The sequence below is a fragment of the Ranitomeya imitator genome, chromosome 1 (assembly GCF_032444005.1).
Source record: "Ranitomeya imitator isolate aRanImi1 chromosome 1, aRanImi1.pri, whole genome shotgun sequence".
NCBI classification, from domain to species: Eukaryota; Metazoa; Chordata; class Amphibia; order Anura; family Dendrobatidae; genus Ranitomeya; species Ranitomeya imitator.
Window position 1 is genome coordinate 666,671,523 of NC_091282.1, and position 288,358 is coordinate 666,959,880.

A 288,358-nucleotide genomic window follows, 5' to 3' on the forward strand; every position below is an offset into this window, starting at 1 on the left:
ATACTGAGAATTACACCCAGTATACAGGACAGGAGGAGTGGTACTGTGCAGTGTATATATACAGAATAATACAGATACTGAGAATTACACCCAGTATACAGGACAGGAGAAGTGGTACTGTGCAGTGTATATATACAGAATAATACAGATACTGAGAATTACACCCAGTATACAGGACAGGAGGAGTGGTACTGTGCAGTGTATATATACAGAATAATACAGATACTGAGAATTACACCCAGTATACAGGATAGGAGAAGTGGTACTGTGCAGTGTATATATACAGAATAATACAGATACTGAGAATTACACACAGTATACAGGACAGGAGGAGTGGTACTGTGCAGTGTATATATACAGAATAATTCAGATACTGAGAATTACACCTAGTATACAGGACAGGAGAGGTGGTACTGTGCAGTGTATATATACAGAATAATACGGATACTGAGAATTACACCCAATATACAGGACAGGAGAAGTTGTACTGTGCAGTGTATATATACAGAATAATACAGATACTGAGTATTACACCCAGTATACAGGACAGGAGAGGTGGTACAGTGCAGTGTATATATACAGAATAATACGGATACTGAGAATTACACCCAGTATACAGGACAGGAGAAGTGGTACTGTGCAGTGTATATATACAGAATAATACAGATACTGAGAATTACACCCAGTATACAAGACAGGAGAAGTGGTACAGTGCAGTGTATATATACAGAATAATACAGGTACTGAGAATTACACTCAGTATACAGTACAGGAGGAGTGGTACTGTGCAGTGTATATATACAGAATAATACAGGTACTGAGAATTACACCCAGTATACAGGACAGGAGAAGTGGTACTGTGCAGTGTATATATACAGAATAATACAGATACTGAGAATTACACCCAGTATACAGGACAGGAGAAGTGGTACTGTGCAGTGTATATATACAGATTAATACAGATACTGAGAATTACACCCAGTATACAGGACAGGAGGAGTGGTACTGTGCAGTGTATATATACAGAATAATACAGATACTGAGAATTACACCCAGTATACAGGACAGGAGAAGTGGTACTGTGCAGTGTATATATACAGAATAATACAGATACTGAGGATTACACCCAGTATACAGGACAGGAGAAGTGGTACTGTGCAGTGTATATATACAGAATAATACAGATACTGAGGATTACACCCAGTATACAGGACAGTAGAAGTGGTACTGTGCAGTGTATATATACAGAATAATACAGATACTGAGAATTACACCCAGTATACAGGACAGGAGAAGTGGTACTGTGTAGTGTATATATACAGAATAATACAGATACTGAGAATTACACCCAGTATACAGGACAGGAGAAGTGGTACTGTGCAGAGTACATATACAGAATAATACAGAAACTGAGAATTACACCCAGTATATAGGACAGGAGAAGTGGTACTGTGTAGTGTATGTATACAGAATAATACAGATACTGAGAATTACACCCAGTATATAGGACAGGAGAAGTGGTACTGTGTAGTGTATATATACAGAATAATACAGATACTGAGAATTACACCCAGTATACAGGACAGGAGAAGTGGTACTGTGCAATGTATGTATACAGAATAATACGGGTCCTGAGAATTACACCCAGTATACAGGACAGGAGAAGTGGTACTGTGCAGAGTACATATACAGAATAATACAGATACTGAGAATTACACCCAGTATATAGGACAGGAGAAGTGGTACTGTGTAGTGTATATATACAGAATAATACAGGTCCTGAGAATTACACCCAGTATACAGGACAGGAGAAGTGGTACTGTGCAGTGTATATATACAGAATTATACAGATACTGAGAATTACACCCAGTATACAGGACAGGAGAAGTGGTACTGTGCAGTGTATATATACAGAATAATACAGAAAATGAGAATTACACCCAGTATACAGGACTGGAGAAGTGGTACTGTGCAGTGTATATATACAGAATAATACAGATACTGAGAATTACACCCAGTATACAGGACAGGAGAAGTGATACTGTGCAGTGTATATATACAGAATAATACAGATACTGAGAATTACACCCAGTATACAGGACAGGAGAAGTGATACTGTGCAGTGTATATATACAGAATAATACAGGTACTGAGAATTACACCCAGTATACAGGACAGGAGAAGTGGTACTGTGCAGTGTATATATACAGAATAATACAGATACTGAGAATTACACCCAGTATACAGGACAGGAGAAGTGGTACTGTGCAGTGTATATATACAGAATAATACAGATACTGAGAATCACACCCAGTATACAGGACAGGAGAAGTGGCACTGTGCAGTGTATATATACAGAATAATACAGATACTGAGAATTACACCCAGTATACAGGACAGGAGAAGTGGTACTGTGCAGTGTATATATACAGAATAATACAGATACTGAGAATTACACCCAGTACACAGGACAGGAGAAGTGGTACTGTGCAGTATATATACAGAATAATACAGATACTGAGAATTATACCCAGTATATAGGACAGGAGAAGTGATACTGAGCAGTGTATATATACAGAATAATACAGGTACTGAGAATTACACCCAGTATACAGGACAGGAGAAGTGGTACTGTGCAGTGTATATATACAGAATAATACAGATACTGAGAATTACACCCAGTATACAGGACAGGAGAAGTGGTACTGTGCAGTGTATATATAATGAATAATACGGATACTGAGAATTACACCCAATATACAGGACAGGAGAAGTGGTACTGTGAAGTGTTCATACAGTTAGGTCCATATATATTTGGACAGAGACAACATTTTTCTAATTTTGTTTATAGAAATTACCAAAATGAATTTTAAACAAAACAATTCAGATGCAGTTGAAGTTCCGACTTTCAGCTTTCATTTGAGGGTATCCACATTAAAATTGGATGAAAGGTTTAGGAGTTTCAGCTCCTTAACATGTGCCGCCCTGTTTTTAAAGAGACCAAAAGTAATTGGACAGTTGACTCCAAGGCTATTTCATAGACAGGTGTGGGCAATCCCTTCGTTATGTCATTCTCAATTAAGCAAATAAAAGGCCTGGAGTTGATTTGAGGTGTGGTGCTTGCATTTGGAAGATTTTGCTGTGAAGTAAACATGCGGTCAAAGGAGCTCTCCATGCAGGTGAAACAAGCCATCCTTAAGCTGCGAAAAGAGAAAAAACCCATCCGAGAAATTGCTACAATATTAGGAGTGGCAAAATCTACAGTTTGGTACATCCTGAGAAAGAAAGAAAGCACTGGTGAACTCATCAATGCAAAAAGACCTGGGCGCCCACGGAAGACAACAGTGGTGGATGATCGCAGAATAATCTCCATGGTGAAGAGAAACCCCTTCACAACAGCCAACCAAGTGACCAACACTCTCCAGGAGGTCGGCGTATCAATATCCAAATCTACCATAAAGGGAAGACTGCATGAAAGTAAATACAGAGGGTTCACTGCACGGTGCAAACCACTCATAAGCATCAAGACTAAAAAGGCTAGACTGGACTTTGCTAAAAAACATCTAAAAAAGCCAGCACAGTTCTGGAAGAACATTCTTTGGACAGATGAAACCAAGATCAACCTCTACCAGAATGATGGAAAGAGAAAAGTATGGTGAAGGCGTGGTACAGCTCATGACTCAAAGCATACCACATCATCTGTAAAACACGGCGGAGGCAGTGTGATGGCTTGGGCATGCATGGCTGCCAGTGGCACTGGGTCACTAGTGTTTATTGATGATGTGACACAGGACAGAAGCAGCCGAATGAATTCTGAGGTATTCAGAGCCATACTGTGTGCTCAGATCCAGCCAAATGCAGCCAAACTGATTGGTCGTCGTTTCATACTACAGATGGACAGTGACCCAAAACATAAAGCCAAAGCAACCAAGGAGTTTATTAAAGCATAGAAGTGGAATATTCTTGAATGGCCAAGTCAATCACCTGATCTCAACCCAACTGAGCATGCATTTCACTTGTTAAAGACTAAACTTCAGACAGAAAGGCCCACAAACAAACAGCAACTGAAACCCACCAAAGTGAAGGCCTGCGGGAGCATCAAAAAGGAGGAAACACAGCGTCTGTGGATGTCCATGAGTTCAAGACTTCAGGCAGTCAATGCCAACAAAGGGTTTTCAACCAAGTACTAGAAATGAACATTTTATTTAAAATTATTTAATCTGTCCAATTACTTTTGGTCCCTTTACCAACAGGGTTGCACATGTTAAGGAGCTAAAACTCCTAAACCCTTCATCCAATTTTAATGTGGATACCCTCAAATGAAAGCTGAAAGTCTGAACTTCAACTGCATCTGAATTGTTTTGTTTAAAATTCAATGTGGTAATGTCTATAACCAAAATTAGAAAAATGTTGTCTCTGTCCAAATATATATGGACCTAACTGTATACAGGATAATACAGATACTGAGAATTACACCCAGTATACAGGACAGGAGAGGTGGTACTGTGCAGTGTATATATACAGAATAATACGGATACTGAGAATTACACCCAGTATACAGGACAGGAGAAGTGGTACTGTGCAGTGTATATATACAGAATAATACAGATACTGAGAATTACACCCAGTATACAGGACAGGAGAAGTGGTACTGTGCAGTGTATATATACAGAATAATACAGATACTGAGAATTACACCCAGTATACAGGACAGGAGGAGTGGTACTGTGCAGTGTATATATACAGAATAATACAGATACTGAGAATTACACCCAGTATACAGGACAGAAGTGGTACTGTGCAGTGTATATATACAGAATAATACAGATACTGAGAATTACACCCAGTATACAGGACAGGAGAAGTGGTACTGTGCAGTATATATACAGAATAATACAGATACTGAGAATTATACCCAGTATATAGGACAGGAGAAGTGATACTGTGCAGTGTATATATACAGAATAATACAGGTACTGAGAATTACACCCAGTATACAGGACAGGAGAAGTGGTACTGTGCAGTGTATATATACAGAATAATACAGATACTGAGAATTACACCCAGTATACAGGACAGGAGAAGTGGTACTGTGCAGTGTATATATACAGAATAATACAGATACTGAGAATTACACCCAGTATACAGGACAGGAGATGGTACTGTGCAGTGTATACATACAGAATAATACAGATACTGAGAATTACACCCAGTATACAGGACAGGAGAAGTGGTACTGTGCAGTGTATATATACAGAATAATACAGATACTGAGAATTACACCCAGTATACAGGACAGGAGAAGTGGTACTGTGCAGTGTATATATACAGAATAATACAGATACTGAGAATTACACCCAGTATACAGGACAGTAGAAGTGGTACTGTGGAGTGTATATATACAGAATAATAGAGATACTGAGAATTACACCCAGTATACAGGACAGGAGGAGTGGTACTGTGCAGTGTATATATACAGAATAATATAGATACTGAGAATTACACCCAGTATACAGGACAGGAGAAGTGGTACTGTGCAGTGTATATATACAGAATAATACAGATACTGAGAATTACACCCAGTATACAGGGCAGGAGAAGTGGTACTGTGCAGTGTATATATACAGAATAATATAGATACCGAGAATTACACCCAGTATACAGGACAGGAGAAGTGGTACTGTGCAGTGTATATATATACAGAATAATACAGATACTGAGAATTACACCCAGTATACAGGACAGGAGAAGTGGTACTGTGCAGTGTATATATACAGAATAATACAGATACTGAGAATTACACCCAGTATACAGGACAGGAGGAGTGGTACTGTGCAGTGTATATATACAGAATAATATAGATACTGAGAATTACACCCAGTATACAGGACAGGAGAAGTGGTACTGTGCAGTGTATATATACAGGACAGGAGAAGTGGTACTGTGCAGTGTATATATACAGAATAATACAGATACTGAGAATTACACCCAGTATACAGGACAGGAGAAGTGGTACTGTGCAGTGTATATACACAGAATAATATAGATACTGAGAATTACACCCAGTATACAGGACAGGAGAAGTGGTACTGTGCAGTGTATATATACAGGACAGGAGAAGTGGTACTGTGCAGTGTATATATACAGAATAATAGAGATACTGAGAATTACACCCAGTATACAGGACAGGAGGAGTGGTACTGTGCAGTGTATATATACAGAATAATACAGATACTGAGAATTACACCCAGTATACAGGGCAGGAGAAGTGGTACTGTGCAGTGTATATATACAGAATAATATAGATACTGAGAATTACACCCAGTATACAGGACAGGAGAAGTGGTACTGTGCAGTGTATATATACAGAATAATACAGATACTGAGAATTACACCCAGTATACAGGGCAGGAGAAGTGGTACTGTGCAGTGTATATATACAGAATAATATAGATACTGAGAATTACACCCAGTATACAGGACAGGAGGAGTGGTACTGTGCAGTGTATATATACAGAATAATATAGATACTGAGAATTACACCCAGTATACAGGACAGGAGGAGTGGTACTGTGCAGTGTATATACACAGAATAATACAGATACTGAGAATTACACCCAGTATACAGGACAGGAGAAGTGGTACTGTGCAGTGTATATATATAAAGATACTTAGATTTACACCACAAATCCTACACAAGACCAAAAAGTAAAGTAAATGTCCCACTCAATTAAATCAATATAAATATTTTGTTAATAAATACAAAATCAAGAAATTGAACTTTTCATGTCTGTTCTATATTGATTTCTTGATTTTGTATTTATTAATAAAATGTTTATATTGATTTAATTGAGTGGGACATTTACTTTACTTTTTGGTCTTGTGTAGGATTTATGGTATTTGGAGTGTTCTGAGATATCTATGAGCAGTCTAGCAATGTGGCATTTTGCTCCTAGGAGATATTTCTGTGTGTTTCAGTATTTTTCTATTAGATTTACACCACACAGGCAATATATATATAATAACTGAGCAGCACCAAAGGCGGAGACAATGACACCAGCGCTGATTGGCACCAGGCATCTCGTGTCACAACACCACATCACAGCCACTGTGGGAACGGCGCCGGCACAGGAGGTGAGTATAGGATTTATTCATTTATCAGGGCCAAACATTTAGTTTAAGATGAGGTTGTTCTAGCGGGAGACAATCCCTTTAACCCCTTTCTGCCATTAGACGTACTATTGCGTCCATGTGGGGTGGGCTTTACTTCCCAAGGACGCAATAGTACGTCATATGCGATCGGCAGCGCTCACGGGGGGAGCGCCGCCGATCGCGGCCGGGTGTCAGCTGTTTATCGCAGCTGACATCCGGCACTATGTGCCAGGAGCGGTCACGGACCGCCCCCGGCACATTAACCCCCGGCACACCGCGATCAAAGATGATCGCGATGTGCCGGCGGTGCAGGGAAGCACCGCCCAGGGAGGGGGCTCCCTGCGGGCTTCCCTGAGCCCCCCGCAGCAACGCGATGTGATCGCGTTGCTGCGAGGGTCTCACCTCCCTCCCTGCTCCCTCCAGCCCCGGATCCAAGATGGCCGCGGATCCGGGTCCTGCAGGGAGGGAGGTGGCTTCACAGAGCCTGCTCAGAGCAGGCACTGTGAAGCAGCCTGCACTCCTATCAGATCAGTGATCTGACAGAGTGCTGTGCAAACTGTCAGATCACTGATCTGTGATGTCCCCCCCTGGGACAAAGTAAAAAAGTAAAAAAAAAAAATTTCAAATGTGTAAAAAAAATAAAAAAAAATATTCCAAAATAATGAAAAAAAAAAAAATATATTATTCCCATAAATACATTTCTTTATCTAAATAAAAAAAACAAAACAATAAAAGTACACATATTTAGTATCGCCGCGTCCGTAACGGCCCGACCTATAAAACTGGCCCACTAGTTAACCCCTTCAGTAAACACCGTAAGAAAAAAAAAAAAAAAACGAGGCAAAAAACAACGCTTTATTATCATACCGCCGAACAAAAAGTGGAATAACACGCGATCAAAAAGACAGATATAACTAACCATGGTACCGCTGAAAGCGTCATCTTGTCCCGCAAAAAACGAGCCGCCATACAGCATCATCAGCAAAAAAATAAAAAAGTTATAGTCCTGAGAATAAAGTGATGCAAAAATAATTATTTTTTTCTATAAAATAGTTTTTATCGTATAAAAGCGCCAAAACATAAAAAAATGATATAAATGAGGTATCGCTGTAATCGTACTGACCCGAAGAATAAAACTGCTTCATCAATTTTACCAAACGCGGAACGGTATAAACGCCTCCCCCAAAAGAAATTCATGAATAGCTGGTTTTTGGTCATTCTGCCTCACAAAAATCGGAATAAAAAGCGATCAAAAAATGTCACGTGCCCGAAAATGTTACCAATAAAAACATCAACTCGTCCCGCAAAAAACAAGACCTCACATGACTCTGTGGACCAAAATATAGAAAAATTATAGCTCTCAAAATGTGGTAACGCAAAAAATATTTTTTGCAATAAAAAGCGTCTTTCAGTGTGTGACGGCTGCCAATCATAAAAATCCGCTAAAAAACCCGCTATAAAAGTAAATCAAACCCCCCTTCATCACCCCCTTAGTTAGGGAAAAATTTAAAAAATGTATTTATTTCCATTTTCCCATTAGGGCTAGGGTTAGAGTTAGGGCTAGGGTTAGGGCTAGGGTTAGGGCTAGGGTTAGGGTTAGGTTTAGGGCTAGGGTTAGGGCTAGGGTTAGGGCTAGGGTTAGGGTTAGGGCTAGGGTTAGGGCTAGGGTTAGGGTTAGGGCTAGGGTTAGGGCTAGGGTTAGGGTTAGGGCTAGGGTTAGGGCTAGGGTTAGGGCTAGGGCTAGGGTTAGGGCTAGGGCTAGGGCTACAGTTTGGGTTGGGGCTAAAGTTACAGTTAGGGTTTAGATTACATTTACGGTTGGGAATAGGGTTGGGATTAGGGTTAGGGGTGTGTCAGGGTTAGAGGTGTGGTTAGGGTTACTGTTGGGATTAGGGTTAGGGATGTGTTTGGATTAGGGTTTCAGTTATAATTGGGGGGTTTCCACTGTTTAGGCACATCAGGGGCTCTCCAAACACGACATGGCGTCCGATCTCAATTCCAGCCAATTCTGCGTTGAAAAAGTAAAACCGTGCTTCTTCCCTTCCGAGCTCTCCTGTGTGCCCAAACAGGGGTTTACCCCAACATATGGGGTATCAGCGTACTCAGGACAAATAGGACAACAACTTTTGGGGTCCAATTTCTCCTGTTACCCTTGGGAAAATACAAAACTCGGGGCTAAAACATATTTTTTGTGGGAAAAAAAAAGATTTTTTATTTTCACGGCTCTGCGTTATAAACTGTAGTGAAACACTTGGGGGTTCAAAGTTCTCACAACACATCTAGATTAGTTCCCTGGGGGGTCTAGTTTCCAATATGGGGTCACTTGTGGGGGGTTTCTACTGTTTAGGTACATTAGGGGTTCTGCAAACGCAATGTGACGTCTGCAGACCATTCCATCTAAGTCTGCATTCCAAATGGCGCTCCTTCCCTTCCGAGCTCTGCCATGCGCTCAAACGGTGGTTTCCCCCAACATACGGGGTATCAGCGTACTCAGGACAAATTGGACAACAACTTTTGGGGTCGAATTTCTCCTCTTACCCTCGGGAAAATACAAAACTGGGGGCTAAAAAATAATTTTGGGGGGAAAGATTTTTTTTTTTAATTTTCACGGCTCTGCGTTACAAACTGTAGTGAAACACTTGGGGGTTCAAAGCTATCACAACACATCTAGATGAGTTCCTTAGGGGGTCTAGTTTCCAAAATGGTGTCACTTGTGGGAGGTTTCTACTGTTTAGGTACATTAGGGGCTCTGCAAATGCAATGTGACACCTGCAGACCATTCCATCTAAGTCCTCATTCCAAATGGAGCTCCTTCCCTTCCGAGCCCTCCCATGCGCCCAAACAGTGGTTCCCCCCCACATATGGGGTATCAGCGCACTCAGGACAAATTGGACAACAAATTGTGGGGTCGAATTTCTCCTGTTACCCTCGGGAAAATACAAAACTGGGGGCTAAAAAATAATTTTTGTGGGAAAAAATTTTTGTTTTATTTTTACGGCTCTCCATTATAAACTTCTGTGAAGCCCTTGGTGGGTCAAAGCGCTCAGCACACATCTAGATAAGTTCCTAAGGGGGTCTACTTTCCAAAATGGTGTCACTTGTGGGGGGTTTCTACTGTTTAGGTACATTAGGGGCTCTGCAAACGCAATGTGACACCTGCAGACCATTCCATCTAAGTCTGCATTCAAATGGCACTCCTTCCCTTCTGAGCCCTCCCATGTGCCCAAACAGTGGTTCCCCCCACATATGGTGTATCATCGCACTCAGGACAAATTGGGCAACAAATTTTGGGGTCCAATTTCTCCTGTTACCCTCAGGAAAATACAAAACTGGGGGCTAAAAAAATAATTTTTGTGGGAAAAAAATTTTGTTTTATTTTTACGGCTCTGCATTATAAACTTCTGTGAAGCACTTGGTGGGTCAAAGTGCTCACCACACCTCTAGATAAGTTCCTTAGGGGGTCTACTTTCCAAAATGGTGTCATTTGTGGGGGGTTTCAATGTTTAGGCACATCAGTGGCTCTTCAAACGCAACATGGCGTCCCATCTCAATTCCTGTCAATTTTGCTTTGAAAAGTCAAACGGCGCTCCTTCCCTTCCGAGCTCTCCCATCCACCCAAACAGTGGTTTACCCCCACATATGGGGTATCAGCGTACTCAGGACAAATTGTACAACAACTTTTGGGGTCCAATTTCTTCTCTTACCCTTGGGAAAATAAAAAATTGGGGGCAAAAAGATAATTTTTGTGAAAAAATATGATTTTTTATTTTTACGGTTCTACATTATAAACTTCTGTGAAGCACTTGGTGGGTCAAAGTGCTCACCACACCTCTAGATAAGTTCCTTAGGGGGTCTACTTTCCAAAATGGTGTCACTTGTGGGGGGTTTCAATGTTTAGGCACATCAGTGGCTCTTCAAACGCAACATGAGGTCCCATCTCAATTCCTGTCAATTTTGCATTGAAAAGTCAAACGGCGCTCCTTCCCTTCCGAGGCTCTCCCATCCGCCCAAACAGTGGTTTACCCCCACATATGGGCTATCAGCGTACTCAGGACAAATTGTACAACAACTTTTGGGGTCCAATTTCTTCTCTTACCCTTGGGAAAATAAAAAATTGGGGGCGAAAAGATAATTTTTGTGAAAAAATATGATTTTTTATTTTTACGGTTCTACATTATAAACTTCTGTGAAGAACTTGTTGGGTCAAAGTGCTCACCACACCTCTAGATAAGTTCCTTAGGGGGTCTACTTTCCAAAATGGTGTCACTTGTGGGGGGTTTCAATGTTTAGGCACATCAGGGGCTCTCCAAACGAAACATGGCGTCCCATCTCAATTCCAGTCAATTTTGCATTGAAAGTCAAATGGCACTCCTTCGCTTCCGAGCTCTGCCATGCGCCCAAACAGTGGTTTACCCCCACATGTGGGGTATTGGCATACTCAGGACAAATTGTACAACAATGTTTGGGGTCCATTTTCTCCTGTTACCCTTGGTAAAATAAAACAAATTGGAGCTGAATTAAATTTTTTGTGAAAAAAAGTTAAATGTTCATTTTCATTTAAACATTCAAAAAATTCCTGTGAAGCACCAGAAGGGTTAATAAACTTCTTGAATATGGTTTTGAGCACCTTGAGGGGTGTAGTTTTTAGAATGGTGTCACACTTGGGTATTTTCTATCATATAGACCCCTCAAAATGACTTCAAATGAGATGTGGTCCCTAAAATAAAATGGTGTTGTAGAAATGAGAAATTGCTGGTCAACTTTTAACCCTTATAACTCCGTAACAAAAAAAAATGTTGTTTCCAAAATTGTGCTGATGTAAAGTAGACATGTAGGAAATGTTATTTATTAAGTATTTTGTGTGACATATCTCTGTGATTTAATTGCATAAAAATTCAAAGTTGGAAAATTGCGAAATTTTCATAATTTTCGCCAAATTTCCGTTTTTTTCACAAATAAACGCAGGTACTATCAAATAATTTTTACCATTGTCATGAAGTACAATATGTCACGAGAAAACAATGTCAGAATCACCAGGATCCATTGAAGCGTTCCAGAGTTATAACCTCATAAAGGGACAGTGGTCAGAATTGTAAAAATTGGCCCGGTCATTAACGTGCAAACCACCATTGGGGGTAAAGGGGTTAAGCAGCGGACTCTTTATTAGCCCATATGGCAACATTTCAGTTCCATATCAGAGAAATGTTCTGTTATTGATCAGAAAGGTTGCCACTTGGGCTAATAAAGAGTCCGATACTTTTATCACAGAGTGCTGTGTGTGTACATTATACATTACATTATAGACACATACAGTGTTTAGGTGAAACTGCTACTGCGGTGTGGGCGCTATAGAGGTGACACCACTGTATGTATATACTGCGATCGCTGTGTATAGCCCATATAGGCCGGCCGCAGTGTATATGTATGTGGGTGTGTTGCTGCCTAGCGGTAAAACCAGTGGTGACCCCTGCTAGAGGCAGAGCTTCAAGCGAGAACGCGTGGTGTCTCTCAAGCCTGGGCACATCCCTAACATTAAGTACTGAGAGACTTTCTAGCTTGTTTACAATTCTCTAGATTGTTAAATTGCATATTTACTAACACTAATTATTTCGAAGTTATTGCTGTATAAAAATACCAATATAACAATCCCTGGCCGTTTCAACCTCGTGATCTCTGTACATTGCATCCAGGCACCTGCATTATACAGCACACACTGCTCATACAGGAAACTTCCCTCAGCAGTACTACAGCTTTAAGGCTGACCCCGCCCTCCCATGTGACTGATCACATGGTAGTGACGTCACCAAAGGTCCTTTAGCCCACTAGGATTTAGCATCTTGCTTCCACGGACGGTAAGGGCATGCCAGAGCTCTCCTTTGTGGCCGGCTGTGATTGTCACTTGGTATGGAGCCATTGTGATGGGTGTGAGGGCAGAATAGGGCGCTGTTCACACCTTAAAGGGACCAAACGCAATGTCTGGAAAGGTCACAAAAGATAGTCGGGGTCACTGTCTGCTGAAATGTGGCGTTGGGGGGTCGGTAGTACGCTGTCAGGCGGAGGCACATCAGCAATAATCTCGGGTCTAGTGTGCCGATCACACTGATGTTCCCGAATGTTTAGAATGAGAACATCTCCATTCTGACGCGGCTGAAGTTGATTTCTTATTCATCAGTTTCTTATTCGGCAATTTTTTCTTTTCTGTTTCTTATAGATTTAACCACAAAAAATAATCATCACAATAATAACATACAATGCAGCGAGGTGAATACACTGAAAAACAGCTACAAAAATTATAAAACTGGCACAAAAATTGGCAACGAAGGGTGTTATTCATAGGGTTAAATGACTTTGGGTCACTGATATCACAGTGAAGACATCAAACCCAGGTCTCTCCAGCCTGGCCCAAATGCGCTCTGGGCATCAGAGCTGGCATCAAAGTGAGCAGTCGATTTTGGCCATTTGAATAAGTAACTGGTGTTATTAAGGGGTTAAATGACTTTGGGCCACTGACTAAGAATACACAGATGGTGATGCCCTGTATCAAACCCTGTTCCTGCAGCCTGGCCCAAAGGGGTTCTAGGCATCAGAATTGGCATCAAAGTGGGCAAACAGCCGATTTTCACACATTGGAATGTTTTTAAGGGGTTAAATGACTTTGGGCCACTGATCTCACACTAAGGGCTCCTTCTCACTTGCGAGACATGCGTCCGTGTCTCGCATGTGAAAACCAAGCTCTGGTGCCGGCACTTCAGAGCGGAGCGTGCGGCTGCACAGCAATACATGGAGCTTCACGCTCCGCTCCCAAGTGCTGGCGCCAGAGCTTGGTTTTAACATGCGAGACTCGGCCGTATGTCTCGCAAGTGAGAAGGAGCCGTTAGAATACATATGTCATTTAACCCCTTAAAAACACCAGTTACTTATTTAAAGGGAACCTGTCACCCCCAAAATCGATGGTGAGGAACGCTCACCGTCATCAGGGGCTTATCTACAGCATTCTGTAATGCTGTAGATAAGCCGCCGATGTAACCTGAAAGATGAGAAAAAGAGGTTAGATTATACTTACCCAGGGGTGGTCCTGTCCGAGGCCTCCCATCTTCATACGATGATGTCCTCTTCTTGCAGTGGCTCCGGCGCAGGCGTACTTTGTCTGCCCTGTTGAGGGCAGAGCAAATTACTGCAGTGCGCAGGTGCCAAGCCTCTCTGACCTTTCCGGCGCCTGCGCACTGCAGTACTTTGCTCTGCCCTCAACAGGGCAGACAAAGTACACTTGAGCATGAGCCGCGGCGTGAAGACCAGAAGATGGGAGGCCCCGGACCTGAGACACCCATCAGAGAAGGACCGCCCATGGGTGAGTATAATCTAACCTCTTTTTATCCTCTTTCAGGCAACATCGGCGGCTTATCTACAGCATTACAGAATGCTGTAGATAAGCCCCTGATGACGGTGAGCTTACCTCACCATCGATTTTGGGGGTGACAGGTTCCCTTTAAATGGCCCAAATCGACTGACTGCCTACTTTGATGCCAGTTCTGATGCACAGAACCCATTTGGGCCAGGCTGAAGACACCTGGGTTTGATGTGGGTTCCCTGTTCTATATGTCTGCAGTGTGATATCAGTGGTCCAAATTAATTTAACCCCTTAAAAACATCAGTTACTTATTTAAATCTGTGAAAATGGGCTGTTTGCCCACTTTGATGCCAATTCTGATGCTCAGAACCCATTTGAGCCAGGTTAGAGAGACCTGTGTTTGATGCGGGGCATCACTGTGTATTCATAGTGTGAGATTAGTGGCATAAAGTCATTTAACCCCTTAAAAACATCAGTTACTTATTCAAATCTGTGAAAATGCGCTGTTTGCCCACTTTGATGCCAGTTCTGGTGCCCAGAACCCATTTGGGCCAGGCTGGAGGGTCCTGAGATTGATGCAGGGCATCACTATTTGTGTATTTTAAGTGTAAAATCAGTGGCCAAAGGCATTTAACCCCTTAAAAACAGTTACTTATTAAAATGTGTGAAAATGGGCTGTTTGCACACTTTGATGCCAGTTCTGATGCCCAGAACCCATTTGGGCCTGGCTGGAGGGACCTGGGTTTGATGCAGGGCATCACTCTCTGTGTATTTTAGGTGTCAGATCAGTGGCCAAAAGGCATTTATCAAAAAAAAAAAATCAGTTACTTTTTCAAATCTGTGAAAATGTTTTTTTCTCTCTAGCTTCAGTCCCCTCTGTGCTCATTTGTGAACCTGTTCTGCTTAGTCAGTCTGAGAGCTTTAGGGTATGTGCACATGCTGCAGAATGGTGTGCGGATTTTTTCGAACCGATTTTGGTAAATCCGCAGGAAAACCGCACTGCGGATTTACTGTGGTTTTGTGCGGATTCCTAGTGAGGAGCAGGTGTAAACCGCTGCGGAATCCACACAAAGAATTGACATGCTGCGGAATATAAACCGCAGCGTTTACGTGCATTTTTTTCCACAGCATGTGCACTGCATGTTTTGTTTTCCATAGCTTTACAGGATACTGTAAACTCATGGAAAACTGCTGCGGATCCGCAGAGTCAAATCCACTGCGGATCCGCAGAGTGTGCACATAGCCTAACAGAAGGGAACGGGGAAGGACTGAGGTTGGACAATGAGTTTTTCTGTCAGCAGAGAAATTTATTTTCTTCTTGCTGCTTCTCGCCTGAGTGAGCAGATCAATTGTGTGTTCATATCATGCTTATCCTCAGCCTGAGGGAGGGTATATGTCTTCAGCTGTGATTCTTCAGGCTGCAACTCATTCTGACCACATGGCTTGGACAGGATGCAGCTTGAAATATGTTATGATGGCCATTTCCATCGCATTGTTGGAAAACCCCTTTTAAAGGGAACCTGTCACCCCCAAAATCGAAGGTGTGCTAAGCCCACCAGCATCAGGGGCTTATCTACAGCATTCTGTAATGCTTTAGATAAGCCCCAGATGTAGCCTGAAAGATGAGAAAAAGAGGTTAGATTATACTCACCAGGTGCGGTCCTGGGCCTCCCATCTTCATAGGATGACGTCCTCTTCTTGTCTTCACAATGCGGCTCCGGCGCAGGCGTATTTTCTCTGCCCTGTTGAGGGCAGAACAAAGTACTGCAGTGCGCAGGTGCTGGGCCTCTCTGACCTTTCCCGGCGCCTGCGCACTGCAGTACTTTGCTCTGCCCTCAACAGGGCAGAGAAAATACGCCTGCGCCGGAGCCGCGGCACGAAGAGGACAATATCGTATGAAGATGGGAGGCCCCGGACTGCGACGCCCATCGGACCAAACCACCCCTGGGTGAGTATAATATAACCTCTTTTTCTTATCTTTCAGGTTACATCTGGGGCTTATCTGCAGCATTCCAGAATGCTGTAGATAAGCCCCTGATGCTGGTGGGCTTAGCTCAGTCGATTTTGGGGGTGACCGGTTCCCTTTAAGTATGAAATCATTATAGTTAACACTCTTCCACTAAGAGACAAACTCATAACGAGAGCCGCCATGATCAGCTGTTACCTGTTGGATAATATACTTTTTCCTCATTGTTACTTGTGGAGTCCCCGTAACTGATTTACCTTTTTCCTTTCTTTTAGAGTAGGAAATTGCATCTGGATTCAATGGACATATAGAAGCGGCGTGACTGACACGCAGCAGCTCATTGTGATACTATGGCAGTAACGCTTCGGATGAACAGTGGACTCCACCTATGTAAGAACCATCCGTGGAGTAGGCATTGTCTTGCCTTTTATCCAGCCGTTCCACATCCTGTGGTATACATCAATAGTTACAGGAGACCCGGCCTTCCTCCAGATAAAACACCGTTTTGGAAGAAGACAGATTTCAGTATCAAAAATGGAGTCAACAGTGTGAAGAAACACTTTGGTCTTCTGATGAAAGAAGCAGCTGATCATCTTAGAGGGCCAAATGGTAAAACCATACGGCAGGATATGTTGGAGCAGACAAGCGTGGTGTGGGAGTTCAGAGAGCCAGAAGATCTGGACAAATGGTTGGTGTCCTCAGACGTGGAGATCGGTGGTAAAAGCCAGGCCTTTCTGAAAATTGGCAACAACAGCCAGACAGCCCTCTTTTATGGAGTTCTTAATAATGATGTGCCCCGCGACGGAGAAACCAGATTTAGTGGATATTGTACCTTGAGAACAAAGGCTCCAAAGGTTTGTAGAACATATCATTGGCATATGAAGGTTTGTTGTAGAACCGGATTAGAGTTTTCCTTTTTTTTTTCCTCCTTCTTCGAAGAGTCACATATTATTTTAACATAGCCATAGGAGGGTCTTTTTTTGTGGTATTACAATATAAAAAATAAAATCATTTTATATACTGTATAGAAATTTTTTTTCCGGTCAACATTTTCAGAAGTTAATGTTTTTGATGGCGAGTCGGCATGTTTTGTGATATCATTCCGTGATTAGCATCATTTTAATCTTATTTTTTTTATATACCATTTTTGGGGTGAAGAGTGGCAATAAAAAAATAATATTTTTTTCTTTGCCTCTACTGTTTGGTATTCTGTATGTAAATGTTGACAGTAGTGATATACTCACCGAGCAAAGTCTTCTCCCTGGCACCTCGTGGCCACATATCTGTAACCTCCTGGATTAGTATGTGTGGTGCAAAGATTATTCTCTCATTGCAAGTCTGTGAGACTAAGAGCTCATGCACATGTTTTATTGGATAGCACTCAGACCAATGTTATTCAATTATTTTGCAAAGTGAAATAGGAGCATGCTCTGATTTCACACTGAAATCAGATACCACTCACCCATTCAAAAGTATAGGTGCGTGAAAATAACCAGACTGCACTTGGAAGATATCTGGGTGCAGTTTGATTTCTTTGCACTCACAAAAAAAGATGGAGAAATTTTGCTCTCCTTCTCACAGTGAGCTCCTATTCTCTAATGACAGTATCGGATCACACTATGCCGACATTCAGATCAGTGTCATTGGCATAATGAATCTCATTCACTTGGATGTGAGACTCTATGGTGGTATAAAAGCACCTTAAGGTTGAGGCCTTAGGCTATGTGCACACGTTGCGGATTTTGCTGCGCATCCGCAGCGGATTGGCTTCTGCGGATTCGCAGCAGTTTTCCCTGAGTTTACAGTACCATGTAAACCAAAATCCGCAGTGCACATGCTGCGGAAAAAAACGCGCGGAAACGTAGCATTGTTTATTCTGCAGCATGTCAATTCTTTGTGCGGTTTCCACCTACTCCATAATAGGAATCCGCAAAAAAAATTGCAGTAATTCAGCAGTGCAATTTACCTGCGGATTTACTAAAATCAGTCTGGAAAAATCCGCACACCAATCTGCAACGTGTGCACGTGCCCTTAGGCCGGGATCACACATGCGAGAAACACGTCAGTGTCTCGCATGCGAATTCCAAGCTCTGGCGCCGGCACTTGGGAGTGGAGCGTGCGGCCGCATAGCAACACATGGGGTCGCACGCTCCGCTCCCAAGTGCCGGCGCCAGAGCTTGGATTTCACATGCAAGACACGGACGTGTTTCTCACGTGTGATCCCGGCCTTATAGTCTTAGGCCGGCGTCACACTTGCGAGTTTTACGGACGTAAGAGCGCAGAAACTACGTCCGTAAAACTCGCAAAACATACGGCACAATTATTCCCTATGCCCCTGCTCCTATCTGCCGTATTAAACTGATCAGTATTATACGGCTTTCTACGGCCGTAGAAAATCGCAGCATGCTGCGTTTGTCACCGTATTGCGCAAATAAAACGTCAATGAAAGTCTATAGACGCCCCAAAAATACGGATTACACACGGACCAGCAGTGCGACTTGCGAGGAATACGCAGCGCTGTTAGAGAGAAAAGCCGGCAATTCATTGCGGTGTACAGTAAAATCACACTGACAGCTTACAGTAGAATAAATGTGTACACATAGAATAGGTATATATGTGTAATATATATATAATATATCATTGAGACACATATGTATATATATATTATTTCATCCAGCGCGATATAGCAGAAAGCCGGTAATTCAATTACCGGCTTTTGCTATCTCATTCCTAAACCCGACATGATATGAGACCTGGTTTACCATTTTTTTGCATATTCCACACTACTAATGTTAGTAGTGTGTCTATGCAAAGTTTGGCCATTCTAGCTAGTAAATTAAAGGGTTAAATGGCGGAAAAAATTGGCGTGGGCTCCCGCACAATTTTCTCCGCCAGAGTAGTAAAGCCAGTGACTGAGGGCAGATATTAATAGCCTGGAGAGGGTCCATGGTTATTGGCCCCCCTGGCTAAAAACATCTGCCCCCAGCCACCCCAGAAAAGGCACATCTGGAAGATGCGCCTATTCTGGCACTTGGCCACTCTCTTCCCATTCCCGTGTAGCGGTGGGATATGGGGTAATGAAGGGTTAATGCCACCTTGCTATTGTAAGGTGACATTAAGCCAAATTAATAATGGAGAGGCGTCAATTATGACACCTATCCATTATTAATCCAATACTAGTAAAGGGTTAAAAAAAACACACATTATTAAAAAATTAATTAATGAAAAAAATCATTGTTTTATTTATTTTTTTACAGATCGAGGGTCTTCAGTGATTGGATTGAGAGTAGAATAAATTAATACAACAACCTTTGTGATTTTTTTCATTAAATTAATTTTTAATAATGTGTGTGTGTGTGTGTGTGTGTGTGTGTGTGTGTGTGTTTTTTTAACCCTTTACTAGTATTGGATTAATAATGGATAGGTGTCATAATTGACGCCTCTCCATTATTAATTTGGCTTAATGTCACTTTACAATAGCAAGGTGGCATTAACCCTTCATTACCCCATATCCCACCGCTACACGGGAATGGGAAGAGAGTGGCCAAGTGCCAGAATAGGCGCATCTTCCAGGCTATTAATATCTGCCCTCAGTCACTGGCTTTACTACTCTGGCGGAGAAAATTGTGCAGGAGCCCACGCCAATTTTTTTCCGCCATTTAACCCTTTAATTTACTAGCTAGAACGGCCAAATTTTGCATAGACACACTACTAACATTAGTAGTGTGGAATATGCAAAAAAAATGGGAATATGACATGGTTTACTGTATGTAAACCAGGTCTCATATGTCGGGTTTAGGAAGGAGAAAGCAAAAGCCGGCAATTGAATTACCGGCTTTCTGCTATATCGCGCTGGATGAAATATTAATATATATACATATATGTGTCTACTGACATTATTATATATATATATATATATATATATATATATATATATATATATATATATATATATATATATATATATATATATATATATATATATATACATACACACACACACACACACATATATATACACACACAGTATATATATTTTTTTTTTTTACACATGGATCCCTTGTATATCCGTATGTCGGTTTTGCAAGCCTGCGATAAAAACACGCAGTACGGATGACATACGGATTACATACGGAGGATGCCATGCGCAAAAAACACTGAAACACCCTGCCTACGGAGGAGCTACGGACCACTATTTTCGGGACTTTTCAGCGTATTACGGCCGTAATATACGGACCGTATTTTCATACGCTGTGTGTGACGCCGGCCTTAGACTTGCTTTCCAAATACACAGCACTGTGTGATTGGGGAGGTCACAAGTATAGTCACATTGTGGTACTATGTCGCTAACAACATTTTAACCCCTTAAGCCCCAAGGGTGGTTTGCACGTTAATGACCGGGCCAATTTTTATAATTCTGACCACTGTCCCTTTATGAGATTATAACTCTGGAACGCTTCAACGGATCCTGATGATTCTGACAATGTTTTCTCGTGACATATTGTACTTCATGATAATGGTAAAATTTCTTCAATAAGACTTGCGTTTATTTGTGGAAAAAAAACGGAAATTTGGCGAAAATTTTCGCAATTTTCCAACTTTGAATTTTTATGCCCTTAAATCACAGAGATATGTCACACAAAATACTTAAGTTACATTTCCCACATTTCTACTTTACATCAGCACAATTTTGGAACCAAAATTTTTTTTTCTTAAGGGTTAAAAGTTGACCAGCAATTTCTCATTTTTACAACACCATTTTTTTTTTTTATGGACCACATTTCACTTGAAGTCATTTTGTGGGGTCTATATGATAGAAAATAACCAAGTGTGACACCATTCTAAAAACTACACCCCTCAAGGTTCTCAAAACCACATTCAAGAAGTTTATTAACCCTTCAGGTGTGTCACAAGAATTTTTGGAATGTTTAAACAAAAATGAACATTTAACTTTTTTTTCACACAAAATTTACTTCAGCTCCAATTTGTTTTATTTTACCAAGGGTAACAGGAGAAAATGGACCCCAAAAGTTGTACAATTTGTCCTGAGTACGCTGATACCCCATATGTGGGGGTAAACCACTGTTTGGGTGCATGGCAGAGCTCGGAAGGGAAGGAACGCTAATTGACTTCAATGCAAAATTGACTGGAATTGAGATGGGACGCCATGTTGCGTTTGGAGAGTCACTGATGTGCCTAAACATTGAAACCCCCCAAAAGTGACACAATTTTGGAAAGTAGACCCCCTATGGCAGGGGTCCCCAACTCTAGTCCTCAAGGCCCACCAACAGGTCATGTTTTCAGGATTTCCTTTGCATTGCACAGGTGATGCAATTATTACCTGGGCATGACTAAGGAAATCCTGAAAACATGACATGTTGGTGGGCCTTGAGGACTGGAGTTGGGGACCCCTGCCCTAAGGAACTTATCTAGATGTGTTGTGAGAGCTTTGAACCCCCAAGTGTTTCATTACAGTTTATAACGCAGAGCCGTGAAAATAAAGAATTTCCCACAAATTATTTGTTAGCCCCCAGTTATGTATTTTCCCAAGGGTAACAGAAGAAATTGGACCTCAAAAGTTGTCCAATTTGTCCTGAGTACGCTGATACCCCATATGTGGGAGGGAACCACCGTTTGGGCGCATGGCAGAGCTCGGAAGGAGCGCCATTTGGAATGCAGACTTAGATGGAATGGTCTGCAGGCGTCACATTGCGTTTGCAGAGCCCGTAATGTACCTAAACAGTAGAAACCCCCACAAGTGACCCCATATTGGAAACTAGACCCCCCCCCCAAGGAACTTATCTAGATGTGTTGTGAGAGCTTTGAACCCCCAAGTGTTTCACTACAGTTTATAACGTAGAGCCGTGAAAATAAAAAATCATTTGTTTCCCACAAAAATTATTTTTTAGCCCTCATTTTTGTATTTTCCCAAGGGTAACAGGAGAAATTGGACCCCAAAAGTTGTCCAATTTGTCCCGAGTACGCTGATACCCCATATGTTGGAGTAAACCCCTGTGTGGGCACTTGGGAGAGCTTGGAAGGGAAGGAGCACGCTTTTACTTTTTCAACACAGAATTGGTTGGAATTGAGATTGGACACCATGTCGCGTTTGGAGAGCCCTGATGTGCCTAAACAGTGGAAACCCCCAATTCTAACTGAAACCCTAGCCCCAGCCCTAACGGGAAAATGGAAATAAATACATTTTTTTTATTTGATTAATTTTCCCTAACTAAGGGGGTGATGAAGGGAGGGGGGGGGGGGGGGGGGGGGGTTGGTTTGATTTATTATTTATAGCGGGTTTTGATGATTGGCAGCCGTCACACACTAAAAGACGCTTTTTATTGCAAAAAATAGTTTTTGCGTCTCCACATTTTGAGAGCTATAATTTTTCCAGATTTTCGTCCACAGAGTCATGTGAGGTCTTGTTTTTATTGTTACCGTTTTCGGACACTTGACATTTTTTGATCGCTTTTTATTCAGATTTTTGTGAGGCAGAATGACCAAAAACCAGCTATTCATTAATTGTGTGTGTGTGGGGGGAGTTCATAACATTCCACATTTGGTAAAATTGATAAAGCAGTTTTATTCTTCGGGTCAGTACGATTACAGCGATACCTCATTTATATATTTTTTTAATGTTTTGGTGCTTTTATACGATAAAAACTTTTATAGGAAAATATTTTTGCATCGCTTTATTCTGAGGACTAACTTTATTTTTTCGTTGATTACGCTGTATAGCGGCTCATTTTTTGCGGGACAAGATGATTATTTATATCCGTCTTTTTGATCATGTGTTATTCCACTTTTTGTTCGGCGGTATGATAAAGCGTTGTTTTTTGCCTCTTTTTTTACCGCGTTCACTGAAGGGGACAGTTTTATAGGTCAGGTCGTTACGGACGCAGCGATACTAAATGTGTATTTTTATTGTTTTATTATTTAGATAAATGTATTTATAGGAATATTTTTTTTCCTTTATTTAGGAATTTTTTTTTTTTACTTCATAACATTGCCCCAGAGCACCGTGTCCGATCAGCAATCTGACATGCAGGGCTACAGGCTTACCAGCGCTTGCTCTGAGCAGGCGCTGGTAAGCCACCTCCCTGCAGGACCCAGATGTAGCCCCGCGGACATTTTGGATCCGGGGCCTGCAGGGAGGAGACGCTTGGTACAAGGTGAGCACATCGCCTTGTACCGAGGGTCTCAGGGAAGCACGCAGGGAGCCCCCTCCCTGCGCGATGCTTCCCTATACAGCCGGAACACTGCGATCATCTTTGATCGCAGTGTGTCGGGGGTTAATGTGCCAGGGGCGGTCCGTGACCGCTCCTGGCACATAGTGCCGAATGTCAGCTGCGATAGTCAACCAACACCCGGCCGCGCTCCTCCCGTGAGCGCGGCCGATCGCTATGACGTACTATCCCGTCCCTGGGAATTAAGTCCCAGGTCACTTTGACGGGATAGTACGTCATACGGGATTAATACGTTGGACTTTTACAGACGTGGTGATACTAAATATGTTTAGTTTTTAAACTTCTCTATTTTTGAATGGTTAAACATCAGCAATCAGAGCTAGCTGCAGTCGCTTCTGTAGAACAGGCACTTGCCTTGTATTGGACGAGTTCTGCTCCGTACACCCCGCACCTGACGTACATGTCAGGTAAGGGGTTAACGGTGTCGACTCACTAACACCAGCATTAGGCTGGGACCAATTTAATTTGTATATGTTGGATTGAAGGCTTTTGGAGGTAGTTACACCCCCTACTGACATGCAAGAAATACATGTTGGAAAGGAATTGTTATATTAAACATCTCCCAATGGGTAATGTGTTCCTTCCTTTCATGAATGATTATTTTTTTGTTTATAAATTACAGGGATCGTTCAATCGTAAATTGTCTTATGATTGGTCCAACTTTAACATTTTGCATCTGAGGATTCGGGGAGATGGCCGGCCCTGGATGGTGAACATCCAGTCTGAGACGTATTTTAGCGCTCAGTGGGACGACTTATACAATTATTTCCTCTACACTCGTGGTGGGCCGTACTGGCAGGACGTTAAGGTAATGATTTACTGCTTCACAGTTTTGGAAGCAGCAGGTGCACTTATTAGTACAATAAACATTTTAGTATGGTTGTCTGGAAATTTAGTAATTTTTTTTTCTGACAAGTTGTTACTCATCCACAAGATATGGGACAAGTCACGTCCTGGGATATCAGTGATCAGTAAGTTGTCCCTTATCCCAAATTTTTATCTTTCGTTTCTCATCTGCAATACCAGTTCAATTTGGGAAAGGTCTGTCTTAGCCTTTGTTCACACCTCGTTATTCGAATACCCTAATATTCTCCATTGACTTAATGCCAGAAAACTGTCCGCTGTATTCATGAGGGGATCCACTTTTCAGTTACCGTTGACAGACAGCTGGGGCAAGATCTCCTTGTGAATACAACAGGTTTATAAGCTAGCTTTCTCCATGTTCTGCGTTTCCTGTATCTGAAGAATTCTGCGGCACTGACAAGTCACACTGCCAAAAAGCACTGTGCAGCGGTTACATCGCAGCACAACACTACAGGGCGATTTTAGTATTCTACAAAGTATGCTTCTAAAAACAGTTGCAATTAAGGGTCACATTCTGATCCCCAGGTTACCACAACCGCACCACAGAAGTCACAAAAATGTAACCAGTTGGGTGTTTGTGTACCACCGTTACTCTAGGGCAGGCTCCCCAACCTGTAGCTCGGGAGCCACATGTGGCACGCGGCCCCATGACTTGTGGCTCGCGACTGTGTCAGTTTGATGCATTAGGTCCAGGTCTAGCAAACAGGTATGAAAAACATCTCAAAATGGTGAATTTTGTGAGTAACCCTGCACAGAATTGCAGATCTGGATGCACATTTACTGGTCTTAGGGGTTTAGAGATGTTTTAGGTATGATACGCTGGAGGTTTGTACTACCTGTTAGAGGAGGTGCTCAAAGCTGGATGTGACAGTGTGTTGGGAGAATACTAAATGGGGGTATTGTGGAAACCCCTGGATCTCACTGTACTGCTCTGGAGTGATTTCTGTGGAAAAGCTTTGGTTATCATTATACCTGTAATGGGGGCTTTGGTTGACACTACTTTGAAGGGGGTGGGAGCTGGATGTGGCTCGCGACCCTCTCTCTAAGCTGAATGTGGCTCTCAAGGTCAGAAAGGTTGGGGACCACTGCTCTAGGGGGTCACAACGCTGGCATACAGCATCTTTATTTTTCAACTGCACAACATCACCATGAGCCTTAAGAGCAGATTCATCCCTATAAATTAAATGGATAAAAAGCCACTAGATTATATCCATTTGCAAGCTGTTCTGTTCTGTTAAACCCCATTCACACACACAATACTGTTACATTCCCTTCCGACTGATTACTGTAATGATCCAGTACTTGTGGTAGTACAGCAGCCCATTCCCCTTCCATGCTGTCTTTATGTAGGACATGTTATTGGGGGAGAGTCACTTTAACTCTTTTCCAACTGTTCACAGATTCCTTTATCCAAGTTCTTCTTGACAAGTCGAGGAAGGATTCAGGATGGCCAGTTCCCCCTGTGGCCAGATAAGGCGAGTACAACGGTTAATACACTGCTACTTAGCATCACACTTGAGGGGTAAATTTAGCAACTTGGGTACCTGATATCAGGCAGCCCACTGTAATTATGGCACCCAGGGGCGATTGCATTAACGCACAAATGGCTGTTTTTTTTTTTTTTACATTTCAAAGTGTAACCTTTTTTTTTTTTTCAGATTACCACCCTTGGATTTACTCTTGCAGACAGAGCTGATGGACCGTTTCATCTTGAAATTGACTTCATTGGGTTGTGTAAAGACCAAGCACATACGGAGGAGTTTGCCTATGAACATTATCAATATAAACCTTTATAACAAGATCCTTAAGTGTTTTTTGTTATCTCCTCACCAATAAAAGCTGCTTTGTAAATATTTGATGGACAAATCAAAGTTTGATTTTTTTTTCCAAAAAAAAAAGGCATTTATTAGGAATGTTACAATTATAATAAAGAACATTCATGTATGTTATGTCCCTATAACAGTAACATCCTATATACATCACTTGTACCTGACAGGAAATTAAGATCCGAAATAATTATCTACAAGCTTAAATTAAAAAAAAAAAAAATAGAAATTGTCAAAGTTTTAGCCAAAGAACCAATATTTGCTGAAATACCACTCCAGTACATTTTTTTTTCTTGTTCAATTTCAGCACTGGTTTGGTGCCATTATTCCAAGTTCCCGGACCCTAGTAATACACTTCCCAGCCGCTGGCTTCTGCGCTTCCTGGTGCCACAGCTTCTGACTGACCACACATCAGCTTTGTTTTGGCTCTCACACTTAGGCCTCTTTCACACTTCCGTCTTTTTGAAGACATTACAATGCGTCGTTCTGTGCAATAAACGCATCTGCAAAGTTGCCCGTAGGATGTGTTTTTTGCACATGGACTTGTATTACCGACATCGCGACGTATGGACACACGTTCTATACGTCGTGCACTGGATGCGTCGGTAATTGGCGGACCTTCGTCACAAAAAAGTTCAATGTAACTTTTTTGTGCGTCGCGGCCGCAGCTCCACCCCTCTCCTCCCCAGAGTGCAGAATGGGCAGCGGATGCGTTGAAAAACTGCATCCGCTGCCCATGTCGTGCACTTATTTCACAACGTACGTCGGCCCGACGGAAATGTGAAAGAGTCCTTACAATTGTGACTTCTGCAATCACTCAGCAAACATTGGAGAGACCTGACAGGTCGCAACCTGCAGAAGGTGGGGGCTGGTAAGGGTCCTACCAGGGGCTTACATAAATGACTCCACACCAGCCACCAAATATCAAAACGCTGGAGTGGTGCTGTATGTCCAGGAGGGATTAGAATAGCTTCTAATTGTGCATTATGTTAACATATTAAGGTGAAGCCTGGTGGTATAAATGCCCCTTCACACAGGTTAATAGTGACGACTCTCTCGGATGGGAGGTGTCATGGCTTTGTGGGTCTCCAGCTTTAGTCACATACATTATGGATCTGTGCTCAGTGTCATAGTGATGTCTGCCCCCACTGGAGCACAGCTATAGCACAATCCTGTGGTTTTGGCACACTTTGCAACTCTTAAACCAGATCCAGCTGTATCTGACATGTTTGTAAAGATCTTCTGAACGTATCTGTATGCTGAATGTAAAGGTAAAACATCTGTTAAATGGAAAAGGATTAATAAAATGTGGTGTTTTAAATGAAGACCATAGAAATGTTGATCTATGCATCTCAATTCTCTAACGAAAGAAAATCACATCCGCTTGACCATACTCCAATTTTCTTCTTGTGGATGGGCCCAGCACAGATTCCTTACAAAGCGCTGTTCACTTTTGGGGACCAATTTTTTAACTAAATTTTGCACAGTTTGCCGTCTTAGCCTCCGTTTTGTACTGTCTAATGTTGGCTACAGGAGCTCACCGAATTCAATAATCTCATGGTGGCAGGGAGAGGTCAGCTGATTTATGACCACTAATCACAGCAAAGCCAAATGTGCTGGGAAACAGTCTGTAAATGCTAAATTTTCAATTAAGCACTAGAGCAAAAATAACTTTTAGCCGTCAATAAATGTATAAAAGTGTAAAAAAAAAAAAAAAAAAAGTTCTTAAGTCTGACCACTCCCTTAATCCTTCAAATAATTTAACACAAATCCCTAATAAGGAAACGTGCAAAACTCAGGAAGGTTGTAAAACTTTCCAAAAACCATAAAAATCTGTCCATGCCTCACTAATTGCAGCCAAGATACGGTAAGTGCAGCAGATTACCTTACAACATGAGACACTGCAAACTGGCTTCCAGGAGAAAATAGCTGCATGGACATTAGTGCAAACCTGGACAACTTCTGGCTTTCAGGGAAATATTAAATCTGCAGTTGCGGAGGAATAATAAGGGTCAAGTAAACTTTGGTCAGTTGACTACACAAGTTGGTATGGGATAAAATTACTAGTATTTATCAGTTTTTATTACTGTTGGTAAGATTAGTATATAAAAATGTACTGAGCTTTTACTTCCTGCACTCATGTAGCTTCTGCTTTGGATCTGTGTGATTGTATGGTAACAAACAGGGATGCAATTACTGTAACCAGAAACAAGAATGTCGCTTTCAGTATTCTTATAGAAGCCCCTTCTCCAAAGCAAGATATAATGATTTAGCATATTTCTTTAACTAGCTGCCTCATCAGAATATTAACATAACCATTATAGCACTACTGTAGTAAGCAAAAAAGTTTTTTTTTTTTCATATCTAACCTAATAAAATACATTTTAGAACAAGAATTTGGAAAATCCGTAACTAAACTTTCTATGGAACAGCAACTCCTCTACGTGATCCAAAAGTTCTCTCTCTCTTGTTCTTTCGGTCCTTTTCCAAGTCTTTACGCCGGGTATCTCTGCTAAAAAGGGGAAAAAAAGTTATATGGGGAAATTATTTTTTTTTTTTTTTAATTTGTGAAGTGGAACGGAGCTTTCTCAACTGAACAGATCAATCAGAAGTGCCCTTCAGGTGCAGCCTTCCTTCTTATATCTTTGAGGGCAGTCTCACACGTCCAGATAATTCCGGTACCGGAATTATCCGCGTCCGTGTGCCAGTGCGTTTGTGGCACATTAGTGTGGCACACATGTCCTGCCCGTGTGCCCACTGGGTACCACACGCACCGTGCAGGAGACAGCGCTACTGTAAGCGCTGTCCCCCCCCACTGGTGCTGAAGCCGGCATTCATATCTTCCCTGCAGCAGCGTTTGCTGTACAGAAGATATGAATAATCGTGTTTAAAATAAAGATCCATGACCCCACCCCCTGTGCGCCCCCCCGCTGTTATTAAAATACTCACCCGGCTCCCTCGCTGGCTGGCGCTGCTTCCTGTCCTGGCCGCACCTTCTACTGTATGAGCGGTCACGTGGGGCCGCTCATTTACAGTAATGAATATGAATATTCATGATTGTAATGGGGGGCTCCACGTGACCGCTCATACAGTAGAAGGTGCGGCCAGGACAGGAAGCAGCGCCAGCCAGCGAGGGAGCCGGGTGAGTATTTTATTAACAGCGGGGGCGCACAGGGGGTGGGCACATGGAGCTTTATTTTAAACACGATTATTCATATCTTCTATACAGCAAACGCTGCTGCAGGGAAGATATGAATCGCGGCTTCAGCACCAGTGGGGGGGGACAGCGCTTACAGTAGCGCTGTCTCCTGCACGGCACACAGACTGCACACGGACAACGTCCGTGTGCGGTACGTGTTTTACACGGACCCATTGACTTTAATGGGTCCGTGTAATCCGTGCGCTCCCACGAACACTGACATGTCTCCGTGTTTGGCACACGGAGACACGGTCCGCAAAAAAAAAAAATCAATGACATCTGCACAGATGCATTGATTTCACTGTGTCTACGTGTGTCAGTGGCTCCGGTACGTGAGGAAACTGTCACCTCATGTACCAGAGCCACTGACGTGTGAAACCGGCCTTAGGCAGTCATCTAAACCCCAGAGTAATAAACAGCCCCCCATGAGAGTGCTGGTGGGCTACAGAAATACAGTTGGGTCATTAGAGAGGAATCACTGCAGATGAGCAATATTAGAAATATTTCACATTGTTTGTGTCCCACTCTTCTATCCTCCGGTCACATTTCAAAATGTTAGTGGAGTTTGCTGTAAAAACACCTAAAGTTGCAAACTTGGCACTGACTGCCCATCCAATACCCAGAGCAGTATCAATACCTACCCTATCACTAGTAGCAGAGAGCTTATGCCCACCGCACCGGGTACACTAAACCCTGACCACCAGTGTTTGCTGCATGATTTCTACAATACATCAAGGGTTTCTACCATTCATTTCTAAAGGTTCCCTCAAATACCTGGTTGGAAGATGAGGCTGTTTATAGGTATTCTTCAATATGGAAGACTTGCTCTGGTCTGCACCTGTGTTTTCTTTAGTGTCTTGCCAAGGCTTCAGCTTGCCTTTAAAAAGAAAAAAATATATATATATTTGAGATTGAAGATAAAGTATATACGAATTATGTCAATCGGTATAAAGAGGCTGAAATAGTAGGAGCAAAACAAATTTTGGCCAAAAGGAAGAGATCCATCAAGTTAATAAAGATGATTTTGTAAATCTCATAATTAAAAAAGCAAAAACACCAAATTGGGGACGCTGCTAAATCATTCATACAACTAATACTAGAATATTAAATCTACTATATAATTGTCTAAGGGTCACTTCCGTCTTTCTGTCTGTCACAGATATTCATTGGTCGCGGCCTCTGTCTGTCATGGAATCCAAGTCGCTGATGGTCGTGGCAAAACGCCCACGACCATTGCCACGACCAATCAGCGACGCCCGCAGTCCGGCGGCAATATGGCCGCTCTTTCCTCCTCGCAGTCAGTCAGTGCCCACTCCATACTCCCCTCCAGTCAGCCCTCACACAGGGTTAATGTTAGCATTACCGGACCGCGGTGTAACGCACTCCGGTTACGCAGCTATTAACCCTGTGTGACCAACGCTTTACTATTGATGCTGCGTATGCAGCATCAATAGTAAAACGATCTAAAGTTAAAAATAGTAATAATTTAAAAACAAAAAAAAATTCTCACCCTCCGCCGTCACGTCCTCTCCTCTGCACTGCAAGCAGCAGGTTCCGCTTCCAAAGATGGTATGGGAGAAGGACCTTCCATGACGTCACGGTCATGTGACTGCGACGTCATCACAGGTCCTGCGCTCATACCAATCCTGGGACCGGAGGATTCCGCGTGCACCGTACACAAGCGGATGGTGAGTATGTGTTTCTTTTTTATTTTGTAACCTGTTACATACGTGCCTGGGCAATATACTACGTGGCTGGGCAATATACTACGTGGACATGCATATTCTGGAATACCCGATGTGTTCGAATCGGGCCACCATCTAGTATTATATAACCAAAAAGGATACAGTATTCATCAGATAATGCCAAGTCCATGAGACGCTAAGGCCATGTGCACACGTACAGTATTTTTCGCGTTTTCCGCTATAAAAACGCGAAAAAAAAAAACGCTTACATATGCCTCCTACTATTTACAATGTATTCCGCATTTCTTGTGCAAATGTTGCTTTTTTTTCCGCGAAAAAATTGCATCGCGGAAAAAAAAGCATCATGTTCATTAAATTTGCGGAATTGCGGTGACTCCGCACACCTAGGAGTGCATTGATCTGCATACCTTCCGCATGGGGCTGTGCACACCATGCGGGAAGTAAGCAGATTATGTGCGGTTGGTACCCAGGGTGGAGGAAAGGAGACTTTCCTCCACGGACTGGGCACCATATATTTGGTCAAAAAAAAAAAGAATTAAAATAAAAAATAGTGATATACTCACCCTCGATGGCTTCCCGCCTCTGCGCTGCATGCTGCCGCTTCTGTTCCTATAGATGGTCTGTGTGAAGGACCTGCGATGACGTCGCGGTCCTGTGATTGGTCGCGTGTCCGCTCACGTGACCGCGACGTCATCGAAGGTCCTGCACACACACACACCATCTAAAGGAACGAACGCCGCTGAGGAGATCTGCTGTCTGCGGGTGAGTATAACCTTTATTTTATTATTTTTAATAATTCTATCTTTTACTATTGATGCTGCATAGGCAGCATCTATAGTAAAAAGTTGGTCACACTTGTCAAACAGTATGTTTGACAAGTGTGACCAACCTGTCAGTCAGTTTTCCAAGCGATGCTACAGATCTCTTGGAAAACTTTAGCATTCTGCAAGCTAAGTACGCTTGCAAAATGCTAAACCGCAAAAAAAAAAAACGGGGGAAAAAACGCAAAAAATAAATAAAAAAAAATGCGGATTTCTTGCAGAAAATTTCCGGTTTTCTTCAGGAAATTTCTGCAAGAAATCCTGACCTGTGCACATACCCTAAAATACATCCCCTTAACAATGAAACTCAAGGTTAGATCCAATGGGGTAAAGGTATAATAAGATCTACTGACAATAGAAAATGTATATGTATGGACTAAGTGATTAATCAAATTTGTCATAGATCCAAACAGACAAAGAGTTCCAATGAAGGAGGTGTTAGAAAAATTAATCTAATGAATAGGTGCAAGTCAATGAAGAAACTACCGTATTTTTCAGACTATAAGACGCACCGGACCATAAGACGCGCCCCAAATTTGGGGTGAAAATTGCAGAAAAAAAGATTTTTTTTTTTTGTAAGATGGGGGTCCGTCTTATTGTCTGAATTTACAGTATCTTACATGAGGGCTGGCGTTAGCAGAGCAGGGTCACAGGAGGCATGGTGTCTGCAGAGGTGGGGTGATGCGGTACGGCGTGCATCTGAGCAGGGTCCCTTCCTGCTTAGGTAGGTGACACCACAGCCTGGTGTCCATGGGGGGTGGGGGGGATGTGGGGGGGAGTGGGTTGCAACAGTGGTGTGGCGACAGCAGAGGTGCGGGGATAATAAGCGGTATGGCGTGAGCAGGGTCCCTACCACAGGTGAGGTGACGCAGCGGCCTGGTATCCAATGTGAGCAGCAGGGCCGGGTTAATCACCAGTTTCTCGGTGGCGGCCATCTTCCTGAGGCCACGCGTGCGGAGATGGAGTGTTCTGCTTCCAGGGACTTCAGCAAAATGGCCGTGGGAGCGCAGATGGAGATCGCGGCACCCATTTTCCTGAAGCCGAGATCTAAATCTGAACTCGGCTTCAGGAAAATGGCCGCCGCGATCTCCATCTGCGCACGCGTGGCCTCCCGCGGCCATTTTCCTGCGAACTCAGCCTCAGGAAGATGGCCGCCGCCGCCACCGAGAAACCAGTGATTAACCCGGCCTTGCTGCGTCACCTCAACTGTGGAAGGGACCCTGCTCATGCCATACCGATCATCCCCGCACCTCTGCCGCCACCGCACCTCTGCCGCCGCCACCACACCACTGCCGGTAAGCCTGCATTACGACTATAAGACGCACCCCCCATTTTCCTCACATTTTTATATCATTAAGTACTGCCAGTGACTGGAACTCCCCTCAATAGTGAAATCACACCTTATGGCACTGAGGAGCGAAAGAAGAATAGGACTTAGTGATGACCAGTGCAGCGCCCCCTCACCCAGACGTGCATTTTGCCACCTACTTCTTTTCTAACAACTCCTTCACTGGAGGCTGTATTGGATCTCTGGCAGATTTGATTACCCACAACATACCTTTTCTATTGTCAGTAGATCTTATTATAACTTTGCATCTCCTTAACACTAAAACTCAATGTCAAATTCAATGGGGTAATTAGAGAGTCTCTAAGGCCTGACGAGATAACCACTGGACTTATATGATGAATACTGTATCCTTTTTGGTTATATTATAACAGTTGATTGTATATGCCGTGTATTAATTGCATGAATGACTTAGTAGCATAAAAAAAATATATTTTCTCCAACGCCTCATTGGGGGACACAGGACCATAGGTGTATGCTGCTGCCACTAGGACACTAAGTCTAAGTTCACATTAGCGTTGCGCCGCTGTTGCGTCAGCGACGCAGCGGCGACGCGCCCCTATGTTTAACATAGGGGACGCGTGCGTCTTTTTGTTTGCGTTTTTCGCCGTGTGCGTCGTTTCCGACGCTGGCGTCGGACGCACGAAAACGCTACAAGTTGCATTTTCTGTGCGTCCGATTTTGGTCAAAAACGACGCACGCGTCGCAAAACGCAAACAAAAAGACGCACGCGTCCCCTATGTTAAACGCAGCGCGCGTTTTTCGATGCGTCGCGCGCTGCGTCGCCGACGCAGGGCGGCGCAACGCTAGTGTGAACGTACCCTAAGTGAACACAAAGATTAACTCCTCAGCAGTATACATCCTCTCTCTGGCTGAGATTCAACCAGTTCTTGCTTAGTGTCTGTAGGAGGCACTTGGGTCGGTTTCAGACCTCAACGTTTTTTAGAGTTAAAATTTTGTCTGTAAATTATTCTTTTTAATTAACGGAGTGAACATAGTTACATGGTTATTAAGGCTGAGGGAAGACTATAAGTCCATCTAGTTCAACCCATAGCCTAACCTAACATGTTGATCCAGAGGAAGGCAAAAAAAAAAACCCATGTGGCAAAGAGTAAGCTCCACATTGGGGAAAAAAATTCCTTCCCGACTCCACATACGGCAATCAGACAAGTTCCCTGGATCAACGGGGTGACGGATTCCTTTCAAGGGTCCGTTTCCTCCCCCCCCCCCCCCGAACCATCAACAGGCGAGAACGCAGAGTATATCTCCCCGTACCCTCTCCTGCGACAACTGGGACACGCCTAATCTCTCCTTGGGGCGATGGTTCCTTCATGGTCCCGATCTCCCCACCCCTGAAAGATGGCGAGCACATGGAGTTTTTTCCTTTCATGTTCCTCTCCGGGGCCGAGAAGATACTACAGCTGGATACACACAGGCCCCACCTAATGGCTTTACTATAGCCCCACAATCGCTGGAGAAGATGTACAGAGGGTCCTCTCCGTCCCCGCTATAGGGAGGATGGATTGAGCTCATACCCTTAGAATTACAGGAGGCGCTGCACAAATCCGGCTCTGCTACATCACCTCTGAGTATGAGCCCTTGTGCTTTTCTGCGAGAGGATGGTGGGGGTCCTGGTCCCTGGGGAGAGGAGCCGCTGGCTTGGTGCCAGAGGCAGTTGACCGGTGTTTCATCACGGCCCCCTTCATTCTCAGCCTGCGCGCATCGCCGGCAGGCCTCGGAAATTTAGTCCCCGGCTTTTAGCCGGACAAGGCCGCAATTTACATGGCGCCGCCCACCCACCCACCCACGTTCCTGGTGCTTCTCGTCCTGAACGAGAGGTGCCCTTATAGTCTCGGGGGCCATGTTTTTTCCAAGCATCTGCGGTGGGATCACGCTGATTGACAGCCTCTCAACGCGACAGGACCGCCAAACTTCCTTCTGCGGTTTTTCAGACCACAGATTCCTTCCCTGGGGAAACGGGCACAGGACCCTGGGTAAGCTGCATCAGCCTCTGGAAGAGAGCTTAAGCCCTTCTCTGCACCTATAGCGCACACTCTGCCTTTAACTCTAAAACACACTGTCTCAATCTAAGGAGACCAAACGGGTTAACAAAAAAAAACAAAAAAAAAAAAAACAGTGCAATACTACTTTGCCCCGTGCCCACAATACTCAGTCATGCACGGATTGTGACCCAGCCTGTGTGCAGCCACCTCCCGCCACCACTGACCCTGCTGAGCCTAGTCCCCCTGAGTGGGCCGCTTTCCTGGCCAAGGCAATAGACTCTCTCCGGGGGATAAGTCGACCGCGGTGGACTCGGGGGGTGTCTATTGATTCGGGTCCGTGAAATTGACTACCTGGCTCGCACTGTCTTCAAGGCTTCAGGAGCAGCACTCTTCCCATCCTTCACTGCGACTTGGGTGGCCTAGGCAATGGTCGCTTAGGCAGAGGTGTTAACCGCAACCATCCACGACAGCAATCTTGCCCCGGAGGCGGCCAAACTCGCTAGCCAGATAGCTCAAGCCGGGGACTTCCTAGTTTATGCTTCTATAGATGTGGCCAATTGCGCTGCACAGGCAGCTGCAAATGCAGTCTCCATCAGAGGGGCCCTGTGGCTCCGAAATTGGCGAGCAGATTCTGCTTCCAAAACATTGTTGACTTCTCTACCTTATCAAGCTAGTCGTTTATTTGGAGAAAAACTGGACCAAATTATTTCTGACGCTATCGGAGGAAAAAGAGTAAATTTCTTCCTCTGCAAAGTCCTACCCGGCCGTTTCGGAATCAACAGCAGCCTCGGTTCCGGCCTTTTCGCAACAACTCCAGTTGGTCTTCTACAACCTTCTCTTCTGCATAAGGACGAACTCTGCGTGGAGTCAGAGGTTCCCAGGTCTCATACAGACCTAACCGTACCTGGAAATCCAGACAGTGGTCATCTGGCTGTAAGGGAACCAGATCCCGTAGATTTTCTACACTCGTCGCAACATCCGGCGGACACCCGACAAAGTAGGCGCTCGCTTACTTTCGTTCCGTCACGCCTGGCTCTCGGTCGTTCACGATGAGTGGGTCAGGGAGCTGGTGTCCTCTGGACATAAAATAGTTGTCTTCTCCTCCCCCGACACGTTTTTCCTAGTCTTCTCCCCCCAAAACAAGGACATCAGCTTTTCTTCAGGCCATACAGGCGTTACGAAGGGACGGAGTAATTATTCCGGTCCCTCAGGACCAAAGGTTCAAGGGGTTTTATTCAAACCTATTTTGTGGTTGCAAAGAAGGACGGATCACTGTGGCCTATACTAGACCTAAAGCTGTTAAACAAGTTTGTCAAAGTTCGACGTTTAAGAATGGAATCTCTCCGTTCAGTCGTCGCGTCCATGGAAAAAGGAGAGTTCCTAGCATCCATATACATCAAGGATGCTTACTTTCACATCCCAATTTTTCCTTTTCATCAACAGTTCCTACGCTTCACATTCTGCGAGGAACACTTACAGTTTGTGGCCTTGCCCTTCAGCCTCGCCACCGCCTCCAAACTTTTCACCAAGGTCGTGGCAGCTGTCATGGCCATTCTTCACACTCGGGTAGTGGTGGTACTTCCGTATCTGGACGACCTACTGATCAAAGGCCCGTCCCATCTAGCCTGCGAGGAGTCCGTCTGTGTCACGGTGGATACTCTCTCGCCTGGGCTGGAAAATAAACTTCGAAAAGTCTTCTCCGGTACCGGCTCAGCATATTTCCTTCTTGGGAATGATCCTGGACACTTCCCGCGGGTTGGTCATTCTCCCTCCAGAAAAGGATTTGGCCTTACAACAGGGAGCACGGAGTCTTTATTGCCTCATTGGGGGACAAAGGAACCATGGGTGTATGCTGCTGCCACTAGGAGGCTGCCACTATGCAAATAAAGTTAGCGCCTCTTCTGCAGTATACACCCTATCGACAGGAAGTAGGATATCCAGTTTAGCTTAGTGTCAGTGGGAGGTGGACAAGGGTCTTTCTTAGACCCATATCTACCTCACTGTGCGTCGTTCCTTTTCAGGTACCACGGAGGGATACAGCGTGAACAATCACAACTGTACTCCCACAAACAGACTATGAGTATGGCGTGTACTGCCACCCCGTATCCTTATACGTCTAGCTGCAGGGTTTGCTCCGCTCCTCTTCTTCCTGCTTTTCGGGCGGGCTTTTTTCCTGCCTACCTCTTAGTCAGCTCCTTCCTGCTGGGACTTAGCTCCGCCCCGATACTTGGCTCCACCCCCTGGTCCCGCAGCTTAACTCCGCCCCCTTTTCCCTGTCCCAGAGCAGGCTTTTCAGCATGTGTCCCTGCAGTGTGCAGTTTTTCACACCTGGACACCCTCTCGTGACTGCCATTTTTCCTCTTGGTGGATCCAGATTATACCTTTTTCCTGTGGAGCCTCCTCTTCCTGGCACAGCAGCCCTACAGTCTGGAGCTGAATACAGGACGACTGCACATACTGAGAGTAGCTGCTCTGCAGCCCGACACTCTCCTCGGCTCTCCTGTCCCCTAATGTTCTTGCATCAGTTAATGGGTCTGCTCATCATGAACCCACCGTCCAGGAGTTCCTACCCCAGGTGAGACCGAGGCCCCTATCCCTGGGTGGGCTTTCCTTCTGTCTCAGTGTGGCGGACCTCACCAGGATGTCACGACCCTGGTGTCCGTGCTTGACATATTGTCCCTCCCAGCCCCCCGCAGTTGCCAGTGGGTCACATGATTCTCTGTCCGGCCTTTTCAACACAGGCCACAAGAGATCCAGACAGGAGCGAAATTCTAAGTCATTTTCCCGCTCCATCTCGCCTTCCGGTCTGGCACGGTGAGATCCCTCTTCCAGATCCTCCTCTCCAGAGTCAGACGGGCGTCATCGGTCATGTTTTCAGAGGAAGATTCAGACTTAGTTTCAATACAGGCCTCTAGCATGAGTGATAGGGTACAAAGCCTTATTGTTGCAGTCAACCAAACCTTATGCATCATGGATACCTCTACGGAACCCGAAGAATAGGCGGTTTCATTTAGACGGTCAAATCCAACTTCCAAGGTCTTTGTCCCACACACTTAATTTTTGTGGCACTTGCCAGGGGAAAGGTGAACCATACCAGATGCTTTCAAACAGGGAAGCGTCTCGGCATCCTATATCCCTTCTCCCCTGAGCTCATCGCTAACTAGACTAATTCCTCGACAGCGGACTCGTCAGTCCCCAGACTGTCCACCAACATGGTCCTTCCACTTTCTAATGCAGCATCCCTCATGGATTCCAAGGATACAATTGCTGGAAAAATCAGCCTTTGAAGCTGCTGCTTCTGCTTTGTGCCTCGGCCATTGCCTCTACCTGGGTCTCAAGGACCACAGCTAGATGGACCTAACAGCCTTGTAACGGCACCCCGGCTGGAGCTCTTCTGGGGGAGCTGGCCGACCTGACAAACCAGATTTCCTATGCAGGGAAATATTTGGCAACTGTCTCCCTAGATGCACGGCTTGTGCAGCGCACGCGTCCAGCAATATGATGGCCATCTGGCGGAATATTTGACTCAAGACATGGCAGGTGGACTTGTCTTCAAAGAAGTCCCTTACCAGCCTCCCTTTCCAGGGGGCCAGCCTTTGACTACATGTTGGAACAAATTATTAAGGATGCCACGGGAGGCACGAGTTCCCTCCAAGCCTCGCCGGCCTCCCCTGATATGGCAGTTCAGCTCCCTTTTTGTCCTTTCGCTGTTTCGCGGTGTCGGAAGATTCCTCTGGCTAGCACAGACCGCGGTCTTGCCTGGTTAGATAAAAGGCTTCCCTTCAAGCCTACCCCTTCCTGGCGTTCCCGCAACTCTCATGGTAGGTCCACCAAGCCCAGACCTGGCAGATCTTCCTTGGCATAACTCGTGCTAAGGGCCCAGCGTTCCTCCCAGTTTGGGCGGGCCTCTTTTTTCAGGGACGTTTGGCTTGCCTCGGTGGAGGTCAGGGAGGTGGTATCCTCTGGATACAAGATAGGGTTTGCTTCGCGGCCCCGGAATCGCTTTTTCGAATCCCACCCTCTAAAAGATCCTAATCTGATCCCAGGTTTCTTTGCGTCCATTGCCTTTCTTCTTTGTTCTGAGGTTATCGTTTCCATCCCAGAGTAGGAATGCTTCACAGGTTTCTATTCAAACCTGCTTATAGTGCCGAAGAAAAGCGGCGCAGTTCGACCCATCCTGGATCCTAAGTTAGTGAACAAAAGGTTCCGCCTGCGGCATTTCAGAATGGAGTCCCTCTGTTCAGTATTGGCTTCCATGGAACCACAGAAATTCCTGTGCTCCATAGAAATCCAAGATGCCTATCTCCATGTTCTGATTTTCCCAGCACACCTGAGTTTCCTGCGTTTTGCGGTGCAGAAGAGTAATTTCCAGTTCATCGCCCTGCCGCTCGGTCTTGCGACCGCACCCAGTGTCTTCATAAAGATCATGGCTACATTTATGGCCATTTTCAGGATCAGTGGCCTAGTGCTCATTCCGTACCTCGAAGACATCATCAAGGCTCCGCCCCTCTCTCAGGCCCAGGAGAGTCTGACCATCGTCCTCGACTCCCTGTCCAGTTTCTGGTGGCTGGTCAACAGAACAAAGTCTTGTCTTGTTCCAAGTCAGTGCCTCGTCTTCTTAGGCATGCTGTTTGACACCCGTCAGTCGAGGTTTTTTTGTTTGTTTTTTTTAAATTCTTGCTCTTCTCAAGGAGAACCAGGCAATTCTCCAGGACGGAGTTCGCTCTCTGCAAGGCCCTCGGCTGCCTTCCTTCCGTTCAGCAATGAAGGCCATGGTGGCAGCATCGGAAGCGTTCCCTTTTGCGCTGTTCCACTTCGGCAGGCCATCCTTTCTCAGTGGGACAGGTCTGTGCTGTCTCTGGATCGTCCAATTCGGCCTTCCGTCCAATTCAAATGGTCTCTCAGCTGGTGGCTGTCATCCCCTCTCATTCCCCAGTTCCGGTCCTTCCTTCTCTCCCATGGCAGGTGGTGACGACGGTCACCAGCCTTCCCGGCTGGGGCGCAGTTTCTTCCCGCCATCCGTCAGTGAAAGGGGCGTTGGTCGGAGCAAGATTCTCCTCTGCCGATCGACATCCTTGAGATAGGGGCCATTCTTCTGTCCCTGAGTAACTGGGAAAGGGTTCTCAGAGGTCTGCCAGTCAGAATCCAGACATCCAATGCCACGGCTGTGGCATAAGTCAATCACCAGGGAGGGAATCAGTCTCTTGGAAATGGCGGAGGTATCCAAGATCCTCTTCTGGGCAGAGGCGACGGTTCCGGCACTATCCGCAGTGCATATTCCCGGCGTAGACAATTAGGCCGCGGTGTTTTTCTCTGCCACAAGGGGCTTTCGGCAGGAGTGGTCCCTGCATCAGGAGGTCTTCCTTCAAATTTGCCTTTGATGGGGATCCCCGGACGCGGATCTCTTGGTGTCCCAACTGCTTAGGAAGGTTCCACCATTTGTTTCCAGGTCCGCGATCCTCTTGTAGTGGAGACCGATGCTTTGGCCATTCCTGGGTCGCAATTTTTATTTCCCTATCTGTTTCCTCCCCTTCCCTTCTTCCCAGGCTGTTGAAGATCATTGCGGAGGGGGTGACGGTCATTCTGATCGCACCAGATTGGTCCAGAAGGTTCTGGTTCACTGATCTCGTCAATCTCCTCGCGGACTTCCAAACTGGAGGCCCCAGACAGGCCAGATCTTCTGTCCCAAGGACCGATCTGCCACCAGAGTTCTTGGTTGCCCAATTTAACATCTTGGCTGTTGAAACCTTCCATTTGGCCTTTTCTCAAGGCGGGACTTGATGCTGGCCTTGCCCTTAGTTCTCTAAAGGGTCAGGTAGCAACCCTTTCCATTCTCTTTCTGAAGTCCCTTTTCAGAAGTCCTTAGCTTCCCTTTCTCAGGTCAGATATTTAGATCTGAGAGACCTCGGTGGTTGATGATACTTCTTAATGGCTATCTGAAAAGATGGTAGCAAATTGCAAACCTTTGAGACTTCTCAGGCCTCTTCATCAGGCATAGACTAATTAAATTCCAATTATTTGTCTATCTACTGGCTATCACGGTACAAGGATATATATCCGTCCCGTTCTCAGGTCAGAACTTTTCTTCATGGAGTGTTGCATGCAGCTCTCTTGTATAGGACTCTCGTGGATCCCTGGGACCTCAATCTTGTTCTGGAGGCTCAGTAAGGTTCCCCCCTTGAACCTCTCCATGAGGCCTCATTGTCTGTTTGGTCCTGCAAGGTGACGTTTCTGGTGGCCATCACCTCCATTAGGCGCGTCTCGGAGTTGGTGGCTCTCTCCTGTCGCCCCATTTCTTGGTTCTTCACCAAGATAAGGTAGTTTTACGGCCTTCGTCGCCTTTTCTTCCCAGGGTAGTGTTCTTTTTACTTCAATAAGATCGTCCTTCCCACCTTTTGTTCTGCTCCGACCTATTCTCTGGAGCGTTCGCTGAACAGGCCAGACCTGGTCAGGTCGGTAAGGATTATTTGTTTAGGATGACGGACCGTCTATTTGTCATTCCAGACGGTGCGCCAAGAGGCCTGCCAGCCTCCAAGGTTATGATTGCTCTCTGGATCAAACCTGCTATACTGGAGGCTTACCGGGTCAAGAACAGAGTGAATCCTCCTGGGATTAAGTCTCACTCTGCCCTGGGCAGTGGGCGCCTCCTGGGCGGTACACCATCGGGCATCCGCCCTACAACTTTGCAAGGCGGCATCCTGGTGTTCCATTCACTCATTTGCCAAATGTTATAAGCTCCATACCTACGCTTCGGCAGTTGCCAGCCTAAGCAGAAGGATCTTGCAGGCGGCAGTGGTGAGTTCTCCGACCTGAATGGAGTTTTTCTGCTGTTCCCTCCCCAGGGACTGGGACATCCCATGGTTCCTGTGTCCCCCAATGAGCGATAGAGAAAACAGGATTTTCGGTTGCTTACCGTAAAATCTCAGAGCCTTCATTGGGGGACACAGCACCCTCCCAAGTTGAACAGCTCTGTTTTATTGTGTTATATTGTCACAGTTTGACTTTCTATCTTTAACATGTTGCTTCTCCTACTGCTTTCTCACTAACTGAATATCCTACTTCCTGTCGGTAGGGTGTATACTGCAGAAGAGGAGCTAACTTTATTTGCATAGTGTCAGCCTCATAGTGGCAGCACCATACACCCATGGTTCCTGTGTCCCCCAATGAAGGCTCCGAGAAACAGTTTTTACGGTAAGCAACCAAAAATTCTGTTTTCCCGCCCAGCCCCTCACTCCATTCGTTTCAGCATGGGCATTCTCGGGAAAATGGTAGCAGCGATGGAAGCGGTTCCGTTCGCACAGTTCCATCTCCGTCCTTTGCAACATGTGCTGCTGTTAGCCTGGTGTAGGAACACTTTCTCTCTTGACCATCGTTTCCATCTGTCTCTGCCGATCAGGCAGACCCTCAGGTGGTGGACACTGACGTCCTCCCTGAACCAAGGGAAGTCCTTTCTCCCAGTACGCTGGTTAGCGGAGACCACCGACGCCAGCCTTTTGGGCTTGGGTGCAGTTTTCAGTCACCACAAGGCACAGGGTCGCTGGTCCACTTGAGAGTCGCATCTCCCAATCTCTTGGAAATACGAGCGATCATACTTGCCTTACTCAGTTTTCACCATCTCTTCGCAGGTCACCCCATCAGGATCCAATCCGACAAAGCCACAGCGTCAAGGGGGAACCCGCAGCAGGATGGCCATGCACGAAGTGAGTCACATCCTCCCTCCGTTGGGCTGAGTGCAACTATTCGTTCATCTCGGCGATCCACATCCCGGGTGTGGAGAATTGGGCAGCGGACTTTCTCAGTCGCCAGGGCCTCACCTCAGGAGAGTGGTCTCTTCATCCGGAAGTCTTTCAGCAGATTTGCCGTCGCTGGGGGACTCCGGATGTGGATCTCATGGCCTCAAGGCTAAACAACAAGGTTCCTTCGTTCATTGCCCGATCACTCGATCCTCACGCCGTCAGAGCAGATGCCTTGGTTCTGCCGTGGCATCAATTCCGGCTCCCGTACATCTTTCCCCCTCTCCCCTAGGGTCATCATGAAAATCAGCAGAGGGGGTACCAGTGATCCTAGTTGCGCCGGACTGGCCCAGCCGGGCATGGTACGCAGAACTAGTCCAACTTGTCGCCGACGTCCCCTGGCGGCGACTAGATCGCATGGATCTACTCTCACAGGGCCAGATATAACACCAGAACTCCAGGGCCCTGTCTTTGACAGCGTGGCCGTTGAATCCTGGATTTTAGCCCAAGCTGGATTCTCTCTTGAGGTGTCCTCCACCATGATTAGTGCTAGGAACCCTGTATCTATGCGCATTTGTCATGGCACTTGGCGAATCTTCTCATGGTGCAACGCCCATGGACGATCTCCTCTGTTGTTCTCCATGCCTTCCATATTGGAATTCCTCCAATCAGGATTAGAGTCGGGTCTCGCACTTAGTTCGCTCAAAGGGCAAGTGTCAGCATTGTCAGTCCTTTTTCAACACAAAAGTGCCACCAGATTACCGGTTAAGACGTTCATTCAGTGAGTTTACCGTGTAGCGCCTCCCTATAAAATGCCGTTGGATTCATGGGATCTTAATTTGGTTCTCGGAGTTCTTCAAGAGGCTCCTTTCGAACCACTGCAGGACGTCTCTCTAACCTTTCTTTACTGGAAGGTGGTTTTTCTACTGGCAATTACGTCAATCAGATGAGTCTCGGAGTTGGCAGCTCTATCTTGCCGACCCCCGTTCCTAAGCTTTCATCCAGATAAGGCAGTTTGAGGACTTCCCCCTCTTTCCTACCCAAAGTGGTTTCCACTTTTCACCTCAATGAGGAGATTGTTTTGCCTTCATTCTGTCCAGCACCAGTCCATCATTTCGAGAAAGCTCTCCACACTCTTGATGTGGTTAGGGCTCTTCGACGGTACATCTCACGGACGGCTCCCTTCCGCAAGTCAGATGTCCTGTTCGTGCTTCCAGAGGGACATAGGAAGGGTGTAGCCACTTCTAAAGCCACACTAGCCAAGTGGATTCGCTCAGCTATTCAGGAATCCTACTGTTGTCAGGAACACTCCGATCCCAGCAGGGATTAAGGCGCATTCGACTCGTTCAGTGGGCGCCTCTTGGGCGATTCGGCACCAGGCGTCAGCACAACAGGTCTGCAAAGCTGCGACTTGGTCCAGCTCGCATACTTTTACAAAACACTACCACATTCATTCTCAATCTTCTGCAGCCGCTGCCTTTGGCAGGCGCATTCTGCAATCGGAAGTACCTCAGCTGTAAGCCAGTGGTACATGGGATATTAGCAGTTGTGTTACTCCCCGCCCAGGGACTGCTTTAGGATGTCCTATGGTCCTGTGTCCCCCAATGAGGCGTTGGAGAAATAGGAATTTTTGTGTACTCACCGCAAAATCCTTCTCTCCGAGCCTATCATTGGGGGACACAGCACCCACCCTGTTAGCCTATTGGCTTGCTGTTAGTTCTTCGGTTTTGACATGGTTTATTGTCTTCTGTTTAATACTCCTACTGCTTTGCTACCGAACTGATTGAATCTCAGCCAGAAAGAGGGTGTATACTGCAGAGGAGGAGTTAATCTTTCTGTGTTCACTTAGTGTCCTCCTAATAGCAGCAGCATAACACCCATGGTCCTGTGTGCCCCCAATGACTGGCTCGGGGAAAAGGATTTTACGGTGAGTACACAAAATTCCCTATTTATTTTTTTATCACTGCAGTTAAAAAATATATATTTTTAAAAAAAATGGTGTAACAAGTGATCAAAATGTCATATCCATCTCAAAATGTTATGCCATCACGCCACTCCATTGGCTGAAAACATTATGGGTTTTGGAAAATGGTGACAACTGCACATAAAAAGAAAAAAAAAACCATGAAGAAAAAAAAATTTGGATTTTGAATATATTTGGTATCGCCATGATCATACTAGCAAAGTGATCCTATGATGTCTTTTTTTTTTAAACCACAAAATGTACACCAGAATTCCCCAGAAACAATGTCAGAACTGCCTTTTTTTCCCCTTCACAATTTCTCCCCACTTAGAAATGAATGGTGGCATCCAAAAGTACAACTTGTCACACAAAAACAAGCTCTCATAGGCTATATGGTCAGAAAAATAAGGGAATTATGGCTCTGGGAAAAAGGGGAGGGAAAAAAAGGCAAAAATGGAAATTGGACCTGTTGTGAAGGGGTTAAAACAATTTGCAACACATCAAAGCCAATATAATCTGCCACCCATCTACAGCTGAGCAAGTTTAATGACATATTACATTAGTAATTCGGAAACGCTCACCTTTGTGCGGCTGATAACCGAGAGGTCGTGACAAGCTTGCTTGGAGGTCAAATTTCATCTTTTTGCTATTATTTGGAGTTGCTATATTTTCAGCAGCGAATTTGAAAGGTGTGATGGCTAAATGCAAAAGAAAGAAACCAAAATAAAAGACTTCTACATATTTCAAACAGTTGCCAGGTTCAATTATGAAATGAGCCATTTCTTAATTATTTTGACCTCCTGAATTCAATTCTGACAATGAATATTTTTGGTTGTCTCTTGTTTCTATGATGGCAAAGATGTTTACCTTGTACATATAATTAATGCATAAACATTTTATTACTTTGAAACATTTTTGCAAACATAATGCAGAATATTTTGCTATGCCTATTATCAGATAGTTTGATGAAACTTCGCAACAATTTCAGTAAGGAAAATCTGTCTAAACACTATTGCGAATTGAAAACAACAGTTACAGAAATTGCACTACAAAATGAGGTCCTCATTCAGTGTCGGGGTTTTTTTTTTTTTTTTTGCTCGTCTCTTGTACTACAGCATCGGCCCTCAATGACCTTATCTGGCCCCTGGAAAGATTTCTGAGGACTGCAGCACTTGGGCCGGCAGTTGTATTTTGATGGTCCTGGGCCCATACATTTCTTCTTGCACTGAGCATGAGCATGCAGTGTTCACTACTGAGTCACATACAATATAAGATTAAGGCCTGACACCAATGGCAGGACACAGGGCAGAGTTAGTGCACAATTTGTATGGCTCCCAAAGGACAGTATAAAAATCCAAATGGCCCTTGGCAAAAAAAAAGAAGAAAAAAAAAAAAAAGTTCTCCACCCCTGTACTAAATAAGCCAAGAAATCCTAATACTGTATACCTTACACAGAGAGCATTTATTAAAGTAGGTGATGCAGCTGTAATTAGGATTACACCATCTGAGTTGAGTTGGCGTTTTTTTATTTTTTTATTGGTCCCCCCCAAGATGAGAGAATACTGAAGGCTCAATAGACTAAATAGATGATGCAATAGGCGAGCTTCTGACAATGCAATAATGATACTGAAATAAAGATGCAATTTATAAGCCTGCATGAAAGGTGTCATAAGTAATCACAAGCATCATTAGTTTTTAGCACCACAAAATTAGTTTGGTTCAATTGTTTTCGCCTCTGAACCAATTTAGCTGTAGAATAGTGAAACAATTAGAAAAAGGGACAGCTCTGTGCCAGCAGTAGAACCAGACACCTGACCGGCACAACAGCTCTGTGCCAGCAGTAGAACTAGACACCTGACCGGCACGGCTAGAGATACGGGGAACAGTTACCGCAGTCCCCGCTATCTGATCAGTCGGTCCATCTGACAAATCCAATCACAGTACTTCCCTGCACAATCACAGCTGGGAGTTCAGCTCTTTCACACTTCCGTCTTTCAGCTCCCGTCCCAATCCGTCGATTTTTGAGAATGCAGGATCCTGCAAAAAAATTTGCAGGATCCTGCATTTTCCCATAGACTTGTTCTAGCTACGGATTGCCATCTGTTTCATCCGTCTTTCACTGGATCCTGCATTAAAAAAAACGGTCCGTCGGGCAGAGAAAATGTTCATAGGAATGTTTTTTTTCTGCACGTCGGAAAAATCGGTCAGCAACACATCCTGCGCTGCCCGTCACTGGCTACAATGGAAGCCTATGGGCGCAGGATGCGTCGCTGACTGTGAAAAGCAGGAATCCATCGACGGGTCCCGTCTTTTCAAAGAGAGCATGTGTGGAAGAATTTCCCGTCAGGGAAATTCTCTCTTGCTCGCTTTCTCCCATTGATGCCGCCTATGGAGCATCAATAGTAACAAGATATAATTTGAAGGGGGAAAAAAAAAAACAAAAAACAAAATCGCAATATCCTCACCGCAACTTCTCGCGAGCTTTCGCAATGTATTACTATGAACGCTAGCTGCCGGGAGCATCGCTGCGCGGGAATGCCGGTAGGTGAGAATACTGCGTTTTTTTGTTTTTTTTTTAACCTGGTTTTTGTTGTGTATGCATTTTTGCAGCGGAAAACCGCTGTGAAAACACATACACAACAGATGCACATAGCCTCGTCAGAAAGACAGGCCCAGTGCACACGTTTTCCACAATCTGCATAGGATCCGTCATTTCAACGTCTTGACTGATCCTGTGCAGATTTGGAAGACGGAAGTGTGAAAGTAGCCTAAGGCCCCTTTCACACATCAGTTTTTAGCCATCAGTCGCAATCCGTCGAATTTTGAAAAAAATGAATCCGGCGACTGATGCTGCCGGATCCGTTTTTTCTCATAGACTTGTATTAGCGACAGATTGCAACGGATGGCCTCACGCTTCATCTGTCGAAAATTGTTTGTGTGGTGGCCGGAGACAACGGACAAAATAACTTTTTTTGTGTCCGTCGAAACAATGGACAGCGACGGATCCATCGTCATCCGTCATTTGCTCGAATGGAAGCCTATGGGTGCCGGATCTGTCAAATGATGGAATCCGGCGACGGATTTTTTTTTTTTTTTTAAAACTGAGAATGCTCACTTTTTTTTTTAGGATCAAATTAGCCAGATCCGCCAAGCCAACGGATTGTGACTGACGGCAAAAAACTGATGTGTGAAAGGAGTCTTGGGCTTCTTTCACACTTGCGTCGGTACGGGTCCGTCGCTGTGCGTTGGGCCGAAGGACGTTGTGAAGTTTTTGCACGATGTGGGCAGCGGATGCAGTTTTTAAACCCGTTCTGAAGTCCGGGGAGTAGGGGGCGGAGTTTCGGCCGCGCACGCGCTGTAGAAAATGGCAGACGCGACGGACAAAAAAAGTTCACTTGAACGTTTTTTCGTGCCGACGGTTCGCCAAAACACGACGGATCCGTTGCACGATGGACTCGACGTGTGGCCATCCGTCTCTAATACAAGTCTATGGGCAAAAAACGCATCCTGCGAGCACATTTGCAGGATCCGTTTTTTGCCCAAAACGACGGATAAAAAAAAAACCGCTAGTGTGAAAGTAGCCTTACCCGATAGCGGAGCTCCTCCAAATGCCGCAATGGATAGCGGTTGTAGTGTTTAGGTTGTGAGAGAAAGGCAGCTGCACCTCCCAACGAAATCCCAGGGGATGATAGTAATGACACCTGGAGGTCAATGACCTCTTGGTATGCCAGCCACATGCAGGGTCTAACAGGCGATCTGCAGTACATTTGTATTGCAAGGCAGAAGACCAGTGATCAGTCAAAAGTTAAAGTCCCATAGAGGGTATAAGTAAAGAAGAAAAAAAAAAAAAAACACAAACACATATTTGGAAACACCAAGTGCAGCTCTAGTTCTAGTAGCAACAATATATTAAAAAAAAGTTCTATAAATGTGGCAATCGCTGTAATCGTACTGACCTGATGAATAAAGCCATCATCACTTCTACCATACAGTAAACCGCGTATAAAAAAAAAAAAACACCACATTTTGAATTGCTGTTTTTTGTTCATTCTGCCTCCCAAAAATCAGAATAGAAAGCGATCAAAAATAGTGCCTGAAAATAGTACCAATAAAAAAGTCAACTCATCCCATAAAAAAAACAAGTCCTCACATGACTCGACAGAGAAAGAAAAATTATAACTTAAAACTATGGCAATGTAAAATAATAAAAATGTCTTTGGTGTATAACAGCAACCAGAAACATCAACCCAATATAAATTTGGTATCACCAACCCAAACAAAATCGTCTAATCTCTTACACTGCACGAGGAACAGCGTAAAAGATGGATTTTTGGCACCAACGGTAAAATCTCTTTCTTGGAGCCTTCATTGGGGGACACAGGTAACCATGTGTGCACCATGCTGCAGTCACTAGGAGGCTGACACTAAGCAAAAAAATAATTAGCTCCTCCTCAGCCGTATACACCCACTGACTGGCACAAAGCTCATCAGTTCGTAAAAAAGCAGAAGCAAAAAAACAAACAAACAAACAAACAAAAAACAGCTATGTAAAGGTCCAACCAAAGGCACATGGGCACAAACCAGGGAGGGTGCTGTATCCCCCAATGAAGGCTCCAAGAAAGTTTATAGCGAGTACAAAAAATCCATCACTCTATCACTTCAATGGGGGACACAAGTAACCATGGGACATCCTAAAGCAGTCCCAAGGGAGGGAAAAACTCAGGTCGGACGGTGGACAACAGCCATCTGCAGAACCTTTCTTCCCAGGCTGGCATCAGCCGAAGCCCAAGTATGTATTCAATAAAACCTCGTGAAAGTGGGAAGGGAAGACCAGGTAGCTGCCTTGCAGATTTGAGATGCAGAGACCCAGGGGCAAACTGCCCAGGAGGCCCCCACCACCCAGGTGGAGTCAGCCTTTACACCAGAGGGGGTGGTCTGCCATTAGCCACATATGCCTCCAAGATAGCCAAGAGATGGTAGATTTTGAGGCAGAAAGACACCCTAAGACAACCATCATGGATGACAGTGTCAGAGCACAGGGATGGAGCAGTCCTAGAGATGTAGAACCGAAAAGCTCTGCCCTGGTACAGCCTGTGGAGTGACCTTTCCAAGGGATTAAAGGCCCCTTCACATTAAGCGACGCTGCAGCGATACCGACAACGATCCGGATCGCTGCAGCGTCGCTGTTTGGTCGCTGGAGAGCTGTCAGACAGACAGCTCTCCAGCGACCAACGATGCCGGTAACCAGGGTAAACATCGGGTAACTAAGCGCAGGGCCGCGCTTAGTAACCCGATGTTTACCCTGGTTACCATCCTAAAAGTAAAAAAACAAACAAACGCTACATACTTACCTACAGCTGTCTGTCCTCCAGCGCTGTGCTCTGCACTCCTCCTGTACTGTGTGTGAGCACAGCGGCCGGAAAGCAGAGCGGTGACGTCACCGCTCTGCTTTCCGGCTGACCGACGCTCACAGCCAGTACAGGAAGAGTGCAGAGCACAGCGCTAGAGGACAGACAGCTGTAGGTAAGTATGTAGCGTTTGTTTTTTTTTACTTTTAGGATGGTAACCAGGGTAAACATCGGGTTACTAAGCGCAGCCCTGCGCTTAGTTACCATATGTTTACCCTGGTTACCAGTGAAGACATCGCTGGATCGGTGTCACACACGCCGATCCAGCGATGTCTGCAGGGAGTCCAGCGACAAAATAAAGTTCTGGACTTTATTCAGCGACCAACGATCTCCCAGCAGGGGCCTGATCGTTCGTCGCTGTCACACAACGATTTCATTAACGATATCGTTGCTACGTCACAAAAAGCAACGATATCGTTAACAATATCGTTATGTGTGAAGGTACCTTAACTGGGGAATGGCAAAAGAAAGAAAGGACAATGTCCTCATTGATGTGGAAAGAGGAGGAGACCACCGTAGGCAGGAACAAAGGAAACGGTCTATGGACCACCATGTCCTGATAGAAAACTAGAACGACAAGAGAGCTGCCAGCTCAGAGACTCATCTGATAGACATTATAGCCACTGTAAGATGGCCGCCGGACAAGTGCTTGAGGGGAGATGTGTGTCATTGTGGCTATTAGCTGTGGTGATGTGAGCTCGGAAGTATGCTCCATCACCTATAGCGCTGAGAAAGTTATTAGGCCATTGCAGGGCCAGATTTTACAAGCAGTCATAAGAGATGGGTGGGAACGACCGCTCACATATCCCAACCACAGGGGTGTGGTTTGGCTAATAAAATAGAGGCTGAATGTCTCATTCAGTGTCTGTGGATGGAGGGATGGAGACCTCCAGTGTGTGTTGCTAAAGACGCTGACCTGAGCGGGCGGACCCACAGTACAATATGGACTGTTTATTTTTCTGTTTGCTTTTTCACTTTGTGCCAGAAAAGGCTGTTCGTTTGTTTTGGCAATCCAGAGCAGTTTATGCAGTTTTAATAAACTTGCTTGGACATTTTAACAATACCGCTTCCTGTGCCTATCTCAACTGCAGCCGAGTACAGATTCCTACACCACCATAAAGGAAACCTTCCAGCAAAGAAGGGAAGCCGTAATGTCCTGAATGGGCTCGAGCATAGATTGTTGAAGAGCACAAAGGACCAAGTTAAGATCCCTTGGATCTACTGGAGGGCGATAAGGTGGGGGCCAGATAACCAACACCCTTTGAAAAAGCCCAGAGACTTGACCCTTGAGAGTGTTGAGGGAAAGATTGGAATCGAGTTCAGGACTGGAGAAAAGCCAGGATGGATGGATGGATGGATAGATGGAAGGGAAAAAGACATTGGAGCGGACTGATAGTCCTCACACCAAGAAAAATAGGCCAGCCAGGTTCTATTATAAATGCGAGGAAACGCAGACTCTCACACTGATCATGGTCTGTATGACCTGAGGTGAAAAACCTGAATGCTTCACAACGGCAGTCTCAATGGCCACGTCATTAAATTCAGAGAATTAAAATTCTGGTGGAAGAGTTGACCCTGCCAAAGGAGATCTGGGCGGTCTGGACGTTACCAGAGTGTCTGTGAGCATGTTTACTAGCTCTGCATACCAGGCCCGTCTGGGGACAGCAGAATTACGGGTACTCCTTCTGACTTGAGAGACAGACCAAGGTGTCCTGACCGATCGTCAGAGGGTCGCAGGACCTAGATACAAAGAGAGGCACCTTGGCATTCATCCGAGACGCCGTCAGATGAAGTCGGGGCTACCCCATCTCTGACAAACCTGATTGAACACTTAGGGGTTGAGTGACCACTCGCCTGAGACGATGTCCTGGCGACAAGGACGGTGACCCAATTTTCTACCCCCAGAATGTGAACCACGGAGATTGCTGTGGTGTTTCTCAGCCCAGGCTTGTATCCTGGAGATGCACGTTCCGCTCTGGTAGTTTATGTACGCCACAGCTGTGGCATCTGACTGGATGCGACCCAGATGGCCTACAAGGAGATACTGCCAGTGAAGATGGGAGAGGTAGATTTCCCAGATCTCCAGATTGAATGGCAGTGTAACTTCCCGAGGGCTTCAGCGACCCTGGGCTGTTTGACGCAGAAAGACAGCACCTCAATCGAGAAGGCTGGCATCGATTGGGACGACCTTCCAATGGAGGGAAAGAAATTATCTCCCTACGCGAATGGACAAAGAAAGGGTTCACTATGTACGGTAAATGACTGACGCACTCGAGGGGGTAGGATAATGGGATGGCCCAAGAACGACATCTTGTCCCATGCTGACAAGGCCAGCTGAAGTGCACAGGAATGAAACTGGGAAAAGTGCAATCATCTTCCCCAGCACACTCATGCAGAGCCGAAAGGGATGAGAAGATGGGCGTTTCAGAAAGCGGATCCCCAGATGAAGAGTTGAGACCTTCTCTTCAAGGAGAAAGATTTTGGGCAGTGACCAACAATATCCCCAGGAAAACTTTGCTTTGTTAACTATCCAGTCGAGACAGACAAGCGTGTCCAGGGTGATCTGAAGATTCTGACAACAGTCTCGGAAGGACGATCCCTTGATTATAAGATCATCCAGATAAGGGATAATAACAATCGCCCCGGATCACAGGATTGCCATGACCACTGCTATTACCTTTGTGAACACCCTGGGAGCAGAGGCCAGACCTAAGGTGACTGCTGTGAATTGATAGTGACTTCTCTGAACAGCAAACTGAATAATCTCTGATTCGGCGCACAAATCGGAATGTTGAGATACGCATCCCCTGAATGTCCACTGAGCAGAGAAACTCCTCAGATTCCATCGAGACGATTATAGGGCGGACGTACACGTATGTTCAGACACCTGAGGTCCAGGATCAGACGGAGGCAGCCGTCCTTTGAGACAATGAAAAGATTGGAATAGAATCCTGAAAAATGTTCATGGAGAGGAACGGGTATGATGACTCCTTTTGGAAGAAAAAGGAGATGGCTTCAAAGAAACCTCGGACCTGTGCTGGAAGCCTTGGGGGCGAGACATGAAGAAACGCCTCCCAGGAAGGGACAAACATTATATGTTGTAGCCAGAAGTCATTAGCTCTCTGACCCAGGCATCGTAAACCAGATAGCCAGGCTTCCCGGAATAGAAGAAGACGGCAGCCCACCTTGGAGATAAATTCCAGGTGGGGGTGGGTGACACTTCATGCTGAAGAAAACCTATTAGAGCAGGAGAAGGAGGACTTTGAGGGATGACCCTTGGAATGTTAGTTAGGGGCTGGCTTAGACGATGGTTTACATCTCGCTCGCTGGGTGGGTGGACGGTCCTGCTGGGAGGAGGCCACTGTGGAGGGAAGTGCCGAAGGAGACAAAACTGAAGTATATTGCTCAGCCACATAGTATACAGGACAGACACGTAGTATACTGGCCAGTCACGTAGTATACTGGCCAGTCACGTAGTATGCACCATATCCCTGTTAAAAAAAATAAAAAATTTTTAATAAAAAATAGTTACCGTATTTTTCGGACTATAAGACGCACCGAACCATAAGACGCACCCCAAATTTGGGGTGAAAATTGCAGAAAAAAAGATTTTTTATAAGATGGGGGTCCGTCTTATTGTCCGAATTTAAGATCTCTTACCTGAGGGCAGGCAGTGGCAGAGCAGGGTCACAGGAGGCATGGTGGTGGCAGAGGTGAGGTGATGCTGAGGTGCGGTGGGCGGAACGGCGTGCACCTGAGCAGGGTCCCATCCTGCTTAGGTGGGCGACGCCATGGCCTGGTGTCCATGGAGAGGTTGCGGCAGTGCTGTAGTGGCGGCAGATGTGCGGTCACATCCTCAGGTGGCGGCAGCCAGGGTCCCTTCCACATTTGAGGTGACGCCACAGCAGTATTGAAGGAGAGCAGCAGAGCTGGGTGAGTCACGGTTTTCCCAGTGGCGGCAGGCTTACCGGCATTGTGGCGGCGACAGAGGTGCAGGGATGATGTAGCGCGGTGACGGTATGGCGTGAGCAGGGTCCCGTCCACATTTGAGGTGAATCCGCGGCCCGGTATTGAAGGAGAGCAGTAGAGCTGGGTGAGTTACGGTTTTCCCGGTGGCGGCGGCCATCTTTCTGAGGCCGCGCATGCGCAGATTGAGTTTTCTGCTTCCTGGGGCTTCAGGAAAATGGCCGCGGGAGGCCGCGCGTGCGCAGATGGAGATCACGGTGGCCATTTTCCTGAAGCCGAGTTAACAGATTGAGATCTCGGCTTCAGGAAAATCGCCGTGGACGGGACCCTGCTCACGCCATACCGGTCACCGCGCCACATCATCCCCGCACCTCTGTCGCCGCCACAATGCCGGTAAGCCTACGTTCCAACTATAAGACGCACCCCCCATTTTCCTCACAATTTTGGGGGGGAAAAGTGCGTCTTATAGTCGGAAAAATACGGTACATACTCACGTTCCGGAGCCTCCCGATCGAAGCGGCCGGTTACCGATGGTCCTCGCGCGCTCCGGTCTGAAGAGTGCATTGCGGTCTCGCGAGATGATGACGTAGCGGTCTCGCAAGACCGCTACATCATCTCGCGATATCGCAGCATGGACCAGTTACCGGAGCATCGTGAGCGGGAAAGGCCTGTTGTGGATCCGAGGGGCCGACGGACGGTCAGTATATACTGATTTTTTATTTATTTATTTTTATTATTTTTAGCATTAGATCTTTTTACTATTCATGCTGCATAGGCTGCATGAATAGTAAAAAGTTGGTCACACAGGGTTAATAGCAGCGTTAAACGAGTTCGTTACACCGCGGTCAACGCTGCCATTAACCCTGTGTGAGCGCTGACCGGAGGAGATTATGCGGGCGCCGGGCACTGACTGCGGGGAGGAAGGAGCGGCCATTTTCTTCCGAACTGTGCCCGTCGCTGATTCGTCGTGGCTGTTTTGCCGCGACTTGGATTTCCATGACAGACAGAGGCCGCGTCCAATGAATATCCGTGACAGACAGAAGGACAGACAGATAGATGGAAGTGACCCTTAGACAAATATCTATATACTAGATTGTGGCCCGATTCTAACGCATCGGGTATTCTAGAATATGCATGTCCTCGTAGTATATGGACAATGATGATTCCAGAATTCGCGGCAGACTGTGCCCGTCACTGATTGGTTGAGGCAACCTTTATGACATCATCGTCGCCATGGCAACCATTATGACATCTACGTCGATGCTGATTGGTCGAGGCGAATTCGCGGCAGACTGTGCCCGTCGCTGATTGGTCGAGGCAACCTTTATGACATCATCGTCGCCATGCTGTGCCCGTCACTGATTGATTGGTCGAGGCCGCCAGGCCTCGACCAATCAGAGACGCGGGATTTCCAGGACAGACAGACGGAAAAACCCTTAGACAATTATAGATATACTAGATTGTGGCCCGATTCTAACGCATCGGGTATTCTAGAATATGCATGTCCCCTGTAGTATATGGACAATGATGATTCCAGAATTCGCGGCACACTGTGCCCGTCGCTGATTGGTCGAGGCAACCTTTATGACATCGTCGCCATGGCAACCATTATGACATCTACGTCGATACTATGCCCGTCGCTGAATCAGAAACGTGAGATGTCTACGTTCTTTAGGACATCATCGTCGCTGTGCCCGTTGCTGATTGATTGGTCGAGGCCGCCAGGCCTCGACCAATCAGAGAGCCGGGATTTCCAGGACAGACAGACAGACGGACGGAAAAACCCTTAGACAATCTATACATATAGATATATATATATATATTTTTTTTTAATTATTATTATTTTTGAAAAAATCTCAGTGTGAGCCGAAACGTCGCATAGAGATGTGGGTTGAATAAACGTCACATTTTTTCACCTTGAAAAGGACTTGGAGTGCTGCCTTCTTTTGCTTATTTTTGTATACATGTTGGGTCAGGTTATTTTTATTTTTTTTGTAACCGATAGATCGGGCGATTCTGAATTTTATTTTATTTTTTTTAAAACTTTTGCCATGCTTTACTAGCCTCAATGGCAGGCTAGAAGCTGCCACAACTTGATCGGCTCAGCTACATAGAGGCGATGCTCAGATGGCCTCTATGTAGCTGAATTGCAGACTTGCTATGAGCGCTGACCACAGGGTGGCGCTCACATCAATCTGGCATCAACAACCATAGAGAGACCTCTGGTTGTCATGCCAACGCACAGATGACCCCCGATCATGTGACGGTCACCGATGCACTCATACCTGTCTGGAAGCACTTATTAAATGACGCTGGCAGAGTTTGACAGCAGCATTTAACTAGTTAATAGGCGCGGGTGGATCGCGATTCACAAGTACATATATAAATGTATAATATATACAGTACATTGCTTTGTACATTTATAAATATAATATATAAATGTACAAAACAATATATATATATTCCTGACAATATTGTACTATCGTGTATCTATATAAAATTTAAATACGTGTCCCATCTGTTTCCTGCTCATAACTAATTTTCTTAAACTTCTATACGTCACCAAAATGATTTATTTGGCATTATTATTTATTGTCACAAATGGGGCTACCCATCATAGGAATAATGTCTTGATACACGTCAATTAAGCAAGTTTTTTTTTTTTTTTTTTTTTTTAACTAAAACTAGTTCATAAGCTCTCTTTTGTGGTCCCTCATTCACTTTTTTTTTTACCTCAAATATTTATTAATTATAAAAGTCCAATAAAACATTTGACATTAATACATGTATTTTCATTTTCCCCACCATTAACCCCCCCCCCCCCCCCCTTAGCCACCCGTTCTTCCCTTTTAGACAGCTCACGCTCTTCTCTTAAAATATCTTGTAACATTATATACATTGTCAATATGTAGTGTCTTCCATTATGAACATATAGACCATTATTAAACAGGCGAACCCTCCTCAGGCCTTGCTTACCTTAACCTCCTCCTAACCTAGTTCCAGCCAAGGCGTCCACAATCATACAAGACCATCTTCCCTCTTTTCTGATATACACCCTTTTCCAGGGCAATGACCTGCCCCACATCTACTATATAATTGTCTAAGGGTCACTTCCGTCTGTCCTTCTGTCTGTCTGTGATGGTTATTCATTCGCTGATTGGTCTCGCCAGCTGCCTGTCATGGCTGCCGCGACCAATCAGCGACGGGCACAGTCTGGAAGAAAATGGCCACTCCTTACTCCCCACAGTCAGTGGCCAGCGCCCGCTCCATACTCCCCTCCGGTCACTGCTAACACAGAGTTAATGCCGGCGGTAACGGACCAAAAAACCTGCTATACTCACCCTCCGTTGTCCGCTGAGCCGCTCGCGCCTGCCGCTATCTTCCTTTCCCAGCGATGCATTGCGAAATTACCCAAAGACCTAGCGGTCTTGCGAGACCGCTATGTCATCTGGGTAATTTCACAATGCATCCTGGGAACGCAAGATGGCGGCAGCCGCGCGCCCATCGACACAGCTCCGTTGGATCCCAGGAGGCGGAGAGACGGGATACTGAGGAGCAGCGACCAGAATGGCGAGTAGGTTTATTTTTTAACCTGTGACATACGTGGGCTGGGCAATATACTACGTGGGCTGGGCAATATACTACGTGGGCTGGGCAATATACTACGTGGGCATGCAAATTCTAGAATACCTGATGTGTTAGAATCGGGCCACCATGTAGTATTTAATGTATTCTCCCCTCGAGGGAGGCTCCTCTTTTATCCAATTTCTTGCTATGACCTTCCGAGCCATATATAGTAGTCTAGCGATTGCTATTTTTAGCTTGTTATCCACAACTGTCTCTTCTACATACCCCAACACGCACACCAATGGTTCTCTTGGAATTACACATCTGTATGCCCCTTCTATGCGGCTTAACACCACCAACCAAAAAGCAGTCAATCTCGGACACGTTTAACATATGAAACATTCCAGCACTATCATTCCTACATCTAGGTTTCTAGGGCATTCCGAGTCAGATCTCAACCCAGCTTTGTATAGGACATCTGGGGATCTATACACTCTGTGTACAATATAAAGCTGGGAGAGTATATATGGCTCATTTAGTGATAATTTTGGTATCCATTCTAGTACAGACTCCCACGTTTCATCCTCTAAGCGACCCAACTCTCTTTCCCATTTAGCCCAATCGGGATATCCCAATAAGTGAGTATGGAGTAGATCCTTGTATAGAGATGAGATAATACTCCTTGTTGTCCCCACTCCACAGATGTAGTCCAATACTAAGTCACTTTGAATTTTGAAACAATCCCCCTTATTCTGAGCCACAAACTCATGTCCTACTTGTGCATATTGTTAACCCCAGATATCTTAACACCATACTCCGACTAACTGGGAAAAGGGTTTCAACTCCCGCCGCTCTAAAATCTGACAGGCATATAGAATCCCCCATTCTGATATACAGTATATCTCATTGCCAAAAACTCTGGTAGATTATTAACCCCTTTCTGACATCAGACGTACCATCCCGTCGAGGTGGGGTGGTCCCCTATGACCACCGACGGGATAGTACGTCATACGCAATCGGCCGCGCTCACGGGGGGAGCGCGGCCGAGTGTCAGCTGCCTATCGCAGCTGACATCCGGCACTATGTGCCAGGAGCGGTCACGGACCGCCCCCGGCACATTAACCCCCGGCACTCCGCGATCAAACATGATCGCGGTGTGCCGGCGGTACAGGGAAGCATCGCGCAGGGAGGGGGCTCCCTGCGGGCTTCCCTGTGACCCCCGCAGCAACGCGATGTGATCGCATTGCTGCGAGGGTCTGCTCACCTCCCTCCCTGCTCCAGGCCCGGATCCAAGATGGCCGCGGCATCCGGGTCCTGCAGGGAGGGAGGTGGCTTTACAGAGCCTGCTCAGAGCAGGCACTGTGAAGCCTGCAGTGCTCTCAGACAGATCGGTGATCTGACAGAGTGCTGTGCAAACTGTCAGATCACCGATCTGTGATGTCCCCCCCTGGGACAAAGTAAAAAAGAAAAAAATTTTTTTCCAAATGTGTAAAAAAAAAAAAAAAAAAAAAAAAAATTATATATATATTCCCATAAATACATTTCTTTATCTAAATAAAAAAAACAAAAACAATAAAAGTACATATATTTAGTATCGCCGCGTCCGTAACGGCCCGACCTATAAAACTGGCCCACTAGTTAACCCCTTCAGTAAACACCGTAAGGGAAAAAAAAAAGAGGCAAAAAACAACGCTTTATTATCATACCGCCGAACAAAAAGTGGAATAACACGCGATCAAAAAGACAGATATAAATAACCATGGTACCGCTGAAAGCGTCATCTTATCCCGCAAAAAACGAGCCGCCACACAGCATCATCAGCAAAAAAATAAAAAAGTTATAGTCCTGAGAATAAAGCGATGCAAAAATAATTATTTTTTCTATAAAATAGTTTTTATCGTATAAAAGTGCCAAAACATAAAAAAATGATATAAATGAGGTATCGCTGTAATCGTACTGACCCGAAGAATAAAACTGCTTTATCAATTTTACCAAACGCTGAACGGTATAAACGCCTCCCCCAAAAGAAATTCATGAATAGCTAGTTTTTGGTCATTCTGCCTCACAAAAATCGGAATAAAAAGCGATCAAAAAATGTCACGTGCACGAAAATGTTACCAATAAAACCGTCAACTTGTCCCGCAAAAAAACAAGACCTCACATGACTCTGTGGACCAAAATATGGAAAAATTATAGCTCTCAAAATGTGGTAACGCAAAAAATATTTTTTGCAATAAAAAGCGTCTTTTAGTGTGTGACGGCTGCCAATCATAAAAATCCGCTAAAAAACCCGCTATAAAAGTAAATCAAACCCCCCTTCATCACCCCTTTAGTTAGGGAAAAATTAAAAAAATGTATTTATTTCCATTTTCCCATTAGGGCTAGGGTTAAGGCTAGGGTTAGGGTTGGGGCTAAAGATAGGGTTAGGGTTGGGGCTAAAGTTAGGGTTTAGATTACATTTACAGTTGGGAATAGGGTTGGGATTAGGGGTGTGTCAGGGTTAGAGGTGTGGTTAGGGTTACTGTTGGGATTAGGGTTAGGGGTGTGTTTGGATTAGGGTTTCAGTTATAATTGGGGGGTTTCCACTGTTTAGGCACATCAGGGGCTCTCCAAACGCGACATGGCGTCCAATCTCAATTCCAGCCAATTCTGCGTTGAAAAAGTAAAACAGTGCTTCTTCCCTTCCATGCTCCCAAACAGGGGTTTACCCCAACATATGCAGTATCAGCGTACTCAGGATAAATAGGACAACAACTTTTGGGGTCGAATTTCTCCTCTTACCCCCGGGAAAATACAAAACTGGGGGCTAAAAAATAATTTTTGGGGGAAAGTTTTTTTTTTTATTTTCACGGCTCTGCGTTACAAACTGTAGTGAAACACTTGAGGGTTCAAAGCTCTCACAACACATCTAGATAAGTTCCTTAGGGGGTCTACTTTCCAAAACGGTGTCACTTGTGGGGGGGTTTCTACTGTTTAGGTACATTAGGGGCTCTGCAAACGCAATGTGACACCTGCAGACCATTCCATCTAAGTCTGCATTCCAAATGGCGCTCCTTCCCTTCTGAGCCCTCCCATGCGCCCAAACAGTGGTTCCCCCCACATATGGTGTATCATCGCACTCAGGACAAATTGGGCAACAAATTTTGGGGTCCAATTTCTCCTGTTACCCTCGGGAAAATGCAAAACTGGGGGCTAAAAAATTTTTAAAAAATTCCCACAAAAATTGTTTTATTTTTACGGCTCTGCATTATAAACTTCTGTGAAGCACTTGGTGGGTCAAAGTGCTCACCACACATCTAGATAAGTTCCTTAGGGGGGTCTACTTTCCAAAATGGTGTCACTTGTGGGGGGTTTCAATGTTTAGGCACATCAGGGGCTCTCCAAACGCAACATGGTGTCCCATCTCGATGCCAGCCAATTTTGCATTGAAAAGTCAAATGGCGCTCCTTCGCTTCCGAGCTCTGTCATGTGCCCAAACAGTGGTTTACCCCCACATATGGGGTATCGGTGTACTCAGGACAAATTGTAAAACAACTTTTGGGGTCCATTTTCTCCTGTTACCCTTGGTAAAATAAAACAAATTGGAGCTGAAGTAAATTTTTTGTGAAAAAAAGTTAAATGTTCATTTTTATTTAAACATTCCAAAAATTCCTGTGAAGCACCAGAAGGGTTAATAAACTTCTTGAATATGGTTTTGAGCACCTTGAGGGGTGCAGTTTTTAGAATGATGTCACACTTGGTTATTTTCTATAATATAGACCCCTCAAAATGACTTCAAATGAGATGTGGTCCCTAAAAAAAAAATGGTGTTGTAAAAACGAGAAATTGCTGGTCAACTTTTAACCCTTATAACTCCCTAACAAAAAAAAATTTTGGTTCCAAAAATTGTGCTGATGTAAAGTAGACATGTGGGAAATGTTACTTATTAAGTATTTTGTGTGACATATCTCTGTGATTTAATTGCATAAAAATTCAAAGTTGGAAAATTGCGAAATTTTCATAATTTTCGCCAAATTTCTGTTTTTTTTCCCACAAATAAGCGCAGGTACTATCAAAGAATTTTTACCACTATCATGAAGTACAATATGTCACGAGAAAACAATGTCAGAATCACTGGGATCCGTTGAAGCGTTCCAGAGTTATAACCTCATAAAGGGACAGTGGTCAGAATTGTAAAAATTGGCCCGGTCATTAACGTGCAAACCACCCTTGGGGGTAAAGGGGTTAAACGACAGCGGAGAGAACCTGGTAAGACAAGTAACCCCGCAAATTTGTTTAACTCTCCCCCATATTTTATATATCAGAAATAATGTGGAGTACATTTTCCCAAGTATCCCTAGGGAGCCATCTTCTAAACACTGTACCGCCGGACTTCTTTTAATCAAACGTTGTACTACATTGGCAGATGACTCATGTTCCCAGCCTTTTTAATGTCATTGGGTTGCTAAGAAATATATTTCAGGGTTAGGTAGAGCCAAAACTCCCACGTCCTTAGGGTGTTGAAGCGTGTCCATCCTGATTCGTGGGTGCTGCTTCCCCATACCAAACTTCTAAATAAAGAGTTAATCAGTTTGAATTTCCCACGTGGTATCCAAATAGGCGAGTTATAGAGAACATACAGTATCTTAGGCATCAGAGTCATCTTAAGTAACTCGGCCTACTATAGAAAAGTGCAATTTAGACCAAGCCCCTACCTTTGCCTTAAGAATTCCAAACACCAGTGTAAGATTCTTATGCAAATAATTCGTAATCGGCAAAGATATTAGTATCCCCAAATATTTGAATTTATCTGCTATTTTAAGTCTACCCCCTTCCGTGGAATATCCCAGCTCAACCCCTACATCAATCACCATGAGCAAAATTGTTTTATTATAGTTTATCTTTAGCCCCGACAAAGCACCATATCCCTCGATGCGGCGAATTGCATTACTCAATGAATCACGTGGGTCACTCAAGAACAGCAGTAGGTCATCTGCGTAAAGCGCTATCTTTTCCTTTATCGATCCATATTTAAACCCAGAGACCTCGGCGAATCTTGGTGGCCAAAGGCTCCACGGCCAAAGCAAACAAAAAGAGGGGAGAGCGGACACCCCTGTCTCGGCCCTCTATGTAGCCTTATCGTGTGAGAAAGCTCCCCATTCACTTTCACTCTAGCTGATGGTTGCGCGTACAGTAACTGAACCCAAGACACAAATTGTGGACCAAAGCCAAAGCATTGTAATACCTGCCACAAGTACCCCCATTCCACACTATCAAATGCCTTATGGGCATCTAAGGAAGCAACAACTTTATGCCCACCGTTATCAGCCCCCAGTTGTAGATTTAAAAAAAAAAAAAGCCTTCTAAGATTCACTGCTGTGGACCTGTCAGGCTTAAAGCCAGACTGATCTGGATGTATTAACTTAGAAATAACACCTGTCAATCGGGTCGCTAACACCCCAGCTAGAAGTTTAACATCCGTGGTGAGCAAAGAAATCGGGTGATACGAATCAGGCAGTCGTAGATCTTTATCTTCCTTCGAGATTACAACTATTATGGCCTCCCTCATGGAGACTGGGAGAATCCCCTTATTGTTAGCCTCCTCCAAGACTAATCTTAATCTGGGCAGCAACACTCCCTCAATCTCTTTATAAATTTCAGCTGGTAGTCCATCTTCTCCTGTCCCTCATTCACTTACATTTTGTATATTGTTATCTCTTTTAATGGTCATTTTATTTTCATTATTGTGCGGGCACTCTTGCACACAGTGCCATTTTTTTCCATTCACTTTTCAATAAAGGTATGTGTAACGGGGTCTATTGTGCTGTAGTACCTCTTTCAGCACCCCCTGTGTTTCAGGAGGTCCACTCTGCTTTTGCTGGATTCTGAATGAAGGACGCTGGCTGGAATTCCTTGATTATGTGAGAGCATATAAAAGCTGACTGCTACTACACGTATTTCCAGTCTAAAAGAACCCACTTTATTCACAGCACACAGAATATACGGTATAACACAGATACACAGGGCAGGCCAATAGAAAAAGCAGGCCAGACATACATTACAATAGCCGCAGGGGGCCGGAGCCTGCTGATATTTACTGTGGGAATTACAAAGGTGGGGGAGGTCAGAAGGAGAATATCTTGTCCCCTCTGACCAGGGGCGCAGCCTGTGGACTGATGCATTTCACATGGAACCTATTATACAGAATATATACTGCATAACATTCTTGGTGCTGGGGGTTCTGTAACACGGCTCCCCTTTTCAGCGACGCGATCGGCATACAGTCTGATCCTTAACGGATCGGTTTGGGGGATGACCGAAGTTTACGGGGTTGGTACAAGTTCCGTTTGTCGACTTAATCCATCGGCATTACCGTTTTGTTTGCCGGGTCTGTAGTGGATGGTGAAGTCCAGAGGTTGTAGGGCTAAACTCCACCGCAGTAATCTGGTGTGGTCTCCGGAGCCCCGATTAAGCCAGACTAGGAGATTATGGTCCGTTAAGAGGGAAAACTGTCGTCCATACAAATATGGTTGTAACTTTCTGAGTGCCCATACTATTGCCAGGCACTCCATCTCGATGGCCGCATAGCTCACTTCACGGGGCAGTAGTTTCCGACTCAGGTAAGCTACCGGGTGTTCTTGGCCGTCCGGCCCAACTTGGCTTAGTACTGTCCCCAATCCAAACATAGAAGCGTCTGTGTGAACAAGGAAACATTTAGTTGGATCGGGTGCGGCCAATACAGGGGTATTGGTGAGGGCGTCCTTTAGCTGGCTGAAGGCTTCCTCACACTCTGGGGTCCAGGTTACCTGGCGGGATTGGTTCTTACGTGTCAGATCAGTGAGGGGCTTGGCCACACTGCTGTAATTGGGAACGAATTTCCTATAATACCCCGTTGTCCCTTAGAAACGCCATGACCTGGGTTTTAGTGCATGGGGTGGGCCATTTGGTTCTGGTCGCTGTTTCCCACTTCCCACCCAATGCCCTAAATACTGAACCTCTGCTTTGCCAACGTGACACTTGTTTGGGTTCAGGGTGATTCCGGCCTTGTGGATCCTGTCTAATACTGTCTCTAGGTGATTTAGATGCTCTTCCCATGTCGTGCTGTAGATGGCAATCTCATCCAGGTAGGCACACGCATAGTCCTGGAGACCATCCAGAAGCCGGTCAGCCAACCTCTGGAAGGTCGCCGGGGCAGTCTTCATCCCGAATGGCATAACTCGAAACTGGAATAAGCCAAACGGGGTGACAAATGCTGACTTGGGAATAGCATCAGGACTAAGGGGAATCTGCCAGTAGCCTTTGCATAGATCAATGGTGGTCAAATACTTTGCCCCTGCCAGCCGGTCTAACAAGTCATCCACACGCGGCATGGGATACGCATCCGTCACGGTTTTCTCATTGAGCTTACGATAGTCTACACAAAACCGTGTAGTCCCATCCTTTTCTTGGGTAGTAACACTACGGGGGATGCCCAGGGACTATCTGACTCTTCAATGACCCCTAAACGCAACATCTCTTGCAGCATCCCTTCTCGTACAGACTCAGGGACGCGGAAGGGGGGTTGCTGCAGGGGGGGGTCTGATCCTGGGTCTCATCCTTGTGTTGTGCCAGGTGAGTGTACCCGGGTTTCCCCGAAAACATCCTCTGTCGCTGCCTCAACAACTCCTCCGCCTGCTGTCTCTCCTGGGGACATAAGTCTTCACCCCAGTGTACCTGGTCCCATGTTTTAAACTGAGTCTTCTCCCCTAAGACATCAGGCAAGGGAAGTCCGGCTATATCCTCTGCTTCAGGTGCACAGATGGCCACTACCTCTTCAGGGCGCTCCCGATAGGGCTTCAGCATATTTACGTGGAACATGCGGATAACCCTGGGGTCGTCACAATCTGCGACATTATAGGTGGTGTCGGCTATTTTCCCCACTACCTGGTAGGGCCCCTGCCATGCAACTTGGAACTTGTGCTGCCTAGTGGGCTCTAACACCAGGACCTTCTGCCCTATTTCCAAGGTGCGCTCTCTGGCCCTCCGATCGTACCATACGCGCTGGCGCCGCTGGGCCACCTGCATGTTCCCACGCACAGCCTGGGTCAGCTCCTGTAGGCGGTCCCGGAATTCCACCACATAGGGTACAATAGGTACCCCTTCTATGATGTCCTCCCCTTCCCAGTGTTCTAGCACTAAGTCTAGGGGTCCCCTTACCCGTCTCCCGTATACCAGTTCGAATGGGGAGAACCCCATGGATTCTTGGGGCACCTCTCGATAGGCAAACAGGAGGTGAGGCAAGAATTTCTCCCAGTCCCTGTAGATCCTGGTACAAGTCCCAATGAGTTGTTTTAATGTCCCGTTAAAGCATTCACACAACCCATTGGTTTGTGGGTGGTTCGGGGCGCTTCTAATGGACTTTACAGCAGAGGTGACCAACCAACTGTGGAAGCTGTGCGGGGTAAACTGGGTACCCTGGTCTGAGAATCTCCTGGGGAAATCCAACCCGTAAGAAAACCTGGAGCAGGGCAGCCGCCACCGTCTCTGCCAGTATGTTAGGTAACGCAACCGCCTCTGGATACCGTGTGGCATAATCTACCACTGTCAATATATACCTTTTCCCTGACGGACTGGATTTGGCTAACGGCCCTATCAGATCGACCGCTACTCGGCTAAATGGTTCCTCCACAATGGGGAGGGGGCGTAATTTGGCCGTGCATCGATCTCCCCTCTTGCCAATGCGCTGGCAACTGTCACAGGTCTGGCAGTATTGACTAACATCATAGGTTACCCCCGGCCAAAAGAAGTTGTGTGTCAGACGATGCCTGGTGCGACTGACGCCGAAGTGCCCGGCCAAGGGTATGTCATGAGAGATTCGCAGTAACTCCTGCCTATACTTCTTGGGAACTACCAGCTGTCGTTTTATAGTGGGGCTCATCCCTGTGTGGTGCTGCTCTGTGATCCGGTAGAGGAGTCCCTGCTTCCATATAAACTGTTACCCTTCTAGTACCCCTCTCCCCTCCTGTGCCTTCCCACGATATCCCTCCAATGAAGGATTCTCAAATAACTCCCTCTTAAATTCATCTGGGGTGGCCCAATAAATGTGTCTGGCTATGGGAATACGTGTAGGGCTGGGATGTCTTTCCTGGGCCTCCTCTGAGTGTGATTCCGCCTCCGCAGCTCGAGCTTGTCTCCGGGTGGTCACAGGATATGTCTCAGCCAGAGGGGCAACCGAGAAGGCAGACAACATGGGCCCCAAGTCATTTCCCAGCAAAACGTCTGCAGGCAAATCCTCCATCAAGCCGACCTCAACAAGGCCATTCCCAACTCCTCAGTTCAGGTGAATCCTGGCAGTGGGCAGTCGATGTATGGCTCCCCCTGCTACACGGACTGCCACTGTCCGGTCCGTCTTCTTTTGGTTCCGGACGAGATGAGGCTTCACAAGGGTCAAAGTTGCTCCGGAATCTCTTAGTCCCTGCATGCGTTTCCCATTAACCCACACGACCTGTCGATGCTGTTGTCGATTATCTGCCCGGGCTGCCTGCACGGGGTCTACTTCATGCAGCACTTCCTCCATGTCTTCCACCCCTTGGTTAGTTGTAGCCCCCAATGCCGGGTCAGCTTCGCCTTGGTAGCAGTGTACAGCGGCCCGGCGGAAGGTAGCTGTTCCCGCCTTTGGCCACTGGGTATGCTGAGTTCGGTTGGGACATTGTCTTTGCAGGTGGCCCAGCTGACGGCAGATGTGGCATCGTGCCCCAGGGGAACTGTGGTAGGCCGGGTTTCTAGCTGGTCCCCCTACAATCTTCGGTGGTTTGGGGTCTCCAGGTCCATGGCCGGACCCCTAATGACCATCTTTGATCCGGACAACTGAGGCCTCCTGGCGTCATGATGTTCATCGGCCAGAAGAGCGGCTTCCTCAAGAGTCATTGGCCGCCTGTGCCGAAGCCATTCCTGTGTCTCGGGGTTTAGTCCATTAAAGAATCGTTCTAACAAGAAGAGCTGGAGGACGTCCTCCTTAGTGGTTGCTTGGCTCCCTTGTACCCACTGTAGCAGTGACCGCCGTAATTTACAGGCCCATTCAGAGTGGGTATCGGTTACTCGTTTTATAAGTCCGCAGAACTTTTGGCGTTATGCCTCTGGTGTCAGCGCATACCGGGCCAAGATCACTTCTTTGATTAGCTCATAGTCCATACAGTCCTCATCAGGTACCGTGCGATAGGCGTCCGCTGCCCAGCCTGTCAGCTTGCTGGCCAGAATCTGAACCCGTTCCTCCGGCTTCACTTGATGAAGGGCACACTGCCGCTCAAAGTCCTGCAGAAAGCCATCAATGTCTTCCTCTGCCTCCCCCAACTGTCGGAAGGCATTATACTGGATCTTTTTGTGGCTTACTGTTGAAGGTACCTGGGCGGAGGCCAGAGCTCCCCTTGCTCGCTGACTCTCCGCTCTGCCATCTCCATCTTGGTTAGCTCTATCCTGGTATGCTCGGCCATCTCTTCCTTCAGATCAGTACGCACATCAGCCATCACCTCTCGTATGATCTCTACTGCAGGGTTTGGGCCATACCTCCCTCTGGAATTCAGTCTCCTCCACGTTCACATTGGGAGGCGCTGCACTGTCATGTTCCATGATGGCTGCTATCAAATCCGCTTTTGTTTTGTTGCTGGGCTTCCACCAGATCTTTTAATGTAGTCCTCTTTAACTTCTGGTAGTTGTCTTCCATTCATTCCTTTCCTCCTGTAGAAGGGGTATCACATCCCACTGCTGCCACCAGTGTAACGGGGTCTACTGTGCTGTAGAACCTCTTTCAGCACCCCCCGTGTTTCAGGAGGTCCACTCTGCTTTTGCTGGATTCTGAATGAAGGACGCTGGCTGGAATTCCTTGATTATGTGAGAGCATATAAAAGCTGACTGCTACTACACGTATTTCCAGTCTAAAAGAACCCACTTTATTCACAGCACAAAGAATATATAGCACAGATACACAGGGCAGGCCAATAGAAAAAGCAGGCCAGACATACATTACAATAGCCGCAGGGGGCCGGAGCCTGCTGATATTTACTGTGGGAATTACAAAGGTGGGGGAGGTCAGAAGGAGAATATCTTGTCCCCTCTGCCCAGGGGCGCAGCCTGTGGACTGATGCATTTCACATGGAACCTATTATACATAATATATACTGCATAACATTCTTGGTGCTGGGGGTTCTGTAACAGTATATTATTTATACCTGTGTCCCATTATCTATTTTACTGTTCTATCCATGTTCAGTGGCTGCTTTGGTTTTCTCAAGAATATCAGCCAGCAGTTTGATGTCGGTTTGGAGGAGGGAGTTGGATCTATAATAATCATGCAGGGATGGATCCTTTCCAGTTTTCAATATCAAAAACCACCGCCACCTCTTTCATAGATTCCAGGAGGTTACCAATTCTAATACTTTCTTGAAAAACTGCCAGTAAATTTGGAAGCAATATTTACCGATGTTTTTGATGAATTTCCCTGGTAACTCATCCGAGCCTGGAGCCTTCTCATTTTGGGACCCTTGAATGACCTCCTCCAATTCCTCAAGTTCAATTGGTTTCTCTAGTATATCCATCTCTAGATTTGATAATTGTGGTAATGGGATGGTTGCTAAAAAGGTCTTTCTTCTGAATTGGTGATGCTTCTAGAAGAATAAATACTAGAAAAGTAATTATGCAGAGTGTGGAGAATATCTCCATCCTCCATAATCATGACCCCAGTGTTAGAGACTAGTCTAGAAATGTACGAGGGCCCATTTTGTGCTTTAGCAATAATTGCTAGCAAGTGGCCAGTACTTTCACCCTCCGTAAAATGTTTGTTTTGCAAAAAAAAAAAAAAATTTTGTGCAGCTAGTCCCAATAGGTGTTTTTTTTTTTTAGTTTTCGAGATTCTTTCATATTTTCCAAAGTGCTAGCTGAGGGTTTGATATAAATTCTGATTCTGCCAAGGCCGACCTGCCCTTGTAACTTTTGGGTTTATTCTCTTGTTTTAGTTTTCCGTTTAATAATTTCACCAATATAGAGGGCCCTCTAACAAAAGCCTTCATAGATTCTAATACCATTAACCTCGAAGTGGAGTACATATTAATGTTAAAGTATTCCCGAAATCTGTTATGTAGAGAACCCCCAATAGTCTGAATCCAAAATGGGTTTAACCGCCATATGTTCTTGGTGACCAAGCCCTCCGTGCCCAACCTCAGTTGTACCCTTATGGTGCAATGAGCCGACTCAGTTCTTGGTACATATTCAAACTCCTTTTCCAGAGACATCATATTCACATTTCCAACCGCCAAGTCAACTCTGGATAACAAATGGTAAGACGTTGAACAACAAGAGTATTGTTTGATGTTGGGGTGTTTAATGCAGCAAATATCTATCAACTCCAGCTCCGATAGTAAAGTTGTTTCAGATATGGTTCCTGTATGAAGTTTTTCCCAGTATGGGTGTAAATGCATACTGAAATCCCTCATCATGAGCAAAGGCATGTGTGGAAGTGTGGAGGAGCGAGTGAATATTCTTTTCAGCACCTCAATGGAGTAAGGTGGAAGGATATCAATGGCTGAGGTTTAACTCTGGAACACTTCAACGGATTCTAGTGATTCTGACAATGTTTTCTCAAGACATATTGTACTTCATGATAGTGGTAAAATTTCTTTCATATTACTTGCGTTTATTTGTGGAAAAAAACGGAAATTTGGCAAAATTTTTGCAATTTTCCAAATTTGAATTTTTATGCCCTTAAATCACAGAGATATGTCACACAAAATACTTATTAAGTAACATTTCCCACATGTCTACTTTACATCAGCACAATTTTGGAGCAAAAATTTATTTTTGTTAGGGAGTTATAATGGTTAAAAGTTTACCAGCAATTTCTCATTTTTACAACACCATTTTTTTCTTAGGGACTACATCACATTTGAAGTCACTTTGAGGGGTCTATATGATAGAAAATAACCAAGTGTGACACCATTCTAAAAACTGCACCCCTCAAGGTGCTCAAAACCACATTCAAGAAGTTTATTAACCCTTCAGGTGTTTCAATTTTTGGAATGTTTAAATAAAAAATAACATTTAACTTTTTTTTCACAAAAAATTTACTTCAGCTCCAATTTGTTTTATTTTATCAAGAGTAACAGGAGAAATTGGACCCCAAAAGTTTTTGTACAATTTGTCCTGAATACGCCAATATCCCACATGTGGGGGTAAACCACTGTTCGGGCGCATGGCAGAGCTCGGAAGGGAAGGAGCGCCATTTGACTTTTTCAATGCAAAATTGACTGGAATTGAGATGGGACTCCATGTTGCGTTTGGAAAGCCCCTGATGTGCCTAAACAATGAAACCCCCCACAAGTGACACCATTTTGGAAACTAGACCACCTAAGGAACTTATCTAGATGTGTGGTGAGCACTTTGAGCCACCAAGTGCTTCACAGAAGTTTATAATGCAAAGCCGTAAAAATCATATTTTTTTTTCACAAAAATGATCTTTTCGCCCCCAATTTTTTATTTTCCCAAGAGTAACAGGACCCCAAAAGTTGTTGTCCAATTTGTCCTGAGTACGCTGATACCCCGTATTTGGGGGTAAACCACTGTTTGGGCACATGGCAGAGCTCGGAAGGGAAGGAGTGCCGTTTGGCATGCAGACTTAGATGGAATGGTCTGTAGGCATCACATTGCGTTTGCAAAGCCCCTGATGTACCTAAACAGTAGAAACCCCCCACAAGTGACCCCATATTGGAAACTAGACCCCCCAAGGAACTTATCTAGATGTGTTGTGAGAACTTTGAACACCCAAGTGTTTCACTACAGTTTATAAAGCAGAGCCGTGAAAATAATAATTTTTTCCCACAAAAATGATTTTTTAGCCCCCCAAATTTTTATTTTCCCAAGAGTAACCAGAGAAATTGGACCCCAAAAGTTGTCAAATTTGTCCCGAGTACGCCAATACCTCATATGTTGGGGTAAACCCGATTTGGTGCACAGGAGAGCTCGGAAGGGAAGGAGCACTGTTTAACTTTTTCAATGCAGAATTGGCTGGAATTGAGATTGGACGCTATGTCGCGTTTGGAGAGCCCCTGATGTGCCTAAACAGTGGAAACCCCCCAATTCTAACTGAAACCCTAACCCAAACACACCCCTAACCATAATCCCAACCCTAACCATACCCCTAACCCGAACATGCTCCTAACCCTAATCCCAACCCGAACCATACCCCTAACCCGAACATGCTCCTAATCCTAATCCCAACCCTAACCACACCTACCTCCAACACACCCATAACCCTAATCCCAAGCATAACCATAGCCACTCCCCTAATCCTGACAACCCCCTAACCCTAACTGTAGCCCCAACCCTAACTGTAGCCCCAACCCCAACCCTTACTTTAGCCCCAACCCTAACTGTAGCCCCAACCCTAACTGTAGCCCCAACCCTAACTGTAGCCCCAACCCTAACTGTAGCCCCAACCCCAACTGTAGCCCCAACCCTAACTGTAGCCCCAACCCCAACCCTTACTGTAGCCCCAACCCTAACTGTAGCCCCAACCCTAACTGTAGCCCCAACCCTAACTGTAGCCCCAACCCTAACTGTAGCCCCAACCCTAACTGTAGCCCCAACCCTAACTGTAGCCCCAACCCTAACTGTAGCCCCAACCCTAACTGTAGCCCCAACCCTAACTGTAGCCCCAACCCTAACTGTAGCCCCAACCCTAACTGTAGCCCCAACCCTAACTGTAGGCCCAACCCTAACTGTAGGCCCAACCCTAACTGTAGCCCCAACCCTAACCCTTACTTTAGCCCCAACCCCAACACTAAATTTAGCCCCATTCCTAACACTAACTTTAGCCCCAACCCTAACCATAAGTTTAGCCCCAAACCTAATGGGAAAATGGAAATAAATACATTTTTAAAATGTTATTATTGTTCCCTAACTAAGATGGTGATGAAGGGGGGTTTGATTTACTTTTATAGTGGGGTCCGTGATCGCTCCTGGCACATAGTGCCGAATGTCAGCTGCGATAGTCAGCTGACACCCGGCGGCGATCGGACGCGCTCCCCCCGTGAGTGCAGCTGATCGCATATCACGTACTATCCCGTCAAGGGTCAGATAGGCGCAGGTTACCTTGACGGGATAGTACGTCTAAGGTCAGAGAAGGGTTAAAAACTATGCAAATGTATAGTAAAACATATGGGAAATGTTATTTATTAACCATAGTGTGAGATAAAACTCGGATTTAAGGACATCAAAAAATCAAAGTTTGAAATGGGAGAAATGTTCTACCTTGTCAAATTTTATTTTAGATATTTTCAAAAATGAAAGTCATATCGACCAAAATTTACCACTAACGTGAAGTACAATGTGTCATTGAGAAAAAAAAAAAACAGTCTCAGAATCAGAGGGATATGTTGAAGCATTTCAGAGTTATTACTAGTTATACTGGTCAGATTTGAAAAATTAGGCCCGGTCATTAAAGTACAAAGAGGCTCGGCCCTAAAGGGTAAACGGTGTTGGCAACTATTTTTTACTTAATTGATGGCCCATCCTTACGAAAGGTCATGAAGATATTATCCAGGGAGGGGGGCAGCAACAGATGTTCTCAGATTCTGCTACAACACAAGCACCATCAGGTCTATAACAGCCAGATTTTCAGATACAGTGGTCTATTAATAAATGAGAGTTGAATCTGCAGTACCCGTATGCAGCCACTATAGGCTTGGGGTAGCTGTTTTCTGGCCAATACAGGTAACCGCTGATCAGCGAGTGTGTTGGGTGTCACAATATGACTTATCCTAAGGCTAGACAGTCAAAAATAAGTAGCGGCCAACCTAAGTTTATACTTGTAGAGACAAGACTAGGCATTTGCTTTATAAATTGCATTGTCAGAAACATGGATAGGTTATAACTGAAGTTTCAGTGTCAGGCATGTCAAATAAGTGACTGACAAAATAATCCAAGATAACTGGCAAATACCTGCTGGTATCTTTGCTTCTTTATTAGCCGGTGTGGCCTTCATGCTACCCTGTGGTAAACTTTTTCTTGATTCACTGTTGGGCACAAATGTAGAAGAAGATTTCCTGGCCGGTGTCTTTACCAAAGAATATTTGTGCTCATTGTCCTTTGTTGCTCCAGAAAACCTGAATAAGAAGCCAACATGAGAACTAATATACCGCACTAAACTTAAAGTATTTTTCGGTTTATAAAACACACCTGATTATAAGACGCACCTAGATTTTAGAGAGGAAAATAAGAAAAAATAATATTTTGAGCCAAATACTGTGCAAAAACCTTTAATAAAATACAAAAATATTACCTGTGGATGACACTTATGGAGGATCTGTGAATCACAGTACAGTGCCTGCAGTACTGCATATTGTGACTACCACCCCCCCCCATCCTCAAAAATACACCCACTTACTGTATACATGAATGTACCGTATATACTCGAGTATAAGCCGACCCGAGTATAAGCAGACAACCCCAGAGAATGGTCAGCCACAATATACTGAGCAGTCATGTTGGCTCTAGCAGCAATCTTGTGCAAACTTAGAAACCAACTGATTATGCTTCTAAAAAGCTAATAAAAGGTACTTCTGAAAATCATAGCCAGATTAGAGACACCAGCATCATTGACCAGTGGTGACATCAGAGGCCGGGCCGAGAGCTCCATCTGCGCCTACACCGCGTCCATGGACATTTTCCTACAGACAGTCTTGAGCAGGGGTCTCAAACTGCATTCCTCGACGGCCTCAAAACATGCGTTTTCAAAATTTCTTTCGCATTGCACAAGATGCTGGAATCATTCTGTGCAATACATGGAAATCCTGAAAACATGACCTGTTTACGGCCCTTGAGGAATGCAGTTTGAGACCTCTGGTCTAGAGGCAGGTGCGGATGCAGAGCTCCGCTTTCCTCCATCTGCGCCGAGTGAGAAGCTGGACCCTGGAAGAAGAATAGCAGCCGCCGCACCACCACCGTAGGACCACCACTCCACCACCACAACACTCCCAGCTCTGGGCCGCAGCATTGACCCCCTTGGTAAAAACAGTGTTCGGATTATAAGACACACTCAAATTTTTCCCCCTAATTTTGGGGATCATAAAAGTGCGTCTTATAATCTGGCAAAATAAAGTACTGTATTTTTCAATTTCCTTTTCTTGTGACCATAAGATCCTGAATAGCTCTGATCTGAAAAACACTAGGATGACAAAAGATCTTGTTCCCCAATATCCTGCTCACCACCATTTGATATTTTTAGGCCTGTGGTATCAACACCGTGTCACAGGATTCCATGGCAAAGCCTAAATACAAGAACATACCGGAAAAAGAAACATTTAAGTCCTTTGGTGAGCAGCTTTTAATTTTAGTGTTAGGACTCATCAGTATGAAGTGGGTTGCGAGCTTGTGTATTTTGGCCAAAATATTGAATACCTCATGTAATCCATTTCTAGACATTTTTCATTGCCCATTTTTACATTTTTTTGCAGGATGTAGTCAGGCCATTTAGTGTTGGTTGGGCTTACTGGGGCATCTGTCTTGTAGGGTGCGCTCCTAGTGCTGGGCAGTCCGCCTGATCCAATAAGAGGGATTTTTGGTACTCACCGAAAAATCTTTCTTGAAGCCTTCATTGGGGGACACGTAACCATGGGCGTATGCTGCTGTCGCTAGGAGGAGGCTGACACTACGCAAAAACGGAAAATAGCTCCTCCTCAGCAATATACACCCACTGACAGGCACCAAGTACCTCAGTTAGTGTTAAAGCAGTAGGAGAAGCAAACAAAAAATCAACATATGTACCAACCCAATAACAAAGGCACGTAGGCCCAAAAGCGGTACAAACAGTTTACAAAAAATAATAACACTTCGTGAGGGTGCTGTGTCCTCCAATGAGAGCTCTAAGAAAGATTTTACACTGAGTACTAAAAATCCCTTTCTTTATCGCTTGTGGGACAAAGGTAACCATGGGAGGTCCCAAAGAAGTCCCAAGGGTGGGAAACAAAGAATGCAAAGAAAACATTTTGGTTGGCTAGTGCATAACCACCGCCTGCAGCACCTTCCTTCCCAGGCCTGCATCAGACAAGGCATAGGTATGAACCCTGTAAAACCTCGCAAAAGTGTGCAAAGATGACCAGGTTGCGGCTTTACAAATCTGTAAAGTTGAAGCCTGGTGACGAACTGCCCAGGAAGCTCCTACCGTCCGGATGGAGTGAGCCTTTACCCCTTGAGGAGGCTGCTTGTCCTGAACGTGGTATGCCTCAATATTGTCGAACTAATCCAACGGGCAATAGTGGATTTGGAAGCCCCTAACAACAACCTTCAGAGATGACAAATAGGGCATCAGAGAGGCGAAAGGAAGCAGTCCATGAGAGGTATAATCGGATAGCTCTGAACAGATCCAACTTGTGAAGGAACTTCTCCAGGGGATGAACCGGAGAGGGACAGATAAGGAAGGACAATGTCTTAATTAATGTGAAATGCAGAAACCACCTTAGGCAAGAAATAAGGAACAGGTCTGACAACTACCTTGTCCTGATGGAGAATCAGGAACAGAGAATGGCAGGCAGGACATTGCCACTAACAACTCTCTTGATGGACGTAATGGCAACTAAGAAGACCACTTTCCATGACAGGAGAGAAGACGGAATGTCTTGAATGGGCTCAAGGACAAGATTAAGATCCCATGGATCTATCGGAGGACGATAAGGAGGTGCCAGATGGGCGAGCCCTTGAAGAAAAGTCTTTACCTGGGAACGGGAAGCCAGATTTCCTAGGAAAAGAATTGACAGAGCGGAAACTTCACCCATAAGAGTACTGAGTGATAGACCAGAGTCAAGACCCGCTTGTAGAAAACCAAGGATGAAAGGAAAAAAGACAGACCAAATTGTTGTCCTCTTTATACCGAAAGAAGGCCTTCCAGTATCTGTGGAAGATACGCAAGGATGCTGGTTTTCTTGCCCTAAACATGGTCTGAATGACCCGATTGGAAAAACCTGCCTCCCACAGGACTGCAGCCTCAACGGCCATGCCGTTAAATTCAGACACTGAACTCTGGTGGAAAAGGGGGCCTTGTGAGAAGATCTGGAAGCCTCCATGGAGCATCCATGAGCATGTTCACCAACTCCACGTACCTGGCATTTCTTGGCCAGTCTGGAGCTTCCAGAATTACGGGAATTCCCTCCGCCTTTATCGTCTTCACAACTCTCGGAATCAAGGGGAGAAGCGGAAAAAGATAAGGTAGCCGAAATTGGGACCACAGGATCACTAGGGCATCGCAACCGATGAATAGGAGAGAGGAGAATATACATAGAGAGATATAAATATATAGATAGATAGTACAGACCAAAAGTTTGGACACCTCATTTAAAGATTTTTCTGTATTTTCATGACAATAAAAATTGTACATTCACACTGAAGGCATCAAAACTATGAATTAACACATGTGGAATTATATACTTAACAAAAAAGTGTGAAACAACTGAAAATATGTCTTATATTCTAGGTTCTTCAAAGTAGCCACCTTTTGCTTTGATGACTGCTTTGCACACTCTTGGCATTCTCTTGATGAGCTTCAAGAGGTAGTCACCGGAAATGGTGTTCCAACAATCTTGAAGGAGTTCCCAGAGATGCTTAGCACTTGTTGGACCTTTTGCCTTCACTTTGCGGTCCAGCTCACCCAAAACCATTTCGATTGGGTTCAGGTCTGGTGACTGTGGAGGCCAGGTCATCTGGCGTAGCACCCCATCACTCTCCTTCGTGGTCAAATAGCCCTTACACAGCCTGGAGGTGTGTTTGGGGTCATTGTCCTGTTGAAAAATAAATGATGGTCCAGCTAAACGCAAGCCGGATGGAAGAGCATGCCGCTGCAAGATGCTGTGGTAGCCATGCTGGTTCAGTATGCCTTCAATTTTGAATAAATCCCCAACAGTGTCACCAGCAAAGCACCCCCATCATACCTCCTCCTCCATGCTTCACAGTGGGAACCAGGCATGTAGAGCCCATCCGTTCACCTTTTCTGCATCGCACAAAGACACGGTGGTTGGAAACAAAGATCTCAAATTTGGACTCGTCAGACCAAAGCATAGATTTCCACTGGTCTAATGTCCATTCTTTGTGTTCTTTAACCCAAACAAGTCTCTTCTGCTTGTTGCCTGTCCTTAGCAGTGGTTTCCTAGCAGCTATTTTAAAATGAAGGCCTGCTGCACAAAGTCTCCTCTTAACAGTTGTTGTAGAGATGTGTCTGCTGCTAGAACTCTGTGTGGCATTGACCTGGTCTCTAATCTGAGCTGCTATTAACCTGCGATTTCTGAGGCTGGTGACTCGGATAAACTTATCCTCAGAAGCAGAGGTGACTCTTGGTCTTCCGTTCCTGGGGCGGTCCTCATGTGAGCCAGTTTCTTTGTAGCGCTTGATGGTTTTTGCCACTGAACTTTGGGACTTTCAAAGTTATCCCAATTTTTCGGACTGACTTACCTTAAAGTAATCATGGCCACTCCTTTTTCTTTACTTAGAATTTGTATTATGGCAAGAAAAAAAAGCAGCTAACAGTCTATTCAGTAGAACCATCAGCTGTGTATCCACCAGACTTCTGTACAACACAACTGATGGTCCCAACACCATTTATAAGGCAAGAAATCCCACTTATTAAACCTGACAGGGCACACCTGTGAAGTGAAAACCATTTCCGGTGACTACCTCTTGAAGCTCATCAAGAGAATGCCAAGAGTGTGCAAATCAATCATCAAAGCAAAAGGTGGCTACTTTGAAGAACCTAGAATATAAGACATAATTTCAGTTGTTTTACTTTTTTTTAGTCAAGTATATAATTCCACACGTGTCAATTCAGTTTTGATGCCTTCAGTGTGAATTTACAATTTTCATAGTCATGAAAATACAGAAAACTCTTTAAATGAGAAGGTGTGTCCAAACTTTTGGTCTGTACTCTATCTATCTATCTATCTATCCACACTAGATTGTGGCCCGATTCTAATGTATCGGGTATTCTAGAATATGCATGTCCCCGTAGTATATGGACAATGATGATTCCAGAATTCGCGGCAGACTGTGCCCGTCGCTGATTGGTCGAGGCAACCTTTAGGACATCATCGTCGCCATGGCAACCATTACGACATCTACGTCGATACTGTGCCCGTCGCTGATTGGTCGAGGCGAATTCGCGGCAGACTGTGCTCGCTGATTGGTCGAGGCAACCTTTATGACATCATCGTCGCCATGGCAACCCTTATGACATCTACGTCGATACTGTGCCTGTCGCTGAATCAGAAACGTGAGCTGTCTACGTCCTTTATGACATCATCGTCGCTGTGCCCGTTGCTGATTGGTCGAGGCCGCCAGGATTTCTACGTCCTTTATGACATCATCGTCGCTGCGCTAGTCGCTGATTGGTCGAGGCCTGGCGGCCTCGACCAGAGAGCCGGGATTTCCAGGACAGACAGACAGACGGAAAAACCCTTAGACAATTATATATATATATATATATACTAGATTGTGGCCCGATTCTAACGCATCGGGTATTCTAGAATATGCATGTCCCCGTAGTATATGGACAATGATGATTCCAGAATTCGCGGCAGACTGTGCCCGTCGCTGATTGGTCGAGGCAACCTTTATGACATCATCGTCGCCATGGCAACCATTAGGACATCATCGTCGCTGTGCCCGTCGCTGATTGGTCGAGGCAACCTTTATGACATCATCGTCGCCATGGCAACCATTAGGACATCATCGTCGCTGTGCCCGTTGCTGATTGGTCGAGGCCTGGCGGCCTCGACCAATCAGACGCAGGATGTCTATGTCCTTTATGACATCATCGTCGCTGTGCCCGTTGCTGATTGGTCGAGGCCTGGCGGCCTCGACCAATCAGAGACGCGGGATTTCTACGTCGATGCTGTGCCGGTCTCTGATTGGTCGAGGCCTGACGGCCTCGACCAATCAGAGAGCCAGGATTTCCAGGACAGACAGACGGAAAAACCCTTAGACAATTATATAGATATATATATATATTTGTCTAAGGGTCACTTCCGTCTGTCTGTCTTTCACGGACATTCATTGGTCGCGGCCTCTGTCTGTCATGGAAATCCAAGTCGCTGATTGGTCTCGCCAGCTGCCTGTCATGGCTGCCGCGACCAATCAGCGACGCCCACAGTCTGATTAGTCCCTCCCTACTCCCCTGCAGTCAGTGCCCTGCGCCCGCTCCATACTCCCCGCAGTCACCGCTCACACAGGGTTAATGCCAGCGGTAACGGACCGCGTTATGCTGCGGGTAACTCACTCCGTTACCGCCGCAATTAACCCTGTGTGACCAAGTTTTTACTTGCTGCCTATGCAGCATCAATAGTAAAAAGATTATGGTGCCCACACTGCTAAATACTACGTGGGCTGTGTTAGATACCGCGTGGCTGCTATATACTACCTGGCCAGTGTTAGATACTCTGTGGGCTGTGTTCTATACTGCGTGGGCTGCGTTATATACTACGTGGCTGTGTTCTATACTGCATGCTACAGTCATGGCCAAAAGTATTGACACCCATGCAATTCTGTCAGATAATACGTTTCTTCCAGAAAATGATTGTAATCACAAATTATTTGGTATTATCTTCATTTAATTTGTCTTAAATGAAAAAACACAAAAGAGAATGAAGCAAAAAATTGATCATTTCACAAAACTCCAAAAATGGGCCAGACAAAAGTATTGGCACCCTCAGCCTAATACTTGGTTGCACAACCTTTAGCCAAAATAACTGCAACCAACCGCTTCCGGTAACCATCAATGAGTTTCTTACAATGCTCTGCTGGAATTTTAGACCATTCTTCTTTGGAAAACTGCTCCAGATCCCTGTTATTTGAAGGGTGCCTTCTCCAATCTGCCATTTTTAGATCTCTCCACAGGTGTTCTATGGGATTTAGGTCTGGACTCATTGCTGGCCATCTTAGAAGTCTCCAGTGCTTTCTCTCAAACCATTTTCTAGTGCTTTTTGAAGTGTGTTTTGGGTCAATGTCCTTCTGGAAGACCCATGACCTCTGAGGGAGACCCAGCTTTCTCACACTGGGCCCTACATTATGCTGCAAAATTTGTTGGTAGTCTTCAGACTTCATAATGCCATGCACACGTCGAGGTTCTTTATCCAATATCCGCACAATCTTGCGTTGAAATCTCTTGTCAATTTTTCTTTTCCGTCCACATCTAGGGAGGTTAGCCACAGTGCTATAGGCTTTAAACTTCTTGATGACACTGCGCACGGTAGACACAGGAACATTCAGGTCTTTGGAGATGGACTAGTAGCCTTGAGATTGCTCATGCTTCCTCACAATTTGGTTTCTCAAGTCCTCAGACAGTTCTTTGGTCTTCTTTCTTTTCTCCATGCTCAATGTGATACACACAAGGACACAGGACAGAGGTTGAGTCAACTTGAATCCATGTCAACTGGCTGCAAGTGTGATTTAGTTATTGCCAACACCTGTTAGGTGCCACAGGTAAATTACAGGTGCTGTTAGTTATATAAATTAGAGAAGCATCACATGATTTTTCGAACAGTCCCAATACTTTTGTCCATCCCCTTTTCTATGTTTGGTGTGGAATTATATCCAATTTGGCTTTAGGACAATTATTTTTGTGTTTTTTCATTTAAGACAAATTAAATGAAGATAATAATACCAATTTGTGTTTGCAATCATTTTCAGGAAGAAAATAAGTACTATCTGACAGAATTGCAGGGGTGTCAATACTTTTGGCCATGACTATATACTACGTGGCCACTGTTAGATACTATGTGGGCTGTGTTATATACTGCGTGGCCTATATTAACGCATCGGGTATTCTACAATATGTATGTATATAGCAGCCACATGATATATACCACAGGCCACGTAGTACTCCTATATAATTATGTGGCCTGTGCTATATACTATGTGGCTGCTATATAAATACATATTCTAGAATACCCGATACGTTAGAATCGGGCCACCATCTAGTGTGTATGTATGTATGAAAATTATATATATATATATATATATATATATATATATATATATATATATATATATATATATATATATATATATATATATATATATATATATATATATATATATATATATATATATATATATATATATATACACACATATACATATATACATATATACACACACATATATATATATATACATATATATACATACATTATATATATATATATATATATACACACATATACATATGCACATATATGTCATTCCATGTCAAGTGAACAAATAATTTTTACCACTATATTTTTAATTCTTTTGAGATTTTGTTATTTGATAATAGTATGTCAGAGAATGCAAAATGTGAAGAAAAGAAAAAAAATTCTAGATTTTTTTTTATTGATTTTCAAAGTTTGGAAAAAGTGCGAATTTCGGTGTTGCCTGCCTTTACTTTTCTCCCCATAACTCAGGCTAGAAAAAAAGATAGAGAAACAAAATAAACACCTTTCTACTCAGAACTGTACAGGCTTTCACCAGATATGTCACAAGAGTATCTTTGATAATAGTTTACCTATGCGAACGCAAGCGCAAAACTTTAAAACGCATTTCTGAAAAAGGTTTAATTTAAAAATTTCAAAAACTGCACATGTGCCTGCTATGCTCCTAGCCACATCTGCACCAAAATACAAGTTGGGATCGTGATGGGATCATATTTTAAAAAAATAAAACTATTAGGGTATGTGCACACGTCAGGTTTTTTTCCTGACAAAATCCTGAGAATTCTGCCAGAAATCGCGCGGATTTCTCACGGAATTTGCGCGTTTCTTGCGCGGATTTTTTTTTTTTTCCGGAACGTCCTTTTTGATAGGGAATCCGCAAAAAATCTGCAAAAAGAATGAGCATGTCCGTTCTTTTTGCGGAATGCGTTTTTTTTGCGGAAAAAACGCTAACATATGCACAAAAAATGCGGAATGCATTCTAAAATATAGGATGCATAATGTTAGCGGTTTTTTTACCGGATTTATAGCGTTTTTATAGCGAAATTCCGCAAAAAAAAAAAAAAAAAACGCTAAAAATCCTGACGTGTGCACATACCCTTACAGTGTCAGTTCAAAAATCTTGATTTCAGATCTGTTCAGCCTGTGGTGTAACAGTGTGGGGTCTATATTTACCAAATAATCCATGATTTTTAGATATTACTGTATTTTATTATAGAAGCAGGAGAGGGCAGAGGAGAAAGCTTTGTTAGGGGTCAGCCTGAGAATGAACAGGGGTAGACAGTGACTGCAGTGCAGATGACAGGCCAGCAGCTCCAGCCTCCAGAGGCCATATTCACACCAAATCTTAACACCCAGGCAACTCCTCAAATGGAGGGAGAAAAATATTCTTAACATCCAGTTCATATATTGTACAAACCAGGACGACGAAGAGGAGGAGTTTGTGAAAACATCGGTTACAGGAAGCAGAAAGGAGACTTGGCAATACCGCACTGTCATCCCATGTAGTGAAACAGAAATAAAAACAAGGGTTTTTTCATTCAGCAAAGACAGTGACGTCCATGAAGTGGTAGAAGGTGGCACAGGACTGGCAATGGATGACAGAACTGGTGATGTGACCTGTGAATATGATTGGCTCTGTTGGTGGCTACTGTACTCTCCAAAGATTGTGAAAATGAAGACGTAGAAAGGACTTTTCTGTACCTTCTGGTCCAGCACCATCCTCTGTGTATCCAAGAAAACCAGACATTGTAAAAGTTAACAAAAATCAGATATTGACTCAGGTGGAGCCGAACACCATGACAGGCCGTACATACTCTGACACAAAATGAAATGGCCATTGCTATTAAGCACATATGGACAAGATTACATTTCACCCACTAGAAGGGACACATTGATGATAAAAGGCAATTGTAAAAACCTACTATTAATTGTTTGATTAGTTCATATTTTTTAAAACGAGGATTTAACTACTGTACTATTCTTCTTAAACACTTCATAAATGACATGTTTAGTGATATAATTGAAAAAAAAATTGTTACATGTATAAATATGTGGTAAAAATATATTGGTTCTTTTAAACTTGTTTTTAACATAATTAGGATGAGACTGTATTTGGAAAGTCACACTTGAGGATATGATCACCTTTTTTCTTTTGGCTTGTTCAATGCATTCAGGTTGACAATGCTGAGCAAGTTGTGTTATGATGATTAAGATGCATTTCTTCTGGCACTTCGGTATTTGTTTTTTGGGTTTCTTTATTGTTGTACATAAATGTTGAATTCAATAAGTTGTAATTTGAAGGGAAAAAATGAAGGAACTTGCACAAACATAAAATCAGATGATTCAAGGCTTAAAAAAAAAATACTAATTTGATAGGTCCCAAGTTGAATCCCTGTACAAACATAAACAAGAACACAAGTAACATGCATGCTTTCCCAGATTTAAAAAAAACATAAGTTTTTTTTTCACAATTGAGCATCAAAAGTTTGAATTTGATTTCTCCAAAACAAAATATCAAGAAACAGTCTTGTGACATATCAAATGAAAGTTGGCACCGTTCTGAGAACAATGATGCCTCTCCCACCTCTATCTTAATTCTAGCCCGAGATATGATAAAAAATGTAAAGCTATACCAGGCCAAAATCCGCACTTTCAAAAGTTTAAAAATCTGTAAAAAATTAACTGATGAAGAAAAAAAAAAATTCTAAACTTTTAATTTGTAATTAACTAAAGTTGTACTTCATAAAAACAAAAAATATCTAAAGACGTCAGGTAAAAAAAAAAATATTCATATTTGGATCACTTGATATATATATCATAGATATAGATAGATATCCAGGCGTGACGAAACAGTGTCAGGAGATCTGCAGAATCTGGTCGCAGTCTTGGTAGGACGGCTCCTTGATCAGAAGATTGTCCATTTAAGGGATTATGAGAATCCCCTTGGAACTGTAGAAATTTCGGATTCTGATTACAAACCGGAATGTGAAAATGAGCATCCTGAATGTCTATGGAACTGGGAGAATTTTCTTGCTCTGTAGAGCCGATTACCGAATGTAGGGACTCCATTCTGCAATGACTGATCCGAACATGACAGTTCAGATGCTTGAGGTCCAAAATCAGACGGAGTGATGAGTCTGTCTTCGGGACTACGAAAACATTGGAGTAGAATCATGAAAAACGTTTCTAACGGGTACGATTACTCCTGTGCGAATTAGGGAAGAGACGGCCTGAAGAATCCCTGAGCCAGGAGTCTTGATGGGTGGGGCAAAAAAACGTCTTCCTGGGGGAGGGGGTGGGAGAAAAAAGTCAATTTTGTAACCGGACGTAATCTCTCTCTGACCCAGGCATCGTCGACCACCAACAACCATGCGTCCCTGAAGAGAAGAAGCTGGCCTCCCACCCTGGAGAGATTCCTGGGTGAGGGCAACCCATTACGCTGAGGAGAGCCTGTTGGCGCGTGACCTTGAAGGCTTGGGAGAGACCCTTTGGTCGCCAGTGAGGAGCTGGTTTGAAGGTTTCTTCCTTTCCCTTTGAGCGTAAGAGCGGTCCTGCTCTGGGGGAAGGGGGGGGGGGGGGGTCTCTGAATAATAGAAGGGCCCGAAAGGATCGAAATTGAAGCAACCTTTCCCTATTAAAAGGACGTTTAGGTGTGGACTGAAGAAGAGGTACATTCCCAGCCGGTAGCATCTGAAATTATTTGATCCCGTTTGGACCCCAAAAAGTCTAGAGGCTTGAAAGGCAAGGTTAGTGAGACTTTTTTGGGGGTGGATCTGCATTCCACCCTTTCAAACCAGAGAATGTGGCATATAGCAGTGATGTTGACGTTATCCCTGGTGGAACAACTGGCCGCGTCAAAGGAAGCGATCAGAAGATATTTACCGTCATGGGCCAAATCTGCCCCATCTCATCGGGAGGAGCTGCCGCTAGGGTACCTTTGTCGAAGCATCTTTGCCCAGGCAGACATGGACTCTGCCACCCAGGTGGAGGCAAAAATGGGGCAGAGGAAGGCGCCAGCCACTTCACAGGCTGATTTAGCCAAGGACCCAATCTGCTTATCCATAGCGTCCTTAAGAGATGCACCGTCCAGCAGAGACAAGACTATCAGAAGACAGGCGAGAAATCGGCAGGTCTACATTAGGGAATTCTGCCCATCTACCAACAAGGTCTGGGCTAAAGGGATAAAGAATGTCTAGCTGCTTCCTTCCCGGGAAATGCTATTCAGGATATTCCCAGTATTTAGCCACAATCGCTTCAAATTCCCTGAGATTGGGGGAAAAAATGGGAAGGACGTTTTACCAGTTTGAAGGAAACGGAGTGCTCATGAGCAGGTGCCTCTTCCTCCTTTAGGTTAAGAGTTTGGGTAATTGCCAAGATAAGGCTATTGACCACATTCTTTGAGACTTGGTTCGTATCAGACCAAAAAGCCGCCTGAGGGCATGGGGAGAAAGAAGGGCATCCTTCTGTCACGATGTGACTGAAGCGGTGTGACTCGACCCCACGAATGGTCGGTCAATGGACGGCACAAACACACCAGGGAACACCAGGGAAACTATAACGGTGGGCCCTGTTGATAGGGAACGGGGAACTCGTCTGATCTTACCATCGTCCCTATATGGGTTCTTTCACCCCATCGCCGAGCAGGAAACCTAATCCCTCACTTGCCCTGCTCTTATACCCAAGTAGGGAACTGGCAGGCGAGAGCACTGGTCCCACCGCTGCACTAATACAACAAAAGGAAAGGTAAGACACCAAAAGGGACAGAGTAAAAAATGCAACACTTAGCTCCCTCTGATGAAAGGACAGCAGAACAGAGTAAGGAACCAGAAAAGCGAACTCAGCAGAAGCACCACTGCTCCCAGAAAGCTAATCAGTCAGGCTTGGTCACTGAAGATTGCTCTAACCCTGACAGTCAGTTGATGCATCAGGTGACCTCGAAGGATGGTGGAAGTGGTCACCACCCACATCAGCTGACCCAGCAGCAATGCAATTACACCAGCTGGCAACCGGGGCAAAAGTCATAGTTACTCACCGATAACAGTGTTTCTCGGAGCCCATGACAGCACTACGGAGAGAGGGGGGTTCCGCCCTTCAGGGGCAGGAAACCTACAGATAAAAGGGCGGTACCCCTCCCTCGCATCAGTTGGTTTACAGAGCATCAGAGGACCTCCAGGTTAGTTACAACAGAGAAAACATTATAACACTGCTTATTAGAGGAACACCATGCCTATATTATGTTACATTAGTTATATACAAAGTAGTAAGTACTCACCGCACTCGTGATGAGAGGGAATAAGCGGGTGCTGTCATGGGCTCAGAGAAACAGTTATCGGTGAGTAACTATGACTTTCTCGGTCTCCCATGAAAGCACTACGGAGAGAATTGCAGAGACTAAGCTTAGGGAGGGACCACCGCCTCGAGAACCCTTCGCCCAAAGGTCAAGTCAGACAGAGGCTAGATTTAATCTATTGTGTCTAAAAAAGGTTGACGGTGATGACCATGTGGTCGCTTTGCAGATTTGTTCAATTGATCCCTCTGACCTCTCAGCCCATGAGGTAGCTACCGCTCAAGTGGAATGTGCTTTTATACCATCCGGGATTGTATTCCCCATGGATGAATACGCCAAGGCTATTGCCTCCTTTATCCACCTTGCCAGGGTACCTTTGGATGCCCGGAATCCTTTCCTGGGACCCTGAAAACAGACAAACAAAGAGCCTTCCTTCCAATACTCCCGGGTGGAATCTAAATATTGGACTAGACATCTCCTGACATCTAAATTATGGAAATTACGCTCTCTCATTTTGTGGGTTTGGACAAAAGGACGGCAGAGATACTTTTTGTGACCTGTGAAATTTTGATGCCACTTTTGGCAAGTAGTCCGGGTCAGGTTTAAGAGTGACTCATCTAATATTTTTGTAAAGGTGGGTTAGCAGACAGGGCTTGGATGTCACTTAACCTGCGTGCGGATGTTAGGGCTACCAGAAGAATGGTCTTAAGTGATAGTGTTTTTATGGGAATTGTGTCTATGGGTTCAAATGGGAGGGCTCGTTAGTGCGGAGAGGACTAGGTTTAGGTCCCACAAGAGTATTTTTTGAGTAACTAGAGGTTTTGATCTTGTTACCGCTTTAATAAATCTTATTACCCATGGATTAGCCGCAATATTTTGATTATAGAGTGCTCCCAGAGCTGCTATCTGTACTTTTAGAGTACTGACCGCCAACCCCTGTTCCAGACCCTTTTGTAGAAATTCAAGTATTTTATTAATTGAGGGTCCATCCTGGACTTACATCTTGGAGACAGATAAGAATTTCCTCCAAGTTTTCCCATAGGCTTTAGTAGTAACTGGTTTTCTACTTTTTAATAACGTAGCTACTAAGTTTCTTTTAATAGTCCCCGTTCAAAATCCAGGCTGTTAAATGTAAATTTGTCGCCTGCGGGTGGAAGACCGGTCCTTGCTGTAGTAGGTCTGGTATATTCGGCAGGATCCATGGGTCCGAGACCGATAGTATCCTTAGCCAGGAAAACCATGTCCTTTTTGGCCTGAACGGAGCTATTATTATTATTATTATTATTATTTATTGTTATAGCGCCATTTATTCCATGGCGCTTTACATGTGAGGAGGGGTATACATAATGAAAACAAGTACAATAATCTTAAACAATACAAGTCATAACTGGTACAGGAGGAATGAGGACCCTGCCCGCGAGGGCTCACAATCTACAAGGGATAAGGATCATTTTTGATTTGTCCTCTCTGATTTTCCGAATGACTGCCGGGATCAGAATAATTGGAGGAAAAGCATATGTCAGTTTGTGGGTCCACGGAATCAGAAAGGCATCCAGAGCCTGGGGATTCCCTTTCGGGTTCAGCGAGCAAAACATATTTGCTTTTTTGTTCTCGAAATTGGCAAATAAATCTATTTTTGGGGTTCCCCACATTTCTGTAATCTGGTTGTAGATAGATTGGTTTAGGGACCACTCGCCTGGTTTTATCTGAGTTCAACTCAAGTAATCTGCTTTTTTGTTGTTTGACCCTTGAATATGTAGTGCCGAAAGAGATAGTAGATTTTCTTCTGCAAGACTGATAATCTTGGCGGAAGAACTCATCAGTGAATGAGACCTTATTCCCCCCTGATGATTTATATATGTTTTGTATATCTACTTTGTTGTCCGAAAAAATTCAGACATGATGTCCTTGAATGTAAGTCAGAAAAAAATAACAGCTCGGTGTACTGCCCAAAGCTCTTTTTGGTTTGAGGATGCAGATAGTTCCTGGTCTGTCCAGTTTCCCTGAGCCACTCTGTCTCCCATGTGAGCCCCCCACCCCCTGGGACTCGCATCGGATGTTATTACACCAGATATCTTTGTTATCCAAGGGATTCCCTTTGAAAGGTTTTGGTCCTTTCCCCACCAGAGAAGGGAATAAATAACTGAAGAATTTAGAGTGATGCAACCTTCTAAATTGTTTTTCAGTACGGACTGCATTTCTCTCATGTGAAGTTGTGCAAAAGGAACTGCTGGCAGGCATGATGAGAGAGAGCCCAGAAGAGACATCGCCCTCCTTAGGGTCATGGAGGGATTGTGTATAGTTCGCGCTACCATTCTCATTATATTGTCTTTTTTGGAGACTGGGAGTCGGCATTATTGAACCTGGGAGTCTAATGTTAGTCCCAGAAACCCCTGAATTTGGCAGGGTTCTAACCTCGATTTTTTTTGTATTTATAAGCCAGCCTAAGTCTGTCAGAATAGTTATCACTCGGTCCCGCTGTTCCCTGCAACTTTGAGCAGAGTCGCTTGCGATAAGGAAATCGTCTAACTAAGGGATTATTAATATATTTTGTTCCCTTATGTGAGCCATCATTTCCGCCACTATTTTTGTGAATACCCGTGGAGCTATTGAGATTCCAAACGGGAGGGCTCTGTACTGGAAATTTCTTACTTGTCCGTCTATGGAGACCGCCATCCTAAGAAATTTTTGGGATTGTTTGTGGATGGGCACATGATAATATGCATTGCTTAAGTCTAGCACGACCATGAAGCAGTTCGAGAAGAGGATTTTTATGGTGGATTTTATGGTTTCCATTTTGAATTTGTTTTTTTACGTATCTGTTCAGATTTTTTAGGTTTATTATCGTTCGAAAAGAGCCATCGGGTTTTGGCACTAGAAATAGTGGGGAGTAAAAACCTCTTCCTATTTCTTGAGGGGAGATTTCCTGAATTACGGACTTCTGTAATAGGGATATAACTTCCTTTTCTAGTGCATTTTGCTCTGCCGCTGAGGATCTTTTTCTTGTTACTACATAATTTTAGGGGGTAAAGAAAATCTATTTTTAGACTGGAGTGAATTAGATTTAAAATCCAAGCATTGTTGGATATTTTCTTCCAGGCGGGGAGGAACGAAGTGATTCTTCCTCCCACTGCGGGAAAAATGTAATTTAGATGGTTTTTTTGTCACAGGAGGTGTTGTCAAAGAGGTAACCCTTGTCCCTTCTTCCTTCGTCCCATTTATTCTGTTCTCTGGGGGGTCTTCGGCGAAAAAAATCTCCGGTTCCGAAAGGACTGTCTGAATGGAGCTGGTCCCAGGTTTGGAAACTTTCTTTTTATCCCCAGCTTTCTGGAGGATGTCATCCAAGGTCTCTCCAAACAAGAAATTTCCTTCACATGGAATTGAACATAATTTGAGTTTCGTTTGGAGATCCCCTGGCCAACTTTTAAGCCAGAATGTTCTTTTGGCTGCGTTGGAGAGGGCTGCAGCCTTGGATGTTAAGCACACGGAGTCCGCTGAGGAATCTGCTAAAAATGCTGCTGCGGCTCTAATTACAGGGATTGAAATCTAGCATTTTATTCCTGGGTGACCCGTCTTTAAATTTGTTTTTCCAACTGGTCAATCCACACCATTAAAGATCTAGAGGTGCAGGTCGCTGCAACCGCAGGTCTCAAGCTACCCCCAGGCGATTCCCAGGCCCCCTTAAGAAAGATATCCGCTTTTTTGTCTAAAGGCTCTTTAAGGGTGCCCATATCCTCAAATGGGAGAGAAAATTTTTTTGAGGCCTTGGCTACAGCAACGTCTAATTTAGGCGCTTTGTCCCAAGAAGTAGATGCCTCGTCTTCGAAGGGATACTTCCTTTTTAGAGAGAGTACTGAAGAATTTCTCCTATCAGGTTTCTCCCATTCTTTTTTAATCAAAGTTTGGACGTTAGAATTTAGGGGAAATGTTCTTCACTTTTTCTGCCCCAAGCCACCAAACATTATGTCTTGAGCCGTTCTATCGGGACGGGGATCCTCTACCCCCATAGTAGCTCTAACAGATTTTACTAGAGCATCTACCTCATCTAGTGGGAAGCAGTGACGGCCTGAATCCTCATCAGAGGAATATAAGGAGGAATCAGATTTATTAGAATCCGTGTCCTCAGATGTAGACTGGTCAGAGTGGGAATATACCACCTTTTTTCTTATCTTTCCTCTTTTTGAAAGATGTTCGGGTGTTCAGAACCTCAGATCTGATTATCGTTTTCAGTTCAGATGCAAAATCGGGGGTCTCTTCACATAATAAGCGTTGTATACATGAGTTACAAAGCTTTTTGTTCCAGGCTACCGGCAAAGCTTTGTTACAGGTGGGACAGGATCTATTTTTCGTTTTCTCCGATCTCTTCTTTCCCTATTAAGGGAGAAGAAGGAGCCCCATTACAAAAGATGAACTTTCTCGGAGGTCACTCACCATTCAGACGTGGACGTAGGTACCGGTTCTGGAGGGGGGCCCGGATCTGGTAGAGGAGTGTCTTGAGAAGGAGATTTGGTTGCTGCAGCAGATCTGCTGCGCTGCGTTGAACGACTGCCGGACCCACTTCTCCTGGTTCCCTTGGGGTCTGCCTGCTTTTTATGATGCTGGTGCGGCTGCCTAGGCTGCTGCTCCTGCTGTGCGTCGCTGTCCTCCATGTTTCCAGGGAGTTTGTGCAACAAACATGTGTGCACTATCTCCCTATTTGAACTTGGCGCCACCTCCCAGCGTCTGACATCCTTCCGGTCTCTACGTCATGTTCCCGGGGAGAAAAACGCTACCGCGCATGCGCGCGGCGATGACCCGGAAGTCCTACCGCATTTCCGGAGCGGCGGCCATCTTTGTGCACCCGAAGCGTGCGCTTACCGTCACAGGAGCTCCGGGTATGTCAGCGCCCCTTCCTCTCTCAGAGTGGCGGCGATCTCCCCCTGCACACCCTGAAGAACCCCAGAACCCCTCGGTTCCAGCGATGGCGGCTTCGGGCACCGGACCAGCTGCGACAGGAGCCTCCTCGCTGCCGAAACTCGGCTGACCGGCCCTTTGGATACGGCGTCTTTCAGGTACCGCGCCGAAAGAAAAGAGGTTCCCCATCAGGGACAGGAAACCAACTGATGCGAGGGAGAGGTACCGCCCTTTTATCTGTAGGTTTCCTGTCCCTGAAGGGCGGATCTCCTCTCTCCGTAGTGCTGTCATGGGAGACCGAGAAAACTGCATTAACCCCCGATAGCCTGAAAGAAAAAAAGTTTTAAATCGGAGAGGCCAGATCTGCCACAGATCCAAAAATGGATCGTGACACCTTCCTTTGCTTCATATCCAATCTGTCCCTGCGAAGGTCGTGGTCAGGTGCATGCAAATCACTGAGGCGTTCGGAGCACTGGTGGTGGCAGACAAATGTGGAAGACGCTCCAGGACCTGGACCAGGGCCTGAGATACTTTTGTCAGGCCAGAGACTGACATGGCAACAGCCCACTCCGGAGGGAGGGGTGTGCTCTCATCCCTGGCGTTAGGGGGCTCCTGTGGGACTGACATGGTGGAAGGACTGCAGGACAGGCAGAAATGGGACGGTTGACCTGACGCCACTTTCTTTTGCAGAGAACACAGGCATAGTAAATCACAGTAGGCTTAGAAGGGCAACGAGAAGCCTCTGCAGGGTTGGGCATAAGTCGAACCATGGTAATACTGCTGAGAGGGCTACGTAGGGCGAAGGGCAGAGCCTACCCGATGTCAGCAACAGTAGCAGATGAAGGAGATTAGCTGTGTCCCTGTGTCAGATATCCACAGATAGATCTGATGCAGAATGCGCAGGAAATGAGTATCAGGCCCTTCTTCAGATAGATAAAGGCATTGTCTCAGACAAGACTTATGGCACAAGATCCGAAATAGCATCGGCTGTGCTGATCACAGCAAGCACGATGCAGTTCGGTGGGCGTGACTGCAATGCCGGCCGGTGAAATAGAAAGTCTGATTGGCTGACACGCCAGGGAGTGTGAACAGGCAGGAAGATCTGCCAGCCAGAAACAGGAAGCGCCCCTGCAATTGGTGAATCGCCGGGAGCGTGCACCGGCAGGGAAAGGGAGCAGCAAAAAAAAGCACGCCAAGGAGACGCGCGCACAGCAGGAGGGCATGGCCATGTCAGAGCAGGAGAATCTGACCCAGCGAGACCTCCTATTGGACTAAAAGAGCGAACATATCAAACGCGCACTGGAGTGTGGCCGGGGAAGCCGGAGAGGAGGCATGGCCAGGGAGAAATGGCCGCAGCTGTGCAGAAATAACTGCACTAAAGCCGCCTCTTCACTGATGAGGATGACTTCAGGAGCCATCAGATGGATGAGGGTCCTGGTATGATAAATACTCCTTCCTGCACCATCTCCAGATGGTGCAGAAGACGGCGTCAACCTCTTATAACAGGGGTGGGGAACGTCCGGCCTGTGAGCCGTATACGGCCCACGATAACATCTGGTGTGGCCCCGCAGCCACTTTTTACAATGTAGATTCATGTAGAATAGTGGGTGCTGGGACAAGACACAGTAATGCCATAAACCGGTGTGAGCTAGGCATGTCTGACCTTCGGCAGGCAGAGGGTGGGCTGCACAGTGGGGCATGGTCCGCGCCATCGTCTGCGCTGTGGTGCAGGAGAGGAGGAGGCTGGGGGCTGCGGGGCGGACAGACAGTCCAGGGGAAGCGGAGCACTGCCCGGGAATCAACGCTCAGCATTAGCCGGTAAGATGAGGGAGTCTGCCCGCTCTGCAGCTCGTGTCAGTGGGGGGCATCCAGGGTGACACATGTAGGTGGCATAATTGCTGGATATGATTTGTGTCATGTTATATGCAGTGGGCAATGAGGATGGCACATGCTTCTTACATAAGGAGAGTTGGTTATTCAGGGGGGCACAAGCATCCACCCCCCACCATGCCACATTTAGAATTTTTCTTCTTCATCAGTTAATTTTTTACAGATTTTTAAAGTTTTGAAAAAGTGCAGACTTTGGCCTGGTATGGCTTTACATTTTTTTTCATATCTCGGGCTAGAATTAAGATAAAGAGGTGGAAGAGGCATCATTGTTCTCAGAAGGGTGCCAGCTTTCATATGATATGTCACAAGACTGTTTCTTCATATTTTGTTTTGGAGAAATCAAATTCAAAATTTTGATGAGCAATTGTGGAAAAAAAAGTATGTTTTAAAATTGTGAAAACATGCATGTGTGTTACTTGTGTTCTTGTTTATATTTGTACAGGGATTCAACTAGGGACCTATCAAATTTGTATTATTTTTAAGCCTTGAATCATCTGATTTTAGGTTTGTGCGAGTTTCTTCATTTTTTTTTTAAATTACAACTTATTGAATTCAACATTTATATGCAACAATAAAGAAACACAAAAAACAAATACCGAAGTGCCAGAAGAAATGCATCTTAATCATCATAACACAACTTGCTCAGCATTGTCAACCTGAATGCATTGAACAAGCCAAAAGAAAAAAGGTGATCATATCCTCAAGTGTGACTTTCCAAATACAGTCTCATCCTAATTATGTTAAAAACAAGTTTAAAAGAACCAATATATTTTTACCACATATTTATACATGTAACAATTTTTTTTTCAATTATATCACTAAACATGTCATTTATGAAGTGTTTAAGAAGAATAGTACAGTAGTTAAATCCTCGTTTTAAAAAATATGAACTAATCAAACAATTAATAGTAGGTTTTTACAATTGCCTTTTATCATCAATGTGTCCCTTCTAGTGGGTGAAATGTAATCTTGTCCATATGTGCTTAATAGCAATGGCCATTTCATTTTGTGTCAGAGTATGTACGGCCTGTCATGGTGTTCGGCTCCACCTGAGTCAATATCTGATTTTTGTTAACTTTTACAATGTCTGGTTTTCTTGGATACACAGAGGATGGTGCTGGACCAGAAGGTACAGAAAAGTCCTTTCTACGTCTTCATTTTCACAATCTTTGGAGAGTACAGTAGCCACCAACAGAGCCAATCATATTCACAGGTCACATCACCAGTTCTGTCATCCATTGCCAGTCCTGTGCCACCTTCTACCACTTCATGGACGTCACTGTCTTTGCTGAATGAAAAAACCCTTGTTTTTATTTCTGTTTCACTACATGGGATGACAGTGCGGTATTGCCAAGTCCCCTTTCTGCTTCCTGTAACCGATGTTTTCACAAACTCCTCCTCTTCGTCGTCCTGGTTTGTACAATATATGAACTGGATGTTAAGAATATTTTTCTCCCTCCATTTGAGGAGTTGCCTGGGTGTTAAGATTTGGTGTGAATATGGCCTCTGGAGGCTGGAGCTGCTGGCCTGTCATCTGCACTGCAGTCACTGTCTACCCCTGTTCATTCTCAGGCTGACCCCTAACAAAGCTTTCTCCTCTGCCCTCTCCTGCTTCTATAATAAAATACAGTAATATCTAAAAATCATGGATTATTTGGTAAATATAGACCCCACACTGTTACACCACAGGCTGAACAGATCTGAAATCAAGATTTTTGAACTGACACTGTAATAGTTTTATTTTTTAAAATATGATCCCAACTTGTATTTTGGTACAGATGTGTCTAGGAGCATAGCAGGCACATGTGAAGTTTTTGAAATTTTTAAATTAAACGTTTTTTTCAGAAATGCGTTTTAAAATTTTGCGCTTGCGTTCGCATAGGTAAACTATTATCAAAGATACTCTTGTGACATATCTAGTGAAAGCCTGTACAGTTCTGAGTAGAATGGTGTTTATTTTGTTTCTCTATTTTTTTTTCTAGCCTGAGTTATGGGGAGAAAAGTAAAGGCAGGCAACACCGAAATTCACACTTTTTCCAAACTTTGAAAATCAATAAAAAAATTAAAAAAAAAAAACTAGAATTTTTTTTCACTTCACATTTTGCATTCTATGACACACTATTACCAAATAACAAAATCTCAAAAGAATTAAAAATATAGTGGAAAAAATCATTGGTTCACTTGACATGGAATGACCCCATACTGTGTAATGAGGGGGTGGGGGCATGAGATGTCAGATGGGCACTGAGGTTGTCAAACAATGCCAGTGGTTACATAATGATGTGTATCCTGCAATGAGGGGTGGCACCTGCAGCCATCTCTCACAATGTACATGCCACAATAAATGCCCACCTCTTGTAAGATTACATAAAGAGGGGGTGGATTGATGAAATCCTACAGTGAATGGGTACAGAGTGGCAAATACATCCACCTTTTATATCAAATAATGAGGGTTGGATATAGTGCCATGTAACATGAGAAGGACAATGTATGGCACCTACATTTTTCATGGCGAGTGTGTGTGTGTGTGTGTGTGTGTGTGTGTGTGTGTGTGTGTGTGTGTGTGTGTGTGTGTGTGTGTGTGTGCGCGCGTGCGTGTGTTCCGCCTTTTATACCCATCTAATGTAACCCATCACCAAATCTCTGATGTGATGCTACATGAGATGGTCATTGAGGGGTGGTGCACGCATTAGATAAAGGGCATTGTAGAAGGCACAAACATGCTTATTGCAGTGAGCAATTCTTTTCAAAACTTTGTATAGCAAAGTGTCGACTTCACTCAAGACTGACTGATGTAAACTTAGAAAACCAGTTGCGAGAAGCAACATCATCAATACCTCTCAACATCGCATGCCTCACCAAAGAGAAGTTATTCCAGCAATCACATTAGGTGGGAGTTACTTAAATATTTGAATATAGTTGACCAATTCTTATTTAAATTAATAATTTTATATGGCCCCCGAACGCCTTTATAAAATTCCAAATGGAACTTGGCAGAAAAAAAGTTCCACACCCCTGCCTTATAAGAAGGGGTAAGGCCACCACTGGTGATCACCGTCTTCCTCCCAGCCCTCTACCCAAGGAGAGGGGTGAGGAAGGGAAAAGGCCAAGACTGGCCACCGGGAATAACCCTGAAGCACCCATAAAGGCGACAGGGGACTAGGTCCTGCCTGCGGGTCTGAGAGTGGGTGATGTAGGTGACACCACACTGCTCTCTCATCAGTCGCTTATGTGTGAGAAAACAGGGTGAGAAATTACACCATGTTACCCTAAGGAAGAAGAACCTGAAAGATAAAGAAGATTAATAAAAACACAGAAGATACTTGAAAAGGAAAAATGCGGATCTGGTAACAGATCCAGGTCCGCCTCCTAAAGACACCAAGCTTAAACTGAGGTACTTTGTGCCCGTCGGTGGATGTATACAGTCATGGCCAAAAATATTGACACCCCTGCAATTCTGTCAGATAATACTCAGTTTCTTTCTGAAAATGATTGCAAACACAAATTATTTGGTATTGTTATCTTCATTTAATTTGTCTTAAATGAAAAAACACAAAAATAATTGTCCTAAAGCCAAATTGGATATAATTCCACACCAAACATAAAAAAAGGGGTGGACAAAAGTATTGGCACTGTTCGAAAAATCATGCGATGCTTCTCTAATTTGTGTAGTTAACAGCACCTGTAACTTACCTGTGGCACCTAACAGGTGTTGGCAATAACTAAATCACACTTGCAGCCAGTTGACATGGATTAAAGTTGACTCAACCTCTGTCCTGTGTCCTTGTGTGTACCACATTGAGCATGGACAAAAGAAAGAAGACCAAAGAACTGTCTGAGGACTTGAGAAACCAAATTGTGAGGAAGCATGAGCAATCTCAAGGCTACAAGTCCATCTCCAAAGACCTGAATGTTCCTGTGTCTACCGTGCGCAGTGTCATCAAGAAGTTTAAAGCCCATGGCACTGTGGCTAACCTCCCTAGATGTGGACGGAAAACAAAAATTGACAAGAGATTTCAACACAAGATTGTGCGGATGTTTAATAAAGAACCTCGACTAACATCCAAACAAGTTCAAGCTGCCCTGCAGTCCGAGGGTACAACAGTGTCAACCCGTACTATCCGTCGGCGTCTGAATGAAAAGGGACTGTATGGTAGGAGACCCAGGAAGACCCCACTTCTTACCCCGAGACATAAAAAAGCCAGGCTGGAGATTGCCAAAACTTACCTGAAAAAGCCTAAAACTTTTTGGAAGAATGTTCTCTGGTCAGATGAGACAAAAGTAGAGCTTTTTGGGCCAAGGCATCAACAGAGTTTACAGGAGAAAAAAGGCAAAGAAAAGAACACAGTCCCTACAGTCAAACATGGCGGAGGTTCCCTGATGTTTTGGGGTTGCTTTGCTGCCTCTGGCACTGGACTGCTTGACCGTGTGCATGGCATTATGAAGTCTGAAGACTACCAACAAATTTTGAAGCATAATGTAGGGCCCAGTGTGAGAAAGCTGTGTCTCCCTCAGAGGTCATGGGTCTTCCAGAAGGACAATGACCCAAAACACACTTCAAAAGGCACTAAAAATGGTTTGAAAGCACTGGAGACTTCTAAGGTGGCCAGCAATGAGTCCAGACCTGAATCCCATAGAACACCTGTGTAGAGATCTAAAAATGGCAGTTTGGAGAAGGCACCCTTCAAATATCAGGGACCTGGAGCAGTTTGCCAAAGAAGAATGGTCTAAAATTCCAGCAGAGCATTGTAAGAAACTCATTGACGGTTACCGAAAGCGGTTGGTCGCAGTTATTTTGGCTAAAGGTTGTGCAACCAAGTATTAGGCTGAGGGTGCCAATACTTTTGTCTGGCCCATTTTTGGAGTTGTGTGTGAAATGATCAATGTTTTGCTTTTTGCTTCATTCTCTTTTGTGTTTTTTCATTTAAGACAAATTAAATGAAGATAATACCAAATAATTTGTGTTTGGAATCATTTTCAGGAAGAAAATGAGTATTATCTGACAGAATTGCAGGGGTGTCAATACTTTTGGCCATGACTGTACTGCTGAGGAGCGATTTTCCTTTTTTTTGCCTAGTGTCAGCCTCCTAGCGACAGCAGCATTCACGCATTGTTACCATTGTCCCCCAATGAAGCGATAAGGAAAGTATAGGAGTCATCAATACGGTGTAAGCCGGCACTGTGCACTACACGTACATGTGTGACTAATGCCCTTTATCTGTGTGAATTTTTATTAGGCAGCCACCCTCTCCATTAATTGGTCTGTTTGTGTCTGCTTTCATCAGTATTTTGCATCTGTGCTGCTCCTTTTACTATGGGAGTCTGCTGCATCTTGCTAGTACATTTATAATCTAACGTGGTGTTGGTAATGGGGTTTCTTTTTTAACAAGTTTTTTGAACTTATGTCCTTTGGTGAGCAGTTTTTTTAAAGCCTAAATAAATACAACAAAAGTTCCCAGAACACAGCGTTTTGCCTTTCGTGGAAGGTGGCTGTGTTAGCAAACCCCTTCCTAAATGCCGCAGTGTCTGCCAGCCTCCACATGACATTGTTCTTTCCCAAGAGTGCTACTGCGGTTAGACTGCTATGACCATATAAAATAAGCGGCTGGAAGTACATTTTACATGGGGATCTGCTGCATGGGTTATCTAAGTAGTAAAACAATCCCTTAAAAAGGGAAAGTCAGGTTCTCTGATGCTTTTAAACTCACTGAAACAAAAAGTCTATGGGAATAAAGGCCTTGCTGGACTAGACCAAGGTCATTGTCATACAGCAATTATATTCAAACATATACAATTTTACTAAAAACAAAAACATTACTTCAAAGCCTGAAAGACTTAAAAAACATTTTTTTTTAATGAGCACGGTTTATTAGTCAGGGGGCCAGAGTGCTTCCTGTAATGGAACCAAACGTGTGACGCAAGTATGCCCCAGACTGCATAGGTTGTACAGAGAGATAAGCCCAGTATACGAACGAAGAGGGATTTACAAACCGCTTGGCTATTCCTTTCTGATTGGAAGTAGAAAGACAAATAAATGCCCCGTGTCAGCCTTGGAAATGATCAGTAGTGAAACTTTCACTTACCTCACATTCATTTTAGAAGATGAATATGTAGATGGTTTTGCACTAGACTTGTCCACCAGAATGCTCCTTTTGCCTGCAGATCTCGTATTCGCCGGTGTCTTTGCTGTAAAGAGGAATCCAGTCTGTGGGACGGGACTCAGTAGAGAGAATCTAGTCTGCGAGGATTTCTAAGAGGGAAAAAAAAAAACCATCCCATAACTTTTTGAAAATTGGTTAACACGTAGAAGTAAAAACACCTCAAAATATATCGAACCTCTTTTATCCGTACAATTCACCCATAAAGATAGTAGTGATAACTCTCTGCATTTGAGCTGGAATTACAAAGCAGCATCCCACATCTGATGTGCGACTTAGCCTATATGTGAGCATTACAGAAAAAAGTAACATGAGGGTGTAGGTGATCCTAAATTGCTCACATCCCTCCCCCCCCCCCCCCCCCCCTCCCAGAGTCTTTTGTGGAAAGCCACACTTCAATTTCCAACATTACCTAGGGTCGAATTCGTACACCTTAAATGTTGTGGAGCCATGTTGCTTCTAGAGAGCACTAGGTAAATTTATAAATTAAGACAATAACTTTATAAATGGACATGAAGGAGGAAAACTATCAACCCTGCAGTCAGACACCTTGTCAAAACTGGGTATGGACAGCTCAATTATCAGCTTTAAATATACACATCATCTCAGATGACAATTGACAAATGCCTGGGATTGGTAGAAACGTCTTGCGTGTGGATTTTCATTAACCCCTTTTCGACATCGGGCGTAAATGTATGCCGATGTCAGACTCCCCGTTTGGTGCAGGCTCTGACGCGGAGCCTGCACCTTTCCAGGCACATGTCAGCTGATCTACAGTGGGTACGAAAAGTATTCATACCCCCTTTAAATGTTTCACTCTTTGTTCCATTTGTTCCATTGCAGCCATTTGGTAAATTAAAAAAAGTTCATTTTTTGCTCATTAATGTACACTCTGCAAAAAACAAAACAAGAACAAAATTAGTCATTTTTGAAAATTTATTAAAAAAGAAAAAACAAAAAAAAAAAAACACGGTCAAACGTATTCAGACCTTTTGCTCAGTATTGAGTAGAAGCACCCTTTTGAGCTAGTACAGCCATGAGTCTTCTTGGGAATTATGCAAAAAGTTTGTCACACCTTGCATTTGGGATCCTCTGCCATTCTTTCTTGCAGATCCTCCCCAGTTCCATCAGGTTGGGTGGTGAACTTTGGTGGGCAGCCATTTTCAGGTTTCTCCAGAGATACTCAATTAGGTTTAGGTCAGGGCTCTGGCTGGGCCAGTGAAGAATGGTCACAGAGTTGATATGAAGCCACTCCTTTGTTATTTTAGCTGTGTGCTTAGGGTTATTGTCTTGTTGGAAGGTGAACCAGGATATCTCTGTACATGGCCGCATTCATGTTTCCTTCCATGACAACCAGTCGTCCTGTTCCTGCAGCTGAAAAACATCCCCATAGCATGATGCTGCCACCACCATGCTTCACTGTTGGGAATGTATTGGGCAGGTGATGAGTAGTGCCTGGTTTTCTCCACACATACCACTTAGAATTATAACCAAAAAGGTCTCTCTGTCTCCTCAGACTAGAGAATCTTATTTGTCATAGTCTGGGAGTCCTTCATGTGTTTTTCTAGCGAACTCTATGTGGGCTTTCATATGTCTTGCACTGAGGAGAGGCTTCCATCGGGCCACTCTGCCATAAAGGGCCGACTAGTGGAAGGCTGCAGTGATAGTTGACTTTGTGGAACTTTCTCCCATCTCCCTACTGCACCTCTGGAGCTCAGTTACACTGATCTTTGGGTTCTTCTTTACCTCTCTCACCAATGCTCTTCTCCCACGATTGCTCAATTTGGCTGGACGGCCAGGTCTACGAAGACTTCTGGTGGTCCCAAATCTCTTGCACTGAAGGATTATGGAGGCCACTGTGCTCTTAGGAACCTTGAGTACTGCAGAAATTCTGTTGTAACCTTGGCCAGATCTGTGCCTTGCCACAATTTTCTGAGCTCCTTGGCCAGTTCCTTTGACCTCATGATTCTCATTTGGTCTGACATGCACTGTGAGCTGTGAGGTCTTATATAGACAGGAGTGTGCCTTTCCAAATCAAGTCCTATCAGTTTAATTAAACATAGTTGGACTCCAATGAAGGAGTAGAACCATCTCAAGGAAGATCACAAGGAAGTGGACAGCATGTAACTTAAAAAAGAGCGTCTGAGCAAAGGGTCTGAATACTTATGACCATGTGATATTTCAGTTTTTCTTTTTTATTAAGATGGGGTGCAGATAAATTGGCTGCAATGAACCAGAGTGAAAAACTTAACCCCTTCACGACATGCGCCGTACTAGTACTGCGCATGTCGTGTCATCCCCTTTGATGTGGGCTCCGGCGGTGAGCCCACATCAAAGTCGCGACATGTCAGCTGTTTTGTACAGCTGACATGTGCGCGCAATAGCGGCGGGTGAAATCGCTATTCACCCGCCGCTATTAACCTGTTAAATGCCGCTGTCAAACGCAGACAGCGGCATTTAACCGGCGCTTCCGGACGGAAATGATGTCATCGCCGACCCCGTCACATGATCGGGGGTCGGCGATGCATCAGGAAGGTAACCATAGAGGTCCTTGAGACCTCTATGGTTACTGATGCCGGCCTGCTGTGAGCGCCCCCCTGTGGTCGGCGCTCACAGCACACCTGCATTTCAGCTACATAGCAACGATCTGATTATCGCTGCTATGTAGCAGAGCCGATCAGGCTATGCCAGCTTCTAGCCTCCCATGGAGGCTATTGAAGCATGGCACAAGGGAAAAAAAAATGTTTTTAAAAATATGAAAAAAATATAAAAAAAAATATAAAAGTTTAAATCACCCCCCTTTCGCCCCATCCTAAATAAAACAATAAAAAAAAAAAAAAACTACACGTATTTGGTATCGCCGCGTTCAGAATCACCCGATCTATCAATAAAAAAAAGCATTAACCTGATCGCTAAACAGCGTAGCGAGAAAAAAATCCGAAACGCCAGAATTATGTTTTTCTTGTCACCGCGACATTGCATTAAAATGCAATAACGGGCGATCAAAAGAACGTATCTGCACTGAAATGGTATAATTAAAAACGTCAGCTCGGCACACAAAAAATAAGCCCTCACCCGACCCCAGATCACGAAAAATGGAGACGCTTCAGGTATCGGAAAATGGCACTTTTTTTTTTTTAACCAAAGTTTTGAATTTTTTTTTTCACCACCTAGATAAAAAATAACCTAGACATGTTAGATGTCTAGGAACTCTTAGGCTGTGTGCACACGATGCAGATTTGGTGCAGAAAAATCTGCTGCAGTTCTGCACTAAATCTGCATCTCCTGGCAGAATCTGCAGGTGCGTTTTTTATGCGTTTTTTTGAGCACAAAAAAGGCACAAAAAACGCATAAAAACGCATAAAAAACGCACCTGCAGATTTCTATTATGGAGGGGTGCAGAAACGCTGCAGAACTGCACAAAAGTAGTGACAGGCACTTTGAAATCTGCAGCGTTTCTGCGCAGATTTTTCTGCACCATGTGCACAGCTTTTTTTTTTTTTCACATTGATTTACATTGTACTGTGATCACAGTGCAGTTCTGCAGCGTTTCTGCTGCAGAAAAATCTGCTGCAGTTCTGCACTAAATCTGCATCGTGTGCACATACCCTTAAAGACCTAGAGAATCACAATGGCAGGTTAGTTTTAGCATTTAATGAACCTAGCAAAAAAGCCAAGCAAAAAACAAGTGTGGGATTGTACTTTTTTTGCAATTTCCAGTTTTCTAGTAAAAGACATGGTAAAACCAATGGTGTCGTTCAAAAGTACAACTCGTCCCGCAAAAAATAAGCCCTCACATGACCATATTGACGGAAAAATAAAGAAGTTATGGCTCTGGGAAGGAGGGAAGTGAAAAATGAAAACGCAAAAACGAGAAAGGGCCGCGACTTGAAGGGGTAAAAGGGGTCTGAATACTTTACGTACCCACTGTATACAGCTGACATGTGCCCGCAACAGCCACATGTGTAATCGTGATCCACCCGCAACTTAACTTGTTAAATGCTGCTGTCAATTTCTGTTAGGGACATTTAACTCATGCTTATGGAAAGCACACCAGAAATCCTGCCCATCGTTGACCCAGTAACGTGATCGCGGGTCACCAATGGGTTGGAACAACCACCAGAGGTCTACAGCAGACCTCTATGGTTGTCACTGCCGGATTGCTATGAGCGCCGCCCGGTGGTCGGCGATCACAGCAAGTGAGCAATTCTGCTACACTTTAAGGCAATCTGATCTATTCTCCCACATTGCAAAAGTAAAAAAAAATAGATAAATAGATAGATAGATAGATTTGATTATAAGCCAACCCAAGTACAAGCCAAGACCCCTAATTTTGCCACAAAAAAACTGGGAAAACTTAATGACTCGATTATAAGTCTAGGGTGGAAAATGCAGCAGCTACTGGTAAATGTCAAAAATACAAATACCGTATTTTTCGGACTAAAAGACGCACTTTTTCCCCCCAAAAAAAGGGGGGGAAATGGGGGGTGCGTCTAATAGTCGCAATGCAGGCTTACCTAGGTGGCAGAGGTGCGGTGGCAGAGGTGCGGTTGCGGGGGTGTGGCGGCAGAGGAGGCGCAGTAAGCGGGGTCCCTTTCCGCGGTATGGTGATGCAGCAGGCCCGGTATGCAGCAGAGCCGGGTGAATCCTCTTGTTATCGGTGGTGGCGGCCATTTTCCGGAGGCCGCGCGTGCGCAGATGGAGCGCTCTGCTTCCCGGGGCTTCAGGAAAATGGCCGCCGCGATCTCCATCTGCGCACGCGCGGCCTCCCGCGGCCATTTTCCTGAAGCCCCGGGAGCAGAGCGCTTCATCTGCACACGCGCGGCCTCAGGAAGATGGCCGCGCCCACCGATAACAAGAGGATTCACCCGGCTCTGCTGCATACCGGGCCTGCTGCATCACCATACCGGGGAAAGGGACCCCGCTTCCTGCGCCTCCTCTGCTGCCACACCCCCGCCACCGCACCTCTGCCACCGGACCTCTGCCACCTAGGTAAGCCTGCATGGTACGCCAGGGACCCCTCTCACTGCACCTCCTGATCCCAGCACCTTCTCATCCCAGCACCTTCTCATCCCAGCACCTCCTGATCCCAGCACCTCCTGATCCCAGCACCTCCTGATCCCAGCACCTCCTGATCCCAGCACCTCCTGATCCCAGCACCTCCTGATCCCAGCACCTCCTGATCCCAGCACCTCCTGATCCCAGCACCTCCTGATCCCAGCACCTCCTGATCCCAGCACCTCCTGATCCCAGCACCTCCTGATCCCAGCACCTCCTCATCCCAGCACCTCCTCATCCCAGCACCTCCTCATCCCAGCATCACCCCACCTTGCCTCCTGTGACCCTGCTCTGCCACCGCCATAAGATACTGTAAATTCGGACAATAAGACGGACCCCCATGTTATAAAAAAATCTTTTTTTCTGCAATTTTCACCCCAAATTTGGGGTGCGTCTCATGGTCCGGTGCGTCTTATAGTCCAAAAAATACGGTAGATACCGATAAAAGTAAAATAGGGATTTTTGTGTACTCACCGTAAAATACTTTTCTCCGAGCCATTCATTGGGGGACACAGACCGTGGGTGTATGCTGCCGCCATTAGGAGGCTGACACTAAGTGATACAAAGAAAGTTAGCTTCCTGCTGGCTCTCAGCTAACCAGTTCGGTGCAAAAGCAGTAGGAGATCAATAACATGAGCGTATAGCATGTCACATTATATATGAGCGTATAGCATGTCAAATTATAGAACAAGCACAAGCTAATAAAAGGGTGGGAGCTGTGTGTCCCAATGAATGGCTCGGAAAAAAGGATTTTACGGTGAGTACACAAAAATCCCTATTTCTCCTCTGCCTCATTGGGAGACACAGACCGTGGGACGTCCCAAAGCAGTCCCTGGGTGGGGACAACATCAGTTCAGGCTTTGTGTAACAGCTACTTACAAGTGCGCCACCGCGGCCTGCAGAGTCCACCTGCCCAGACTCACATCTGTGGAAGTAATGCTTCAAGAATGCATGCAGACTGGACGAATCCGCAAGCTTGTAGGCATGCTTGCCGACGTCTTGTGTCTAGAGCCCTCGATAGACAGGGAGATAGACTGACATCTAGCACGGAAGGATTCCTGGATGGTGAAACAAATCCACCAGGCTAACATGGCCGATGAAACGGCTAAACCCTTCCTGTAACCGTCAGGAAACCTTCTTACCGTCAGGAAGCACAAATAAAAAGTGTTCAACCTTCGGAAGGACGCCATCCTCGATACGTACCTACTCGGAGCACTCACTTCGTCCAGATTATGGGGAACCCATCCCGTTTTGTGGACTGGAGCCAAAAGGGATGAGGGAAGGACGATGCCCCTCTAACAGTGGGAATACAATACTACCTTGGTAACAAGGGAAGGGGATGGCCTAAGGACAACCCTGCCTTGATGGTAATAAGGAAAAAAGTCCGGAAGAACAGAGCGGTAAGCTCTGAAGACTCATCAGGATGACAAGATTGCAAAGGGGAAGACTCCCTGCGAGAAGTCCTTATTTGCAGTTTTGTTGGAATAAGACGGAAAAATACTAGTTCCGCAAACGAGAAATCTTGACATGGTCAGTGTGGATCTCCCAGCATCACTGGGGCCCTTCCTGCTTCCAAAAAGATATCGGAAGTAGTGGAAGAGGGGTTATGGAAATTGGTACCATGGAAGAATCAGAGCATGGACTGTGATGGCTCTTGGATCTCGAGGCTGAACCATGAACTCGAATATATTGGCATTCAGTCTGGACGCCATCCGACCTACATCTGGAGTGCTCCAGTGAAGGCAGATCTGATGGAAGACTTCTGGGTGAAGTTCCCACTCACTTGAGGCGGAACCCTGACGGCTGAATATGTCTGCCGCCCAGAGTTCTACTCCTGGGATGTGTACTGCAGAGATCACCGAATGATAGATCTCGGCCCAAGAGAGAATGTGAGGTACCTTGGCCATGGTGCCTGACTGAGTACCTGCTAGATGATAGACGTATGGCACAGCCATGGCATTATCCAATCGAATTCGGATGGGGTGACCCACCAGAAGGCAGTGGACCTGCTGTAGGATTAGCCGTACCGTTCGGATCCCTAGAGCATTGATCGGGAGAAGAAGACTGGCATTGGTAGTCACTAATGACCATTGATCAGGGAGAAAGGCCCTGAATGAGGAAGGAGCTCAGAGGTTACCCTCTGAAAGCCTGATTGACTTGTTGAAAACGAGCGGAGCAAAGGAAACCGCTTCCATCGTCGTCACCATTTTTCCTCAGAACCCTCCTAGCAAATCGAATGAAATGAGGGGGTGAGTGATCAAGTGCACGAGCTCCCAGTTGAAGGGCCACGACCTTGTCTCGAAGGAGAATTACCATCCTTCTGGGAGTGTGCAGGATCATCCTCAAAAAGGATCTGCTGGGCTGGAAAGGAGGAAAACTTGTCTAAGTTTAGCTGTCAACCCAGGAGAGAGGGTATCACAAGTGATATAGACGACTCAGCGTAGTCTTGGAAGAGTGGCTAGAAAATCGACCAAATAGGGCAGGACGACCACGCTTCTAGGGTGCAAGAAGAACATGACCACCGCCATGACCCTTGCAAACACTCTGGGTGTGGAAGCAAGGATGAAGGGCAAGGTCGTGACTTGAAAATGCTGTTCGCGAATGGAAAAGTGAAGGAATTTTTGAAGACGGGGAAAAATAGGAATGTGAGGGTAAGAATCCCGAATGTCGATGGATGCCAGAAACGCCACCTTTTTCTGTTGAAGTAATGGCTGAGCGGAGGAACTCCATCCGATGAAGGAGGACCTTGTCAAAGGTTATTAGAAGTTTGAGGTCCAGGATCGGTCTTACTTTTCATTCCCCTTTTTTGGAACCAAGATCCCTTAGATCTAGACTGTCCTGGACAACCCTTCCACTGCTGGTTGGGTCTGTAGGAAACATACAATCCCTTCGGGAGGTTACTGGTGTGCATCAAAGTAGTTAAGGTCTCCATGCAGGAGACCATTGCTCAAGCAACCCATGCAGCAGCTAAGGAAGGGCAGAACGCTGAACCCGAAGCAGAAAGACGGAACGAACCAGATTTGCTATCTGACAGTCCGTGGAATTTTTAATTGATGATACATTGGGCAGGGATGCTGGTAGGTATACCACAAGAGATTCTACCCGGCTAATCTGCCAAGTGGCAGAATGCGGGGCTGCATCCAGCAGGTCTGGAAAAATCCGTCTCTTGCTGTCGTCGCTCTCTTTTGACAGTGCAGAGCAGAAAATTAGGAACCCTCGATCCACCATCCTCTTAACAAGGAAGTGGAGAGGGATCGTCCTCCTTGCATCATCTGCTAAATAGTAGGGATGCAAAGGGGGGTGCTCGGACGCAAAAAAGGGTGCCTCTGTACATCCACGGAGTTCAGGTCCCCGGGTGAACATGGCAGGTTGTCTGGCGTTAGGCCTGGATGCAGAAGAGGATACATGGAGGCGACACTTCATGTGCTCATCTGTTGATGGTGTGGGGAGATCGGTGCCCTTTAAAGGACCCGTCGCCCTTAAAAATCAGACCTGGCATGGCATCCCACGTAGAGGCTTCTATCCAGTGAATCGCTTATCAGGACTGAATGGCAAATGCTCTATGAGGGAGTTTAGTCTCCTTATGAGGGACACCCTCGTCAATGTACAGAGATTGGTTGATGATATAAATAGGAGAGTCCCTTTTCTGAAGCTATGGCAAGTCCAGACCTAAGACAATATCCAATCTATATTCAGAGCCTTGTTCTCAGAAAATTATTGGGGAGAGAGATCAGGAAATGAAAACTTCCGTTTTCTAGATGCCTGTACGTTTCTAGACGCCTGTAGTTTCTAGAATACTTGCGGCCCCTGCTAGCCGACGGCTCCCATGTAGGAGAGGGACCATGTATATCGGTCCTGCGGGCACTCCGAGCCACAGAGGGTACACGGAGGGATTCAATCTCTTGGTCAGAGAAACCATGGATTGCAGTCAGTGACAAAGTCCACTGAGGGGAACTAGGTACTCCGGGATAACCTGGATCAGTGGCGGAGGGCTCCAGCTCTCATTTAGGGTGACCGGCTTCGGATTGATCATGTGCCCCTTAAGACCAGGGAATATTGGTCATGCGCCTTTAAGACCAAGGAATACTGGTCATGCGCCTTTAAGACCAGGGAATACTGGTCATGCGCCTTTAAGACCAGGGAATACTGGTCATGCGCCTTTAAGACCAGGGAATACTGGTCAGGTACTTCCTTACCCAGGTACTGATGTAGAGTCGATGTGCCCCTTTAATGCAAAAACCGTCGCCCCTGTGTAAGCCGGCCGGGTGGACCAAGATGGCCACCGGGAGTTGCAGAGGAGATAAAATCTTGCAGAGAGCGAGAAGCGCCAATTCGGGGGCGGAGCCACAGACACGATGTGGGCGGAGCCTCAAGACTTCCATGAATAGGCCCAAGCCGGGGTCTAAATTTCTGCAGCCGGTAGGTGATACCAGCGGTAGAAATGAGGGGCGTTGTAGTGGCCGAGAAAAATTGAGCGTTCCCGTGCCCGGCGAGAAGCACCGGAAAAGCGGGCGGAGCCACCTTAGCGCGCCAGTGCGGGAGCGGCTTCTGGGATGTGGCCTACACATCGGCCGAAGCCGTGGGCTAAATTTTTGCAGCCGGCCGAGCGTTACCTCAGGGTGGTGGGCCATAGGGAAGAGGCTGAGGCTGCCTGTCAGCATGTGAATATCCTGCTGCAGAGCCCACCGCTGACTAGATCCACTCACTATTGGTGCACGTCCCGACATGGAGCCGCCGCGATGACTGTTTCAGTGCTGATGAAAGCGCACGCACGCTATTGTTCTGCTGTAGGTCAGGTATTGCAGCGTGGACAGTGCAGGGATAAAGGTGTAAACCTCAATCCACCATCCCTTTGTTAGGGAGGTGGAGAGGAACCGTCCGCCTCCTTGTGCCATCCGCTTTCACAGTGGTGGGACAGTGGGGGCTGCTCAGACGCCATAGAGAGGGGCCTATGTACATCCACTGAGTTCAAGCCCCCGGGTGGACAGGGCCAGTTGTCTGGCATTAGGCCTGGCTGGGGAAGAGGGTACGTGGAGGCGACAATCCATGTGCTCGTCCGTTAAAGGTGTGGGGAGATCGGTGCCCTTGAAGGGGCCCGTCGCCCCTAAAAATCAGCTCAGGCTTGGCATCCCACATCGCAGGAGAGGATACGGAGAGGCGACACTGTCCGTGCTCGCCTGTTGATGGTTCGGGGAGATTGGAACCTTGAAAGGATCCGTCGCCCCATTCGTCCGTGGAAAAAGTAAAATAAAAAAAATGTAAAAATAAAAATAATAAAGAGCTTTGGGTCTGAATAGCAGACCCGTCCATATGCCTCCTACGGACACTAAGCAAGAACTGGTTAGCTGAGAGCCAGCAGGAGGGTGTATACTGCAGGGGAGGAGAGAACTTTCTTTGTATCACTTCGTGTCAGCCTCCTAGTGGCAGAAGCATACACCCACGGTCTGTGTCCCCCAATGAGTCGAAGGAGAAATTAATTGAGACATTAATAGGTTAAGTGTTTTTGAATATCCATATTGAATCAGGAGCCCCATATAATGCTCCATAAAGTTTATGATGGGCCCCATATAACGCTCCATATTAATATATGCCCCATATAATGCTGCACAAATGCAGATTATGGCCCCGTAAGATGCTCCATAAAGATATTTGTCCCATATGAAGCTGCACAAACATTAATTATGCCCCATAAGATGATCCATAGAGATATTCGCCCCATATGCTGGTGCTGCGATAAAACACAATTTTGTATCGCCGTGTTCAGAATCGCCCAAACTATAAAAAAAATATTTTTTAACCCGATCGCTAAATAGCATAAGGAGAAAAGTCAAAATGCCAGGATTAGATTTTTCTCTGGTCGCCGCCACATTGCATTAAAATGCAATAACGTAGCTTTAATGGTAGTACCCTTTGTGCCGCCATTTGACACAATGGGACGTATGAATGATTATCTAAACTAAAGCTATATGCATCCTATGTGGTCACCCCTTTACCTTAGTATTGCTGCCTGGCGTCTTCTGATTAGAGTTCTTTGTCAGCATCTGCAAAACAGAAGAAAAAGAAAGCACTTGTACTCTGCATTCAAAGTCCATAGACATTTATATGAAGTCTGTCCCTTTCAGGTCACTTCCTACAAGATTTTGAAGGTGTTAGACCCTGATGTTAGAGGAGAGGCCAGGCTCATCTTAGTTTTAATTCATCCCAAAGGATGAGGTTGATGTGACTGTGCGCAGTGCACAAGGTCCATTCAGGACTGGAGTCAGAGTCTGTGTCCATTTTGGTGGAGTCAGAATAAAATGGACCGACTCCTATTACATATAATACTTTGGGTACAGTAGAACAATGCAGGATGTGCTGTACATTTTTTCATAATTTGGGAACAAAATTTCCTATAAATGTATGTTCTGTTCCTGATCTAAGGATCCCAGCTTTTAGATAAGATGAATATGTGCTGCACTTTATGTACATGCTCAGTAGTGAGGCAGTATTATGGAGTCTGAGTCAGGGAAATTGAGGAGTCGGAAGTTTGGCTTACCGACTCCACAGCCCTGCAGTCATTAGCATAGAAAAGGGCCTTCCCCAAAACTAATCCCTCAAAGTTGGAAGCTACAAAATATCTTGTGCTGAAGTATTAAGATTTCCCTCCACTAGAACCAAGAGGCCAAACCCAGAAAAACAAACAGCATTATCGCTCCTCCACCAAACCATACAGCTGCCAAAGAGATGAGAGAGAAACCCCATTAGTGGCTCTGACAGAGCTTATGTCCGAACTCCAGCAATATGGGATTGGGGTATACCGACAGGGTGTAGATAGAGTCACAGTGTGCTCTGTCTTTTTTTTTTTTATTTGAAACATAAATTTTTATTTATTTACAAGTTGTGTCAAGCATTACATCTTATTGACATTAAATTCTTAATAATTAACACAACGTTATGGGGATTAGGGAAGGGAAGAGGATAGGGGAAATGGTGACATTACAATAACTATCCAATCACATTCTCTATATGCAAATCTGCAAAGTTATTTAAGAACGGTATTTAAACGGAAAGATAACCAATTGTTCCATTTTTTCTGAAATTGAGCTATATTATTATTAGATGTAGCGATTATTTTTTCTGATAGGCAATTTTCGTTGATCAGTGATACGACCTCGGGCAGTGAGGGGCACTTGGAGTTTTTCCAGTAACTAGCAATTTTGATTCTTGTTGCTACAATTATATGTACAATCACTGTACGGAACTCATAAGGAAACGAGTCCAAATCAATAGCGAGTAACGCCTGCTGTGCATTAAGAGTCACCGGTATACCACAAATCTGGATCATCAGATGATCTACGGCTTCCCACAGACGTCTAATTCTGTCACAACTCCACCATATATGTAGCATGTCTGCACAGGGGTCTCCACACCTCCAGCACGTGTCTGGGGAACTGCGGAACATCCTAGACAATCTACTGGGAGTGAAATACCACCGATATAACAATTTCCTGGCGTTTTCTATGTGGTTAGTACATTTAGATTGGCTTCCAATAACTAAGAAGGCTGCCCTCCACTGATCCGGTGTGAATGTGCAGTTTAGGTCTTTTTCCCACTTTTGCAGGTATGTAGTTAGAGAGGGCAGGGTATTCTCCAACATACAGTCGTAGCTTGTGGACAGCGCCCTAATCTGTGATGTCGGGTTCATCAGCATAGAGTAAAGTTTAGATGGCGGTGCAGGCATCTGTTTTTTCCTTTCAGTTAGGAAATGCCGGATCTGCAAGTATTTGTAAAAATCCCTTTGAGGAACATTGTATTTATCTCTCAATGATGAAAAGGTCAATAATTCCTCCCCCTCATACAAGTTCCCAATTGAGGTGGTTTTGGGTAAATTCCAATTTTTAAGTTTGAGGTCCGGGATACAATGTTCCAGTGTCTCTATAGGAGCTTTGAGGAATGCGGTTTGTATAAGGCCTAATTTATTAGTCAACACTCTCCATAGCTCCAGAGCCGCGTCTATTGTTGGGGACATTTTAAGGTTTCTATTAGGCTACGTTCAGATTAGCGTTGCGCGCCGCTGCGTCGGCGACGCAACGCACGAAAAAACGCGTGCAAACGCACGCAAAAACGCTGCGTTTTGCGACGCGTGCGTCGTTTGACGAAAATCGGACACAAGAAAAATGCAACTTGTTGCATTTTCTTGCGTCCGACGCTAGCGTCAAAAACGACGCACGTGTCGGAAAACGCAACAAGAAAAACGCATGCGTCCCCTATGTTAAACATAGGGGCGCATGACGCGTGCATCGCCGCTGCGTTTCCCGACGCAGCGTCGGGAAACGCTAATCTGAACGTAGCCTTAGAAACTTTAGTTTGATGTGCGTGGTAAAAAGCTGAGACATTGGAGGTTCTCATCAGATGTTTTTCAATTGCTATCCAGTGCCGATCATCATCATTATTCCACATGAATCGTAACTGTTCGAATAATGCGGCCCTGTAGTACCGGACCACTGAGGGGCACCCTAGGCCACCCTTACTCATAGGGATGTAAAGCGTGTCCGCTTGGACTCTGGGTTTTCTCTCTTGCCAAATGTATTTTAAAATCATTGCTTGAATCTCTTTTAATATTTTCATTGGGAATATGATGGGGAGATTGCGGAACAAATACAGTATTTGTGGGAGAATGAACATTTTTACCGATAGTCACAGTGTGCTCGGTCATACAACATTTTCAGCCGTCTACGCCTATTGCATGTAAGTATGGCAATTGTACCTACTTTTACATCCTGAATGGTGCTGCTTATTGCATCTAGACGCTTTTGCTTCCTCTCCAGATATTTGTCTATCGATTCCATCTTTTTGAAGTGTGCATCGTGCATCCTCTTGAAATCTACACACGATTTACTATTAATGTCTTATACTGTAAATCATGTCTTGCAAAGAAAACTTCTGGTGTTGAGTTTGACTTACTGGGAGTTGAGGGCTTTGATCCGGCCTTAGATACAGAGTCTCTCTTTAGAATCTTACTGCGACGTTTCTTACCAGCAGAGGGGTTCCTTTTACCTACAAGAATACAAGACAGTAGGTTCAGATACAATGTTTTCTTAATTACCTTTTGTAATTTTTTTTGTTGTAAGCAAATTCAGAAATGCCTTAAAGTGCACCTACGGTTTCAACAAACTGGTCATGTGAGAAGCTTTAAACAGAGGAGGGCCGTCTGGCAAGATCCTCATGGTTTGCTTATACAAGGCAAAGTGCTGAGCCCCTTCAACTTTACACAGCTTTCCTTGGTTTTCTTTGGTCAAGCAAAGACAAAAGGGGCATAAAAATGTTGCCTCTGTGATGTAATGACTAGTGGTGATCTAAATATCTCATAAAATAGGCCAAATAAATATGTAGTATCTCCCAAATTACCAAATTATCCTATCAAGAAACTTTGATAGGATAATTTAGTGGTGATCTAAGCAGGCAAAAGCCCACTGATACGGCACTATGACATGTAAGAAAATACAGGTTCACTTTTAAACAGGTTTTTTATTGTACAATATTACAGAATTTAAAATGGACTGATCCTAAATTAGGGCAACTGTTGCGCATTTTCAATAGAGATATATGACCAATAGTATCGCTACCAAACATTCACAGCATATCAAATCAAAGACATCAACACCCTTAACCCATTCATAACCTTGGAAGTACCTGTCAGTCAAAATTCATGTCCCTGCCTTTTTATGCTGGCTCGCAAGCTGAGCCCACATATTTCCCTGCACATGACAGATAATTTAGTCATCCATCATGTACCTCTGACACCCGCAGGTGGATGTGTGCAAAGTCTTTAATTATTAACCAGTTAAATCACACTGTATATCTCTAACAGCGTAATTTAACATGCGCAGACAGGGGGGTGCATGTCATTCCACACGCACATCGGCGCGCCTGTGGGGCACTGATATGACAGCGGGGGACTGTTGAAGACCTCCATGCCCATCATTACAATCCTCCTGTGAAAGCCAGCCCGTATAGCACAAGCGATTGGACGATTGCAGCTTCAAGTAAAGTAGTAGCAAGTACAGTAAAGAGGAAAAAAAAAAAAAAAAAACAAGAGTTTAAAAATATGAAAAACCCACACAAGTTCAAATCACAAACCTTTTGCCCTATAAAAAAAAAAAAAAAAAAAAAAGTAGACTACGTTCCCACGTTACAGAAATGCTGCAGAAATTTCCACAACTCCCTACCGCGGGTAAAACGCATGTGGAATTCGAAAGCATTTTCCCGCAAAACACAAGCGTTTTGAAGCATCACTTGGAAAAGTGAATGACCAGTTGGTCACAGAAGCCACCGTGTGAACTCCTGAGAGTCGGGAGCACTCCGGGGGCCATCAGAAGATAAGTATATCCCTATTTATTTATTTTTTATTACAGAGAGTCTCCTCTCCTCCAGACCCTGGGTACCATCCGCACATGAAGCACTCACTTAATGCATGGTGGGCATAGCCACATGCGTAAAGTGAGCGTTTCAATGCAATCTTATGGCGGCGCAATCGCTGCAATTCCGCAGAAATAATGAATATGCTGCGGATTTTACCACTATGCGATTCCGCAGCGGAAAAATCCACAGCATGGGCACAGCAACTGTGAAATCCCATAGGATTGAATGGGAATGCGTTTAAGCTGCAGCAAAAACGCGGCGGAAACAAAAAAATGCAATAAAAAAAAAATAAAATAAAAAAAATACACACATTTGACATCACCACATTCACAAAAGTACAATAAAAATACAAAATAAATTATTCGGATTGGTACACGGTGTGAAGATACAAAAAAAAAAAAAAGCCAGAATAATGCTTTTTTGGCAGCCAGAACAGTGCAATAAAAGGTGATCAAAACATAATATCTATCCCAAAATTATATCAGTAGAAACTTCAGCTCAGGGAGCAAAAATAAGCCATCATGCAGCCCCACATCCCGAAAAATGAAAACGTGAAGGGTCTCGGAAAATGGCGACAAGCATAAATTCTCCTTATAAATTTCTGATTTCTCCAACGCCTCATTGGGGACACAGGACCATGGGTGTATGCTGCTGCTACTAGGAGGACACTAAGTGAACACAAAAAACTCCTCTGCAGTATACACCCTCCTGCTGGCTCTAATTTAACCGGTTCTTGCTTAGTGTCTGTAGGAGGCACTTGGGTCTGGTTTTCAGCTCCCTCATTTTTATTTTACTTTAATTTTTCTGTACATTTTTATTTTTTAAGTAAGTGAAGGGGCGACGGAACCTTTCAAAGTTCCAATCTCCTCGAATCATCAACAGGTGAGAACGCAGAGTGTCACCTCCCCGTACCCTCTCCTGCGACGACTGGAAGCCATGCCTGAGCTCACTTTAGGGGTGACTGTTCCTTCACGGTCCCGATCTCCCCACGTCAGCAACAGGCAAGCACATAGATTCGCCTCTATGTATCCTCTCCTGGAGCCAGGTCTATAGCCGGAAAATCTGCCCTGTTCCATGAATATACAGAGGCCCGCCACCATGGCGTCCGTGCAGCCCCCACTTCATCACCACTGATTAAAAGCGGATGATGGAAGGAGGGGGGAGTTCCATGACCATAGTAACATAGTAACATAGTTAGTAAGGCCGAAAAAAGACATTTGTCCATCCAGTTCAGCCTATATTCCATCATAATAAATACCCAGATCTACGTCCTTCTACAGAACCTAATAATTGTATGATACAATATTGTTCTGCTCCAGGAAGACATCCAGGCCTCTCTTGAACCCCTCGACTGAGTTCGCCATCACCACCTCCTCAGGCAAGCAATTCCAGATTCTCACTGCCCTAACAGTAAAGAATCCTCTTCTATGTTGGTGGAAAAACCTTCTCTCCTCCAGACGCAAAGAATGCCCCCTTGTGCCCGTCACCTTCCTTGGTATAAACAGATCCTCAGCGAGATATTTGTATTGTCCCCTTATATACTTATACATGGTTATTAGATCGCCCCTCAGTCGTCTTTTTTCTAGACTAAATAATCCTAATTTCGCTAATCTATCTGGGTATTGTAGTTCTCCCATCCCCTTTATTAATTTTGTTGCCCTCCTTTGTACTCTCTCTAGTTCCATTATATCCTTCCTGAGCACCGGTGCCCAAAACTGGACACAGTACTCCATGTGCGGTCTAACTAGGGATTTGTACAGAGGCAGTATAATGCTCTCATCATGTGTATCCAGACCTCTTTTAATGCACCCCATGATCCTGTTTGCCTTGGCAGCTGCTGCCTGGCACTGGCTGCTCCAGGTAAGTTTATCATTAACTAGGATCCCCAAGTCCTTCTCCCTGTCAGATTTACCCAGTGGTTTCCCGTTCAGTGTGTAATGGTGATATTGATTCCCTCTTCCCATGTGTATAACCTTACATTTATCATTGTTAAACCTCATCTGCCACCTTTCAGCCCAAGTTTCCAACTTATCCAGATCCATCTGTAGCAGAATACTATCTTCTCTTGTATTAACTGCTTTACATAGTTTTGTATCATCTGCAAATATCGATATTTTACTGTGTAAACCTTCTACCAGATCATTAATGAATATGTTGAAGAGAACAGGTCCCAATACTGACCCCTGCGGTACCCCACTGGTCACAGCGACCCAGTTAGAGACTATACCATTTATAACCACCCTCTGCTTTCTATCACTAAGCCAGTTACTAACCCATTTACACACATTTTCCCCCAGACCAAGCATTCTCATTTTGTGTACCAACCTCTTGTGCGGCACGGTATCAAACGCTTTGGAAAAATCGAGATATACCACGTCCAATGACTCACCGTGGTCCAGTCTATAGCTTACCTCTTCATAAAAACTGATTAGATTGTTTTGACAGGAGCGATTTCTCATAAACCCATGCTGATATGGAGTTAAACAGTTATTCTCATTGAGATAATCCAGAATAACATCCCTCAGAAACCCTTCAAATATTTTACCAACAATAGAGGTTAGACTTACTGGCCTATAATTTCCAGGTTCACTTTTAGAGCCCTTTTTGAATATTGGCACCACATTTGCTATGCGCCAGTCCTGCGGAACAGACCCTGTCGCTATAGAGTCACTAAAAATAAGAAATAATGGTTTATCTATTACATTACTTAGTTCTCTTAGTACTCGTCGGTGTATGCCATCCGGACCCGGAGATTTATCTATTTTAATCTTATTTAGCCGGTTTCGCACCTCTTCTTGGGTTAGATTGGTGACCCTTAATATAGGGTTTTCATTGTTTCTTGGGATTTCACCTAGCATTTCATTTTCCACCGTGAATACCGTGGAGAAGAAGGTGTTTAATATGTTAGCTTTTTCCTCGTCATCTACAACCATTCTTTCCTCACTATTTTTTAAGGGGCCTACATTTTCAGTTTTTATTCTTTTACTATTGATATAGTTGAAGAACAGTTTGGGATTAGTTTTACTCTCCTTAGCAATGTGCTTCTCTGTTTCCTTTTTGGCAGCTTTAATTAGTTTTTTAGATAAAGTATTTTTCTCCCTATAGTTTTTTAGCGCTTCAATGGTGCCATCCTGCTTTAGTAGTGCAAATGCTTTCTTTTTACTGTTAATTGCCTGTCTTACTTCTTTGTTTAGCCACATTGGGTTTTTCCTATTTCTAGTCCTTTTATTCCCACAAGGTATAAACCGCTTACACTGCCTATTTAGGATGTTCTTAAACATTTCCCATTTATTATCTGTATTCTCATTTCTGAGGATATTGTCCCAGTCTACCAGATTAAGGGCATCTCTAAGCTGTTCAAACTTTGCCTTCCTAAAGTTCAATGTTTTTGTGACTCCCTGACAAGTCCCCCTAGTGAAAGACAGGTGAAACTGCACAATATTGTGGTCGCTATTTCCTAAATGCCCAACCACCTGCAGATTTGTTATTCTGTCAGGTCTATTAGATAGTATTAGGTCTAAAAGTGCTGCTCCTCTGGTTGGATTCTGCACCAATTGTGAAAGATAATTTTTCTTGGTTATTAGCAGAAACCTGTTGCCTTTATGGGTTTCACAGGTTTCTGTTTCCCAGTTAATATCCGGTAGTTAAAGTCCCCCATAACCAGGACCTCATTATGGGTTGCAGCTTCATCTATCTGCTTTAGAAGTAGACTTTCCATGCTTTCTGTTATATTTGGGGGTTTGTAACAGACCCCAATGAGAATTTTGTTACCATTTTTCCCTCCATGAATTTCAACCCATATGGACTCGACATCCTCATTCCCTTCGCTAATATCCTCCCTTAAAGTGGACTTTAGACAAGACTTTACATAGAGACAAACCCCTCCTCCTCTCCGATTTTTACGATCCTTTCTAAACAGACTGTAACCCTGTAAGTTAACTGCCCAGTCATAGCTTTCATCTAACCATGTCTCGGTTATTCCCACTATGTCAAAGTTACCTGTAGATATTTCTGCTTCTAGTTCTTCCATCTTGTTTGTCAGGCTTCTGGCGTTTGCGAGCATGCAGTTTAGAGGATTTTGTTTTGTTCCAATCTCCTCACTGTGGATTGTTTTAGAAATGTTCTTACCTCCCTTCTGAGTATGTTTTCCTGGGTCGTCTTTGTTCGAGTCTAATGTTTTTCTTCCCGTCCCCTCTTCTTCTAGTTTAACGCCCTCCTGATGAGTGTAGCGAGTCTTCTGGCGAATGTGTGTTTCCCAGGTTTGTTGAGGTGTAATCCGTCTCTGGCGAGGAGTCCATCATACCAGTAATTCACACCGTGGTCCAGGAATCCAAATCCTTGTTGTCTGCACCATCGTCTTAGCCAGTTGTTTGCATCAAGGATCCTGTTCCATCTCCTGGTGCCATGCCCGTCTACTGGAAGGATAGAAGAAAAAACTACCTGTGCATCCAGTTCCTTTACTTTCTTCCCCAACTCTTCAAAGTCCTTGCAGAGTGTCGGTAGGTCCTTCCTTGCCGTGTCATTGGTGCCAACATGTATCAGAAGAAATGGGTGGACGTCCTTGGAGCTGAAGAGCTTTGGTATCCTATCGGTCACATCCTTGATCATCGCACCTGGAAGGCAGCATACTTCTCTTGCAGTTATGTCCGGTCTGCAGATGGCTGCTTCGGTGCCTCTCAGTAGTGAGTCTCCCACCACCACCACTCTTCGTTGCTTCTTGGCTGTACTTTTTGCTGTCACTTGTTGCTGTGTGCCCTTTTCTTTTTTGCTTGCTGGTATTGCTTCATTCTTAGGTGTGCCATCTTCATCCTCTACAAAGATTTGATATCGGTTCTTCAGTTGTGTGGTTGGTGATTTCTCCATGGTCTTCTTGCTTCTTTTGGTCACATGCTTCCACTCATCTGCTTTTGGAGGTTCTCTGACACTTTTTGCACCTTCTGTGACCAGTAGAGATGCTTCTGTTCTGTCTAGAAAGTCTTCATTCTCTTTGATGAGTTTCAAAGTTGCTATTCTTTCTTCCAGACCCCGCACCTTTTCTTCTAAAAGGGCCACTAGTCTACACTTCTGACAGGTGAAATTGGATTCTTCTTCTGGTCGATCTGTGAACATGTAGCACATGCTGCAGCTCACCATGTAGGTTGTCACATCTGCCATGTTGCTCCTAGATCCTGCTGACTTGCTGTGTGTTTTCCTTCTTGTGTAATCTACTCAGCCAAGCTCTCTTGCAATAATGTCCTACAGGCAAAAATTCGCGCAACACCGCAGCTCCATATCTGCTACATCACCTCTGAGTATGACTGTGGCTGGCACCATCTGGACGCAGAGAGGGGGTCCTGGCCCCTGGGGGGAGCGGTGTCACAGTGTCCAGCGGTGTTGTGTGTTTTGTTTTCTACACCACTTTTTGGACTATTGGTTTGCGCCCCCGCCCATTTCCGATAGGCTTCATAAAATTTAGTCCCCGGCTTCTAGCCAGCCTAGGCAGAGTCTTGTATGGCTCCGCCCATCGCAGCCACCACCCACACTTCTAGCGCTTCTCGTCCTAAACGAGGGGCGCCCTTTCTGCACCTCAGAGGGAATACTAGAGCCTGCTTACTGACAGCAGTGGCAAAAACAGCAGCGCTGACAGAAGCGCTGGGGGGAGTGAGGACACCGACACCTTCCCTGGGGACACAAGAGCAGAACCTGGGTAAGCAGAGCTTAACCCCTTCTTATTTCTATCCCTTTGTAGCCAATCCTTCCTTAACTTAGGAGCAGTCTCCTTCTTCCCTTTATCACGTCTTGCATCCAAAACGCTCCTATCCTTGTCTGATAGTTCCTTGGGTCAAAAATCCCACTGACCATCAAATTGACAACCTTGCTCGGTCAGTCTGAGGCCTCTGGAGCAGCGCTCTTTCCATCCTTTTCCGCGAACTGGGTGGCTAAAGCTATAGTCGCTTGGGCAGAGAATTTAACTGCAGCCATTCAGGATAGTGATCTTCCCCCAGAGGCAGCAAGCCTCGCTAGTCAGTCTCAGGCCAGAGATTTCGTAGCAAGAACTTCTCTAGATGCGGCCAACTGTGGTGCACAGGCAGCAACAAATGCCATCTCCATCAGGATGCATGTAAAAAAGCCGCAGAGACACAATCACGTGTTTCTTAACGCAAGCAATAAATAGCCAGGTCTTTCACCGGGAAGGAACAACCACGGGATGGGCAGCATCCAAAAAGGAAAACCACCTATGCCAAAACATGGTATCCATCCACAGACCGCTGTTTCGGGGTATTTGGACTATACACAGAAGGATGAATGACCTCAGGGAGATCAAAACATCCAACACCGCAGAGACACCATCACGTGTTTCTCAACGCAGTGATCCAGAACACTGCTCCCATCCCTTATGGGAAATATGGAAATGCATGTAGAAAAGCCGCTGAGACACCATCACGTGTTTATTGCTTGTGTTGAGAAACACGTAATGGTGTCTCCGCGGCTTTTCTACATGCATTTGCATATTTCCCATAAGGGATGGGAGCAGGGTTCTGGATCACTGCGTTGAGAAACACGTGATGGTGTCTCCGCGGTGTTGGATGTTTTGATCTCCCCGAGGTCATTCATCTTTATGTTTATAGTCCTTTTACTAGGCACTGCTCCTAATAGCCAGTTTCCTACTCCACACTGATGAGGGGCAAATACCCCGAAACAGCTGTCTGTGGATGGATACCATGTTTTGGCATAGGTGATTTTCCTTTTTGGATGCTGCCCTTCCCGTGGTTGTTCCTTCCCGGTGAAAGACCTGGCTATTTATTGCTTGCGTTGAGAAACACGTGATTGTGTCTCCACGGCTTTTCTACATGCAGAAGCATAGGTATGGACCTTGTAAAATTTGGCGAACATGTGGATGGAAGACCAGGTTGCCCTTTGCAAAACAAAGCCCTGTGGCGTACCGCACAGGAAGCGCCGACTGCCCGGGTAGAGTGAGCCTTTATCCCAGGAGGGGGCACTCTGTTCTTGACCCGGTAAGCCTCCAAAATTGCCGTTCTGATCCAGCGAGCAATAGTCGCCTTGGAAGCCGGCAGGCCTCTACGCGTGCCATCAAGGATGGCGAAAAGAGAATCCGTCTTTTGGAAATCGGCCGTGCTAGCCAGGGAGATCCTCACTGCCCTGACGAGGTCCAGCCTGTCCAACGATCGCTCCAGAGGATGAGTCGGAGCTGGACAAAAGGAAGGTAGAACGATGTCCTCGTTGAGGTGGAAGGTGAAAACCACGTTGGGAAGGAAGGAAGGCGGAGACCTGAGGACCACCTTGTCCTGTTGGATAACCAAGAAAGGAGATCGGCAAGAAATGGCCGCCAACTCGGATACGCGGTGGATCGAAGTGAAGGCCACAAGAAAAGCCACCTTCTGAGATTGAGCCTCTCAGGGAGTTTCCCTGTCAGTTCTAAGGGGGGAACCCCTCAGAACATCCAGCACAAGCTTTAAATTCCATGAATCCACAGAGGCCCGGTACGGAGGGACAGCGTGGGTTACTCCTTGAAGGAAGGTCTTAACCTGTGGCTGAGATGAAAACGTCTTCTGAAAGGGAAGAAGAGCGCAGAAACCTGGCCCTTTAGGGAACGAAGAGCGAAGCCCGAATCCAGTCCTGCTTGACAGAAAACCAAAAGGGAAGGCAGAGAAAAGGACATAGGCACATTGAGGTACATAAGGGTCTAATGAAAGACCCATGTCCATCTCCTACTAACACTAAGCTAAACTGAATATCCTACTTCTTGTCGGTGGGGTGTACACTGCAGAGGAGGAGCTAACTTATTTGCATAGCGTCAGACTCCTAGTGGAAGCAGCATACACCCATGGTTCATGTGTCCCCCAATGAGAGGCGATAGAGAAAAGAGGATGTTGCACAATAATGACATCACAAATCTTTTTTTTTTGTTTTGTTCAAAACAGCTTTATTTTGCTTTTAAAAACACCTACAAAAAGCATAAAAAAACTGCATAAAAAACGCATCAAAACCATGCAAAAACGCATCAAAACTGCACCAAAAGCGGAATCAAAACCGCGCAAAAACTGCAGAAAAACCACGCAAAAAAATGCACAAAAATTTAAAACTGCACCAAAAACTGCATAAAAAACGCATCAAAACCGTGCCAAAAACGCTCAAAAATGCATCAAAGATGCAGCTGCGTTTTCTGCCAGGAGATGCAAATTTTGCGCAGAAAATTCTGCACCCAAATCTGCAATGTGTGCAAACAGCCTAAAACTGACCTGCCATTATGATTCTCCAGGTGATTACGAGTTCATAGACACCAAACACGTCTAGGTTATTTTTTATTTAAGTGGTGAAAAAAATTTGCAAAAAATAAAATAATTGAGCCATTTTCCGATACCCGTAGTCCACCTCAAAGCGGGGAATACTGCCAGCTGACGTACTATTCCGTCAACTGGCAGAAAGGGCTTAATGAACAGTATGTTTAAGTTAGGAAAAAAAAATGGCGTGGGCTCCCTCGCAATTTTCTGCGCCAGAGGGGGAAAGCCGATGGCCAATATTTGTAGACTGGGAAGGGGTTAACCCCTTTCTGCCAGCTGACGGAATAGTACGTCAGCTGGCAGATCCCCTGCTTTGAGGTGGGCTCCGGCGGTGAGCCCACCTCAAAGCCGCGACATGTCAGCTGTTTTGTACAGCTGACATGTGCGCGCAATGAGCGCGAGCGGAATCGCGATCCGCCCGCGCCCATTAACTAGTTAAATGCCGCAGTCAAGCGCTGACAGCGGCATTTAACTAGCGCTCCCGGCCGCGCGGCCGGAAGTGCTCGCACTGCGGCACCCGTCACATGATCGGGGGTCAGCAGTGCATTGCCATAACAACCAGAGGTCTCCTTGAGACCTCTATGGTTGTTGATGGCCGATTGCTTTGAGCACCACCCTGTGGTCGGCGTTCAAAGCAACCCTGCATTTCTGCTACATAGAGGTGATCTGTACTTCACCTCTATGTAGCAGAGCCGATCGAGTTATGCATGCTTCTAGCCTCCTGTGGAGGCTATTGAAGCATGCCAAAATTTAAAAAAAAAAGTGATTAAAAATATAAAAAAAATAAAAAATATATAAAAGTTCAAATCACCCCCCTTTCGCCCCAATCAAAATAAAACAATTAAAAAAAAAAATCAAACATACACATATTTGGTATCGCCGCGTTCAGAATCGCCTGATCTATCAATAAAAACAAAGGATTAACCTGACCGCTAAATGACGTAGCGAGAAAAAAAATCAAAACGCCAAAATAACGTTTTTTTGGTCGCCGCGACATTGCATTAAAATGCAATAACGGGCGATCAAAAGAACGTATCTACACCAAAATGGTATCATTAAAAACGCCAGCTCGGCACGCAAAAAATAAGCCCTCACCTGACCCCAGATCACGAAAATTGGAGACGCTACGGGTATCGGAAAATCGCGCATTTTTTTTTTTTTTTAGCAAAATTTGGAATTTTTTTTTCACCACTTAGATAAAAAATAACCTAGACATGTTTGGTGTCTATGAACTCGTAATGACCTGGAGAATCATAATGGCAGGTTAGTTTTAGCATTTAGTGAACATAGCAAAAAAGCCAAACAAAAAACAAGTGTGAGATTGCACTTTTTTTGCAATTTCATCACACTTGGAATTTTTTTCCCGTTTTCTGTTACATGGCATGGTAAAATCAATGGTATCTTTCAAAAGTACATCTCGTCCCGCAAAAAATAAGCCCTCACATGGCCATATTGACGGAAAAACAAAAAAGTTATGGCTCTGGGAATGAGGGGAGCAAAAAACGAAAATGAAAAAGCGGAAAAAGCTCCGGGGGTGAAGGGGTTAATACCCATGGCTATGAATATCAGCCCGCAACTGTCTGCATAGCCTTTAATGGCTAGTAAAATAGGGGGACCCCCCCACCCCTGAAGAAAAAAAAATAATGACGTGGGGTCCCCCTATATTTTATAGCCTAGAGAGGGGCCATGGATATTGGCCCCCCCTGGCTACAAATACCAGCCCGCAGCAGCCCGAGAAATGGCACATCTGTAAGATGCACCAATTCCGGCACTTAGCCCCTCTCTTCCCACTCCCGTATAGCGGTGGGATATGGGGTAATAAGGGGATAATGTCACCTTGCTATTGTAAGGTGACATTAAGCCCGGTTAATAATGGAGAGGCGTCAATAAGACGCCTATCCATTATTAATCCTATAGTAGTGAAAGGGTAAAAAAAAAAAATAATAATAATAAAGACACAGCCAGAAAAAAGTATTTTAATATTCTTAATTTAACCATACTTACCATACTCGATCGCCTGCAAAAAAATAAAAATAAATCGTATACTCACTTTCCGCCATAGTCCAATTAATAACGAGTGTCCCACGACGATCTCCCCTATAGAACAGTGACATCGTGTGATGTCACTGCTGATCTATAGGACCTACAGTGACACACTGACAGGTGACAATGGCTCCTGCTGTGTATCACTGAGGTTACGTCAGTTTAGGGTCTCACTTTATGACAAAGCTGTGTGAGAATTTTCCCACACAGCAGTGCCAGAAGTGAGACTAGGGACTATTTTTTCACAGGGGCGTAGTAATACATTGTGGGGGAATACATTGTGTAAGGATACCTTCCATCATTGTATTCCCGGGGCCACTGGAGAGTGGTCACCTCAGCTGATGCTCTCCACGGGAGATCGTCGTGGGACACTCGTTTTAATTGGATTTCTGCGGATCAGGGAGTATAGTGTTTGTTTGTTATTTTAATATTTTTTACAGGTGACACTGGCTTTGGGGATCAAGGTGATGGTGAGTATGTACTCTGTAATATGTACTGTATGTCTATATGTATGCTGAATGTATGTCGTACGCGGCCTGGCGCACGTCGTACGCGGCATGGCGCACGTCGTACGCAGCATGGCGCATGGTGTATGTACTGTATGTGTCTAATGTATGTTTGTGGGGTTTTTTTTGCATTCAACATATTAGCCGGATGATGTGACTACTACTGTCCCCTCATTGGCTAATGTGTCACTGAATGTCACTGTAGCAGGCATAGCCCGATGGGACTTGTAGTCCCATCGGACGATGCCTGCACACAGACACACACAGCAATGACTTACACCCCCCCCCCCCCCCCCACCGTCCGAAGCAGACCCACCGCACAGCCCCGCAGACCCACCGCACAGCCCCACAGACCCCACTGCCAAGCCCGCACCTTCCGCAGACCCACCGCGCAGACCCCCGCTGCAGCGGCCGCACATCCCAGCATATCAGCATGGCCCTCAGACCCCAGCACCGCCCGCAGCCCCGTCACTCTTGATGAGTGACCGCTGTCTGTGGAGGCTGGGTCACGCCTGCTCATGACGTCACTTCAATTTCCCGAGTCTGGAAATTGACGTGACATCGGTAGAAATTAGCGGCGGCTGCAGCCTGGAGGTCACGTCACCCGGACTCAGCCACCGGCATAGCACTGCTCACAGGTGAAAACGGCAACATAAGGTATTTAGAAAATTCATTAGGAGCCCCGGGGGGATACATTGGGGGGGTTAATTGAAAGTAGTGGACAACCCCATTAATGAGCGGTACCAGTGACCGCTGAACAGGGAAGAAGCTGCCGCGCCCAGAGACCGTGGGACATGCAGGGACCGCGTCAGGAGCAGGTGAATATTTGACAGTCGTCACTCCCCCTCACCCGCCGACCATGACTCGTGAAGGGCACTTTCAGACCATTTTTTGGGGCTGAAAATCTCGGCTTATACTCGAATATATACGGGTAGGTCGGATTTGAGGTCAACTATGAAGGAGCATCTGATGGAGGCAATACTATTTCTCAGAACAAATTCATAGACTGCACAAATATTCAGTACATTTTTGTTGAAAACTTTTTCCCCCCCACTTACTGCAGAGTGAATAAATACATTGTAAATATGCAAAGTTTTTTTTTTGTTCTAAAGTTGTATTCCAATAAATATATTTTATGTTCTATCTAAATGGCTTGACTATTGTATTAGAATAAAAAGATTAAAAGCCTGATGTTACCATTTTACTACAGTAAAATGCAAAAAAAAAAAAAAAAAAAAAAAAGCACCAGAAAAAGTGGTAAAATCGCGGTAAAAACACATGCGGATTTCTTGCAGAAAATTTCTTGCACAGGAAATTTCTGCAAGAAATCCTGAACGTGTGCATATAGCCTTAATGTTTCTATGTTAACTTAGTGTCCTCCTAGTGGCAGCAGCATAACACCCATGGTCCTGTGTCCCCCAAAGATTGGCTTGGAGAAAAGGATTTTACGGCGAGTACACAAAAAAACATTTATGCCATTTGTAAAACAATATACGGTAATCTTGTTTGGTATCTGCATACTCGTACTGACCTGGAGAATCATACTGACCAGTCAGTTTTAACATACAGTGAACATGGCAAATAAAAAAAAAAAATTGAAATCTGTAATTGCAGTTTATTGGCAATTTTGATGCACTTGGGATTTTTTTTCCTAGTGCATTACCTGACAAAAATGAATGATGCCATTTAAAGTACCACTAGTTCTTCAAAAAAGACATGCCCTTATACATATATGTGGAATGAAAAAACAGGATTTTTGGTTGCTTACCGTAAAATCTGTTTCTTGGAGCCTCCATTGGGGGACACAGGAACCATGGGTGTATGCTGCTGCCACTAGGAGGCTGACACTATGCAAATAAAAAAGTTAGCTCCTCCTCTGCAGTGTACACCCCACCGACTGGCATTATACTCTTCAGTTCGTGAGAAAGCAGTAGGAGATAAATAAGGTTGAATACCCATAACCACAAACTTGAGGACTGTAAACGTGAGAACAGTCATAGAACATAGAACAACAGAAACGGAGAAACATTGGGAGGGAGCTGTGTCCCCCAATGGAGGCTCCAAGAAACAGATTTTACGGTAAGAAACCAAAATACGTACGCTACTCAACTGGTAGCAGTGTTTTTTCAGGAGCCATGACAGCACAACGAGAGAGGGGATCCGCCCTTCAGGGACAGGAAACCTCAGACATAAAAGGGCGGCACCTCACTCCCCCGCCAGTTGGTTTACAGAGTATGAAAGGACCTTCTAGGTTAGTAGCACATAAACAATATTAATATATGGTACAATTCACCCAGTGAATAAACTTAGGAATTTCTCTAAAGGAAGTGTTAAACCCATAAACAAAGAGGGTAGGGAATATAAGGGTGCTGTCATGGCTCCTGAAAAAACACTGCTACCAGTTGAGTAGCGTACGTATTTATTCAGTCGCCATGACAGCACAACGAGAGACTTTCAGAGAAGTGAAAAGGTGACTAGGGAGGGATAATAGTTTCCAGCACCCTTCTCCCAAACGTGAGGTCGGAGGAGCCACCTAGATCTAATCTATAGTGTCTAAGAAAGGTGGATGGAGAAGACCATGTGGCCGCCTTACAGATGTCCTCAATCGATACTTCTGCTCTCTCAGCCCAGGATGTGGCCACCGCACGAGTAGAGTGAGCCTTTATACCTTCTGGGATTTCCACGCCACCTGCGGTATAAGCAAGAGATATCGCCTCCCTAATCCATCTGGCTAGGGTATTTTTTGATACTTTAAGTCCCTTCCTAACCCCCTGGTAGGATAAAAATAAAGCGTGGTCTTTTTTCCAGGTGTCTGTTACTGAAATGTATTTGAGAAGGCACCTACGTACGTCCAAACAATGAAATCTCTGCTCCTTATTGTTAGAGGGATTAGGACAAAATGAAGGTAGGATCACCTCCTGGGATCTATGAAATTTTGAGGCAACCTTTGGAAGATAAAGAGGGTCAGGTCTCATCACCACTCTATCTTCCAAAAATTGCATATATGGGCGCTGCCTGGATAATGCCTGAAGATCACTAACCCTTCTTGCCGATGTAAGGGCAACTAAGAGGGCTGTTTTGACCGACAGGATCTTGATCGGGACAGAGTCAATGGGCTCGAACGGAGCTTGTGTTAGAGCCGAGAGCACAAGATTTAGGTCCCATGGAACTATTCTCTGTTTAATAACCGGCCTGGATCTGGTGACCGCTTTGAAAAACCTTGTTATCCAGTGATTATTGGCTATGTTGGAATTATATAGTGCCCCTAGAGCTGAAACCTGAACTCTAAGGGTGCTGGTGGCTAAGCCTAACTCTAGGCCCTTCTGTAAAAACTCTAGGATTTGAGCAATATCAGGTTTTTGATCGATCTGTGCTCCTGAACTTGATAGGAACTTCCTCCATACCCTAACATAAATGTTAGTCGTGGAGGCTTTCCTACTTTTAAGTAGAGTATCTACAAGATTCTGGGAGAATCCTTTTCCTTTCAGAAGTGACCTCTCAAGTTCCACGCTGTCAGGTGCAAGTTGGTTACTCGTGGATGGAAGACTGGACCCTGGGAAAGGAGGTCCGGTATTTCTGGGAGGATCCATGGTTGGGAAATGGACATGCTTCTCAACCATGGGAACCAAGACCTTCTGGGCCAGAATGGGGCTATTAAAACCACTCGGGCTCCGTCTTCCCGAATTTTTCTCAGAACTAGAGGAATGAGATTCAGAGGAGGGAAAGCGTAGGCGAGATTGAAATTCCAGGGGATCAGAAGAGCGTCGACTGCGTATGGATTGTCCCTTGGGTCTAGGGAACAGAATTGATGGAGTTTCTTGTTTTCTCGACTGGCAAACAGATCTATCTCTGGATATCCCCACAACCGCACGATCTGGTTGAAGACAGCCGGTTTTAGAGACCAGTCCCCTTGTTTGAGCTCGTTGCGGCTTAAGTAATCGGCCATGGTATTTAGATTTCCCTTTATATGAAGGGCCGTAAGGGAGAGCAGGTGATTCTCGGCCATCTGAAAGATATGATTCGTAACGTTCATTAATGACCTAGATCGTGTACCTCCTTGGTGGTTCACATAAGCAACGGTCACCTGGTTGTCAGAGAGTAGCCTAACATGTCTACCCTGCAGAGGTATAAGAAACCTATCTAAGGCGCGTTCCACCGCCATCAATTCCTTCAGATTGGAGGACGTGTCTCGCTCAGAATGGGACCACAGACCCTGAACGCAATTGCCTTCCCAGTGTGCTCCCCACCCCGTGGGGCTAGCATCCGTTGTTATTACCCGTGATATCTGATATGTCCAAGGTACCCCTCTACGCAGATTAGGGATGTGTGTCCACCACCTTAGTGAACCCGTGGCCTCTACAGATAGGGAAAATTTTTTGTCAAGGTTAGCGCCCAGACGCCGAAAATTATGCAGAACATCCCATTGCAGAGCCCTGGAGTGAAACTGAGCCCACATCACCGCCGGAAAACAAGAGGTAAGTGAACCTAAGAGTGACATAGCACTTCTTAGGGAAACTACGGGATTACTAATTGCTCTGGAGGCCAGCCGGTGAATAGTATCAACTTTTGAGTCTGGCAGGCGACATTCCTGCTGAGCTGAATCCACAGTAAGACCCAAGAACTGCTGTGATGTCGAGGGCTGAAGACGCGACTTTTTGAGATTGATAATCCATCCTAAGTTGTGTAACGCCGCCATCACTTTCCCCAACTGTTCCTTACAGTGTATCTCTGAGCGCCCAACGATCAATAAATCATCTAGATAGGGAATTACTAGTATATTTTGCTCATGAAGGTGTGCCATAACCTCCACCATAATCTTAGTGAACACCCGAGGTGCGACTGCAACACCAAAGGGGAGTGCCCGGTATTGAAAGTGCTCCACTGTGCCGGCAAGAGAAATTGCTACCCTGAGAAAGCGCTGATGAGTTGCATGTATCGGGACATGATAATAGGCGTCTTTCAGATCCAAGACAACCATGAAGCAATTGTGAAAAAGAAGCTTTATTGCCGATTTCACAGATTCCATTTTAAAGGATGGGACCAGCAGGAATACATTCAGACCCTTCAGATTGATGATGGTACGATAAGATCCATCTGGCTTCTTTACCAGGAATAAAGGGGAGTAAAACCCCGTACCTTGTTCCTCCGTAGGTACTTTAACGAGAACCCCCTTTTTTTGGAGATCTCGAACCTCTGACTCCAACGCCAACTGTTCTGCGGGAGAAGAACGGATAGGAGTTAATTTGAATTTGTCCAGGGGGGTATGGTGAAATTGGAACTTTAGCCCCTCTTTAATGATACTGAGTATCCATGGACTATTGGTGATTTTTACCCAGGCAGGGTAGAAGGCCAAAAGCCTACCGCCCACCTGGGCCGCCAGTCATTGATGCTTTTTAGAGTCTGTAGAAGAGTTAAACATGTAACCTCTACCTCTTCTCCTGTAAGAGTTGTATCTGGTCGATTCTCTATTTGAATCCCTGTCCGATCTTCGGCGATATGGCCCTCCTCTGTTATAGTCCCGTCTATAGAAGGGTCTTGTTAGGAGAGGGAAACGCTTTTTACTGTCGCCTGCTTTTTCTAGAAGCTCATCCAGTACCGGGCCAAACAAATGAACCCCCTCACAGGGGATGCCACATAGTTTTGATCTGGCCTGCAAGTCTCCTGGCCAGCATTTTATCCAAAGAGCCCTACGGGCCGCATTGGACAGTGCTGATGACCTTGCCGCTAGCCTAACGGAATCGGCTGACGCATCCGAGAGGAAGGCTGCTGCATCCTGAATCATAGACATGGATGATAGGATCTCGGCCCTAGGAACCTTATCCTTGAGCTGGTCTTCTAGATTACCCAGCCATACCATCAACGACCGGGCAGTGCAGGTGGCCGCAATCGCTGGTCTCAGGGAACCCGCTGATGTTTCCCAAGCTCCTTTAAGGAATACCTCAGCCTTCCTATCAAGCGGGTCTTTTAGGCTCCCCAGATCCTCAAACGGGAGAGACGTCTTTTTACACGCTTTAGCCACTGCCGCATCTAATTTCGGAACCTTGTCCCAGGATGAAGAAGCTTCCTCCTCAAAGGGATATCTTCTTTTGAACGCTGGTGGGAGAGACCCCTTCCTTTCAGGTTTTTTCCATTCTCTCGTAATCAGAGACTTAACTTTATCGACTACGGGAAATACTCTTCTGGATTTGCGATCTATGCCTTTAAACATTATATCCTGGATGGAACTTTCCGCCTGGGTCTCCTCAATGCCCATAGTACTGTTGACAGCTTTGACTAAGCGGTTAACCCTGTCCAGTGATAGACAGGTTCGACTAGTTTCCGCGTCCTCTGATGATGATGACGGATGGGAATCTGAACTCACACCACCCGTGTCTGAATCCACATCCGAGGCTGGGGATAATATTTCCCTCCTCTTTTTTGAGACTGTCTTCTGAGACCTTATGGAATCTCTGACCTCCTGTCTAACCAGATCCCTAAGAGTAGACGTAAGGTCAGGGGTCTCGTCCTTAATTAATTGTTGAATGCAGATGCTGCACAATTTCTTTTTATGTCCATCCGGAAGAGGTTCCGTACAGATGGCACACTCTCTATGTTTGGATTTGGACACAGATTTCCTCCCCTAATAAGGAGAGAGGGAATACAAGGAGGGACAGCTATCAGAAATGTACTTTCACGAAGCTCACTTACCCATCCCTGCAGTGAATGGTACCGTGATCGGGGGGTCCTTCTTAGCCGGAGATTCCTTACGGCCAGAGGACTTAGTTGACTTCTGAGTTTCTTTGGCTCTACCAGCGCGACTACTGCCACTAGAACGCCGCTGGGAGCTGCTCAAAGGTTGTTCAGGTGACTGCTGCTGCTCACCGCCCAGCTGCGGTGTTCCTTCCAGAGACTCCATTCCAAAATGGTGGACAGGAACAATGTTGAGCCTCAGTGCAGCGTTTAAATGTATCCCCCTGGGTACCACCCCCGGATGGGGGGTCAGCAGGGACATCCCTCGGTGCACCGCTCATTGGTACTGCCCCCGCTAGCGCCCGTAGAGCGCCAGACACCCTGAGGCCGAAATCCCCCCCTGCGACGCCGGGCGCCGCCATTAGCCAGAATAAGACGCTACCGCGCATGCGCGGCCGCGTCATCGCCCCGCGCCGCACCCGCGTCATCAGGACACGCCCCTTCTGGACGCGGCCGCGGCGCTGAGAGCAGACGCGCCGACAAGGACGGCAGCGCTCACCTAGCCACCGCAGACCCCAGCACCAGCGGCGGACCGACCCCAGAGGCTCCGGCAGATGCGCACATGGGCCCCATGTACCAGGTGACTAGCGGCACCACAGAAGTCAAGCCCTCCGCTTAGGGCTGCTTCCTCCTGCTGTCACCTACACAGACAGTCCCCCTGCCGTGTGGTGCTTCCATCCCCCTGATCAGGCCGAGGTAGGGGACCCCCGCTACCTGCATCGGCCTGTCAGGAGTGGGATAGCTTCTATCTTCGACCCTCTTCTCTGGGCCTGTCTGAAGAGGTTCCGCTGTCAGGGACAGGAAACCAACTGGCGGGGGAGTGAGGTGCCGCCCTTTTATGTCTGAGGTTTCCTGTCCCTGAAGGGCGGATCCCCTCTCTCGTTGTGCTGTCATGGCGACTGAATAAAATCCTGTTTTCTTTATCGCCTCTCATTGGGGGACACAGGAACCATGGGACGTCCCAAAGCAGTCCCAAGGGCGGGAAAAACAGACTTCCGTCAGGTCAGAGGACTCACCACTGCCGCATGCAAGATACTTCTGCCTTGGCTGGCGTCCGCCGAAGCGTAGGTATGGACCTTGTCAAATTTGGCGAACGTGTGGATGGAAGACCAAGTTGCCGCTTGCAAAGCTGTAGGGCGGAAGCCCTGTGGTGCACCGCCCAGGAGACGCCGACTGCCCGGGTAGAGTGAGCCTTAATCCCAGGAGGGGGCACTCTGTACTTAACCCGGTAAGCCTCCGGAATTGCAGTTATGATCCAGCGAGCAATAGTCGCCTTGGAAGCCGGTTGGCCTCTGCGCGGGCCATCAGGAATGACGAAAAGAGAATCAGTCTCTTGGAAAGTGGACGTTCTATCCAGGTAGATCCCCACTGCCCTGACGAGGTCCAGCTTGTTCAACTATCGCTCCAAAGAATGAGTCGGAGCTGGACAAAAGGAAGGTAGAACGATGTCCTCGTTGAGGTGGAAGAGGTGGAGGCCTGAGGACCACCTTGTCCTGGTAGATGACTATGAACGGAGGACGGCAAGAAAGAGCCGCCAACTCGGAAACGCGGTGGATAGAAGTGATGGCCACAAGAAAGGCCACCTTCCAAGATAGGACTAACAGGGGAATCTTCCTGAGGGGCTCACAGGGGGAAACCCTCAGAACGTCCAGTACCAGGTTTAAATCCCATGAATCCACAGGGGCCCTGTACGGAGGAACAGCGTGGGCCACTCCTTGAGGAAAGGTCTTAACCTGTGGTCGGGAAGCTAAAGTCTTCTGAAAAACAAAAGGATGGAAAGCGCAGAGACCTGGCCCTTCAGGGAACTAAGGGCCAGGCCCGAATCCAGTCCTGCCTGAAGAAAAGCAAAAATGGAAGGCAGGGAAAAAGGACATAGATGAAACACGGTTGGACTCGCACCAACAGAAGTAAGCCTTCCAGGTACAATAGTAGATCCTGGAAGACGAAGGCTTCCGAGCCTGAATCATGGTGTGAATCACCCATCCAAAAGGCCGGACGCTCCTAGAACTGCGGTCTCAAAAACCACGCCGTTAAAAGGAGCGACCAAGAATTCGGGTGGCAGATCGGACCCCGAGACCGCAGATCGGGCCTGTCTGGAAGGCGCCAGGGAGCGTCCGCGAGAAGATTGACGAGCTCCGCGAACCATGCTCTCCTGGGCCAATGCGGGGCGATCAGAATGACCGGCACCCCTTCCGCTTTGATCTTCAACAGTCTGGGAAGGAATGGAAGGGGTGGGAACAGGTAGGGCAGCACGAACTGTGACCAAGGAATGGCCAGAGCGTCGACGCCCACTGCGAGAATCGCGAGACCTGGAGATGAACTGCGGATCCTTCCTGTTCATTCGAGACGCCGTGAGATCCACGTCCGGAGTCCCCCATCGAAGGCAAATCTGATGGAAGACCTTCGGATGCAAGGACCATTCCCCTGCCGCGAGGCCCTCGCGGCTGAGGAAGTCGGCGGCCCAATTTTCCACGCCGGGGATATGCACCGCGGATATCACCGGAACTGTTGCCACTGCCCAGAGGAGGATCTTGGATACCTCGGCCAAGGAGCTCCAAGGCCCCCCCTTGATGGTTGACATATGCCACCGCCATGGCATTGTCCGTCTGGATTCAAATTGGAATACCCCTGAGAATCCTTTTCCAGTGACGAAGGGACAGAAAATGGCCCGGATCTCGAGGACAATGATCGGCAAGGTTGCCCCCTGCACCGACTAGCGGCCCTGTACAGTCAGGTGGCGAAACACCGCACCCCAGCCGAGCAGGCTGGCGTCCGTCATCAACACCTGCCAGGGACTGGAAGGATCTCTTGTCTTCGGGAAGAAAGACCTTCGTCTGATGAGTGTCGAAGAGCACGCCCAGAAAGATGATGTGCTGAGGAATAAGGCAGGGCTACTTCCGGTTGACCGGCCACCCGAAACGGGCTAGGGTGTCGACGATGGACAGGCTTTCCTGAGCCTGAAAAAAAAAAAAAAAGGACAGAGCCTTGATGAGGATGTCGAGGTATGGAAACAGAACCAGGCCTCTGACCCTCAAGATGGCCGTCAGCGCCGCCATGATCTTCATGAAAACTCTTGGGGCGGTTGCAAGACCAAACGGCAGGGCGACAAACTGAAAATGTTCCTGAAGCACTGCAAACCGCAGGTATCGGTGATGTCCCGGAAATATCGGAACGTGGAGGTAGGCGTCCTGAATATCTATGGAACACAGAAATTCCTGAGCCTCCATGGAAGCAATTACTGAACGAAGGGATTCAATCCTGAAGTGCTTCAGACGAACTCTCCTGTTCAGTAATTTGAGATCCAGAATGGGACGCACCCTGACGGTTTTTTTTTTTTGTTTGTTTGTTTTTCGGAACCACAAAAAGGTTGGAATAGAAACCTGTGAACCGCTCTTTTTCTGGGACGGGAACAATTACCCCGGCTTTGAGGAGAGAAGTGATGGCTGCGAAGAAACCTGGAACTAGAGGGGGATCTCTTGGAGGTCGGGATTCTAAGAAACGATCCCGGGGTCGAGAAACGAACTCTATCTTGTATCCGAGGATACAACTTCTCTGACCCATGCGTCCTCTACTGAGGAGATCCAGACGTCCCTGAAGAAGAGGAGACGGCCGCCCAGCCGGGGAGGTGGGATGTCGACTAGCCGAAAGTCAGGCCGAGGTGGTTCTTCCAGTCCTGGAGGGCCTACCCTGGGAGAAGCGAGGACACCAGGAAGGAGTGGGCCTAAAGGAGCTGCCTTCTTCACTTGGCGTGCCTGTGGCCTTTGATGCTGCTGGGAGAAGGAGTTTGATGCCGCGAAGCGACAAAAAGACCGAAATTGACGTCCAAAAGAGAGGCGACGAGGCTTGGTCTGGGGAAGAAGGGAGCCTGTGCCCCCAGTAGCGTCCTTAATGATTTGGTCCAGCTTAGAACCAAAAAGGTCGAGACCCCTGAAAAGGCAGGCTGGTAAGGGACTTTTTAGAGGACAAATCCGCCTGCCAGGCCTTAAGCCAAACGGTCCGGCGGATGGCAACTGCGTTGCTGGACGCCTGAGCCGCACAAGACGCGGCGTCCAGATAGGCTGAGACCAGATATTCACCCGCGTGAGAAATCTGGTTGGCTAGTCCCGCCAGCTGTCCGGAAGGAACCCCGTTCAGAATGCCCTGACGGAGCTGTTTGGCCCATTTGGATATGGATTTAGAAACCCAAGTGGAAGCAAAGGCCGGGCAAAGACTGGCTGCAGCAGCTTCAAAGGCTGACTTCACGAAAGATTCTATGACTATCGTTAGAATCCTTCAGAGATGTTCCGCCGGACAGTGGGAGGACCGTGTTGGTGGATAGTCTAGAAACCGGAGGATCCGCCAAGGGAGAAGCCGTCCAATTAGCGGTGAGCTCCGGAGAAAAGGGATATAAAACGCCAAGTCGCTTTCCTCTCTGAAAGCGTCTGGTCGGGTTCTCTCTTTCTCTGGTCATAATCTCCTCGAAATCCGGGTGAGGAGCGAAAAACTTGGAAGGTGGTTTAGCCCGTTTAAACGAAACCGCCTAATCTGCGGGTTCCGTAGAGGACTCCTTGATGCCACAGGTTAGATTTATCGCTCCAATGAGATTCTGAACCATCCCTCATGGTAGCGATCTGGTTGGAATCCAACTCCGAAACATGCTCCGAAGGCGCATCAGAGAACGCCTCGCCTGACTCAGGGGAGGAGGAACGGGAGGACGCCGACCGCAGAGGAGGACCGAGTGGCGAGATGGAGCGAGAAGAGGACTCAGACCGGTGTTCCTGTCTGGACCTTTTGCGGCTAGCAATGGAGGGCTCGGACAGAGCTTCCTGCGACCCGCTGGCTACTGCGAGGTCTGCAGGGGTAACCGATCCAGCACAGACACCAAAGTTTGAGACGCCAGAGTTAGATCGGCCACCGATTGGGACAGAGAGGAAGTCCAGCCTGGGATGGGGGCATCACTCTCGGGCGGATCGCCCGGGGGATCTTGGTAGCGGTGGGAACAATCGGTTTGCTGCAGAGCCTGACAGAGCGGAGACAGAAGAGGAAGAAGTAGAAGGACCCCCTTAGAGTTAGACATTTGAAGAGGTCCCTGAAGAAAATGCCAGAGGGTTAGGGGACAGTGGGGCAGAGGGGGGGTGTCAGTCTGCAGTGCAGAGCTACTCACGGCAGACGAAAAGCACAGATACCAGGATGCTGTAGGCCTGTAGGAAGATGCTGTGGATCTCCGGTGCAGATGGTGTGCTGTGCCCCCAGAAAGGATCGCTCTGCGGAGTTCTCCGGCGCAGGTGTGTGGCACGATAGAGAAAAACTTGTGCCCTGAGTGTCCGGCAGCCGGCGTGGAGGAAGGGGCGGAGCCAGTCGAGATGGTTCCGGTGGGTGGGAAAAGCAGGGCACAGATTGTCGGGCGGAAGAAAGCCCGCCCGATGAAAAAGTAAGTGGGCGGAGCGCGGCACCGGAAGTAGGCCCCGGGAAAAGCCGGGGTTTATATTAGAAGCCGGTGCCCGCTGAGAAGAACCCCCGCGGCGCAGACACTGCCCGGCAGAGCGGCGCGGAAGCCGCCGCATGAAAGAGAGCGCTGCCGCCGGTTAAGAGTCGCCGGAGTAGGCCCCGGAAAAGCCGGGGCCTATATTAGGAGCTGGTGACCGGAGAGAAGATCCCCGCGGCGCAGACGCTGCCCGGCCGCCGCATTTAAGAGAGGGAGCGCTGCCGCCGGAGAAGAGTCGCCAGAGTAGGCCCCGGAAAAGCCGGGGCCTAAATTAAGAGCCGGCGACCACCGGAAGCAACAGTGCTGGCTGTGGAGGTGAGCGACGCCTGAGAGGCCGCCGCATAGAACGCTGAGGGGGGAACGCTGAGGGCAGGTGGTACGCCGCAAGTAGGCCCCGGGAAAGGCCGGGGCCTAAATTAGGAGCCAGCGACCGCTGAGGGAAAAGCTGCAGGCAGGAGTGTGCCGCAAGCAGGCCCCGGGAGGCCGGGGCCTGAATAAGAACGGCGACCGCTGGAGGAACGCGGTGGGGCATGGAAAGGTAGCGCGGATGACAGAAAAAAACGCCACGTCAGAAAGAGCCACCACGCAGGGAACGGGGAAAGTGCTGCAAATGCAGCGATGACCCCGCGCTGAGTCCTGGGAACCCCTTTAGAAATACTCACCTAGTAAAATCCCACGTCGTCTGCTACTAACCTTGAGAAGGTATCAGATGTCCATAGGAGCTGCTGATGGACGTCCTTGTCTCCTCCGACCGACAGGCTCTGGTAGGCGAGTGGGTGGGGGACGGGCCAGGACCGGACTTCTGAGCACGCTTGTGTGCCAGGCTCTTGGTCCTGCTGAGGGATATATGAGGATACGGGGTGGCAGTACACGCCATACTCATAGTCCGCAGGTTTGACTCTTCACCCTGTATCCCTTCCGGAAAACCTGAAAAGAAACGACGCACATTGAGGTAGATAAGGGTCTAATGAAAGACCCGTGTCCACCTCCTACTGACACTAAGCTAAACTGAAGAGTATAATGCCAGTTGGTAGGGTGTACACTGCAGAGGAGGAGCTAACTTTTTTATTTGCATAGTGTCAGCCTCCTAGTGGCAGCAGCATGCACCCATGGTTCCTGTGTCCCCCAATGAGAGGCGATAAAGAAATAAAAAGTAGTCATAGCTCTTGGAAGAAGGGAAGGAGAAAAAGTGAAAACATAGAAAGCCACAAAATCATAAACGGGTGTAGAAGGAGCTTTCTGTTGCCTTGTGCTGTAGCTCTGTGCTACGAAAGTAAATGGAAGTGAGATGGAATACAAAGCACAGCTGCAGGCAGAGCGTATGGCACGGTGCGAAGCAAGCAACGAATGACATGAACCACTCATAAGTGTGCAGTGGCCACCTCAACTAAATTGACCAGCTTGGGTATCAGAAATTAAGTTACCAATCTGATATTACTAGTTTAGCCTTAGTTAGAAGACTTGCTGTGTCCCTAAAAAGAACATCTTCCCAATCAGGTGCCAGAGGCTTATATTACTCGCCTATAGCACAGTAATAAGAATGGTACTGTTACGCAGCATATTTAGCCTATAGATAAAAAGACCAAGACATAACAGGAACGTTATTTTATAGCTACATACTTCGTCTCCTTGTAGTGATCTTAGGAATTTTTTCTTTAGTCTCACAAGTCTCCGCTTCTTCGCTCTGTTGGCCAGGCAGCACGTTTGTAGAAACAGGAATAGAAGTTTCCTCCGTATCATTCTCAGCACCCTCTCCCTAGAGAGGAGTAAAGATTAGCCAGTGGAAGAACTTTTTCTTACTATAAAAACACAAGATTTTTAGCCGTAAAGCAAAAGTAGGCAGTGTCAGGTCCTTGTACCTTATGTGGCTAGGAGTTGCTTTTATTACTCTATACCAGAGCAGTTTATGCACAAAGCCTCTACAGCTCAGCCACACACACACACACACACACACACACACAAGGACGAGGTATATCCCTTGATAGCAAGATGGCATTAACAATATGGTGGCTAGTCCAGGATCACCACGCAGTGACTCCAGAGTATTACATAATGCTAACTGAAGTCGCTGGCACAGAGCCATCCTCAGTAGAGGCGACCACAGGAGAACACAAACTACTGAAAACAGGAGACAGAAAGCCAACAAATGCTGATAAAAGGAGAAGGAAATCGTTAAACAAAATACTCGAAAGGTGTCACTATCTCTGCATGCTGCGAGTCAACAGATTTCTATAGGTTATAAACGAACCATAAACTTCCAATTAAAAGGAGCTTCCATTACATACACTGATTGCCTGTTCTTGAAACTGCTGCAGATCAGTAACAAGACAAGCGTTCCAGCAGCTTATCTGGAGATTGAAGCAAGCCACAAAGTCTACATTCTAAGGCCTCTTTTCCACTTGCGAGAAACACGTCTGTGTCTCGCATGTGGAAACAAAGCTCTGGCGCTGGCACTCCGGAGCGGAGCGTGCGGCTCCATGTGTTGCTATGCGGCCGCACGCTCCGCTCCGGAGTCCCGGCGCCAGAGATTCGTTTCCACATGCGAGACACGGACATGTTTCTCGCAAGTGGAAAAGAGGCCTCAGTTTCATTTCTGGGGTAGATGATCATCTGGTCTATGATGCTAAGCCAGTGCTGTGGGCATTAGATTGTGTGTACTTAAAGGTTTTCCATTACTTTTAATATTGATGGCCTATCCTTGCAACCTTGGAGAAGGAAGGTACTTTTTTTTCCTGAGTAAAGGTTGCTTTTAATAAATTTTTATTTTTAGATCATATTGATTTATCTTTTTTTTTTTTCTTGACTATAAAACGCACATTTTTTGGAGGAAAATAGGGGTGCATCTTATAGTGCGGATATACCTTAACGGTACCGTTGCTGCTGCGGGGGTCTCCACCGATATTTTGTGAAAGACCAGAGCCTTCCGAAGTTCCATGGTGTCCTGTGTGGTGGACTCCGGGAAAATTGTCACCGGGGGTGGCGCATGCGCAGATGGAGATCTAAGCACCAAAATTTCAGGAGATCTCATCTCCCGAGATCTCCATCTGCGCCGCAATCATGGAACTGCGGGGAGCTATGGCCTTTCACAAAATGTTGGCAGGGCCCCCGCAGCACCGGAGACCTGCAGCGGCGTGCCGCACATTGGAACACCCCCTCAACCCAGCCTGCAGAATCACCCCACTCCTGCCTCCTCCAGCAGTGACCCCGCTTCACCGCAGCCACCACCCCCCAGTAAGCAATAAAACGCATGGATTATAGGAAGCACCACCATTTTATTTAAAAAAAAAAAAACAAATAGTATTTTTCTCCTCAAAATTTGGGCTGTGTCTTATAATTCGAAAAATATATATCTATATATATATAGATAGATAGATAGATAGATAGATAGATAGATAGATAGATAGATTTTATTTTTAAATAAAAAGACATAACCTCATAGTACTCAGTACCTGAATCTGTTTTATTTCATTTTTCCTCTCTGGACTGGAATTAGCTTTGATTTTCTTTTTACGCTCACCACATCTGTTAGTAACATGGCATATAGAGACCTGCTCAGTGTCATCTAGGCTGCCTTGTGTGTCATCGGCTAGGGTTGAGTTACCATCCGAATCCTAGAAATCAGAACATAAACAGTGTCATCTTGCATGTGGTCTATGGTAAGATAAAGGAGCAAAAGGTCAGCCATGTTTTCTTATCAGACAGCATAAGGCCGGTTTCACACGTCAGTGGCTCCGGTACGTGAGGTGACAGTTTCCTCACGTACCGGAGCCACTGACACACGTAGACACATTGAAATCAATGCATCTGTGCAGATGTCATTGATTTTTTGCGGACCGTGTCTCCGTGTGCCAAACACGGAGACATGTCAGTGTTCGTGGGAGGGCACGGATAACACGGACCCATTAAAGTTGTCCGTGTGCCGTGCGGGAGACAGCGCTACAGTAAGCGCTGTGTCCCCCACGTGGTGCTGAAGCCGCCATTCATATCTTCTCTGCAGCAGCGTTTGCTGTAGAGAAGATATGAATAATCCTTTTTTTTTTTTGTTTCTCGTGTTTAACATAAAACTCAATGTCCCCACCCCCCTCCCACCCTGTGTGCGCCCGCCCGCTGTTATTAAAATACTCACCCGGCCCCCTCACTGGCGCTGCTTCCTGTCCTGGCTGCACCTTCTACTGTATGAGCGGTCACGTGGGGCCGCTCATTTACAGTAATGAATATGCGGCTCCACCCCTATGGGAGGTGGAGCCGCATATTCATGACTAATGGGCAGCCCCACGTGACCACTCATACAGTAGAAGGTGCGGCCAGGACAGGAAGCAGCGCCAGCGAGGGAGCCGGGTGAGTATTTTAATAATAGCGGGCGGGCGCACAGGGGGTGGGGACATGGATCTTTATGTTAAAAACGAGAAGAAAAAAAAAAGGATTATTCATATCTTCTCTACAGCAAACGCTGAAGCAGAGAAGATATGAATTGCAGCTTCAGCACCAGATGCAGGGGACAGCGCTCATCTCTAGCGCCGTCTCCTGCACGGTGCGTGTGGTACCCAGTCGGCACACGTGTGCCACACTGATGTGCCACAGAAACGCAAGAGCACACGGACAATTCCGGTACCGGAATTATCTGGACGTGTGGGACTGCCCTAATAGGGAAAAGGTGGTGAAGAGAAAGAAACACGAATCTTTTGATTGGAGAGGAGATGCCACCACATGTCCCGGATATTTGTACCCATCCTACAAGCCCTCCGCAGGTGGAGCAACTTCACTGCTTTACGCATTTCCAGAGTAAAAACAATACAGAAGATAAGGCATAACTTCCCAATAAACATCAGTTATTTATGCACCAGTAAAGTAATTATCAACCTATCAATATTGTGTTGCAGTACAATAAGGGCCACAGGCCAAAAATCATTGCAAAAACCTATTTGATAAGAAAATAAATAGGGAAACTAACTGATCTTTGTACATTATAAGCCTCAGACTTCTACTTCAGGTTTTTTGTTTGTTTTTTTAATAGTTGTGCCTGGTTTTGCAGCTCAAATAAATTTGACTGAATTAAACTACAAAATGTAGGATCAGTGATGTGTTTTGTCAAAATCTCATCCATTTTCCTGTGACCATAACAGACTGCGAACTTTTCTCCTGCAAGTTTGGGCTGTGGATTTTCCATCCTATCACTTTATATGTGAACAAAACCTATGATTAAAAAGTAATTAAGGCCAGTCTCACACGTCCAGATATTTCTGGTAACGGAAGAACCGGTCCCGGAGCTATCCGTGTCACTGTGTGCACGTAGGCCATCCGTGTGTCCGTGTTTATCGTCCGTGTGCTGTCCGTGTATTGAAACAATTTGTTTCTATTTTAACCCTATGACTTAAAAAAAAAAAAAAAACATATGGACAGCACAAGGACGGCATCCGTGTGCGGTACGTGTTTACACGCACCCATTGACTTTAACCCCTTTCTGACAGACGTACTATCCCATCAAGGTGGTATGGGTCCGTATGACCGACGGGATAGTACGTTTAAAGCGATTAGCCGCGCTCTCGGGGGGAGCGCGGCCGAGTGTCAGCTATCACAGCTGACATCCGGCATTATGTGCCAGGAGCGGTCTCGGACCGCTCCTGGCACATTAACCCCCGGAAGACTGCGATCAAACCTGATCGAAGCGTTCCGGCGGCATAGATAAGCATCGCGCAGGGAGGGGGCTCCTTGCGTGCTTCCCTGAGACCCTCGGAGCAACGCGATGTGATCGCTTTGCTCCAAGAGTCTTTTCCCTGCAGGCCCCAGATGGAAAATAGCCGCGGGGCTCCTTCCGGGTCCTGCAGGGAGGTGGTTTGCAAGCGCCTGCTCAGATCAGGCGCCGGCAAGCCTCCTGCAGTGCCTGTCCGATCGCTGATATGACAGTGCATTACAAAGTCAATAGCAATAAATCACTTGGCACTCAGAAGTTCTTATGCAAGATGAAAAATGAACATTTCGTTTATTTTGTGCATCCAGTTCAAAGGTTTAAACGTTTTCTGTCTAATCACAAGACCTTCATCAGCAACAACTTTGATGTACTGGAAGCCAAACAAGATATGTGGGCCCAGAAAGTCAGCGCAAGACAATACCCGGGAGGTCATACCTCTATGGTCCTGGAGGAGTGGGAGATGAACGAGCAGAGTGAGAAAATCGCAGGGAAGTGGCACTGGTGCCTCCAAATGTGTGGCGCTGAGCTGCAGGGGTGGCCGTTGATCCCGCTCTGCTACGGCGTTCATCTCCCACTCCTCCAGGACCATAGAGCTACGACCTCCCGGGTATTGTCTTGCGCTGACTTTCTGGGCCCACATATCTTGTTGTTTGGCTTCCAGTACATCAAAGTTGTTTCTGATGAAGGTCTTGTGATTAGACCGAAAACGTTTAAACCTTTGAACTGGATGCACAAAATAAACAAAATGTTCATTTTCATCTTGCATAAGAACTTCTGAGTGCCAAGTGATTTATTGCTATTGACTGACGGGTTGGAAACCTGACTTGTGCACCTCCAAGGAGCCTTGAGTGCCGTGTTTACTTTCTCTAGTGCATTGCAAAGTGTCAGATCAGCGATTTGACACTATAACATGATGTCCCACACTGGGACAAAGTAAAAAATAAAATTATTTACATGTGTAAAAAAGAAAAAAAATCCTAAATAAATTTAAAAAAAAATATTGTTCCAATAAATATATTTCAGTATGTAAAAAAAAACAAAAAAACCACACAATAAAAGTACACATTTAGTATCGCCGCATCAGTAACAACCCGACCTATAAAACTAGTTTACCCCTTCAGTGAACACAGTAAAAAAAAAAAAAAAAAAAAACAACAAACAACAACTCTATCATCATACAGCCGAACAAAAAGTGGAATAACACGCGATCAAAAAGACAGATATAAATAACCATTGTACCGCCGAAAATATCATCTTATCCCGCAAAAAACAAGCCGCCATACAGCGTCATCAGCAAAAAAAAAAAAAAATGATATTAATGAGGTATCTCTGTAATCGTACTGATCCGAAGAATAAAACTGCTTTATCAATTTTACCAAACGCGGAACAGTATAAAGGCCCTTTTATTTTCACGGCTCTGCGTTATAAACGACTGTGAAGCACTTGGGGGTTCAAAGTGCTCACCACACATCTAGTTAAGTTCCTTAGGGGGTGTACTTTCCAAAACGGTGTCACTTTTGGGGGTTTCCACTGTTTAGGCACATCAGGGGCTCTCCAAAGGAGACATGGCGTCATATCAATTCCAGCCAATTTTGCATTGAAAAGTCAAATGGCTCTTCTTCCCTTCTGAGCTCTGCCATGCGCCAAAACAGTAGTTTACCCCCACATATGGGGTATCGGCGTACTCAGGACAAATTGTACAACAACTTTTGGGGTCCAATTTCTCCTGTTACCCTTGGTAAAATAAAACAAATTGGATCAGAAGTACGGTAAATTTTTTGTGAAAAAAGTTAAATATTCATTTTTTTTTTTTACATTCCAAAAATTCCTGTGAAACACCTGAAGGGTTAATAAACTTCTTGAATATGGTTTTGAGCACCATGAGGGGTGCAGTTTAGAAATATCGTACTTACCGATAACGGTATTTCTCTGATCGCATGACGGCACCACGGAGGGATCCGCCCTCAGGGACAGGAAACCCACAGGTTAAAAAAGGCGGGACCTCTCATCCACCTCAGTTTGGTTTACAGAGCCTTGCAGGGACTTTCTGCTGTAACTTAATTGGTTATTCATACACAAGAAAACATAACTATACATATGTATATATTTTTATATAAACTCCCCTTTTTTTTTTTTTTTTTGCGACACCGCGTGACTAAAGATTATTAGTAGTGTGAACACCCACACGTGAAGGGAGGGAATATACAGGTGCCGTCATGGGATCAGAGAAATACTGTTATCGGTAAGTAACTACGATATTCTCTTACTCCATGACGGCACCACGGAGAGAATTTCAAAGAATGAGTATTTAGGGTGGGACTACTGCCTCAAGAACTCTCCTGCCAAAAGTTAAGTCTGAGGAAGAAGATAGATTAAGCTGATAGTGCTTGAAGAATGTAGAGGGGGAAGACCAAGTGGTTGCTCTACATATTTGATCAATTGATGCTCCACCACGTTCTGCCCAAGAGGTTGCCACCGACCTGGTTGAATGGGCCTTAATTGTGTCTGGAGCTTGTTCCCCGGATGAGGTATATGACATCGTGATGGCATCTCTTACCCACCTTGCCAACGTGGCTTTCGATGCTTTGTGACCCTTATTTGGTCCCTGAAAGCAGACAGAGCCCTCCCTTTCCTACACTCCCTTGTAGCTGATAGATAGTGTGTTAGGCATCTCTTCACATCTAGTGTGTGTAAAGCTTCCTCTTTTTTGTTTTTAGGATTAGGGCAGAAAGATGGTAAAGCTATCTCCTGGGATCTGTGGAATTTTGATGCCACTTTGGGGAGGTAGGATGGGTCAGTTTTAAGGACCACTCTGTCTTCTAATATTTGGGTTAGAGGTGGGTACGCTGATAAGGCCTGTAGATCACTAATCCTGCGAGCTGAGGTTAGGGCCACCAACAAACAGGTTTTCAGGGATATTATTTTTAATGAAGCCTGAGATAAGGGTTTGAACGGTGCTTTAGTTAGTGCTGAAAGAACTAGGTTCAGATCCCAAGGAGGAGCGGTGAGATGTATAATTGGTCTGGACCTAGTAGATGCTTTAATAAACCTTTTTACCCAGTGATTCCCCGCCAAATCCTGGTTATAAAGGGCACCTAGTGCTGCAATCTGAACTTTCAGAGTGTTTGTTGCTAGGCCTTTCTCTAATCCTTTTTGAAGAAATTCTAGAATTTCCTGAATTGGCATTTGATTTGATAGGATAACCCCCGAAGTGGAGAGGAACTTTTTTCCAGACTTTGCAGTATGCTCTGGTAGTTATTGGTTTTCTACTGGCCAGCAGGGTTGAAATTAGATTTGAAGAAAACCCCCTTTTTGTTAACAGATCCCTTTCAAAAGCCAGGCCGTCATATGCAAACTTTTTATCTGTGGGTGATTCACTGGCCCTTGATGCAGAAGGTCTGGGATATCTGGTAGAACCCATGGATCCGCTATGGACATTAGGCGAAGCCATGGGAACCATACTCTTTTCGGCCAGAACGGGGCTATCTATCACTTTGGCTCTGTCTTCCCTGATTTTCTTCAAGACCAAGGGAATTAGAGCTATCGGAGGAAAAACATAAGCTAGATGGAAGCTCCATGGGATTAGAAATGCGTCTATAGCCACTGGACTCCCCCGTGGATCTATTGAGCAGAAGGCCTTCGTTTTCTGATTTTGATTGTTTGCAAATAGATCTATATCCGGGGCCCCCCCACTGATCCACTATGCGTTTGAATATTTTCAAATTTAACTCCCATTCCCCCTGTCTTAATTGAGTTCTGCTTAGAAAATCTGCAGTCTGATTTTCTGACCCTTTGATGTGAAGGGCTGCTAGGGATGACAGGTTGGCTTCTGCTTGTGACATGATGAGATTTGTTACTTTCATTAGGGATTGAGACCTTGTTCCCCCTTGATGATTTAAATATGCTGCTACCACCCTGTTGTCTGTCAGTACTCTCACGTGGTGAGAACGGAGGGATGTTAAAAAATGATTGACGGCGTACTGAACTGCTAAAAGCTTTTTCATGTTTGAAGTAAGGCTTTTTTCGTCCCCAGACCAAGGACCTTGGGCAATTTGACTGTTTAGGTGGGCTCCCCACCCCCAGGGGCTTGCGTCTGTGGTCAGGATTACAGAAACCGGCCATATCCATGGAACCCCTCTCCTGAGATTGGACGGATCTGTCCACCAAGCTAGCAAAGCTTTTGTCCGAGAGGATATTTTTAATTGCTTCTCTAAATTTTCTCCTGCGCGGGGTATCCCCTCTAGTATCTCCCACTGGAGATCTCTCGAGTGGCTCTGAGCCCACTGAACCGCTGGGATACAAGCTGTCATTGACCCCAGTATGGACATGGTTTTCCTTAAGGTGATCAGCGGAGTGAGACTCAAATGATTCACTAGGTGTATCATTTTGGATACTTTTACTTCCGGCAGACGACACTCTTGCTTTGCTGAGTCTATTATTATCCCCAAGTACAGTTGCACTTGAGACAGGATAAGCCTGGACTTTTCCAGGTTCAGCAACCATCCTAGCTTCGATAGGGCTATCATCACTCTCCCTAGTTGCTGGCTGCAATGAAGAGAGGAACTGCCCATCACTAGGAGGTCGTCCAGATAAGGGACAATCAATATATCTTGTTCTCTTATGTGGGCCATTACTTCCGCCATTAGTTTTGTAAATATCCTTGGGGTGATGGCTAGACCAAACGGAAGAGCCCTGTATTGGTAATGTTTTAGTTTCCCTTGTATCATCACTGCCACTCTGAGGTATTTTTGAAAATCCGGATGGATTGGCACATGATAGTATGCGTCTTTTAAGTCTATAACAGTCATGAAACAAGACGGGATAAGGGATCTGACACATGATTTTATTGTTTCCATTTTGAATTTTTCTATCACCAGATATTTGTTCAATTGTCTCAAATTTATTATTACCCTGAAAGTTCTGTCTGGCTTTGTTCGAAGAAAGAGCGGAGAATAGAACCCTTCCTGTTGTGGAACTTCCTGTATAACCTTCTTTTCCAGAAGACTGAGGACTTCTTTCTGGATACTCAGCTGCTCGACCGCCGACTTCCTTTGTGGTGTTACAACAAACTGATTGTGTGGTGTTGTGCGGAACGTTAGTTTTAGGCCCGTCTTTATAATGTTTAAAGTCCAAGCACTTCCAGAAATTTTTTCCCAGGTTTGAAGAAAGTGGGTCAGTCTCCCTCCTACCTGGGGCGCACCCTCATTGTGGCTGTTTTTTATTATCCGGTTTGTTAAACATAAAACCTCCTCTTTTGAATTTTCTGTCTTCCCACCCTTCCTTTTGGTTTTTTGGTGGGCGTCTTTGTGTGAACCTCCTCCCTCGAAAGGGCCGCCTATAGGACTGATTTGGGAATCCTGGAAAGGCTTTCTTTTTATCTACCGCTTTCTCGAGGACATCGTCTAGGGTGGGCCCGAACAAAAATTCACCCTCGCACGGTATGGAACATAACTTAGCTTTAGTTTGCAAGTCCCCTGGCCAGCACTTCAGCCATAGTGCTCTCCTGGCCGCATTTGAGAACGAAGCTTATCTCGCTGTCAGCCTAACTGAATCAATGGAGGCATCTGCTAAATATGCCGCAGCTCCTCTCATAGCTGACACGGAGTCCAATATAGCCTCTCTTGGGGTTTTATTTTTTATTTGAGTTTCTAAATGATCCAACCAGATCATCAGCGCTCTGGTTGTACATGCGGAAGCTATACCGGGTTTTAATCCTCCGCTGGCGGCCTCCCAGGACCCTTTTAAGAAGACATCGGCCCTCTTATCCATAGGATCCTTAAGAGTCCCCATATCCTCAAAAGGCAGAGCGAATTTTTTAGAAGCCTTCGCTATAGCAATGTCTAATTTTGGCGCCTTTCCCCATGAGGCGCAGGCCGGGTCATCAAATGGATATTTCCTTTTGGGTGTTAATACTTTTTTATCTGGTCTTTTCCACTCCTTTTTTATTAGGGCCTGTATTTTTTCGTTTAATGGGAACACTCTATATTTCTTTTGTTCCAGGCCACTAAACATAAGATCTTGTACAGATTTTTTGGAACGAGTGTCTGTCAGACCCATAGTTGCCCTAACCATTTTGACCAGCGCATCCGTTTCTTCAATTGGGAAACAGTTGCGGCCACTTTCTGAGGATGCGGAGGAGGAAGCTGAAGCTGTAGAGCTATCTGAATTATCACTTGTACTATCTTCCTCGCTGGAACTGTAATCTGGAGTTTTCTCTTTACGTTTTCTTTTACGGCTTTTTACGCTTTTTAGTGCGTCAGCCACTTGGGTTTTAATTAAGTCTTTTAGTTCGGACGTGAATCTTGGAGTCTCCTCATTAATGGTGTTCTCAATGCATAACGCATAGTGTTTTAGCCCATGTATCCGGCAAACTGAACAAAGCGGGCACACTCTATGCTTATTTTTCGCCTGGCATTTCTTTCCCTAAGAAAACAATAAACCCCTATTAGAATGTACACTTTCACGGAGGTCACTTACCCTCCTAACGAGAGGAAGATACCGGTTCTGGTCTTGAGGACGCTTCCTCCTGGATCCACCAGATGCTCTGCTGCGCTGGGATCCTGAGCTGCTGCGCTGCGTAGGCCTTTGCGAAGAACGGCACTCTGCGGGGTTTTTTTACATGGATGTCTGTGGAATTTCTTCCACCGACTGCTCTATTCCACTCATGGTGGTACTTTCTGAGCAGCGGTATGCCTCTTCCCTTCCGGCTTTATCCTAATAGAGCGGCGCAAGGCAACATCCGGTTTACCCAGAGGTACCCTGCGCCGCCCCGGAAGTGACCCCCGCGCCTGCGCAGTAAGTGTTCAGGCCTCACGCGCGCTCACTAGCTGCCGGCTCACAGGAGGGACGGAGCTTCCGCATCGCCGCTGCTCCCTGCATCAGACCGCCTGTCGGTGACCGGCGTCACCTTCCCCTGTGCGCCTCATGGACCGGCGGAGATACTCCAGGTAGCCGCCGCTACCTATTACCGGCCGTTTTTGAAAGAGAAGAGGCAGACTCGGTCCTCTTCACTGCCTCCCCTCCGCACATCTCTACGAGGCCCGCCGACCCCGGAATGCGCCCTCAGGGAGGAATCCACCCGTGACCGTGGCAGGGCCCCCCGCTGCCTGAACTTGGCCCGATGGTCCCTGGAATCCTGGGTGTTGAGCTGTGGGATCCCCGTCAGGGACAGGAAACCGAACTGAGGTGGAGGAGAGGTCCCGCCTTTTTTAACCTGTGGGTTTCCTGTCCCTGAGGGCGGGTCCCTCTCTCCGTGGTGCCGTCATGGGGTAAGAGAAATGGTGTCACACTTGGGTATTTTCTATCATATAGACCCCTCATAGTGACTTCAAATGTGATGTGGTCCCTAAAAAAAAAAAAAAAAACGGTGTTGTAAAAATGAGAAATTTGCTGGTCAACTTTTAACCCTTATAACTCCCTAACAAAAAAAAAAAATTGGCTCAAAAATTGTGCTGATGTTAAGTAGACATTTGGGAAATGTTACTTATTAATTATTTTGTGTGACATCTCTGTGATTTAAGGGCATGAAAATTCAAAGTTGGAAAATTGCAAAATTTACAAAATGTTTGCCAAAGTTCCGTTTATTTTCCACAAATAAACTGATGCATTGTCAAGGAAATTTTTACCACTAACATGAAGTACAATATGTCACGAGAAAACAATGTCAGAATCACCGGGATCCGTTGAAGTGTTCCAGAGTTATAACCTCAAAGGGAAAGTGGTCAGAATTGTAAAAATTGGCCTGGTCATTAACATGCAAACCACCCTTGGAGGTAAAGGGGTTAATGGGTCCGTGTGATCCGTGCGCTCCCACAAACCCCGACATGTCTCTGAGTTTTGCACACGGTCCGTGAAAACACGCTGACATCTGCAGAGACACATTTATTTTAATGTGTCTACGTGAGTCAGTGTCTCCGGTACATGAGGAAACTGTCACCACACGTACCGGAGCCACTGACGCGTGAAACCGGCCTAACACAGTAGAGCCCAGCAGAGAACAGACTGACTTTTCTTTCAATGGAAGAAAACATAATGCGCCCAAATAATTTACAGCGCTTTCCAGCAAATGGGGTTATCAATATCCCATTTACATGGTGTGGGAAAAAGGATTAGAAAAAAAATGGGAGTATGATGCAGGTTTCAAATCTGTAACATGCCCATTCTTGTGTGGATTGTCATTGCAGATTTCACTCTGCTCAGGGCTTTGTAATAGAGTAGGGGGAAATCCACAGCCAAATCCTGCAAGCATCACACCCAGATTCTGACTGTGGATGTAACTGAGATCAGCATGTCTGTAGCTACCTCATGTGGAGAAAAATGGGGAAAAGTCACATATATTCTGATGATACATATACATCAGCAACACATTTAGGCCCCACTTATATATTAAACCCAAAGTAAGATGTGCTTTAGCACAGAGCAGAAAAAAAATCTATAAAAGAAATAATGCCTTTTTCACTCACCGAAGTTAAAGGGGTTATCCACTACTCGAAAAAACCATTCTTAATTACTATATTCCACCTTCTGTCTTAAAAAAAAGATGAAAAAAAGAAGTCCTATACTGTCCTTGAGTACTGGTGTTGCTCCAATAATGACAGCACTTGCCCTCCCGGAGGTCATGTGATGTTATTAGTGATGGGCGAGTATACTCATTGCTAGGGTGTCCTCCGAATATTTGGGCGTGCTCAGGAATTTAGTTTTCGTTGCCGCAGCTGCATGATTTACGGCTGCTAGACAGGCTGAGTACATGTGGGGGTTGCCCGTTTGTTAGTAAATTCCCACATGTATTCAGCCTGTCTAGTAGACGTAAATCATGCAGCTGAGGCGACAAAAACTAAATCTCCGAGCACGCCAAAATACTCAGAGACCTCCTGAGCATGCTCCGGAAAATCCGAACTATGAGTATACTCGCTAATCACTAGATGGTATGTCATGCGAGCCCTGCACTTAATTATGGGACACTTCATTCACTTCCTTTGTACAAAACTGACACCCAGAAGTGAAAGCTTCGGGAGCTCTCCGGCTTCCTCCAAATGTCAGTTAAGTCCAAAGAAAGTTTAGCAGTCGCCAACTGGCTGTAGGACACACCTGACAACGTCAAGCCCCAGTGCAGTCATGGCTGGAACGGCACCGGCAGCAAGTATAAGCTGTTTCTATTTTATTAAAGGGGAATAAAGCAATTGAAAAGGGATGGTCCGAGTAGTGGACAACCCCTTTAAAATTCAAACTTTATTCCATAAGTAAAAACACGGATGGCCCAATCCGTCTGAGTATGGGCAGAGACATGTCAATCCAGGTCAGCAGGCAGAGAAGCTGCCAGGGACTGCCTGACTAACTAGTATACAGCGCAGTCTCTGTCCACAGCAGCTATTTAAGTATGTTTTTCTCTGAAACCCTGCAGGATTGAGTTAAAGGGAATCTGTCACCCCAAAATTCGCCTATAAGCTAAGGCCACCAGCATCAGGGGCTTATCTACAGCTTTCAAGATAAGAAAAAGAAGTTGGCTTATACTCACCAACGGGCGTCCCGATGCGGTTCAGTCTGATGGGCGTCGCGGTCCGGTGCCTCCCATCTTCATGCGATGACATCCTCTTTGGTTCTTGCTGTGGCTCCTGCACAGGCGTACTTTATCTGCCCTGTTGAGGGCAGAGCAAAGTACTGCAGTGCTCAGACACTGGGCCTCTCGGACCTTTCCCGACGCCTGCGCACTGAAGTACTTTGTGCTGCCCTCAACAGGGCAGACCAAGTACACCTGCGGCGGAGCAGCAGCATGAAGACAAGAAGATGACGTCATCGTATGAAGATGGGAGGCCCCAAACCGGTCCTCGACGCCCATCGGATCGCACCTGGTGAGTATTATCTAACCTCTTTTTATCTATCTTTCAGGTTACATCGGGGGCTTATCCACAGCAGTACAGAATGCTGTAGATAAGCCCCTGATGCCGGTGGCCGCAGTTTAGTTACATTTTGGGGTGACAGATTCCCTTTAATAGAGCCAGATACACGCTGACCAATTTTTGTAAAGCATACAGTGGGGCAAAAAAGTATTTAGTCAGTCAGCAATAGTGCAAGTTTCACCACTTAAAAAGATGAGAGGCGTCTGTAATTTACATCATAGGTAGACCTCAACTATGGGAGACAAATTGAGGGAAAAAAATCCAGAAAATCACATTGTCTGTTTTTTTATCATTTTTTTTGCATATTATGGTGGAAAATAAGTATTTGGTCAGAAACAAACAATCAAGATTTCTGGCTCTCACAGACCTGTAACTTCTTTAAGAGTCTCCACTTTCCTCCACTCATTACCTGTAGTAATGGCACCTGTTTAAAGTTGTTATCAGTATAAAAAGACACCTGTGCACACCCTCAAACAGTCTGACTCCAAACTCCACTATGGTGAAGACCAAAGAGCTGTCAAAGGACACCAGAAACAAAATTGTAGCCCTGCACCAGCACTGGGAAGACTGAATCTGCAATAGCCAACCAGCTTGGAGTGAAGAAATCAACAGTGGGAGCAATAATTAGAAAATGGAAGACATACAAGACCACTGATAATCTCCCTCGATCTGGGGCTCCACGCAAAATCCCACCCCGTGGGGTCAGAATGATCACAAGAACGGTGAGCAAAAATCCCAGAACCACGCGGGGGGACCTAGTGAATGAACTGCAGAGAGCTGGGACCAATGTAACAAGGCCTACCATAAGTAACACACTACGCCACCATGGACTCAGATCCTGCAGTGCCAGACGTGTCCCACTGCTTAAGCCAGTACATGTCCGGGCCCGTCTGAAGTTTGCTAGAGAGCATTTGGATGATCCAGAGGAGTTTTGGGAGAATGTCCTATGGTCTGATGAAACCAAACTGGAACTGTTTGGTAGAAACACAACTTGTCGTGTTTGGAGGAAAAAGAATACTGAGTTGCATCCATCAAACACCATACCTACTGTAAAGCATGGTGGTGGAAACATCATGCTTTGGGGCTGTTTCTCTGCAAAGGGGCCAGGACGACTGATCCGGGTACATGAAAGAATGAATGGGGCCATGTATCGTGAGATTTTGAGTGCAAACCTTCTTCCATCAGCAAGGGCATTGAAGATGAAACGTGGCTGGGTCTTTCAACATGACAATGATCCAAAGCACACCGCCAGGGCAACGAAGGAGTGGCTTCGTAAGAAGCATTTCAAGGTCCTGGAGAGGCCTAGCCAGTCTCCAGATCTCAACCTTATAGAAAACCTTTGGAGGGAGTTGAAAGTCCGTGTTGCCAAGCGAAAAGCCAAAAACATCACTGCTCTAGAGGAGATCTGCATGGAGGAATGGGCCAACATACCAACAACAGTGTGTGGCAACCTTGTGAAGACTTACAGAAAATGTTTGACCTCTGTCATTGCCAACAAAGGATATATTACAAAGTATGGAGATGAAATTTTGTTTCTGACCAAATACTTATTTTCCACCATAATATGCAAATAAAATGTTAAAAAAACAGACAATGTGATTTTCTGGATTTTTTTTTCCTCAGTTTGTCTCCCATAGTTGAGGTCTACCTATGATGTAAATTACAGACACCTCTCATCTTTTTAAGTGGTGGAACTTGCACTATTGCTGACTGACTAAATACTTTTTTGCCCCACTGTATATCAGCTGACAAGTTCTCCTTCATGGATAACCCCATTATTAAATAACCAATGGAATATACTGTATGTAATAATAAAAAAGGAGATAGGGACAAGCCGTCCAAAACATAATTCTTACACCAATACTGTTCTCTGTAACAGCTGGATGAAAGTGCGCCTTCAGAGTTCGGAGTAGTCGGTTGGCCTAGAATAGAAATGAGGAATCAATAATACAGTATTATAGATAACTCATACATTATCCTTTATTATTAAACTAGTCCAATGATGACCACTGAATAAATTATCTTCAGTCCAGGTGACTGACAGGTTTCTCCCATATGTACATGGAAAAAGACCTGACAATTTATCGAGGAGAGAAATTGGCTAGAGAGGTCATCGGATTAATAAGGTCTCTCCTCCTTTACAGTTCTGCCCAGATTTTCAAGGTATATTGTCTCTGAAGAGTACTTCAGTGTGAAATATACCTGGATGTGATCGTGCAGCAGACTCTGATACGAGCTGCTCGTGGTTTGGGCAAAATGAATATAAATGACAGTTTCCCTTTAAAGAAGTTGTCTGGCCATAGGATATTATTGTTATAGCGCCATTTATTCCATGGCGCTTTACATGTGAGGAGGGGTATACATAATAAAAGTACAATAATCTTAAACAATACAAGTCATAACTGGTACAGGAGGAGAGAGGGCCCTGCCCGCGAGGGCTCACAATCTACAAGGGATGGGTGAGGATACAGTAGGTGAAGATAGAGCTGGTCATGCAGCGGTTTGGTCGAACGGTGGTTACTGCAGGTTATAGGCTTGCAATATATAGCAGCCGCACGCTCCGCTCCTGAGTGACAGCAGCAATGCCGGGTATTAGCATGCGAGACTCGGCCGTATTTCTCGCATGTGTGATCCCGGCATTAGATGGATTTACATGCACCCATCAACAATATGCCAAGTTAACAAGTGGTCATTCACCCCATGACATACGATTATTATATTATTATGTCCTGCTGAGCCCCTGAACACAGTGCAGTTGTTGGCTGTGTTATATACCCAGCATGTGCCTCAAACCGCTGCAGCCAATCACTATGTAAGGTGTGTAATCCGGGTGGTACATTTGTTTCAGCGCTCACAGCCTCTGTCTACATTGTGACAGCTACTGACCTGGCATTTTATAGGCAAACTTTATATACACACACTTACCATTTGGGGTAAATAACTTTCTATTTTGATAAATTGGACTTTTACGTACACAACTGTAAATATTTTAATGAGGAATGGTGATCTCTATTTGCGTGTATATATAAACATAAATAACCAAACAAAAAAAACATGTTTTTTACCCCAAAAGCTTTATTATTTACTCACCCCCCCAATAACCAGGACGGCTCCGCATACAGGACACCCCCTGTCTGGATTATATCTACCTACACTAGAAGAAATGGCCCTGACAGGAAAGGGTTACTGCTCCCTGTCGTTAGGACACCGCTTTATGGCGCCTGTGTGACTGAAAACAACACACGGCAGTAATGGCGCTCGTGGGCCCCGGACACAGGCGGCTCCTCACCTTCAGGTTCCCCTTCAGTCCGGCCGCCTTCGCCAGCTTCCGTAGCTCCGGGTACTTGAGGGTTTCCAGCTCCTCCACAGACGGCGCCTCCATGACAGCACTGACACCTGCACTCACTCACTGTACACAGCGCAGCAGGGGAATTTTGAAATTTGCGCGCGTTACTAACTGACTTTGAAGTAAAAAAAAAAATCAGACATCACAACAATATGATTGGCTGCCGTGAACACGTGATCGGGAGGAGCCGTTGTCATTACTTCTTTTCCACTCCTATTTTCTGGCTGCGCCACACACAGCTCAGCCAGTAAATACAGCGCCCAGTGTGTGGAGACTGAGGAGAATGTCGTCACCCAACCCGCCAGCGCCGTGACAGCCCGCGATACACGTCATGTCGCCTGTCGCGCACCAATGTCCCCTTTCTTACCGCCTTATTTCCTCAGACTCCTGCCAGCAATACGCAATACATGTGTTTTTAACCCTTTCATTTTCGCTCTTTTTCCTTAAGAAACCATCCCTTTTTTTAGTCTTTTGAATGTCACCATTCATTCCAGGATATATTTTATACAGAATTTAAAAAAAAAAATCCTAATCGAGTGAAATTATGAAAAAAAAAAACCATTTTGTGGTTGATCTTTGCAGTTTGTTTCTACATCGTTTATTGGGGACGGACTAAACTGCATATTGGGATGATGGGCTGCAATACTAGGCTCGACCACTAGATGGCAGCACATTTTACAAATGCAGCCCAGGAAATGACTTCTTGTAATATAGCAAGAAGGGAATTCAATGGGAATACTTAAATGAATCAGAACATCCACAGGGCTGGATTAAAGTTTAATACTAGAACCAGGGAAAAAAGATTGTAACTATATGGGATTATGTGTAGAATATCGGGTTACACACGCCTGGTGATATATCTCATCAACATCTCATAGGAATATGGGTATAACTATTGTTCTGTATGGGGATTATGGGTGAAATATCACAAATACACATGCTCAGGAACATACTTCATCTACTTCTGATAGGAATATGGGTATATCTATTGTTCTGTATGGGGATTATGGGTGAAATATCACAAATACACATGCCCAGGAACATACTTCATCTACTTCTGATAGGAATATGGGTATAACTATTGATCTGTATGGGGATTATGGGTGAAATATCACAAATACACATGCTCAGGAACATACTTCATCTACTTCTGATAGGAATATGGTATATCTATTGTTCTGTATGGGGATTATGGGTGAAATATCACAAATACACATGCCCAGGAACATACTTCATCTACTTCTGATAGGAATATGGGTATAATTATTGTTCTGTATGGGGATTATGGGTGAAATATCACAAATACACATGCTCAGGAACATACTTCATCTACTTCTGATAGGAATATGGGTATAACTATTGTTCTGTATGGGGATTATGGATGAAATATCACAAATACACATGCCCAGGAACATACTTCATCTACTTCTGATAGGAATATGGGTATATCTATTGTTCTGTATGGGGATTATGGGTGAAATATTACAAATACACATGCCCAGGAACATATTTCATCTACTTCTGATAGGAATATGGGTATAACTATTGTTCTGTATGGGGATTATGGGTGAAATATCACAAATACACATGCCCAGGAACATACTTCATCTACTTCTGATAGGAATATGGGTATAACTATTGATCTGTATGGGGATTATGGGTGAAATATCACAAATACACATGCTCAGGAACATACTTCATCTACTTCTGATAGGAATATGGGTATATCTATTGTTCTGTATGGGGATTATGGGTGAAATATCACAAATACACATGCCCAGGAACATACTTCATCTACTTCTGATAGGAATATGGGTATAACTATTGATCTGTATGGGGATTATGGGTGAAATATCACAAATACACATGCTCAGGAACATACTTCATCTACTTCTGATAGGAATATGGTATATCTATTGTTCTGTATGGGGATTATGGGTGAAATATCACAAATACACATGCCCAGGAACATACTTCATCTACTTCTGATAGGAATATGGGTATAATTATTGTTCTGTATGGGGATTATGGGTGAAATATCACAAATACACATGCTCAGGAACATACTTCATCTACTTCTGATAGGAATATGGGTATAACTATTGTTCTGTATGGGGATTATGGATGAAATATCACAAATACACATGCCCAGGAACATACTTCATCTACTTCTGATAGGAATATGGGTATATCTATTGTTCTGTATGGGGATTATGGGTGAAATATTACAAATACACATGCCCAGGAACATATTTCATCTACTTCTGATAGGAATATGGGTATATCTATTGTTCTGTATGGGGATTATGGGTGAAATATCACAAATACACATGCCCAGGAACATACTTCATCTACTTCTGATAGGAATATGGGTATAACTATTGATCTGTATGGGGATTATGGGTGAAATATCACAAATACACATGCTCAGGAACATACTTCATCTACTTCTGATAGGAATATGGGTATATCTATTGTTCTGTATGGGGATTATGGGTGAAATATCACAAATACACATGCCCAGGAACATACTTCATCTACTTCTGATAGGAATATGGGTATAACTATTGATCTGTATGGGGATTATGGGTGAAATATCACAAATACACATGCTCAGGAACATACTTCATCTACTTCTGATAGGAATATGGTATATCTATTGTTCTGTATGGGGATTATGGGTGAAATATCACAAATACACATGCCCAGGAACATACTTCATCTACTTCTGATAGGAATATGGGTATAATTATTGTTCTGTATGGGGATTATGGGTGAAATATCACAAATACACATGCTCAGGAACATACTTCATCTACTTCTGATAGGAATATGGGTATAACTATTGTTCTGTATGGGGATTATGGATGAAATATCACAAATACACATGCCCAGGAACATACTTCATCTACTTCTGATAGGAATATGGGTATATCTATTGTTCTGTATGGGGATTATGGGTGAAATATTACAAATACACATGCCCAGGAACATATTTCATCTACTTCTGATAGGAATATGGGTATATCTATTGTTCTGTATGGGGATTATGGGTGAAATATCACAAATACACATGCCCAGGAACATACTTCATCTACTTCTGATAGGAATATGGGTATAACTATTGATCTGTATGGGGATTATGGGTGAAATATCACAAATACACATGCTCAGGAACATACTTCATCTACTTCTGATAGGAATATGGGTATAATTATTGTTCTGTATGGGGATTATGGGTGAAATATCACAAATACACATGCTCAGGAACATACTTCATCTACTTCTGATAGGAATATGGGTATAACTATTGTTCTGTATGGGGATTATGGATGAAATATCACAAATACACATGCCCAGGAACATACTTCATCTACTTCTGATAGGAATATGGGTATAATTATTGTTCTGTATGGGGATTATGGGTGAAATATCACAAATACACATGCTCAGGAACATACTTCATCTACTTCTGATAGGAATATGGGTATAACTATTGTTCTGTATGGGGATTATGGATGAAATATCACAAATACACATGCCCAGGAACATACTTCATCTACTTCTGATAGGAATATGGGTATATCTATTGTTCTGTATGGGGATTATGGGTGAAATATTACAAATACACATGCCCAGGAACATATTTCATCTACTTCTGATAGGAATATGGGTATATCTATTGTTCTGTATGGGGATTATGGGTGAAATATCACAAATACACATGCCCAGGAACATACTTCATCTACTTCTGATAGGAATATGGGTATAACTATTGATCTGTATGGGGATTATGGGTGAAATATCACAAATACACATGCTCAGGAACATACTTCATCTACTTCTGATAGGAATATGGTATATCTATTGTTCTGTATGGGGATTATGGGTGAAATATCACAAATACACATGCCCAGGAACATACTTCATCTGCTTCTGATAGGAATATGGGTATATCTATTGTTCTGTATGGGGATTATGGGTGAAATATCACAAATACACATGCTCAGGAACATACTTCATCTACTTCTGATGGGAATATGGGTATAACTATTGTTCTGTATGGGGATTATGGGTGAAATATCACAAATACACATGCTCAGGAACATACTTCATCTACTTCTGATAGGAATATGGGTATATCTATTGTTCTGTATGGGGATTATTGGTGAAATATCACAAATACACATGCCCAGGAACATACTTCATCTACTTCTGATAGGAATATGGGTATAATTATTGTTCTGTATGGGGATTATGGGTGAAATATCACAAATACACATGCCCAGGAACATATTTCATCTACTTCTGATAGGAATATGAGTATAATTATTGTTCTGTATGGGGATTATGGGTGAAATATCACAAATACACATGCTCAGGAACATACTTCATCTACTTCTGATAGGAATATGGTATATCTATTGTTCTGTATGGGGATTATGGGTGAAATATCACAAATACACATGCCCAGGAACATATTTCATCTACTTCTGATAGGAATATGGGTATATCTATTGTTCTGTATGGGGATTATGGGTGAAATATCACAAATACACATGCCCAGGAACATACTTCATCTACTTCTGATAGGAATATGGGTATAACTATTGATCTGTATGGGGATTATGGGTGAAATATCACAAATACACATGCTCAGGAACATACTTCATCTACTTCTGATAGGAATATGGTATATCTATTGTTCTGTATGGGGATTATGGGTGAAATATCACAAATACACATGCCCAGGAACATACTTCATCTACTTCTGATAGGAATATGGGTATATCTATTGTTCTGTATGGGGATTATGGGTGAAATATCACAAATACACATGCTCAGGAACATACTTCATCTACTTCTGATAGGAATATGGTATATCTATTGTTCTGTATGGGGATTATGGGTGAAATATCACAAATACACATGCCCAGGAACATACTTCATCTACTTCTGATAGGAATATGGGTATAATTATTGTTCTGTATGGGGATTATGGGTGAAATATCACAAATACACATGCTCAGGAACATACTTCATCTACTTCTGATAGGAATATGGGTATAACTATTGTTCTGTATGGGGATTATGGATGAAATATCACAAATACACATGCCCAGGAACATACTTCATCTACTTCTGATAGGAATATGGGTATATCTATTGTTCTGTATGGGGATTATGGGTGAAATATTACAAATACACATGCCCAGGAACATATTTCATCTACTTCTGATAGGAATATGGGTATATCTATTGTTCTGTATGGGGATTATGGGTGAAATATCACAAATACACATGCCCAGGAACATACTTCATCTACTTCTGATAGGAATATGGGTATAACTATTGATCTGTATGGGGATTATGGGTGAAATATCACAAATACACATGCTCAGGAACATACTTCATCTACTTCTGATAGGAATATGGGTATAATTATTGTTCTGTATGGGGATTATGGGTGAAATATCACAAATACACATGCTCAGGAACATACTTCATCTACTTCTGATAGGAATATGGGTATAACTATTGTTCTGTATGGGGATTATGGATGAAATATCACAAATACACATGCCCAGGAACATACTTCATCTACTTCTGATAGGAATATGGGTATAATTATTGTTCTGTATGGGGATTATGGGTGAAATATCACAAATACACATGCTCAGGAACATACTTCATCTACTTCTGATAGGAATATGGGTATAACTATTGTTCTGTATGGGGATTATGGATGAAATATCACAAATACACATGCCCAGGAACATACTTCATCTACTTCTGATAGGAATATGGGTATATCTATTGTTCTGTATGGGGATTATGGGTGAAATATTACAAATACACATGCCCAGGAACATATTTCATCTACTTCTGATAGGAATATGGGTATATCTATTGTTCTGTATGGGGATTATGGGTGAAATATCACAAATACACATGCCCAGGAACATACTTCATCTACTTCTGATAGGAATATGGGTATAACTATTGATCTGTATGGGGATTATGGGTGAAATATCACAAATACACATGCTCAGGAACATACTTCATCTACTTCTGATAGGAATATGGTATATCTATTGTTCTGTATGGGGATTATGGGTGAAATATCACAAATACACATGCCCAGGAACATACTTCATCTACTTCTGATAGGAATATGGGTATATCTATTGTTCTGTATGGGGATTATGGGTGAAATATCACAAATACACATGCTCAGGAACATACTTCATCTACTTCTGATAGGAATATGGGTATAACTATTGTTCTGTATGGGGATTATGGGTGAAATATCACAAATACACATGCTCAGGAACATACTTCATCTACTTCTGATAGGAATATGGGTATATCTATTGTTCTGTATGGGGATTATGGGTGAAATATCACAAATACACATGCCCAGGAACATACTTCATCTACTTCTGATAGGAATATGGGTATAATTATTGTTCTGTATGGGGATTATGGGTGAAATATCACAAATACACATGCCCAGGAACATATTTCATCTACTTCTGATAGGAATATGAGTATAATTATTGTTCTGTATGGGGATTATGGGTGAAATATCACAAATACACATGCTCAGGAACATACTTCATCTACTTCTGATAGGAATATGGTATATCTATTGTTCTGTATGGGGATTATGGGTGAAATATCACAAATACACATGCCCAGGAACATATTTCATCTACTTCTGATAGGAATATGGGTATATCTATTGTTCTGTATGGGGATTATGGGTGAAATATCACAAATACACATGCCCAGGAACATACTTCATCTACTTCTGATAGGAATATGGGTATAACTATTGATCTGTATGGGGATTATGGGTGAAATATCACAAATACACATGCTCAGGAACATACTTCATCTACTTCTGATAGGAATATGGTATATCTATTGTTCTGTATGGGGATTATGGGTGAAATATCACAAATACACATGCCCAGGAACATACTTCATCTACTTCTGATAGGAATATGGGTATATCTATTGTTCTGTATGGGGATTATGGGTGAAATATCACAAATACACATGCTCAGGAACATACTTCATCTACTTCTGATAGGAATATGGTATATCTATTGTTCTGTATGGGGATTATGGGTGAAATATCACAAATACACATGCCCAGGAACATACTTCATCTACTTCTGATAGGAATATGGGTATAATTATTGTTCTGTATGGGGATTATGGGTGAAATATCACAAATACACATGCCCAGGAACATATTTCATCTACTTCTGATAGGAATATGAGTATAATTATTGTTCTGTATGGGGATTATGGGTGAAATATCACAAATACACATGCTCAGGAACATACTTCATCTACTTCTGATAGGAATATGGTATATCTATTGTTCTGTATGGGGATTATGGGTGAAATATCACAAATACACATGCCCAGGAACATACTTCATCTACTTCTGATAGGAATATGGGTAGATCTATTGTTCTGTATGGGGATTATGGGTGAAATATCACAAATACACATGCTCAGGAACATACTTCATCTACTTCTGATAGGAATATGGTATATCTATTGTTCTGTATGGGGATTATGGGTGAAATATCACAAATACACATGCCCAGGAACATATTTCATCTACTTCTGATAGGAATATGGGTATATCTATTGTTCTGTATGGGGATTATGGGTGAAATATCACAAATACACATGCCCAGGAACATACTTCATCTACTTCTGATAGGAATATGGTATATCTATTGTTCTGTATGGGGATTATGGGTGAAATATCACAAATACACATGCCCAGGAACATACTTCATCTACTTCTGATAGGAATATGGGTATATCTATTGTTCTGTATGGGGATTATGGGTGAAATATCACAAATACACATGCCCAGGAACATACTTCATCTACTTCTGATAGGAATATGGGTATAATTATTGTTCTGTATGGGGATTATGGGTGAAATATCACAAATACACATGCCCAGGAACATATTTCATCTACTTCTGATAGGAATATGAGTATAATTATTGTTCTGTATGGGGATTATGGGTGAAATATCACAAATACACATGCTCAGGAACATACTTCATCTACTTCTGATAGGAATATGGTATATCTATTGTTCTGTATGGGGATTATGGGTGAAATATCACAAATACACATGCCCAGGAACATAATTCATCTACTTCTGATAGGAATATGGGTATAATTATTGTTCTGTATGGGGATTATGGGTGAAATATCACAAATACACATGCCCAGGAACATACTTCATCTACTTCTGATAGGAATATGGGTAGATCTATTGTTCTGTATGGGGATTATGGGTGAAATATCACAAATACACATGCCCAGGAACATACTTCATCTACTTCTGATAGGAATATGGTATATCTATTGTTCTGTATGGGGATTATGGGTGAAATATCACAAATACACATGCCCAGGAACATACTTCATCTACTTCTGATAGGAATATGGGTATAACTATTGTTCTGTATGGGGATTATGGGTGAAATATCACAAATACACATGCTCAGGAACATACTTCATCTACTTCTGATAGGAATATGGTATATCTATTGTTCTGTATGGGGATTATGGGTGAAATATCACAAATACACATGCCCAGGAACATACTTCATCTACTTCTGATAGGAATATGGGTATATCTATTGTTCTGTATGGGGATTATGGGTGAAATATCACAAATACACATGCCCAGAAACATATTTCATCTACTTCTGATAGGAATATGGGTATATCTATTGTTCTGTATGGGGATTATGGGTGAAATATCACAAATACACATGCCCAGGAACATACTTCATCTACTTCTGATAGGAATATGGTATATCTATTGTTCTGTATGGGGATTATGGGTGAAATATCACAAATACACATGCCCAGGAACATACTTCATCTACTTCTGATAGGAATATGGGTATATCTATTGTTCTGTATGGGGATTATGGGTGAAATATCACAAATACACATGCCCAGGAACATACTTCATCTACTTCTGATAGGAATATGGGTATAATTATTGTTCTGTATGGGGATTATGGGTGAAATATCACAAATACACATGCCCAGGAACATATTTCATCTACTTCTGATAGGAATATGAGTATAATTATTGTTCTGTATGGGGATTATGGGTGAAATATCACAAATACACATGCTCAGGAACATACTTCATCTACTTCTGATAGGAATATGGTATATCTATTGTTCTGTATGGGGATTATGGGTGAAATATCACAAATACACATGCCCAGGAACATACTTCATCTACTTCTGATAGGAATATGGGTATATCTATTGTTCTGTATGGGGATTATGGGTGAAATATCACAAATACACATGCCCAGGAACATACTTCATCTACTTCTGATAGGAATATGGGTATATCTATTGTTCTGTATGGGGATTATGGGTGAAATATCACAAATACACATGCTCAGGAACATACTTCATCTACTTCTGATAGGAATATGGTATATCTATTGTTCTGTATGGGGATTATGGGTGAAATATCACAAATACACATGCTCAGGAACATACTTCATCTACTTCTGATAGGAATATGGGTATAACTATTGTTCTGTATGGGGATTATGGGTAAAATATCACAAATACACATGCCCAGGAACATACTTCATCTACTTCTGATAGGAATATGGGTATATCTATTGTTCTGTATGGGGATTATGGGTGAAATATCACAAATACACATGCTCAGGAACATACTTCATCTACTTCTGATAGGAATATGGTATATCTATTGTTCTGTATGGGGATTATGGGTGAAATATCACAAATACACATGCCCAGGAACATACTTTATCTACTTCTGATAGGAATATGGGTATATCTATTGTTCTGTATGGGGATTATGGGTGAAATATCACAAATACACATGCTCAGGAACATATTTCATCTACTTCTGATAGGAATATGGGTATATCTATTGTTCTGTATGGGGATTATGGGTGAAATATCACAAATACACATGCTCGGGAACATACTTCATCTACTTCTGATAGGAATATGGTATATCTATTGTTCTGTATGGGGATTATGGGTGAAATATCACAAATACACATGCTCAGGAACATACTTCATCTACTTCTGATAGGAATATGGTATATCTATTGTTCTGTATGGGGATTATGGGTGAAATATCACAAATACACATGCTCAGGAACATATTTCATCTACTTCTGATAGGAATATGGGTATATCTATTGTTCTGTATGGGGATTATGGGTGAAATATCACAAATACACATGCTCAGGAACATATTTCATCTACTTCTGATAGGAATATGGGTATATCTATTGATCTGTATGGGGATTATGGGTGAAATATCACAAATACACATGCCCAGGAACATACTTCATCTACTTCTGATAGGAATATGGGTATATCTATTGTTCTGTATGGGGATTATGGGTGAAATATCACAAATACACATGCTCAGGAACATACTTCATCTACTTCTGATAGGAATATGGTATATCTATTGTTCTGTATGGGGATTATGGGTGAAATATCACAAATACGCATGCTCAGGAACATACTTCATCTACTTCTGATAGGAATATGGTATATCTATTGTTCTGTATGGGGATTATGGGTGAAATATCACAAATACACATGCTCAGGAACATATTTCATCTACTTCTGATAGGAATATGGGTATATCTATTGTTCTGTATGGGGATTATGGGTGAAATATCACAAATACACATGCTCAGGAACATACTTCATCTACTTCTGATAGGAATATGGTATATCTATTGTTCTGTATGAGGATTATGGGTGAAATATCACAAATACACATGCTCAGGAACATACTTCATCTACTTCTGATAGGAATATGGTATATCTATTGTTCTGTATGGGGATTATGGGTGAAATATCACAAATACACATGCTCAGGAACATATTTCATCTACTTCTGATAGGAATATGGGTATATCTATTGTTCTGTATGGGGATTATGGGTGAAATATCACAAATACACATGCTCAGGAACATATTTCATCTACTTCTGATAGGAATATGGGTATATCTATTGATCTGTATGGGGATTATGGGTGAAATATCACAAATACACATGCCCAGGAACATACTTCATCTACTTCTGATAGGAATATGGGTATATCTATTGTTCTGTATGGGGATTATGGGTGAAATATCACAAATACACATGCCCAGGAACATATTTCATCTACTTCTGATAGGAATATGGGTATATCTATTGTTCTGTATGGGGATTATGGGTGAAATGTCACAAATACACATGCCCAGGAACATACTTCATCTACTACTGATAGGAATATGGGTATAATTATTGTTCTGTATGGGGATTATGGGTGAAATATCACAAATACACATGCCCAGGAACATACTTCATCTACTACTGATAGGAATATGAGTATAATTATTGTTCTGTATGGGGATTATGGGTGAAATATCACAAATGCACATGCCCAGGAACATATTTCATCTACTTCTGATAGGAATATGGGTATATCTATTGTTCTGTATGGTGATTATGGGTGAAATATCACAAATACACATGCTCAGGAACATACTTCATCTACTTCTGATAGGAATATGGGTATAATTATTGTTCTGTATGGAGATTATGGGTGAAATATCACAAATGCACATGCCCAGGAACATATTTCATCTACTTCTGATAGGAATATGGGTATAACTATTGTTCTGTATGGGGATTATGGGTGAAATATCACAAATGCACATGCCCAGGAACATACTTCATCTACTTCTAATAGGAATATGGGTATAATTATTGTTCTGTATGGGGATTATGGGTGAAATATCACAAATACACATGCCCAGGAACATATTTCATCTACTTCTGATAGGAATATGGGTATAACTATTGTTCTGTATGGGGATTATGGGTGAAATATCACAAATACACATGCTCAGGAACATACTTCATCTACTTCTGATAGGAATATGGGTATAATTATTGTTCTGTATGGAGATTATGGGTGAAATATCACAAATGCACATGCCCAGGAACATATTTCATCTACTTCTGATAGGAATATGGGTATAACTATTGTTCTGTATGGGGATTATGGGTGAAATATCACAAATACACATGCCCAGGAACATACTTCATCTACTTCTGATAGGAATATGGGTATATCTATTGATCTGTATGGGGATTATGGGTGAAATATCACAAATACACATGCTCAGGAACATACTTCATCTACTTCTGATAGGAATATGGGTATAATTATTGTTCTGTATGGGGATTATGGGTGAAATATCACAAATACACATGCACAGGAACATACTTCATCTACTACTGATAGGAATATGAGTATAATTATTGTTCTGTATGGAGATTATGGGTGAAATATCACAAATGCACATGCCCAGGAACATATTTCATCTACTTCTGATAGGAATATGGGTATAACTATTGTTCTGTATGGGGATTATGGGTGAAATATCACAAATACACATGCTCAGGAACATACTTCATCTACTTCTGATAGGATTATGGGTATAATTATTGTTCTGTATGGAGATTATGGGTGAAATATCACAAATGCACATGCCCAGGAACATATTTCATCTACTTCTGATAGGAATATGGGTATAACTATTGTTCTGTATGGGGATTATGGGTGAAATATCACAAATACACATGCTCAGGAACATACTTCATCTACTTCTGATAGGAATATGGGTATAACTATTGTTCTGTATGGGGATTATGGGTGAAATATCACAAATACACATGCTCAGGAACATACTTCATCTACTTCTGATAAGAATATGGGTATAACTATTGTTCTGTATGGGGATTATGGGTGAAATATCACAAATACACATGCTCAGGAACATACTTCATCTACTTCTGATAGGAATATGGGTATATCTATTGTTCTGTATGGGGATTATGGGTGAAATATCACAAATACACATGCTCAGGAACATATTTCATCTACTTCTGATAGGAATATGGGTATATCTATTGTTCTGTATGGGGATTATGGGTGAAATATCACAAATACACATGCTCAGGAACATATTTCATCTACTTCTGATAGGAATATGGGTATATCTATTGTTCTGTATGGGGATTATGGGTGAAATATCACAAATACACATGCCCAGGTACATACTTCATCTACTTCTGATAGGAATATGGGTATATCTATTGTTCTGTATGGGGATTATGGGTGAAATATCACAAATACACATGCCCAGGAACATACTTCATCTACTTCTGATAGGAATATGGGTATAATTATTGTTCTGTATGGAGATTATGGGTGAAATATCACAAATGCACATGCCCAGGAACATATTTCATCTACTTCTGATAGGAATATAGGTATAACTATTGTTCTGTATGGGGATTATGGGTGAAATATCACAAATACACATGCTCAGGAACATACTTCATCTACTTCTGATAGGAATATGGGTATATCTATTGCTCTGTATGGGGATTATGGGTGAAATATCACAAATACACATGCTCAGGAACATACTTCATCTACTTCTGATAGGAATATGGGTATAATTATTGTTCTGTATGGGGATTATGGGTGAAATATCACAAATACACATGCCCAGGAACATATTTCATCTACTTCTGATAGGAATATGGGTATAATTATTGTTCTGTATGGAGATTATGGGTGAAATATCACAAATGCACATGCCCAGGAACATATTTCATCTACTTCTGATAGGAATATGGGTATAACTATTGTTCTGTATGGGGATTATGGGTGAAATATCACAAATACACATGCTCAGGAACATACTTCATCTACTTCTGATAGGAATATGGGTATATCTATTGTTCTGTATGGGGATTATGGGTGAAATATCACAAATACACATGCTCAGGAACATACTTCATCTACTTCTGATAGGAATATGGGTATATCTATTGTTCTGTATGGGGATTATGGGTGAAATATCACAAATACACATGCTCAGGAACATATTTCATCTACTTCTGATAGGAATATGGGTATATCTATTGATCTGTATGGGGATTATGGGTGAAATATCACAAATACACATGCTCAGGAACATATTTCATCTACTTCTGATAGGAATATGGGTATAACTATTGTTCTGTATGGGGATTATGGGTGAAATATCACAAATACACATGCTCAGGAACATACTTCATCTACTTCTGATAGGAATATGGGTATAATTATTGTTCTGTATGGAGATTATGGGTGAAATATCACAAATGCACATGCCCAGGAACATATTTCTTCTACTTCTGATAGGAATATGGGTATAACTATTGTTCTGTATGGGGATTATGGGTGAAATATCACAAATACACATGCCCAGGAACATACTTCATCTACTTCTGATAGGAATATGGGTATATCTATTGATCTGTATGGGGATTATGGGTGAAATATCACAAATACACATGCTCAGGAACATACTTCATCTACTTCTGATAGGAATATGGTATATCTATTGTTCTGTATGGGGATTATGGGTGAAATATCACAAATACACATGCCCAGGAACATACTTCATCTACTTCTGATAGGAATATGGGTAGATCTATTGTTCTGTATGGGGATTATGGGTGAAATATCACAAATACACATGCTCAGGAACATACTTCATCTACTTCTGATAGGAATATGGTATATCTATTGTTCTGTATGGGGATTATGGGTGAAATATCACAAATACACATGCCCAGGAACATATTTCATCTACTTCTGATAGGAATATGGGTATATCTATTGTTCTGTATGGGGATTATGGGTGAAATATCACAAATACACATGCCCAGGAACATACTTCATCTACTTCTGATAGGAATATGGTATATCTATTGTTCTGTATGGGGATTATGGGTGAAATATCACAAATACACATGCCCAGGAACATACTTCATCTACTTCTGATAGGAATATGGGTATATCTATTGTTCTGTATGGGGATTATGGGTGAAATATCACAAATACACATGCCCAGGAACATACTTCATCTACTTCTGATAGGAATATGGGTATAATTATTGTTCTGTATGGGGATTATGGGTGAAATATCACAAATACACATGCCCAGGAACATATTTCATCTACTTCTGATAGGAATATGAGTATAATTATTGTTCTGTATGGGGATTATGGGTGAAATATCACAAATACACATGCTCAGGAACATACTTCATCTACTTCTGATAGGAATATGGTATATCTATTGTTCTGTATGGGGATTATGGGTGAAATATCACAAATACACATGCCCAGGAACATAATTCATCTACTTCTGATAGGAATATGGGTATAATTATTGTTCTGTATGGGGATTATGGGTGAAATATCACAAATACACATGCCCAGGAACATACTTCATCTACTTCTGATAGGAATATGGGTAGATCTATTGTTCTGTATGGGGATTATGGGTGAAATATCACAAATACACATGCCCAGGAACATACTTCATCTACTTCTGATAGGAATATGGTATATCTATTGTTCTGTATGGGGATTATGGGTGAAATATCACAAATACACATGCCCAGGAACATACTTCATCTACTTCTGATAGGAATATGGGTATAACTATTGTTCTGTATGGGGATTATGGGTGAAATATCACAAATACACATGCTCAGGAACATACTTCATCTACTTCTGATAGGAATATGGTATATCTATTGTTCTGTATGGGGATTATGGGTGAAATATCACAAATACACATGCCCAGGAACATACTTCATCTACTTCTGATAGGAATATGGGTATATCTATTGTTCTGTATGGGGATTATGGGTGAAATATCACAAATACACATGCCCAGAAACATATTTCATCTACTTCTGATAGGAATATGGGTATATCTATTGTTCTGTATGGGGATTATGGGTGAAATATCACAAATACACATGCCCAGGAACATACTTCATCTACTTCTGATAGGAATATGGTATATCTATTGTTCTGTATGGGGATTATGGGTGAAATATCACAAATACACATGCCCAGGAACATACTTCATCTACTTCTGATAGGAATATGGGTATATCTATTGTTCTGTATGGGGATTATGGGTGAAATATCACAAATACACATGCCCAGGAACATACTTCATCTACTTCTGATAGGAATATGGGTATAATTATTGTTCTGTATGGGGATTATGGGTGAAATATCACAAATACACATGCCCAGGAACATATTTCATCTACTTCTGATAGGAATATGAGTATAATTATTGTTCTGTATGGGGATTATGGGTGAAATATCACAAATACACATGCTCAGGAACATACTTCATCTACTTCTGATAGGAATATGGTATATCTATTGTTCTGTATGGGGATTATGGGTGAAATATCACAAATACACATGCCCAGGAACATACTTCATCTACTTCTGATAGGAATATGGGTATATCTATTGTTCTGTATGGGGATTATGGGTGAAATATCACAAATACACATGCCCAGGAACATACTTCATCTACTTCTGATAGGAATATGGGTATATCTATTGTTCTGTATGGGGATTATGGGTGAAATATCACAAATACACATGCTCAGGAACATACTTCATCTACTTCTGATAGGAATATGGTATATCTATTGTTCTGTATGGGGATTATGGGTGAAATATCACAAATACACATGCTCAGGAACATACTTCATCTACTTCTGATAGGAATATGGGTATAACTATTGTTCTGTATGGGGATTATGGGTAAAATATCACAAATACACATGCCCAGGAACATACTTCATCTACTTCTGATAGGAATATGGGTATATCTATTGTTCTGTATGGGGATTATGGGTGAAATATCACAAATACACATGCTCAGGAACATACTTCATCTACTTCTGATAGGAATATGGTATATCTATTGTTCTGTATGGGGATTATGGGTGAAATATCACAAATACACATGCCCAGGAACATACTTTATCTACTTCTGATAGGAATATGGGTATATCTATTGTTCTGTATGGGGATTATGGGTGAAATATCACAAATACACATGCTCAGGAACATATTTCATCTACTTCTGATAGGAATATGGGTATATCTATTGTTCTGTATGGGGATTATGGGTGAAATATCACAAATACACATGCTCGGGAACATACTTCATCTACTTCTGATAGGAATATGGTATATCTATTGTTCTGTATGGGGATTATGGGTGAAATATCACAAATACACATGCTCAGGAACATACTTCATCTACTTCTGATAGGAATATGGTATATCTATTGTTCTGTATGGGGATTATGGGTGAAATATCACAAATACACATGCTCAGGAACATATTTCATCTACTTCTGATAGGAATATGGGTATATCTATTGTTCTGTATGGGGATTATGGGTGAAATATCACAAATACACATGCTCAGGAACATATTTCATCTACTTCTGATAGGAATATGGGTATATCTATTGATCTGTATGGGGATTATGGGTGAAATATCACAAATACACATGCCCAGGAACATACTTCATCTACTTCTGATAGGAATATGGGTATATCTATTGTTCTGTATGGGGATTATGGGTGAAATATCACAAATACACATGCTCAGGAACATACTTCATCTACTTCTGATAGGAATATGGTATATCTATTGTTCTGTATGGGGATTATGGGTGAAATATCACAAATACGCATGCTCAGGAACATACTTCATCTACTTCTGATAGGAATATGGTATATCTATTGTTCTGTATGGGGATTATGGGTGAAATATCACAAATACACATGCTCAGGAACATATTTCATCTACTTCTGATAGGAATATGGGTATATCTATTGTTCTGTATGGGGATTATGGGTGAAATATCACAAATACACATGCTCAGGAACATACTTCATCTACTTCTGATAGGAATATGGTATATCTATTGTTCTGTATGAGGATTATGGGTGAAATATCACAAATACACATGCTCAGGAACATACTTCATCTACTTCTGATAGGAATATGGTATATCTATTGTTCTGTATGGGGATTATGGGTGAAATATCACAAATACACATGCTCAGGAACATATTTCATCTACTTCTGATAGGAATATGGGTATATCTATTGTTCTGTATGGGGATTATGGGTGAAATATCACAAATACACATGCTCAGGAACATATTTCATCTACTTCTGATAGGAATATGGGTATATCTATTGATCTGTATGGGGATTATGGGTGAAATATCACAAATACACATGCCCAGGAACATACTTCATCTACTTCTGATAGGAATATGGGTATATCTATTGTTCTGTATGGGGATTATGGGTGAAATATCACAAATACACATGCCCAGGAACATATTTCATCTACTTCTGATAGGAATATGGGTATATCTATTGTTCTGTATGGGGATTATGGGTGAAATGTCACAAATACACATGCCCAGGAACATACTTCATCTACTACTGATAGGAATATGGGTATAATTATTGTTCTGTATGGGGATTATGGGTGAAATATCACAAATACACATGCCCAGGAACATACTTCATCTACTACTGATAGGAATATGAGTATAATTATTGTTCTGTATGGGGATTATGGGTGAAATATCACAAATGCACATGCCCAGGAACATATTTCATCTACTTCTGATAGGAATATGGGTATATCTATTGTTCTGTATGGTGATTATGGGTGAAATATCACAAATACACATGCTCAGGAACATACTTCATCTACTTCTGATAGGAATATGGGTATAATTATTGTTCTGTATGGAGATTATGGGTGAAATATCACAAATGCACATGCCCAGGAACATATTTCATCTACTTCTGATAGGAATATGGGTATAACTATTGTTCTGTATGGGGATTATGGGTGAAATATCACAAATGCACATGCCCAGGAACATACTTCATCTACTTCTAATAGGAATATGGGTATAATTATTGTTCTGTATGGGGATTATGGGTGAAATATCACAAATACACATGCCCAGGAACATATTTCATCTACTTCTGATAGGAATATGGGTATAACTATTGTTCTGTATGGGGATTATGGGTGAAATATCACAAATACACATGCTCAGGAACATACTTCATCTACTTCTGATAGGAATATGGGTATAATTATTGTTCTGTATGGAGATTATGGGTGAAATATCACAAATGCACATGCCCAGGAACATATTTCATCTACTTCTGATAGGAATATGGGTATAACTATTGTTCTGTATGGGGATTATGGGTGAAATATCACAAATACACATGCCCAGGAACATACTTCATCTACTTCTGATAGGAATATGGGTATATCTATTGATCTGTATGGGGATTATGGGTGAAATATCACAAATACACATGCTCAGGAACATACTTCATCTACTTCTGATAGGAATATGGGTATAATTATTGTTCTGTATGGGGATTATGGGTGAAATATCACAAATACACATGCACAGGAACATACTTCATCTACTACTGATAGGAATATGAGTATAATTATTGTTCTGTATGGAGATTATGGGTGAAATATCACAAATGCACATGCCCAGGAACATATTTCATCTACTTCTGATAGGAATATGGGTATAACTATTGTTCTGTATGGGGATTATGGGTGAAATATCACAAATACACATGCTCAGGAACATACTTCATCTACTTCTGATAGGATTATGGGTATAATTATTGTTCTGTATGGAGATTATGGGTGAAATATCACAAATGCACATGCCCAGGAACATATTTCATCTACTTCTGATAGGAATATGGGTATAACTATTGTTCTGTATGGGGATTATGGGTGAAATATCACAAATACACATGCTCAGGAACATACTTCATCTACTTCTGATAGGAATATGGGTATAACTATTGTTCTGTATGGGGATTATGGGTGAAATATCACAAATACACATGCTCAGGAACATACTTCATCTACTTCTGATAAGAATATGGGTATAACTATTGTTCTGTATGGGGATTATGGGTGAAATATCACAAATACACATGCTCAGGAACATACTTCATCTACTTCTGATAGGAATATGGGTATATCTATTGTTCTGTATGGGGATTATGGGTGAAATATCACAAATACACATGCTCAGGAACATATTTCATCTACTTCTGATAGGAATATGGGTATATCTATTGTTCTGTATGGGGATTATGGGTGAAATATCACAAATACACATGCTCAGGAACATATTTCATCTACTTCTGATAGGAATATGGGTATATCTATTGTTCTGTATGGGGATTATGGGTGAAATATCACAAATACACATGCCCAGGTACATACTTCATCTACTTCTGATAGGAATATGGGTATATCTATTGTTCTGTATGGGGATTATGGGTGAAATATCACAAATACACATGCCCAGGAACATACTTCATCTACTTCTGATAGGAATATGGGTATAATTATTGTTCTGTATGGAGATTATGGGTGAAATATCACAAATGCACATGCCCAGGAACATATTTCATCTACTTCTGATAGGAATATGGGTATAACTATTGTTCTGTATGGGGATTATGGGTGAAATATCACAAATACACATGCTCAGGAACATACTTCATCTACTTCTGATAGGAATATGGGTATATCTATTGCTCTGTATGGGGATTATGGGTGAAATATCACAAATACACATGCTCAGGAACATACTTCATCTACTTCTGATAGGAATATGGGTATAATTATTGTTCTGTATGGGGATTATGGGTGAAATATCACAAATACACATGCCCAGGAACATATTTCATCTACTTCTGATAGGAATATGGGTATAATTATTGTTCTGTATGGAGATTATGGGTGAAATATCACAAATGCACATGCCCAGGAACATATTTCATCTACTTCTGATAGGAATATGGGTATAACTATTGTTCTGTATGGGGATTATGGGTGAAATATCACAAATACACATGCTCAGGAACATACTTCATCTACTTCTGATAGGAATATGGGTATATCTATTGTTCTGTATGGGGATTATGGGTGAAATATCACAAATACACATGCTCAGGAACATACTTCATCTACTTCTGATAGGAATATGGGTATATCTATTGTTCTGTATGGGGATTATGGGTGAAATATCACAAATACACATGCTCAGGAACATATTTCATCTACTTCTGATAGGAATATGGGTATATCTATTGATCTGTATGGGGATTATGGGTGAAATATCACAAATACACATGCTCAGGAACATATTTCATCTACTTCTGATAGGAATATGGGTATAACTATTGTTCTGTATGGGGATTATGGGTGAAATATCACAAATACACATGCTCAGGAACATACTTCATCTACTTCTGATAGGAATATGGGTATAATTATTGTTCTGTATGGAGATTATGGGTGAAATATCACAAATGCACATGCCCAGGAACATATTTCTTCTACTTCTGATAGGAATATGGGTATAACTATTGTTCTGTATGGGGATTATGGGTGAAATATCACAAATACACATGCCCAGGAACATACTTCATCTACTTCTGATAGGAATATGGGTATATCTATTGATCTGTATGGGGATTATGGGTGAAATATCACAAATACACATGCTCAGGAACATACTTCATCTACTTCTGATAGGAATATGGGTATAATTATTGTTCTGTATGGGGATTATGGGTGAAATATCACAAATACACATGCACAGGAACATACTTCATCTACTACTGATAGGAATATGAGTATAATTATTGTTCTGTATGGAGATTATGGGTGAAATATCACAAATGCACATGCCCAGGAACATATTTCATCTACTTCTGATAGGAATATGGGTATAACTATTGTTCTGTATGGGGATTATGGGTGAAATATCACAAATACACATGCTCAGGAACATACTTCATCTACTTCTGATAGGATTATGGGTATAATTATTGTTCTGTATGGAGATTATGGGTGAAATATCACAAATGCACATGCCCAGGAACATATTTCATCTACTTCTGATAGGAATATGGGTATAACTATTGTTCTGTATGGGGATTATGGGTGAAATATCACAAATACACATGCTCAGGAACATACTTCATCTACTTCTGATAGGAATATGGGTATAACTATTGTTCTGTATGGGGATTATGGGTGAAATATCACAAATACACATGCTCAGGAACATACTTCATCTACTTCTGATAAGAATATGGGTATAACTATTGTTCTGTATGGGGATTATGGGTGAAATATCACAAATACACATGCTCAGGAACATACTTCATCTACTTCTGATAGGAATATGGGTATATCTATTGTTCTGTATGGGGATTATGGGTGAAATATCACAAATACACATGCTCAGGAACATATTTCATCTACTTCTGATAGGAATATGGGTATATCTATTGTTCTGTATGGGGATTATGGGTGAAATATCACAAATACACATGCTCAGGAACATATTTCATCTACTTCTGATAGGAATATGGGTATATCTATTGTTCTGTATGGGGATTATGAGTGAAATATCACAAATACACATGCCCAGGTACATACTTCATCTACTTCTGATAGGAATATGGGTATATCTATTGTTCTGTATGGGGATTATGGGTGAAATATCACAAATACACATGCCCAGGAACATACTTCATCTACTTCTGATAGGAATATGGGTATAATTATTGTTCTGTATGGAGATTATGGGTGAAATATCACAAATGCACATGCCCAGGAACATATTTCATCTACTTCTGATAGGAATATGGGTATAACTATTGTTCTGTATGGGGATTATGGGTGAAATATCACAAATACACATGCTCAGGAACATACTTCATCTACTTCTGATAGGAATATGGGTATATCTATTGCTCTGTATGGGGATTATGGGTGAAATATCACAAATACACATGCTCAGGAACATACTTCATCTACTTCTGATAGGAATATGGGTATAATTATTGTTCTGTATGGGGATTATGGGTGAAATATCACAAATACACATGCCCAGGAACATATTTCATCTACTTCTGATAGGAATATGGGTATAATTATTGTTCTGTATGGAGATTATGGGTGAAATATCACAAATGCACATGCCCAGGAACATATTTCATCTACTTCTGATAGGAATATGGGTATAACTATTGTTCTGTATGGGGATTATGGGTGAAATATCACAAATACACATGCTCAGGAACATACTTCATCTACTTCTGATAGGAATATGGGTATATCTATTGTTCTGTATGGGGATTATGGGTGAAATATCACAAATAAACATGCTCAGGAACATACTTCATCTACTTCTGATAGGAATATGGGTATAATTATTGTTCTGTATGGGGATTATGGGTGAAATATCACAAATACACATGCCCAGGAACATACTTCATCTACTACTGATAGGAATATGAGTATAATTATTGTTCTGTATGGAGATTATGGGTGAAATATCACAAATGCACATGCCCAGGAACATATTTCATCTACTTCTGATAGGAATATGGGTATAACTATTGTTCTGTATGGGGATTATGGGTGAAATATCACAAATACACATGCTCAGGAACATATTTCATCTACTTCTGATAGGAATATGGGTATATCTATTGTTCTGTATGGGGATTATGGGTGAAATATCACAAATACACATGCTCAGGAACATATTTCATCTACTTCTGATAGGAATATGGGTATATCTATTGATCTGTATGGGGATTATGGGTGAAATATCACAAATACACATGCCCAGGAACATACTTCATCTACTTCTGATAGGAATATGGGTATATCTATTGTTCTGTATGGGGATTATGGGTGAAATATCACAAATACACATGCCCAGGAACATATTTCATCTACTTCTGATAGGAATATGGGTATATCTATTGTTCTGTATGGGGATTATGGGTGAAATGTCACAAATACACATGCCCAGGAACATACTTCATCTACTACTGATAGGAATATGGGTATAATTATTGTTCTGTATGGGGATTATGGGTGAAATATCACAAATACACATGCCCAGGAACATACTTCATCTACTACTGATAGGAATATGAGTATAATTATTGTTCTGTATGGGGATTATGGGTGAAATATCACAAATGCACATGCCCAGGAACATATTTCATCTACTTCTGATAGGAATATGGGTATATCTATTGTTCTGTATGGTGATTATGGGTGAAATATCACAAATACACATGCTCAGGAACATACTTCATCTACTTCTGATAGGAATATGGGTATAATTATTGTTCTGTATGGAGATTATGGGTGAAATATCACAAATGCACATGCCCAGGAACATATTTCATCTACTTCTGATAGGAATATGGGTATAACTATTGTTCTGTATGGGGATTATGGGTGAAATATCACAAATGCACATGCCCAGGAACATACTTCATCTACTTCTAATAGGAATATGGGTATAATTATTGTTCTGTATGGGGATTATGGGTGAAATATCACAAATACACATGCCCAGGAACATATTTCATCTACTTCTGATAGGAATATGGGTATAACTATTGTTCTGTATGGGGATTATGGGTGAAATATCACAAATACACATGCACAGGAACATACTTCATCTACTACTGATAGGAATATGAGTATAATTATTGTTCCGTATGGAGATTATGGGTGAAATATCACAAATGCACATGCCCAGGAACATATTTCATCTACTTCTGATAGGAATATGGGTATAACTATTGTTCTGTATGGGGATTATGGGTGAAATATCACAAATACACATGCTCAGGAACATACTTCATCTACTTCTGATAGGATTATGGGTATAATTATTGTTCTGTATGGAGATTATGGGTGAAATATCACAAATGCACATGCCCAGGAACATATTTCATCTACTTCTGATAGGAATATGGGTATAACTATTGTTCTGTATGGGGATTATGGGTGAAATATCACAAATACACATGCTCAGGAACATACTTCATCTACTTCTGATAGGAATATGGGTATAACTATTGTTCTGTATGGGGATTATGGGTGAAATATCACAAATACACATGCTCAGGAACATACTTCATCTACTTCTGATAAGAATATGGGTATAACTATTGTTCTGTATGGGGATTATGGGTGAAATATCACAAATACACATGCTCAGGAACATACTTCATCTACTTCTGATAGGAATATGGGTATATCTATTGTTCTGTATGGGGATTATGGGTGAAATATCACAAATACACATGCTCAGGAACATATTTCATCTACTTCTGATAGGAATATGGGTATATCTATTGTTCTGTATGGGGATTATGGGTGAAATATCACAAATACACATGCTCAGGAACATATTTCATCTACTTCTGATAGGAATATGGGTATATCTATTGTTCTGTATGGGGATTATGGGTGAAATATCACAAATACACATGCTCAGGAACATACTTCATCTACTTCTGATAGGAATATGGGTATAATTATTGTTCTGTATGGGGATTATGGGTGAAATATCACAAATACACATGCCCAGGAACATATTTCATCTACTTCTGATAGGAATATGGGTATAATTATTGTTCTGTATGGAGATTATGGGTGAAATATCACAAATGCACATGCCCAGGAACATATTTCATCTACTTCTGATAGGAATATGGGTATAACTATTGTTCTGTATGGGGATTATGGGTGAAATATCACAAATACACATGCTCAGGAACATACTTCATCTACTTCTGATAGGAATATGGGTATATCTATTGTTCTGTATGGGGATTATGGGTGAAATATCACAAATACACATGCTCAGGAACATATTTCATCTACTTCTGATAGGAATATGGGTATATCTATTGTTCTGTATGGGGATTATGGGTGAAATATCACAAATACACATGCTCAGGAACATACTTCATCTACTTCTGATAGGAATATGGGTATAATTATTGTTCTGTATGGAGATTATGGGTGAAATATCACAAATGCACATGCCCAGGAACATATTTCATCTACTTCTGATAGGAATATGGGTATAACTATTGTTCTGTATGGGGATTATGGGTGAAATATCACAAATACACATGCCCAGGAACATACTTCATCTACTTCTGATAGGAATATGGGTATATCTATTGATCTGTATGGGGATTATGGGTGAAATATCACAAATACACATGCTCAGGAACATACTTCATCTACTTCTGATAGGAATATGGGTATAATTATTGTTCTGTATGGGGATTATGGGTGAAATATCACAAATACACATGCACAGGAACATACTTCATCTACTACTGATAGGAATATGAGTATAATTATTGTTCTGTATGGAGATTATGGGTGAAATATCACAAATGCACATGCCCAGGAACATATTTCATCTACTTCTGATAGGAATATGGGTATAACTATTGTTCTGTATGAGGATTATGGGTGAAATATCACAAATACACATGCTCAGGAACATACTTCATCTACTTCTGATAGGATTATGGGTATAATTATTGTTCTGTATGGAGATTATGGGTGAAATATCACAAATGCACATGCCCAGGAACATATTTCATCTACTTCTGATAGGAATATGGGTATAACTATTGTTCTGTATGGGGATTATGGGTGAAATATCACAAATACACATGCTCAGGAACATACTTCATCTACTTCTGATAGGAATATGGGTATAACTATTGTTCTGTATGGGGATTATGGGTGAAATATCACAAATACACATGCTCAGGAACATACTTCATCTACTTCTGATAAGAATATGGGTATAACTGTTGTTCTGTATGGGGATTATGGGTGAAATATCACAAATACACATGCTCAGGAACATACTTCATCTACTTCTGATAGGAATATGGGTATATCTATTGTTCTGTATGGGGATTATGGGTGAAATATCACAAATACACATGCTCAGGAACATATTTCATCTACTTCTGATAGGAATATGGGTATATCTATTGTTCTGTATGGGGATTATGGGTGAAATATCACAAATACACATGCTCAGGAACATATTTCATCTACTTCTGATAGGAATATGGGTATATCTATTGTTCTGTATGGGGATTATGGGTGAAATATCACAAATACACATGCCCAGGTACATACTTCATCTACTTCTGATAGGAATATGGGTATATCTATTGTTCTGTATGGGGATTATGGGTGAAATATCACAAATACACATGCCCAGGAACATACTTCATCTACTTCTGATAGGAATATGGGTATAATTATTGTTCTGTATGGAGATTATGGGTGAAATATCACAAATGCACATGCCCAGGAACATATTTCATCTACTTCTGATAGGAATATGGGTATAACTATTGTTCTGTATGGGGATTATGGGTGAAATATCACAAATACACATGCTCAGGAACATACTTCATCTACTTCTGATAGGAATATGGGTATATCTATTGCTCTGTATGGGGATTATGGGTGAAATATCACAAATACACATGCTCAGGAACATACTTCATCTACTTCTGATAGGAATATGGGTATAATTATTGTTCTGTATGGGGATCATGGGTGAAATATCACAAATACACATGCCCAGGAACATATTTCATCTACTTCTGATAGGAATATGGGTATAATTATTGTTCTGTATGGAGATTATGGGTGAAATATCACAAATGCACATGCCCAGGAACATATTTCATCTACTTCTGATAGGAATATGGGTATAACTATTGTTCTGTATGGGGATTATGGGTGAAATATCACAAATACACATGCTCAGGAACATACTTCATCTACTTCTGATAGGAATATGGGTATATCTATTGTTCTGTATGGGGATTATGGGTGAAATATCACAAATAAACATGCTCAGGAACATACTTCATCTACTTCTGATAGGAATATGGGTATAATTATTGTTCTGTATGGGGATTATGGGTGAAATATCACAAATACACATGCCCAGGAACATACTTCATCTACTACTGATAGGAATATGAGTATAATTATTGTTCTGTATGGAGATTATGGGTGAAATATCACAAATGCACATGCCCAGGAACATATTTCATCTACTTCTGATAGGAATATGGGTATAACTATTGTTCTGTATGGGGATTATGGGTGAAATATCACAAATACACATGCTCAGGAACATATTTCATCTACTTCTGATAGGAATATGGGTATATCTATTGTTCTGTATGGGGATTATGGGTGAAATATCACAAATACACATGCTCAGGAACATATTTCATCTACTTCTGATAGGAATATGGGTATATCTATTGTTCTGTATGGGGATTATGGGTGAAATATCACAAATACACATGCCCAGGTACATACTTCATCTACTTCTGATAGGAATATGGGTATATCTATTGTTCTGTATGGGGATTATGGGTGAAATATCACAAATACACATGCCCAGGAACATACTTCATCTACTTCTGATAGGAATATGGGTATAATTATTGTTCTGTATGGAGATTATGGGTGAAATATCACAAATGCACATGCCCAGGAACATATTTCATCTACTTCTGATAGGAATATGGGTATAACTATTGTTCTGTATGGGGATTATGGGTGAAATATCACAAATACACATGCTCAGGAACATACTTCATCTACTTCTGATAGGAATATGGGTATATCTATTGCTCTGTATGGGGATTATGGGTGAAATATCACAAATACACATGCTCAGGAACATACTTCATCTACTTCTGATAGGAATATGGGTATAATTATTGTTCTGTATGGGGATTATGGGTGAAATATCACAAATACACATGCCCAGGAACATATTTCATCTATTTCTGATAGGAATATGGGTATAATTATTGTTCTGTATGGAGATTATGGGTGAAATATCACAAATGCACATGCCCAGGAACATATTTCATCTACTTCTGATAGGAATATGGGTATAACTATTGTTCTGTATGGGGATTATGGGTGAAATATCACAAATACACATGCTCAGGAACATACTTCATCTACTTCTGATAGGAATATGGGTATATCTATTGTTCTGTATGGGGATTATGGGTGAAATATCACAAATACACATGCCCAGGAACATACTTCATCTACTTCTGATAGGAATATGGGTATAACTATTGATCTGTATGGGGATTATGGGTGAAATATCACAAATACACATGCTCAGGAACATACTTCATCTACTTCTGATAGGAATATGGTATATCTATTGTTCTGTATGGGGATTATGGGTGAAATATCACAAATACACATGCCCAGGAACATACTTCATCTACTTCTGATAGGAATATGGGTATAATTATTGTTCTGTATGGGGATTATGGGTGAAATATCACAAATACACATGCTCAGGAACATACTTCATCTACTTCTGATAGGAATATGGGTATAACTATTGTTCTGTATGGGGATTATGGATGAAATATCACAAATACACATGCCCAGGAACATACTTCATCTACTTCTGATAGGAATATGGGTATAATTATTGTTCTGTATGGGGATTATGGGTGAAATATCACAAATACACATGCTCAGGAACATACTTCATCTACTTCTGATAGGAATATGGGTATAACTATTGTTCTGTATGGGGATTATGGATGAAATATCACAAATACACATGCCCAGGAACATACTTCATCTACTTCTGATAGGAATATGGGTATATCTATTGTTCTGTATGGGGATTATGGGTGAAATATTACAAATACACATGCCCAGGAACATATTTCATCTACTTCTGATAGGAATATGGGTATATCTATTGTTCTGTATGGGGATTATGGGTGAAATATCACAAATACACATGCCCAGGAACATACTTCATCTACTTCTGATAGGAATATGGGTATAACTATTGATCTGTATGGGGATTATGGGTGAAATATCACAAATACACATGCTCAGGAACATACTTCATCTACTTCTGATAGGAATATGGTATATCTATTGTTCTGTATGGGGATTATGGGTGAAATATCACAAATACACATGCCCAGGAACATACTTCATCTGCTTCTGATAGGAATATGGGTATATCTATTGTTCTGTATGGGGATTATGGGTGAAATATCACAAATACACATGCTCAGGAACATACTTCATCTACTTCTGATAGGAATATGGGTATAACTATTGTTCTGTATGGGGATTATGGGTGAAATATCACAAATACACATGCTCAGGAACATACTTCATCTACTTCTGATAGGAATATGGGTATATCTATTGTTCTGTATGGGGATTATGGGTGAAATATCACAAATACACATGCCCAGGAACATACTTCATCTACTTCTGATAGGAATATGGGTATAATTATTGTTCTGTATGGGGATTATGGGTGAAATATCACAAATACACATGCCCAGGAACATATTTCATCTACTTCTGATAGGAATATGAGTATAATTATTGTTCTGTATGGGGATTATGGGTGAAATATCACAAATACACATGCTCAGGAACATACTTCATCTACTTCTGATAGGAATATGGTATATCTATTGTTCTGTATGGGGATTATGGGTGAAATATCACAAATACACATGCCCAGGAACATATTTCATCTACTTCTGATAGGAATATGGGTATATCTATTGTTCTGTATGGGGATTATGGGTGAAATATCACAAATACACATGCCCAGGAACATACTTCATCTACTTCTGATAGGAATATGGGTATAACTATTGATCTGTATGGGGATTATGGGTGAAATATCACAAATACACATGCTCAGGAACATACTTCATCTACTTCTGATAGGAATATGGGTATAATTATTGTTCTGTATGGGGATTATGGGTGAAATATCACAAATACACATGCTCAGGAACATACTTCATCTACTTCTGATAGGAATATGGGTATATCTATTGTTCTGTATGGGGATTATGGATGAAATATCACAAATACACATGCCCAGGAACATACTTCATCTACTTCTGATAGGAATATGGGTATAATTATTGTTCTGTATGGGGATTATGGGTGAAATATCACAAATACACATGCTCAGGAACATACTTCATCTACTTCTGATAGGAATATGGGTATAACTATTGTTCTGTATGGGGATTATGGATGAAATATCACAAATACACATGCCCAGGAACATACTTCATCTACTTCTGATAGGAATATGGGTATAATTATTGTTCTGTATGGGGATTATGGGTGAAATATTACAAATACACATGCCCAGGAACATATTTCATCTACTTCTGATAGGAATATGGGTATATCTATTGTTCTGTATGGGGATTATGGGTGAAATATCACAAATACACATGCCCAGGAACATACTTCATCTACTTCTGATAGGAATATGGGTATAACTATTGATCTGTATGGGGATTATGGGTGAAATATCACAAATACACATGCTCAGGAACATACTTCATCTACTTCTGATAGGAATATGGTATATCTATTGTTCTGTATGGGGATTATGGGTGAAATATCACAAATACACATGCCCAGGAACATACTTCATCTGCTTCTGATAGGAATATGGGTATATCTATTGTTCTGTATGGGGATTATGGGTGAAATATCACAAATACACATGCTCAGGAACATACTTCATCTACTTCTGATAGGAATATGGGTATAACTATTGTTCTGTATGGGGATTATGGGTGAAATATCACAAATACACATGCTCAGGAACATACTTCATCTACTTCTGATAGGAATATGGGTATATCTATTGTTCTGTATGGGGATTATGGGTGAAATATCACAAATACACATGCCCAGGAACATACTTCATCTACTTCTGATAGGAATATGGGTATAATTATTGTTCTGTATGGGGATTATGGGTGAAATATCACAAATACACATGCCCAGGAACATATTTCATCTACTTCTGATAGGAATATGAGTATAATTATTGTTCTGTATGGGGATTATGGGTGAAATATCACAAATACACATGCTCAGGAACATACTTCATCTACTTCTGATAGGAATATGGTATATCTATTGTTCTGTATGGGGATTATGGGTGAAATATCACAAATACACATGCCCAGGAACATATTTCATCTACTTCTGATAGGAATATGGGTATATCTATTGTTCTGTATGGGGATTATGGGTGAAATATCACAAATACACATGCCCAGGAACATACTTCATCTACTTCTGATAGGAATATGGGTATAACTATTGATCTGTATGGGGATTATGGGTGAAATATCACAAATACACATGCTCAGGAACATACTTCATCTACTTCTGATAGGAATATGGGTATAATTATTGTTCTGTATGGGGATTATGGGTGAAATATCACAAATACACATGCTCAGGAACATACTTCATCTACTTCTGATAGGAATATGGGTATATCTATTGTTCTGTATGGGGATTATGGATGAAATATCACAAATACACATGCCCAGGAACATACTTCATCTACTTCTGATAGGAATATGGGTATAATTATTGTTCTGTATGGGGATTATGGGTGAAATATCACAAATACACATGCTCAGGAACATACTTCATCTACTTCTGATAGGAATATGGGTATAACTATTGTTCTGTATGGGGATTATGGATGAAATATCACAAATACACATGCCCAGGAACATACTTCATCTACTTCTGATAGGAATATGGGTATAATTATTGTTCTGTATGGGGATTATGGGTGAAATATTACAAATACACATGCCCAGGAACATATTTCATCTACTTCTGATAGGAATATGGGTATATCTATTGTTCTGTATGGGGATTATGGGTGAAATATCACAAATACACATGCCCAGGAACATACTTCATCTACTTCTGATAGGAATATGGGTATAACTATTGATCTGTATGGGGATTATGGGTGAAATATCACAAATACACATGCTCAGGAACATACTTCATCTACTTCTGATAGGAATATGGTATATCTATTGTTCTGTATGGGGATTATGGGTGAAATATCACAAATACACATGCCCAGGAACATACTTCATCTGCTTCTGATAGGAATATGGGTATATCTATTGTTCTGTATGGGGATTATGGGTGAAATATCACAAATACACATGCTCAGGAACATACTTCATCTACTTCTGATAGGAATATGGGTATAACTATTGTTCTGTATGGGGATTATGGGTGAAATATCACAAATACACATGCTCAGGAACATACTTCATCTACTTCTGATAGGAATATGGGTATATCTATTGTTCTGTATGGGGATTATGGGTGAAATATCACAAATACACATGCCCAGGAACATACTTCATCTACTTCTGATAGGAATATGGGTATAATTATTGTTCTGTATGGGGATTATGGGTGAAATATCACAAATACACATGCCCAGGAACATATTTCATCTACTTCTGATAGGAATATGAGTATAATTATTGTTCTGTATGGGGATTATGGGTGAAATATCACAAATACACATGCTCAGGAACATACTTCATCTACTTCTGATAGGAATATGGTATATCTATTGTTCTGTATGGGGATTATGGGTGAAATATCACAAATACACATGCCCAGGAACATATTTCATCTACTTCTGATAGGAATATGGGTATATCTATTGTTCTGTATGGGGATTATGGGTGAAATATCACAAATACACATGCCCAGGAACATACTTCATCTACTTCTGATAGGAATATGGGTATAACTATTGATCTGTATGGGGATTATGGGTGAAATATCACAAATACACATGCTCAGGAACATACTTCATCTACTTCTGATAGGAATATGGTATATCTATTGTTCTGTATGGGGATTATGGGTGAAATATCACAAATACACATGCCCAGGAACATACTTCATCTACTTCTGATAGGAATATGGGTATATCTATTGTTCTGTATGGGGATTATGGGTGAAATATCACAAATACACATGCTCAGGAACATACTTCATCTACTTCTGATAGGAATATGGTATATCTATTGTTCTGTATGGGGATTATGGGTGAAATATCACAAATACACATGCCCAGGAACATACTTCATCTACTTCTGATAGGAATATGGGTATATCTATTGTTCTGTATGGGGATTATGGGTGAAATATCACAAATACACATGCCCAGGAACATACTTCATCTACTTCTGATAGGAATATGGGTATAACTATTGATCTGTATGGGGATTATGGGTGAAATATCACAAATACACATGCTCAGGAACATACTTCATCTACTTCTGATAGGAATATGGGTATAATTATTGTTCTGTATGGGGATTATGGGTGAAATATCACAAATACACATGCTCAGGAACATACTTCATCTACTTCTGATAGGAATATGGGTATAACTATTGTTCTGTATGGGGATTATGGATGAAATATCACAAATACACATGCCCAGGAACATACTTCATCTACTTCTGATAGGAATATGGGTATAATTATTGTTCTGTATGGGGATTATGGGTGAAATATCACAAATACACATGCTCAGGAACATACTTCATCTACTTCTGATAGGAATATGGGTATAACTATTGTTCTGTATGGGGATTATGGATGAAATATCACAAATACACATGCCCAGGAACATACTTCATCTACTTCTGATAGGAATATGGGTATATCTATTGTTCTGTATGGGGATTATGGGTGAAATATTACAAATACACATGCCCAGGAACATATTTCATCTACTTCTGATAGGAATATGGGTATATCTATTGTTCTGTATGGGGATTATGGGTGAAATATCACAAATACACATGCCCAGGAACATACTTCATCTACTTCTGATAGGAATATGGGTATAACTATTGATCTGTATGGGGATTATGGGTGAAATATCACAAATACACATGCTCAGGAACATACTTCATCTACTTCTGATAGGAATATGGTATATCTATTGTTCTGTATGGGGATTATGGGTGAAATATCACAAATACACATGCCCAGGAACATACTTCATCTACTTCTGATAGGAATATGGGTATATCTATTGTTCTGTATGGGGATTATGGGTGAAATATCACAAATACACATGCTCAGGAACATACTTCATCTACTTCTGATAGGAATATGGGTATAACTATTGTTCTGTATGGGGATTATGGGTGAAATATCACAAATACACATGCTCAGGAACATACTTCATCTACTTCTGATAGGAATATGGGTATATCTATTGTTCTGTATGGGGATTATGGGTGAAATATCACAAATACACATGCCCAGGAACATACTTCATCTACTTCTGATAGGAATATGGGTATAATTATTGTTCTGTATGGGGATTATGGGTGAAATATCACAAATACACATGCCCAGGAACATATTTCATCTACTTCTGATAGGAATATGAGTATAATTATTGTTCTGTATGGGGATTATGGGTGAAATATCACAAATACACATGCTCAGGAACATACTTCATCTACTTCTGATAGGAATATGGTATATCTATTGTTCTGTATGGGGATTATGGGTGAAATATCACAAATACACATGCCCAGGAACATATTTCATCTACTTCTGATAGGAATATGGGTATATCTATTGTTCTGTATGGGGATTATGGGTGAAATATCACAAATACACATGCCCAGGAACATACTTCATCTACTTCTGATAGGAATATGGGTATAACTATTGATCTGTATGGGGATTATGGGTGAAATATCACAAATACACATGCTCAGGAACATACTTCATCTACTTCTGATAGGAATATGGTATATCTATTGTTCTGTATGGGGATTATGGGTGAAATATCACAAATACACATGCCCAGGAACATACTTCATCTACTTCTGATAGGAATATGGGTATATCTATTGTTCTGTATGGGGATTATGGGTGAAATATCACAAATACACATGCTCAGGAACATACTTCATCTACTTCTGATAGGAATATGGTATATCTATTGTTCTGTATGGGGATTATGGGTGAAATATCACAAATACACATGCCCAGGAACATACTTCATCTACTTCTGATAGGAATATGGGTATAATTATTGTTCTGTATGGGGATTATGGGTGAAATATCACAAATACACATGCCCAGGAACATATTTCATCTACTTCTGATAGGAATATGAGTATAATTATTGTTCTGTATGGGGATTATGGGTGAAATATCACAAATACACATGCTCAGGAACATACTTCATCTACTTCTGATAGGAATATGGTATATCTATTGTTCTGTATGGGGATTATGGGTGAAATATCACAAATACACATGCCCAGGAACATACTTCATCTACTTCTGATAGGAATATGGGTAGATCTATTGTTCTGTATGGGGATTATGGGTGAAATATCACAAATACACATGCTCAGGAACATACTTCATCTACTTCTGATAGGAATATGGTATATCTATTGTTCTGTATGGGGATTATGGGTGAAATATCACAAATACACATGCCCAGGAACATATTTCATCTACTTCTGATAGGAATATGGGTATATCTATTGTTCTGTATGGGGATTATGGGTGAAATATCACAAATACACATGCCCAGGAACATACTTCATCTACTTCTGATAGGAATATGGTATATCTATTGTTCTGTATGGGGATTATGGGTGAAATATCACAAATACACATGCCCAGGAACATACTTCATCTACTTCTGATAGGAATATGGGTATATCTATTGTTCTGTATGGGGATTATGGGTGAAATATCACAAATACACATGCCCAGGAACATACTTCATCTACTTCTGATAGGAATATGGGTATAATTATTGTTCTGTATGGGGATTATGGGTGAAATATCACAAATACACATGCCCAGGAACATATTTCATCTACTTCTGATAGGAATATGAGTATAATTATTGTTCTGTATGGGGATTATGGGTGAAATATCACAAATACACATGCTCAGGAACATACTTCATCTACTTCTGATAGGAATATGGTATATCTATTGTTCTGTATGGGGATTATGAGTGAAATATCACAAATACACATGCCCAGGAACATAATTCATCTACTTCTGATAGGAATATGGGTATAATTATTGTTCTGTATGGGGATTATGGGTGAAATATCACAAATACACATGCCCAGGAACATACTTCATCTACTTCTGATAGGAATATGGGTAGATCTATTGTTCTGTATGGGGATTATGGGTGAAATATCACAAATACACATGCCCAGGAACATACTTCATCTACTTCTGATAGGAATATGGTATATCTATTGTTCTGTATGGGGATTATGGGTGAAATATCACAAATACACATGCCCAGGAACATACTTCATCTACTTCTGATAGGAATATGGGTATAACTATTGTTCTGTATGGGGATTATGGGTGAAATATCACAAATACACATGCTCAGGAACATACTTCATCTACTTCTGATAGGAATATGGTATATCTATTGTTCTGTATGGGGATTATGGGTGAAATATCACAAATACACATGCCCAGGAACATACTTCATCTACTTCTGATAGGAATATGGGTATATCTATTGTTCTGTATGGGGATTATGGGTGAAATATCACAAATACACATGCCCAGGAACATATTTCATCTACTTCTGATAGGAATATGGGTATATCTATTGTTCTGTATGGGGATTATGGGTGAAATATCACAAATACACATGCCCAGGAACATACTTCATCTACTTCTGATAGGAATATGGGTATAACTATTGATCTGTATGGGGATTATGGGTGAAATATCACAAATACACATGCTCAGGAACATACTTCATCTACTTCTGATAGGAATATGGTATATCTATTGTTCTGTATGGGGATTATGGGTGAAATATCACAAATACACATGCCCAGGAACATACTTCATCTACTTCTGATAGGAATATGGGTATATCTATTGTTCTGTATGGGGATTATGGGTGAAATATCACAAATACACATGCTCAGGAACATACTTCATCTACTTCTGATAGGAATATGGTATATCTATTGTTCTGTATGGGGATTATGGGTGAAATATCACAAATACACATGCCCAGGAACATACTTCATCTACTTCTGATAGGAATATGGGTATAATTATTGTTCTGTATGGGGATTATGGGTGAAATATCACAAATACACATGCCCAGGAACATATTTCATCTACTTCTGATAGGAATATGAGTATAATTATTGTTCTGTATGGGGATTATGGGTGAAATATCACAAATACACATGCTCAGGAACATACTTCATCTACTTCTGATAGGAATATGGTATATCTATTGTTCTGTATGGGGATTATGGGTGAAATATCACAAATACACATGCCCAGGAACATACTTCATCTACTTCTGATAGGAATATGGGTAGATCTATTGTTCTGTATGGGGATTATGGGTGAAATATCACAAATACACATGCTCAGGAACATACTTCATCTACTTCTGATAGGAATATGGTATATCTATTGTTCTGTATGGGGATTATGGGTGAAATATCACAAATACACATGCCCAGGAACATATTTCATCTACTTCTGATAGGAATATGGGTATATCTATTGTTCTGTATGGGGATTATGGGTGAAATATCACAAATACACATGCCCAGGAACATACTTCATCTACTTCTGATAGGAATATGGTATATCTATTGTTCTGTATGGGGATTATGGGTGAAATATCACAAATACACATGCCCAGGAACATACTTCATCTACTTCTGATAGGAATATGGGTATATCTATTGTTCTGTATGGGGATTATGGGTGAAATATCACAAATACACATGCCCAGGAACATACTTCATCTACTTCTGATAGGAATATGGGTATAATTATTGTTCTGTATGGGGATTATGGGTGAAATATCACAAATACACATGCCCAGGAACATATTTCATCTACTTCTGATAGGAATATGAGTATAATTATTGTTCTGTATGGGGATTATGGGTGAAATATCACAAATACACATGCTCAGGAACATACTTCATCTACTTCTGATAGGAATATGGTATATCTATTGTTCTGTATGGGGATTATGGGTGAAATATCACAAATACACATGCCCAGGAACATAATTCATCTACTTCTGATAGGAATATGGGTATAATTATTGTTCTGTATGGGGATTATGGGTGAAATATCACAAATACACATGCCCAGGAACATACTTCATCTACTTCTGATAGGAATATGGGTAGATCTATTGTTCTGTATGGGGATTATGGGTGAAATATCACAAATACACATGCCCAGGAACATACTTCATCTACTTCTGATAGGAATATGGTATATCTATTGTTCTGTATGGGGATTATGGGTGAAATATCACAAATACACATGCCCAGGAACATACTTCATCTACTTCTGATAGGAATATGGGTATAACTATTGTTCTGTATGGGGATTATGGGTGAAATATCACAAATACACATGCTCAGGAACATACTTCATCTACTTCTGATAGGAATATGGTATATCTATTGTTCTGTATGGGGATTATGGGTGAAATATCACAAATACACATGCCCAGGAACATACTTCATCTACTTCTGATAGGAATATGGGTATATCTATTGTTCTGTATGGGGATTATGGGTGAAATATCACAAATACACATGCCCAGAAACATATTTCATCTACTTCTGATAGGAATATGGGTATATCTATTGTTCTGTATGGGGATTATGGGTGAAATATCACAAATACACATGCCCAGGAACATACTTCATCTACTTCTGATAGGAATATGGTATATCTATTGTTCTGTATGGGGATTATGGGTGAAATATCACAAATACACATGCCCAGGAACATACTTCATCTACTTCTGATAGGAATATGGGTATATCTATTGTTCTGTATGGGGATTATGGGTGAAATATCACAAATACACATGCCCAGGAACATACTTCATCTACTTCTGATAGGAATATGGGTATAATTATTGTTCTGTATGGGGATTATGGGTGAAATATCACAAATACACATGCCCAGGAACATATTTCATCTACTTCTGATAGGAATATGAGTATAATTATTGTTCTGTATGGGGATTATGGGTGAAATATCACAAATACACATGCTCAGGAACATACTTCATCTACTTCTGATAGGAATATGGTATATCTATTGTTCTGTATGGGGATTATGGGTGAAATATCACAAATACACATGCCCAGGAACATACTTCATCTACTTCTGATAGGAATATGGGTATATCTATTGTTCTGTATGGGGATTATGGGTGAAATATCACAAATACACATGCCCAGGAACATACTTCATCTACTTCTGATAGGAATATGGGTATATCTATTGTTCTGTATGGGGATTATGGGTGAAATATCACAAATACACATGCTCAGGAACATACTTCATCTACTTCTGATAGGAATATGGTATATCTATTGTTCTGTATGGGGATTATGGGTGAAATATCACAAATACACATGCTCAGGAACATACTTCATCTACTTCTGATAGGAATATGGGTATAACTATTGTTCTGTATGGGGATTATGGGTGAAATATCACAAATACACATGCCCAGGAACATACTTCATCTACTTCTGATAGGAATATGGGTATATCTATTGTTCTGTATGGGGATTATGGGTGAAATATCACAAATACACATGCTCAGGAACATACTTCATCTACTTCTGATCGGAATATGGTATATCTATTGTTCTGTATGGGGATTATGGGTGAAATATCACAAATACACATGCCCAGGAACATACTTCATCTACTTCTGATAGGAATATGGGTATATCTATTGTTCTGTATGGGGATTATGGGTGAAATATCACAAATACACATGCTCAGGAACATATTTCATCTACTTCTGATAGGAATATGGGTATATCTATTGTTCTGTATGGGGATTATGGGTGAAATATCACAAATACACATGCTCAGGAACATACTTCATCTACTTCTGATAGGAATATGGTATATCTATTGTTCTGTATGGGGATTATGGGTGAAATATCACAAATACACATGCTCAGGAACATACTTCATCTACTTCTGATAGGAATATGGTATATCTATTGTTCTGTATGGGGATTATGGGTGAAATATCACAAATACACATGCTCAGGAACATATTTCATCTACTTCTGATAGGAATATGGGTATATCTATTGTTCTGTATGGGGATTATGGGTGAAATATCACAAATACACATGCTCAGGAACATATTTCATCTACTTCTGATAGGAATATGGGTATATCTATTGATCTGTATGGGGATTATGGGTGAAATATCACAAATACACATGCCCAGGAACATACTTCATCTACTTCTGATAGGAATATGGGTATATCTATTGTTCTGTATGGGGATTATGGGTGAAATATCACAAATACACATGCTCAGGAACATACTTCATCTACTTCTGATAGGAATATGGTATATCTATTGTTCTGTATGGGGATTATGGGTGAAATATCACAAATACGCATGCTCAGGAACATACTTCATCTACTTCTGATAGGAATATGGTATATCTATTGTTCTGTATGGGGATTATGGGTGAAATATCACAAATACACATGCTCAGGAACATATTTCATCTACTTCTGATAGGAATATGGGTATATCTATTGTTCTGTATGGGGATTATGGGTGAAATATCACAAATACACATGCTCAGGAACATACTTCATCTACTTCTGATAGGAATATGGTATATCTATTGTTCTGTATGAGGATTATGGGTGAAATATCACAAATACACATGCTCAGGAACATACTTCATCTACTTCTGATAGGAATATGGTATATCTATTGTTCTGTATGGGGATTATGGGTGAAATATCACAAATACACATGCTCAGGAACATATTTCATCTACTTCTGATAGGAATATGGGTATATCTATTGTTCTGTATGGGGATTATGGGTGAAATATCACAAATACACATGCTCAGGAACATATTTCATCTACTTCTGATAGGAATATGGGTATATCTATTGATCTGTATGGGGATTATGGGTGAAATATCACAAATACACATGCCCAGGAACATACTTCATCTACTTCTGATAGGAATATGGGTATATCTATTGTTCTGTATGGGGATTATGGGTGAAATATCACAAATACACATGCCCAGGAACATATTTCATCTACTTCTGATAGGAATATGGGTATATCTATTGTTCTGTATGGGGATTATGGGTGAAATGTCACAAATACACATGCCCAGGAACATACTTCATCTACTACTGATAGGAATATGGGTATAATTATTGTTCTGTATGGGGATTATGGGTGAAATATCACAAATACACATGCCCAGGAACATACTTCATCTACTACTGATAGGAATATGAGTATAATTATTGTTCTGTATGGGGATTATGGGTGAAATATCACAAATGCACATGCCCAGGAACATATTTCATCTACTTCTGATAGGAATATGGGTATATCTATTGTTCTGTATGGTGATTATGGGTGAAATATCACAAATACACATGCTCAGGAACATACTTCATCTACTTCTGATAGGAATATGGGTATAATTATTGTTCTGTATGGAGATTATGGGTGAAATATCACAAATGCACATGCCCAGGAACATATTTCATCTACTTCTGATAGGAATATGGGTATAACTATTGTTCTGTATGGGGATTATGGGTGAAATATCACAAATGCACATGCCCAGGAACATACTTCATCTACTTCTAATAGGAATATGGGTATAATTATTGTTCTGTATGGGGATTATGGGTGAAATATCACAAATACACATGCCCAGGAACATATTTCATCTACTTCTGATAGGAATATGGGTATAACTATTGTTCTGTATGGGGATTATGGGTGAAATATCACAAATACACATGCTCAGGAACATACTTCATCTACTTCTGATAGGAATATGGGTATAATTATTGTTCTGTATGGAGATTATGGGTGAAATATCACAAATGCACATGCCCAGGAACATATTTCATCTACTTCTGATAGGAATATGGGTATAACTATTGTTCTGTATGGGGATTATGGGTGAAATATCACAAATACACATGCCCAGGAACATACTTCATCTACTTCTGATAGGAATATGGGTATATCTATTGATCTGTATGGGGATTATGGGTGAAATATCACAAATACACATGCTCAGGAACATACTTCATCTACTTCTGATAGGAATATGGGTATAATTATTGTTCTGTATGGGGATTATGGGTGAAATATCACAAATACACATGCACAGGAACATACTTCATCTACTACTGATAGGAATATGAGTATAATTATTGTTCTGTATGGAGATTATGGGTGAAATATCACAAATGCACATGCCCAGGAACATATTTCATCTACTTCTGATAGGAATATGGGTATAACTATTGTTCTGTATGGGGATTATGGGTGAAATATCACAAATGCACATGCCCAGGAACATACTTCATCTACTTCTAATAGGAATATGGGTATAATTATTGTTCTGTATGGGGATTATGGGTGAAATATCACAAATACACATGCTCAGGAACATACTTCATCTACTTCTGATAGGAATATGGGTATAATTATTGTTCTGTATGGGGATTATGGGTGAAATATCACAAATACACATGCCCAGGAACATATTTCATCTACTTCTGATAGGAATATGGGTATAACTATTGTTCTGTATGGGGATTATGGGTGAAATATCACAAATACACATGCTCAGGAACATACTTCATCTACTTCTGATAGGAATATGGGTATAATTATTGTTCTGTATGGAGATTATGGGTGAAATATCACAAATGCACATGCCCAGGAACATATTTCATCTACTTCTGATAGGAATATGGGTATAACTATTGTTCTGTATGGGGATTATGGGTGAAATATCACAAATACACATGCCCAGGAACATACTTCATCTACTTCTGATAGGAATATGGGTATATCTATTGATCTGTATGGGGATTATGGGTGAAATATCACAAATACACATGCTCAGGAACATACTTCATCTACTTCTGATAGGAATATGGGTATAATTATTGTTCTGTATGGGGATTATGGGTGAAATATCACAAATACACATGCACAGGAACATACTTCATCTACTACTGATAGGAATATGAGTATAATTATTGTTCTGTATGGAGATTATGGGTGAAATATCACAAATGCACATGCCCAGGAACATATTTCATCTACTTCTGATAGGAATATGGGTATAACTATTGTTCTGTATGGGGATTATGGGTGAAATATCACAAATACACATGCTCAGGAACATACTTCATCTACTTCTGATAGGATTATGGGTATAATTATTGTTCTGTATGGAGATTATGGGTGAAATATCACAAATGCACATGCCCAGGAACATATTTCATCTACTTCTGATAGGAATATGGGTATAACTATTGTTCTGTATGGGGATTATGGGTGAAATATCACAAATACACATGCTCAGGAACATACTTCATCTACTTCTGATAGGAATATGGGTATAACTATTGTTCTGTATGGGGATTATGGGTGAAATATCACAAATACACATGCTCAGGAACATACTTCATCTACTTCTGATAAGAATATGGGTATAACTATTGTTCTGTATGGGGATTATGGGTGAAATATCACAAATACACATGCTCAGGAACATACTTCATCTACTTCTGATAGGAATATGGGTATATCTATTGTTCTGTATGGGGATTATGGGTGAAATATCACAAATACACATGCCCAGGTACATACTTCATCTACTTCTGATAGGAATATGGGTATATCTATTGTTCTGTATGGGGATTATGGGTGAAATATCACAAATACACATGCCCAGGAACATACTTCATCTACTTCTGATAGGAATATGGGTATAATTATTGTTCTGTATGGAGATTATGGGTGAAATATCACAAATGCACATGCCCAGGAACATATTTCATCTACTTCTGATAGGAATATGGGTATAACTATTGTTCTGTATGGGGATTATGGGTGAAATATCACAAATACACATGCTCAGGAACATACTTCATCTACTTCTGATAGGAATATGGGTATATCTATTGCTCTGTATGGGGATTATGGGTGAAATATCACAAATACACATGCTCAGGAACATACTTCATCTACTTCTGATAGGAATATGGGTATAATTATTGTTCTGTATGGGGATTATGGGTGAAATATCACAAATACACATGCCCAGGAACATATTTCATCTACTTCTGATAGGAATATGGGTATAATTATTGTTCTGTATGGAGATTATGGGTGAAATATCACAAATGCACATGCCCAGGAACATATTTCATCTACTTCTGATAGGAATATGGGTATAACTATTGTTCTGTATGGGGATTATGGGTGAAATATCACAAATACACATGCTCAGGAACATACTTCATCTACTTCTGATAGGAATATGGGTATATCTATTGTTCTGTATGGGGATTATGGGTGAAATATCACAAATACACATGCTCAGGAACATACTTCATCTACTTCTGATAGGAATATGGGTATATCTATTGTTCTGTATGGGGATTATGGGTGAAATATCACAAATACACATGCTCAGGAACATATTTCATCTACTTCTGATAGGAATATGGGTATATCTATTGATCTGTATGGGGATTATGGGTGAAATATCACAAATACACATGCTCAGGAACATATTTCATCTACTTCTGATAGGAATATGGGTATAACTATTGTTCTGTATGGGGATTATGGGTGAAATATCACAAATACACATGCTCAGGAACATACTTCATCTACTTCTGATAGGAATATGGGTATAATTATTGTTCTGTATGGAGATTATGGGTGAAATATCACAAATGCACATGCCCAGGAACATATTTCATCTACTTCTGATAGGAATATGGGTATAACTATTGTTCTGTATGGGGATTATGGGTGAAATATCACAAATACACATGCCCAGGAACATACTTCATCTACTTCTGATAGGAATATGGGTATATCTATTGATCTGTATGGGGATTATGGGTGAAATATCACAAATACACATGCTCAGGAACATACTTCATCTACTTCTGATAGGAATATGGGTATAATTATTGTTCTGTATGGGGATTATGGGTGAAATATCACAAATACACATGCACAGGAACATACTTCATCTACTACTGATAGGAATATGAGTATAATTATTGTTCTGTATGGAGATTATGGGTGAAATATCACAAATGCACATGCCCAGGAACATATTTCATCTACTTCTGATAGGAATATGGGTATAACTATTGTTCTGTATGGGGATTATGGGTGAAATATCACAAATACACATGCTCAGGAACATACTTCATCTACTTCTGATAGGATTATGGGTATAATTATTGTTCTGTATGGAGATTATGGGTGAAATATCACAAATGCACATGCCCAGGAACATATTTCATCTACTTCTGATAGGAATATGGGTATAACTATTGTTCTGTATGGGGATTATGGGTGAAATATCACAAATACACATGCTCAGGAACATACTTCATCTACTTCTGATAGGAATATGGGTATAACTATTGTTCTGTATGGGGATTATGGGTGAAATATCACAAATACACATGCTCAGGAACATACTTCATCTACTTCTGATAAGAATATGGGTATAACTATTGTTCTGTATGGGGATTATGGGTGAAATATCACAAATACACATGCTCAGGAACATACTTCATCTACTTCTGATAGGAATATGGGTATATCTATTGTTCTGTATGGGGATTATGGGTGAAATATCACAAATACACATGCTCAGGAACATATTTCATCTACTTCTGATAGGAATATGGGTATATCTATTGTTCTGTATGGGGATTATGGGTGAAATATCACAAATACACATGCTCAGGAACATATTTCATCTACTTCTGATAGGAATATGGGTATATCTATTGTTCTGTATGGGGATTATGGGTGAAATATCACAAATACACATGCCCAGGTACATACTTCATCTACTTCTGATAGGAATATGGGTATATCTATTGTTCTGTATGGGGATTATGGGTGAAATATCACAAATACACATGCCCAGGAACATACTTCATCTACTTCTGATAGGAATATGGGTATAATTATTGTTCTGTATGAAGATTATGGGTGAAATATCACAAATGCACATGCCCAGGAACATATTTCATCTACTTCTGATAGGAATATGGGTATAACTATTGTTCTGTATGGGGATTATGGGTGAAATATCACAAATACACATGCTCAGGAACATACTTCATCTACTTCTGATAGGAATATGGGTATATCTATTGCTCTGTATGGGGATTATGGGTGAAATATCACAAATACACATGCTCAGGAACATACTTCATCTACTTCTGATAGGAATATGGGTATAATTATTGTTCTGTATGGGGATTATGGGTGAAATATCACAAATACACATGCCCAGGAACATATTTCATCTACTTCTGATAGGAATATGGGTATAATTATTGTTCTGTATGGAGATTATGGGTGAAATATCACAAATGCACATGCCCAGGAACATATTTCATCTACTTCTGATAGGAATATGGGTATAACTATTGTTCTGTATGGGGATTATGGGTGAAATATCACAAATACACATGCTCAGGAACATACTTCATCTACTTCTGATAGGAATATGGGTATATCTATTGTTCTGTATGGGGATTATGGGTGAAATATCACAAATACACATGCTCAGGAACATACTTCATCTACTTCTGATAGGAATATGGGTATAATTATTGTTCTGTATGGGGATTATGGGTGAAATATCACAAATACACATGCCCAGGAACATACTTCATCTACTACTGATAGGAATATGAGTATAATTATTGTTCTGTATGGAGATTATGGGTGAAATATCACAAATGCACATGCCCAGGAACATATTTCATCTACTTCTGATAGGAATATGGGTATAACTATTGTTCTGTATGGGGATTATGGGTGAAATATCACAAATACACATGCTCAGGAACATATTTCATCTACTTCTGATAGGAATATGGGTATATCTATTGTTCTGTATGGGGATTATGGGTGAAATATCACAAATACACATGCTCAGGAACATATTTCATCTACTTCTGATAGGAATATGGGTATATCTATTGTTCTGTATGGGGATTATGGGTGAAATATCACAAATACACATGCCCAGGTACATACTTCATCTACTTCTGATAGGAATATGGGTATATCTATTGTTCTGTATGGGGATTATGGGTGAAATATCACAAATACACATGCCCAGGAACATACTTCATCTACTTCTGATAGGAATATGGGTATAATTATTGTTCTGTATGGAGATTATGGGTGAAATATCACAAATGCACATGCCCAGGAACATATTTCATCTACTTCTGATAGGAATATGGGTATAACTATTGTTCTGTATGGGGATTATGGGTGAAATATCACAAATACACATGCTCAGGAACATACTTCATCTACTTCTGATAGGAATATGGGTATATCTATTGCTCTGTATGGGGATTATGGGTGAAATATCACAAATACACATGCTCAGGAACATACTTCATCTACTTCTGATAGGAATATGGGTATAATTATTGTTCTGTATGGGGATTATGGGTGAAATATCACAAATACACATGCCCAGGAACATATTTCATCTACTTCTGATAGGAATATGGGTATAATTATTGTTCTGTATGGAGATTATGGGTGAAATATCACAAATGCACATGCCCAGGAACATATTTCATCTACTTCTGATAGGAATATGGGTATAACTATTGTTCTGTATGGGGATTATGGGTGAAATATCACAAATACACATGCTCAGGAACATACTTCATCTACTTCTGATAGGAATATGGGTATATCTATTGTTCTGTATGGGGATTATGGGTGAAATATCACAAATACACATGCTCAGGAACATACTTCATCTACTTCTGATAGGAATATGGGTATATCTATTGTTCTGTATGGGGATTATGGGTGAAATATCACAAATACACATGCTCAGGAACATATTTCATCTACTTCTGATAGGAATATGGGTATATCTATTGATCTGTATGGGGATTATGGGTGAAATATCACAAATACACATGCTCAGGAACATATTTCATCTACTTCTGATAGGAATATGGGTATAACTATTGTGCTGTATGGGGATTATGGGTGAAATATCACAAATACACATGCCCAGGAACATATTTCATCTACTTCTGATAGGAATATGAATATAACTATTGTTCTGTATGGGGATTATGGGTGAAATATCACAAATACACATGCTCAGGAACATACTTCATCTACTTCTGATAGGAATATGAGTATAATTATTGTTCTGTATGGGGATTATGGGTGAAATATCACAAATACACATGCTCAGGAACATACTTCATATACTTCTGATAGGAATATGGGTATAATTATTGTTCTGTATGGGGATTATGGGTGAAATATCACAAATACACATGCTCAGGAACATACTTCATCTACTTCTGATAGGAATATGAGTATAATTATTGTTCTGTATGGGGATAATGGGTGAAATATCACAAATACACATGCTCAGGAACATACTTCATCTACTTTTGATAGGAATATGGGTATAATTATTGTTCTGTATGGGGATTATGGGTGAAATATCACAAATACACATGCCCAGGAACATACTTCATCTACTTCTGATAGGAATATGGGTATATCTATTGATCTGTATGGGGATTATGGGTGAAATATCACAAATACACATGCTCAGGAACATATTTCATCTCCTTCTGATAGGAATATGGGTATAACTATTGTTCTGTATGGGGATTATGGGTGAAATATCACAAATACACATGCCCAGGAACATACTTCATCTACTTCTGATATGAATATGGGTATATCTATTGATCTGTATGGGGATTATGGGTGAAATATCACAAATACACATGCCCAGGAACATACTTCATCTACTACTGATAGGAATATGAGTATAATTATTGTTCTGTAAGGGGATTATGGGTGAAATATCACAAATACACATGCCCAGGAACATACTTCATCTACTTCTGATAGGAATATGGGTATAATTATTGATCTGTATGGGGATTATGGGTGAAATATCACAAATACACATGCCCAGGAACATACTTCATCTACTTCTGATAGGAATATGGGTATATCTATTGTTCTGTATGGGGATTATGAGTGAAATATCACAAATACACATGCTCAGGAACATACTTCATCTACTTCTGATAGGAATATGTGTATATCTATTGATCTGTATGGGGATTATGGGTGAAATATCACAAATACACATGCCCAGGAACATACTTCATCTACTTCTGATAGGAATATGGTATATCTATTGTTCTGTATGGGGATTATGGGTGAAATATCACAAATACACATGCCCAGGAACATACTTCATCTACTTCTGATAGGAATATGGGTATATCTATTGTTCTGTATGGGGATTATGGGTGAAATATCACAAATACACATGCTCAGGAACATACTTCATCTACTTCTGATAGGAATATGGGTATAACTATTGTTCTGTATGGGGATTATGGGTGAAATATCACAAATACACATGCTCAGGAACATACTTCATCTACTTCTGATAGGAATATGGGTATATCTATTGTTCTGTATGGGGATTATGGGTGAAATATCACAAATACACATGCCCAGGAACATACTTCATCTACTTCTGATAGGAATATGGGTATAATTATTGTTCTGTATGGGGATTATGGGTGAAATATCACAAATACACATGCCCAGGAACATATTTCATCTACTTCTGATAGGAATATGAGTATAATTATTGTTCTGTATGGGGATTATGGGTGAAATATCACAAATACACATGCTCAGGAACATACTTCATCTACTTCTGATAGGAATATGGTATATCTATTGTTCTGTATGGGGATTATGGGTGAAATATCACAAATACACATGCCCAGGAACATACTTCATCTACTTCTGATAGGAATATGGGTATATCTATTGTTCTGTATGGGGATTATGGGTGAAATATCACAAATACACATGCTCAGGAACATACTTCATCTACTTCTGATAGGAATATGGTATATCTATTGTTCTGTATGGGGATTATGGGTGAAATATCACAAATACACATGCCCAGGAACATACTTCATCTACTTCTGATAGGAATATGGGTATAATTATTGTTCTGTATGGGGATTATGGGTGAAATATCACAAATACACATGCCCAGGAACATATTTCATCTACTTCTGATAGGAATATGAGTATAATTATTGTTCTGTATGGGGATTATGGGTGAAATATCACAAATACACATGCTCAGGAACATACTTCATCTACTTCTGATAGGAATATGGTATATCTATTGTTCTGTATGGGGATTATGGGTGAAATATCACAAATACACATGCCCAGGAACATACTTCATCTACTTCTGATAGGAATATGGGTAGATCTATTGTTCTGTATGGGGATTATGGGTGAAATATCACAAATACACATGCTCAGGAACATACTTCATCTACTTCTGATAGGAATATGGTATATCTATTGTTCTGTATGGGGATTATGGGTGAAATATCACAAATACACATGCCCAGGAACATATTTCATCTACTTCTGATAGGAATATGGGTATATCTATTGTTCTGTATGGGGATTATGGGTGAAATATCACAAATACACATGCCCAGGAACATACTTCATCTACTTCTGATAGGAATATGGTATATCTATTGTTCTGTATGGGGATTATGGGTGAAATATCACAAATACACATGCCCAGGAACATACTTCATCTACTTCTGATAGGAATATGGGTATATCTATTGTTCTGTATGGGGATTATGGGTGAAATATCACAAATACACACGCCCAGGAACATACTTCATCTACTTCTGATAGGAATATGGGTATAATTATTGTTCTGTATGGGGATTATGGGTGAAATATCACAAATACACATGCCCAGGAACATATTTCATCTACTTCTGATAGGAATATGAGTATAATTATTGTTCTGTATGGGGATTATGGGTGAAATATCACAAATACACATGCCCAGGAACATACTTCATCTACTTCTGATAGGAATATGGTATATCTATTGTTCTGTATGGGGATTATGGGTGAAATATCACAAATACACATGCCCAGGAACATAATTCATCTACTTCTGATAGGAATATGGGTATAATTATTGTTCTGTATGGGGATTATGGGTGAAATATCACAAATACACATGCCCAGGAACATACTTCATCTACTTCTGATAGGAATATGGGTAGATCTATTGTTCTGTATGGGGATTATGGGTGAAATATCACAAATACACATGCCCAGGAACATACTTCATCTACTTCTGATAGGAATATGGTATATCTATTGTTCTGTATGGGGATTATGGGTGAAATATCACAAATACACATGCCCAGGAACATACTTCATCTACTTCTGATAGGAATATGGGTATAACTATTGTTCTGTATGGGGATTATGGGTGAAATATCACAAATACACATGCTCAGGAACATACTTCATCTACTTCTGATAGGAATATGGTATATCTATTGTTCTGTATGGGGATTATGGGTGAAATATCACAAATACACATGCCCAGGAACATACTTCATCTACTTCTGATAGGAATATGGGTAGATCTATTGTTCTGTATGGGGATTATGGGTGAAATATCACAAATACACATGCTCAGGAACATACTTCATCTACTTCTGATAGGAATATGGTATATCTATTGTTCTGTATGGGGATTATGGGTGAAATATCACAAATACACATGCCCAGGAACATATTTCATCTACTTCTGATAGGAATATGGGTATATCTATTGTTCTGTATGGGGATTATGGGTGAAATATCACAAATACACATGCCCAGGAACATACTTCATCTACTTCTGATAGGAATATGGTATATCTATTGTTCTGTATGGGGATTATGGGTGAAATATCACAAATACACATGCCCAGGAACATACTTCATCTACTTCTGATAGGAATATGGGTATATCTATTGTTCTGTATGGGGATTATGGGTGAAATATCACAAATACACACGCCCAGGAACATACTTCATCTACTTCTGATAGGAATATGGGTATAATTATTGTTCTGTATGGGGATTATGGGTGAAATATCACAAATACACATGCCCAGGAACATATTTCATCTACTTCTGATAGGAATATGAGTATAATTATTGTTCTGTATGGGGATTATGGGTGAAATATCACAAATACACATGCCCAGGAACATACTTCATCTACTTCTGATAGGAATATGGTATATCTATTGTTCTGTATGGGGATTATGGGTGAAATATCACAAATACACATGCCCAGGAACATAATTCATCTACTTCTGATAGGAATATGGGTATAATTATTGTTCTGTATGGGGATTATGGGTGAAATATCACAAATACACATGCCCAGGAACATACTTCATCTACTTCTGATAGGAATATGGGTAGATCTATTGTTCTGTATGGGGATTATGGGTGAAATATCACAAATACACATGCCCAGGAACATACTTCATCTACTTCTGATAGGAATATGGTATATCTATTGTTCTGTATGGGGATTATGGGTGAAATATCACAAATACACATGCCCAGGAACATACTTCATCTACTTCTGATAGGAATATGGGTATAACTATTGTTCTGTATGGGGATTATGGGTGAAATATCACAAATACACATGCTCAGGAACATACTTCATCTACTTCTGATAGGAATATGGTATATCTATTGTTCTGTATGGGGATTATGGGTGAAATATCACAAATACACATGCCCAGGAACATACTTCATCTACTTCTGATAGGAATATGGGTATATCTATTGTTCTGTATGGGGATTATGGGTGAAATATCACAAATACACATGCCCAGAAACATATTTCATCTACTTCTGATAGGAATATGGGTATATCTATTGTTCTGTATGGGGATTATGGGTGAAATATCACAAATACACATGCCCAGGAACATACTTCATCTACTTCTGATAGGAATATGGTATATCTATTGTTCTGTATGGGGATTATGGGTGAAATATCACAAATACACATGCCCAGGAACATACTTCATCTACTTCTGATAGGAATATGGGTATATCTATTGTTCTGTATGGGGATTATGGGTGAAATATCACAAATACACATGCCCAGGAACATACTTCATCTACTTCTGATAGGAATATGGGTATAATTATTGTTCTGTATGGGGATTATGGGTGAAATATCACAAATACACATGCCCAGGAACATATTTCATCTACTTCTGATAGGAATATGAGTATAATTATTGTTCTGTATGGGGATTATGGGTGAAATATCACAAATACACATGCTCAGGAACATACTTCATCTACTTCTGATAGGAATATGGTATATCTATTGTTCTGTATGGGGATTATGGGTGAAATATCACAAATACACATGCCCAGGAACATACTTCATCTACTTCTGATAGGAATATGGGTATATCTATTGTTCTGTATGGGGATTATGGGTGAAATATCACAAATACACATGCCCAGGAACATACTTCATCTACTTCTGATAGGAATATGGGTATATCTATTGTTCTGTATGGGGATTATGGGTGAAATATCACAAATACACATGCTCAGGAACATACTTCATCTACATCTGATAGGAATATGGTATATCTATTGTTCTGTATGGGGATTATGGGTGAAATATCACAAATACACATGCTCAGGAACATACTTCATCTACTTCTGATAGGAATATGGGTATAACTATTGTTCTGTATGGGGATTATGGGTGAAATATCACAAATACACATGCCCAGGAACATACTTCATCTACTTCTGATAGGAATATGGGTATATCTATTGTTCTGTATGGGGATTATGGGTGAAATATCACAAATACACATGCTCAGGAACATACTTCATCTACTTCTGATAGGAATATGGTATATCTATTGTTCTGTATGGGGATTATGGGTGAAATATCACAAATACACATGCCCAGGAACATACTTCATCTACTTCTGATAGGAATATGGGTATATCTATTGTTCTGTATGGGGATTATGGGTGAAATATCACAAATACACATGCTCAGGAACATATTTCATCTACTTCTGATAGGAATATGGGTATATCTATTGTTCTGTATGGGGATTATGGGTGAAATATCACAAATACACATGCTCAGGAACATACTTCATCTACTTCTGATAGGAATATGGTATATCTATTGTTCTGTATGGGGATTATGGGTGAAATATCACAAATACACATGCTCAGGAACATACTTCATCTACTTCTGATAGGAATATGGTATATCTATTGTTCTGTATGGGGATTATGGGTGAAATATCACAAATACACATGCTCAGGAACATATTTCATCTACTTCTGATAGGAATATGGGTATATCTATTGTTCTGTATGGGGATTATGGGTGAAATATCACAAATACACATGCTCAGGAACATATTTCATCTACTTCTGATAGGAATATGGGTATATCTATTGATCTGTATGGGGATTATGGGTGAAATATCACAAATACACATGCCCAGGAACATACTTCATCTACTTCTGATAGGAATATGGGTATATCTATTGTTCTGTATGGGGATTATGGGTGAAATATCACAAATACACATGCTCAGGAACATACTTCATCTACTTCTGATAGGAATATGGTATATCTATTGTTCTGTATGGGGATTATGGGTGAAATATCACAAATACGCATGCTCAGGAACATACTTCATCTACTTCTGATAGGAATATGGTATATCTATTGTTCTGTATGGGGATTATGGGTGAAATATCACAAATACACATGCTCAGGAACATATTTCATCTACTTCTGATAGGAATATGGGTATATCTATTGTTCTGTATGGGGATTATGGGTGAAATATCACAAATACACATGCTCAGGAACATACTTCATCTACTTCTGATAGGAATATGGTATATCTATTGTTCTGTATGAGGATTATGGGTGAAATATCACAAATACACATGCTCAGGAACATACTTCATCTACTTCTGATAGGAATATGGTATATCTATTGTTCTGTATGGGGATTATGGGTGAAATATCACAAATACACATGCTCAGGAACATATTTCATCTACTTCTGATAGGAATATGGGTATATCTATTGTTCTGTATGGGGATTATGGGTGAAATATCACAAATACACATGCTCAGGAACATATTTCATCTACTTCTGATAGGAATATGGGTATATCTATTGATCTGTATGGGGATTATGGGTGAAATATCACAAATACACATGCCCAGGAACATACTTCATCTACTTCTGATAGGAATATGGGTATATCTATTGTTCTGTATGGGGATTATGGGTGAAATATCACAAATACACATGCCCAGGAACATATTTCATCTACTTCTGATAGGAATATGGGTATATCTATTGTTCTGTATGGGGATTATGGGTGAAATGTCACAAATACACATGCCCAGGAACATACTTCATCTACTACTGATAGGAATATGGGTATAATTATTGTTCTGTATGGGGATTATGGGTGAAATATCACAAATACACATGCCCAGGAACATACTTCATCTACTACTGATAGGAATATGAGTATAATTATTGTTCTGTATGGGGATTATGGGTGAAATATCACAAATGCACATGCCCAGGAACATATTTCATCTACTTCTGATAGGAATATGGGTATATCTATTGTTCTGTATGGTGATTATGGGTGAAATATCACAAATACACATGCTCAGGAACATACTTCATCTACTTCTGATAGGAATATGGGTATAATTATTGTTCTGTATGGAGATTATGGGTGAAATATCACAAATGCACATGCCCAGGAACATATTTCATCTACTTCTGATAGGAATATGGGTATAACTATTGTTCTGTATGGGGATTATGGGTGAAATATCACAAATGCACATGCCCAGGAACATACTTCATCTACTTCTAATAGGAATATGGGTATAATTATTGTTCTTTATGGGGATTATGGGTGAAATATCACAAATACACATGCCCAGGAACATATTTCATCTACTTCTGATAGGAATATGGGTATAACTATTGTTCTGTATGGGGATTATGGGTGAAATATCACAAATACACATGCTCAGGAACATACTTCATCTACTTCTGATAGGAATATGGGTATAATTATTGTTCTGTATGGAGATTATGGGTGAAATATCACAAATGCACATGCCCAGGAACATATTTCATCTACTTCTGATAGGAATATGGGTATAACTATTGTTCTGTATGGGGATTATGGGTGAAATATCACAAATACACATGCCCAGGAACATACTTCATCTACTTCTGATAGGAATATGGGTATATCTATTGATCTGTATGGGGATTATGGGTGAAATATCACAAATACACATGCTCAGGAACATACTTCATCTACTTCTGATAGGAATATGGGTATAATTATTGTTCTGTATGGGGATTATGGGTGAAATATCACAAATACACATGCACAGGAACATACTTCATCTACTACTGATAGGAATATGAGTATAATTATTGTTCTGTATGGAGATTATGGGTGAAATATCACAAATGCACATGCCCAGGAACATATTTCATCTACTTCTGATAGGAATATGGGTATAACTATTGTTCTGTATGGGGATTATGGGTGAAATATCACAAATACACATGCTCAGGAACATACTTCATCTACTTCTGATAGGATTATGGGTATAATTATTGTTCTGTATGGAGATTATGGGTGAAATATCACAAATGCACATGCCCAGGAACATATTTCATCTACTTCTGATAGGAATATGGGTATAACTATTGTTCTGTATGGGGATTATGGGTGAAATATCACAAATACACATGCTCAGGAACATACTTCATCTACTTCTGATAGGAATATGGGTATAACTATTGTTCTGTATGGGGATTATGGGTGAAATATCACAAATACACATGCTCAGGAACATACTTCATCTACTTCTGATAAGAATATGGGTATAACTATTGTTCTGTATGGGGATTATGGGTGAAATATCACAAATACACATGCTCAGGAACATACTTCATCTACTTCTGATAGGAATATGGGTATATCTATTGTTCTGTATGGGGATTATGGGTGAAATATCACAAATACACATGCTCAGGAACATATTTCATCTACTTCTGATAGGAATATGGGTATATCTATTGTTCTGTATGGGGATTATGGGTGAAATATCACAAATACACATGCTCAGGAACATATTTCATCTACTTCTGATAGGAATATGGGTATATCTATTGTTCTGTATGGGGATTATGGGTGAAATATCACAAATACACATGCCCAGGTACATACTTCATCTACTTCTGATAGGAATATGGGTATATCTATTGTTCTGTATGGGGATTATGGGTGAAATATCACAAATACACATGCCCAGGAACATACTTCATCTACTTCTGATAGGAATATGGGTATAATTATTGTTCTGTATGGAGATTATGGGTGAAATATCACAAATGCACATGCCCAGGAACATATTTCATCTACTTCTGATAGGAATATGGGTATAACTATTGTTCTGTATGGGGATTATGGGTGAAATATCACAAATACACATGCTCAGGAACATACTTCATCTACTTCTGATAGGAATATGGGTATATCTATTGCTCTGTATGGGGATTATGGGTGAAATATCACAAATACACATGCTCAGGAACATACTTCATCTACTTCTGATAGGAATATGGGTATAATTATTGTTCTGTATGGGGATTATGGGTGAAATATCACAAATACACATGCCCAGGAACATATTTCATCTACTTCTGATAGGAATATGGGTATAATTATTGTTCTGTATGGAGATTATGGGTGAAATATCACAAATGCACATGCCCAGGAACATATTTCATCTACTTCTGATAGGAATATGGGTATAACTATTGTTCTGTATGGGGATTATGGGTGAAATATCACAAATACACATGCTCAGGAACATACTTCATCTACTTCTGATAGGAATATGGGTATATCTATTGTTCTGTATGGGGATTATGGGTGAAATATCACAAATACACATGCTCAGGAACATACTTCATCTACTTCTGATAGGAATATGGGTATATCTATTGTTCTGTATGGGGATTATGGGTGAAATATCACAAATACACATGCTCAGGAACATATTTCATCTACTTCTGATAGGAATATGGGTATATCTATTGATCTGTATGGGGATTATGGGTGAAATATCACAAATACACATGCTCAGGAACATATTTCATCTACTTCTGATAGGAATATGGGTATAACTATTGTTCTGTATGGGGATTATGGGTGAAATATCACAAATACACATGCTCAGGAACATACTTCATCTACTTCTGATAGGAATATGGGTATAATTATTGTTCTGTATGGAGATTATGGGTGAAATATCACAAATGCACATGCCCAGGAACATATTTCATCTACTTCTGATAGGAATATGGGTATAACTATTGTTCTGTATGGGGATTATGGGTGAAATATCACAAATACACATGCCCAGGAACATACTTCATCTACTTCTGATAGGAATATGGGTATATCTATTGATCTGTATGGGGATTATGGGTGAAATATCACAAATACACATGCTCAGGAACATACTTCATCTACTTCTGATAGGAATATGGGTATAATTATTGTTCTGTATGGGGATTATGGGTGAAATATCACAAATACACATGCACAGGAACATACTTCATCTACTACTGATAGGAATATGAGTATAATTATTGTTCTGTATGGAGATTATGGGTGAAATATCACAAATGCACATGCCCAGGAACATATTTCATCTACTTCTGATAGGAATATGGGTATAACTATTGTTCTGTATGGGGATTATGGGTGAAATATCACAAATACACATGCTCAGGAACATACTTCATCTACTTCTGATAGGATTATGGGTATAATTATTGTTCTGTATGGAGATTATGGGTGAAATATCACAAATGCACATGCCCAGGAACATATTTCATCTACTTCTGATAGGAATATGGGTATAACTATTGTTCTGTATGGGGATTATGGGTGAAATATCACAAATACACATGCTCAGGAACATACTTCATCTACTTCTGATAGGAATATGGGTATAACTATTGTTCTGTATGGGGATTATGGGTGAAATATCACAAATACACATGCTCAGGAACATACTTCATCTACTTCTGATAAGAATATGGGTATAACTGTTGTTCTGTATGGGGATTATGGGTGAAATATCACAAATACACATGCTCAGGAACATACTTCATCTACTTCTGATAGGAATATGGGTATATCTATTGTTCTGTATGGGGATTATGGGTGAAATATCACAAATACACATGCTCAGGAACATATTTCATCTACTTCTGATAGGAATATGGGTATATCTATTGTTCTGTATGGGGATTATGGGTGAAATATCACAAATACACATGCTCAGGAACATATTTCATCTACTTCTGATAGGAATATGGGTATATCTATTGTTCTGTATGGGGATTATGGGTGAAATATCACAAATACACATGCCCAGGTACATACTTCATCTACTTCTGATAGGAATATGGGTATATCTATTGTTCTGTATGGGGATTATGGGTGAAATATCACAAATACACATGCCCAGGAACATACTTCATCTACTTCTGATAGGAATATGGGTATAATTATTGTTCTGTATGGAGATTATGGGTGAAATATCACAAATGCACATGCCCAGGAACATATTTCATCTACTTCTGATAGGAATATGGGTATAACTATTGTTCTGTATGGGGATTATGGGTGAAATATCACAAATACACATGCTCAGGAACATACTTCATCTACTTCTGATAGGAATATGGGTATATCTATTGCTCTGTATGGGAATTATGGGTGAAATATCACAAATACACATGCTCAGGAACATACTTCATCTACTTCTGATAGGAATATGGGTATAATTATTGTTCTGTATGGGGATTATGGGTGAAATATCACAAATACACATGCCCAGGAACATATTTCATCTACTTCTGATAGGAATATGGGTATAATTATTGTTCTGTATGGAGATTATGGGTGAAATATCACAAATGCACATGCCCAGGAACATATTTCATCTACTTCTGATAGGAATATGGGTATAACTATTGTTCTGTATGGGGATTATGGGTGAAATATCACAAATACACATGCTCAGGAACATACTTCATCTACTTCTGATAGGAATATGGGTATATCTATTGTTCTGTATGGGGATTATGGGTGAAATATCACAAATAAACATGCTCAGGAACATACTTCATCTACTTCTGATAGGAATATGGGTATAATTATTGTTCTGTATGGGGATTATGGGTGAAATATCACAAATACACATGCCCAGGAACATACTTCATCTACTACTGATAGGAATATGAGTATAATTATTGTTCTGTATGGAGATTATGGGTGAAATATCACAAATGCACATGCCCAGGAACATATTTCATCTACTTCTGATAGGAATATGGGTATAACTATTGTTCTGTATGGGGATTATGGGTGAAATATCACAAATACACATGCTCAGGAACATATTTCATCTACTTCTGATAGGAATATGGGTATATCTATTGTTCTGTATGGGGATTATGGGTGAAATATCACAAATACACATGCCCAGGTACATACTTCATCTACTTCTGATAGGAATATGGGTATATCTATTGTTCTGTATGGGGATTATGGGTGAAATATCACAAATACACATGCCCAGGAACATACTTCATCTACTTCTGATAGGAATATGGGTATAATTATTGTTCTGTATGGAGATTATGGGTGAAATATCACAAATGCACATGCCCAGGAACATATTTCATCTACTTCTGATAGGAATATGGGTATAACTATTGTTCTGTATGGGGATTATGGGTGAAATATCACAAATACACATGCTCAGGAACATACTTCATCTACTTCTGATAGGAATATGGGTATATCTATTGCTCTGTATGGGGATTATGGGTGAAATATCACAAATACACATGCTCAGGAACATACTTCATCTACTTCTGATAGGAATATGGGTATAATTATTGTTCTGTATGGGGATTATGGGTGAAATATCACAAATACACATGCCCAGGAACATATTTCATCTACTTCTGATAGGAATATGGGTATAATTATTGTTCTGTATGGAGATTATGGGTGAAATATCACAAATGCACATGCCCAGGAACATATTTCATCTACTTCTGATAGGAATATGGGTATAACTATTGTTCTGTATGGGGATTATGGGTGAAATATCACAAATACACATGCTCAGGAACATACTTCATCTACTTCTGATAGGAATATGGGTATATCTATTGTTCTGTATGGGGATTATGGGTGAAATATCACAAATAAACATGCTCAGGAACATACTTCATCTACTTCTGATAGGAATATGGGTATAATTATTGTTCTGTATGGGGATTATGGGTGAAATATCACAAATACACATGCCCAGGAACATACTTCATCTACTACTGATAGGAATATGAGTATAATTATTGTTCTGTATGGAGATTATGGGTGAAATATCACAAATGCACATGCCCAGGAACATATTTCATCTACTTCTGATAGGAATATGGGTATAACTATTGTTCTGTATGGGGATTATGGGTGAAATATCACAAATACACATGCTCAGGAACATATTTCATCTACTTCTGATAGGAATATGGGTATATCTATTGTTCTGTATGGGGATTATGGGTGAAATATCACAAATACACATGCCCAGGTACATACTTCATCTACTTCTGATAGGAATATGGGTATATCTATTGTTCTGTATGGGGATTATGGGTGAAATATCACAAATACACATGCCCAGGAACATACTTCATCTACTTCTGATAGGAATATGGGTATAATTATTGTTCTGTATGGAGATTATGGGTGAAATATCACAAATGCACATGCCCAGGAACATATTTCATCTACTTCTGATAGGAATATGGGTATAACTATTGTTCTGTATGGGGATTATGGGTGAAATATCACAAATACACATGCTCAGGAACATACTTCATCTACTTCTGATAGGAATATGGGTATATCTATTGCTCTGTATGGGGATTATGGGTGAAATATCACAAATACACATGCTCAGGAACATACTTCATCTACTTCTGATAGGAATATGGGTATAATTATTGTTCTGTATGGGGATTATGGGTGAAATATCACAAATACACATGCCCAGGAACATATTTCATCTACTTCTGATAGGAATATGGGTATAATTATTGTTCTGTATGGAGATTATGGGTGAAATATCACAAATGCACATGCCCAGGAACATATTTCATCTACTTCTGATAGGAATATGGGTATAACTATTGTTCTGTATGGGGATTATGGGTGAAATATCACAAATACACATGCTCAGGAACATACTTCATCTACTTCTGATAGGAATATGGGTATATCTATTGTTCTGTATGGGGATTATGGGTGAAATATCACAAATACACATGCTCAGGAACATACTTCATCTACTTCTGATAGGAATATGGGTATATCTATTGTTCTGTATGGGGATTATGGGTGAAATATCACAAATACACATGCTCAGGAACATATTTCATCTACTTCTGATAGGAATATGGGTATATCTATTGATCTGTATGGGGATTATGGGTGAAATATCACAAATACACATGCTCAGGAACATATTTCATCTACTTCTGATAGGAATATGGGTATAACTATTGTTCTGTATGGGGATTATGGGTGAAATATCACAAATACACATGCCCAGGAACATATTTCATCTACTTCTGATAGGAATATGAATATAACTATTGTTCTGTATGGGGATTATGGGTGAAATATCACAAATACACATGCTCAGGAACATACTTCATCTACTTCTGATAGGAATATGAGTATAATTATTGTTCTGTATGGGGATTATGGGTGAAATATCACAAATACACATGCTCAGGAACATACTTCATATACTTCTGATAGGAATATGGGTATAATTATTGTTCTGTATGGGGATTATGGGTGAAATATCACAAATACACATGCTCAGGAACATACTTCATCTACTTCTGATAGGAATATGAGTATAATTATTGTTCTGTATGGGGATAATGGGTGAAATATCACAAATACACATGCTCAGGAACATACTTCATCTACTTTTGATAGGAATATGGGTATAGTTATTGTTCTGTATGGGGATTATGGGTGAAATATCACAAATACACATGCCCAGGAACATACTTCATCTACTTCTGATAGGAATATGGGTATATCTATTGATCTGTATGGGGATTATGGGTGAAATATCACAAATACACATGCTCAGGAACATATTTCATCTCCTTCTGATAGGAATATGGGTATAACTATTGTTCTGTATGGGGATTATGGGTGAAATATCACAAATACACATGCCCAGGAACATACTTCATCTACTTCTGATATGAATATGGGTATATCTATTGATCTGTATGGGGATTATGGGTGAAATATCACAAATACACATGCCCAGGAACATACTTCATCTACTACTGATAGGAATATGAGTATAATTATTGTTCTGTAAGGGGATTATGGGTGAAATATCACAAATACACATGCCCAGGAACATACTTCATCTACTTCTGATAGGAATATGGGTATAATTATTGATCTGTATGGGGATTATGGGTGAAATATCACAAATACACATGCCCAGGAACATACTTCATCTACTTCTGATAGGAATATGGGTATATCTATTGTTCTGTATGGGGATTATGAGTGAAATATCACAAATACACATGCTCAGGAACATACTTCATCTACTTCTGATAGGAATATGGGTATATCTATTGATCTGTATGGGGATTATGGGTGAAATATCACAAATACACATGCCCAGGAACATACTTCATCTACTTCTGATAGGAATATGGTATATCTATTGTTCTGTATGGGGATTATGGGTGAAATATCACAAATACACATGCCCAGGAACATACTTCATCTACTTCTGATAGGAATATGGGTATATCTATTGTTCTGTATGGGGATTATGGGTGAAATATCACAAATACACATGCTCAGGAACATACTTCATCTACTTCTGATAGGAATATGGGTATAACTATTGTTCTGTATGGGGATTATGGGTGAAATATCACAAATACACATGCTCAGGAACATACTTCATCTACTTCTGATAGGAATATGGGTATATCTATTGTTCTGTATGGGGATTATGGGTGAAATATCACAAATACACATGCCCAGGAACATACTTCATCTACTTCTGATAGGAATATGGGTATAATTATTGTTCTGTATGGGGATTATGGGTGAAATATCACAAATACACATGCCCAGGAACATATTTCATCTACTTCTGATAGGAATATGAGTATAATTATTGTTCTGTATGGGGATTATGGGTGAAATATCACAAATACACATGCTCAGGAACATACTTCATCTACTTCTGATAGGAATATGGTATATCTATTGTTCTGTATGGGGATTATGGGTGAAATATCACAAATACACATGCCCAGGAACATATTTCATCTACTTCTGATAGGAATATGGGTATATCTATTGTTCTGTATGGGGATTATGGGTGAAATATCACAAATACACATGCCCAGGAACATACTTCATCTACTTCTGATAGGAATATGGGTATAACTATTGATCTGTATGGGGATTATGGGTGAAATATCACAAATACACATGCTCAGGAACATACTTCATCTACTTCTGATAGGAATATGGTATATCTATTGTTCTGTATGGGGATTATGGGTGAAATATCACAAATACACATGCCCAGGAACATACTTCATCTACTTCTGATAGGAATATGGGTATATCTATTGTTCTGTATGGGGATTATGGGTGAAATATCACAAATACACATGCTCAGGAACATACTTCATCTACTTCTGATAGGAATATGGTATATCTATTGTTCTGTATGGGGATTATGGGTGAAATATCACAAATACACATGCCCAGGAACATACTTCATCTACTTCTGATAGGAATATGGGTATAATTATTGTTCTGTATGGGGATTATGGGTGAAATATCACAAATACACATGCCCAGGAACATATTTCATCTACTTCTGATAGGAATATGAGTATAATTATTGTTCTGTATGGGGATTATGGGTGAAATATCACAAATACACATGCTCAGGAACATACTTCATCTACTTCTGATAGGAATATGGTATATCTATTGTTCTGTATGGGGATTATGGGTGAAATATCACAAATACACATGCCCAGGAACATACTTCATCTACTTCTGATAGGAATATGGGTAGATCTATTGTTCTGTATGGGGATTATGGGTGAAATATCACAAATACACATGCTCAGGAACATACTTCATCTACTTCTGATAGGAATATGGTATATCTATTGTTCTGTATGGGGATTATGGGTGAAATATCACAAATACACATGCCCAGGAACATATTTCATCTACTTCTGATAGGAATATGGGTATATCTATTGTTCTGTATGGGGATTATGGGTGAAATATCACAAATACACATGCCCAGGAACATACTTCATCTACTTCTGATAGGAATATGGTATATCTATTGTTCTGTATGGGGATTATGGGTGAAATATCACAAATACACATGCCCAGGAACATACTTCATCTACTTCTGATAGGAATATGGGTATATCTATTGTTCTGTATGGGGATTATGGGTGAAATATCACAAATACACATGCCCAGGAACATACTTCATCTACTTCTGATAGGAATATGGGTATAATTATTGTTCTGTATGGGGATTATGGGTGAAATATCACAAATACACATGCCCAGGAACATATTTCATCTACTTCTGATAGGAATATGAGTATAATTATTGTTCTGTATGGGGATTATGGGTGAAATATCACAAATACACATGCTCAGGAACATACTTCATCTACTTCTGATAGGAATATGGTATATCTATTGTTCTGTATGGGGATTATGGGTGAAATATCACAAATACACATGCCCAGGAACATAATTCATCTACTTCTGATAGGAATATGGGTATAATTATTGTTCTGTATGGGGATTATGGGTGAAATATCACAAATACACATGCCCAGGAACATACTTCATCTACTTCTGATAGGAATATGGGTAGATCTATTGTTCTGTATGGGGATTATGGGTGAAATATCACAAATACACATGCCCAGGAACATACTTCATCTACTTCTGATAGGAATATGGTATATCTATTGTTCTGTATGGGGATTATGGGTGAAATATCACAAATACACATGCCCAGGAACATACTTCATCTACTTCTGATAGGAATATGGGTATAACTATTGTTCTGTATGGGGATTATGGGTGAAATATCACAAATACACATGCTCAGGAACATACTTCATCTACTTCTGATAGGAATATGGTATATCTATTGTTCTGTATGGGGATTATGGGTGAAATATCACAAATACACATGCCCAGGAACATACTTCATCTACTTCTGATAGGAATATGGGTATATCTATTGTTCTGTATGGGGATTATGGGTGAAATATCACAAATACACATGCCCAGAAACATATTTCATCTACTTCTGATAGGAATATGGGTATATCTATTGTTCTGTATGGGGATTATGGGTGAAATATCACAAATACACATGCCCAGGAACATACTTCATCTACTTCTGATAGGAATATGGTATATCTATTGTTCTGTATGGGGATTATGGGTGAAATATCACAAATACACATGCCCAGGAACATACTTCATCTACTTCTGATAGGAATATGGGTATATCTATTGTTCTGTATGGGGATTATGGGTGAAATATCACAAATACACATGCCCAGGAACATACTTCATCTACTTCTGATAGGAATATGGGTATAATTATTGTTCTGTATGGGGATTATGGGTGAAATATCACAAATACACATGCCCAGGAACATATTTCATCTACTTCTGATAGGAATATGAGTATAATTATTGTTCTGTATGGGGATTATGGGTGAAATATCACAAATACACATGCTCAGGAACATACTTCATCTACTTCTGATAGGAATATGGTATATCTATTGTTCTGTATGGGGATTATGGGTGAAATATCACAAATACACATGCCCAGGAACATACTTCATCTACTTCTGATAGGAATATGGGTATATCTATTGTTCTGTATGGGGATTATGGGTGAAATATCACAAATACACATGCCCAGGAACATACTTCATCTACTTCTGATAGGAATATGGGTATATCTATTGTTCTGTATGGGGATTATGGGTGAAATATCACAAATACACGTGCTCAGGAACATACTTCATCTACTTCTGATAGGAATATGGTATATCTATTGTTCTGTATGGGGATTATGGGTGAAATATCACAAATACACATGCCCAGGAACATACTTCATCTGCTTCTGATAGGAATATGGGTATATCTATTGTTCTGTATGGGGATTATGGGTGAAATATCACAAATACACATGCTCAGGAACATACTTCATCTACTTCTGATAGGAATATGGGTATAACTATTGTTCTGTATGGGGATTATGGGTGAAATATCACAAATACACATGCTCAGGAACATACTTCATCTACTTCTGATAGGAATATGGGTATATCTATTGTTCTGTATGGGGATTATGGGTGAAATATCACAAATACACATGCCCAGGAACATACTTCATCTACTTCTGATAGGAATATGGGTATAATTATTGTTCTGTATGGGGATTATGGGTGAAATATCACAAATACACATGCCCAGGAACATATTTCATCTACTTCTGATAGGAATATGAGTATAATTATTGTTCTGTATGGGGATTATGGGTGAAATATCACAAATACACATGCTCAGGAACATACTTCATCTACTTCTGATAGGAATATGGTATATCTATTGTTCTGTATGGGGATTATGGGTGAAATATCACAAATACACATGCCCAGGAACATATTTCATCTACTTCTGATAGGAATATGGGTATATCTATTGTTCTGTATGGGGATTATGGGTGAAATATCACAAATACACATGCTCAGGAACATATTTCATCTACTTCTGATAGGAATATGGGTATATCTATTGTTCTGTATGGGGATTATGGGTGAAATATCACAAATACACATGCCCAGGTACATACTTCATCTACTTCTGATAGGAATATGGGTATATCTATTGTTCTGTATGGGGATTATGGGTGAAATATCACAAATACACATGCCCAGAAACATATTTCATCTACTTCTGATAGGAATATGGGTATATCTATTGTTCTGTATGGGGATTATGGGTGAAATATCACAAATACACATGCCCAGGAACATACTTCATCTACTTCTGATAGGAATATGGTATATCTATTGTTCTGTATGGGGATTATGGGTGAAATATCACAAATACACATGCCCAGGAACATACTTCATCTACTTCTGATAGGAATATGGGTATATCTATTGTTCTGTATGGGGATTATGGGTGAAATATCACAAATACACATGCCCAGGAACATACTTCATCTACTTCTGATAGGAATATGGGTATAATTATTGTTCTGTATGGGGATTATGGGTGAAATATCACAAATACACATGCCCAGGAACATATTTCATCTACTTCTGATAGGAATATGAGTATAATTATTGTTCTGTATGGGGATTATGGGTGAAATATCACAAATACACATGCTCAGGAACATACTTCATCTACTTCTGATAGGAATATGGTATATCTATTGTTCTGTATGGGGATTATGGGTGAAATATCACAAATACACATGCCCAGGAACATACTTCATCTACTTCTGATAGGAATATGGGTATATCTATTGTTCTGTATGGGGATTATGGGTGAAATATCACAAATACACATGCCCAGGAACATACTTCATCTACTTCTGATAGGAATATGGGTATATCTATTGTTCTGTATGGGGATTATGGGTGAAATATCACAAATACACATGCTCAGGAACATACTTCATCTACATCTGATAGGAATATGGTATATCTATTGTTCTGTATGGGGATTATGGGTGAAATATCACAAATACACATGCTCAGGAACATACTTCATCTACTTCTGATAGGAATATGGGTATAACTATTGTTCTGTATGGGGATTATGGGTGAAATATCACAAATACACATGCCCAGGAACATACTTCATCTACTTCTGATAGGAATATGGGTATATCTATTGTTCTGTATGGGGATTATGGGTGAAATATCACAAATACACATGCTCAGGAACATACTTCATCTACTTCTGATAGGAATATGGTATATCTATTGTTCTGTATGGGGATTTTGGGTGAAATATCACAAATACACATGCCCAGGAACATACTTCATCTACTTCTGATAGGAATATGGGTATATCTATTGTTCTGTATGGGGATTATGGGTGAAATATCACAAATACACATGCTCAGGAACATATTTCATCTACTTCTGATAGGAATATGGGTATATCTATTGTTCTGTATGGGGATTATGGGTGAAATATCACAAATACACATGCTCAGGAACATACTTCATCTACTTCTGATAGGAATATGGTATATCTATTGTTCTGTATGGGGATTATGGGTGAAATATCACAAATACACATGCTCAGGAACATACTTCATCTACTTCTGATAGGAATATGGTATATCTATTGTTCTGTATGGGGATTATGGGTGAAATATCACAAATACACATGCTCAGGAACATATTTCATCTACTTCTGATAGGAATATGGGTATATCTATTGTTCTGTATGGGGATTATGGGTGAAATATCACAAATACACATGCTCAGGAACATATTTCATCTACTTCTGATAGGAATATGGGTATATCTATTGATCTGTATGGGGATTATGGGTGAAATATCACAAATACACATGCCCAGGAACATACTTCATCTACTTCTGATAGGAATATGGGTATATCTATTGTTCTGTATGGGGATTATGGGTGAAATATCACAAATACACATGCTCAGGAACATACTTCATCTACTTCTGATAGGAATATGGTATATCTATTGTTCTGTATGGGGATTATGGGTGAAATATCACAAATACGCATGCTCAGGAACATACTTCATCTACTTCTGATAGGAATATGGTATATCTATTGTTCTGTATGGGGATTATGGGTGAAATATCACAAATACACATGCTCAGGAACATATTTCATCTACTTCTGATAGGAATATGGGTATATCTATTGTTCTGTATGGGGATTATGGGTGAAATATCACAAATACACATGCTCAGGAACATACTTCATCTACTTCTGATAGGAATATGGTATATCTATTGTTCTGTATGAGGATTATGGGTGAAATATCACAAATACACATGCTCAGGAACATACTTCATCTACTTCTGATAGGAATATGGTATATCTATTGTTCTGTATGGGGATTATGGGTGAAATATCACAAATACACATGCTCAGGAACATATTTCATCTACTTCTGATAGGAATATGGGTATATCTATTGTTCTGTATGGGGATTATGGGTGAAATATCACAAATACACATGCTCAGGAACATATTTCATCTACTTCTGATAGGAATATGGGTATATCTATTGATCTGTATGGGGATTATGGGTGAAATATCACAAATACACATGCCCAGGAACATACTTCATCTACTTCTGATAGGAATATGGGTATATCTATTGTTCTGTATGGGGATTATGGGTGAAATATCACAAATACACATGCCCAGGAACATATTTCATCTACTTCTGATAGGAATATGGGTATATCTATTGTTCTGTATGGGGATTATGGGTGAAATGTCACAAATACACATGCCCAGGAACATACTTCATCTACTACTGATAGGAATATGGGTATAATTATTGTTCTGTATGGGGATTATGGGTGAAATATCACAAATACACATGCCCAGGAACATACTTCATCTACTACTGATAGGAATATGAGTATAATTATTGTTCTGTATGGGGATTATGGGTGAAATATCACAAATGCACATGCCCAGGAACATATTTCATCTACTTCTGATAGGAATATGGGTATATCTATTGTTCTGTATGGTGATTATGGGTGAAATATCACAAATACACATGCTCAGGAACATACTTCATCTACTTCTGATAGGAATATGGGTATAATTATTGTTCTGTATGGAGATTATGGGTGAAATATCACAAATGCACATGCCCAGGAACATATTTCATCTACTTCTGATAGGAATATGGGTATAACTATTGTTCTGTATGGGGATTATGGGTGAAATATCACAAATGCACATGCCCAGGAACATACTTCATCTACTTCTAATAGGAATATGGGTATAATTATTGTTCTTTATGGGGATTATGGGTGAAATATCACAAATACACATGCCCAGGAACATATTTCATCTACTTCTGATAGGAATATGGGTATAACTATTGTTCTGTATGGGGATTATGGGTGAAATATCACAAATACACATGCTCAGGAACATACTTCATCTACTTCTGATAGGAATATGGGTATAATTATTGTTCTGTATGGAGATTATGGGTGAAATATCACAAATGCACATGCCCAGGAACATATTTCATCTACTTCTGATAGGAATATGGGTATAACTATTGTTCTGTATGGGGATTATGGGTGAAATATCACAAATACACATGCCCAGGAACATACTTCATCTACTTCTGATAGGAATATGGGTATATCTATTGATCTGTATGGGGATTATGGGTGAAATATCACAAATACACATGCTCAGGAACATACTTCATCTACTTCTGATAGGAATATGGGTATAATTATTGTTCTGTATGGGGATTATGGGTGAAATATCACAAATACACATGCACAGGAACATACTTCATCTACTACTGATAGGAATATGAGTATAATTATTGTTCTGTATGGAGATTATGGGTGAAATATCACAAATGCACATGCCCAGGAACATATTTCATCTACTTCTGATAGGAATATGGGTATAACTATTGTTCTGTATGGGGATTATGGGTGAAATATCACAAATACACATGCTCAGGAACATACTTCATCTACTTCTGATAGGATTATGGGTATAATTATTGTTCTGTATGGAGATTATGGGTGAAATATCACAAATGCACATGCCCAGGAACATATTTCATCTACTTCTGATAGGAATATGGGTATAACTATTGTTCTGTATGGGGATTATGGGTGAAATATCACAAATACACATGCTCAGGAACATACTTCATCTACTTCTGATAGGAATATGGGTATAACTATTGTTCTGTATGGGGATTATGGGTGAAATATCACAAATACACATGCTCAGGAACATACTTCATCTACTTCTGATAAGAATATGGGTATAACTATTGTTCTGTATGGGGATTATGGGTGAAATATCACAAATACACATGCTCAGGAACATACTTCATCTACTTCTGATAGGAATATGGGTATATCTATTGTTCTGTATGGGGATTATGGGTGAAATATCACAAATACACATGCTCAGGAACATATTTCATCTACTTCTGATAGGAATATGGGTATATCTATTGTTCTGTATGGGGATTATGGGTGAAATATCACAAATACACATGCTCAGGAACATATTTCATCTACTTCTGATAGGAATATGGGTATATCTATTGTTCTGTATGGGGATTATGGGTGAAATATCACAAATACACATGCCCAGGTACATACTTCATCTACTTCTGATAGGAATATGGGTATATCTATTGTTCTGTATGGGGATTATGGGTGAAATATCACAAATACACATGCCCAGGAACATACTTCATCTACTTCTGATAGGAATATGGGTATAATTATTGTTCTGTATGGAGATTATGGGTGAAATATCACAAATGCACATGCCCAGGAACATATTTCATCTACTTCTGATAGGAATATGGGTATAACTATTGTTCTGTATGGGGATTATGGGTGAAATATCACAAATACACATGCTCAGGAACATACTTCATCTACTTCTGATAGGAATATGGGTATATCTATTGCTCTGTATGGGGATTATGGGTGAAATATCACAAATACACATGCTCAGGAACATACTTCATCTACTTCTGATAGGAATATGGGTATAATTATTGTTCTGTATGGGGATTATGGGTGAAATATCACAAATACACATGCCCAGGAACATATTTCATCTACTTCTGATAGGAATATGGGTATAATTATTGTTCTGTATGGAGATTATGGGTGAAATATCACAAATGCACATGCCCAGGAACATATTTCATCTACTTCTGATAGGAATATGGGTATAACTATTGTTCTGTATGGGGATTATGGGTGAAATATCACAAATACACATGCTCAGGAACATACTTCATCTACTTCTGATAGGAATATGGGTATATCTATTGTTCTGTATGGGGATTATGGGTGAAATATCACAAATACACATGCTCAGGAACATACTTCATCTACTTCTGATAGGAATATGGGTATATCTATTGTTCTGTATGGGGATTATGGGTGAAATATCACAAATACACATGCTCAGGAACATATTTCATCTACTTCTGATAGGAATATGGGTATATCTATTGATCTGTATGGGGATTATGGGTGAAATATCACAAATACACATGCTCAGGAACATATTTCATCTACTTCTGATAGGAATATGGGTATAACTATTGTTCTGTATGGGGATTATGGGTGAAATATCACAAATACACATGCTCAGGAACATACTTCATCTACTTCTGATAGGAATATGGGTATAATTATTGTTCTGTATGGAGATTATGGGTGAAATATCACAAATGCACATGCCCAGGAACATATTTCATCTACTTCTGATAGGAATATGGGTATAACTATTGTTCTGTATGGGGATTATGGGTGAAATATCACAAATACACATGCCCAGGAACATACTTCATCTACTTCTGATAGGAATATGGGTATATCTATTGATCTGTATGGGGATTATGGGTGAAATATCACAAATACACATGCTCAGGAACATACTTCATCTACTTCTGATAGGAATATGGGTATAATTATTGTTCTGTATGGGGATTATGGGTGAAATATCACAAATACACATGCACAGGAACATACTTCATCTACTACTGATAGGAATATGAGTATAATTATTGTTCTGTATGGAGATTATGGGTGAAATATCACAAATGCACATGCCCAGGAACATATTTCATCTACTTCTGATAGGAATATGGGTATAACTATTGTTCTGTATGGGGATTATGGGTGAAATATCACAAATACACATGCTCAGGAACATACTTCATCTACTTCTGATAGGATTATGGGTATAATTATTGTTCTGTATGGAGATTATGGGTGAAATATCACAAATGCACATGCCCAGGAACATATTTCATCTACTTCTGATAGGAATATGGGTATAACTATTGTTCTGTATGGGGATTATGGGTGAAATATCACAAATACACATGCTCAGGAACATACTTCATCTACTTCTGATAGGAATATGGGTATAACTATTGTTCTGTATGGGGATTATGGGTGAAATATCACAAATACACATGCTCAGGAACATACTTCATCTACTTCTGATAAGAATATGGGTATAACTGTTGTTCTGTATGGGGATTATGGGTGAAATATCACAAATACACATGCTCAGGAACATACTTCATCTACTTCTGATAGGAATATGGGTATATCTATTGTTCTGTATGGGGATTATGGGTGAAATATCACAAATACACATGCTCAGGAACATATTTCATCTACTTCTGATAGGAATATGGGTATATCTATTGTTCTGTATGGGGATTATGGGTGAAATATCACAAATACACATGCTCAGGAACATATTTCATCTACTTCTGATAGGAATATGGGTATATCTATTGTTCTGTATGGGGATTATGGGTGAAATATCACAAATACACATGCCCAGGTACATACTTCATCTACTTCTGATAGGAATATGGGTATATCTATTGTTCTGTATGGGGATTATGGGTGAAATATCACAAATACACATGCCCAGGAACATACTTCATCTACTTCTGATAGGAATATGGGTATAATTATTGTTCTGTATGGAGATTATGGGTGAAATATCACAAATGCACATGCCCAGGAACATATTTCATCTACTTCTGATAGGAATATGGGTATAACTATTGTTCTGTATGGGGATTATGGGTGAAATATCACAAATACACATGCTCAGGAACATACTTCATCTACTTCTGATAGGAATATGGGTATATCTATTGCTCTGTATGGGAATTATGGGTGAAATATCACAAATACACATGCTCAGGAACATACTTCATCTACTTCTGATAGGAATATGGGTATAATTATTGTTCTGTATGGGGATTATGGGTGAAATATCACAAATACACATGCCCAGGAACATATTTCATCTACTTCTGATAGGAATATGGGTATAATTATTGTTCTGTATGGAGATTATGGGTGAAATATCACAAATGCACATGCCCAGGAACATATTTCATCTACTTCTGATAGGAATATGGGTATAACTATTGTTCTGTATGGGGATTATGGGTGAAATATCACAAATACACATGCTCAGGAACATACTTCATCTACTTCTGATAGGAATATGGGTATATCTATTGTTCTGTATGGGGATTATGGGTGAAATATCACAAATAAACATGCTCAGGAACATACTTCATCTACTTCTGATAGGAATATGGGTATAATTATTGTTCTGTATGGGGATTATGGGTGAAATATCACAAATACACATGCCCAGGAACATACTTCATCTACTACTGATAGGAATATGAGTATAATTATTGTTCTGTATGGAGATTATGGGTGAAATATCACAAATGCACATGCCCAGGAACATATTTCATCTACTTCTGATAGGAATATGGGTATAACTATTGTTCTGTATGGGGATTATGGGTGAAATATCACAAATACACATGCTCAGGAACATATTTCATCTACTTCTGATAGGAATATGGGTATATCTATTGTTCTGTATGGGGATTATGGGTGAAATATCACAAATACACATGCCCAGGTACATACTTCATCTACTTCTGATAGGAATATGGGTATATCTATTGTTCTGTATGGGGATTATGGGTGAAATATCACAAATACACATGCCCAGGAACATACTTCATCTACTTCTGATAGGAATATGGGTATAATTATTGTTCTGTATGGAGATTATGGGTGAAATATCACAAATGCACATGCCCAGGAACATATTTCATCTACTTCTGATAGGAATATGGGTATAACTATTGTTCTGTATGGGGATTATGGGTGAAATATCACAAATACACATGCTCAGGAACATACTTCATCTACTTCTGATAGGAATATGGGTATATCTATTGCTCTGTATGGGGATTATGGGTGAAATATCACAAATACACATGCTCAGGAACATACTTCATCTACTTCTGATAGGAATATGGGTATAATTATTGTTCTGTATGGGGATTATGGGTGAAATATCACAAATACACATGCCCAGGAACATATTTCATCTACTTCTGATAGGAATATGGGTATAATTATTGTTCTGTATGGAGATTATGGGTGAAATATCACAAATGCACATGCCCAGGAACATATTTCATCTACTTCTGATAGGAATATGGGTATAACTATTGTTCTGTATGGGGATTATGGGTGAAATATCACAAATACACATGCTCAGGAACATACTTCATCTACTTCTGATAGGAATATGGGTATATCTATTGTTCTGTATGGGGATTATGGGTGAAATATCACAAATACACATGCTCAGGAACATACTTCATCTACTTCTGATAGGAATATGGGTATATCTATTGTTCTGTATGGGGATTATGGGTGAAATATCACAAATACACATGCTCAGGAACATATTTCATCTACTTCTGATAGGAATATGGGTATATCTATTGATCTGTATGGGGATTATGGGTGAAATATCACAAATACACATGCTCAGGAACATATTTCATCTACTTCTGATAGGAATATGGGTATAACTATTGTTCTGTATGGGGATTATGGGTGAAATATCACAAATACACATGCCCAGGAACATATTTCATCTACTTCTGATAGGAATATGAATATAACTATTGTTCTGTATGGGGATTATGGGTGAAATATCACAAATACACATGCTCAGGAACATACTTCATCTACTTCTGATAGGAATATGAGTATAATTATTGTTCTGTATGGGGATTATGGGTGAAATATCACAAATACACATGCTCAGGAACATACTTCATATACTTCTGATAGGAATATGGGTATAATTATTGTTCTGTATGGGGATTATGGGTGAAATATCACAAATACACATGCTCAGGAACATACTTCATCTACTTCTGATAGGAATATGAGTATAATTATTGTTCTGTATGGGGATAATGGGTGAAATATCACAAATACACATGCTCAGGAACATACTTCATCTACTTTTGATAGGAATATGGGTATAGTTATTGTTCTGTATGGGGATTATGGGTGAAATATCACAAATACACATGCCCAGGAACATACTTCATCTACTTCTGATAGGAATATGGGTATATCTATTGATCTGTATGGGGATTATGGGTGAAATATCACAAATACACATGCTCAGGAACATATTTCATCTCCTTCTGATAGGAATATGGGTATAACTATTGTTCTGTATGGGGATTATGGGTGAAATATCACAAATACACATGCCCAGGAACATACTTCATCTACTTCTGATATGAATATGGGTATATCTATTGATCTGTATGGGGATTATGGGTGAAATATCACAAATACACATGCCCAGGAACATACTTCATCTACTACTGATAGGAATATGAGTATAATTATTGTTCTGTAAGGGGATTATGGGTGAAATATCACAAATACACATGCCCAGGAACATACTTCATCTACTTCTGATAGGAATATGGGTATAATTATTGATCTGTATGGGGATTATGGGTGAAATATCACAAATACACATGCCCAGGAACATACTTCATCTACTTCTGATAGGAATATGGGTATATCTATTGTTCTGTATGGGGATTATGAGTGAAATATCACAAATACACATGCTCAGGAACATACTTCATCTACTTCTGATAGGAATATGGGTATATCTATTGATCTGTATGGGGATTATGGGTGAAATATCACAAATACACATGCCCAGGAACATACTTCATCTACTTCTGATAGGAATATGGTATATCTATTGTTCTGTATGGGGATTATGGGTGAAATATCACAAATACACATGCCCAGGAACATACTTCATCTACTTCTGATAGGAATATGGGTATATCTATTGTTCTGTATGGGGATTATGGGTGAAATATCACAAATACACATGCTCAGGAACATACTTCATCTACTTCTGATAGGAATATGGGTATAACTATTGTTCTGTATGGGGATTATGGGTGAAATATCACAAATACACATGCTCAGGAACATACTTCATCTACTTCTGATAGGAATATGGGTATATCTATTGTTCTGTATGGGGATTATGGGTGAAATATCACAAATACACATGCCCAGGAACATACTTCATCTACTTCTGATAGGAATATGGGTATAATTATTGTTCTGTATGGGGATTATGGGTGAAATATCACAAATACACATGCCCAGGAACATATTTCATCTACTTCTGATAGGAATATGAGTATAATTATTGTTCTGTATGGGGATTATGGGTGAAATATCACAAATACACATGCTCAGGAACATACTTCATCTACTTCTGATAGGAATATGGTATATCTATTGTTCTGTATGGGGATTATGGGTGAAATATCACAAATACACATGCCCAGGAACATATTTCATCTACTTCTGATAGGAATATGGGTATATCTATTGTTCTGTATGGGGATTATGGGTGAAATATCACAAATACACATGCCCAGGAACATACTTCATCTACTTCTGATAGGAATATGGGTATAACTATTGATCTGTATGGGGATTATGGGTGAAATATCACAAATACACATGCTCAGGAACATACTTCATCTACTTCTGATAGGAATATGGTATATCTATTGTTCTGTATGGGGATTATGGGTGAAATATCACAAATACACATGCCCAGGAACATACTTCATCTACTTCTGATAGGAATATGGGTATATCTATTGTTCTGTATGGGGATTATGGGTGAAATATCACAAATACACATGCTCAGGAACATACTTCATCTACTTCTGATAGGAATATGGTATATCTATTGTTCTGTATGGGGATTATGGGTGAAATATCACAAATACACATGCCCAGGAACATACTTCATCTACTTCTGATAGGAATATGGGTATAATTATTGTTCTGTATGGGGATTATGGGTGAAATATCACAAATACACATGCCCAGGAACATATTTCATCTACTTCTGATAGGAATATGAGTATAATTATTGTTCTGTATGGGGATTATGGGTGAAATATCACAAATACACATGCTCAGGAACATACTTCATCTACTTCTGATAGGAATATGGTATATCTATTGTTCTGTATGGGGATTATGGGTGAAATATCACAAATACACATGCCCAGGAACATACTTCATCTACTTCTGATAGGAATATGGGTAGATCTATTGTTCTGTATGGGGATTATGGGTGAAATATCACAAATACACATGCTCAGGAACATACTTCATCTACTTCTGATAGGAATATGGTATATCTATTGTTCTGTATGGGGATTATGGGTGAAATATCACAAATACACATGCCCAGGAACATATTTCATCTACTTCTGATAGGAATATGGGTATATCTATTGTTCTGTATGGGGATTATGGGTGAAATATCACAAATACACATGCCCAGGAACATACTTCATCTACTTCTGATAGGAATATGGTATATCTATTGTTCTGTATGGGGATTATGGGTGAAATATCACAAATACACATGCCCAGGAACATACTTCATCTACTTCTGATAGGAATATGGGTATATCTATTGTTCTGTATGGGGATTATGGGTGAAATATCACAAATACACATGCCCAGGAACATACTTCATCTACTTCTGATAGGAATATGGGTATAATTATTGTTCTGTATGGGGATTATGGGTGAAATATCACAAATACACATGCCCAGGAACATATTTCATCTACTTCTGATAGGAATATGAGTATAATTATTGTTCTGTATGGGGATTATGGGTGAAATATCACAAATACACATGCTCAGGAACATACTTCATCTACTTCTGATAGGAATATGGTATATCTATTGTTCTGTATGGGGATTATGGGTGAAATATCACAAATACACATGCCCAGGAACATAATTCATCTACTTCTGATAGGAATATGGGTATAATTATTGTTCTGTATGGGGATTATGGGTGAAATATCACAAATACACATGCCCAGGAACATACTTCATCTACTTCTGATAGGAATATGGGTAGATCTATTGTTCTGTATGGGGATTATGGGTGAAATATCACAAATACACATGCCCAGGAACATACTTCATCTACTTCTGATAGGAATATGGTATATCTATTGTTCTGTATGGGGATTATGGGTGAAATATCACAAATACACATGCCCAGGAACATACTTCATCTACTTCTGATAGGAATATGGGTATAACTATTGTTCTGTATGGGGATTATGGGTGAAATATCACAAATACACATGCTCAGGAACATACTTCATCTACTTCTGATAGGAATATGGTATATCTATTGTTCTGTATGGGGATTATGGGTGAAATATCACAAATACACATGCCCAGGAACATACTTCATCTACTTCTGATAGGAATATGGGTATATCTATTGTTCTGTATGGGGATTATGGGTGAAATATCACAAATACACATGCCCAGAAACATATTTCATCTACTTCTGATAGGAATATGGGTATATCTATTGTTCTGTATGGGGATTATGGGTGAAATATCACAAATACACATGCCCAGGAACATACTTCATCTACTTCTGATAGGAATATGGTATATCTATTGTTCTGTATGGGGATTATGGGTGAAATATCACAAATACACATGCCCAGGAACATACTTCATCTACTTCTGATAGGAATATGGGTATATCTATTGTTCTGTATGGGGATTATGGGTGAAATATCACAAATACACATGCCCAGGAACATACTTCATCTACTTCTGATAGGAATATGGGTATAATTATTGTTCTGTATGGGGATTATGGGTGAAATATCACAAATACACATGCCCAGGAACATATTTCATCTACTTCTGATAGGAATATGAGTATAATTATTGTTCTGTATGGGGATTATGGGTGAAATATCACAAATACACATGCTCAGGAACATACTTCATCTACTTCTGATAGGAATATGGTATATCTATTGTTCTGTATGGGGATTATGGGTGAAATATCACAAATACACATGCCCAGGAACATACTTCATCTACTTCTGATAGGAATATGGGTATATCTATTGTTCTGTATGGGGATTATGGGTGAAATATCACAAATACACATGCCCAGGAACATACTTCATCTACTTCTGATAGGAATATGGGTATATCTATTGTTCTGTATGGGGATTATGGGTGAAATATCACAAATACACGTGCTCAGGAACATACTTCATCTACTTCTGATAGGAATATGGTATATCTATTGTTCTGTATGGGGATTATGGGTGAAATATCACAAATACACATGCCCAGGAACATACTTCATCTGCTTCTGATAGGAATATGGGTATATCTATTGTTCTGTATGGGGATTATGGGTGAAATATCACAAATACACATGCTCAGGAACATACTTCATCTACTTCTGATAGGAATATGGGTATAACTATTGTTCTGTATGGGGATTATGGGTGAAATATCACAAATACACATGCTCAGGAACATACTTCATCTACTTCTGATAGGAATATGGGTATATCTATTGTTCTGTATGGGGATTATGGGTGAAATATCACAAATACACATGCCCAGGAACATACTTCATCTACTTCTGATAGGAATATGGGTATAATTATTGTTCTGTATGGGGATTATGGGTGAAATATCACAAATACACATGCCCAGGAACATATTTCATCTACTTCTGATAGGAATATGAGTATAATTATTGTTCTGTATGGGGATTATGGGTGAAATATCACAAATACACATGCTCAGGAACATACTTCATCTACTTCTGATAGGAATATGGTATATCTATTGTTCTGTATGGGGATTATGGGTGAAATATCACAAATACACATGCCCAGGAACATATTTCATCTACTTCTGATAGGAATATGGGTATATCTATTGTTCTGTATGGGGATTATGGGTGAAATATCACAAATACACATGCTCAGGAACATATTTCATCTACTTCTGATAGGAATATGGGTATATCTATTGTTCTGTATGGGGATTATGGGTGAAATATCACAAATACACATGCCCAGGTACATACTTCATCTACTTCTGATAGGAATATGGGTATATCTATTGTTCTGTATGGGGATTATGGGTGAAATATCACAAATACACATGCCCAGGAACATACTTCATCTACTTCTGATAGGAATATGGGTATAATTATTGTTCTGTATGGAGATTATGGGTGAAATATCACAAATGCACATGCCCAGGAACATATTTCATCTACTTCTGATAGGAATATGGGTATAACTATTGTTCTGTATGGGGATTATGGGTGAAATATCACAAATACACATGCTCAGGAACATACTTCATCTACTTCTGATAGGAATATGGGTATATCTATTGCTCTGTATGGGGATTATGGGTGAAATATCACAAATACACATGCTCAGGAACATACTTCATCTACTTCTGATAGGAATATGGGTATAATTATTGTTCTGTATGGGGATTATGGGTGAAATATCACAAATACACATGCCCAGGAACATATTTCATCTACTTCTGATAGGAATATGGGTATAATTATTGTTCTGTATGGAGATTATGGGTGAAATATCACAAATGCACATGCCCAGGAACATATTTCATCTACTTCTGATAGGAATATGGGTATAACTATTGTTCTGTATGGGGATTATGGGTGAAATATCACAAATACACATGCTCAGGAACATACTTCATCTACTTCTGATAGGAATATGGGTATATCTATTGTTCTGTATGGGGATTATGGGTGAAATATCACAAATACACATGCTCAGGAACATACTTCATCTACTTCTGATAGGAATATGGGTATATCTATTGTTCTGTATGGGGATTATGGGTGAAATATCACAAATACACATGCTCAGGAACATATTTCATCTACTTCTGATAGGAATATGGGTATATCTATTGATCTGTATGGGGATTATGGGTGAAATATCACAAATACACATGCTCAGGAACATATTTCATCTACTTCTGATAGGAATATGGGTATAACTATTGTTCTGTATGGGGATTATGGGTGAAATATCACAAATACACATGCTCAGGAACATACTTCATCTACTTCTGATAGGAATATGGGTATAATTATTGTTCTGTATGGAGATTATGGGTGAAATATCACAAATGCACATGCCCAGGAACATATTTCTTCTACTTCTGATAGGAATATGGGTATAACTATTGTTCTGTATGGGGATTATGGGTGAAATATCACAAATACACATGCCCAGGAACATACTTCATCTACTTCTGATAGGAATATGGGTATATCTATTGATCTGTATGGGGATTATGGGTGAAATATCACAAATACACATGCTCAGGAACATACTTCATCTACTTCTGATAGGAATATGGGTATAATTATTGTTCTGTATGGGGATTATGGGTGAAATATCACAAATACACATGCACAGGAACATACTTCATCTACTACTGATAGGAATATGAGTATAATTATTGTTCTGTATGGAGATTATGGGTGAAATATCACAAATGCACATGCCCAGGAACATATTTCATCTACTTCTGATAGGAATATGGGTATAACTATTGTTCTGTATGGGGATTATGGGTGAAATATCACAAATACACATGCTCAGGAACATACTTCATCTACTTCTGATAGGATTATGGGTATAATTATTGTTCTGTATGGAAATTATGGGTGAAATATCACAAATGCACATGCCCAGGAACATATTTCATCTACTTCTGATAGGAATATGGGTATAACTATTGTTCTGTATGGGGATTATGGGTGAAATATCACAAATACACATGCTCAGGAACATACTTCATCTACTTCTGATAGGAATATGGGTATAACTATTGTTCTGTATGGGGATTATGGGTGAAATATCACAAATACACATGCTCAGGAACATACTTCATCTACTTCTGATAAGAATATGGGTATAACTATTGTTCTGTATGGGGATTATGGGTGAAATATCACAAATACACATGCTCAGGAACATACTTCATCTACTTCTGATAGGAATATGGGTATATCTATTGTTCTGTATGGGGATTATGGGTGAAATATCACAAATACACATGCTCAGGAACATATTTCATCTACTTCTGATAGGAATATGGGTATATCTATTGTTCTGTATGGGGATTATGGGTGAAATATCACAAATACACATGCTCAGGAACATATTTCATCTACTTCTGATAGGAATATGGGTATATCTATTGTTCTGTATGGGGATTATGAGTGAAATATCACAAATACACATGCCCAGGTACATACTTCATCTACTTCTGATAGGAATATGGGTATATCTATTGTTCTGTATGGGGATTATGGGTGAAATATCACAAATACACATGCCCAGGAACATACTTCATCTACTTCTGATAGGAATATGGGTATAATTATTGTTCTGTATGGAGATTATGGGTGAAATATCACAAATGCACATGCCCAGGAACATATTTCATCTACTTCTGATAGGAATATGGGTATAACTATTGTTCTGTATGGGGATTATGGGTGAAATATCACAAATACACATGCTCAGGAACATACTTCATCTACTTCTGATAGGAATATGGGTATATCTATTGCTCTGTATGGGGATTATGGGTGAAATATCACAAATACACATGCTCAGGAACATACTTCATCTACTTCTGATAGGAATATGGGTATAATTATTGTTCTGTATGGGGATTATGGGTGAAATATCACAAATACACATGCCCAGGAACATATTTCATCTACTTCTGATAGGAATATGGGTATAATTATTGTTCTGTATGGAGATTATGGGTGAAATATCACAAATGCACATGCCCAGGAACATATTTCATCTACTTCTGATAGGAATATGGGTATAACTATTGTTCTGTATGGGGATTATGGGTGAAATATCACAAATACACATGCTCAGGAACATACTTCATCTACTTCTGATAGGAATATGGGTATATCTATTGTTCTGTATGGGGATTATGGGTGAAATATCACAAATAAACATGCTCAGGAACATACTTCATCTACTTCTGATAGGAATATGGGTATAATTATTGTTCTGTATGGGGATTATGGGTGAAATATCACAAATACACATGCCCAGGAACATACTTCATCTACTACTGATAGGAATATGAGTATAATTATTGTTCTGTATGGAGATTATGGGTGAAATATCACAAATGCACATGCCCAGGAACATATTTCATCTACTTCTGATAGGAATATGGGTATAACTATTGTTCTGTATGGGGATTATGGGTGAAATATCACAAATACACATGCTCAGGAACATATTTCATCTACTTCTGATAGGAATATGGGTATATCTATTGTTCTGTATGGGGATTATGGGTGAAATATCACAAATACACATGCTCAGGAACATATTTCATCTACTTCTGATAGGAATATGGGTATATCTATTGTTCTGTATGGGGATTATGGGTGAAATATCACAAATACACATGCCCAGGTACATACTTCATCTACTTCTGATAGGAATATGGGTATATCTATTGTTCTGTATGGGGATTATGGGTGAAATATCACAAATACACATGCCCAGGAACATACTTCATCTACTTCTGATAGGAATATGGGTATAATTATTGTTCTGTATGGAGATTATGGGTGAAATATCACAAATGCACATGCCCAGGAACATATTTCATCTACTTCTGATAGGAATATGGGTATAACTATTGTTCTGTATGGGGATTATGGGTGAAATATCACAAATACACATGCTCAGGAACATACTTCATCTACTTCTGATAGGAATATGGGTATATCTATTGCTCTGTATGGGGATTATGGGTGAAATATCACAAATACACATGCTCAGGAACATACTTCATCTACTTCTGATAGGAATATGGGTATAATTATTGTTCTGTATGGGGATTATGGGTGAAATATCACAAATACACATGCCCAGGAACATATTTCATCTACTTCTGATAGGAATATGGGTATAATTATTGTTCTGTATGGAGATTATGGGTGAAATATCACAAATGCACATGCCCAGGAACATATTTCATCTACTTCTGATAGGAATATGGGTATAACTATTGTTCTGTATGGGGATTATGGGTGAAATATCACAAATACACATGCTCAGGAACATACTTCATCTACTTCTGATAGGAATATGGGTATATCTATTGTTCTGTATGGGGATTATGGGTGAAATATCACAAATACACATGCTCAGGAACATACTTCATCTACTTCTGATAGGAATATGGGTATATCTATTGTTCTGTATGGGGATTATGGGTGAAATATCACAAATACACATGCTCAGGAACATATTTCATCTACTTCTGATAGGAATATGGGTATATCTATTGATCTGTATGGGGATTATGGGTGAAATATCACAAATACACATGCTCAGGAACATATTTCATCTACTTCTGATAGGAATATGGGTATAACTATTGTTCTGTATGGGGATTATGGGTGAAATATCACAAATACACATGCCCAGGAACATATTTCATCTACTTCTGATAGGAATATGAATATAACTATTGTTCTGTATGGGGATTATGGGTGAAATATCACAAATACACATGCTCAGGAACATACTTCATCTACTTCTGATAGGAATATGAGTATAATTATTGTTCTGTATGGGGATTATGGGTGAAATATCACAAATACACATGCTCAGGAACATACTTCATATACTTCTGATAGGAATATGGGTATAATTATTGTTCTGTATGGGGATTATGGGTGAAATATCACAAATACACATGCTCAGGAACATACTTCATCTACTTCTGATAGGAATATGAGTATAATTATTGTTCTGTATGGGGATAATGGGTGAAATATCACAAATACACATGCTCAGGAACATACTTCATCTACTTTTGATAGGAATATGGGTATAATTATTGTTCTGTATGGGGATTATGGGTGAAATATCACAAATACACATGCCCAGGAACATACTTCATCTACTTCTGATAGGAATATGGGTATATCTATTGATCTGTATGGGGATTATGGGTGAAATATCACAAATACACATGCTCAGGAACATATTTCATCTCCTTCTGATAGGAATATGGGTATAACTATTGTTCTGTATGGGGATTATGGGTGAAATATCACAAATACACATGCCCAGGAACATACTTCATCTACTTCTGATATGAATATGGGTATATCTATTGATCTGTATGGGGATTATGGGTGAAATATCACAAATACACATGCCCAGGAACATACTTCATCTACTACTGATAGGAATATGAGTATAATTATTGTTCTGTAAGGGGATTATGGGTGAAATATCACAAATACACATGCCCAGGAACATACTTCATCTACTTCTGATAGGAATATGGGTATAATTATTGATCTGTATGGGGATTATGGGTGAAATATCACAAATACACATGCCCAGGAACATACTTCATCTACTTCTGATAGGAATATGGGTATATCTATTGTTCTGTATGGGGATTATGAGTGAAATATCACAAATACACATGCTCAGGAACATACTTCATCTACTTCTGATAGGAATATGGGTATATCTATTGATCTGTATGGGGATTATGGGTGAAATATCACAAATACACATGCCCAGGAACATACTTCATCTACTTCTGATAGGAATATGGTATATCTATTGTTCTGTATGGGGATTATGGGTGAAATATCACAAATACACATGCCCAGGAACATACTTCATCTACTTCTGATAGGAATATGGGTATATCTATTGTTCTGTATGGGGATTATGGGTGAAATATCACAAATACACATGCTCAGGAACATACTTCATCTACTTCTGATAGGAATATGAGTATAACTATTGTTCTGTATGGGGATTATGGGTGAAATATCACAAATACACATGCTCAGGAACATACTTCATCTACTTCTGATAGGAATATGGGTATATCTATTGTTCTGTATGGGGATTATGGGTGAAATATCACAAATACACATGCCCAGGAACATACTTCATCTACTTCTGATAGGAATATGGGTATAATTATTGTTCTGTATGGGGATTATGGGTGAAATATCACAAATACACATGCCCAGGAACATATTTCATCTACTTCTGATAGGAATATGAGTATAATTATTGTTCTGTATGGGGATTATGGGTGAAATATCACAAATACACATGCTCAGGAACATACTTCATCTACTTCTGATAGGAATATGGTATATCTATTGTTCTGTATGGGGATTATGGGTGAAATATCACAAATACACATGCCCAGGAACATATTTCATCTACTTCTGATAGGAATATGGGTATATCTATTGTTCTGTATGGGGATTATGGGTGAAATATCACAAATACACATGCCCAGGAACATACTTCATCTACTTCTGATAGGAATATGGGTATAACTATTGATCTGTATGGGGATTATGGGTGAAATATCACAAATACACATGCTCAGGAACATACTTCATCTACTTCTGATAGGAATATGGTATATCTATTGTTCTGTATGGGGATTATGGGTGAAATATCACAAATTCACATGCCCAGGAACATACTTCATCTACTTCTGATAGGAATATGGGTATATCTATTGTTCTGTATGGGGATTATGGGTGAAATATCACAAATACACATGCTCAGGAACATACTTCATCTACTTCTGATAGGAATATGGTATATCTATTGTTCTGTATGGGGATTATGGGTGAAATATCACAAATACACATGCCCAGGAACATACTTCATCTACTTCTGATAGGAATATGGGTATAATTATTGTTCTGTATGGGGATTATGGGTGAAATATCACAAATACACATGCCCAGGAACATATTTCATCTACTTCTGATAGGAATATGAGTATAATTATTGTTCTGTATGGGGATTATGGGTGAAATATCACAAATACACATGCTCAGGAACATACTTCATCTACTTCTGATAGGAATATGGTATATCTATTGTTCTGTATGGGGATTATGGGTGAAATATCACAAATACACATGCCCAGGAACATACTTCATCTACTTCTGATAGGAATATGGGTAGATCTATTGTTCTGTATGGGGATTATGGGTGAAATATCACAAATACACATGCTCAGGAACATACTTCATCTACTTCTGATAGGAATATGGTATATCTATTGTTCTGTATGGGGATTATGGGTGAAATATCACAAATACACATGCCCAGGAACATATTTCATCTACTTCTGATAGGAATATGGGTATATCTATTGTTCTGTATGGGGATTATGGGTGAAATATCACAAATACACATGCCCAGGAACATACTTCATCTACTTCTGATAGGAATATGGTATATCTATTGTTCTGTATGGGGATTATGGGTGAAATATCACAAATACACATGCCCAGGAACATACTTCATCTACTTCTGATAGGAATATGGGTATATCTATTGTTCTGTATGGGGATTATGGGTGAAATATCACAAATACACATGCCCAGGAACATACTTCATCTACTTCTGATAGGAATATGGGTATAATTATTGTTCTGTATGGGGATTATGGGTGAAATATCACAAATACACATGCCCAGGAACATATTTCATCTACTTCTGATAGGAATATGAGTATAATTATTGTTCTGTATGGGGATTATGGGTGAAATATCACAAATACACATGCTCAGGAACATACTTCATCTACTTCTGATAGGAATATGGTATATCTATTGTTCTGTATGGGGATTATGGGTGAAATATCACAAATACACATGCCCAGGAACATAATTCATCTACTTCTGATAGGAATATGGGTATAATTATTGTTCTGTATGGGGATTATGGGTGAAATATCACAAATACACATGCCCAGGAACATACTTCATCTACTTCTGATAGGAATATGGGTAGATCTATTGTTCTGTATGGGGATTATGGGTGAAATATCACAAATACACATGCCCAGGAACATACTTCATCTACTTCTGATAGGAATATGGTATATCTATTGTTCTGTATGGGGATTATGGGTGAAATATCACAAATACACATGCCCAGGAACATACTTCATCTACTTCTGATAGGAATATGGGTATAACTATTGTTCTGTATGGGGATTATGGGTGAAATATCACAAATACACATGCTCAGGAACATACTTCATCTACTTCTGATAGGAATATGGTATATCTATTGTTCTGTATGGGGATTATGGGTGAAATATCACAAATACACATGCCCAGGAACATACTTCATCTACTTCTGATAGGAATATGGGTATATCTATTGTTCTGTATGGGGATTATGGGTGAAATATCACAAATACACATGCCCAGAAACATATTTCATCTACTTCTGATAGGAATATGGGTATATCTATTGTTCTGTATGGGGATTATGGGTGAAATATCACAAATACACATGCCCAGGAACATACTTCATCTACTTCTGATAGGAATATGGTATATCTATTGTTCTGTATGGGGATTATGGGTGAAATATCACAAATACACATGCCCAGGAACATACTTCATCTACTTCTGATAGGAATATGGGTATATCTATTGTTCTGTATGGGGATTATGGGTGAAATATCACAAATACACATGCCCAGGAACATACTTCATCTACTTCTGATAGGAATATGGGTATAATTATTGTTCTGTATGGGGATTATGGGTGAAATATCACAAATACACATGCCCAGGAACATATTTCATCTACTTCTGATAGGAATATGAGTATAATTATTGTTCTGTATGGGGATTATGGGTGAAATATCACAAATACACATGCTCAGGAACATACTTCATCTACTTCTGATAGGAATATGGTATATCTATTGTTCTGTATGGGGATTATGGGTGAAATATCACAAATACACATGCCCAGGAACATACTTCATCTACTTCTGATAGGAATATGGGTATATCTATTGTTCTGTATGGGGATTATGGGTGAAATATCACAAATACACATGCCCAGGAACATACTTCATCTACTTCTGATAGGAATATGGGTATATCTATTGTTCTGTATGGGGATTATGGGTGAAATATCACAAATACACATGCTCAGGAACATACTTCATCTACTTCTGATAGGAATATGGTATATCTATTGTTCTGTATGGGGATTATGGGTGAAATATCACAAATACACATGCTCAGGAACATACTTCATCTACTTCTGATAGGAATATGGGTATAACTATTGTTCTGTATGGGGATTATGGGTGAAATATCACAAATACACATGCCCAGGAACATACTTCATCTACTTCTGATAGGAATATGGGTATATCTATTGTTCTGTATGGGGATTATGGGTGAAATATCACAAATACACATGCTCAGGAACATACTTCATCTACTTCTGATAGGAATATGGTATATCTATTGTTCTGTATGGGGATTATGGGTGAAATATCACAAATACACATGCCCAGGAACATACTTCATCTACTTCTGATAGAAATATGGGTATATCTATTGTTCTGTATGGGGATTATGGGTGAAATATCACAAATACACATGCTCAGGAACATATTTCATCTACTTCTGATAGGAATATGGGTATATCTATTGTTCTGTATGGGGATTATGGGTGAAATATCACAAATACACATGCTCAGGAACATACTTCATCTACTTCTGATAGGAATATGGTATATCTATTGTTCTGTATGGGGATTATGGGTGAAATATCACAAATACACATGCTCAGGAACATACTTCATCTACTTCTGATAGGAATATGGTATATCTATTGTTCTGTATGGGGATTATGGGTGAAATATCACAAATACACATGCTCAGGAACATATTTCATCTACTTCTGATAGGAATATGGGTATATCTATTGTTCTGTATGGGGATTATGGGTGAAATATCACAAATACACATGCTCAGGAACATATTTCATCTACTTCTGATAGGAATATGGGTATATCTATTGATCTGTATGGGGATTATGGGTGAAATATCACAAATACACATGCCCAGGAACATACTTCATCTACTTCTGATAGGAATATGGGTATATCTATTGTTCTGTATGGGGATTATGGGTGAAATATCACAAATACACATGCTCAGGAACATACTTCATCTACTTCTGATAGGAATATGGTATATCTATTGTTCTGTATGGGGATTATGGGTGAAATATCACAAATACGCATGCTCAGGAACATACTTCATCTACTTCTGATAGGAATATGGTATATCTATTGTTCTGTATGGGGATTATGGGTGAAATATCACAAATACACATGCTCAGGAACATATTTCATCTACTTCTGATAGGAATATGGGTATATCTATTGTTCTGTATGGGGATTATGGGTGAAATATCACAAATACACATGCTCAGGAACATACTTCATCTACTTCTGATAGGAATATGGTATATCTATTGTTCTGTATGAGGATTATGGGTGAAATATCACAAATACACATGCTCAGGAACATACTTCATCTACTTCTGATAGGAATATGGTATATCTATTGTTCTGTATGGGGATTATGGGTGAAATATCACAAATACACATGCTCAGGAACATATTTCATCTACTTCTGATAGGAATATGGGTATATCTATTGTTCTGTATGGGGATTATGGGTGAAATATCACAAATACACATGCTCAGGAACATATTTCATCTACTTCTGATAGGAATATGGGTATATCTATTGATCTGTATGGGGATTATGGGTGAAATATCACAAATACACATGCCCAGGAACATACTTCATCTACTTCTGATAGGAATATGGGTATATCTATTGTTCTGTATGGGGATTATGGGTGAAATATCACAAATACACATGCCCAGGAACATATTTCATCTACTTCTGATAGGAATATGGGTATATCTATTGTTCTGTATGGGGATTATGGGTGAAATGTCACAAATACACATGCCCAGGAACATACTTCATCTACTACTGATAGGAATATGGGTATAATTATTGTTCTGTATGGGGATTATGGGTGAAATATCACAAATACACATGCCCAGGAACATACTTCATCTACTACTGATAGGAATATGAGTATAATTATTGTTCTGTATGGGGATTATGGGTGAAATATCACAAATGCACATGCCCAGGAACATATTTCATCTACTTCTGATAGGAATATGGGTATATCTATTGTTCTGTATGGTGATTATGGGTGAAATATCACAAATACACATGCTCAGGAACATACTTCATCTACTTCTGATAGGAATATGGGTATAATTATTGTTCTGTATGGAGATTATGGGTGAAATATCACAAATGCACATGCCCAGGAACATATTTCATCTACTTCTGATAGGAATATGGGTATAACTATTGTTCTGTATGGGGATTATGGGTGAAATATCACAAATGCACATGCCCAGGAACATACTTCATCTACTTCTAATAGGAATATGGGTATAATTATTGTTCTGTATGGGGATTATGGGTGAAATATCACAAATACACATGCCCAGGAACATATTTCATCTACTTCTGATAGGAATATGGGTATAACTATTGTTCTGTATGGGGATTATGGGTGAAATATCACAAATACACATGCTCAGGAACATACTTCATCTACTTCTGATAGGAATATGGGTATAATTATTGTTCTGTATGGAGATTATGGGTGAAATATCACAAATGCACATGCCCAGGAACATATTTCATCTACTTCTGATAGGAATATGGGTATAACTATTGTTCTGTATGGGGATTATGGGTGAAATATCACAAATACACATGCCCAGGAACATACTTCATCTACTTCTGATAGGAATATGGGTATATCTATTGATCTGTATGGGGATTATGGGTGAAATATCACAAATACACATGCTCAGGAACATACTTCATCTACTTCTGATAGGAATATGGGTATAATTATTGTTCTGTATGGGGATTATGGGTGAAATATCACAAATACACATGCACAGGAACATACTTCATCTACTACTGATAGGAATATGAGTATAATTATTGTTCCGTATGGAGATTATGGGTGAAATATCACAAATGCACATGCCCAGGAACATATTTCATCTACTTCTGATAGGAATATGGGTATAACTATTGTTCTGTATGGGGATTATGGGTGAAATATCACAAATACACATGCTCAGGAACATACTTCATCTACTTCTGATAGGATTATGGGTATAATTATTGTTCTGTATGGAGATTATGGGTGAAATATCACAAATGCACATGCCCAGGAACATATTTCATCTACTTCTGATAGGAATATGGGTATAACTATTGTTCTGTATGGGGATTATGGGTGAAATATCACAAATACACATGCTCAGGAACATACTTCATCTACTTCTGATAGGAATATGGGTATAACTATTGTTCTGTATGGGGATTATGGGTGAAATATCACAAATACACATGCTCAGGAACATACTTCATCTACTTCTGATAAGAATATGGGTATAACTATTGTTCTGTATGGGGATTATGGGTGAAATATCACAAATACACATGCTCAGGAACATACTTCATCTACTTCTGATAGGAATATGGGTATATCTATTGTTCTGTATGGGGATTATGGGTGAAATATCACAAATACACATGCTCAGGAACATATTTCATCTACTTCTGATAGGAATATGGGTATATCTATTGTTCTGTATGGGGATTATGGGTGAAATATCACAAATACACATGCTCAGGAACATATTTCATCTACTTCTGATAGGAATATGGGTATATCTATTGTTCTGTATGGGGATTATGGGTGAAATATCACAAATACACATGCTCAGGAACATACTTCATCTACTTCTGATAGGAATATGGGTATAATTATTGTTCTGTATGGGGATTATGGGTGAAATATCACAAATACACATGCCCAGGAACATATTTCATCTACTTCTGATAGGAATATGGGTATAATTATTGTTCTGTATGGAGATTATGGGTGAAATATCACAAATGCACATGCCCAGGAACATATTTCATCTACTTCTGATAGGAATATGGGTATAACTATTGTTCTGTATGGGGATTATGGGTGAAATATCACAAATACACATGCTCAGGAACATACTTCATCTACTTCTGATAGGAATATGGGTATATCTATTGTTCTGTATGGGGATTATGGGTGAAATATCACAAATACACATGCTCAGGAACATACTTCATCTACTTCTGATAGGAATATGGGTATATCTATTGTTCTGTATGGGGATTATGGGTGAAATATCACAAATACACATGCTCAGGAACATATTTCATCTACTTCTGATAGGAATATGGGTATATCTATTGATCTGTATGGGGATTATGGGTGAAATATCACAAATACACATGCTCAGGAACATATTTCATCTACTTCTGATAGGAATATGGGTATAACTATTGTTCTGTATGGGGATTATGGGTGAAATATCACAAATACACATGCTCAGGAACATACTTCATCTACTTCTGATAGGAATATGGGTATAATTATTGTTCTGTATGGAGATTATGGGTGAAATATCACAAATGCACATGCCCAGGAACATATTTCATCTACTTCTGATAGGAATATGGGTATAACTATTGTTCTGTATGGGGATTATGGGTGAAATATCACAAATACACATGCCCAGGAACATACTTCATCTACTTCTGATAGGAATATGGGTATATCTATTGATCTGTATGGGGATTATGGGTGAAATATCACAAATACACATGCTCAGGAACATACTTCATCTACTTCTGATAGGAATATGGGTATAATTATTGTTCTGTATGGGGATTATGGGTGAAATATCACAAATACACATGCACAGGAACATACTTCATCTACTACTGATAGGAATATGAGTATAATTATTGTTCTGTATGGAGATTATGGGTGAAATATCACAAATGCACATGCCCAGGAACATATTTCATCTACTTCTGATAGGAATATGGGTATAACTATTGTTCTGTATGAGGATTATGGGTGAAATATCACAAATACACATGCTCAGGAACATACTTCATCTACTTCTGATAGGATTATGGGTATAATTATTGTTCTGTATGGAGATTATGGGTGAAATATCACAAATGCACATGCCCAGGAACATATTTCATCTACTTCTGATAGGAATATGGGTATAACTATTGTTCTGTATGGGGATTATGGGTGAAATATCACAAATACACATGCTCAGGAACATACTTCATCTACTTCTGATAGGAATATGGGTATAACTATTGTTCTGTATGGGGATTATGGGTGAAATATCACAAATACACATGCTCAGGAACATACTTCATCTACTTCTGATAAGAATATGGGTATAACTGTTGTTCTGTATGGGGATTATGGGTGAAATATCACAAATACACATGCTCAGGAACATACTTCATCTACTTCTGATAGGAATATGGGTATATCTATTGTTCTGTATGGGGATTATGGGTGAAATATCACAAATACACATGCTCAGGAACATATTTCATCTACTTCTGATAGGAATATGGGTATATCTATTGTTCTGTATGGGGATTATGGGTGAAATATCACAAATACACATGCTCAGGAACATATTTCATCTACTTCTGATAGGAATATGGGTATATCTATTGTTCTGTATGGGGATTATGGGTGAAATATCACAAATACACATGCCCAGGTACATACTTCATCTACTTCTGATAGGAATATGGGTATATCTATTGTTCTGTATGGGGATTATGGGTGAAATATCACAAATACACATGCCCAGGAACATACTTCATCTACTTCTGATAGGAATATGGGTATAATTATTGTTCTGTATGGAGATTATGGGTGAAATATCACAAATGCACATGCCCAGGAACATATTTCATCTACTTCTGATAGGAATATGGGTATAACTATTGTTCTGTATGGGGATTATGGGTGAAATATCACAAATACACATGCTCAGGAACATACTTCATCTACTTCTGATAGGAATATGGGTATATCTATTGCTCTGTATGGGGATTATGGGTGAAATATCACAAATACACATGCTCAGGAACATACTTCATCTACTTCTGATAGGAATATGGGTATAATTATTGTTCTGTATGGGGATTATGGGTGAAATATCACAAATACACATGCCCAGGAACATATTTCATCTACTTCTGATAGGAATATGGGTATAATTATTGTTCTGTATGGAGATTATGGGTGAAATATCACAAATGCACATGCCCAGGAACATATTTCATCTACTTCTGATAGGAATATGGGTATAACTATTGTTCTGTATGGGGATTATGGGTGAAATATCACAAATACACATGCTCAGGAACATACTTCATCTACTTCTGATAGGAATATGGGTATATCTATTGTTCTGTATGGGGATTATGGGTGAAATATCACAAATAAACATGCTCAGGAACATACTTCATCTACTTCTGATAGGAATATGGGTATAATTATTGTTCTGTATGGGGATTATGGGTGAAATATCACAAATACACATGCCCAGGAACATACTTCATCTACTACTGATAGGAATATGAGTATAATTATTGTTCTGTATGGAGATTATGGGTGAAATATCACAAATGCACATGCCCAGGAACATATTTCATCTACTTCTGATAGGAATATGGGTATAACTATTGTTCTGTATGGGGATTATGGGTGAAATATCACAAATACACATGCTCAGGAACATATTTCATCTACTTCTGATAGGAATATGGGTATATCTATTGTTCTGTATGGGGATTATGGGTGAAATATCACAAATACACATGCTCAGGAACATATTTCATCTACTTCTGATAGGAATATGGGTATATCTATTGTTCTGTATGGGGATTATGGGTGAAATATCACAAATACACATGCCCAGGTACATACTTCATCTACTTCTGATAGGAATATGGGTATATCTATTGTTCTGTATGGGGATTATGGGTGAAATATCACAAATACACATGCCCAGGAACATACTTCATCTACTTCTGATAGGAATATGGGTATAATTATTGTTCTGTATGGAGATTATGGGTGAAATATCACAAATGCACATGCCCAGGAACATATTTCATCTACTTCTGATAGGAATATGGGTATAACTATTGTTCTGTATGGGGATTATGGGTGAAATATCACAAATACACATGCTCAGGAACATACTTCATCTACTTCTGATAGGAATATGGGTATATCTATTGCTCTGTATGGGGATTATGGGTGAAATATCACAAATACACATGCTCAGGAACATACTTCATCTACTTCTGATAGGAATATGGGTATAATTATTGTTCTGTATGGGGATTATGGGTGAAATATCACAAATACACATGCCCAGGAACATATTTCATCTACTTCTGATAGGAATATGGGTATAATTATTGTTCTGTATGGAGATTATGGGTGAAATATCACAAATGCACATGCCCAGGAACATATTTCATCTACTTCTGATAGGAATATGGGTATAACTATTGTTCTGTATGGGGATTATGGGTGAAATATCACAAATACACATGCTCAGGAACATACTTCATCTACTTCTGATAGGAATATGGGTATATCTATTGTTCTGTATGGGGATTATGGGTGAAATATCACAAATACACATGCCCAGGAACATACTTCATCTACTTCTGATAGGAATATGGGTATAACTATTGATCTGTATGGGGATTATGGGTGAAATATCACAAATACACATGCTCAGGAACATACTTCATCTACTTCTGATAGGAATATGGTATATCTATTGTTCTGTATGGGGATTATGGGTGAAATATCACAAATACACATGCCCAGGAACATACTTCATCTACTTCTGATAGGAATATGGGTATAATTATTGTTCTGTATGGGGATTATGGGTGAAATATCACAAATACACATGCTCAGGAACATACTTCATCTACTTCTGATAGGAATATGGGTATAACTATTGTTCTGTATGGGGATTATGGATGAAATATCACAAATACACATGCCCAGGAACATACTTCATCTACTTCTGATAGGAATATGGGTATAATTATTGTTCTGTATGGGGATTATGGGTGAAATATCACAAATACACATGCTCAGGAACATACTTCATCTACTTCTGATAGGAATATGGGTATAACTATTGTTCTGTATGGGGATTATGGATGAAATATCACAAATACACATGCCCAGGAACATACTTCATCTACTTCTGATAGGAATATGGGTATATCTATTGTTCTGTATGGGGATTATGGGTGAAATATTACAAATACACATGCCCAGGAACATATTTCATCTACTTCTGATAGGAATATGGGTATATCTATTGTTCTGTATGGGGATTATGGGTGAAATATCACAAATACACATGCCCAGGAACATACTTCATCTACTTCTGATAGGAATATGGGTATAACTATTGATCTGTATGGGGATTATGGGTGAAATATCACAAATACACATGCTCAGGAACATACTTCATCTACTTCTGATAGGAATATGGTATATCTATTGTTCTGTATGGGGATTATGGGTGAAATATCACAAATACACATGCCCAGGAACATACTTCATCTGCTTCTGATAGGAATATGGGTATATCTATTGTTCTGTATGGGGATTATGGGTGAAATATCACAAATACACATGCTCAGGAACATACTTCATCTACTTCTGATAGGAATATGGGTATAACTATTGTTCTGTATGGGGATTATGGGTGAAATATCACAAATACACATGCTCAGGAACATACTTCATCTACTTCTGATAGGAATATGGGTATATCTATTGTTCTGTATGGGGATTATGGGTGAAATATCACAAATACACATGCCCAGGAACATACTTCATCTACTTCTGATAGGAATATGGGTATAATTATTGTTCTGTATGGGGATTATGGGTGAAATATCACAAATACACATGCCCAGGAACATATTTCATCTACTTCTGATAGGAATATGAGTATAATTATTGTTCTGTATGGGGATTATGGGTGAAATATCACAAATACACATGCTCAGGAACATACTTCATCTACTTCTGATAGGAATATGGTATATCTATTGTTCTGTATGGGGATTATGGGTGAAATATCACAAATACACATGCCCAGGAACATATTTCATCTACTTCTGATAGGAATATGGGTATATCTATTGTTCTGTATGGGGATTATGGGTGAAATATCACAAATACACATGCCCAGGAACATACTTCATCTACTTCTGATAGGAATATGGGTATAACTATTGATCTGTATGGGGATTATGGGTGAAATATCACAAATACACATGCTCAGGAACATACTTCATCTACTTCTGATAGGAATATGGGTATAATTATTGTTCTGTATGGGGATTATGGGTGAAATATCACAAATACACATGCTCAGGAACATACTTCATCTACTTCTGATAGGAATATGGGTATAACTATTGTTCTGTATGGGGATTATGGATGAAATATCACAAATACACATGCCCAGGAACATACTTCATCTACTTCTGATAGGAATATGGGTATAATTATTGTTCTGTATGGGGATTATGGGTGAAATATCACAAATACACATGCACAGGAACATACTTCATCTACTTCTGATAGGAATATGGGTATAACTATTGTTCTGTATGGGGATTATGGATGAAATATCACAAATACACATGCCCAGGAACATACTTCATCTACTTCTGATAGGAATATGGGTATAATTATTGTTCTGTATGGGGATTATGGGTGAAATATTACAAATACACATGCCCAGGAACATATTTCATCTACTTCTGATAGGAATATGGGTATATCTATTGTTCTGTATGGGGATTATGGGTGAAATATCACAAATACACATGCCCAGGAACATACTTCATCTACTTCTGATAGGAATATGGGTATAACTATTGATCTGTATGGGGATTATGGGTGAAATATCACAAATACACATGCTCAGGAACATACTTCATCTACTTCTGATAGGAATATGGTATATCTATTGTTCTGTATGGGGATTATGGGTGAAATATCACAAATACACATGCCCAGGAACATACTTCATCTGCTTCTGATAGGAATATGGGTATATCTATTGTTCTGTATGGGGATTATGGGTGAAATATCACAAATACACATGCTCAGGAACATACTTCATCTACTTCTGATAGGAATATGGGTATAACTATTGTTCTGTATGGGGATTATGGGTGAAATATCACAAATACACATGCTCAGGAACATACTTCATCTACTTCTGATAGGAATATGGGTATATCTATTGTTCTGTATGGGGATTATGGGTGAAATATCACAAATACACATGCCCAGGAACATACTTCATCTACTTCTGATAGGAATATGGGTATAATTATTGTTCTGTATGGGGATTATGGGTGAAATATCACAAATACACATGCCCAGGAACATATTTCATCTACTTCTGATAGGAATATGAGTATAATTATTGTTCTGTATGGGGATTATGGGTGAAATATCACAAATACACATGCTCAGGAACATACTTCATCTACTTCTGATAGGAATATGGTATATCTATTGTTCTGTATGGGGATTATGGGTGAAATATCACAAATACACATGCCCAGGAACATATTTCATCTACTTCTGATAGGAATATGGGTATATCTATTGTTCTGTATGGGGATTATGGGTGAAATATCACAAATACACATGCCCAGGAACATACTTCATCTACTTCTGATAGGAATATGGGTATAACTATTGATCTGTATGGGGATTATGGGTGAAATATCACAAATACACATGCTCAGGAACATACTTCATCTACTTCTGATAGGAATATGGTATATCTATTGTTCTGTATGGGGATTATGGGTGAAATATCACAAATACACATGCCCAGGAACATACTTCATCTACTTCTGATAGGAATATGGGTATATCTATTGTTCTGTATGGGGATTATGGGTGAAATATCACAAATACACATGCTCAGGAACATACTTCATCTACTTCTGATAGGAATATGGTATATCTATTGTTCTGTATGGGGATTATGGGTGAAATATCACAAATACACATGCCCAGGAACATACTTCATCTACTTCTGATAGGAATATGGGTATAATTATTGTTCTGTATGGGGATTATGGGTGAAATATCACAAATACACATGCTCAGGAACATACTTCATCTACTTCTGATAGGAATATGGGTATAACTATTGTTCTGTATGGGGATTATGGATGAAATATCACAAATACACATGCCCAGGAACATACTTCATCTACTTCTGATAGGAATATGGGTATATCTATTGTTCTGTATGGGGATTATGGGTGAAATATTACAAATACACATGCCCAGGAACATATTTCATCTACTTCTGATAGGAATATGGGTATATCTATTGTTCTGTATGGGGATTATGGGTGAAATATCACAAATACACATGCCCAGGAACATACTTCATCTACTTCTGATAGGAATATGGGTATAACTATTGATCTGTATGGGGATTATGGGTGAAATATCACAAATACACATGCTCAGGAACATACTTCATCTACTTCTGATAGGAATATGGGTATAATTATTGTTCTGTATGGGGATTATGGGTGAAATATCACAAATACACATGCTCAGGAACATACTTCATCTACTTCTGATAGGAATATGGGTATAACTATTGTTCTGTATGGGGATTATGGATGAAATATCACAAATACACATGCCCAGGAACATACTTCATCTACTTCTGATAGGAATATGGGTATAATTATTGTTCTGTATGGTGATTATGGGTGAAATATCACAAATACACATGCTCAGGAACATACTTCATCTACTTCTGATAGGAATATGGGTATAACTATTGTTCTGTATGGGGATTATGGATGAAATATCACAAATACACATGCCCAGGAACATACTTCATCTACTTCTGATAGGAATATGGGTATATCTATTGTTCTGTATGGGGATTATGGGTGAAATATTACAAATACACATGCCCAGGAACATATTTCATCTACTTCTGATAGGAATATGGGTATATCTATTGTTCTGTATGGGGATTATGGGTGAAATATCACAAATACACATGCCCAGGAACATACTTCATCTACTTCTGATAGGAATATGGGTATAACTATTGATCTGTATGGGGATTATGGGTGAAATATCACAAATACACATGCTCAGGAACATACTTCATCTACTTCTGATAGGAATATGGTATATCTATTGTTCTGTATGGGGATTATGGGTGAAATATCACAAATACACATGCCCAGGAACATATTTCATCTACTTCTGATAGGAATATGGGTATATCTATTGTTCTGTATGGGGATTATGGGTGAAATATCACAAATACACATGCTCAGGAACATACTTCATCTACTTCTGATAGGAATATGGGTATAACTATTGTTCTGTATGGGGATTATGGGTGAAATATCACAAATACACATGCTCAGGAACATACTTCATCTACTTCTGATAGGAATATGGGTATATCTATTGTTCTGTATGGGGATTATGGGTGAAATATCACAAATACACATGCCCAGGAACATACTTCATCTACTTCTGATAGGAATATGGGTATAATTATTGTTCTGTATGGGGATTATGGGTGAAATATCACAAATACACATGCCCAGGAACATATTTCATCTACTTCTGATAGGAATATGAGTATAATTATTGTTCTGTATGGGGATTATGGGTGAAATATCACAAATACACATGCTCAGGAACATACTTCATCTACTTCTGATAGGAATATGGTATATCTATTGTTCTGTATGGGGATTATGGGTGAAATATCACAAATACACATGCCCAGGAACATATTTCATCTACTTCTGATAGGAATATGGGTATATCTATTGTTCTGTATGGGGATTATGGGTGAAATATCACAAATACACATGCCCAGGAACATACTTCATCTACTTCTGATAGGAATATGGGTATAACTATTGATCTGTATGGGGATTATGGGTGAAATATCACAAATACACATGCTCAGGAACATACTTCATCTACTTCTGATAGGAATATGGTATATCTATTGTTCTGTATGGGGATTATGGGTGAAATATCACAAATACACATGCCCAGGAACATACTTCATCTACTTCTGATAGGAATATGGGTATATCTATTGTTCTGTATGGGGATTATGGGTGAAATATCACAAATACACATGCTCAGGAACATACTTCATCTACTTCTGATAGGAATATGGTATATCTATTGTTCTGTATGGGGATTATGGGTGAAATATCACAAATACACATGCCCAGGAACATACTTCATCTACTTCTGATAGGAATATGGGTATAATTATTGTTCTATATGGGGATTATGGGTGAAATATCACAAATACACATGCCCAGGAACATATTTCATCTACTTCTGATAGGAATATGAGTATAATTATTGTTCTGTATGGGGATTATGGGTGAAATATCACAAATACACATGCTCAGGAACATACTTCATCTACTTCTGATAGGAATATGGTATATCTATTGTTCTGTATGGGGATTATGGGTGAAATATCACAAATACACATGCCCAGGAACATACTTCATCTACTTCTGATAGGAATATGGGTAGATCTATTGTTCTGTATGGGGATTATGGGTGAAATATCACAAATACACATGCTCAGGAACATACTTCATCTACTTCTGATAGGAATATGGTATATCTATTGTTCTGTATGGGGATTATGGGTGAAATATCACAAATACACATGCCCAGGAACATATTTCATCTACTTCTGATAGGAATATGGGTATATCTATTGTTCTGTATGGGGATTATGGGTGAAATATCACAAATACACATGCCCAGGAACATACTTCATCTACTTCTGATAGGAATATGGTATATCTATTGTTCTGTATGGGGATTATGGGTGAAATATCACAAATACACATGCCCAGGAACATACTTCATCTACTTCTGATAGGAATATGGGTATATCTATTGTTCTGTATGGGGATTATGGGTGAAATATCACAAATACACATGCCCAGGAACATACTTCATCTACTTCTGATAGGAATATGGGTATAATTATTGTTCTGTATGGGGATTATGGGTGAAATATCACAAATACACATGCCCAGGAACATATTTCATCTACTTCTGATAGGAATATGAGTATAATTATTGTTCTGTATGGGGATTATGGGTGAAATATCACAAATACACATGCTCAGGAACATACTTCATCTACTTCTGATAGGAATATGGTATATCTATTGTTCTGTATGGGGATTATGGGTGAAATATCACAAATACACATGCCCAGGAACATAATTCATCTACTTCTGATAGGAATATGGGTATAATTATTGTTCTGTATGGGGATTATGGGTGAAATATCACAAATACACATGCCCAGGAACATACTTCATCTACTTCTGATAGGAATATGGGTAGATCTATTGTTCTGTATGGGGATTATGGGTGAAATATCACAAATACACATGCCCAGGAACATACTTCATCTACTTCTGATAGGAATATGGTATATCTATTGTTCTGTATGGGGATTATGGGTGAAATATCACAAATACACATGCCCAGGAACATACTTCATCTACTTCTGATAGGAATATGGGTATAACTATTGTTCTGTATGGGGATTATGGGTGAAATATCACAAATACACATGCTCAGGAACATACTTCATCTACTTCTGATAGGAATATGGTATATCTATTGTTCTGTATGGGGATTATGGGTGAAATATCACAAATACACATGCCCAGGAACATACTTCATCTACTTCTGATAGGAATATGGGTATATCTATTGTTCTGTATGGGGATTATGGGTGAAATATCACAAATACACATGCCCAGAAACATATTTCATCTACTTCTGATAGGAATATGGGTATATCTATTGTTCTGTATGGGGATTATGGGTGAAATATCACAAATACACATGCCCAGGAACATACTTCATCTACTTCTGATAGGAATATGGTATATCTATTGTTCTGTATGGGGATTATGGGTGAAATATCACAAATACACATGCCCAGGAACATACTTCATCTACTTCTGATAGGAATATGGGTATATCTATTGTTCTGTATGGGGATTATGGGTGAAATATCACAAATACACATGCCCAGGAACATACTTCATCTACTTCTGATAGGAATATGGGTATAATTATTGTTCTGTATGGGGATTATGGGTGAAATATCACAAATACACATGCCCAGGAACATATTTCATCTACTTCTGATAGGAATATGAGTATAATTATTGTTCTGTATGGGGATTATGGGTGAAATATCACAAATACACATGCTCAGGAACATACTTCATCTACTTCTGATAGGAATATGGTATATCTATTGTTCTGTATGGGGATTATGGGTGAAATATCACAAATACACATGCCCAGGAACATACTTCATCTACTTCTGATAGGAATATGGGTATAACTATTGTTCTGTATGGGGATTATGGGTGAAATATCACAAATACACATGCTCAGGAACATACTTCATCTACTTCTGATAGGAATATGGGTATAACTATTGTTCTGTATGGGGATTATGGATGAAATATCACAAATACACATGCCCAGGAACATACTTCATCTACTTCTGATAGGAATATGGGTATAATTATTGTTCTGTATGGGGATTATGGGTGAAATATTACAAATACACATGCCCAGGAACATATTTCATCTACTTCTGATAGGAATATGGGTATATCTATTGTTCTGTATGGGGATTATGGGTGAAATATCACAAATACACATGCCCAGGAACATACTTCATCTACTTCTGATAGGAATATGGGTATAACTATTGATCTGTATGGGGATTATGGGTGAAATATCACAAATACACATGCTCAGGAACATACTTCATCTACTTCTGATAGGAATATGGTATATCTATTGTTCTGTATGGGGATTATGGGTGAAATATCACAAATACACATGCCCAGGAACATACTTCATCTGCTTCTGATAGGAATATGGGTATATCTATTGTTCTGTATGGGGATTATGGGTGAAATATCACAAATACACATGCTCAGGAACATACTTCATCTACTTCTGATAGGAATATGGGTATAACTATTGTTCTGTATGGGGATTATGGGTGAAATATCACAAATACACATGCTCAGGAACATACTTCATCTACTTCTGATAGGAATATGGGTATATCTATTGTTCTGTATGGGGATTATGGGTGAAATATCACAAATACACATGCCCAGGAACATACTTCATCTACTTCTGATAGGAATATGGGTATAATTATTGTTCTGTATGGGGATTATGGGTGAAATATCACAAATACACATGCCCAGGAACATATTTCATCTACTTCTGATAGGAATATGAGTATAATTATTGTTCTGTATGGGGATTATGGGTGAAATATCACAAATACACATGCTCAGGAACATACTTCATCTACTTCTGATAGGAATATGGTATATCTATTGTTCTGTATGGGGATTATGGGTGAAATATCACAAATACACATGCCCAGGAACATATTTCATCTACTTCTGATAGGAATATGGGTATATCTATTGTTCTGTATGGGGATTATGGGTGAAATATCACAAATACACATGCCCAGGAACATACTTCATCTACTTCTGATAGGAATATGGGTATAACTATTGATCTGTATGGGGATTATGGGTGAAATATCACAAATACACATGCTCAGGAACATACTTCATCTACTTCTGATAGGAATATGGTATATCTATTGTTCTGTATGGGGATTATGGGTGAAATATCACAAATACACATGCCCAGGAACATACTTCATCTACTTCTGATAGGAATATGGGTATATCTATTGTTCTGTATGGGGATTATGGGTGAAATATCACAAATACACATGCTCAGGAACATACTTCATCTACTTCTGATAGGAATATGGTATATCTATTGTTCTGTATGGGGATTATGGGTGAAATATCACAAATACACATGCCCAGGAACATACTTCATCTACTTCTGATAGGAATATGGGTATAATTATTGTTCTGTATGGGGATTATGGGTGAAATATCACAAATACACATGCTCAGGAACATACTTCATCTACTTCTGATAGGAATATGGGTATAACTATTGTTCTGTATGGGGATTATGGATGAAATATCACAAATACACATGCCCAGGAACATACTTCATCTACTTCTGATAGGAATATGGGTATATCTATTGTTCTGTATGGGGATTATGGGTGAAATATTACAAATACACATGCCCAGGAACATATTTCATCTACTTCTGATAGGAATATGGGTATATCTATTGTTCTGTATGGGGATTATGGGTGAAATATCACAAATACACATGCCCAGGAACATACTTCATCTACTTCTGATAGGAATATGGGTATAACTATTGATCTGTATGGGGATTATGGGTGAAATATCACAAATACACATGCTCAGGAACATACTTCATCTACTTCTGATAGGAATATGGGTATAATTATTGTTCTGTATGGGGATTATGGGTGAAATATCACAAATACACATGCTCAGGAACATACTTCATCTACTTCTGATAGGAATATGGGTATAACTATTGTTCTGTATGGGGATTATGGATGAAATATCACAAATACACATGCCCAGGAACATACTTCATCTACTTCTGATAGGAATATGGGTATAATTATTGTTCTGTATGGTGATTATGGGTGAAATATCACAAATACACATGCTCAGGAACATACTTCATCTACTTCTGATAGGAATATGGGTATAACTATTGTTCTGTATGGGGATTATGGATGAAATATCACAAATACACATGCCCAGGAACATACTTCATCTACTTCTGATAGGAATATGGGTATATCTATTGTTCTGTATGGGGATTATGGGTGAAATATTACAAATACACATGCCCAGGAACATATTTCATCTACTTCTGATAGGAATATGGGTATATCTATTGTTCTGTATGGGGATTATGGGTGAAATATCACAAATACACATGCCCAGGAACATACTTCATCTACTTCTGATAGGAATATGGGTATAACTATTGATCTGTATGGGGATTATGGGTGAAATATCACAAATACACATGCTCAGGAACATACTTCATCTACTTCTGATAGGAATATGGTATATCTATTGTTCTGTATGGGGATTATGGGTGAAATATCACAAATACACATGCCCAGGAACATATTTCATCTACTTCTGATAGGAATATGGGTATATCTATTGTTCTGTATGGGGATTATGGGTGAAATATCACAAATACACATGCTCAGGAACATACTTCATCTACTTCTGATAGGAATATGGGTATAACTATTGTTCTGTATGGGGATTATGGGTGAAATATCACAAATACACATGCTCAGGAACATACTTCATCTACTTCTGATAGGAATATGGGTATATCTATTGTTCTGTATGGGGATTATGGGTGAAATATCACAAATACACATGCCCAGGAACATACTTCATCTACTTCTGATAGGAATATGGGTATAATTATTGTTCTGTATGGGGATTATGGGTGAAATATCACAAATACACATGCCCAGGAACATATTTCATCTACTTCTGATAGGAATATGAGTATAATTATTGTTCTGTATGGGGATTATGGGTGAAATATCACAAATACACATGCTCAGGAACATACTTCATCTACTTCTGATAGGAATATGGTATATCTATTGTTCTGTATGGGGATTATGGGTGAAATATCACAAATACACATGCCCAGGAACATATTTCATCTACTTCTGATAGGAATATGGGTATATCTATTGTTCTGTATGGGGATTATGGGTGAAATATCACAAATACACATGCCCAGGAACATACTTCATCTACTTCTGATAGGAATATGGGTATAACTATTGATCTGTATGGGGATTATGGGTGAAATATCACAAATACACATGCTCAGGAACATACTTCATCTACTTCTGATAGGAATATGGTATATCTATTGTTCTGTATGGGGATTATGGGTGAAATATCACAAATACACATGCCCAGGAACATACTTCATCTACTTCTGATAGGAATATGGGTATATCTATTGTTCTGTATGGGGATTATGGGTGAAATATCACAAATACACATGCTCAGGAACATACTTCATCTACTTCTGATAGGAATATGGTATATCTATTGTTCTGTATGGGGATTATGGGTGAAATATCACAAATACACATGCCCAGGAACATACTTCATCTACTTCTGATAGGAATATGGGTATAATTATTGTTCTATATGGGGATTATGGGTGAAATATCACAAATACACATGCCCAGGAACATATTTCATCTACTTCTGATAGGAATATGAGTATAATTATTGTTCTGTATGGGGATTATGGGTGAAATATCACAAATACACATGCTCAGGAACATACTTCATCTACTTCTGATAGGAATATGGTATATCTATTGTTCTGTATGGGGATTATGGGTGAAATATCACAAATACACATGCCCAGGAACATACTTCATCTACTTCTGATAGGAATATGGGTAGATCTATTGTTCTGTATGGGGATTATGGGTGAAATATCACAAATACACATGCTCAGGAACATACTTCATCTACTTCTGATAGGAATATGGTATATCTATTGTTCTGTATGGGGATTATGGGTGAAATATCACAAATACACATGCCCAGGAACATATTTCATCTACTTCTGATAGGAATATGGGTATATCTATTGTTCTGTATGGGGATTATGGGTGAAATATCACAAATACACATGCCCAGGAACATACTTCATCTACTTCTGATAGGAATATGGTATATCTATTGTTCTGTATGGGGATTATGGGTGAAATATCACAAATACACATGCCCAGGAACATACTTCATCTACTTCTGATAGGAATATGGGTATATCTATTGTTCTGTATGGGGATTATGGGTGAAATATCACAAATACACATGCCCAGGAACATACTTCATCTACTTCTGATAGGAATATGGGTATAATTATTGTTCTGTATGGGGATTATGGGTGAAATATCACAAATACACATGCCCAGGAACATATTTCATCTACTTCTGATAGGAATATGAGTATAATTATTGTTCTGTATGGGGATTATGGGTGAAATATCACAAATACACATGCTCAGGAACATACTTCATCTACTTCTGATAGGAATATGGTATATCTATTGTTCTGTATGGGGATTATGGGTGAAATATCACAAATACACATGCCCAGGAACATAATTCATCTACTTCTGATAGGAATATGGGTATAATTATTGTTCTGTATGGGGATTATGGGTGAAATATCACAAATACACATGCCCAGGAACATACTTCATCTACTTCTGATAGGAATATGGGTAGATCTATTGTTCTGTATGGGGATTATGGGTGAAATATCACAAATACACATGCCCAGGAACATACTTCATCTACTTCTGATAGGAATATGGTATATCTATTGTTCTGTATGGGGATTATGGGTGAAATATCACAAATACACATGCCCAGGAACATACTTCATCTACTTCTGATAGGAATATGGGTATAACTATTGTTCTGTATGGGGATTATGGGTGAAATATCACAAATACACATGCTCAGGAACATACTTCATCTACTTCTGATAGGAATATGGTATATCTATTGTTCTGTATGGGGATTATGGGTGAAATATCACAAATACACATGCCCAGGAACATACTTCATCTACTTCTGATAGGAATATGGGTATATCTATTGTTCTGTATGGGGATTATGGGTGAAATATCACAAATACACATGCCCAGAAACATATTTCATCTACTTCTGATAGGAATATGGGTATATCTATTGTTCTGTATGGGGATTATGGGTGAAATATCACAAATACACATGCCCAGGAACATACTTCATCTACTTCTGATAGGAATATGGTATATCTATTGTTCTGTATGGGGATTATGGGTGAAATATCACAAATACACATGCCCAGGAACATACTTCATCTACTTCTGATAGGAATATGGGTATATCTATTGTTCTGTATGGGGATTATGGGTGAAATATCACAAATACACATGCCCAGGAACATACTTCATCTACTTCTGATAGGAATATGGGTATAATTATTGTTCTGTATGGGGATTATGGGTGAAATATCACAAATACACATGCCCAGGAACATATTTCATCTACTTCTGATAGGAATATGAGTATAATTATTGTTCTGTATGGGGATTATGGGTGAAATATCACAAATACACATGCTCAGGAACATACTTCATCTACTTCTGATAGGAATATGGTATATCTATTGTTCTGTATGGGGATTATGGGTGAAATATCACAAATACACATGCCCAGGAACATACTTCATCTACTTCTGATAGGAATATGGGTATATCTATTGTTCTGTATGGGGATTATGGGTGAAATATCACAAATACACATGCCCAGGAACATACTTCATCTACTTCTGATAGGAATATGGGTATATCTATTGTTCTGTATGGGGATTATGGGTGAAATATCACAAATACACATGCTCAGGAACATACTTCATCTACTTCTGATAGGAATATGGTATATCTATTGTTCTGTATGGGGATTATGGGTGAAATATCACAAATACACATGCCCAGGAACATACTTCATCTGCTTCTGATAGGAATATGGGTATATCTATTGTTCTGTATGGGGATTATGGGTGAAATATCACAAATACACATGCTCAGGAACATACTTCATCTACTTCTGATAGGAATATGGGTATAACTATTGTTCTGTATGGGGATTATGGGTGAAATATCACAAATACACATGCTCAGGAACATACTTCATCTACTTCTGATAGGAATATGGGTATATCTATTGTTCTGTATGGGGATTATGGGTGAAATATCACAAATACACATGCCCAGGAACATACTTCATCTACTTCTGATAGGAATATGGGTATAATTATTGTTCTGTATGGGGATTATGGGTGAAATATCACAAATACACATGCCCAGGAACATATTTCATCTACTTCTGATAGGAATATGAGTATAATTATTGTTATGTATGGGGATTATGGGTGAAATATCACAAATACACATGCTCAGGAACATACTTCATCTACTTCTGATAGGAATATGGTATATCTATTGTTCTGTATGGGGATTATGGGTGAAATATCACAAATACACATGCCCAGGAACATATTTCATCTACTTCTGATAGGAATATGGGTATATCTATTGTTCTGTATGGGGATTATGGGTGAAATATCACAAATACACATGCCCAGGAACATACTTCATCTACTTCTGATAGGAATATGGGTATAACTATTGATCTGTATGGGGATTATGGGTGAAATATCACAAATACACATGCTCAGGAACATACTTCATCTACTTCTGATAGGAATATGGTATATCTATTGTTCTGTATGGGGATTATGGGTGAAATATCACAAATACACATGCCCAGGAACATACTTCATCTACTTCTGATAGGAATATGGGTATATCTATTGTTCTGTATGGGGATTATGGGTGAAATATCACAAATACACATGCTCAGGAACATACTTCATCTACTTCTGATAGGAATATGGTATATCTATTGTTCTGTATGGGGATTATGGGTGAAATATCACAAATACACATGCCCAGGAACATACTTCATCTACTTCTGATAGGAATATGGGTATAATTATTGTTCTGTATGGGGATTATGGGTGAAATATCACAAATACACATGCTCAGGAACATACTTCATCTACTTCTGATAGGAATATGGGTATAACTATTGTTCTGTATGGGGATTATGGATGAAATATCACAAATACACATGCCCAGGAACATACTTCATCTACTTCTGATAGGAATATGGGTATATCTATTGTTCTGTATGGGGATTATGGGTGAAATATTACAAATACACATGCCCAGGAACATATTTCATCTACTTCTGATAGGAATATGGGTATATCTATTGTTCTGTATGGGGATTATGGGTGAAATATCACAAATACACATGCCCAGGAACATACTTCATCTACTTCTGATAGGAATATGGGTATAACTATTGATCTGTATGGGGATTATGGGTGAAATATCACAAATACACATGCTCAGGAACATACTTCATCTACTTCTGATAGGAATATGGGTATAATTATTGTTCTGTATGGGGATTATGGGTGAAATATCACAAATACACATGCTCAGGAACATACTTCATCTACTTCTGATAGGAATATGGGTATAACTATTGTTCTGTATGGGGATTATGGATGAAATATCACAAATACACATGCCCAGGAACATACTTCATCTACTTCTGATAGGAATATGGGTATAATTATTGTTCTGTATGGGGATTATGGGTGAAATATCACAAATACACATGCTCAGGAACATACTTCATCTACTTCTGATAGGAATATGGGTATAACTATTGTTCTGTATGGGGATTATGGATGAAATATCACAAATACACATGCCCAGGAACATACTTCATCTACTTCTGATAGGAATATGGGTATATCTATTGTTCTGTATGGGGATTATGGGTGAAATATTACAAATACACATGCCCAGGAACATATTTCATCTACTTCTGATAGGAATATGGGTATATCTATTGTTCTGTATGGGGATTATGGGTGAAATATCACAAATACACATGCCCAGGAACATACTTCATCTACTTCTGATAGGAATATGGGTATAACTATTGATCTGTATGGGGATTATGGGTGAAATATCACAAATACACATGCTCAGGAACATACTTCATCTACTTCTGATAGGAATATGGTATATCTATTGTTCTGTATGGGGATTATGGGTGAAATATCACAAATACACATGCCCAGGAACATACTTCATCTACTTCTGATAGGAATATGGGTATATCTATTGTTCTGTATGGGGATTATGGGTGAAATATCACAAATACACATGCTCAGGAACATACTTCATCTACTTCTGATAGGAATATGGGTATAACTATTGTTCTGTATGGGGATTATGGGTGAAATATCACAAATACACATGCTCAGGAACATACTTCATCTACTTCTGATAGGAATATGGGTATATCTATTGTTCTGTATGGGGATTATGGGTGAAATATCACAAATACACATGCCCAGGAACATACTTCATCTACTTCTGATAGGAATATGGGTATAATTATTGTTCTGTATGGGGATTATGGGTGAAATGTCACAAATACACATGCCCAGGAACATATTTCATCTACTTCTGATAGGAATATGAGTATAATTATTGTTCTGTATGGGGATTATGGGTGAAATATCACAAATACACATGCTCAGGAACATACTTCATCTACTTCTGATAGGAATATGGTATATCTATTGTTCTGTATGGGGATTATGGGTGAAATATCACAAATACACATGCCCAGGAACATATTTCATCTACTTCTGATAGGAATATGGGTATATCTATTGTTCTGTATGGGGATTATGGGTGAAATATCACAAATACACATGCCCAGGAACATACTTCATCTACTTCTGATAGGAATATGGGTATAACTATTGATCTGTATGGGGATTATGGGTGAAATATCACAAATACACATGCTCAGGAACATACTTCATCTACTTCTGATAGGAATATGGTATATCTATTGTTCTGTATGGGGATTATGGGTGAAATATCACAAATACACATGCCCAGGAACATACTTCATCTACTTCTGATAGGAATATGGGTATATCTATTGTTCTGTATGGGGATTATGGGTGAAATATCACAAATACACATGCTCAGGAACATACTTCATCTACTTCTGATAGGAATATGGTATATCTATTGTTCTGTATGGGGATTATGGGTGAAATATCACAAATACACATGCCCAGGAACATACTTCATCTACTTCTGATAGGAATATGGGTATAATTATTGTTCTGTATGGGGATTATGGGTGAAATATCACAAATACACATGCCCAGGAACATATTTCATCTACTTCTGATAGGAATATGAGTATAATTATTGTTCTGTATGGGGATTATGGGTGAAATATCACAAATACACATGCTCAGGAACATACTTCATCTACTTCTGATAGGAATATGGTATATCTATTGTTCTGTATGGGGATTATGGGTGAAATATCACAAATACACATGCCCAGGAACATACTTCATCTACTTCTGATAGGAATATGGGTAGATCTATTGTTCTGTATGGGGATTATGGGTGAAATATCACAAATACACATGCTCAGGAACATACTTCATCTACTTCTGATAGGAATATGGTATATCTATTGTTCTGTATGGGGATTATGGGTGAAATATCACAAATACACATGCCCAGGAACATATTTCATCTACTTCTGATAGGAATATGGGTATATCTATTGTTCTGTATGGGGATTATGGGTGAAATATCACAAATACACATGCCCAGGAACATACTTCATCTACTTCTGATAGGAATATGGTATATCTATTGTTCTGTATGGGGATTATGGGTGAAATATCACAAATACACATGCCCAGGAACATACTTCATCTACTTCTGATAGGAATATGGGTATATCTATTGTTCTGTATGGGGATTATGGGTGAAATATCACAAATACACATGCCCAGGAACATACTTCATCTACTTCTGATAGGAATATGGGTATAATTATTGTTCTGTATGGGGATTATGGGTGAAATATCACAAATACACATGCCCAGGAACATATTTCATCTACTTCTGATAGGAATATGAGTATAATTATTGTTCTGTATGGGGATTATGGGTGAAATATCACAAATACACATGCTCAGGAACATACTTCATCTACTTCTGATAGGAATATGGTATATCTATTGTTCTGTATGGGGATTATGGGTGAAATATCACAAATACACATGCCCAGGAACATAATTCATCTACTTCTGATAGGAATATGGGTATAATTATTGTTCTGTATGGGGATTATGGGTGAAATATCACAAATACACATGCCCAGGAACATACTTCATCTACTTCTGATAGGAATATGGGTAGATCTATTGTTCTGTATGGGGATTATGGGTGAAATATCACAAATACACATGCCCAGGAACATACTTCATCTACTTCTGATAGGAATATGGTATATCTATTGTTCTGTATGGGGATTATGGGTGAAATATCACAAATACACATGCCCAGGAACATACTTCATCTACTTCTGATAGGAATATGGGTATAACTATTGTTCTGTATGGGGATTATGGGTGAAATATCACAAATACACATGCTCAGGAACATACTTCATCTACTTCTGATAGGAATATGGTATATCTATTGTTCTGTATGGGGATTATGGGTGAAATATCACAAATACACATGCCCAGGAACATACTTCATCTACTTCTGATAGGAATATGGGTATATCTATTGTTCTGTATGGGGATTATGGGTGAAATATCACAAATACACATGCCCAGAAACATATTTCATCTACTTCTGATAGGAATATGGGTATATCTATTGTTCTGTATGGGGATTATGGGTGAAATATCACAAATACACATGCCCAGGAACATACTTCATCTACTTCTGATAGGAATATGGTATATCTATTGTTCTGTATGGGGATTATGGGTGAAATATCACAAATACACATGCCCAGGAACATACTTCATCTACTTCTGATAGGAATATGGGTATATCTATTGTTCTGTATGGGGATTATGGGTGAAATATCACAAATACACATGCCCAGGAACATACTTCATCTACTTCTGATAGGAATATGGGTATAATTATTGTTCTGTATGGGGATTATGGGTGAAATATCACAAATACACATGCCCAGGAACATATTTCATCTACTTCTGATAGGAATATGAGTATAATTATTGTTCTGTATGGGGATTATGGGTGAAATATCACAAATACACATGCTCAGGAACATACTTCATCTACTTCTGATAGGAATATGGTATATCTATTGTTCTGTATGGGGATTATGGGTGAAATATCACAAATACACATGCCCAGGAACATACTTCATCTACTTCTGATAGGAATATGGGTATATCTATTGTTCTGTATGGGGATTATGGGTGAAATATCACAAATACACATGCCCAGGAACATACTTCATCTACTTCTGATAGGAATATGGGTATATCTATTGTTCTGTATGGGGATTATGGGTGAAATATCACAAATACACATGCTCAGGAACATACTTCATCTACTTCTGATAGGAATATGGTATATCTATTGTTCTGTATGGGGATTATGGGTGAAATATCACAAATACACATGCTCAGGAACATACTTCATCTACTTCTGATAGGAATATGGGTATAACTATTGTTCTGTATGGGGATTATGGGTAAAATATCACAAATACACATGCCCAGGAACATACTTCATCTACTTCTGATAGGAATATGGGTATATCTATTGTTCTGTATGGGGATTATGGGTGAAATATCACAAATACACATGCTCAGGAACATACTTCATCTACTTCTGATAGGAATATGGTATATCTATTGTTCTGTATGGGGATTATGGGTGAAATATCACAAATACACATGCCCAGGAACATACTTTATCTACTTCTGATAGGAATATGGGTATATCTATTGTTCTGTATGGGGATTATGGGTGAAATATCACAAATACACATGCTCAGGAACATATTTCATCTACTTCTGATAGGAATATGGGTATATCTATTGTTCTGTATGGGGATTATGGGTGAAATATCACAAATACACATGCTCAGGAACATACTTCATCTACTTCTGATAGGAATATGGTATATCTATTGTTCTGTATGGGGATTATGGGTGAAATATCACAAATACACATGCTCAGGAACATACTTCATCTACTTCTGATAGGAATATGGTATATCTATTGTTCTGTATGGGGATTATGGGTGAAATATCACAAATACACATGCTCAGGAACATATTTCATCTACTTCTGATAGGAATATGGGTATATCTATTGTTCTGTATGGGGATTATGGGTGAAATATCACAAATACACATGCTCAGGAACATATTTCATCTACTTCTGATAGGAATATGGGTATATCTATTGATCTGTATGGGGATTATGGGTGAAATATCACAAATACACATGCCCAGGAACATACTTCATCTACTTCTGATAGGAATATGGGTATATCTATTGTTCTGTATGGGGATTATGGGTGAAATATCACAAATACACATGCTCAGGAACATACTTCATCTACTTCTGATAGGAATATGGTATATCTATTGTTCTGTATGGGGATTATGGGTGAAATATCACAAATACGCATGCTCAGGAACATACTTCATCTACTTCTGATAGGAATATGGTATATCTATTGTTCTGTATGGGGATTATGGGTGAAATATCACAAATACACATGCTCAGGAACATATTTCATCTACTTCTGATAGGAATATGGGTATATCTATTGTTCTGTATGGGGATTATGGGTGAAATATCACAAATACACATGCTCAGGAACATACTTCATCTACTTCTGATAGGAATATGGTATATCTATTGTTCTGTATGAGGATTATGGGTGAAATATCACAAATACACATGCTCAGGAACATACTTCATCTACTTCTGATAGGAATATGGTATATCTATTGTTCTGTATGGGGATTATGGGTGAAATATCACAAATACACATGCTCAGGAACATATTTCATCTACTTCTGATAGGAATATGGGTATATCTATTGTTCTGTATGGGGATTATGGGTGAAATATCACAAATACACATGCTCAGGAACATATTTCATCTACTTCTGATAGGAATATGGGTATATCTATTGATCTGTATGGGGATTATGGGTGAAATATCACAAATACACATGCCCAGGAACATACTTCATCTACTTCTGATAGGAATATGGGTATATCTATTGTTCTGTATGGGGATTATGGGTGAAATATCACAAATACACATGCCCAGGAACATATTTCATCTACTTCTGATAGGAATATGGGTATATCTATTGTTCTGTATGGGGATTATGGGTGAAATGTCACAAATACACATGCCCAGGAACATACTTCATCTACTACTGATAGGAATATGGGTATAATTATTGTTCTGTATGGGGATTATGGGTGAAATATCACAAATACACATGCCCAGGAACATACTTCATCTACTACTGATAGGAATATGAGTATAATTATTGTTCTGTATGGGGATTATGGGTGAAATATCACAAATGCACATGCCCAGGAACATATTTCATCTACTTCTGATAGGAATATGGGTATATCTATTGTTCTGTATGGTGATTATGGGTGAAATATCACAAATACACATGCTCAGGAACATACTTCATCTACTTCTGATAGGAATATGGGTATAATTATTGTTCTGTATGGAGATTATGGGTGAAATATCACAAATGCACATGCCCAGGAACATATTTCATCTACTTCTGATAGGAATATGGGTATAACTATTGTTCTGTATGGGGATTATGGGTGAAATATCACAAATGCACATGCCCAGGAACATACTTCATCTACTTCTAATAGGAATATGGGTATAATTATTGTTCTGTATGGGGATTATGGGTGAAATATCACAAATACACATGCCCAGGAACATATTTCATCTACTTCTGATAGGAATATGGGTATAACTATTGTTCTGTATGGGGATTATGGGTGAAATATCACAAATACACATGCTCAGGAACATACTTCATCTACTTCTGATAGGAATATGGGTATAATTATTGTTCTGTATGGAGATTATGGGTGAAATATCACAAATGCACATGCCCAGGAACATATTTCATCTACTTCTGATAGGAATATGGGTATAACTATTGTTCTGTATGGGGATTATGGGTGAAATATCACAAATACACATGCCCAGGAACATACTTCATCTACTTCTGATAGGAATATGGGTATATCTATTGATCTGTATGGGGATTATGGGTGAAATATCACAAATACACATGCTCAGGAACATACTTCATCTACTTCTGATAGGAATATGGGTATAATTATTGTTCTGTATGGGGATTATGGGTGAAATATCACAAATACACATGCACAGGAACATACTTCATCTACTACTGATAGGAATATGAGTATAATTATTGTTCTGTATGGAGATTATGGGTGAAATATCACAAATGCACATGCCCAGGAACATATTTCATCTACTTCTGATAGGAATATGGGTATAACTATTGTTCTGTATGGGGATTATGGGTGAAATATCACAAATACACATGCTCAGGAACATACTTCATCTACTTCTGATAGGATTATGGGTATAATTATTGTTCTGTATGGAGATTATGGGTGAAATATCACAAATGCACATGCCCAGGAACATATTTCATCTACTTCTGATAGGAATATGGGTATAACTATTGTTCTGTATGGGGATTATGGGTGAAATATCACAAATACACATGCTCAGGAACATACTTCATCTACTTCTGATAGGAATATGGGTATAACTATTGTTCTGTATGGGGATTATGGGTGAAATATCACAAATACACATGCTCAGGAACATACTTCATCTACTTCTGATAAGAATATGGGTATAACTATTGTTCTGTATGGGGATTATGGGTGAAATATCACAAATACACATGCTCAGGAACATACTTCATCTACTTCTGATAGGAATATGGGTATATCTATTGTTCTGTATGGGGATTATGGGTGAAATATCACAAATACACATGCTCAGGAACATATTTCATCTACTTCTGATAGGAATATGGGTATATCTATTGTTCTGTATGGGGATTATGGGTGAAATATCACAAATACACATGCTCAGGAACATATTTCATCTACTTCTGATAGGAATATGGGTATATCTATTGTTCTGTATGGGGATTATGGGTGAAATATCACAAATACACATGCCCAGGTACATACTTCATCTACTTCTGATAGGAATATGGGTATATCTATTGTTCTGTATGGGGATTATGGGTGAAATATCACAAATACACATGCCCAGGAACATACTTCATCTACTTCTGATAGGAATATGGGTATAATTATTGTTCTGTATGGAGATTATGGGTGAAATATCACAAATGCACATGCCCAGGAACATATTTCATCTACTTCTGATAGGAATATGGGTATAACTATTGTTCTGTATGGGGATTATGGGTGAAATATCACAAATACACATGCTCAGGAACATACTTCATCTACTTCTGATAGGAATATGGGTATATCTATTGCTCTGTATGGGGATTATGGGTGAAATATCACAAATACACATGCTCAGGAACATACTTCATCTACTTCTGATAGGAATATGGGTATAATTATTGTTCTGTATGGGGATTATGGGTGAAATATCACAAATACACATGCCCAGGAACATATTTCATCTACTTCTGATAGGAATATGGGTATAATTATTGTTCTGTATGGAGATTATGGGTGAAATATCACAAATGCACATGCCCAGGAACATATTTCATCTACTTCTGATAGGAATATGGGTATAACTATTGTTCTGTATGGGGATTATGGGTGAAATATCACAAATACACATGCTCAGGAACATACTTCATCTACTTCTGATAGGAATATGGGTATATCTATTGTTCTGTATGGGGATTATGGGTGAAATATCACAAATACACATGCTCAGGAACATACTTCATCTACTTCTGATAGGAATATGGGTATATCTATTGTTCTGTATGGGGATTATGGGTGAAATATCACAAATACACATGCTCAGGAACATATTTCATCTACTTCTGATAGGAATATGGGTATATCTATTGATCTGTATGGGGATTATGGGTGAAATATCACAAATACACATGCTCAGGAACATATTTCATCTACTTCTGATAGGAATATGGGTATAATTATTGTTCTGTATGGGGATTATGGGTGAAATATCACAAATACACATGCTCAGGAACATACTTCATCTACTTCTGATAGGAATATGGGTATAATTATTGTTCTGTATGGAGATTATGGGTGAAATATCACAAATGCACATGCCCAGGAACATATTTCTTCTACTTCTGATAGGAATATGGGTATAACTATTGTTCTGTATGGGGATTATGGGTGAAATATCACAAATACACATGCCCAGGAACATACTTCATCTACTTCTGATAGGAATATGGGTATATCTATTGATCTGTATGGGGATTATGGGTGAAATATCACAAATACACATGCTCAGGAACATACTTCATCTACTTCTGATAGGAATATGGGTATAATTATTGTTCTGTATGGGGATTATGGGTGAAATATCACAAATACACATGCACAGGAACATACTTCATCTACTACTGATAGGAATATGAGTATAATTATTGTTCTGTATGGAGATTATGGGTGAAATATCACAAATGCACATGCCCAGGAACATATTTCATCTACTTCTGATAGGAATATGGGTATAACTATTGTTCTGTATGGGGATTATGGGTGAAATATCACAAATACACATGCTCAGGAACATACTTCATCTACTTCTGATAGGATTATAGGTATAATTATTGTTCTGTATGGAGATTATGGGTGAAATATCACAAATGCACATGCCCAGGAACATATTTCATCTACTTCTGATAGGAATATGGGTATAACTATTGTTCTGTATGGGGATTATGGGTGAAATATCACAAATACACATGCTCAGGAACATACTTCATCTACTTCTGATAGGAATATGGGTATAACTATTGTTCTGTATGGGGATTATGGGTGAAATATCACAAATACACATGCTCAGGAACATACTTCATCTACTTCTGATAAGAATATGGGTATAACTATTGTTCTGTATGGGGATTATGGGTGAAATATCACAAATACACATGCTCAGGAACATACTTCATCTACTTCTGATAGGAATATGGGTATATCTATTGTTCTGTATGGGGATTATGGGTGAAATATCACAAATACACATGCTCAGGAACATATTTCATCTACTTCTGATAGGAATATGGGTATATCTATTGTTCTGTATGGGGATTATGGGTGAAATATCACAAATACACATGCTCAGGAACATATTTCATCTACTTCTGATAGGAATATGGGTATATCTATTGTTCTGTATGGGGATTATGAGTGAAATATCACAAATACACATGCCCAGGTACATACTTCATCTACTTCTGATAGGAATATGGGTATATCTATTGTTCTGTATGGGGATTATGGGTGAAATATCACAAATACACATGCCCAGGAACATACTTCATCTACTTCTGATAGGAATATGGGTATAATTATTGTTCTGTATGGAGATTATGGGTGAAATATCACAAATGCACATGCCCAGGAACATATTTCATCTACTTCTGATAGGAATATGGGTATAACTATTGTTCTGTATGGGGATTATGGGTGAAATATCACAAATACACATGCTCAGGAACATACTTCATCTACTTCTGATAGGAATATGGGTATATCTATTGCTCTGTATGGGGATTATGGGTGAAATATCACAAATACACATGCTCAGGAACATACTTCATCTACTTCTGATAGGAATATGGGTATAATTATTGTTCTGTATGGGGATTATGGGTGAAATATCACAAATACACATGCCCAGGAACATATTTCATCTACTTCTGATAGGAATATGGGTATAATTATTGTTCTGTATGGAGATTATGGGTGAAATATCACAAATGCACATGCCCAGGAACATATTTCATCTACTTCTGATAGGAATATGGGTATAACTATTGTTCTGTATGGGGATTATGGGTGAAATATCACAAATACACATGCTCAGGAACATACTTCATCTACTTCTGATAGGAATATGGGTATATCTATTGTTCTGTATGGGGATTATGGGTGAAATATCACAAATAAACATGCTCAGGAACATACTTCATCTACTTCTGATAGGAATATGGGTATAATTATTGTTCTGTATGGGGATTATGGGTGAAATATCACAAATACACATGCCCAGGAACATACTTCATCTACTACTGATAGGAATATGAGTATAATTATTGTTCTGTATGGAGATTATGGGTGAAATATCACAAATGCACATGCCCAGGAACATATTTCATCTACTTCTGATAGGAATATGGGTATAACTATTGTTCTGTATGGGGATTATGGGTGAAATATCACAAATACACATGCTCAGGAACATATTTCATCTACTTCTGATAGGAATATGGGTATATCTATTGTTCTGTATGGGGATTATGGGTGAAATATCACAAATACACATGCTCAGGAACATATTTCATCTACTTCTGATAGGAATATGGGTATATCTATTGTTCTGTATGGGGATTATGGGTGAAATATCACAAATACACATGCCCAGGTACATACTTCATCTACTTCTGATAGGAATATGGGTATATCTATTGTTCTGTATGGAGATTATGGGTGAAATATCACAAATGCACATGCCCAGGAACATATTTCATCTACTTCTGATAGGAATATGGGTATAACTATTGTTCTGTATGGGGATTATGGGTGAAATATCACAAATACACATGCTCAGGAACATATTTCATCTACTTCTGATAGGAATATGGGTATATCTATTGTTCTGTATGGGGATTATGGGTGAAATATCACAAATACACATGCTCAGGAACATATTTCATCTACTTCTGATAGGAATATGGGTATATCTATTGTTCTGTATGGGGATTATGGGTGAAATATCACAAATACACATGCCCAGGTACATACTTCATCTACTTCTGATAGGAATATGGGTATATCTATTGTTCTGTATGGGGATTATGGGTGAAATATCACAAATACACATGCCCAGGAACATACTTCATCTACTTCTGATAGGAATATGGGTATAATTATTGTTCTGTATGGAGATTATGGGTGAAATATCACAAATGCACATGCCCAGGAACATATTTCATCTACTTCTGATAGGAATATGGGTATAACTATTGTTCTGTATGGGGATTATGGGTGAAATATCACAAATACACATGCTCAGGAACATACTTCATCTACTTCTGATAGGAATATGGGTATATCTATTGCTCTGTATGGGGATTATGGGTGAAATATCACAAATACACATGCTCAGGAACATACTTCATCTACTTCTGATAGGAATATGGGTATAATTATTGTTCTGTATGGGGATTATGGGTGAAATATCACAAATACACATGCCCAGGAACATATTTCATCTACTTCTGATAGGAATATGGGTATAATTATTGTTCTGTATGGAGATTATGGGTGAAATATCACAAATGCACATGCCCAGGAACATATTTCATCTACTTCTGATAGGAATATGGGTATAACTATTGTTCTATATGGGGATTATGGGTGAAATATCACAAATACACATGCTCAGGAACATACTTCATCTACTTCTGATAGGAATATGGGTATATCTATTGTTCTGTATGGGGATTATGGGTGAAATATCACAAATACACATGCTCAGGAACATACTTCATCTACTTCTGATAGGAATATGGGTATATCTATTGTTCTGTATGGGGATTATGGGTGAAATATCACAAATACACATGCTCAGGAACATATTTCATCTACTTCTGATAGGAATATGGGTATATCTATTGATCTGTATGGGGATTATGGGTGAAATATCACAAATACACATGCTCAGGAACATATTTCATCTACTTCTGATAGGAATATGGGTATAACTATTGTTCTGTATGGGGATTATGGGTGAAATATCACAAATACACATGCCCAGGAACATATTTCATCTACTTCTGATAGGAATATGAATATAACTATTGTTCTGTATGGGGATTATGGGTGAAATATCACAAATACACATGCTCAGGAACATACTTCATCTACTTCTGATAGGAATATGAGTATAATTATTGTTCTGTATGGGGATTATGGGTGAAATATCACAAATACACATGCTCAGGAACATACTTCATATACTTCTGATAGGAATATGGGTATAATTATTGTTCTGTATGGGGATTATGGGTGAAATATCACAAATACACATGCTCAGGAACATACTTCATCTACTTCTGATAGGAATATGAGTATAATTATTGTTCTGTATGGGGATAATGGGTGAAATATCACAAATACACATGCTCAGGAACATACTTCATCTACTTTTGATAGGAATATGGGTATAATTATTGTTCTGTATGGGGATTATGGGTGAAATATCACAAATACACATGCCCAGGAACATACTTCATCTACTTCTGATAGGAATATGGGTATATCTATTGATCTGTATGGGGATTATGGGTGAAATATCACAAATACACATGCTCAGGAACATATTTCATCTCCTTCTGATAGGAATATGGGTATAACTATTGTTCTGTATGGGGATTATGGGTGAAATATCACAAATACACATGCCCAGGAACATACTTCATCTACTTCTGATATGAATATGGGTATATCTATTGATCTGTATGGGGATTATGGGTGAAATATCACAAATACACATGCCCAGGAACATACTTCATCTACTACTGATAGGAATATGAGTATAATTATTGTTCTGTAAGGGGATTATGGGTGAAATATCACAAATACACATGCCCAGGAACATACTTCATCTACTTCTGATAGGAATATGGGTATAATTATTGATCTGTATGGGGATTATGGGTGAAATATCACAAATACACATGCCCAGGAACATACTTCATCTACTTCTGATAGGAATATGGGTATATCTATTGTTCTGTATGGGGATTATGAGTGAAATATCACAAATACACATGCTCAGGAACATACTTCATCTACTTCTGATAGGAATATGGGTATATCTATTGATCTGTATGGGGATTATGGGTGAAATATCACAAATACACATGCCCAGGAACATACTTCATCTACTTCTGATAGGAATATGGTATATCTATTGTTCTGTATGGGGATTATGGGTGAAATATCACAAATACACATGCCCAGGAACATACTTCATCTACTTCTGATAGGAATATGGGTATATCTATTGTTCTGTATGGGGATTATGGGTGAAATATCACAAATACACATGCTCAGGAACATACTTCATCTACTTCTGATAGGAATATGGGTATAACTATTGTTCTGTATGGGGATTATGGGTGAAATATCACAAATACACATGCTCAGGAACATACTTCATCTACTTCTGATAGGAATATGGGTATATCTATTGTTCTGTATGGGGATTATGGGTGAAATATCACAAATACACATGCCCAGGAACATACTTCATCTACTTCTGATAGGAATATGGGTATAATTATTGTTCTGTATGGGGATTATGGGTGAAATATCACAAATACACATGCCCAGGAACATATTTCATCTACTTCTGATAGGAATATGAGTATAATTATTGTTCTGTATGGGGATTATGGGTGAAATATCACAAATACACATGCTCAGGAACATACTTCATCTACTTCTGATAGGAATATGGTATATCTATTGTTCTGTATGGGGATTATGGGTGAAATATCACAAATACACATGCCCAGGAACATATTTCATCTACTTCTGATAGGAATATGGGTATATCTATTGTTCTGTATGGGGATTATGGGTGAAATATCACAAATACACATGCCCAGGAACATACTTCATCTACTTCTGATAGGAATATGGGTATAACTATTGATCTGTATGGGGATTATGGGTGAAATATCACAAATACACATGCTCAGGAACATACTTCATCTACTTCTGATAGGAATATGGTATATCTATTGTTCTGTATGGGGATTATGGGTGAAATATCACAAATACACATGCCCAGGAACATACTTCATCTACTTCTGATAGGAATATGGGTATATCTATTGTTCTGTATGGGGATTATGGGTGAAATATCACAAATACACATGCTCAGGAACATACTTCATCTACTTCTGATAGGAATATGGTATATCTATTGTTCTGTATGGGGATTATGGGTGAAATATCACAAATACACATGCCCAGGAACATACTTCATCTACTTCTGATAGGAATATGGGTATAATTATTGTTCTGTATGGGGATTATGGGTGAAATATCACAAATACACATGCCCAGGAACATATTTCATCTACTTCTGATAGGAATATGAGTATAATTATTGTTCTGTATGGGGATTATGGGTGAAATATCACAAATACACATGCTCAGGAACATACTTCATCTACTTCTGATAGGAATATGGTATATCTATTGTTCTGTATGGGGATTATGGGTGAAATATCACAAATACACATGCCCAGGAACATAC

General features: G+C 40.9%; 2 protein-coding genes across 5 annotated transcripts; one reads left to right on the top strand and one right to left on the bottom strand.

Moving 5' to 3' along the window:
* The first annotated feature begins 12,934 nt into the window (after positions 1-12,934).
* Positions 12,935-26,433, top strand: NDUFAF1 (NADH:ubiquinone oxidoreductase complex assembly factor 1). Of its 3 annotated transcripts, none has more exons than XM_069729319.1 (5): positions 12,935-13,004; positions 16,747-17,320; positions 24,336-24,521; positions 25,978-26,052; positions 26,236-26,433. In XM_069729319.1, the coding sequence occupies exons 2-5, from the start codon at positions 16,817-16,819 to the stop codon at positions 26,371-26,373; spliced, it is 903 nt and encodes a 300-aa protein (XP_069585420.1). In that variant the 5' UTR covers positions 12,935-13,004; positions 16,747-16,816; the 3' UTR covers positions 26,374-26,433. The 3 variants fall into 3 exon arrangements, with proteins under 3 accessions (XP_069585420.1, XP_069585411.1, XP_069585429.1); XM_069729310.1 differs by having other exon boundaries at positions 12,937-13,004; positions 16,742-17,320; XM_069729328.1 differs by having other exon boundaries at positions 13,003-13,054; positions 16,742-17,320.
* Positions 26,434-28,467: 2,034 nt separating this feature from the next.
* NUSAP1 (nucleolar and spindle associated protein 1) lies at positions 28,468-157,814 on the bottom strand. 2 transcript variants are annotated; one of them, XM_069729299.1, is made up of 12 exons: positions 157,654-157,814; positions 156,221-156,286; positions 142,229-142,390; positions 140,400-140,535; positions 114,298-114,390; positions 114,105-114,217; positions 111,348-111,395; positions 100,222-100,388; positions 74,060-74,223; positions 45,755-45,871; positions 30,377-30,479; positions 28,468-28,912 (listed from the first exon to the last, which is right to left on the bottom strand). In XM_069729299.1, exons 1-12 carry the CDS (start codon positions 157,744-157,746, stop codon positions 28,825-28,827), a joined length of 1,350 nt encoding a protein of 449 aa, XP_069585400.1. In that variant the 5' UTR covers positions 157,747-157,814; the 3' UTR covers positions 28,468-28,824. The 2 variants fall into 2 exon arrangements, with proteins under 2 accessions (XP_069585400.1, XP_069585390.1); XM_069729289.1 differs by having other exon boundaries at positions 28,468-28,915.
* Between the last annotated feature and the right edge of the window lie 130,544 nt (positions 157,815-288,358).

Excerpts from the sequence above, each read along its gene's own strand:
- NDUFAF1 (XM_069729319.1), top strand. The coding sequence starts at position 16,817 with ATGGCAGTAACGCTTCGGATGAACAGTGGACTCCACCTATGTAAGAAC. Across the intron at positions 17,321-24,335 it reads TGAGAACAAAGGCTCCAAAG|GGATCGTTCAATCGTAAATT; the intron begins GTTTGTAGAACA and ends TATAAATTACAG. Across the intron at positions 26,053-26,235 it reads TCCCCCTGTGGCCAGATAAG|ATTACCACCCTTGGATTTAC; the intron begins GCGAGTACAACG and ends TTTTTTTTTCAG.
- NUSAP1 (XM_069729289.1), bottom strand. The coding sequence starts at position 157,746 with ATGGAGGCGCCGTCTGTGGAGGAGCTGGAAACCCTCAAGTACCCGGAG. Across the intron at positions 100,389-111,347 it reads CGCCAGGCAGCAATACTAAG|AAATCCTCGCAGACTAGATT; the intron begins GTAAAGGGGTGA and ends TTTCCCTCTTAG. Across the intron at positions 74,224-100,221 it reads TCTTCTAAAATGAATGTGAG|GTTTTCTGGAGCAACAAAGG; the intron begins GTAAGTGAAAGT and ends CTTCTTATTCAG.